Genomic DNA, 282,003 nt, shown 5'->3' with positions numbered 1-282,003 from the left:
CTGGCATTTTAATAGTGAAACAGACTTAACAGTTAAAACACATCCTGGGTTGTTCTACTCCAGTTTGTAACGGAAAAGGTGAACAGAAAAGCAAGATCAGATCAACCCAGCTGAGCAATTTTCAGATTATTTTTAATTTAGCAAATCTCTTCTGAAATATGTTTCTTTTCAGCTGTCTCCAAAAAACAAAACAGTTCAGTGCTAAAACCAGAGAATAATAATCAGAAAATTTATAGTGATGGTCTACAGTAGCAAATTATTAAAAGATAAGGATAAAAAAAGAATCTATTAGATTTTAAGAGGTATTATTCAAATAGATGTCAGAAATCCTCACAAAAGCCTTTTATATCAATTACATCACAATCCAGCTTAATATCAATCCTGCAAGCAACCATGAGGGAGGAAAACAAGTTCATACGAAAAGAAACAGATATACCTGTCTGGATATGGCTCATTACTATCCTTTATAATAATAAAGGTTCAAGAAAATCCAAATAAAGTGGTCTATAAAAGCCACTCTCAATTGTAATTTCTCTGTTTTTCCTTCAGATGCATTGGCTTTCACTAGCTTTTTTTCTTTGTTTACCACAGAAACTACACAGTGCAAATAGTCTGTGGTTTAAAACTGAAATATAAGCTCCTGTGGTTTAAAGAGCCATTCTATTTAGCCACCTTCAATAACCATTCACATTTCCCAGAAACTGCTCCATTACGCAGGCTCTTTAAATCTAATTAACAAGGTTCCACTTACAAACTTATCTTTTGTATTAGTGTTGATAAATACTCTGTGACACTGAAATGAGCTAATCTAATCTGGGGAATCTCACAGACGACTACAGAATCTCCATTCTTGGAGGTTTTCAAGACCTAACTGGACAAAGCCCTAAGCAAATTAGTCTAAAATCAGTGTGGGCCCTGCTTTGAGCAGGAGACTGGACGACAGCGTGCAGCACCCTTCCAACTCAAATGACTCTATGATTCCATATGAAAGCTATTTTTCTTAAAACAGCCATTTAGAGTGCAGTTCAGCCTCTTTGAACAACTACACAAAACACATTTTCCAGGTTAGGGGGGTAATTACACATTTGCCTCACAGTTTATCTATAATAACTTGTATGTCATTAAAGGTACGCAAAATGGTGTAAATACATTCCATAACACAATAAAAAATGACAGTTGGAGAATTTCCATGACCTTTAAAAGACATGATATGGTACAATATAGTCTCACTTTTAGTTCTGTTGCAAATACTTTAAAACACCACTGTGCTTAGCATCTGTCATAATCAGATTACTAAATGATTGATCAATTGAGTAATTATTAAAATAGACTTGTCTGTGTTTTAAATTACTTTTTGAAGAAAAGATGTATATTCTTTTTGAATGAGCATAAGCAAAATATAAGTTAACATTAAATCAATAAAGTAATAAGAGAACAACAGTATTTCACTGCACTCAATGACCCATATCCAAGTAATCTAAATACTTCATAAGCCAATGCAATCTAACTCCTCATACTAACTTCCTGAAAAACATAACAATTTCATAACATTTAACATATGTAGAAAATGGAATTGACAAGTTAGATGATTTTCCCCAGATTACAGAACCAATCATCATCAGAGTTGAGATCCATACTTAGAAGTTACATTACACCTTTTTTTAACTAACATTTAATAACAAGACAAAAAAAATTCAACTGTTTACATCACTGAATGAGTTTTAATAGGTAACAGTTATTTAAATCACGTTTACTTAAAATGGGAGAAGGTGACTGTATTAGCAGGAGAAAAAGCTAACTTCTCTGTGCTGTTAGCAGAATAATTTTGAAGATTAGGACTGTCTTTAAAGCAGAAACTCAGATGGGAAAATATTCAAGGAGTTGCATGATGTTTTTAACATGACATTAACTTTAATGATACTCACACAGCAAAATTTCTAAAAAAGCTTTTTAACACCATACATTTAAATTCATAGCCGTAAATAAAATACAACTGCAGAATTTAATTATACAAATTTGGAAAAAAAACCCCAAACATATCATGTTAAAACTACCAAGTGTTAAAACTTGAGCTCTGTAAATAACTTCACAATACCTGGCTGAGGAAAGCTAGCTTGTAAATATCAAGCATTCCAGACACTGAAATTATATAACTGGTTACATACCAGACCTAAAAAGGGAGATTTTCTTCATTTCTCTTTGGAAGGCAGATCCTAGCTTACCGAGATTGGTTGTTTCATTAAGAAAACTCTTTTACTTAGAGGCCTGGCACTTGAAAAGGTTGACTCGTAACACACAGGGGGAAGAAAAAGAACTCATTTCAGAGGAAATTACTTCCTCATGAGAATAAACTATTTTCCTTCAGTGCTAACCAGAAAAGCAGAGGAATTCGAATGAAGATGCATAAATGTGTCACATAAAGGTTACAGTGTTTTCAGACTGAAGTCCAATATCAAACAAGAATCCTTACTTTTAAGGTGAAGTACAGATCTTAAAGGATACCAGGTACCTAAAAGGTGGACATTGGTACCTAGTGAGAACTTGAAGGTGTCAGGTTAAGTAGGCTGCCAAAGTTCAACAGATTTCAATAGGAAGTAGATATCTGGTGTGCTCAGCTACATTATGAAAGTAGGCATTTGCCTTACCTAGTACCCTGATAGCTTTGTGTAACTCATTACAAGTTTACTATACATATATCAACAGCTTCCCCATTTCTGAGAAGTTAGGCTGGTCAATTTTAAGGGCTCAGTCCTCTGCAGGCTAAACTCTTTCTGGAGCTAATAAGAGTCTGTGAAATTAGGAAGCTTTCGTGTCACTTGGATGTCCAGGATATTGTAAGACTAAAACACAAAAAAAAGTCTTTTTCCAGCTTTGCAAAGTAACACTGAAGACAACTCATTCTACAGACTAGTCTTCATTGACTCACACCTCTGTTTTCTGACTACGTGCCAACAATGGACTGACATATCTATGGTGTAATGTTAGCTGAACAACTCATGCAAATCCTGATGTAATGTCTTATTTATATATTTCTGGTTTTATACAGCAGCAAAGACACTACTTCTAGCCTACAATCCCTCTTCGCGAAGGGAAGAACCCCAATCAAAGACATTTCAGTGTCCCACCTTTATTTAAAAGAATCTCTGTTTCACTTTATTCAAAGAATACAGAATGGTTGAGGTTGGAAGAGACCTCTCTGGAGGTCCTCTGGTCCAACCCCCCTGCTCTAGCAGGGCCACCCAGAGCCAGCTGCCCAAGACCATGTCCACATATTTTTTTAGTACCTCCAAGGACAGAGACTCCACAACCATTCTGCGCAACCTGTGCCAGTGCTCTGTCACCCTCACAGTAAAAAAGTGTTTCCTGATGTTCAGATGGAACCTCCTGTCTTTCAGTTTGTGCCCATTGTCCTGTCACTTGGCACCACTGGAAAGAGCCTGGCTCAGTCCTCTTTGCACCTGCCCTTCAGGTATTTTTATGTGGTGATAAGATCCCCCCGAGCCTTCTCCAGGCTAAACAGTCCCAGTTCTCTCAGCCTTTCCTCACGGGAGAGATGCACCAGTCCCTTAATCATCTTTGTGGCCCTTCACTGGACTGTCTCCAGTATGTCTATGTCTCTCTTCTACTAAGGAGCCCAGAACTGAACACAGTACTCCATTTGTGTCATCACCAGTGCTGAGTAGAGGGGAAGAATCACCCCCCTATTCTTCCAACTAATTCGGTAATATCTTCATTATCACTAGAAATGTTTTTATAATAATAACATTATGTGGTATAATTTTAATCAGAGTTCAGGACCGACTCCTTTACAACTGGCTGTCTAAGGATAAACACAATTCATTATTACCTTGGACAGCACCAGTTGTGATGGACAAGAATCAAGTTGTTGGCCAGTGACTGCTGAGTTTTCATAGTTCATCTACTGGCCGTTGATATCTGGCTCTGCTGCAGGTATCTTCTATAACTTTAAGCAAGCCACTTTCAATGTCGTCCTCAATAAGTAAGAAAAAGATGTCTGAGTCTGGTACATGCTGCTAAAACATTAAACATACACCCATACTAGCTTTAAATTACCAGACTAATCACTACAGGGCACAGGTCAGCAGGGGAGATGTAGCTGTTTGTACTCATACTTAGAGTGGCTCCTGTTGCTGCACAGGGCAATGTATCGTCATAGATTGCTATGTCTGGTCAATCTAGCTAATAAGGTTAGGGTGTTTATCTCTACACGAGTTGCTCTGACATTATTGCATAGTACAGGAACACTGAATGAGACTTTTAGAGGAAAAGGAACATTTGGAAACCATGGACACTCAATTCTTCTGTAAGACACGACATGTTAATAAGACAGCTATCTTGCCTGTACACCCTATTCCTATTGACTTCACCAAAAGCTAGGCATCAAAGTGGATCTGGAAAAGCAATTAACTTCTCAGAGGTCATAAAAGAGAACAAGTGCTCATTGAATAAAACTGTGAGCATCCTGCAAGCCTAAAGCAATAAGGTAGATCACAGAATAGGATATTAACAGGAAGAGCTAAAATAGTACAGCTTCTCCATTTTATTTTATTGCCATATAAAAACCCAAGTAATTTTATCTTGGAGAGAAACATCAAAATAACAATAGCTTCAGTGACTTCAGAAATTACTGTCATTAAAACAGACTCAGTTAATTTAGAAGTGTTATTATAACCAAAGCTGAGGTGATTTACTGAACCTGCTTCACAAATAATCACTTCCTACTCAGTTTCATATTCTTGTTTTCATATACTAGTAAAGTACTACAATGACCAAGATCCAAAAGGAAATATGATTATACCAGAACAAAACCATTGGAATTTATAAAAATCATGCAAAAGTTTCCACTGGTTTTAGGTTTTGTAAAAGCATCTTATTTTTTAAACCCAAATGTTCCTCTGTTCAAAAACATAGACACATTTCTGTTTCTAAAAACTGTACTGCAAACTGAGCAACACACAAAAAAATTGATTCTGTAAACAAGAATTGAATTTCCTTTCAAGATTGTAACTTGGTAAGACTAACACTGATTTTCAAGTTTAAAAAAAACACATTTAACTTCTTTAATTGTACTTGAAAAGAAAGAAAAGTAAAAAAGAAAAATTATTCAGGAAAGCTAACAGGCAATACGTGACAGAAAGATAGTTCACTTTATTAAGCCACAGACATGCATATCCAATCCATACAAAGATTCTACAAAGCTGTATTACTTTGTAGAGACCAAATCCTTCAGCTAGATCTCAACAGCAACTCTCTTTGCTTAGATAGCCTGTTCCACTGGGAAAAAAACCCACACAGTTCCCTTACATCTACGTTACAAGAGAAAGCTTTGTGGGAATCATGGCACACGCCAGAACACTTCCCTTCCTCTGACATGTCTGCAGTACTTCACTAATTCAGGATTTCCTGAGTACAGCATGTTCCAAACCTTCTCTTCTTAACAGTAACAGATACAAGAGACAACCCTCTATCTTTCCTAAGCAATTAATGTAACTGTAGAGAAAACATCTCAGAGCAATATCATTGAAAATGGTAGGGGCTGGGGGGTGGGAAGACTGCTATCAACAAACTGGCATGAGTAGCCTTAAAAATTTGCACACAGGTATCTTTTCCTATTCAGGTAGATTCCATCACTAAAAAATTTCTAAAATCATTCCTCGGCTTATCTTTAAGACTGTCAATGAGATCCCTATTTTATGTAGCCAGTTATACACTAGAAAATGGAAAATCAAAGAATCACAGACTTCACTGCCTTAAATGACATCTATGAGACAAATTTATGAGTTTTCTCCCAGATATTTTCATCAGAATTATTTTGCAACAATAATAAGGTTTTCCTACCTTGGTCACCGGGGAATGATCTAAATCCAGAAAAAGCATATGAGCCCATGGGAAAAAGCATGGGGGCGGGGGGGAGGCATGGATGGAAAAAGTTGTTTGGTTATGGTTGGGGCAGAAGGAAGATAAAAAGGAGTGAGAGAAGATCAATTGGCAGCATAAAGTGATGGCTGTAGTTGTTAGAAGGGGAACAGTAATTTCAGGCAGGGGGAAGAGAGAAGAAGCTGGCTAGCTTGAAGAAACAAAATGTTGGATAACATTCAGAAAGGGAGCAAGCTAGAAGGAACATCAGCACAAGAAGTTTGAGACAAGACGTTAAAATAGCAGCAATGACAAAGAACAGCAGGGTAGTATGAAAGAATAAAAGTCAAAGATCTGACCCGTCAAGACAGGGAAGACAAAGGGGCAGAAGTTAGAGGCTAGAATGCAAGACACACTGAAAACAGGAGCCAGGTGCCAAAGAAAGGAGTAGAAAAACCAGTAGCTGTTATTAGTATTAGAGGAACTGATAAATCAAAACCATCAGATTTTGGTAAATGGAGCATCAGCAGCTTCTTTAAATACCTTGTAATATTGTTTACAGCTTAATTAAATGAAAGTATCAGTACATTGTGAGGACATATGTTTAGAGTCAATCAAAATACACAATTCATTGTTAATTGCTATAACATTTTGATTTTGTGTAAAAAAACCTGAAAATATTACTAATAATTTATGTTGACAATTAGATTTTGCAATGTGCATTCATTCCAAAATGCATAAAGTAATATGCATTATGTGTTTAAAAATATTTACAAGACTTACTGGCTTGTGTAGAACTGCCAGCTGCACTAGTTTGTATGTTAGCAGTAGTATCTTTACTGGTATGATTTACTGTGGGAGCCTTAAAGCTTACGGGATTCCATTTCTTCCATACACATTTCCTTGGTTTTAGGCCTGAAAATCAAAAATCTAATTTAGAAAAATGTTTATGCTGATTTTGGAAATCACCCTATGAATCTTCCCAAATGAAATTAAAAGTGCTTTCTTTCCTGTCTCCAATGTGCAGATTTTTATGCCCACGGTCATCTTTAGGCTTGGGATCCAAGCCTGTTAACTAAAATAATTATATTAATATACTTAGAGTCAAGCAGGACAGTTTTTGCTATTTCTCTTCTGCTTCTGCTTGATTTTGCACATGGGTGAATATCTTTGTGGTTGTTTCAATTCTGGTAATTTAATACATTTGCATATGTTTTGTTGAGGTTGTGAATGATTCTGGCAGCAATACATAATTTACTTTATTCAGTGGTTTTCAATATTCATTCCAGTAGAATTTTGCACAGCTCCCACACTGGAAGTTTCATGCAGATACAGAATCTATGCCATAGCAGTGGTCTCCTAGTTTCTTGGGATTTTTTCTGGTCTTACTAAATTTCAGTTAATTCTATCCATTATCTATTTATAGTGGTCACACATTACAGAGTATACTGTGGGTTTACCCAGCTCTTCCAAGTTAAAGGCCCATTTGGAATTTGGTGCATATATAACTTTGAAGTATGTAAACCTCCTCTAAATTAAATTTTTCAGGGTGATCTTTTTCTACACACAATTTTCTCTCTCTGTAACTAAAAAGAAAATTCTGCCCAATAAATAGTGACTGACACAGAGAAAGGTTTTGAGAAAATACTTCTGTATTTTATATCTATTTCAAAAACATACTTCTATTGCATTTGTCAATCGGCTTCAACATATAAGATAATGAAATCCACATTGTCATGAAATCGAAATAAATGGGCACTGAAGATAGGAATCTGCTCTAAATCTAAGTTTTGGAATGGATATTAAATGACATATACAATCTAAAAATAATAAACTGTTACTGTTAAAACATGCAGATATTTAACGGTAATATAATACTACTTCCAATAGAAACTTCTAGGACAGATACAGTCTGAATTCTGTAAGAATGTTTATGGAAAGTGACCATTTTTACAGAGAGATACCTTCAAGGCCACCTACAAATAGTTACTGAGGAAGATCTCCCAGTCTTCTGTTTTAACCAAAAAAACCCCAAACCCTCACTATGTTCAGCAGCTTTTCCAGGAGTTAGTACGATTTTGCTTAGGGCTTGAATTTTAAGGCTTCCTTCCTGACTGTATTTATGAGTTTACCATAGATTTTTCCAGAATACATCTCCTACACAGTATCACAAAGAAAGCAGTGAAATGAAATCTATATTCATCAGTTCAATTATAAGTTACGTCTCTGGCTATGATTATATCCTTGATGGCTAATTCTGCAATAGTTAAGCACTTTAACAGCTAAAAGGGCTGCTACAGAACAGTCAACACAATAAGGCAATGAATGGACTCAATTAGAACCCACATATAACTTCAAAAATACAATACTTTCTTTTCAGTATCATCCTGATACCAACGCTAAAGGGATTATGAGTTCCCATCCACTCAGATTCTGAGGCATATAAGCTTTTAAACACCAAGAGACATCAGAGCTTAATTTAATGGGGAAAAATATATATGACTAAATCAAACAGAAAAATATCAACCTAGCTTCATTCTCAGTCATCCTACATTGGAACAGTCCCAAAACTGGATCTAACATGTATCACGATAGAAAGATAGAAACAAGTTGTCAGAAATGTCTCATATTTGCAGTAAGACTTTATCATTATTGAGCACTGGGAGATCCAATCCAACTAATCTTCCTACACAAATAAGTAATTAGAACGCAGTGTGCCTCCGCTGTGTCAGCTGTGGGATACTGAACAGGTTTGTCAGGACAGATCTAAACAGCACAGTTTAACAAATAAAGCAGGTAACATACTTTGTTTGACATGCTTTTGCCAAAAAAACTTTGAAATGTCGGGTCCAGTTTTATCTTTCCTTAAAGAGAAATAATGCCATGGATAGTCAGCTCAGAGTCTTTGCCTTCTTTCCAAGCTAGTGTTTTAAACTATTTATCCATATTTATGTACCAACAATCAGAACTAAGATATCCTCCTCATCATCATTATTATTATAGAGCAGTGAAAGCTGGCTTTGACATTAGTATTTCTGGTACTGAATTTTCTATGTATGCATATATCTGTATGTAATTACTAGGGGAAAAAGCAATAGATTCTCACTGAAATGTAGACCTGGTGGTGTGGACAAAATATGCCTCAGGGAGAAGGAAAAAGCATACCAGTACCTGATATCCACTGAAAATTAAGCCTATCAATCCATCCTTAAAATAAAGAATAACAGTGTACTTAAAAAGGCTGCAAAAGATATTTCATATTAAAATTTTTTTAGTTAATGCAAAAATATTCAAGTGAACTGTAGTAATTACAAAACCATTCTGCTAAAAAGAAATAGTAAAACCTTTTATTTGTGTGAAACATCAGGCAACTCTATCAACAATAGGGGAATTCATTTCTCAAAAATTTGCCCAATCAATGTATAAGTCAAAGTTCCCAGTTAAGCCTAAACTGGAAGATAACGATTTCAACAAATTATGTACTTTGAACAAGTCATGCAGTTAAAATTAGGTTAAAATCAGGATGCAAAATAAAGTATTATTTGTTAATATTTAACTAATCATTATATTTAATGAAAACCAAGACTTTAAAAAATCATATCTTTTAATATTCTAATTAAATTTTACTATCCACACATTATATGAGCTAAAAAGAAATAATTTCTGATTGCCCATGATAATTTCTAGGTTTTTCTCACCACTTCTGATTGTTCTCTCTCTGATACTTACATGCATGTGCTTCCAACTCTCTTTTGGAGCCAAATGCTGCCAATCTGGATAGATGTAAATTGGTTTATGTGACATGTTAATACTTTTATGAGCTGAAATACAGCATCTACCCATATATAACTGAAAATGTTAATTTTACTGTTACCTGAAAAAAAGCATCTTTAGGATCCCTGTGAACAAGAAGGAAATCTGCAATTCTGTCAAACAAGTGGTCTTAATCTTCTTTGTTAGGTTTCAAAGGGGGAAAAAAAACTCAGGAAAAAGGTATCAGCATAAATTCAGGTATAATTGTGGGCTGATATACCAATGCATGACATTACTAGAGCTGATGTTCACCTATCTGACGATATGAGGCATTGACAACACAAAGGAATACCACTGAAACACATATTCTTAAATTAGTTCCACCTCTTACTCCACTATGTTGTTCTTCTAAATGTACTAACAGATATTTTTCTTTTAGCATATTGCAGTAATTCCTCATTCAGAATAGCACTTAGGAACATACATTATTTGAAGCATATGTTAAGTCTATCAGCCAACAATTAAGATGGAATCTAAGTCCTGAACTGAATCAAAGCCAGTGTACATAATCACAGTCTCCTGCCACATAAATATTTTCCTTCTCTTCTTAATAAAGAACATAGTGATCACCTGAGGTAACAGAATCCATACACTTTTGATTTACATTCTTAACCTAAATATTCCAAACCCATAGCTTTTATAAATCCTAGCACCATTACACAAAGTAAGCAAAGTAAAATAAACGGTCAACTTGATCTAAAGGTTTATTTTAAGCTTCATGGTATAAACCTGCTAACTAAATTAGTTCTTCACATGTTCAACTACTGCTCTTTAAAGTTAGGTGAAAAGTTAGCCTTGGCCCTACACTTGATGCAGTTGAGCTTAATCCGTTAAAACACTTGCATTTTTGTACTTGCAGAATGTGCACCTTATTTGTTTGATAACAGATCTAAGAATGCTTGAAATTAATGTATACCTTAAACTTTTGGAGAAACCACTACCAAAAAGAATACTGAGACACTGCAATAGATGATTTTGAGAGAAGCAAACTTCTCCATCTCCAAACTTCGAGAACATTTTTCTGTCAAAACAACAATAAAATATTCATTACATAGAATGCAGAGATTTAAAAAATCCTAAAACCATAAACCAACCCAAAACTAGACAAAGGTAAAAAGTAGAAGGATTTTCATTTGGAACACAGTCCAAAAGCAAATAGGAACTTCTTTCTGTTTGCAGAAATACTGACGGGAAAAAACCTTGCAGGGAAATGCTTAGCCTTTACTGAAAAGAACAAAACCAGCTTCTTTGGGCACCTCAACATATCAAAATATAGGGACTAACCTGGATTTGCCAGATACTTACAACTCTCTCAACTTTTTACTGTTTTTTTTTAATTTTCAGTAAACCTAAGACTACAAGTCTAACTATCGAAAGTATAAAAGACAAAAATGGAGACATACAAAATCAGTAAGAAGCAAGACACACTTGTTACATTAAATTTATTACTTAATTTAGAAATATGTAGGAACAGAAATATTGTAAATATCCACAACAACAAAGCAGATTAAGACACAGTATTAACTTATTTCCTTTTACATTAGGAGGCAATCATTGATTCTAAACTGTGTGAAAAATGTGTGCAGAAGTGCTAATAGGTTTTCCATATTCCATTTCCGTATTTGGGTTCTGGATTTTAGAAGAGCAAACTTCAGTGCACTCAGGGCTCATTTGGGAGGGATTCGATGGTAAGCTTCCATGGAAGACAAAGGAGCTACTGAGTGCTGGGAATTCTTCAAGAACTCTCTATTGGAAGCACAAAGCCAATTTATCCCCTACAAAGGAAACGGAAGTAAGCGGAGCAAGAGGCCCCCATGGCTCAACCATGACCTCCTGTGTCTACTCAAATCCAAAAGGGAAGCACACCAGAAATGGAGAAGTGGAGGATTATCCGCTGAGAACTACAAGGGCATAGCCAGAGTGTGCAGAGATGCAGTTAGAAAAGCAAAAGCCCAATTTGAATTGAAACTGGCTGTAGACGTGAAAAATATTAAGAAAGGTTTCTTCAAACACGTCAACCATAAGCAGAAAAAGAAGGAAAACATAGGCCCACTGTTAAACAGAAAAGGCGAGTCAATCACCAATGATGCAGAAAAGGCAGAGGTCCTTCACACCTTCTTCACCTCTGTCTTTACCAACACTGTTGGGTCTCAGACTTTGGGAACAAAATTGCTGATTGATCCAAACACTGACCCACCATCAGTGGAGGAAGAGTTAGTATATGAATCACTACAGGAGCTTGACCCCCACAAATCAATGGGCCCTGACGCCATCCACCCGAGGGTGTTGAGAGGGCTGGCTGACATCATTGCAAGGCTGCTCTCCATAATCTTTGAGAAGTCATGGAGAACAGGGGATGTCCCTGAGGACTGGAGGAAGTCAAATGTTACCCCTATATACAAGAAGGGGTCAAGGGAGGATCTGGGTAACTATAGGCCCATCAGCCTTACTTCAATCCCTGGGAAAGTTATTGAATGAATCCTCCCTGGGGGCCATCACAAGTCAAATGAAGCACGTGATTAGGAAAAGCCAACATGGCTTCACTAAAGGCAGATCGTGCTTGACAAACCCAGTGGTGGTCTTCTATGACAAAGTGACTTGCCTGGTTGACATGGGGCGGGCAGCGGACATTGTCTACCTGGAATTCTCCAAGGCCTTTGATACGGTCCCCCACAGTCTCCTCCTGGAGAAATTAATGCGTTATGGCCTAGACGAATGGTCTGTGCAGTGGGTGGGGAACTGGCTGACAGGCTGCACCCAAAGGTGGTGATAAATGGCTCTTTTTCCAAGTGGCAACCTGTCACTAGTGGAGTCCCCCAGGGATCAATATTGGGCCCAATGCTATTCAATATCTTTATAAGTGATCTGGATAACAGCATCAAGCGTAGCCTGATGAAGTTTGCTGATGACATCAAGTTGAGTGGGGAAGTAGACACTTCAGAAGGGAAAGCTGCTCTGCAGGAAGATCTGAATAGGCTGGAAGAGTGGGCCAGCAAGAACCTTATGAGGTTCAACAAGGAGAAGTGTAAGGTCATGCACCTGGGAAAACGTAATCTGGGAGTGCAGCACAGACTGGGATCCACCTGGCTGGTGAGCTGCTCTGTGGAAAGGGACCTGGGGGTCCTGGTGGACAGGAAGCTCAACATGAGCAAACAGTGTGCTGCTGCGGCCAAGAAGGCCAACAGGGTGCTGGGTTGCATCAAAAAGGGCATCGCCAGCAGAGATAAAGAAGTCATCATCCCGCTCTACTCAGCACTTGTCAGGCCACACCTGGAGTACTGTGGACAGTTCTGGTCCCCACTATACAAAAAGGATGTGGACAGGCTGGAAGGGGTCCAGAGAAGGGCCACCAAAATGATCAAAGGACTAGGAAGCCTCCCATATGAGGATAGGCTGGGAGAACTGGGTTTGTTCAGCCTTGAGAAAAGGAGGCTTAGAGGGGAACTCATCACCGTGTACCAGTACTTAAGGGGTAGTTACAAAGAAGATGGACACTCCCTTTTTACAGAGTCACATGGAGAAGACAAGGGGGAATGGACACAAGTTGCTCTTGGGGAGATTCTGACTGGACAAGAGGGAAATTTTTCACGGTGAGGACAGTCAACCATTGGAATAATCTCCCCAGGGAAGTGGTTGACTCGGCCATGTTGAACACCTTCAAGAGTCATCTGGACAGGGTGCTGGGCCATCTTGTCTAGACTGCGCTCTTCCTAGAAAGGTTCCTAGATGATCCCTGAGGTCCCTTCCAACCTGTGATTCTGTGATTCTGTGATTCCTTGCATCTTGCTTATCTGGGTACATTCACACACATTTAAGCACAAATAAACAAAATTTTAAAATTAGTCCTCCAAAGGTTTTTTTGAAACACAGATGAGGCATTTCAGAAAGCTACCTCGTATTCTGGCAGTGTATTACAAATGCCTCTAATAGGAATAGCTGAAGATTATAAACTCAGCTAAGATTTTTATTCAGTGCAAGTAGTAAGGTCTACAGCCATTCTTTGAGTGCCAAGACATTAGGTGTTAGAAAAAAAAAAAGACATTTTATATTTTGTAGAACTAGTGATTACTTCTGTATACTGATATTTCACTGTCAACTTCAACAAGCACGCTTCTGTTCATATTGAAATCCTTTTTATCAAAAAATTAACATTCCTGCACACGTATGTTTTGCAGCAAGTACTATCAACAGGACTACTCAGACATAGGGTTTATTAAGACTGCTCAACAATTTGAATTTTAAATCTATCCTTCGCTCTGCACAACTTGTTTTTATCAGCTTGACAGTATTTGGACTTAGACAAATGACAGAATTAACAGTTTCCTTCATTTATAAATCTGAAGCAGTCAAAATTCATTCAGAAAAATGCAGTACGTTAGTGACACAACATTTACAATATTCTCCAGTCTTATCAGTTAGCAACATAGATTGTGAAATTCAGTCTGTGTAATACTATTTAATGATAGGTAAATTTGCAAAAAAGTAATAAAAATAATTTTTATTTTGATTAATAATAACAATATGCAAAATGGATCAAAATTTTCAAATTTTTCAATGGATCAGGATTTCAGAGCATCTGATACCAGTAACAAATAAGTGATTGTTTTATGTTGGTGATAACTATGATCACATGACTATTAGGAATCTGTTCCTCTTGTTTATATATATTTCTGTACCAGTGCAAACCAACTGATCCTACAGCACAAACGAAGTAATTTTGGAGAGCTACTTATAAAATTTAAAAAATGTTTCTATAGTGAGCATTCCAATTTGTTCGTAAAATAATTTTTTCCTTATTGTCTAATTTATACTCTAAGTATGTATGCTTCTCTAATCTGTATCTTATTACATTAAGCATTTACATATTAAAGATAAGTATTAATGAAATCTTACACATTTCCACTTCAAGTGGAAATTATAAAAAAATATAACATCTGTATCTTAGCCTTCACAGTGCCATGGGTTCTGACTCTGCCCCAAACTGACTTTCCCAAGGAGAAAGCTATCCTGACTACCAGTCAACTAACTGGCCACAGGATTAGGGATCACTGCCTGAAGCAGATCACAAAGACAGGAGACACATAGCTCTACATCAGCTCTGTTTTTTCAACTGTTACTTAAAATACTGAATTCACAAAGAAAAACTAAAGTATTTAAAGGCATAGCTAATTCCCACTAAAGTGAGTGAAAAATCAAACCAGAAAGGTTAGGGTTGCGATAATACTCTAAATTGTCGTTTACAATTTTTGAGGCTAATTCTGCCAAGGGGCAGGTGCAAAAGCTTTATCTTTACATATAATTAGTACCTCACATCAGTCATGTAAAGAATGGGTAAAGAATGGGGAACTAGCACATCATCAAATAAATCTTGCCTTGGCTGACAAAAAAGAGCTGTTAACTAGCATTAATTAACAGTGCACACTGAAGCCCTTACAGTGTCCAGTGTCCAGCTGCTTCTTTTTGCTGCCGTTGGTCATGTGAAAGAAATAAGGAATGTCTTCACTGTTTACGCCCCCAGGTGGGAGGCATAAGTTTGTACTTCAGTATGTTGAGAGGCCCTGTCTGACACTGCTGCTACGAGATAAATTTCACAACCTTGAGGTTCATGCCCACCAGTTGTGGAGTAAAAGTGAATGATCACCCACAGAAGACATTAATTTGAAATTCATTTGCATAAGAGCATCCAAGTGTTTTACATACTCCCTGCAAACTTCTACTTTACCTATCCTACAATTCCTGCAGCAAATCAGATGTAGGTGTTACAATCATTGCACTGCATAATCTTAAATCATGCCCTGAGCATTGTCAGATCCGCGTACTCAATGACACATTAAAAAAAATTTATCATGTAATTTAAGATGACGCGTAACATATATGCCAAAGGGGACTGCAATAAGATTATATATTCTAGATTCCAATTCTGGGTTTACCTTACTTTTGAAATTCTTTTCAAGTTTAATACTAGTTAAACATTATTTATTTCAGTACTTTAATTATTGGTCAACTCTGGGACATAAGGACAGGGCAGCAAGAATAAACCTTCAACAATAAGGGCTCCTGGTAATAAATGACTACTAGATTTGTCAATTTTACAGCTTCAAGAAATACTAATAGTGATACTAAAAGGAGTATGAAAATGGAACACAAAGGTGAACATGTCCAAATATTTTCAATACTCTTTGTCAGTAGCTTCTGTTCAGGACACTGAAAGAAAGACTGCTTGGAAATGCTGAGCTTTTATAACTAAGTCCCAAAGTTTTGGAGATTCCAAATGTCTAGGTTCTGAAAGTTGCTTTACCTTGAAACCAGGGTAGTAATAGCTTTAAAAAGAAAATAAAAAGATTCAGTAAATAAAGCTAAATACTATGTTCCCTTTGTGTTAAACAGCTGCTCCAATAAGAAAATACTATTTCAAATATATAACCAATTTTTTTCTAAAGTAATATTAAAAAAAATTTCTAAAATAGAGGTGATCAGTTGCTGATGACCCCATTTTCTAAAAATACTGGGTTTAGCAGTTGCTTTCTTTTATTACTCTTAAGAGTCTGTCAGACTACACGAGATGACCACTTTAGTCTTTGATGAGGTTTGTTTCTTGTGAGTTTCTTCTTGCTCAAAAATTTCTGTTATATCAGAAAATGACTAAACCCATGCCAAATTTCTGAGATGTCTCAGAAGAACCTAACAATGGATTTGCTATTTTTACATATTTCATTAATTTCAATAGAAATTTTAACTGAGCTTTAATAAGCCAAATATCAAATAGGATACAGCCTTATGTTAAAATTTTTTAATCACATAACATATTAACTCAATGGGTTATTAATAATTTAGGGCCTGCTTTTGTCAGTATTGACATTAAAATTTCAAATAAAGAACCCGTTCATGTCTGGTTATGCCTGAAGTCTAACCAACATCCAAGAAATACCAGGACCAAGACATTCCAAACTACCAGAGACATGTGTGTTCTCCTTCAAGTCCCTCATCTAGCGCACTGGAAAGTCCCAGACCTGGGCTTCAAAGATGTGACCATAATATGCCAAATGAATAAATCATCGTATTTACACTGTATTTGGCATTTCCATTACTCCATATATTTAAATTCATCTAGTCTTAGAAAAATTGACTGACTCTTGAATGAGTGAATCTCAAAACTTTTCTTTCCCTTGGTGTGGTATCAGAGGTATTTCTCTGGCTTCTAGTTCAAAGCATATTCATAAGACAGAATGCTGTACTTTTCTACATGTAGTTTAGAAAAGCTCACCTCTACACTTCTACCCTTTGACCTCCCAACAATGTATTTGGCAACCTGAACAATGTTTAAATACTTAATTAATAATTAACACTATTTCACACAAAATAATAACAATATTTTCAGCTAAAACAATTCATACTATGAACTGTGAATATACTTCAGATAAGGTGCAATGGTCAAAATCGATATTTTAGGTAACTACAAAATACCTTTGGTGATATAAAGAAAACAAAGTTCTTTTCCAGTTGGTGCCCCATCCTTATCCCCCCGTCCCCTCCCCCAACAAATATACAGAGATAGGTGTAATCCCACTTCCGGATCCAAGGAAAGAACTTGAAATTTTGGTCTTTCTTGTCTAATCCATAAGTAGAATTAAAAATATGTAATATACGTTTGCTTTCTCCAGCTTACCTGTCTGAGTCAGAACTTCCTCTGCACCAATTTGCTCAGCAGCAATGTCCTAAAAATATTAGCAAGGTTAGCTAGAAATAGAGCTTGGATTGATGATATTAGTTATTAAAAGCTCTAATCAGGCAAAGACTTGTTATATAACTAGATCGACATCTAGATGCGTACGTGCCCAAAACTTAACACACTGTATAGTCCTATGGCCTCACTGGAATGATTGGAAGGCTTAAAAATCATTGTTTTGGTCTTTCTATATGTCTCATCTTTCCATTTTAACTCCAAGATCTGTAGAGAACAACAAGGTTTCATAGACTTTTGCCTGCACTTTGTTTAGGCCTTAAACAAAATGTTCCTAAAACCTAGGCAGAACTGGGACTTCAGCTTATTAGGATTTTTTTAAATTATAAACTTGACATTTCACACTTGCAAACTGAAGAAAAGCTGTAAACACTTCTCTTGGCCAATGTCCACTGGTTACTTTGTTCAAGGGCAGTAAGATGTTCTTCTAGATATGCTGGTCCACACTGTAATGAAAATATTTTTTCAGCATGTTTCTCTAGTTCAGTGATACATGTGTTTATTCTCTTCTCCAACTCTGAGGGTAGATTGACATTCAATGGAACACATGAATACAGATGCATATAGCATTGAAGTAATAATCTTTTTATAACTTATCCACTAAAGAATAAGGCTCATTGAGAGAGATACAACTTGGCCACTCTTTCTGGAAACAGTATATAGTAAAAATAGTTATTTCCAAAAATGATACAAATGAAAAGATTGAATTAGGTAATCTGTGAACTTTATTTTGCATAAAGAATTGGAATACCAGTATAAGTGCATTTTATATATACCATCTAAGAATCTAATTTTGGTAACATGGTTAACATAGACTGCGATTTCCTCCTCTCCCGTGTATTGCATTCAGAGATGATTACATCATCTCAAAAAAACAGAAATAGGCCACAGAGGCCCATTACAGGATACACAGAGTAATTAAAAAGACTATAATTTTTAAGTTAGAAAAGGAGATAACTCAAGAAAAAAAGAGTTATTATGTTTCTAAAGAGACAAATAAAATAATGTGCAATTTAAGTTCTCGGAAAGGACAGTAATGCCTTCCATCTGTTGAGAACAGCCTTGGAAGCATAGGAAAAAACTCTGTTCCTTGATCTAGCAAAGAATTTAAACTAGCAGCTTACATACTTGAGCAAATTGTTGAAACCAACGGTAGTTATTTGAAGGTAATCATCAAATTGGTCACTTCCCTGAAATAACTTAGTAAGTGTCAATACAGTGTAATCAATGTGGTTCTAAATCCTCTAGTGTATCTGAAAGACAATGACATGTTCTATCTGAATAGCAGGACAGCAAGACAAATTATTTCTTTAAAAAATCAAACTAAATGCAAACATTTTAGGGTAAAAAGAGAAAAGATGAGCAAAAACAATTAGAAAATTAAAACATACTAATAGTTTGTTTTGATATTATCCCAAAATAAATTTTTTCCATTTTTATATCAGATTGCTCCTCTTAAAAATATACATTTTAAGGAAAAGAGTAAATTTTATCATGAAATGTTCTGCCTGTCAAAATACTTCTAAAGATTTTTTGTTTCTTTGTTCCTGTGAGATAAAAAGTTCTGGTTCAAAGCAAAAGAGCAATTTTTCTCATAGCTCTGTAGTTAAAGGCTTTGAGTGAATCAATACTTGCGGGCAGGTCAAAAGGAATGTTCTGTTTCCTCCAAAAAGAATGTAATTTCAACGAAATACTGGTAACCACGTTATATTAAATTCTTTAACAAAATACAAAGGCATATTCAAGGGTTTCCCTAGCAGTCTTATCGGTACAAGAAAAGAAAGAAAGCTCATTAAAAAGCAAAACTAGCTATTCCGCTTTTCATACTCATCAGAACTTTTTGCCTCAGGGTTCAGGACTTTCTGTTATGTTAGTAGTGCTGTGGACTGGTCAAATATTTCAAACAAAGCTTGATTCAGCGTCATCACTCAAGCATGCTTCCAACAATAGAAAAATTGCTGTACAACAGACAAAAATCTTCCTCTATGGTTTACTGTTGAGATAACAGAAAGTTAACAACAAAGAGCTTGCTCTCCTAAAGGTGGGGCTGCTCTCTTAAAGGTTTGCCATTTCTATGAACCTCTTAGTTTCCATTGCCTAAGGGTCTTGGAAATACAATCTATGCTCAAACTCAATCTTCAGTGTTTGCATTCACATGGCTTTGCTCAGGACCTGACTCCTGCATGCTCACTTCACCATACACATTGGTGGTTAAAATAATATGTAGTTGGACTCACCAAACTTGAGACCATAAGAATTCTTCAAAAGTAAAAGGAGGGTTTTGCATTTTCTGCTGACATACAGTAAGCATTGTTCTCACCAGAATGCCTTAAAAAAACCCTAAGATAACATATATTAGCAAATATTTAAACTTTAGGTAACTGACAGTCAAAGCTATCACTATAGCATATATAGAACGTTAGTTGTAATTTCTTCCAATAAACAGAAGAATACTACACATTCTCAGATGTTGAGAAACGTGCTAAAAATGTGAAAGATATGCAAGAACACTTAATCATAAAGGCAGAACTTCCATTTTATTCTCAGTACCTCCATACAAAATATTTATACTATTATTATTTATGTACTTCTAAAATACATACTGAAGAAAAGGTGAATGTCCAATAATCTGGTAAATCTGCTCTGTTCTTACATATTCAGTTTTTGTTTAGAAGTTGGAAGAAATGTGATGGTTGCAGCTAAGCAGAAGTCTTACTGAAATCAGTCAACTGGTATCTTCGGAGTTCAGTAGAGTTAAAAACTCAAACTTTACTCTTTTATATCTGAGCAGAATCCAAGTGTGAGAAATACCGGTTTGAAAATTATCTTTTTAGTAAATTGTGAAATTAAGAATCCCAAACAAAAATTATATAGCAACCATTCCTAAAAATGGGTTTGTTGGTATCACAGCTTTTGTGCAAATAACTGCATAGAATAAAAGTATACAAAGGAGTAATTCAGATTTCAGAGTCTGCTTTTAAATGATAAGCAGGCTCTGCTTGTTCCCAAACAAGTTCTGATCAAGCACCCAAAGAAATCATTCAAAGTAAGAGATGGTACACTTAGTAAAACCTACCACAGTTAAGTTTGGCAAGAAAGCATTTTAGAAACTATTATAGAAGCCTTCTTTGTGTCCAATAAACATTTTGTTATTTGACATAATTAACTACCAGTCATCAAGACATTGTCACAGCATAAGGAGATAAAAAAGTATGATGGTGGAATGCAGCTCTTTTTTCTTACTACTGCAATGTATTACATGCTGGTAACACAAAAAAAAAAAATGGATCAAGTCAAAAGAAAACAAATAACACAACGCTGGTAGAAATCCTCTGCCACTGAATGTAATACCACGGAAGTCAGTGAGGTTTTTGGGGTGTAACTGAGATCAAAGTTTGGCATAAAATCTGCCTACAATGTCAGCTTTTTCCCCTAGGGCTATTACGACTAATATATCACAGACTTTATTTCACCAAGTCAAGAGAAATATTCTCTATACCAAAATTACTGGTTTAGTTCACTCACTTCAACCTAAAAATGCAGTTACTGAACACTGAATATTGGGTAAATGCTACGGTAAAACAGCATCCTCAATCAGGCCAAGGAATTCCATGGAAAAGATCCTGTGGCCTATTTAGAGAGAGATGCAAAACAAGAAAGCAATATGGCAACACAATTCTTCCAGCCCTTGGCGTAAATATGCAGTAAGTATACTACTAGATGGGGGTGGGTGGGTGTAAAATACAGTTAAAAAAAATATAAGTGATCTACTTTTCCTGGAATTAACAAGGGAGCGAGACACAACCTTCAGCCTCGCAACAGAGTGGTTTCCACGCACTTCCACCGAGGCGACAGACTCCGCAGGGCCGCACCACCTCCACAGAGGAAATGCCGCAGGGGAGTAAAGCCTAAGGGACCTTTCCATGGGGAAAAGGAGAAACCTGGAACCGAAACCAGCAGGGAAAGGCGGATTTCTCCCCTGCAGGCTACAGGATGTGGTTTCTCTTCGGGTTTTTGTGACAGAAAACGTGGAAAAGGCGGTTCGGGGCAGGAGGCCCTCGAACAAACACAAAATCCAGCGCTAGAGACGACCCGTTGGGGGCAGCCCTCTGCTACCGGGGGCTCACCCCGCCGCAGCAGCCGGATGTCCGGAGAGAGGGACGCCCCGCCGCGGAGAAGAGCCCTCAGGGCTCCGGTCAGCCAGTCTGTCGCGTGGGGCTGCCGCGCGGCCCTTCGGCGTCTGTAAGGGCCCCTAGCAACCGTTCCCCGCCGAAAAGCACCCTCCCGGGCACACTCTTCCGGCCCCCCTACTCCCCGCGGCGGCCGAGCCCGACACTTTCGTTCCGGGGCCTGTGAGGGCCGCAGAAGAGGCGGGCGGCCCTCAGCGGCGAGCGCGGCCCGCGGAGAGGCTGGGGCCGAGGGAGCGGGTGAGGAGCGGTGCGGTGTGGTGTGGAGCTCCCCGCCCCACGGCGAGGGCGTCGAGGCCTGCGGGGCGGGGGGAAGGAGAGAGTCGGGCGCAGGGCCGGAGGCCGCGCGTTCCTGGCAGCTCCCGTCGCCCGTGAGGGGCGGGCGGCTGCAGCGGGGCCGTGTGTGGGGCGGCCGGGCAGCTCCCCAGAGCGCCGCCGGGGCCGGCCCGCGGCAGGAGGCGACTCTGCCCCTTGGGAGGCCCTGGAGCCCCAGCGGCGGCCGCGCGGCCACGCCCGGAGGGGAGCCGTGCGTGGTTGTTTCCGTCAGACATGACGAGAGCGAAGGCCGGCGCCTCTGCGGGCTCCGCTGGCTGTCCTGCAGGCTGCCTCACGCTGCCCTGCGTGCCACGGGACGCCCCCGCAGCCGCTGCTCCCGCGCTGCGGCCCTGCTGTGCTGCTCCCCCAGCCCTCGGCAGCCGTCGAGCAGCCACCACTCGGCAGTGACCGAGGTGGGCGTGCTTTCCCGCGCTGCGTGACCTTTGCACAAAACCCTCATGTCCCGACTGAGATTTTAAGTTGCCTTAGAATTGCGATTGGAACACGGAGGGTACCTTCCCGAGGCGCTGATTCACCTGGGGTTTGGAGGTTAGGTGTAGAGGGAGCCGTTCTTTACAGTCTTAAAACTTTCTCGATCGATATTTGGATCTTACAAGTTGCTTAAACTCTATTGCTCTCTCTTTTTGAAAAGCACGCTGTATGTGTACTGCTGTAACTTCGAGAACAGCTATTTTGAGACGACAGAGGTTTCCCTGTGCCATTATAGCAGCATATCTCTTGTCAGTATCAATAATGAAAGTGCTTCGGGGTGTCACAGTTGAACGCCACAGTGCCATAAGACATTATACTGAAAAGAATCAGTGTGCAGGCTGGGAATGCATGTCCAATTACAGGGCCTCTCGCCCGCTTTGCTTCTTCAGGAAACTTGATAATAGTGTGGGTTAGTCTGAGATGTAGGCTCTATTTGCTTTGTCTGAAAGATATTTAAAAGCAAATTACACTATAAAATTTGTAATTGAATGGACATCCCTGACCTTTTAAAAGTTGGAGCTTGTCAGTGGGGGAAGGGAAAGTATCATAGCATGTATGAGTATTTAATGTTACTAAAAGTAACAACTAATTTTTCTGGGATTAATTTTAGATTTTTATTGAAAAGTTAGGCAGTTTTGTTTTTGTTATTTTTCAGTGAAATTACACTTGCTTTTATTTAAACACTTAATTTTGGATCACATCTCAGGAATGATTGATTGTTTTTGTTAAATATGGCTGTTTTGTTACATCATTTCACAATTGTGATCCCTGACATGAAAAAGTAAACCTAAATTAGCTGAAAGTAAATACTAAGAATGACTTCTTTCATTTTAAGTGATGCAGCACAGAGTACAAAAGGCAGTTTATAACTACTGTAAGCCCCTAATTGCGGGCTGCTTCGAAGACCGAGAGGACCCCAAGTGATCTAGTCAAAAGGGTTTCACTAAAACTGTGACTGTGAACCTCTGCACACAGTACCACCGACCTGTCCGGGTTGGGTACAGGCACACGGTCATGTTTCTGATACATTACTCAGTGCACGGTGAAAATATTATGCCAGCTGCAGTGGGTGAGATGACATCTGTCCTGAAGAAAGCCTGACAAAAATCTATTGCTGTTATTAAATAAATACAAACTTGCAGAACGAGTCTAGGCTGGGTCAGCACTTACAATCTGGTACAATGGAGTACCAAAGCTGTGTTTTAGCTCTTGAGACTAGTTTTTCAGCCTCAAGCCTTGCTCCTGGAAGAGTTTTTTTTACCTCACAAAGTGCTGTCAACAGGGATTTTGTTCAAGTAGTTTGGTTTGCCCACACATAATAAAGTTCAGGACAGAGATCTAAATTTGTACAATTAACTTTTCTCTTACGGATTTCTGTCCTGTAAACATTTAATTCCTTGTCAATAGTCATGCTGAAGACTAATGGAACTGTTCATCCAGGTCAATAGTGTCTACCAGTGTTTTCACAAGCTTTTAGACACTGATCCTACCAATAGAAAAAAAATATAATTCTGAAGGATTTAAGTGAGTGGGATAACTAATCTTAGTAAGTGCATATACATACATTAAGGATAGAGGTCTCAAGTTCTTTCTAGCTGTTTCTCTCATGCTCTTCTGAAATCTGGTTGGAGTTCTTGGTGCTATAACAACTGAATCAGGTGATTTTACTGTTCTTTCCACTATAGGAAATGCCTTCTCTGATGAGTATTTTTTGCTAAATAGGATCCTTTCCAATAAATTAGTTCATAGTATATTGGATTTTTTAACAGCTGCAACATATTGTCTGTTTCAGCTAACCATGTCTTTAAATTCGTCTACGCTTTTCAATGAAGAAAACCCTCAAGGACCAAAACAAAATACAGAACGTTTGGGAAGTCTAGAATTGCAGACTCCATCATCGTTTCAAGATAACCCACTTCAACAATTACAGTTAGCATCACAGGAAGTACTCGAAAAGGCAAAAAAGAGTGGGAGATCAAAATGCCCCCGATGCAGTAGTTCAAGGATGTTTTATTGTTATACGTGCTTTGTTCCTGTTGAAACTGTCCCTACCAAAGAAATTCCGACTGTGAAGGTTAATATTTTGTATGGATTTTTTACGATATTCTTGGGCCGTGTAGTTACTGGGGACAGAGAACAGACAGTCTGTCTGTGACCATTGCTTTTCTGATTAATTCTTTACGGACATTTATCTTTAACACAGCCACAAGTATGAGTAAACTACAGTTAGATAAAATTATTGTTCTTATTTGATTAATTACATGTACAAACATTCACAATGTTCCGGTCCTCACATAAATATTGATGCATCTACTAGGAGAGAAGATAAGTTGAACTTAGCTTCCTATGCAAATGGCAATGTTTTCACTTAGTTCTTAAAAGTTTATTTACAGTGCTCCTACCTTCATTCTTCAGTTTCTAACATCTCTGGCCAGTACAGAGTGTATTGTGAACAAAGAGTATGATCTGTCCACAACCAAGAGTGAATTTTACATAAATTGTGACCTAAAGACATTCCTAAATGTCACATAACCACTCTTAAATATAAATAAAGAATAAAAAGTGTAATGCCCTTCAGCTAAAATATGTGGAGAAACCATCAAAGAGGACTGAGAGACTTTTGCAAAATCACCTAGGAACTAGAATGCATTTTGAAGACACTCTGTACTTTGACAGCATCGTGAAAGTACTTTAGAAGTACTTTGGAAATTTGACCTACTGAGTTGAGGTGTATTTTCATTGAAATGGCCATTTTTGCAATAGGGTAGATACCTAATACAGATAACTAGTCATATTCAGGATCATTTTATTGCTTGAATTAAGACCATGTCTTATTTACCTTATTGATAGAATTTCTAGGCGTTCTACCATGCTTCTGCTGCAGCATTCCAGATTGCATTCATTGCATACTTGGGTGTTTACGTGAACAGAGAAAATGTAACAGGTAGTTCTCACTTGTGTCTAGTTTAGTTCTAAATCTATTAAAACAAAAACATTGTCAAAAAGTCAAATATGCCTTAATTACATGCCCATAAGGATTTCTTCTGGATTTTGCATAAATTTTTGTACAAATTTTTGTCCCTGTATATATGATCATAAATGTTGTTTCTTTTTTCCTTTCTTACTGTAGTTACCTTTGAAGATTGACATTATTAAACACCCAAATGAAACAGATGGCAAAAGCACTGCTGTGCATGCTAAGCTCCTGGCACCTGATGATGTTACAATTTATAAATACCCTTGCATTCCAGGATATGAAGAAAAAAGGCATGAAGTAAGAAATTCTATATAGATAGCAGGGCTTTGCACTGGGGAGATGCAGAGGTATCTTCTGTACTTCCTCCTGCAGTTGTACTGCACTCTTCTGGGAGGGAGCAGGAGGAAAGCACTATTGTATTAATCCAGTCCGCTCCACCTTGAGCTCTCTCAAAGCTTGGGCCTACAAATGTACAGTGGTTATGGGCTGTGCTCCAGAGCTTGGAAAAGCTGTAGCACTATCTAACCACCTTGAATTTCGTACGTTCGCCTCCTTAGATAATGGATAATATGATTCATTGTGTACCATAAGTATTTTGCTTAAACACGTGAAAGTATTTGATTTACAGCAAGTTGAACAGCAGTTAGTTGTTGTGCTCATTGTATTTAGCAGCTGCAGCATTTAAACTTCCTTAATTTTTAACATTCACTGAAATGGAGCTATTGTCTGTCACAGTCAGAACAGAGCCTGAAAAACGTGAGCTATGAGCTTGGCTTTATATGCTTATTTAAAAGGTGTGATTAATCTGAAAACTAATATTTACACATTTGATGTCATAATTAACACTTTCATTATTGTTTGACTACGTGAAGAAGAGGATAATATACATCTCTCATAGAGATGTTGCTTTCTTCAAGGAGTGAGCCATCAAGAAAAGCATATGTGGCAAAGGGGCAGGAAGCTGGAAAAAAGCAAAAAGAGCAATGGGGAAGGCAGGCAAAAGTGGGAAGAGATGGCAGTGACTTTGTATTGTCCAGGCTTTCCAAGTCACAGATTCTGAATGCTGCAATAAGCTACTGGAAACATACTAAGGCCAGTGGTTGTCTTCACGTAAGATATTAGTGGGACCTGCAGTGGACGCAAGGACAGAAGAGATTGTTTCCTCTGATCTAGAATTTGTGAATGAAATTACATTACATAAAGAATGAAGTATTCTTTATGGCCTTCCTGCCACATACACTGCAATGACAAGTGAAATTGGAACTTCCCTCAGGGCTGACACGATTGTCTTGCCTAAAAAAATCCTTTTTTTTTTTACAGAAGTGTTAGAGTTGGTAGTAGATGCAGGGAGGTGACATTTAATTAAAGATCTCTAATGAGTATCTTTACTCATTATCTTAACATAGTCTTCTATCCTTTTGGACAATATAATATTTTTTTTAAATACCCTTTCATCTTCCCCTGACTCTAATGTTTGTGGGTGGGGATAGAAAATTTCTGTTCTTTAGTGAAACAATTCCTGGTGTTTTACTAGATTTTGTTGACACTCATTTCTTTCTTTTCTTTATTTAGATAGCACTTATATTTCCTGGCCCCAATTCAGTTTCAGTAAAAGATATTGTTTTCCATCTCCAAAAGTACGCTAAGAAAGGTGTTGGTGATGATGATGATGACTGGTCCAGAGAGCCACTTTTTAAGCAAGCAAAATTAGAATCTAAAGAAGAAGAAAAAAATCTAAATGAATGCATCTCAAGCAACAGGAACGAAGGCACTAGTCTGAAGAAAATAATATTTATTGACAGTACCTGGAATCAGACTAACAAAATAATAACTGATGAACGACTTCAAGGTAAAAAAAAAAAAGTTGATATGTTGAGATGTTATTGCTACAGAAATTATTAAGGGAAATACATGTCTACATAAGAGACCTGAGCATGATATAAGTGTATACCTCACCCTATATCTGAGTATACATGAAAGATTCAACAACCTCTTTCAGTGCTGTAAAAGACTTCCTAAGCTAAAGACTCCATTACTTTTCATATCATATAATTTATTTTGCAAAGTGATAAGATTATTATTAAGAAAGAATTTCCATTTATTTCTCCCACTTGTCTATTGAAACAAATTTCCTCAATCTTACAGAATGGAAGCTGTCATGTAAGACAATAGAACAGTGGTTTGAATGACCTCTGAAGGAATACAGAAAGATTTCCTTTGCAGGTGGCTACCTACTTTTTCAGGAGAGATGGGAAAATTTTTATACACTCTAGTGGCAGACAGGTCACTAGAAGGTGAAAGAGGGATCTGGGAGATAAAGTGCAAGCATGTAAGGGCTTGGTTTATTTTTCTAGTAAAAGTTCTGTGTTTCGTGGTCATTTCAGTGTCCTCACTGCTTTCCAGAAGAAGGGGGAATGCCTGCTTGCCTTCCATACCCTCCCATCTCTGAAAGGAAAACCATATAATTCTGCAAAGGTTTTTTGTCTTAGGTTCATTACAAGAAATTTACAGTTAAGTATTCTAAATAAAACTGCAAAAGATAAAACAATTTAGCAATAATATTCAGTTTCCTTTGAGATAAGTAGGAGTTTGGAAATATCTTCCTTAGTGAAAAAGGTGCACTTAGCTGGGAGGCAGGCTATCCAGTTTAGATGTAACATATATATAACTGCTTACTAATGCCTGCTTTGCTCTGGACCCCACAAGGAATTTCACAGACTTCTTATATGCAGGATTAATGTTGCCTTGCTGTCTGGTCAGTTTATTAAAGAATCCCACGTTAGTATAATGTATTGGCTAATTAAAATCCTGTTACCAAGTATTCCATTTAACACAAAACATACTCTATCAAATAAATTGAAGTATTACTGTAAAGATTAGAGTAATTGCATGTTGCAAGTTACTGTAAAGCATTTGGAACTTACTTTAAAAGGATAAATTTAAGAAAAGTAACAGGCACCCAGGGGAACTGAAGATTGCCATGGAAGTTTATGCAGTCAGTCAAAAATTCATGGTTGTTGTTACTTTGGAGCTCTTACAGAATGGCTTCCAGCTACCCCATGTGAATGCTGATCTGGACGCTTTCCTCCTTTCTAGAACTCCATCTCTGTTCTAGCTGTATTCTAGTCCTCTGTTTCCCTGAGCACCTTTCAGGATTGCTGTAAGGCATGACTAGCGTCATGCAAGTCAGTCTCTTTTATCCACACCCAGGAAGAATTTTGCCCTCCACGCAGCAGGTATAACAGTGCGCACAACCATGCATTCTTTGTTTTCCTTAGTGCCTGCCAGAGAGGGCATAAGTTGCATTAATACTAATTTTGGAGATTGCAGTTTTGCCTTCCAAGATGAATGGGGCAGGGTTTCTTTAGGCATAAATTGATGAAATGTTTATGTTCTACACTGTCCTGGTTTCAGCTGGGATAGAGTTAATTTTCTTCCGGGTAGCTGATATAGTGCCGTTTTGGATTTAGGATGAGAATAATGTTGATAACACATTGATGGTTTAGTTTTTGCTGAGCAGTGCTTATATTAAGTCAAGGACTTTTCAGCTTCTCATAATGCCCTGCCAGCGAGCAGGCTGGAGGTACATGAGAAGCTGGGATGGGGGCACGGCCAGGACAGCTGACCCCAACCAGCCAATGGGATATTCCATACCATATGACGTCATGCTGAAAAAAAAGTGGGCAGGTTGGCTGGCAGGCAGGTCTGCTGCTCGGGAACTGGATGGATATTGGTCAGTGGGTGGTGAGCAGTTGCATTGTGCATGACTTGTTCTGTATATTCTTTTATCATTATTATTATTTTTCTTTCCTTCCTAAATTATCTTTATCCTGACCCATACGTTTTACCTTTTTTCTGATTATCTCCCCTATGCCACTGTGGGGGGAGTGAGCGAACGGCTCTGTGGTGTTTAGCTGCCTGCCAGGTTAAACCACAACATACACACATTAAAAATAGAGAACTGTTGTCATTTTTCAGTTCAACTACAAATGAAGCCATTGTCCAACTAATATAAGGAATATTTTAAGTTCAAAAATGAGCATAACTCCAAATAAAAAGTAATTGCCATACTCACTCAGAAACATGAACTTAAAAGAAATACGGGATGGAAACATTAATGGAGCCAATAAAATAGGAAGAAAAGCTTTGTGTTTTGTAATCCCACAGTTATATGTAGAGTAAATCTAGTTAATTGTACTACAAGAAAAAGCAAATGAGTACATCAATCTTAAAAAAACAGCCTAGAAAACGGACAAAAAATACATCTTGGAAAAGTGGTGTAATATATCTTTAGAAAGCAAAACTAAATCAGTTGTGTTAAAGACAGGAAATATTTGAAAGTTGGTAATGTCTAGGATTAATTACTTCATTAAAAGTGATCACTAGATCAGAAAGGAAACAGTTGCATTTAATGTTAACCGTTACTTTCTCATATGAGCAATGAAGGTTATTGGCAACATGAACGTGGTTGTTAAAGAAACAGATTGCTTTGGGTTTTTTACCTGTAAGTTTGATACCCTTTGTATTAGCCAAATGTCTTGTTTTATTAGCTCATACATTCTCTTGTACAACACTGAATCATATATCTGCTTAAGTCATTTGTGGGGTTTTTTTACGTTTCTGTGCTTGCTCTCATTTCTGCAAGAAAATGGTAGCCTTTACCTAGACACAGCTACGATATTTGAGAACAGTAAGTGGATGTTCTCTGAGCCAAACACCCCTCATCCTTGGTTTCTGACAAATCTCATTGTCCTCACATTTTCATCTTTCTTCTTCCCTCAAAATCACATGCAGGGGTGTGATGCAAATTAGAAGGGGGAGTTCTGTCGTGAGTTTCCACATTCTTTCTAAAATAAGATATGCAGACATGATTCAGGGGCCATAGCAGAGGCAAGGTGAATCCAAGGTGTGTAAACCCCTTCTTCCTCGGCCTAAATCCTTCAGTTACTCATAAACCTTGGGAATCTAAAAGATTAGGAAAAGAGCAGAATTCCTGCCTGAAATAGCATTTTCAAGCTGTTACGTCTTTAGGAAATCAACAGTATAATTAAAATAACAATAGGTACATTAGTAAGAGCTTAGACTCTTACTACCATAGGTACAAACCGTAATTATTCATTACTTAAATTTTTCAGAAAGGGTATTTCTTGAACTGATTAATCTCCCAGCTCACTATATGAACTATAGGAATGAAGAGGTGATGGAGGGCTCAGAGTAAGCAACAGGCTTCATCATGTGTGTAAAGTTCACAGCTTGCTTACATCTTGTTGATAAGAACTTAAAATCTCTCTTAGATGTAACATCAGTGATCAAACATGATTAATATAGGATCCTACAGGTTTGAGCATTTGATTATTACAGTGGAGGGACCACAGGGATTTGCTGTGATAATAGGATGTAACATGTCAGGAAAAAAAAAAGTGGAGGCTTAAGGAAAGGTGGGAGATCTCTTGGAAAGGTATTGTCTGCCATAAGATACATATACAGGAGAACAACTTTTGTGAGGGAAGTTTGGTTACATTGCCTAAGTAGATTTAAAGGTAGCTGTATTTCCATTTCACTTGATCTCAAATTCATAGAAACATCTCTTTCTAATGAGCTCAAAGTATGTGGATGCTAAAAAAGTAAAACCAACTTGTTAATTTCCTTAGTTTGTAAGCTGTCATATGAACAATCAGTATTTGTAATAAAACATTGCCTTTGGCTGCATAGATACAAATACAGTACAGATGATAGAAACATGCTCAGTAAACTGTAACCCTTAACCCCCTCTAAGTTTTTTTTTGTGACAAAACTCCTAAAATTCTATGTTTGAAATTAATTGATCCTGCATTTGTGGCAAGCTCAGCCGTATCAGTAGTCTTGCCTTCAGTGAACTTTTGTTTGTATTCAAACCACAAATAGGTGGGAGTTTACATTGGAGGAATCATCATCTAAATTTAGTTTACTGCTGTTAGGGTGGAAACCTCCCTGAACTTGATGAAAGTTTTCACTTTGACTAGGACTGAGAATTTGAGTACTGAAACCTCTTGAGGGAAACAAGCTTAATGCAATTTCCTGTTGCTATTTTGAATACACATATATAGGATTATTGGAGGTAATAATTAGACTACATTATTTTGATTTTTTAGTTCCAAAATGCCAGCAATAACATTTAAATTCAGTGATAGAATCTCCTGTTGGGGTTTTTTGTGTTGGGTTTTTTTTTTTTAAAACGCTGTTTACTGTTTTCTGTTACTATGCAAGATATACATTACTAACTACAAAGTGAACAACTAAATCCATCTTGCAATTACACTAGAAAGAATTAAACCTAGTTTGAAAGTAGAAAGTATAGAATAACAAGTGCTGGGCCATAGGCCCGTTGGCGATCCTGAATTTGGACCTTGTGGAACCTCTGTCCATAATTTCCAAGGAATTCTTAAGCCATATTGTTGTTTACACTCTTACTTGTATGAAACCATTCTATGACAAACACTTAGTGTCTGATTTTAACATTTAGAAAAAGATAATTTTACAGCCTGATCATGGTATTGACAGGTATATACACTGTCCAACCTGTTTTCAAAGTGATTACACATTAAGGTGTTTTTAATTTTGAGTAGTTTGTACATCTTAAGGAACATAAAAATCAAGATACATGTTTAAAATTCATCTGAATAATAGAACAGTTACCGAGTCTCTAGTAGGTAAAAGATTTTCATATGCCATATAAAGACCAAACTTCTTTCTTTCATCTCAAGTGGGAATGCTTTTAGTTTCTAATAAAATTAATGGCCAGATTCTGTTGTACTTACTTATGAGTAATCTCGATGAGATTTCAGTTACTTAAGCACAAGTGAAAAGTGTCTGGCTCTTAGCAAATACTCCTCAGTTCCGGAAAGCTAGAAGTCTATTTTACACTTGAAAGGTGTTAGCTTTGCAAAAGATGAAGTTTGAGTAATTATTTTATGAGCACTGATGAGTCTTTGTAGGTGTGGGTTTCACTCTTCCCATCTGAAGAGACCCCGCAGTTTACTGGGGGCTGTGAGGCTGGATGAATGAAGGGATAGCCTCTAAGTTTTAATTGCAAATATGAGGATTGTAACCTGGAACGTACAGCGCTTTTTAATCAAATTTCAACATGGTCCTTAATGGAGGATAAAATTATTGCCTTCATTTTACACATGAAAAACGGAGGTACAGGAAGAGAAATTATTTGCATGCCAGCACCTAGCAGGCTAGCGGCAAAGTTAGAAAACAAAAATAAAGATGTGTTTGGCATCCCATCCACCAATCCACATTGTCTAATGTATCAGCTTTTTTCTTGGCAGGGTTGCTGCAAATTGAGTTGAAGACAAGGAAGACTTGCTTTTGGCGCCATCAGAAGGGAAAGCCAGATACATACCTTTCCACAATAGAAGCAATTTATTATTTCCTTGTGGACTATCATCAGGAGATTTTGAAAGAGAACTACAAAGGACAATATGATAATCTGCTTTTTTTCTTTTCATTTATGTACACATTGATTAAAAATGCCAAGTGTTGTGCAGGAAAAGAGTAAGATGTCTGTCTATAGGTAAGTAACAGTACGTTTTATTTTGTTTCTTTTGTAATGATAAACTGCACAAATATAACTATTTTGTCTAACCAAAACCTGGAAGTAGGCTGTACTCTTTGTAATGGCCATAGTGTTTGCCCAAAAGTAAGCTGCAGACCTCATGTCCTGCACACCTGAGGCTGTAGTACTCAGATGAGCAGTCTGATTAGAATTGCTTATTTGAAAACAGTTATGCTTTGCTAAATATTACTGATATGCTCATCACAGTGAGATTATTTCCTGAGGTGGGGATAGGACGACTTGGCCCCTCTTGCCAGAAGAAGCGATCTAACTGTAAAAAGGAATTTGCATGCTAGCTTTTTATCATTATTATTATTAATACTTTGTTTCAGGTGTTTTCTTTGTGGTTTAACCAGTAATAGTGATTTCACTTCCATGACAGCAAAAACTTACTGAAATTATTAGGATAGTATTTAATTTGGGGGGAGGAGGGCACCAATACAAGATGAAAGACCATATCAATTAAGTGAATAGAATATAAATTATGTACTTTCAAGATTAAGTCTGGAAAATTGTCCTAGTAATAGAAGAGAGCAATCTCTTTACACATTCTGTTAAATTATTTCCAACCTCTTGGATGATTTTAGACTTCTTCAAACAAATTAATTTAGTCCAGTGTTTATTATTATATAATATCATTGTTATTGTTTTTGGGAACACTAACTTAACAAATGTCACTATGGCATATCACAGACAATAAAATTTTTTTACATGCCACGTACTTGCATTCTAAGCAGCAGAAAGTGCTCCTTGCACTGTAGGAGTGGCCTGAGAATGATGATCTTTTTGCAGTACTTAAAGTAATTTGCAGAAAAAAGAAATAGAGAAGGTGGTGGTTCTGACCACAACGTTTCTGACAAGACTTCCTTAAATTAGGCAGACTATGAATCTGCTGTGTTTCTTCTTTTGCAGTAATAGTGCAGATTTGAACAGCATAAATAAGGCTTTGTCTATGCCGATGAAATTTTTGCTGGTATTTGTAGCACTGCTCGCAGAGTCATCACATGTGAGTGTAATTATACAAGTGTTTTTGCCAAGCTGTACCATACAGCTAGTTCTGGCAGAAGTAATAGACCTAAGCTGTGTCTTTACAAGCAGAGTTATACAAATATATTTTTATCGTATGAGGATGTTCTTCTAGAAAAATACATGTTGGTAAAAATTATAGTCTTAAGGTAGAAAAAAATGTTTCATTAGAGGTACGATACAAGATGGATAAATATTTCTGAATACTCTCAGAAGTGTGTTACTTAAGAAAAAATTAAATCTTGTTGAAGTGACACAGATTGAAAAATATAATACATTATTTTTCAAACAAAAATTCCAAAGTTTTTATTGTACATTTTCCTCAACAAATATGGCTAAATTATGACCTGCAGCATACTCTCCAGGAGGGCATCCTCACACCCTGGTGAACACAGAAGCAGCACCTTGAAAATACTTCAAGAAATTCTTTTTACATTTGAAAAGCAATCCATACAGGCTCAAACAACCGATTTGTACTATGTTTCATGCTTTGAGATATGGAAATCCAAGTTAACATTGCTTAAAACACAAGATACAAATGCACTCTCTTTGCAGGTCATACTTCAGATTTGTATGCTTATCTGCTCAAGTGAACACATAAAAACGCATTTCAGTGGACAACTAAAACATCTCGATTTGCAAAAGGAAATGCTAGTTAAGATACGTGAGTGCACGTGAAGCATGCGTGAACTACAACGGCACCACGAGAAACGCAGGCTTGAAGTCAGAATGAGAAAGATTGTTCTTAAATATACATATATAGTGGCACAGATGTTAAGTGTATTGTGAGTTCATGTTCCAGGCAATGAGAAAAATCAGCAGTCATGTCTCAGTGATATTGAAACAACAGATTTCTTATTCATTTGGTTCTTATTGCTATTGAGAGGTTATTTCGGCTTTTTACAATGATTAATGCTATTTCCTTTGGTATGAATTTTGATAGTCTTTTGACATTTCCGTCTGTTCTTGTATTTCTTAAACAAAGATTGCTGTAATATTTAACAAAAAAATCACACAAGTATAATAGCTTGAGAAGGAAACTTTCACCCACTTTAAATAAGCAAAAATAAAATGAACCCACTGACCTAATGTTTTACAAGAACCAGAGAGAAAAATCAGGGGGGAAGGGTTACTTCCAAGACAGATTTCCCTGAAAACATGTTTTTTTATTTAAGAAGCAGAGGTCAGATAAAAGCTTATATAAACTGTTCTTTGTTACTTTTGGAAAATACTTTCATAAGGTTAAAAACAGTTTCCAAATTTAAGCTTTGTGTACCTCACTTTATTTGAGCAATGGGAATTAGGTATCTATTCCAAAAGTAATTTTAATTCTCAGGTGAAATCAATGTACAGAAAAGATTTTAAATCTGGACACTCTGTCCAGGCATTGGGTTCAGATTCTTTTTCTTCCAGTGTAACCTCAGTGTAATGCAAGAGTCATTCTTATACCAAGTGACAGAGGCACATCTAATATCTGTAATTAGTCATGCTCTGTTGATATTCCTATGATAACCTTTTATGAGGGCAGGAAGGAGGTTATTGTCGCTTCTGCTGCAAATCTGTTCTATCTGAGCAGCAGATGCAGTTCCCCCTTCTCTCCCATATCCTGCTCTCCCCTCTGTAAATACATTTAAATCCTCTACTTTATTTCAGTACTGGTATAAGAAGCCAAACCAACGAAATCACCCACCTCACACTGAAAAGGTCTCAATACGGCTGATACATTTTTCCAGCTTTGAGACATTGCGTTCTACCAAATGAAAGCGATCAAGTGGTTAATCCTTTCAAATGCAATTAGCAGCACTGGCCTCCCTGTTCTTTAAAATGAGGGTCACGGGGAGGTAAAGGCCAGTTCTGGGCCCTTTCTTTCATATCAGAGTACCCCTTCACTAACTATGTCTTCTGTTTCCAAAAACATCAGAGAGAGCAAGGGGGAAAACAGGCTTCTATTTCCATTAGCAGTAACTTAAACAGCCATAAGTTAAAGGGGGAGGAAAAGGAAGAGCATCTCTATCTATCTCCTTTCTCAACAGAAGACATCTGGCCTCCTGTGGGGAGGTCACAGATAACAAAGAACCTGTCATTACAAACCTCCAAGATGTGTTCAGAGAACCATTTTACCTGCAGTCTGGCTCATTCATTTCCTGCCACTGAAGCCATCTGCTTTTGCTTATTGTGGGTATTTTCATTCTTTGTTTGGCCAGGAGTGTGAAGTGGCTTCACTTTAACATGTTTGTATGCTTGCTCAGAGGGAGGATTTAATCCCTTTCTCAAAATGAATAGGAGAGGGAGCTGCAAAAAACAATTCTTTTTGTGGAAGGTAGCATAAAAGTCATCCAAGCCTAGGTTGAATAAAGGGTCATGTCAGTGAACGGGGTAAAGACATGTTGAGATTGAAAAGAGGTGGCAGCTTGGAATCTGCAGCAGAATCTTCCAAAGCACTTGTATTCTCACCCCATTTAAATCCTTTGCTACTGCTTTTTGCAATTTTTTTTCAGTTTGAGTCCATCTGGTTTTCCACATAGGCTTCTTCATCCCCAATGGTGGAGTAATGTAGTGATCTGTTCTTGCTTTTCTCTTGCACTAAGTTTCAGTATATTGCCTGAATGCTTTAAAAATCAGTCTGTCTCCATAAATGGTGGTCTTAGCATACTTACGTAAGATGAAACATAATATGATAATTCCTATCTTTGAAAATACCAAAATAAGGAGGGAGGGAAACTTCCTGTTAGTTTCCCATAATTTACTATAATGCTGTTATAACACGCTCCCAGGTACCACTGACTTGTGTTTCAAAGTATTCCAAAAACCTGTGCATCAGCTGAATTCATCTAACTTCTTTTGCAACACAAAACAGTGACTGCAGCAATGTTAAAACAGGAAAGCTTTCCCACTAAGATGAAAAGAGCATGTGGCAGTAAGACGCTCATCTATTGACACCAGAATATGAGGTCACCTACTGAGGTACTGAACAATTCAATGTAATTCTGAACTGTTATCCCTTGTCTTGAGAGACACTATTTTAGTAAAATTCCAGTGCTCTCACTAGTAAGAATGTTCATTTTGACTGGCAACACTTAGTCATACCAACATTCAAAGTAAGTGTTTATATGAAAAATTTACGACATTCTTCTTGTTCCCTGGTTGGGAGAGATAACACATTGCTGCCTTTTTATGGATTCTGAAGAGAAATCAGATGCTGTAGAATTTTGAAAGCAGTGTATCACATTAAACTTTAAAAACACTCATAGTGGTGTGGTTTATTTACCACTAACTGCCAGAAAAAAAGTCAAATAGTTCTTGAGTCCCACTGCAAGAGGTGGGAACTACTTCTCTAATGCAAAGCATACTTTGTATTTTTGCCTCAGTGAAAACTGACATTTTTGTCTAACTTTAGCAATACTGGTGCTGTTATCACATTCAAATCAACTATGATTTTACCGCTGACTTTTCAGACTGCGGGTGTTGCAATAGGATGTTTAGAAACATACCACGGAAGAGTGAACAGAAGAGAATGCTCCACACCAGTATACCCAAGATCGAGTCCTACTCGACCTATGAGCCTGTGCGCTTCACTTCCCTTACCTGTAAAGTTAATTTCTGCCTCTGAGTAACATGTCCCTACACAGGAAGCTTTGTCCATGAACCAGTTGAACTCAGTATGAAATCTAAAGGCTAAGTATTATTACTTCAAATGCTCTGAGTATAATTTCTGCTTTTCCAACAACAGGGATAGGAGAGCTATACAAAAGTATGTGTACATATACCTGTCTCCTAGCGATGAATGCATTAGGACATGAGCCAAAGATTTTCTCGTGTGCTGTTTCTGTCTTAGGGAATGTAAAGACAAAGAAAATCAAAGTGTGATATCAGAGTTTACTAAATTAAAGAATAAGCTGTTAAATGTACAGAGCAAATGTATACTTTCGATATAGACATATAGCTGAGCCTGTTAATGTACACAGATGAGTAGTTTGACTAGGAATTCATTTGTTAAGTTTGGGTGCACTATCCAGCACAAGTGCTGGATTATCCCTCCAAACAATACACTGGAAAAACAAATAATATTTTATACCTTTTCACTGTTCCGAGTGTAGCGTAGCTCCCACTGTTTTCTCGTAAAGTATCATGTTTTCTTTGCATCTCCAAGCAGCGCTGAAGTATTACATTTGTGAAAAAAAAAAGTTAAGCACATCCATCCAGGCTTAACAGGGCATGCCAAAAGAGGCCAAAGGGGTAAACGGGTTATTTCAAAACAATTAAAAGAGTAAAACCGCAAATAAAAATCAAGAGTGTTGAACTCCTCAGAAATTCTGGCTCACCTGCACAGAGGAAATGCCATGGATCATGCCCTGCCATTTGTTTAGCAGAGAAGAGGAGAAAGGAGCAAGAGTGCACCCACCCTGGTGCGAAGGAGAATGCGTTTGCCTCAAGTAATTGCATGCATGGTCACCAACCGTGAACATGCATGTCTATGGCCCTTGATAGAAAATTCTTATTATATATAATGCAATATGATGGTTTTTTTGCTGTCTTTTGATTATTTACTGGAGAATAAAATAAACCAGAGTTAGTGTTTCTCTGTTATTTTGGGTTTTTTATTAATATGCAATTAGTTTATAAATTCTTCAGTTTATGCTAGTATTTACTGTATTTCAGTGTAATTTTATTACAAACAACAGCATGTACATCTATTAATGTAAACCTGTAACTTTTATAATATACCTCCCATCCTACCAAACTGAGATAAGACCTGGCCTTTACTCTGTGAGAATACATTTTTGTACATATGATCTGGAATAACATGTAACTTTAATACAGCAAGTTGTCTGTGAGGTAAGTAACATGGTCTTTTCATTTTCTGCAACATTTTATGCCTCATTATCATCTTCAACAGACATACCATCAACAGTGATTGGATATCATCTCTAGTCATATTAATACCTATCTGTTAATGTGTACAAGTCCTGGTTTTAAACATACTTTTGGACTCTTGCACCTTTCATCATAATGAGTTAGGCTGGCTTCCCTATGGAAAACCAAACTTCTACTCAATTAGAAACTAGGTTATAAAATACATTCCTAGGATGCACTCCATTTTGAAATGTCTCATATAATCAGTGAGCCTTTACTTTTAAACCATACTTGAATGCCACCCTCACAGCCTAAAGGTCTGCTTTAGTACAATTTCTGAAACTATTTACTTTGGAGAAGATGCTAATGAATTAAACGAAATCAGACTCTTGGTAAGTCTAAACAAAAAAAAAAAGTATCCTTAGTGTCTTTTTAGTATCTTTTCTACAGAACAACAATACTTTGGGTTCCAGCAAAAAAAGATTGCTCAAGCTGACTACAGACTTAATTGTTGCTGCTAATGCTAAATAAAAATTCTGTATTTCAAGATCATAAATGTTTTATATCTTTCAAAAAATATTTCTGGGGCTTCAGTTTCATGGGTAAATTGTTTGCCAAATGCAGCATGAATTCCAGCTGACCTGAGCCTGCATTTTCTAGTGATTAGCCTATACAGTTGAAGCATTCTGTGTAGCTTCTCTGTTAACAGGCTTTCTTTGGGCTAAATCAATGCTGCAGAGTCAATTTTTTTGTATTTACACAAACAAGGAAGCAACTTGATACAGCTTCAATTTTCAGAAGCATGTAAAGCACCTCAGTCTACTTAACACAGTTGGATCGTGCTTTTTCCTCTTTCAACCTCACACGTGTCTAAGTGTGTTTGGAATAGTGGTGTCAATCTACATACCTATGTCAGTTAAGAGTATAAAATTGTGTGCATTCTTTTCTATCATGACTGTGTTGGCAAAAAATATAACATAGAAACCTTTATGTTACCAAAAGCTTCCTCTTTTCCTTGAATAAGTCTTACTTTATCTGGGGAACTGGTTTAAAATCAATGCCTGAAGCAGCTGCCAGGGAATTTGCCAACAAAACTATACTGCCGAACTCTTAAACGCAGAATAATCTCTTAACGTAGGCACAGGCTAATTTGATTTTGCTCATTTTAAAAGGAGAATCCACTGAAAAAATATAACAGGGTAAGTAACAAGAAATCTTGAATCTTTTGAAGTCCATGAAAACTAACACAGATTCAAGCAAGCCAGGTAACATGCAATACTGTCGCTGTTCCAACATACAGATGGTCCTATGGAAGTGTCCAGGATTGCTTTTTCTCTAAAGTTCTGTCCCCTCTGCACAGGTGGTAGCCATTTTCAGTTAAACGTGCCTACATATATTCCTCTCGTAAGGCATCAATTTAGAAGAGACATTTCTTTTTTGTTTCTCTATATGTTGGCACTTTTCTTATGAGAAATTAACATACCATAACTAACACTGTACTGAACTCTGCCACTAGGTTTTCATACTTCTTCCCCCCACCCCCTTTCCAGAGTTCCAGCTTTGGCATGCCAGTGATAATAGAACCAGTATCTTCCTGCACTGCTGAGTTCATTCTGTCATTTGCACCGGTGACCAGAGCCAAGTCTGTATCTGAGACAAAAAGGAAGTCTATTACAAAATGTGTTATTCTGAAGGGAAAAGCCACTGCTTCAAGTTATCAAGACAACACCAAAGCACATTAATTAAGCATACAATAAATGATGACAGTTTGTTGTTTCATCTGAATGAAAAAATTAGATCCATCTGTTGGTGTTCAAACCTAGAGTTGAATCTTGGCAGTTACATGCACTAATAAAACCTATTAAAAATTTTGTGCGTTCTCTGTGTAAGATATCATGAAAATAAATACAAGATTTAAGAGGGAGTCTTACGCAAGGCCCTTGTGAGGTCGCCAAATAGAGCGCATATGTGGAACCTGAGGATGATATCTGTTATGTTATACCATGTAGTTTATTGCTACGTTACTCACTTATGGTCCAAATCTACAATCTCTTTTCTGTTCAGTTCCTCAGTTCCGTGGCTCTGCATACAAGAAACACTCTGTTAACACACAATCCACTGTAGGTCCGGGAATTAGTATTTAAGTAGTCCAAGAGATTCCACACCTTGGGTTGTAGATGGTAGAACGCAGTTCTAACAATTGCTAGTAATTACTAAAATCTCTAGACACAGTGCTCATGAATGGTGCATTTCTAGAGTAACTGCTGATAAAGAAATGGGGCTTAATTTAGAGCTGTAGTAGCAGCAGTATCAACTATAGCACCCTTATCCTCATGCTCACTGAAGCCTTGGGTTTGTGAAATGCAACATCTGCAGAAGCAGCAGGGATTCCTCTGCCAGACATCCTTACCCATGTGCCTACCAGTTTTAGGTTTGTTTTTTTTTAAGTTGTTCACAGTTTGCCCAGTAAAGTCAAGCTTGATGGCTTGTACATCTGTTCAATCTCCTAGAGTCATTATTAAAATCAGCATCACATTCCAACTTCCATTCCTCTTAACCTTTTCAACCACAGGGCTGGCTATGCCTCCCTGGAGCCTGGCAACCAGAGAAGGCAAGAATGTTCTGGCTGTACCATTTTTATATCTTCTGCAGCAGCCCTCCAAGTGACTGACATGTGTGAGCCAAAGGAATTTAGTGTACTGTTACATGGAGAACAGCCTCCAGGTGTAAGACAACCATAGGTCTACTTTGAGCAAAGGGGAATAAAAGCAGTCTAACACAGAAATGTGTTTACCCTGCTGTTTCCAAGTTCCTAAAATGCATGCAAATATAATGTTGACAAACTTACAACATCAGATACAACAATGCAAGCAGATTAGCCACATTTACAGCAATAAAGCTACACCTATTGCAGACATTTATGAAAAGTAGATACATCATCTTGCCTTTCCAGACTGAGTTTATAGGATGAACAGTGAGTCAGAGACATTTTAAGATTGTCAGCTGAAAAGATTTGACATGGAATCTTCTCAGAAGTACTAAATTTAGCTTGTAAACTTTCCTTTATCAGCTATCACCTGCATATTTGCTTGGAGCAAAATCTAATATAGTTTGACTCCCATCATTAAGCTGGGTCCAGTGATGCAAAGCAGCTCTAAAACAGATAAAGCAGTGAAGAATTCTTATGTGAAGGAAATATGGCCAGTGCAAGGTGATACAAAGATCTGAAAAGGTGCTGTTGAAATTACCAGTTCCCCACCTGTCATCAGTGGCCTACACAGTCTCTGGTTTAACAGTTGGCAGCTTCAGGAGGGGGAAGGCCTAGAGGCAGTATAGAGCCATTTTTGCCTTTCTTCCTGATGCTACAGGTCATATGCATCTCCAGAAAAATGATCACAGCTGTTATGGTCTTCCTGATTTATGCAGTGTGGAATACATTAGGATGAGGATTTGCCCTCCTCACAAACCTAGGACTTATACAGAAAAAAAAAATCCAAAAGAGACAAAAGAGTGAGTGAAAATTAAAACCACAAATCATTAACACCCTGAACATTGAATTTTTTGTGTGTGTTTTTAACACTGCAGTGTTCTATTTGTAATTCACTATTTTATTGCAAATAACGCCTCTGACCCTTTTAAAAGTAATTTCTTTAATCATCAGGAGAAGAGTATATAAACATCTTGACTAATAACAAATTTCTAGGACTTTGAGTGTTTTCTGTTGGATTTTTAATGTGACTATACAAAAACAACAGTACTTAACATTACTCTCTACAGCAGCCTGCTTTGCTGGGGGATGTACTTTGGCAGTTCTCTTCCTTTTTTTCAGCATCGCTCTCCTTTCAGAGGCCCCTCATCATGATGACCCACCTATTTGGCTAAGGGCTGTATGCAGCTGCATCCAAAAGAAGCCAACTGTATTCTTGGGTCAGCTGGAGAAGGCTGCTTGATTACAACTGTAGGTATATACAGTGCTTCTAACACCCATAACGTAGGGGAGGGAAGATGTAGGCCTTACCTCAGGTTTCAGTGGAGGTGCAAAACAGATCAGCCAGCTATGTAGCAAGTGATCAACAGCTTCAGGCGATCTGGTGCTTAAAAATTATTTTAGTTAAGGATTTTCTCCTATATATATGGAAGCTAATCTTTTGTTCACAAGCATTCATAAAATAATATAACTTTTTGCAATTTTTTTATCATGAAAGAAGAATGATTAGCTGGCACATTTCAACTCAGTGGCTATGCTCTCCTATAGATAACATGTGTGAAAACTGAACATTTCCTGATCTCTGTTAGCATTTTCCATGTATAGGTATCCTACAGAAATTGAACTCACCAAAATTATCATGACACAAAGTTTTGTTGTCGTTGCAAATTGAAAATGAATGTTGGCCAAAGCTTGCCATTCTTGGAGAAATCTCAGACTGAACAGCTGATTACCCTGCATAAATCTTGGCTGTGCTGGTTACCCATTTTTAGGAAAAGCAAGAGATTTTTTTATTTTATGAGAATTAACATGAAGAGGGCGGCCCGGTGAAGTAACTTCAGTTAACTGCATGTCACTTCTTTGCTATAAACCAGTACCAGCCAAAGGTTAAAAAAAAATCCATTTAAGGTTTGTGCCCAGATTCTTTGTATTTCCTCTATCCCCAGCTCTACACTAGAGGCCTTCATTGTTTAACATGAAAAAAACTCCCAACAGAGTTCACAGATGTAAAGTGAAGCATTGTTCATTAAGGTCTAATCATAAAAAGGTCTGACTTACATCAGAACTGGAGTATACATCAGTAGTAAAACCTCAAAATTCCAGGATATGACAAATGGCATAAACCTGATGAAATTAAGATTAGTGTAGTCTTAGATCTAGGGCCTTGATGAACCCTTTTGCCCTATGCTGTATCATCACAAGAGGATGAGGACTGTAGTACTGCAAAGATGTACGCTGTGTTATCAGGTGTGATACTTTTAGTTAACCAATGTTTTTCATTAGAACTGTAACATTAATAATGGTTGTAATTCACTACATCAGGAAACATTAGGAAGGACTAGTGTCACATACATCTGGGACACTGTATTAAATGGCTTTACCAATGACAAGTAGGTACCAGGTCCCCAAAATGTCGTACTTTTTGAATACATCTGAACAAATGGTTTCACTGCCAAACATAGAAAAGGGAAAATACAACCTTGTGATTAATAACCAAACATTTGTTATAAGTCCCTTCTTAGCTTATACTGTATTTTTAATGTCTATAATTCAAATTTTCAAGTCTCTTGCATATCAGTACATCACTAAAATAACAGTTAATACTTAGCACTAGTCTGCAACAGACAAGAAAGCAAAGTCTGTGCCCTGAAACACTTAAAATCAAGGGAAAAATTTAGCATCAAAGACAGTAGACTTGTCAAGGTGAGGCTGGACAATGCTTTAATAGTGTACACTCAGGTGGTGCGCTCAGTAAATGACTCGGCAGGCTTAGGCTTTCAATCCAGGCTTCAAGGTAAAGAAAAACAGTACTCTGTTGCAAAGCTCTGGACACTCCAGCTTCTGAGGAATATACATATGCATATACATATACATATGAACAGAGATGATTAGGCATGAAGTTGGCTAATGACTGTAGATGTCTGTATTTATGGGCAAAGCCCAAGGAGGAATGACTGCTAACATCGGATGAGACACAGGTGGCACAAGAAAGAAAACATATTTTACAATTTTAATATTTGGATAACAAGCATGAACTGGATAGATTCAAGGAATTGGAAACAAGAGTTTGACATGATTAAAGTGATGGTAAACAGTGAAATATAAGAATGTTATGCAAGACCCCAGGTAGCTTGAAAAGCCTACTGTTGAGTAATTGAACAAATATCTGAACTCTCACTGGAGGCTATGATAGAATTAGACTCCTTTAAATAGAATTAGACTCCTTTATCATTTCAATAGTTTGGTCTAATCCAGCTTCAGTGCAAGTTCTAACAATTTCCATAGGTTTCCTTCCTGCTGTAGATGCTGTGCCATATCCACCCAAAAATTACATTTGGCAAAGGCCTGAGCATATTGGTCGAAACAACAGTTCCAAGTCCATTAAAAGAATCCCAAAATAAATAGTTCATTTGCTGTAAATTCTCATATAGTTTGTTTGGGAAGGCAGACTGCATTATTCTTCAGCTCATTACAGTTTACTTTAACAAGCTGTGAAGCTGATACAGCGATGGTTCAACAGTTCAGTATTGCATTGCCTCTTTTTTTTTTTTTTTAAAGCTTCAGCATGCCACTTGGCATAAAAATCACACATTTCAAACAGATTTTCAGATTCGCCTTTGAGAAAACCTTGGGGTTTAGCCATTTTTAAACAATTTTCTTCTCTTCCCTAAACTACCTTAACATTTTTCCTAGCAAAATAGATATGTTATTTAAACAGAGAACATCTCCCTTCCTGCTTGTTATGAAACAGCACATTTCCCATCTCCTCAAAGTCAGTTGCTGGGTGAGATCCTTCAGTGAAGGCCATTCAGCGTTTTATAAAATATTAAGTTACATTGTTGGTTTTATGAGTAAATCACATTCTTTTATTGCTTTTCCTAGTTGTTCAGTTGCCAGATTTAGTGTAGTAGGAACTGTTTACATACAGAATGGCTAGAACTTGGGCAAACATATGCACGTTCTTTTATGCTATAAGACCACCACTCTGATCTAAAGGAATCAACACTCTCAAGGCCAGTAGTTTAATCTCCATGCTGATGTGTGAGTGCCAGTCAATGCCCAGTCCACCATGCCTGTGACCAGCAGGAACTGAACTGACAACATATTTACATTGTTCAGTGAAATGCCATGTGGAAGCGCCTGAGCAATAGGTAAAGGAGCTACTACAAAGCAGGGTAAAAAAGTGAGAAAGGGCTCTCCTAGCACATATATACTGCCTGCAATCCTTGAGTTGGCTGGATATCTCTCTATAGCTCAGCATCATGTGATTCAGACATATTCTGATTTCTTTCCTGTTCTTGGCATTTAAGGAGCTCATTTGTCAAATCCTAATTCTAGAAAACCCACTAGACATCTATCCAGTTGTCATAACGTGTCATTATTTCTACCATTATGAGCAAAATTTTGTCAGGGAGCTAGTCCAGTCATCCAATCTCCTGCAATATCTTATTTCTAAGAGTTTTCAAAAGTAGATGCCCTAGTCTTATTTCACACAGAAAAGGGGACAAACTAGTGGTATTTCCTTACCACACACACAATGCATGACAGGTTAGCTCCAACAGAGGAACCAATCAAGGCAGCCACAATTGTCAAGACTGTTGTCAAGATTACATCCTTCTGCACACAAGGCTCAGCCAGAGTAACTGTTTGGTGTTTTAGTAACAGGTGTATCTTCTCCACCTACAGCTGTGTCAGTCCCTGCAATTTAGTAAACACAACATAAGGGAAAGAAAAATTAATTTCATATTTCAAGAAATTATAGAATTGCTAAAACATTTAATAAGTGAAACAAAAGCAAATAAAAGTTCATTCAAGTACACAGTTAGCAGAAGACTGTTACCTACGATCATTATTGGGTTTGGTCATGTAAACAGATACGCCTTTAGAATTTTTGCTGAAAGATTATACAGCCATAATAGGAGCTGAAATAATTTGTTATTTTGCGGGACAATCCCCCTTACTCTCTTACTTCTTTCCAAAACTAGTCCACAGTTACAGCACCGGCTAGGATTACATATACATCTGGCTAGATAAACATGCACAGCTTATTCTACAGCACTGCTGCTGGCTAAAAAGTTTTGGATCTCTGCAGTATGGTTTGTGGGATCCTTCAGGGCCTTACAGACTTGTTACAGATTTCTATAGGGCAAGATAAACATTCTGCAGAGTGCTTTGTTGATTTCTCATAATTTATGCCAAATTTTTCAGCTAACATGCAAGACTGCATTGTGGCTAGCATTCAGCAAATGCTGGACTTGTGTGCAAAAACCTTACATTTGTTTGCAATGAAGAGTTTCAAAAATTGCTCTCTTGATACTATTACCAGAATTGAGGAGAGTCCTGTAACACCAAGATGGGCCACTAATCCAGGGGGATAGCTTGGATCCAGTGCAAAAATTATCATACCAGCCATGGATGCTGTCAGCAAACCAGCACTCAACTAGTGGTGCCCAAGTAGAAACAGTGCCGAGTTCAGCAAACCTGGAAGCAAGCATGCTGTTCTAGCACTGTATTGACTTTAGCACTAAAATATTTTTAATGCTAAAGCACTAGAAATTAAAACAGGCTATGGATACAGAATAAAAACACCAAAGATGCTGGTCTCCTTGGAAATTAGTTTAGCTGGAAGACAGATCCACCTATCGCAGATCAAGACAAAAACTTAGAAATATTTAGAAGGAATTCTCAGAAATGGAAGTGTTCCAGCTCCTGTCTTCATTACTCCTTCTATGTCAGATTTGTTAATTGTGGGAAAACAAATGCAGTTTGATATATGATTGCTTTGAAGTAGCAAATAGGACACAAAGCTTCAATAGCTGTGTATCATTGCAGTAGGAAATAATTGATACCTAGGCACCTAGAAGAGCTCTTACTACAATTCCTCTAGCCACTAGTTGTTCACATCAGACTCTTCGGAGTAATGCTCTATGGAATCTAAATCAGACTCTTAGTTAAACAAGCCCTCTCTAGCAAATCCAGCAAAATAAATCCTTGAGACCAACATCAAGATCTCTCCTAATCAACACAAAAGCCAAAGTCGTTAACAACCTCTTCCTTGTGTTCCAGCCTTTCCAAATTTGTTAAGCTAAGTTGTATAAGGCTACTTCCCTCCCCTTGCAAAGGGACTGTTGCATTAATAGGTGGAAATTTAGCGCTGTCAGTCCGGTCGAGGAATGCACTAACAGTACAATCACTATCAGCCTAGTGGTGCCCAATAACTTTTCATGGCCAGATCCACTAATAGTGCAGTTTATTCAAACAACAGAAATACAGGTTCTTATTGGATTGCTGGTGATAAAGGCACTGTCTGCAAAGCACATACAAGTATAAAGCGCTAAAACACAAAATACAAAATAACAACCTTGTTCTCTAAATTTCCTTAGTATAACCAAATGTTCGAGTCTTACCAAATAGCCATCCCTATGGAGGGGAAAAGAGGTTCAGCCCGTTGACTGATCCCAGTAGTCTGCTATGATATGTTCACTAACATCCTTCTCTCAAGGGCATTTTATACTACTATACGTTTAGGTGGAGCTTGAGTGACTCTAGTCATACATACCTTCATTACTGATTGGTGTAGACATTACTTCCTGATTTAAAGGTATAGACTAAGAGAAATTCAGAGTGCATGCTCAGTGAGGGGTGGTCATACCTTGGCAATGGGTAACTTTGGGATGGAGGTGTGTGTTTTAGTATTATAATGAGGTTATAATGAGTAAAGTTCAGTCACAGGGCATGATTTTACAGTGCTGGTCAGGGCATGGTTCCATGATTCCATCTAGTTCCTGGACCTGCAGTGATTTATGGGCAAGTTTGGCCACAGAGCCTTCGCTCTACTCCCTTCTCCAATTATCTCTCTTAAAGCTAGTATGCTGAGCTCCCTCAGTGTTCCTAACATCTAAGAGTGCAGGTGGTGTTGCTTAGGGAACAATCACTGAACCAATTTTCAGCATGCCAACTGTATTTCACCCTGGAAGTTGACTTTTATGAAATGTGGATATAACTTCAGCCTCAGTAATTTCACCCCCAGTAATTATTCCACAAGGAGCTAAGAGAATTAGCCCCCAACTCTTCCTAAGATTCAGCTGTATTTTGAGGAAAACAAAAAAGGGCCTCTGGTGAACTTAATCCTAAATTTCATAGGACAGACTAAAGTAAAGAGTACTCAGCAGTTTTCCACAAACCACTAAAGAAGCACTGAAAGCCACACCCCAACATAGTGCCCAGATACGCCTCAATTTTGAGAACTTTGTCAGAAGGGCGAACATCAAGGTATGGATATTTGATCACGTTCTGAGCAATACATGTAAGAGCTGCTGCTGCCAAACCAACCAGACTGTGGAATGCAGCTACAAGCTGAGGAAGGTCAGAGATTTCAATTCCTTTTGCAATGGTAAGACCTGCAAAATTAAATTATTTAGGCCCAAAATAAAATATTACATTGTGTTTTATACTCAAAGCACAAACAGATCATGGAGCAAGAAAGGCCTGTTTACTTTTTAATGTTGTTTTCTTTTTTCGTACAATGAAATAAAAATATAATAGTTATAGGAAATTTTAACCTAATTTAAGTGTTTTCCAAAAATACATTCCTAGAACATTTTGGGATGACAGCTTGTAAGAAACAGAGCTAGAACAGCTCTTTTGAAGGCACTGTTTCTTATGTATGGGAGAGAGTTGTGTGAATTCACCCACCAGAGTTTCCAAACACATTGTGCCTACAGAGAATGAAGGCAGGCCAAATGCCTCTGATTACATTAGAACACTGCCACAATCTAAGTGACCAACTGGTAAAGTAGTAGTACCTTCCTCTCTTCTCTCTTCCCAAGTTTCAACTTCAACCTTTGTGAATTTCTATTGGCCTCCATAGTACCAGATACAAAACCCTCCTTAGGGAATCAGCATTAAAACTTAATTCAATTTTTCAAATATTTCTTTTCCCACCAATTAATAAATTCTAATTCAGATCAACTGAGACAGTTGGTAGATTCATAACAAGAAAATTGTTTCAGCTGAGAAAATAAAAGTTCCAAAAACATCTAATGATTTCAGTGCTTTTTGAAACATCAAATTTTTCATTTCAGAACAACACTTGACTTAGATAAAACTTAAGATTTTATGAGCAGTTAAGATCTTTCACCCCCAATTTATATTCCCCCCGCTTAGTTAAGAGCATCACCTTTAGGAATTCGTGTACTTACATAATATATTCTACTATCCTCTCAAAGAATAGTAAATTTAATTAACTACACTTAACAAGGACACTGTGAATTGAGCACATATAGTATATAGAAGTGTACATACCCAGTATGCCACCCAAAGCCATGGCTATAGACATCTGTGAGGTCTGTATCCTCACTTTTGGGGAGGACTTTGGTGCTCCTACTGCTGCTTGCTCCTAAATCTGACACCCCAATCATACCAAGGACATTCCCAGATCCAGAAGTGTTCCGACCAGACAACCCTGCCAGCACTCCTGCACAGCCCACAGCTGAGCCAAAATGCATCATCTGAAAATTCACACGTAGCATTGCTGTACTTCAAGCTTTACTCTTTGTAAAGGAATATAAAGGCTTTGAAAGGCTTTTAAAGTCTTCAGGACTGAGAACCAATAGTTTATCTTTAAAGATGAGAAAGATTTCTTCTTTTTTTAATTTATGCAAGTGAATATCCGTTTCTAATTATAAGACTTCTGCACATTCCTCCTTTCACGTTTTCTGGTTTCTGTATTTCATTATGACACCAATCCACCAAGCAACCATGAAACTAATTAGCATCCCAGCAATGCAGTTCCAGGATCCATTGACATATATTTGAGTACATGTTTTCAATTATCATCAACACTGACGTATTGTTTTCTAATATTAGTCTACAATGCCTCAATTACTGCCTTATTCTTTATTGTTTTCAGGCTTATTTCTTAATACTCTATCCCAAGAGAAAAATACTTATTGCATTAGTTAAAGCTGAAAAATATTACACCTTTACTATATTTGACCTGCACTGATCAAGTTTAAAACTATTTTAGCCATTATATTCTTTATGGGTAAGAGTAGCGTGTTTTATCAAGCTAAATATAAAGTTCTGATTCTCTTAAATTTTGTTTTTAGATGTTTTGATATAAAATATGCTCTGGAATTCCTACATGACCTTATTTAGTAAACGTGGTCTTCCTTTTGGTATTTAAAGAGCACATACTGACTTAATTTTAAATAAGTTGTCCTTTAACCTGCATCACTGAATGAGTTGAAAGTATGATCCAAAATAATATAATCAGAAAAAATCTATGATGCTTACATCATAACTAACAAATACAGCTCTTTGACAACATTCTTAGAACATTCAGAAAGGCCAAACACCATGTGTTGGCTGGTATCTTCAAGAAATATTTATAAGCTTTTCAGAAGTCTAAGTCCAAAGACTTAAGTTTGACAGAAGGGAAACTGTCATATAAGGATATTAACATCGCTGAGATGGAGCAAGTTTATAGATACTGCATCCTGAGGAGATTTGGCATTAAACAGAATAGCTGTATGACTGTATTGATGTGGCTTGTACTATGGCCCATGGAAAAGATGCAACATAACAAGAACCAAGAAGCAACGTAAATTTCCCAGAATGCATCTCAAGTACTCATTTATAAGACAACTAGAAAAAATATTGGCTTCAGTGATTTTTCACCTTAACTTTAATAAGCAACAATGCAACATATAATTTTGATCCAGCACTCATCTAATTATTAGCCTCATCCTCACAATGAAACAGATCAAAATTTAAGTGTAAGGATTGAAGTCTCCTTTCTTTGTATGCAAATATAAACTGAAAATATTTGCTGCTGCTTCCAGTTCAGTCTGAGCTCAGTCAGTCTTTGAGGCATTTATTAATTTTAAGATTCTATTGATCCATTCCTTTTGTGTATTTTACCATAGAGGGAAATGTTTTACTTTATTCTTTTAATACACATATGAGCTATTCTAGTATGGTAATACAATATAATTTCAACGAATGGGGTTCCAATGTAAAACTAACTGTGAAACAACCATTTGGAAAATAAGCTTTGTTGCTATGTATATATTGACTGCCATATGACCTTCTAATAAGTTGCAGGGCATCCATCAGATTTCTCTCCAGTAATGGTATCTTTTAAATAAAAAAAAAAAAAAAAACACCACAAAAAAACCACCCACAAAAATAATCCCCCAAACCCACAACAAAAACCAAAAAACCAAACTTTAAAGAATTAACAGAATCCCACACCTCATTTCTTCCAGATCTAGTACTGAACACTTTTCTAGGACGTAGGAAGCCTTAAGGGCACATAAGAGAACCAGTTCAGGTGTGCTTACTATCAGATTGTTTTCTTTCCAAAATACTTCCTTTCTCTGTCTTCAGTAAAGATAATTACCAATTAGATTCTACCTCTAATAAGAAATAGCTTCGTTTTAATAAGTTTTGAACAACACATGCATCTGGAGGTGGATTTAAAAAATAGCAAATAAGAGTTAATATGGTAACTCTCCTGATGTACGTACACTCTAAACTAGTTACAGATTGGTACTTCTGCAAATGATGAATGTGTTGCTGCTTTTTAACTGACTGAATATTACAGAACTGGAAATGCAAAGCTGTTTTCTCTTGAATGAACATAGCACAGTCAAAGGAATATGCTCAAATAAGGGCAGTAGAAAACAAAAAGGCTATAAAATTGTTTCCCTGGCCCTAGGGATAACAGATTCCATGATCTAACGAAGAGGGATGGCAAACATTTGCCCATATAAGAGAATAGTTCTCCTGCAGGGCCTGATTCTGCACATAGCTATCGTTCCTCGCTGCTTGTAGCAAGGGTCTCTGCTTGCTCGTATGACTAGCTTTGCTGGCCAAGACCACCCTTCTAGTTTTGGATTATGTAACTATTGAACAGAAGAAAACTTAACATTGAGTAACCTGTTCAATGTTATGCCCAGTGGCATAGAGAGGTACCATACCCTCCTATAAACACTGCTTTAGGGAGAAGGCAGAGATAATCATATTCTAGAGTAGGTCATTTGAACATATCCAGAATTCTGTGTAATTAAGAAACCTCCTTTTCAGAAACAAAAGTGTTACCTGTAAGAATTAAAAAGTAAAAACTCCTGATAGTATGTTTGTTTTCTCTGCACAACCCTTCATGTTAAAACTGCTGTAACCGTCGTTTTGTATTCTGCAGTTTATTCCAGTTGCAAATTCAGTTCCCATATGACATCAGACTTTACCTTACTTTCCTTTTATTAGGACCATTTTCTATTTTGTTAACTATTTGTGCTCTTCTAAAATTGATTCCTTTTTTTCTCTCAAAGTCAGGGCTTCCTTATTAATCTTATTTCTTAAAGTTCTAGCACGACTATGGTACTATATATGTTTGCTTATATATTATATATATATATGTTATATATGTTATATTATATATGTTTGTTTATATATTTGTATATATTTGCTTAGTTTTTTTAATTTCTTACTTAGAAGGTACTTTGGGTTGACTGTCTGTGCTATTTTTGAAAATTAATTTTATCAAATTATACCTTCTTTTTTCCCTTGAGAGTTACAGAACTTAATTGTAGATTATGTTGTCTAATTTATCTGCTTTTCTCCATCTGGAGTTTTAAGAACTACCCTATAATCTTTTTAATAAAAGTGCCAATAGCCTTTCATCTTCCATTCAATGGAACCCATTGTTCTGTTGTAAGCTTTATCCATTCCATAGGTTTCCTAGTTCCTTAAAAAAAAATCTAAACACATCTTTCTTTCCTGTCAATGCAGGATTTGCCTTTATATGTGGTTTTGCAGAGCATTTCAGAAAAATTCTAGCATGAAGGTTCTTGTCTTTAATGACTCAAAAGCATTGAAGTGTGTTTCTAGTGTCTCTCTTCCACCTTTTTCACATCACTAGTTGACCACAGATTACTACTCAGAACTCAGAAACTGGCTAGATAGTTTATGAAATCTGCTACATCTGCACCCACAAATCACTCTAAGTTCTAATTAGCCTGACAAACCCACTGATTGAAACAACTGGTAAACAAATGCCCAAGCACGAGGTCCTGCACCAGGGTCAGGGCAACTCCTGGTATCAATAGAGGCTGGGAGATGAAGGAATTGAGAGCAACACTGCAGAGAATGACTTGGGGATAGTGGTGGATAAAAAAGTGGACATGAGCCAGCAATGTGCACTTGCAGCCCAGAAGGCCAACTATATCCTGGGCTGCATAAAAAGAAGCGTGGCCAGCAGGTCAAGGGAGGTGATTCTGCCCCTCTACTCCACTCTGGTGAGACCTCACCTAGAGTACTATGTCCAGCTCTGGAGCCCTCAGCACAAGAAGTACATAGGCCTGTTGGAGCAGGCCCAGAGAAGGGCCAAAAAAATGGTCCAAGGGCTGGAGCCCCTCTCCTACAAGGACAGGCTGAGAGAGTTGGGGTTGTTCAGCCTGGAGAAGAGAAGGCTGTGGGGAGACCTTATTGCAGCCTTTCTGTACTTGAAGGGGTCTTATAAGTAAGGTGGGGACAGACTTTTTAGTAGCACCTAGAGTGATAGGACCAGGGATAATGGTTTTAAACTAAAAGAGGGTAGATTCAGACTAGATATGAGGAAGACTTTTTTTTTTATAATGAGGGTAGTGAAACCCTGGAACAGGTTGCCCAGAGAGGCTGTAAATGCCCAATCCCCAGAAATATTCAAGGTCAGGTTGAACAGGGCTCTAAGAAACCTGATCTAGTTAAGGATGTCCCCGCTCATTCCAGGGGAGTTGGACTAGATGACCTTTAAAGGTCCCTTCCAACCCAAAGCATTCTATGATTCTAAGACAGGTTTCCAGCAGGAAACCCTCTTTGAGGAGGGCTAGTCTCAGTGCAAATGTGATCAAACTAAAATATAAATGTATGTTTTGATTGTGGCTATTTACAATGAGCCCTTTGAATCAATTAACTTAATCTATCCCTCTCCACTGTGCATCTATGCAAGCATTTTTGTTACAGGTTTCCTTCTGTACATGAAGTTGCTGACACAGATTTTGACACCCTATTAGTACAATGGAAACCTAACATTAGACATACTGAACATCAGAGATGTATGGGTATGTTATATGGAAAAAAATCGGTCAGTTATCCTAGAAAATGCTTTTTCAGAGCCAAGGTCTTGAATAGTGACAACTGACTTCTACCAAAGCAATTATACTAGTCACAGAACTGTAGATAAGCAATTGTATTAAGAGCAGGTTCTTCTGTCTCTTTAGGACCCGAGTCCTAAGAGCAGGTTCTTCTATTTAGGACTAGAGGAAATGGCAGGAAGATGTGCCAGGGGAGGTTCAGGTTGGATATTAGGAAAAGGTTCTTCACCCAGAGGGTGGTGGAGCACTGGGACAGGCTCCCAGGGAGGTAGTCATGACACCAAGCCTGACGCTATTCAGGAAGCACTTGGACAATGCCCTCAGACATAGTGTGTGAATTTGGGGTTGTGTTGTGCAATGTCAGGACATTCTATGATTCTATGGTCTCAAGTTCTATAAAAATTTAATTGGAATTAAAATGCTTCTAAAGTCAAACTAGAGGTCCACTTGCATTCAGCTTTGCTTAGAATAGAATCCAATTTTTAAATACCTTTTTCATCATAAATGGAAGTTTAAAGCTGAAAACATCAGGAAGTCTGCTCTGCAAATGCTCTACTCCAAGAAATTGACAGGTGACCCAATAAGGATCCTGCTCAGATTGCAGATTCTCATATGCAGCTTTGTACTTCTATATCAGGGCAAACACATGTAGTTTCAATTTGGCCAAGTAACCTAGTTACTTGTGTACCAATGATCATTGGAGAATTTAACCTAGTATTTTCATCGACTGAAAAACATTTTCCTCTTTCGGATACATCTTCCTTTTTGGACAAGACCATGCAGAAAGAAGCTGGTCCTATGCAGATGAAAAAGCAAAAGGATATAGACGCACATACCTGAGGTGACAAAGTTTTCTCATCACGCCTTCTCACTATTCTTATTCTGTTACACATTTTCTTCTCTGGTCAACTTATCACTCACAGAAATATGTATCTTTACTGTAGGGTATTTACTGTAGAGACAGTGGGTATTAAATAAAGCCAATACTTGTATTGGCATTTCTATATTTACAAGGAATGCTCATTATACAGTCCTTTGGCTGCCAGTAAAATTTCTGTGCATGAATATACATCGTGGATCTAAGTGAAGATGAAAACAGTATTGTTTAGTGTCTGGAGTAAAAGTTTTGAGGCAGGAACTCATAAATTCTAATCTCATTTGTAATTCACTTTGGGTAAACCATTAATCTTGTTTTGACTTTCTGTAGGTCCCTCCTAATGCAACTGAACTCAAATCTGTCATAATGAAGCATCCAAGAGAAGAAAGCAGCAGACAGTACACTTTGCAATAATAAATACAATTTCTGGTATGAGAGGCAAATGGAGGCCAGGTGTGTCTCCCTGGGTAGTGTGATAACCACTATTCCAAGCAAGAACAATTCTGGTCACCATTTGAGTAGAAGAAAGATTAGGAGAAACAAGCATCAGTTCTAAAATACCTGCCAAACCTATAAAGAAAAAAAGTATGTACTCAGAAGACTGAAAAGAGCACTTTTCTTCATTAATCATAAAATAAAACCAGGCAAACCTCAGTTCCACTGAAGCCATGTCACTGACACCATGGCAGCAGAAGGCATTTCCTGCACATGTTTTTACACGCATTACTTGTATACATTGTTTTTGCCAGAAAACTAATTTTGGAATAATAGAATCTTTGTCAACCTGAGGATGAAGTGGGGACCCCAAGATCCGGCAGATGCACATGGGACTGCCAAACAAAATTTCTTAAATAAAAAAATATTCCTCTTGGGCAAATATGGAGAAATAGTTCATTAAAAAACCCACCAAAATTAAAGATGTCAAATTCCCCAGTGGCTTCTCACAACCTTTACTGCTTTAGTAAGAACACAGACCACAGTGTAGCATCTGAACATTGTTAAGAGATGCAGACCACACAAGTAGTTCAACAATACTTCCATGGGAGAAAATATTATTGCTCCCAGTACTAGTCTCTTTGACCATATGTGTTGGTGGTTTAAGGAAATGTTTTTTTCCTCTTTAGGAAAAGACTAGATCATTTCATTAATGCAATATAATATGATATTTTACTTGGAGACACATTTTGTCATCACTTGCAAAATATTTTGTTAAATATATCCAAGTAAGCTCTAAGCAAATCAATGTACAGTATGAATTTCTCCAATCAAGACAAAGCCCAACGTAGAAAGATATCACAGCCTTGCTCTTGGTCATCACAGGAGTTTAATTTTCAGTTGAATTATAATTTTGTGTACAAATTTCCCAACATTAATCAAAGAAAAGTGTTCTTCAGACAAGGATGATACTTTGGACAAAACATTTTAAGTCAGTGACCCTGGGAGGAGGCAGTAAGGAAGGTCCTTCAGATGCTGTACAAACCTTCATTATGGAATGGTTCACTAAGTGAAACAGGCTTCCTTCTCTTTTTCTTCCTTTGAAATCAACTTTCTGTACCACAAAAAAATTGCTTTCCTTGAACTAATAGGTATTTCTACTGTTACTCATTTACCTTGAGCAAGTGCTTTGAAGGTAGTGAACCCCTGAAAAGGCTCTATATGTGTCCTTTTCTGTTATCATTTGCATTATTCTTTTTTCATTCCATCATTACTTTTGAAGGCAGTTAATGCAAAGAGCAGAACAATCTTGTTTATGAGGAAAATATTATTCAACATAATCAAAACCTTGCTATATTATTCATTTCATACATATATTTCAACACAGATAATGACATCTGGAGTTATGCAGTATATACAGGCCCTGATCCAAAATGTTTTGAGAACAGCCTATGTTAATTTCAACTGGCCCTGGATTGGGTCCCTAACCTATACCATATTGGCTCTTTATTTCATACATAATTAATATCAGAAAAAGTATCTTGGTAACAAAAGGTATCCAATAATTCACCAAGGATCCTGAGGAGTTAAATTTTTAACCTTTCATTCAAATGGAAAGCAACATGATATGTTAGCAACCCTGACTTACCACTGCCTGCTGCTTTTCAGTATTAATCCACACTACCTTTCAGGAGCTCATTTTATTTTTACATAATTATTCCTAGCATGGCTCATCATTTAAGTGCCAAACTGGCAATAAGAAATATAGATAAATTAATTCCCTTGTACCTTTTATATAAATTCCAGCTGTGGTCATCATGTTCCTAGATTGTAACAGAGTGGCTCTTCCTGTTCTTGTGCCCACCCCTCCTTTTTTTTTTTTTTTAAATACAAAGGGGTGCTGTTCTTGGGGAAGGTTATTGAAATAACACTTTACACCTTCCCGTTGCAGAACAAAACAATCATTATGATTGATTCCTATTGTATCTTGCCTTTCATTACATTATGGGGTGACCCTTCAGGCAAAGTTCTCTCGTGGTTACTCATGTGTCCTGAAATTAGCCAGATTACTCACATAAGTAAATGGAATGGGATTTTGCCTTTACCTTACACTGATTACAATAAACCTTGGCCTGTAAAATAGCACTGACCATTGAATTCAGTCAGTTGTAAAAACCATCTTCGTGTTCTTACTGCACCAAATTTGGTCTGATATATTTCAGATGTAATACACTTGACACTGGAAGGGAAAAAAGCAAACTCAAAACACACACACAAGCCCAGAAAACAAACATTAAACAAGAAAACCTACCTAAATCCTAGACTACATTCCTTAAAAGCTGAACATGAATATGCTTCTCTTTACAAACACTTTCTTAGCCAAGCTGTAATGCCAGTCTCCCAATATTTAAATGTTAAGCATGTCTGTACTTTGGTTTAATGCTACCTGCAGGCAAATATGGATTCCTGTCAATCTTCAGCTCACTGTGACTACAGAAATTAAGCCTTCCTCTTTACTATATCCAAAATAAACTTAACTGAAAAAGAATCAGTCTACCTCAAGATACACTCACATACAGAAAATTGCAGCCAGTATACAAGTAATATCAGTTTTCACAAATTTTAAGGCTGCCTCCTGATTTAACTGTATGTCTAGTTCCTTTTCTCCTCCCACAATAAAGGGCCAAAGGATGTAGGAAGATATGAGGGCTACTGCTATTACAGAGACTATGCTGGATATAGCCTAATGATGTCATATCAAGATTGAAAATCATTTCATATTCTGAGGCCAAACTCCCTGCTAGTTTCAACAGAAACCCACTGTCTCCTTACAAGCAACCACGCTCAACTTCTCCTGACCTTGGCACAAAGACATAGTAAGTGTCAAACCATTTAGCCTTTGAAGTACTTGCACTACTTGAAGTCCTTTTGAGTATCACACACAGCTCACCTACTCCAACTTGTCAGCACCTTTGTTCAGTACATACTGATTTGAGTCCATAACCTATCTCACACTTGAAATCATATTGCTAAAGGCACAGTTCAGTAGCTCAGAAGATGGGCTGATTCTCAGTAACATGTTCTTTAAAAACATGAGTTGAAAGTGCAACAATAGATGTACAGTATCAAAATTTGTATAAATTTTTGCCCCATACTTTAGATCTTGAAACATGCAGGAAATTCTCCTCACTGCATTGTCATGTAGACACTGAATGATAATGTTTCCTTGGAATAACTAAACTCACTATCAAAATCACTGCTTTCATACAACATATTTTATATGTTTTTATCAAAAATGTTTAAGTGGTGTTGAAACTCACCTTCATACCAAAATTCCTCTAATGACATGATCAATAGCCTCTTAATCTAAATCGTCCTTTTGTTCAAAGTGAAAATATTCTTTCTCAGGAGAAATGGCTTTAATAATTTCAAGATGTTATTGGAATAAAGGCTACTGGCTTGAGTAGCCATTCTACTTGGCAAGTCCTTGTAACCAGTGTTCACCACACCCTGATGAGAAAGAAAAATAAATAGTTGTCAAAGCTTTCATGTATTGGAAACTTTTCACATGTTCCACAGATCTAAAGCGTGTTTTATACATGCTAGTAAATCAAATTTGCATATTACTGCAGACATGAGTTACTAAAGCATTCTTTTACAAGTTAAGGATTCTGTTTAAAACTAATGGCTTACTCTGATGCATGACCAAAGAAAGTCAGCAATTTTGTCAGAAAGCCAGAGACTAAATGAGCTGGGAGGCCAGTCAGGGAACTGGTTACAAAACCATATGGCGCTTATTTTTGAGAATAAGAAATCAACTACTTCAAATTCAAAAACACTTCATCATTGCCTGATAAGACTCACATTGCACAATGTGTTTCACAGATTAATTGCACTCCAATCAATCCCAAGGAAGAAGATAGAGATACCTTCAAATTTCTTTGCAAGCACATCTTGATTAAGATCATGTTTCTTCAACATCCCTTTATATTACTATGAATGCAGAACATTTAAAAAAACCACAAAAGAATTCTAATGCCATGCTCTGAAAACAACTTGAATTGAATTTTGATCTTGAACACTGTACTCTAAACTATTGTTTCTTTCTTTCATTGCATCATTCCAGGATAGCCATCTAGACATTGCAGTTGCCAGTTCATCCCATATGCAGCCACACATGTTAGCTTCAGTACAGATCCTGGAGTAAGTCATGACATGATAGTCAAGTATGGCAGCCACAGAAGAAGTCAATGCAAGGTAAAGTTGAAATACTTTTAGCTGGACTGTTGTCTTCACTTAGCTTTCCAGAACAGGCCGATGCCTGTATCTACTACCTGGAGGAAAGTGAAGGCTGCAAGTATTCTGCTATTTCTTCATAGTCCACTTCCCAAGTTGGTTCCTGATGAAAGACTTTTCCTCCTCAGGTAAAGTCCTACATAGTGAAATTATAGCATTTTTAATTGCTTCAGATAATGGGTCTTTACAGAGTAAAACAAATGATAGTACTAGAAAGAGGAGGAAAATTCAGCATTATAGTTATTACTGAAGAAAGTAAGTGCATAGAGGATACATTAGTATTTGAAGTGTTTTCACGCTACAGGACTCACAACTTGGATAAGTTTTTCACTATGTGAGCTGTGCATTTAATAGATTGAACAAACCTCTGAGCCCCACAGCATACATGCAGGCCTTCTGTGTGCCTAAATCGTACTACTATACCAACACATACTACAACATAGGACATACAGTCTAGGTAGCCCATGTGTGGAGGAGAGACAACCACCTCTTGGGTTCAGTATCTCTGCCTTCTCTGCATCCTGCGGCACCCACCTTGTTCAGCAGCAGGCCTACAGTTTCCCCAGCCTTTCTTTTACTACTGATGTATTTGAAGAAGCCCTTCTTGATATCCTTGACACCGCTTGCCAGATTGGGTTCCAAATGGGCATTGGCCTTCCTCTCTGCATACCCCAACAACGTTCCAATATTCCTCCCAAGTGGCCAGTCCCTTTTTCCACATGCTGTAAACCTGCTTCTTCCATTTGAGTTTTTCTAGAAGCTCTTTGCTCATCCATGCAGGTATCCTGGCTCCTTTGCTTGACTTCTTTCTCCTCCTAGGGATGCACCGATCTTGAGCTTGGAGAAAGCAGTACTTGACTGTTGACCAGTTCTCTTGGACCCCCTACCTTCTTGAGCCCTAACCCATGGGATTCCTTCAAGCAGGTCTTTGAAGAGGCCAGAGTTAGCTCTCTGGAAGTCCAGGGCTGTAATCCTAGTTGTTGTCCTGCTTCTACCACAAAGGATCCTGTACTCCAGCATCTCAGTCACTGCAGCCGAGGTTACCCCCAATCCTCTCATCCTCAACCAGACCTTCTTTGTTAGTATAAGGTCCAGCAGCACATCTCACCTCATTGGGTCCTCCAGCACCTGTGTCAAAAGTTATCCTCCATGCTCTGCAGGAACCTCCTGGACTGTATGCACCTTACCATGTTGCTTTTCCAGCAAATATCAGGGTGGTTGAAGTCCCTCATGAGAACCAGGGCCTGCGATTATGAGGCTACTTCCAGCTGTCTGTAGACGGCCTCATTGACTTACTCTTCCTGATCAGGTGTCCTGTAGCAAACACCCACAACAGTGTCACCCATATTTGCTTGTCCCTTAATTTTTACACATAATCTCTCGACTCATTCTTCCTCCACCTTTAGGCAGAGCTTAGGCAGATACATTCCAGTTGCTCCCTCACATAAAGAGCGACTCCCCCACCTCACCACGCTGGCCTGTCTTACCTAAAAGTATGTATCCATGTATCCATCCATGACTGCATTCCAGTCATGCGAGCTATCCCACCATGTCTGTAATTGCAATCAGATCTTGGCCCTGGGACCACACCCAGATCTCTAGTTCCTCCTATTTATTCCCCATTCTCTGTGCACTGGTGTACAGGCATTTCAGAGAGGTAACTGAGCACACAGGTTTCCCTGGAGGGGCACACAAGGATCCACTACAGCCACACACACCCTTGAGGTGTTTGGTCTTCTGATTGTCATCTCTCTTGAGACAGTCAAGGCACCTTTGTTGCTGCTCTGGTTGGCCTGTCTTATTCCCCCATTGGATGTGATGGCATTAGCGTTGCCATGCCCCATGTCCTTCAGTTTAAAGCCTGAGTTTTATGATGTCATTCTTCAAGTTTGATCTGCTAGAACCAGATCATTACAGAAAAATAATCTTCCATTCAAAAAGAAAAATATCCTTGTAACTAAAGAAATAATTTGGAAATGTGACCCCGAAGAGATAATGAAATAAAAAGTTTAAGATTGATTATATCTTCACACATTTTGAAAACAGTCTCCCATTTTAGGCATATCACCAAGTAGAACTGCAGTGTTGTAAAAAAAAAAAAACCAAACCACTGGTAAAACTTGAACTCTTTATACAATACTCTAACATACACTCTGGTGGCAGACAAATAATTGCACCTTTATATTGCATCTTACCATCATACACCGCATGACTTGACTTTTCCAGATCACACCTGAACTTAGTCTTCATCTAAAAATAGTCTTCTGAATGGTAATCTCTTAAAATCTACCATTCATATTGTAAAATAGTGGCACAGAACCCTTTTTTTTAATATTGAAATTAAACAAATCTCTAAGTTGATTTTTTCTTTTTCTATATTTGGAATTGGACACTGAAAATTCTTGTTAAAGCTTTAGGGATGAATTTAGAAGCATTATGGATATCATTGTTAAAAATGTTGTTACCATGCTTACAAAAGTCACTATGCATAAAATATTTAAAGACAGAATGGTGTCTGGATAATATTCCAATTTGTGCTTTCATTACTTATGAAAGACTCTGCTTAATTACCCCACAACACATTGGTAAGAATTCCATGGCAGACTTGCAGTGGCTTCAAGGAAAGAGTCTTTATTACTATAGCATCTATTACTTTTTCATTTGTTAGAGCAACTCTGACATTATTTATATTTTTTCTGCACATTGGTTATTTCTAAATGCTGATGTATAATCTATACACCTTACATAAAGTAGAAATGATTCATCCTGCAGAACTTACCTCCAGCCTCAGCTCCATAATTACTGATCATTCTATTATCAACTTCATCATACTCTTCATGATTCAAGTTGGATCTTTCTTCCCCAATTTCATGTTTAAGAAAGCAAACCAAAGTAGTTTAATAATTCTTACTAGAAATAAAGAGGGTAAATGGGGGAATATGTAATACACATGGGTGCTTTCAAAAGTAAATATGAAATATGAATCACCGAATCTGAATTGAAAATGAATAGGAAATCATTAGCGAAGAGAAGGAAATACTCTAAACTACTGAATAAAAATTATAAAACCTAATCCCTGAAGCCTTTACTCATTAATAGTTTTTGCTACATATCTAGATACACACATATTTTACTAAGCATGTTATACTAACAGGAACATATGTTTGGGTCTGCAATAGTTATAACCAGTATCTTATCTGGAATAAGAGCTGTGCTAATACAAGTATCTATATACACTTCTTTACGCTGTTTGGCAAATAATACCAGGTTTGCTTCAATATATTCTTGGGACACTTTTGCATTGCCTCCAACACTCTTTCCCGTTGTTTCAGCAGTTACCTCCTCCTAGAGTTTCTGCTCCAGGTAGTTTAAGTTGTTCCAGTGCTGGAGGCCCAAGCAAAAATAATGCAGATGACAGATACAGGATTATATTTTTTCTATTTTTATAAAAACAATCATTGCTGTGTTACCAGTAACAAGACAACAGTAGTTAGACTCTATCATCATAACCAGATCTGTTAAAAGAAAAGGGACAAGAGTCAGCTTTTAATAAGAACCAGGCAAATCAGACTGTGCCAATTTATCAGCCTTACCTCAGCAGCTGCTAAACTTTATTTCAAACAAAAATTTCAAAAATAAACTGATCATTAAAATTCGTTTCATACTTGTTAATATACTTACCTGGGTGTTTATTTTACTAAAGAAAAACCTAACGTTAGTTCACACACCCCCCCCAAAAAAAAAAAACAACAACAACAAAAAAAAGAAGCTGGTTCTGCTAAGTAGTCACTGCTTAAAAAAATCTGTGCCCAACACATTTGAACATATGATTTAACAACTTCGTTAGAAAAACCTATCTGCCTTCTTAAGTGATGAGAGTTGCTGTTCCTGTGGATAAACCACTTATCATAAGTTCTGCAGCAATTAAATGGCACATTTTCTCTGTTGCGGGTTAAAGTGTTTTATAATCTATACAGATTACTAAAGAACTTTGGTAGTGCTTTCCTTTTTTTTGCTGTAGATACTGCAGTAATTAGTCCATAATAATTATATTCTATTAATTAACGATGTACGTTTAGAATTGCAGTACTACTCCTCACTGCTACAATACCAAGGTCCCAACTCTGTCTCATACATGAAGAGGAGCAGCTGTTCTTGTGCAGATTCCCATTTTATTTTGATGGAGCCAGGTGAAGAGTCCCCAGACTTTGATACAGAATTGGAGCCCAGTCACATCTACATAACTGTCTGAGTAAAGCGGGGAAAAAAGGCATTACCTGCCTACAAGTAAATAGATTCCCAAAGAATGGGAGAGGAACCACAAAAGTTGAGTTGCTTGGGACACAAACTTGACTATTCAAATAAAAAGGGACTGTAGGTATTGGATTGCACTGGCAGTGAAATGGACTAATGACATAACAGGATGTTCTATCCAAAATTGTGTTTTGTTTTCCAGTTTTTGGAAGTTTGACTATGAAGCAGTTTCGCAGGAACACATCATCTACAGCAGAACACCAGCTAGAAACCTGGGGAGGAATAACACCATGTACCAGTAGAGACTTTGGACCCATAACTGGAAAGCAGCTTTATAGAAAAAGACTGGGGTCTCTGTGCACACATTGTCACAAGGGCATATTGCTGCTTCATGGTCAAAGAAGGTCACCAGCATCCTGGATATAAACTGCTGTGTTAACCCATGAGCGCACAATTAACTTACCCATGAACACCCAATTATTACATGCATGAGTGCCTAATCAGTTCATGTGTGAGCCCTGTAGTGGGCATAAATGGCAAGGTTTGGGGGCAGGGGCTGCAGAGGTGACCTGGGCAGGGGAATGCCCTGTGCCATCCAGTTCCAGCTGGCTCCGAAACCCATGTAAACACCCTCTCTCACACACCAAAAGCTGCCAGAGCAGCACATGGCACCCCTGCCCCCACGTGTGAGCAGAAGCTGCTATGATAGGAGATATGAACAGATATTTAAAGACACATGGAGTGCTAAGACAACAGGCAGCTGGTGAGACACTCTTGGAAGCAGGCATTCCATACTGAAAGGAATTCCATACCTGAGGGATCACAGCCCAGGAATGACCCACACTGGGGTGGGGGCAGCCATGAGGCATGGGTCAGAAACAGTTGCACGCAACCTCACACTCAAAGGAACTGGGATGGACTGAGTGTAACATGCAGGGAAAACAAGAAAAGTTGAGACTAGGAAGAGGGGAGGAAGATGATGATGTTTGGCTTAAATTTGGCCTGGGAAGTAGGTGGTTTGAAACCAATTAAATGGCTTGAACCATTTAAGTGGTTCAAATCAATAATTTGAAGTTTTTATTCCTAAGTAACACAGTTAAAAATTTTTGTGAGTTAAGACTCTTTTGCCTGTGATAGAGAAACCTGTCAGATTGTTTTCAAAGAACATCCTTCAATGCAAAGAAGAGCAAAACTTTGACCAGAATATTTTATCAAGTGTTAAGCAGTGTTCTATATTTTAAGCCATATTTTTTTCCCCACCTGGTATCAAATCCGTTGACAGGAACTCCCATTGCTTTGGCAGCTCCTGCTGCCGCCAGCCCAGCAAAGCCACCACTAATTATCAGCATCTAGAAAGATCAAACAGATAGTAAAGTGCATTCTACGTTCACTTATTCCACCACATGCTGTGCCTGAAGTATGCCTTACCTTCCAAAGCACTGGAACCTTAAAGAACATCAGAGGCTAAAACTTATAAGTACTTCAGGGATGTTAAAAAAAAATAATCTTATCAATGCAACACAGTTAAACAGCTGGTCTAGGCTGTAAGAGCAGGTGGTCATTTGTACAAATGTGCCACATGTAGAAAATAAGATAGAAATAAGTTTGGAAAACATTGAGTTAAACATCACTAGGGCCACTTTCTATTCCACAGGACATAGAACTTAACTCAGACTTTGATAAAGGATTCTAACCCTATTTGTCCAGCTATGCAACCATTTTCCTTCACTATAGCTCTTCTCAGATATGAATTCAGACTGGTATGCTGAAATGGGTGTAAGAAGGCAGAGTTCAGTGTCAGAATGAAAAACTGTGTTAAGGTCATTAGAAAAAAAAAAAGTTTCCTTCTGAGGTATGATGTCATTTAAGGTATTTTTACACTTAAATACATTTTTTAATTTATTTTACTATTAGCAAAAGTTAATTATTACACTTAAAATAATTGCAATTGATCAAGCATTTGCCAAAAATAAATGAAAAACTCAAGGCAGAAATAAAGCATACATAATACATTCACCTCCAAACTTCAGTTGCCTTGGCTGTACTGCATTATGACTGGTGAGAACAGACAGGAGTCGTCCTCCACATTAGCATCCTGCCAAGGAGAAACAGGTTTAGTACAACATCCTTTCTGGGACCATCCTGTGAACTACCCAATCCTGACCCCCTGAGGAAGTCTTAAAAGGTTCTGATCAAGAAAAGTCTGCATTCAGAAATGTTCAAATAGAGTTAAATAAATTTTTACAGGATGGCTGAACTGTCTAAAGCCAGTACCATCCAGCAAACCCAAACACAACCACAAGAAATCAAATGCTATTAGTTATGTCTTAGAAAGGTCATGTAGGAGAGCTGAACTGCCTCATTACACTAGTAGTCTAGCTTTCCAGTGCAAAATTTTACTCTGTAAATGTCAGTTGTAGCAACTGTATATTCACAGGAGAAACTTGTCCTGCTGCCATTATCTGACCAGTAAAATCCCTGCCAAAAAGATTAGATGCCAGCACTACTGATTTGTACCTATAACATGTAAACAGATAATGTTGTAGATACATAGTGACACCCTCAGATGAGAAAACATTCAAGTATTCATGCCAAAAAAATGCCTTAAAATCACAGTCCCCAGAGTTCAGATGTCAGTATACAAATTACAGAAGCAGAGCCAAAACCTCTTAAGACAAATCAATTAGATGGTTAATAGAAGCCTTATTACAACAATAGCAAAATGGACATCTTAAAGCAATAAATTTTGAAACAGTCTATTCAAATGTCATTCCAATTTATACTAGTGGCTAGAAAATTGAATGATGGAGGACAAATGATGGGAACAAAATGCATACCAAGGTTGGTGCTTCTTGCAACTGGAATATAAGAATTATCTATTTTTAATTCTGTGGATCAACTGGCACACCTATACTTGACTGTCAACCCTCTTGCACAGAATGTGCACAGTGCACAAGGCTGCTCATAGCTATACCAGTAATTTACAGCACAGATTCCCTTGCTAAATCAACAAGTTGATGATTATATAAACTTTACATGAGCTGGAAAATAGGGCAAACCTTTAATTACCTCAAAAGGAAGTATGTTTGAAACATAAGCTGCAATCATAGTTATGTGCTGCTTAAGCATTCTTGTACAACTTACCTTTCCCAATAAGCTATTGCTCAATTTTTTTTCAGTTTATTGTTCTTTGTTCAGAGAAAAGGAGGTGGCCTAGAAAATATTCACTAAAATGCTGTTTTGTGTCAACATTTTGTAGCTATATGGACCACACTATAATAAGGAATATATCTTTGTTACAGCAGACCTTGTTAGCAACATCTACTGCTTGTGGAGTTTTTGGCTGGTGGGGTTTTTTTAACTTACTGGAATTAAGGAAAGAATCACCAAGTTCTTCAAAAGTTCTGCAGGTATGCTGTAATTTGAAGGGGGGTTGCTGTTGGTTTGGGCCTGTTTTGTCGAAGATATATTTTTTTCAGGCCAATTAACTATGAGTTTCTCAGTGCTTTATAATATTTGGCCACAAAGACCAAGCAACTTCAAAATTTTGGTTAGAAAATTTAATACTTGGAAAACTTTTTCCATATTTGTAGTTTTCTTACTTAAAGCCTTTTTCTCCTTCTTTCAAAGTTTAAAATAAAACCAAGCTGGGAATGGAATAAAATCCTCTTTATCCTAAAAGGTTAACAGGTATAAAACCAGTTTAACATCAGTGATCTAAATGCCAAAGCAGGGCACATCCAGTGCAACTTTCCCGATTCCTTGGATACAGATGGCAGAGAAGCTGGTCCGTTGTCAGTACTGCAGGGTAAGATAGGCAGTCATTCCAGGGATTACTATATAACTCTGCAAAATTAGTATTAGTATATAACTCTACAAAAGTTAGTATTAGTATTTTGCACCTAGCAATGAGTGATAGTTTTTCCTACTGAAGTTAATGGCAAAATTGCTACTGGCTTCACTGAAGTAAAATTTCACCCAGTGGAAGGAAATTAAAGACTGGCAAAAATAAGAATTTAAGAATTGCTAATACCTAAGCTAGGCCAGGGCAAGACAGTCAATGTATACACATGCTTTCTATATTAGTCAAAAAACTGTCTTTTCTTCTGGGGGTACCATCTGTCACAGCCATCCAATTCTGAGGTAATAACTTATTTTGGTCTACAGGCAAATAAAGATAAATGTTAAAAACAAATATTTTGGACATTGGCAAATTTTAAAAAAAAATCAACAGTCAGAGTTTGACACTAGGTTAATTAGATTTAAATAGCATGAGAGAAGGGCAGAGAGGCAGGCAGAGAGGCAGGCAGAGAGGCAGGCAGAGAGGCAGGCAGAGAGGCAGGCAGAATGAATGTGCAACAGGAAAATACCATTCATCTTTGTAGCCAGATTGCTTAAGTTTACCAAAGCTGTCATCAAGACCTTTTAGAGACTAGTTTCATGATTTTGTTTATGGTTCTGTAAAGAGAAACAATATTGACTGCCGACATTATCATGACTTACAATTTTTCCCCCCTTAACTTCACTGTGGCTGACTACATGAGAAGTCATTTCTTTAGCTTCATCTCCTTCTGCAACAAAAGAGAAAAATAGCCCTTTTAATAAGATAAGAAGATCCAAGTGAAGGGCCCAATCTAAGCCATAAGGTCCGGCCTCCTTCAGTTGCAAACACCACACAAAATCCCCATCATGAACATAATTTGGCTTTGGAAATAGGTAAGTAGAAAATTTTTCCTATTAAAGGTAATTGGAAGTGTGACATCATAGTCATAATTTCCTTAAAAAGATACAAATGAAGGAGCAGATCTACTGAACAAAACTGTCATGCTGTAGACTAAGGCCTTTCTTCATATCTGATCCAATTCAAACCTTACTAAGTCAAACCAAAAACTTCACCAAGTTGGAAAGAAAAGCATAATTTTTTTTTCTTCCACAGGTACAAGACAAGGTTTTGTTTCATGTCCCTAAAGATGTGGGAAGGCTATATATATTCATATATATTCATCACAAGAAAGCCTGTCCTTTAGGTTATGGTTTGCATAGAGATGCATCACACATCTATTAGATCTCTAGAAGTTTTATTTTGTTCTTCAGCCCAGATGTGATACAGTTAAAGGATTTTTCTAGCTCTCCAATATTGTTACTCCTGATAGCACTGAACTAACATCACTTTCCTCTGTGGAAAGAAAAATTGCTAATTGCCACTTGCTGTCAGCTAACTCCCAGCTTGACTTCATCAACATGCCTTACTGCTCACCAACTTCTCACCTTACTTTTTTCATTCTCAGACATGAACAGAAAGTGAAAAGATAATTTCTGGCTAGTATAATATACTTCAGTTCAGTCTGACTACAAAAGTCTGGTTTGAAAACACCACGGAATGAAAATGCCACAAAGCTCTCCATATATCAGCATATATGAATTTTTAGTTCTCTTTAGTAATCATTACTGAATCCTATTCTGTGGATTCTTTGCTATGGAAACATTAAGAGGGCCATAACCTTAGCCTTTTCCTAAGCTATAATGTTTGTTAATGGATAGTTTACTCACCCCCAACTATCTCAGTTTAAATAGCCAGACACTAATTCAGATCATACTGAAATTAACTGCTTGCTTCTGCAGTTTTGTTTATTAGTCACGTCTTTGTGTTTTCTCTCAATGACATAAGACCCTGATAATTTATATTTTGCAAGTAAGAATAATAACATTTGATCCAAGGTGTCCAGAAGGACTAAAGCAGCAGCAGAATCCCCCCCCACATTTTTTTTTTCTCCCACCATATTGATCAGTTACCTCATCCTAGACATGCTCATTGCCAGAAGGGAAGATATGAAGAAATTTGAACACTGGTATAAGATACTTAATAGGTGCATTAAAAGGTCCGTAGACCATATAAATTCAGAAGGTACAGAAATAAGAAATAGTAAGAGATGGACATCTCTACCAGGTCAATCTTATTCTAAGAGGGGAAAATTACTGGTAGATAATTTCCTGAAAGCATGGAGGGCCAAACCAGGTAGAATACATAACAAAGCAACCTCTTTCCATCCACTTGCAAGTAGACAGGAGTCACAGAAAACAACTACTGCTTTGCATCATTGTGCTGAGCCTGCCAGAGCCAGGGCTGGTACTGGGTAACAGTGACACCCTTGTGCATCTCTAGAACTAGTTCCATCAGAACCAGAGAGGTTTCTCATCAGGATGTGAGAAACCTTGATGTCAGAAAACTTAAACCAGAAGAAATTAACCCTGCCTCTTCTTAACTGCTGCACTCTTAAAACAGCATCCCAATATAGTTGCAGCTCCCTCAATGTAGGATGCGAGGCTAAGGATCAGAAGAAACAGTGGCAACTGAATGTCATTGGAAACCAGTAGTGACAGCACTGTGACAGTAAAGTGGGAAATAGGAAAATATGGTGAAGAGGATTTAATTTCTCTTAGCTTCTTTCTCCTTGACAAATCTAAGCCTGCATATACATGGCACAGAGCATAAACATGCACATCATGACACTGAGTTATTATGGAATTGAGGCAGGGTTTGGGTGAAAGCTGATGTGACCTCAAGCACTTATGGGGCACTCCAAGGAGTAACAGCATGAGAATACAGGTATTCAAGGGTGAATCAGTTCTCTCCTTTCAATAGCAGCTTAGTATTCACCTCTAGTGGGGAAAAGAAGGGAGGACAAATTGCTGCTCTGCAGACTGCAGTAAGTCATTTTGCTAAAAGGTCTCCTATAAAGCAACATGAGATCTTGGTTTGAATTGTTCAGATTGTTCAGATACTTATGGTTTGATTCAGCTTAACCTCCTACATGTCCCATTGAAGTTTTGTTAGACATATTATGATAAAAGCATTAGCCTCTCAGTACATCAGGCCAGCTGTACCTTATGCTTAAGATTTAAAGGAAGTCTTCCATAAAAATATAGAGTTTTTTACAATTTAACACTGAAAGTTAACCTTGTTGTTTACTGATTCTCAAGACACTTTGACATCCAAGTCCTGGACAGGTTTTGCAGAAATAGAAGTCTGAGGAAAGAGTTGTTTCTCTTTTGCATATAGGATGTTAACATCTAAGCAGGAGTGGCCCAGAGATTAGACCAAACACCCTTCTTGCTGTGAAAAAGCACTTAAATTTTTTGAATATGCAGAGAGCAGGGAAGTAACACATAAAATTACTTTGCTACAGCATGTTAAGCACAATGTGGAAAACAGAGGACTACATTCACTCTGTACCTCCACAGTGGAATGCAACGATAACATAAGCAGTGATATGTAAAACTGTTTTCAGATTATTTCTGAATAAAACATCAGCGGCAAGACAGCAAGTGGCAGGGAAAATGCCTTGTTCAATGAATCACTTATATGTCTGATATCTTTACCAAATTGATTCTGCTTGAGATGAACTGGTTCAAATTTTAAACCATTTCAATACATAGCCTATTTACATAAATAATTCGTTCGGTATTTAAATTAGTTGTTTGTGGATTGGTTGTTTTGGTTTTGTGTGGTTTTTTTTTTTTAAAGTTCCTTATAGAAATCTAAATGGCTCTGAAATCAGTTCCAAATCTGAATTGTTTCAAAGCGTGTCTTATTCTGAATGATGACTGGTCTTGCCTGGCCAGTAACGCAATGGGATACTACATGGGGAACCAGAGCTCAAAACTATCAGGGAGAAATTTGCACCTTTACTTGTCAGAGACTGCAAGTTTAGAAAGAGTAACAGATTGTTTTAACCAGTTCATACTGTTCCCAGGGCCAGTCCTCAAACACAGCAACTTCAAAGACATTATTATAGGTTCCACACCAAGCTGAAGACAATCCTGCTTGCACATTGTGATCAGTTCACACTTCCCTTTGCAATCTTATATTACACTGCAACTTATGTGAGAGATTATAATGGAAAAATAATAAAAAGTGGTATGTTAAAGATATGCCAAATATAAGACACATTTATCATACTCTCAATGGAATTTCTTACCATATGTCTCAATGGATTTACTAAAATTAGTTTTGTTTTATACCTATAACAGCTATCATTCTTAGAAAGGGCACGTATGGTGTGTTTTACAAAAAGAAAGAGTGATGCTTAAGCAGCAGAAAAAAGAAAACATGACAGAAGCCCTAAAAAAAGGTTCAACCTTTTGGTAAAGCAGTTGAAACCATTTCTTTAGCACTGCTTGTGTAAAGCAGAAGCCAAAAAATAGGGAGTATTCCTAAAGCTCAAATTGCTCTAGTTTCTAAATTGACAATGACATTTAGCTGACAGATTAGGTTAATTCAGTTCTTTTTTCACTCCCTCCTTTGTGTTGTGCTGGGTGCCTGACTGGTGAGGAAAACCATCCTTTGCTAGCTCTGTTTTTGCTTCATGTAGACAATATTTCAGCTGGCTCCTCCTCTGTCAGTGCCCACCTGGAAAGCAGGGCCTAGAAACTGCCAGCATTGCTCTAGTCTCCCTTCTGAGATAATTCTACCTGTGTGGTAAAGCTCACAGCAGGACAAACAATAATCCAGTATTATCTGGCATGCAAGAATAACAGTACTGCACTAACATTGTTGTCTGGTAGTACTCTGCTGATGTTGACCATCAGGCTAAGGGCATAATATCCTTGAGCAACTTAGTCCATTGCTAGAACTGTAGCTTTGCATTCAGTAAGTTTGTCAGGAGGACTGGGTTCTGAGCTGGATAGGTGAAGCTGTCAGGTGTTGCATTTTTCTCAGGCAAAGTTGCTTCATGCACTTCTCGATCCTCATTTAAGCTTGGACACAAAACATACCATGCTTGTTTAATTAAATATAGTAACAATTTAAGATGCAGCTTTAAATAATCACAGGAATCTTCTCCCTTGTGCAGCCTGCTACTATCCTCTCAGTGTTCACTATACTAAGTGCAGATCCTGGCACACAATTGAGGCTCTAGGACCAGCAATAGTAAAAACAAGTAGACTAAATCCGTTTGCATTAAATGACCAGAATTCCACCAGTCAGGCAGGTAACTTATCTGGCTAAAGCTTACAAGATAAGAGATTACTAATAGAATAGTCTGGGACATACATACAACAAGATCTGTAATGGAAAAGAAATTTAATAAAAGTCTACAGCACTAGCATACAAAATATCCACTCATTTACTGCAAATATATGAAGTTACATCGGCTTGCTCAATGATTTCACACTGTAGGTAATTCAACTTATTTGGTACAAATATGAAAAGAAACTTTGGGTCTTCAGAATATAGTTACATTATTCACATCAAATTACAAACTTACCTTTAAAACAATACCTGAACCAAATACAGTTTTCACAGCATTCACTGCTGCTCCAGCTTCTTTGTATTGCTCAGCAGAGAGCTTTGCTTCATTGTCAGCTTTATGTTCCACTTACACTTTTAGTCCTTATTTTACCTGGGACTGGACACCAGTAGGAGAGTCTGCAAACCACTTCTCACCTTTACATTTATTTGGTAACTTCCACAACCAGGTCTTTATAGTGAACACCTATAAAGTAAAAGATAAAACTAAGTACAAGACTTTTCCTCCCCAGTTCACATCAACTTAGTTTTTATTTAATTCCAAAGGCACAGATTGCATTTCAACATCCAATGGATGTCAGTGGACATGGTTTATCTAATTCCCTTATTAAGTTTGAAAATTCCATCCATATATCAAATCCAGTAAGTTTTTATGCACGTAAGTCATCCGTAAAGAAGTATATTCACTGGCTGACCTTAGAGGTATGGTTAGCGTGAGAGAAGGTGGCAGGATTGGGCCCCACGTTTTCATAAATAACACAGAACATCTCCAGATGATCATTCCACTGTTAGTTTTTATAGCGCATCTTCCACAGCCAGCCCACATGGTCTCACACACACATTCATAGATGCCAAAAAAATAACAAATTAAAGTTTGGTTTATAAAAGGGCCTTGGTTCAGATGCTGTGTATACAAGTTCACATGCTGTTTATTCTGAAGAAGGTGTGGAACTGACCACAATGAGGTGACAACCTCAATTCCATTCACATATGAGGTGGGAAAACCAATAACAAAACTGCAGGATTAGAAAAGGACACTCTGTTTTTCCTGGCTTGTGTGTGAATAAACCGTCTTTTATTAATAAAGAAATGAAGTCATTTTGTGAGGCAAACTAAGGAACATCTCTCTTTACCCTTAGCACGTATATGCACATAAATATTTTTATAAAAGTAACATATAAATATATATGCCTGATTGTACATACATATCAATGCTAAATACAATGATCCACATAAGGATGAAATCCTAGATTATTATTCTCACTCACTATCCCTTGCAGGCAGTGGAAGACTAACTTCAGGGAAGCTGGATTTCTAAGCATTACACTCCCCCTGTCCTGAGCACTGTGAGGGCTACATGTCACCCAAATCCTGCCTGTGCTTTCAAAACAGATTGAAGTGATAGAAAGGCTAAATACCACTTCCCTGAATTTTTTAGATTTACTTTTACGGCTTGATCCTCCAGAATACTGTCAAAACCCAATGCTGTCTCTCACAGTTGTATGCACAGAGAACCAGGTGGATGTCCTGAAAGATCAATCAGTTTCACTCAAGTACTGTTCCCAGCCAATTCAACAGGAATGTTCTCACAAACATGGGGTAGACCTGATATTTAGCCCCAAAATAGACCAATTATAAAAAGGGAATAAAATGTTTCACCTACATCATTTCAGAAAAGTTTTTTTATATTAAACACAATCAAATGTCTGATTGCATACAACTCATTAAAACTTGGTTGTCCCCATAATTAACTGGGGATACCCCAAGCTATACATTAGTTACTAGCACAGCTGCAAAAACTAAAGCATGCTTACTTAAACATACACTGTCCGTTCAATGCCAGAAAACATTCTACAAGAGATTACACAGACCAAGCAGATACATGTGGCAGGGACACTTCTATTAGAAACACTCTAAACAAAGCCATTTAGTACAGAGCACACTTTGCTTAGAAGATATACACATGGCATTAGAGCAAAGATGGGAACAAGTATAAGAACTTCAATTGACACTAAGGAAATAACTGCCAGTATTTATAATTCTACAAAGAAAAGCGTCATAACAAGTTCTCAGTTCCATCCCGCACATGTGTGCATGATATTTTCAGGCTCTTAAGATAAAACTAAAACAAAATACTTTTTTTTTTTTAATTAAAAGGAAAACCTGTATATGTAAGGTGCCACAGAAAATCGAAGCTTTGTTACAATCCTGGGAAGATACACAACCAACTGTTAAAGAACGAAAATATGCTTCAGATACACTCCTCAAATTAATAGCTCTTCCCTGTCTTTGGGCAGAAGACAGCAATTCATCACTATCAGCCATTACTATACACAATGCACTTGCAGCATCTCAATTGCTTGGTTAATGAGTAGCAGGTAAAATAAAGCAAAATCTCCTAAATCCTGCCCATTTACTCCAGCAAGAAAGGAAATAAACAGAGAATCCCTCTGAGGCAAGATCTCAGTAATCCAAATGAGAAACAAAAATGGTTTCTGGAAATGCTTAACCTATATCCTGTTCTATCCCATATGGCTAATGGAATTATACAAATAAAAGAAACAAAAGATTTAACCCACAGTAATTTTTGTATCCTAGATTTTAAGGTCAAACAGAAAAACACCATTGCCATTTTAATTTTTTTTATCTATAAGAACATTCTAATACTTTGCAAACTGGTCACACAATATAGGAAGAATTGGTTTTCAGTACTAGCCTTCAATCTGTAGTCAATTCTATAGGTTATCTATATCAACTTCCATTCTTTGATGTTATGACAGCACTGCAGACCAGCATGTGGTCTTCAAGATTTAGATTCAAGTTTCATATTGGAAATGGTATATTCATTTCTACACCAAATTTGAAAAGGCTGAATCCTCAAGTCTTTTGCTTGACCTATCACTGCTTCGGTATCATGCAAGCAACTATGACTATTCTCTTACAGTGAAATACTATTCTAAAAGTCTGTGCAGTATAGACAGCATTGATAAAAAGCATTCTACACCTTCTATTTCTGTTAATACAGTTCTTCCCATAACCACTTTTGGAGGAAAGAAAAAAGTCATATTTTTATTATCTCTATATATGCAAAAGCAGTAAAAGTTCTGGCGGCCCTAGAATCAACAGGATCCAAACCTCCGCAAGATTTTTCTGAAAATTGGCAGTTTAGCTTGAGAGCAAGCCTGAAGCAGACACATTCAGGCTCATACTTCTCTCCTCTGGTAAACCGGTCATTGGAACACCTGTATTCTCAGCTTAGACTTTTATACATTTCAAAGCTCACTATTTTAACTGTCCCCCAAACGGAAAAAAAAAATTCTTTGGCACCATGAGCCAACAACAAGAAACCAAACAACATAGTTCTGATCCTAAAGACAGACTGTAATCAAGCTAGAATGCGATCTGGAGCTGAGTGTTAGTCCTGTCCCTTATATACCTCTTCATTTCGTTTGCCAAGCTGATGATTCATTTCAAATTTGAACTAATGAAACACAGCACTGTCATAAATCTGGAGCTGCACAAGGTCCCATGAATAATGCCTTCACTTGCAAACCATACTTATTTCAGGGCTGACCCTCCTCTGAGCACATTTTACCAAATGGTCCAAGGTACATTGTGTATTACTGTGTACAATACAATAGGCTACAGACAGGAAATTAGTGAATGAGCTTACAGAAAAGAACATACTCGAATGTAAAAATGCTTGCCTAAGAATAATTAACATTAGCATAGGGTAAACTTTAAGTCCTTCACTTGTACTGCAGAAAGAATAATTACAGGAAACTTCACCACTGCATTTGAAGAATTCAGATAATTTCCTTTATATTATGGTTTTAACAAGGATGCACATGAATTTACTTTTTTTAGGTGCCATAAGCAAAACCACAGGAATATTTCTGAATTTTGTGCTCCTGGGACCTTCCAGTAATGTAAATAGTTTTGAATAATTATGCCCTAAAGCAAATTTACAGCCTCATTAAGACTATGAGCCGTGTACATGTACCAGATAAGTTACAACCATGCTCCTTTCTGCAGGTCAGTAAAGTAAATTCATTAGTTATGTATCTTTGCTGTACACACAAATGTTATGTCCCTCCATTAGGAAAGAAGAGACAGAAAATTGTAAGTTACTGAAAATCATTTGTACAATTTTTTTGTTTTAAAATCTTTAAAATCATATGTAGTAGGCCTCCCATATAATTCAACACACTGTTGAACTTGGACATTTGTTTTAAGTAGGTTTTGCTTTCTAAATTTACACTAATTCTCCTAGTAATAAGATCACTAGTTTTATTATTTCATTCCACACAGGTCATAGATCATGCATTGATTCTAATAATTTATAGTCCTTCCTTTCTGACATAATTAATCTGTCAGACACTTAAAGGTTTGAAATCCCTTTGCCACAAGCATTTGGTGTATCCAAGTCAAACCTCCTCCAGAAAATTAAAATTTTCCACAGCTCTTCTCAGTCTGGATATAGTTGGCAGCAACCTTACGTCATCTTATAATCTAAAGGAACTCCAAAAGCTTTGTTTAGGGAAAAAAAAAAAAAAAGTAATACACACATACCCCACTCCAGGCTCAAGCTCATTGGGTAAAGCAGTATTTTTTGCAATATGCCTTAAGATCTGTTGGAAAATAGTGGCTATTCAGGGTTAGCCGCTTATTATGTTATTTGTCTACAGCTGTTGACAGAATATACTGACAGTTTTCTAGGAATTCAGGAAAAGGTAGTCCATCATTTGAGAAGTTCATAGTCAAAAAACAGGAAAGTCAATTAAAGATTTGTGAAGGAAAATATAGGCATTTTAAAAACATTTTCATGCTAGCTGAATAGTGACATCCAGCAACTTACCAAGACAGTCTTTGGGGTTTTGCCATTGCTTTCAGTGGGAAGGCAAATATATTTGAGGTATATATAGTGAGGCACAGAACATTCGTAACTCATTTACATAAAAGTAGAATATCCAGAAAGAGAAAGCACCACCTTTTCAATCGTGACTCAGTCTATGAAGTCTATTCTAAACACAGAAGCATTAATAGTATGAAACACTTTTTGCAGTCTGCTTCAGAGAAGGGTTAGCATATCTCTTGCTGTTGGGATTTTTATTTGGTTGGGTGGGGGGGCTTGTCACTATTTGTATGGTGAGAGATTTAAAGGCCTCATTTAGGAAAAGAAATTATTGTGATACACACTATGAAAAACGTTTAGAAATATAATTTCATCTGCTCACACAATTAGCTTTAAAATGGCTAGCTGAAGGTCAGCTAGTAGTGTGTCTCTCTGTGGCAGTGAGCCTTACTGCAGCCATATTTTTGTATATTCACTCTGCCTTTCAGAAGTCTCCCACTGATTACAGTAAAAAAACATATGCTACACACTGTGCAGTACATTTGCTATGATAATCTAGTTAAAATGTGTCTACAACAGACTGAATAAAACACTTGCACACCCACACATGTGTACACAAAAGCTCACACCCTTAACACCACTATTTTGTAAAGGTCTAGCACATTTGATTTTAAGAACAGCAACTGCACTTGAGCAATATTCCTCACATGATTTGTTACACTTTTGCCTTAAAGGCTTTCTGCCACGGAAAATCTTTTAGGTTTTACTTTTTATTTAATTCTTTAACATTTTTCTAAGCATTTTGAATGAAATACACTGTTCAAATACTCCTTTATGGCAACATGATTGCCGTATCCTGTTGATTTCTCTTCATGTTTTCTCAACTTTTTCAATGAAATGTTCAAAGAATGTCCCTAAGGAATCAATGGCATATTAATTATTGTTTGGTTTATTCTTACAAGAACAGTAGTTTAGATTATTTTATTATGTTCCAGACAATGATTGCCTAACCGGATAATGCAAGCTAAGTAAAGTAAACTGGAAACATAGTTTAATTACAAAAAACATTGCTTGGAACTTTATAGTGATGCATTTGTAGTTGAGAAATACCCAATAATGCAGTTTCCAGTTCAGAGAATATTATCGCAGTATCACAGTGATAACCAAGTAATGCAGAAAAAAAGCTTTAGCCAAGGAGTAAATAATACAGTTGAAGAAAGGATGTAAAAAAAGTAGTGTAATATCACTGTATAGGACTCCTAATCTTGGTGGTCTTATGCATAAGATTGTTTGTGAGATATAACTATTACAGTATCAAATGGCTGTATTAACTGACACCAGCTACATTATTCCTCAGGAGGTAGTGGGACATTTGGGAAGACAGACAGGCATACATGCTCTTATCCTCTCGTTATTGGCATCACAGCAATTAAGCAGTGTCAAAATCATTATTTCTGCCCAACATATCTTAAGATGGTCTTCTGGAACCACACAGACAAGTCTTAAAGGAAGTCTGCATCACTATTAGTGTACAAAGTAGGCTCCAGTCACTTTAGAATTCAGAATCCTGTGTTCATTGAATTAGATACAGAAAAATCAGCCTCAGACCACTGAAAAAATACAGCCCAGGAGCTATAAATTTTTCAGCATCACATAAAGTAAATCACTGCTATCACAGGTAGATTTTGGGGAAAGATTGTGGGGTTTGTTTCCTTAAGCAAACAAACAAACAAACAAACAAAAAATCAAGAACAGTACATCTATTAGCATTCCTATTTATAGATACTAGAAGACTCCACATGAAACCAAAAGGAAGGCAAAAAGATGTGACTGATGAAGACAGGCTGAGAAGGGATATCCTGTAAAATATTTGTTCTATATAGAACTGCATGAATGATCATGCATCTCAATTCATTCAACTGACAGTTTCATTACATAAACAAGTCTATCAGACCTGATGAGATGCATCCCAGAGTCCTGAGGGAATCGGCTGATATAGTTGCCAAGCCATTGTCCATCATATTTGATAAGTCACAGCAGTCATGCAAAGTCCCCAGTGGCTGGAAAAATGGGAATATCACACCTATTTTTATAAAAGTATAACAAGGACCCTGGGAATTACCAACCAGTCAGCCTCACCTCTGTGCCCAGAAATATCATGGAACAGTTATATCTAAGCATGCAAAACAGGCATATCTTCATTGAGTGCACCCTCAGCAAGTCTGTGTATGACACCAAGTTGAAAGGTGCTGTTGATACCTTGAGAGAAAGGATTCCATCCAGAGGGACCTTGGCAGGCTTGAGGAGTGGGCCCACATGAACCTCATGAAATTCAACAAGGCCAAGCACAAGGTGCTGCACCAGGTTGGTGCTAACCCAGTATCAATACAGACTGGGGGAAGAACTGTTTGAGAGCACCCCTGTGGAAAAAGACTTGGGGATACTGGTGGATGAAAAATTGGATATGAACTGGGAGTGCATGCTTGCAGCCTAGAAAGCCAGTTGTATCCTGGGATGCATAAAAAGAAGTGTGGCCAGCAGCCCAAGGGAGGTAATTCTACCCCTTCTTTTCTGCTCTGGTGAGACCCCACCTGGAATACTGTATCCAGCTCTGGGGTCCCCAGCACAAGACAGACATGGACCTGCTAGAGCAGGTCTAGAGGATGGCCACAAAAGTGATCAGTGCTGGAAAACCTCTCCTATGAAGACAGACAGATATGGTTTTGCCTGGAGAAGAGAAGCCTCTGGGTTTTCCTTAACCACCACCAGTATATTAACTGATGGTGGAAAAAAATGAGCACAAGGTTCCTATATTCTTATGAATTTTCCCTCCAATGTCAGTTTTGCCATTTTTTGTGTGTTCCATTGCACACCATGCCATCTGAATGAGCTTCAGAGCTGACAACCTACAGAAATAAGATTGTCCTCTATCAAAAATACAAGTAATTGTTTTGTCTTCCTTTGGATTATGCTCCCTAATACTAAAAGCCTTTAACTCATTCTCTGAACACACAGTTCTACTGTATTTTTAAATAAGCTTACATAACATGTGATCACAGCTTTCAGGAAAAAATGGCTTATCAGCCAAGTTCTCTCCTAACTAGTCTAGCAATACAAGCAGCAGCTTTCATCTAAACCCTACCCACATTTTCCTTCTGAAGGGATACACAAATAGCCTGAGTTCTTTCAGCACACTTGTGTATTCACTTTGTAGCACAGCCAGGCACTCCCACATTTTTATATAGGCAGCATCCTTCAAATAAAGGTAAAAAACAAAGGCCTTTACAGGCTGATTACAAAGCCTGTAAGACTGATTTCCTCCTTCAGTGTAAAGCATTCAGATTTTACACAATAGGACAACCTAGGCAAACAAACTTCAGCCAGTATCATTAACTACTTAAGACTTGGTTGGGACCTCATAGTGGAAGAATTATTTTTACACTATTATTGTAAGTTATGTGAATATTTTAGACAAAGTCAAGTTTAAGAAAATAAACTTTTGTGCATTGCTGGTAATATTTCCTTTCCAACATTGGTGCTATCCTTGCCCTTTCATACACTCCAAGTGCCCTATTTCTGAGTAGGAGCATCCTGTCAAATTATCTTACCATCATGTTACTACTCCTGCTGTGGCTCTTGGGCCTGTTTGTAAGTCTGCATCATTAGTAAGGAGGCAAATTATCTCCCTATTTTATTACTATTAAATCATTTATTTACATTAAAAACTGAAAAGAATTACCTTCTCGCAGCATACAAGTTACTCATTTTCTCGGTGCTCAGCCTGAGGCACTCATGAGTGGGATTCTTTCTAGCTATTTCTAGACATCTAACTTTTAGATGCGTAACCTGAATTAGTTCGATTGCTTCCTTCAAACTCAGAAACTTTTTCACAAGGTGTTTGTTGCCCTGTCTCAGGCTTTTTTTTTTAGTAAGAGGTCAGTTATCTGGATGGACATAGTGAGAATAAACATCTGCAAAAAAGGGAACTGCACACTGAACAATAACAGGAGAAAACAGTATTCTATGAGCATTGTTCATTTGAAAGAACAAATATATGCAAATACAATAACTATTATAACGCAAACATCCAGTCATTAAAGACATATCATAATTTTTTGAAATATTAATGTGGCATCTCTAACACACCCTCACTTAAAAAAAAATAGCACATCAACAGTATTGTGAAAACAATTTCTTTATAAAAAATATCTTTTCATAAGTACTACCAAGAACACATGACCAGAATGATTGAGAGGAAGTTCTTAAACATTCATCCTTATAGAACGTTACTCAGCCACTTAAAAATGAAGTCTACTGAAATCAATCTGCTTCACAGCAAAAAATGGAACTCTTGACCTATGAAGTAAAAGACAGGGTTGTGCTTTGGGTTTTTTGGTTGTTTGGGGTTTTCACAAATTATTACATTGAGTAAGACTTGTTCTCAGACTTTCCCAAGACAAATGAATAATACCTTATTACAACATCACCACATCCTGTATATTATCATACAGTTTAACTTCTGAGTTGTCATTGATGTATTGCATGAAAATTAACTGTAGAAAGTTAATTTTGCTTATTAAACAAAGAATATTTTGAAAGGCTAAATTATTCAGTATACAGATTATGTATACAAATTAAGTATAGAGATTCAGCAAATGGTAAATTTAGTGTCACCCTTCCTGTCAGTATTGAGATGAAACAGTTATGTTAAACGCAAAAAATCTAACTTGTTTTCCTACCTATTACAAATTAAATGGAGAATTTTAATATAAATCAAAATGACAAGGTAGTACATAGGATTAATTATCTTCCAATGCATTGTTTGATCCATTGTGCAAATAACACAATTTTTTTTAAAGTAATTTACCCTGATTTGTAAAACAGCTTTTGGCTAAAGATGTTATCTCAACACCCAGAAGCAGTTTGAGATAAACCAAGATTACAGGATTATGAATGGTAACACATCAAGACACTCAACTTCCTCTCCATACTTCTATAAGTAACATCATTTTTTCCTCAATCTCAATTTATTTGCAGTACTTCCATCTTTTGATGTAAATATTCTACTTTCTGGAAGTAGTGAACGACAGGAGAGTTCATCTGTATTTCATTTTAGCAAGCACCCCAGATCTTATCGAGGTATATGCTGACACATCATACAGCTATGTGTGTATACCACTCCAATTTAAACGTACTTTCACTGACCTGGTGAGCTAAGTTGCTTATAAGTCATCATCACTACAGGTGTTTCTTGCCCCAAGATATGCAAGAATCAAAGACTTCCATATGAAACAGCTTTTCCAACAAAATCACACTCAAGATTGAAACCAAATGTTAACCAATATAATCATTAGGTAAATAAGTAAAACTGTTTTTATGGAATCTTAGGACTTGAAAGGACTCAAGACATCATCTAGACCACCTTCTGCAGCAAAATAGTATGAAGTGTACCTAAGAAATTGCTGGAAATGTCAAAATTACACTTCCATCTCAGGAAATGTATTCTGTTTCCCACTATCTTAACTTACCAAGTATCTAATTTAATTTAGCTTATTCACAAAAGACATAAATCAGTTTTGGTTTTGCAACAGCCTTTTACATATCCAAGGACTGATATAAAAGCTTGCTTTTCTAAGTGAATAAAGTCCAATTCCACTTATCTTTCCTTCTAAGTCATGTTTCCTGAACATTTAATCATTCTTACTCTTCACCTTGGTATTCTCTTTAACTGATCCACATCTTCCCTTAAACGTGACAACCAAAACTGATCATGCTAAAGTTGAGGCCATACCAATCCTAAATGGACCAGACTGACTACTTCAGATGTCATATAGGCTGTCATCCTCATTATGCACCCTATAAGATAGCTCCCTTTCTTGTAACTTTGTAGCACTGTCAAGTCACATTGAATCTTAGCACACTAACAGACCAACATCTTTTTCTACAAAACTGTTACTTACCCAATTGCTGCCATCATGGTATTTAGGCAACAGATCTCTCCTAAATGCTAATTGTGGGAGCTTGCTGTCATCCCTGTTATTTGTATTCTTTTTTTTTTCTCCTCAGAGTGCTTCTCAGCTTGCAAAGATAATTTTCAATTTAAATCCTGTCCTATAATAAAACCTCAGTGCCCCCAGCTTCATCTTAAATGCAAATTCAATAAGCCATTGAATTCCATTATTCAGATTAATGAAAATATTAATTAGCATCTGACCCAAGACTGATTGCTGCCAAACCCCACTCAATATTTAACTTTCCATTTTGAGAGAAAAGCATTGATGCCTAACTCCAAATACTTCTACAAAACAGGCCAGTACCCACCTTACAGTAGATGCACTAAGACTAAATATTATCAGCTTATAAGAATGCAACAAGGATCTCAAAGTCAAACTGCTTCTCCTCTAGCCACAAGGCCTGCTAACTCTGGCAGACAGAAATTAAACTAGTTTGGTACAATTCCCCATGACAAATTTGTTCTGACTGTGAATCATCATCCTTTTCAGGTTTTAACAGATACTTTCATCATTTGTGATAACATTTCTTTTTATGGGAACCGAACCAAAGTTGACTTGTCTATAACATTGTATCTGCTTTCCTTCTCAAAGACAGGCAGTGATTTTTCCTTCCTCAATTCTTTCATGCTTTAACTAGCCTTCAAAAAAAATTCCAATGGATAATGTAGAAGTCCCGAATAACTCATTAACAGGCAGTAATATAAAACTTCATTACAGATACATTAGGTGTGTTATTTTGCTGCCAAATGGATTGCTTGCCTGTCTCTTGCATATGTCAGCCTAGAGTAAGAAAATTAAATTGACTGTCAATGAGTCACATTAAGTGTCAGAAAAAGGTGCTCAGCATATAATGTAGACAGTGATCAACTCTTGCTATTGCAATCAATGGCAAGTAGTTCCAATTCATCATAATGACATATTAGCATTAACTAAGATGATTATATTTAAAAAAATAAAAGAAAAGACACCACTGGTAAAGCACTATACTGTTCAATTAATTGAGTTTCTTTCTTTACCTAACCTAACAGAGCTCTTTTCACAGAATCACAGGTTGGAAGGGACCTCAGGGATCATCTAGTCCAACCTTTCTAGGAAGAGTGCAGTCTGGACAAGATGGCCCAGCAAAAAATCTCTGATGTAAAAATGAAGAGCTTGCTGACATTTGAGGTTGAGTTTTACTCATCTATCCTTTTCCTGGAGTCTGAAACATTCACACGACATTAATCCTGAGCAGCTGCTTAATGCAACAAAAGGAATTTGTTATGGAAAGCTATTTTAAAAGTGCAAGTAGCCAATTAATAAGCAAATGTTTAATCTAACAAAAACTCTACCAAATGCTTGAATTCTTTCCTGACAGAGTCATGTTAATTTTGATGAAAATTTTAAACTGCAAAAAGTTCCAAATTATTTATCTGACTTCATTTCTCATGAACCATGGACAACTGAAGCCTAACAAGGCTTCAAGATGCGCAGGGGGAACTTAAATTGGGAGCTGTACAGGATAGGGCTATTAATACATAATTATGACAGCTATGGAGGATAGCTGCATCCTCCATATAACCCTATTTAGGAATTACTAGCTACTGTTTAATCTTGGAAAGTCAAATTGAAATTCCAATTTTGTTAGAAGCCATGTTCAGAAAATATGCTAAAGAAGGGAGTACGACATCCAACTCTGAACATTAGGGAAAGAATACAGCCACTACAAGGCAGCTGCTAGATGAAGCAATGTATCTGTTCAGCACAGAGTGATTACATTGGATGTATTAATCCTTATCATGAAAGGAAATGCAATATTATGTTTTACAAATAATGTCCTGAAAATAAGCTGCAAAGCTTAAAGTTGTGGATTTAGAAACTTCTAAACAGCGTCTCAGCAGAAAGCGTTATGCAGTGTTGTTTATGTAAGTCTCGTATTGAAAAGATCAATAGTATTGCAGTGTAATAATTCAAAAAACAGATTAATAGATGCAAAACAGATTGATGAATCATTTAATTGAATCAAATGATCTATTAGACACGTTTGTCTGTCTTAAAGGCCACTATTTAAGGCAGTGCATTAGAAAACAAACTCATGTGAAGCAAATATAAAACAGTCTCTTTGAGGGCTATGAGAAAGCAAACTGCAAAGGCATGACAGCACACATCCATGAAACAGAATGGGAAAAATGTCTCAGAAGCACAACTGAATATTATCAAGGGCACCTTTTGGTCTCCCTTAAATGAAAATGTCTCTTATTAAGAAAAAAAAACATCCAGGAATTTCTTATGACATTTATTCTCTATGTCTAATAAGGATATTGATGAATGTTCTTTGGTGATAAAAACAGACACTCAGATGTTTGGATCAGAAGCACCTCACAAGACAAAATTGCAGCATGCTTTGCCATACTACCAGTATATACTTAAATGTGCAGTTTGGAATGCTTCTTTCTCTCCAGTAGACTGAGCTTCGAAATATATTTTAAAAGTCTAACCCAGAACTGGTGTGTGAAAGCTCAGTTTCATAGGAATATTGTACTGTTATTCATGTCTAACAGAAAAGCACTTTAGATGAGCCATTGGTAATAGATGAATACTGAATTACATGCAGAGATTATCTGATGTAGTTTGGGGAGGAAAAAAAAAATTTCAGAATGTAAAGTCATATCCTGAAAAAGGGGTTGTATACCCTAAAATTAACTTTGCAACTACACTACTTTGATTTAACAGAAGATATCACCAGTACCTATAAATTTTACCCTTAAGAAGGCAGTACCTTTTGAAAACAGTTGACCTCAAAATTTTGAAACATGTTGAAATCTTTTAGTCCATATATGCATTTTTAATAATGCAAAATAATAATTTTTGATTTGTCCTAACATGTGTTTGAATGCAAATGAATAGTGCCTCTATTGAATGCAAGTATATACAGAATTAAATAAAGATCTCAGGTTAGCTATCTAATACAAATATATGAATACTGCATTCATCTTTTAATATAGAAAATTATCCATTCAGTGCTTTTCCTCTTTAATGAGCAATGTAGGTTATTTTGCTAAGGCGAATTTTCACAGAAATGAAAGAAATAGAAAGGAATAGCCCCTGGAATAACCATGTTCACAGTACTACTTATCATGCCCCAAAAATGCAGATGGTTAGTCACCTGATCCCAGTCTTTTGCAAACAGTAATGCTGAGCTCAGTGCTGTCAAAATATCAAACAATGTGAAGATACAGCAATAACTTTAGTAAACAGTTGAAACTTAGAAAAAATTGTTTTTTCTGTTATACTCAAAGTTTCAGATTTTTGTCACTACTAAAACTACTCACTGTCTCCATTGTCCCCTTAAATAATTTAAATTGTCAGTCCACTGGTGCTATTATGCATGGTCCTCAATAACCTTGATGACAAATGTGAGTTGCTGATGTACATATTCTTTCTAGATGATCTGTTTCCCATAGCCCTCTTGATAAGAAGAAACATAAGCAAATCTTATTGAGCTGATATTATTCTATGTCTTTAAATACAAGCAAAGAGAAAAATATTCTTAACTATTATGTCTTCTTTGCACTTGACTGTGTTTAGTACTAGCATATCAGATGGCCTTTCACCCTCTACATCTCATACACATTGTTCTGCCAGAAAATATCAGGTAATTTCTGTACTATATCCACTCATCACATCCTCAGAATAGGCAGAATCAGAGCAAGAAAGTTATAGCATCAGCAAAAAACATTATCCATCAATCATAGAATAATTAAGGTTGGAAAAGACCTCTAGGATCATCAAGTCCAAATGTCAGCCCAACACCACCATGCCTCCTAAACCATGTCCTGAAATGCCACATCTACACGGTTTTTTAATGCCTCCAGGAATGGTGACTCTACCACCTCAGTGGGCAGCCAAGCTCCCAGTCACCAGCTGCCTCAGCCACCAAAACACCAGCTCCTAGAGAATTCATTGCTTAAGCTATGGATACTAGAGCCAAAGCAATCAAAAATAGGAAACCTTAAGCAGCCTCTTCAAAGGCTTGCCACCTGATGCTGGGACCACTTTAACACTTGTCACAATGTGGTTATTGTCAAATTACTAGTTGTATTTTAAACATCAAATAGAAGTGCACCTGGTCAAATAACCCCAAATCTAGTACAGGCAGTGAAATATAGACAATGTTGGAAAGGGTGATAAATTGTGGACCATAAACAGCCTAGAAGGATGACATCTTATACAAAAAAAAAATAGTATCAACAAAACCATTTTGAAGATTTCCATTGATATTTTCTTGGAGTAAGAGAATACAATATCCTCTAACAGAATAGATGAATTGTAATGACACAGTAGAAGATATCCAACAATTCAGTGGTTTATCGTCATATAGTACTGGTAAAACAAAATGGAATAACTAGTACAAGTAAAATACTCAGTAAAGCCTTTTTCTTGTATAGAGAAATTATTAAGTACATATGCAGTCTGAAAGGGACAGTCACAAAAGATTATTTACTAAGAGCATTACTATTCCAGAGGATTGTGTTGCTTGTTAAGGTTCAGGTATGTGATACAGCCACCCTCCAAGTCATTCTCTTACAGCCATTGGGCAAACTGGCTACATCTTAAGCTATGAAGCAAGAAGGATACCTGGATCCACTAGAGAAAAACTGGCCACAGCTGAATTAACTGTAAACATAAGATCCTCAACAAGCAGCAGTTTTACATTTTGCCTAGACCTTCAGAGCAATTTGAAGCTACAATAATTTCTTAGCAATACAATTTTAAAAATTGTCAGTGTATTCAGTGACCCCCATTTAAGTAGTCATTCATGGAGGCCTCTCACTCCATTTGATATTGAGGGAGCCCTGTCTAGGACAGTTATCTGTAAGCCTCCACAATGAGTCCTAGCCTACACTAGCTGTATGATGTAAAAGAGTCTGAATCAAAGATGTACAACTAATCCCACAAGTCCCCAAAGTTGATATAGCAGCATATCTGCTGGCCTCAAATACTCAAAATGTACAAACATAAGTTGCAGGTTGTCAAGAATTCAAAGTCCAGAAGTGTTTTAATATGCAACACTTTCTCAAAATTTGAGTTTGCATTTTGTAGGAATTCTGGAAACTTATCCTAGTTTCTGTTCATGTAATGCATGAAAGCTGATATAGATCTGCTCATAAACCAAGCCAGAAAGTTCTGTGAATAAGAATGCCTTATTTTACAGGATGCTTGCTTCTTTATAGAGCTTGCAGTCAGTTTGCTTTTCAAAACAGGCAGGTCAAAGCAGAGGAAAGAATATTGCACTGCACCATACTTGTATGCAAGTCATACAAGGAGATTTTACACTTACTATACAAATTATTACTATACTTAGTATTAAAGAAGAATTTATACATCTTATAAAGGAGAATTTATACTATATAATCCTAAACGAGGAACATAAGGAACATTCTATCAGCGACTGCCAGGTATATGACACTGCTGCTCTATTAGCCTCAGTTGCCCCACCATCAGTATTTGGTATCACACAACCATACAAGAGAACAGCTTTCAGACATGCACATCACCAGATTACATTCCAGAAAATTTTCAAAAAACGTCATCTGGTGTATACAACCCACCTACCAAGGAATTTTGGTTGGGACAGAACAAAGCACATAAGAGACCATCAGTAATCGAAGTCTACTGTGACAACAATGTGAAGTAGTGCAAAGTAGCAATTACCTGAGCATGACACATACATGCCAGCCTCCTGAATACAAAAGCTTAAGTGGAAGATTTTTTTTAATAAGACTGAAGGATTTTTAGTACGCTGACAGTTGATTATATGCTAAATGTTTTCTTTACTCTTATTCTACAGACTTCCATTTTCTGAGTGAGCATGTAGGAAATACCTACAGCACTTCTTCTAAAATCTCCATGTAAATTTACCTCTTTAGCTTTTTCATCTTCATACATAGTCTTTTATATCACACTAAGCACAGCTCACTGATAAGAATATGAAAGATTAATTAAAAAGGCAAGTAGTCATAATGAGTCTGAAAATCTCTTCAAATTTGAATCAAACCAAAACTCTAGAAAAAAGCCCTAACAACAAATCATATAGATACAAAATTTAAGTGTGGCGGTTGTTTTTTTAACACTTCTGAGGAAAAAAAAAAAAAAAAAACACACAAAAAAAACCCTAAACAAACAAAAACTTGTGTACTACATTTAGTAAGGTGAGCAAAACCAGCAAAAATACTCATGTGAATCACACTGGTTGTTCTACTGTTCACTAAAAGCTTTGCAATACTGTGTAATCCTAGAAATTATAATCAAATGTTTAATTGCTGCAATTACTGAAAAACATCCCCTTCTACAGACATAGAAAGGTTATTTCCCAAGGCTCAGAACACCAACATATTTTCACCATTATTCATGCTTTTACAGAGTCCTTGATTCTCTGTTTTCTGGAACCATGCCAGTAGCATTAGAAGTGGTTTCCTCTTCTAAAGTTACCTCTGTATAACTTTGGGAACATGCATTGCAGCTGCAGTTCAGAGTTTTTCCCCCAATTCCTCTATCTGGTTTCAGAAGTTACACATGGATAGAAAAAAAACACCCCACATCACTATGCTTCAAGGTATTCAAGGAAGATGTTTCTTTTCTCATTCTTTCTTCCTGCCAGATCAACCTACCTTAACCAAAGCTACCTACTTATTTCCTAACTATTTTTCAGTATCTCAAGAGGATATTCCAATCACTATTTGATTTATCAGACACTAAATAAGCAGACTGGGACTTTTCAGCTGGAAAAGAACTGAGGAACTATCGAGGAAAGTAGTATATAAAATCATGATTAATTCAGTGGCAAGGACTAAGGGGCATCAAATGAAAGTAGTAGACAGCAGGTGCAATAGCGAAAGGAATCTTAAGTTGTAGAACTTACTGCTGTACATTGTAAATGTTTGAAGACAAAACCCTTGACACTTAAACCACCACCTTTGGTTCAGAAAGTCCTTCAGCTGCACATTGTTGGAAACTAGGAAAGTAACAGGAGAAAGTATCTTTATGTATTTGACCCAGTTTTACACTCTTCTACAGTTGCTTGCTGGTGGACACTTGAAAAGATGCTTCTGACAAGACAAGAGGTCATTGGTCTGACTAGTATTGCCAATTTTTAGGTCTAGTAAAAACTCCTGAACAGAGGTGGAAGATTCCAAACAGCAAAGAACTTACAAAAGGCAGATCAAACCCCCTGTTTGCTTAGATACTATGGTATCTAGCATACAAAATTTTTTAAATTAGTTTTTTCTTAATCTATTAAATATTGGTTTAAAAAGAAGATTTTTGTTTTCCTTTTGGATATATAATGTCACTAAATGAAGAAATTTGGAAAGGAGGAAGTTGTCTTCATTCGTATGAGACATGTTTGAAATGCTCAGGAGACAAAATTTAGGACTGATTAAACGTCTCCAAATATAGTCTCCCATAAAGCTCTCTCAGTCCAACATAACCAGAATTTTTAAAACATTATGTTTAGCTTGCAAGGACTCCACTCTTCATTTCCTTCAATATTTCTTAAATCACCACTTAATGTTTCCCAAAATAAAATGCCCACACACCAAGCATTTAAAAAAAAAAAGCGGTAAGACATCTAGGTTGTGGCTTTAAAAGCATGAAATTCCAAGACAGATTATGCCTTAGTATAACTGCTTACTGAACATCTTTTGCAGTGAGTGAATGTAGTTCCATTTCATTTATAAACTTAAACAGAAACAAACCTGAGCAGACAAGCCACAGAAGACAAACCAGAAATGCAGCAGTGTGAAAGCAAAGGTTTTGTAAAAGAAGTAACACAAGAACTTACACATGCTCAAACAAGAACATCTGCCATGAATCTGCAAGAGCTTCTGAAGGTATTTGAACTGGGCAGTCACTGGCCAAGACTGATTCCTTTCCTTCCTGACCACTGATGCCAACTCCTGCATGAGGTTGTGCACCTGCAAGCAAAGAGAGGAAACTTAATTCTACTGAGTAGCTGAAAAACAGATATCAGCTTATCAGGCTACCACATAGACAGTTTCAGGCAATAGATACAATTACTTTCAATGGAAAACACTGCCCTAGACTAAAAGAAATTTTAAATAAGTGCCAAAAGTGTTTATGAAAGAGGGAATGGCCTCATACCAACACTTGCTTTCATGACTCACTTATACAATTCCTCCCATCCCAGGAGTTTAAGAATCTCCCTGTGTAAATTAATGTTTTGTTATGATTATTTGTTATCTAATCCACAGTTTCTCTTCCTTCTCCTTCCACATCCTGTTTAATTCTTCCTTTTCTTTTGTTGCCTCTGGAAGACCATTTCCCAATTCTTCACACCAAACTAGATGAATGCAACTTAACTATAAACTTTTCCAGGTTTAGATGCCAACAGCAAAACTTAAAGCTGTTACAGAACAATCTATTCTGTGACTATTTGGTGGAGTCCTGTTCTGCTATTTTTCCTGCTTCAAAAATATGCATTGAAATTTAAGCTTCTGACAAATTTACAGGGCAAAACTAGTAGGAGCAAGGTGAAATAAAGTAAGCAAGCAACTCAGGCCATCATTCATCATGAAGTCATATCATTTTATAACTGCCCACCAATTAATTAGGAAATTATATACTTATTGTATAGTCACACATAGCTATTGTACTGTAAAAAGGAACTTCCAAGTATCTGAACAGAGCAGTTACTAATATTAACTTCAGTATAAAACATTTTCTGTGCTTAATAGTGTCTGATGTTCTGATCCCACCACACTGCATTCTGAGTAGGAACATCAGTCAGGTGGGAAGTTTTACAGGACATCAAAACACAAAGTTTAATAGTATTCTACTTTCCTGAAACATTAATTTCAACTGAGACGTCTGCGTGCAATTCAATGATACCCAAATAAGGATATCCTCTACTGCATTCTGGCATCTCTACTGCTTATGGTATCTCTGAACAGTAATACAGTACGAGTTCTATCTGGTCCAGCATTTGGTAGTTCAGCCCAGAGCGGGTAAAATAACTACATATTTGTGCAAGAGACTTGGGTTATTTTTATTCCAAAGACCCAGCTATGAGCAAAATAAAGCAATGAAAGAAATATTTCAGCTAACAGCAGAAGATGCACAATTTGTTATTAAAATCATCTCCTTAAAGCAGGACAAAAGGTGAGATTTCAGGACAGCAGTTAAAAGGATTCAATGCAGTATTTAGTAAATTACTTGAATGAAAAAAGTCCGTGGTGGCAGGCAGAGGATAAGAATTCTACTTATACTTTCAGTTGCTACATAGGCTGTATTCTACTCCTAACAGATAGGTCATGAAAAAATAGCATAATAGTAACACCTATCAGCCATCCCATTTGAGAAACATGGACCACTTGTTCAAGTTCCTCAGTCATATTCTATTACCTATGTTTACATTAAACATTTGTAATTAACAGTAACCTTGCATTTTAGGAAAATAACCATTTGGATGCTATTGTGGAAGCTATCCTTTCCCACATATTTAAAAGGTGACGAAAGTTACAGGACAAAAAACAATCAAAAACTAGTAAACACAGAAAATACACATCTTCCTGAAACGCAAAGAATAAAGGAAGATGCACAAGCAACTCAGTGGTTGCCCTGTTCTTTTGCTCCTTCCTAGGCATCTGCTCTTGGACACTAAAGATAGGACCCTGGATTAGACAGATATTTGGTCTGACTCAGTTTAAGTTCACCCCATGCAAACTAATTTATTTCTTTATCATAGTTCCTTTCAAGTGCCAAATAATGGTACAAAGATTGATCTGAGTTTATTTTTTCCATAAAAGGAAAAGCAGTTCTTCAAATAAAAAAGGTCTACATAATGGGCTTGCTATAACTACAAATTCATTAATAAACCATCATTTTTGTTGACATTTTAAATTCTAAATTTCCCCTCACTTTTGATCATGCTGACATCATTAGCTCCATCTCCTACTGCCAATGCAACCGCCTTCACTTGTTTCCTAATCAGCTCTGAAACGAATGCTTTTTGTAAAGGAGTGACTCAACAGCAAGTCAGTTTTACACACACAGTCAAGTTACAAGAATTTTCTCCTGATCAGCCTTAACAGCAAGACCCTGAAAACTTCTGGTAAAGCAGCTGGTTTCATAACTGTTATAAGACAACATGATTTTGGTCATTCCTTGCATTTAATAAGTAGAGTATTTTCTTTTGTAGCAAAGTCAAAGGAATTTTAAGCAACTACAGCATTTAGCAGAAAACCTCATTCCTATTCAGCATCATAGATCATCCTCTTATGTGTACGTATATGTGCTTATATAAATCTCAACACACAAAAGATTATAAAACACGTTTTCTTGCAACAATATTTTATTTCATTTTTACCTACTAAATGCTAAAAAAGACAACAACTCCCTAAAATTGGCTACTTAAGGAAAACATTCCGCTTTCCAGCTGACCCTGGGAGGATTAGGGAGTAAACAAAAAGACTTACTAAATTGAACTATCAAGTCAATACGCATTTAGTACAGGAATGTGTGTTTCTCTGATTCAGAACTTGGAAGAATGTCCTGTTGTTAACTTTTGCAATTTATCATTACATAATGTTCAGCCATACCCATGGATAGTTCTCTTTTGGATTTATTTTTAATACTACAGCTAACCACATCGGGAACGTGGCCAGCAACACAAATTCTGTAGCATCTGCATATATATTATAGGATTTAATTTCTTGTGAAAATTGTTACATTAAAATAAAATGTAAATAGAAAATCTTTCTGAAATGAAAAAGTAGGAATCTCAGAAGTTTGGGAGTGCTGTGAATCACAGGATATGGTAGTGAAATATGAGGAAAAAATGCACAGAAATGAGGAAAGCATGTACTGCACACTCAAAAAGAGTCAGAAGAACAGGTGAAGACTAGAACTTCTAACTTGTATCATCTAATGCAGCTACATTCTCATGAATGAAGCCTGAAACTCTATTAAATTAGTAAATAAAAACCTTTGGTTTTTTTCAAGAGTTCAAACCCCAAGTACATGAAAGGAACACAAGCTTGTTCTTATGACAGGAACCAGATTTTCTAATCAAAGGAAATTGGTCTGGCATTCCCATAAAATGCTGATATTTAGAAAACCCACTGGAGGTAACTTAATGACATTAATTTGATGTAGTAAGGATTTTAAGGTCAAGTTGTGCTTTTAAGCAAAATGAGGAAAAAATAGTTGTACTACATCTGCCTACTTGTATTTCAGATAATTGGCATTAGTCCTGTGCTGCTACTCCCACACAAGCACTTAATAGCAGCAGTGGTTAATTTTAATTAAGAATGGATAAGATTGTGTGAAATATTTTTGACTACAAGTCTATCTTCAGTAAAATTTATTTTTAAAAGTTGTACAGAATACTAATTTCATTTCTTTTCCAAACAATCTAAAATTTTTTTAAGATTGGAGCAGTTCTGGAGAACAAACTGGCTTTCCTGGAGCAGAACACATACGATTGGAGTGGGAATGAAAGTGGGAGTGATAAACCTACTTACCAGGCCATAACCATTGACTACTAAGGTGTTAAGTGAGTACCGATGACACACTTGTCCCAAAATGAGCCCCGGTTTGACTTTTGCATTTTTTCTACAGAGTAGCTGAGAACCGTAAAGTTCTTCATTTCATCCAAATAGGTATTCTTTTGCTTCCTTTAAAGAAAGGGGGGGGGGAAGAGTTTAAGAAAAGAACATGGCCACCCAACAATAACTTAGAGGTGTCACCAGAGAGCCTATATACAGATCTGGGGCACTTTTAAAATTATATTTTTTATTTTAGTATTAGAATTATTTTTTGGCCTGGAATCTCTTCATTATTTTTGTTTTCTAAATGCTTTGTGCATGTTTAGATCTATGGCTGAGATAATGCTGTTCATTAGAAATTTATTAAAACTGAACATTAATCTCATTGACATTTGTTGTATGAATACTCTGTAATGCTCTATAAGTAGAAAAGGAATATGAAAGGAGAAAAGTATAAGTTGAAATAATGACAACAGAACAAGCACTGGGTTCCATGAGCTTAATTGACGTTCTCCTGAGCCTACTGGATTGCTGTTTCCCAGACAAAGGACATTTTCATTCTCTCAACAGCAAGGAAGCACTTATTGGTAAGCTCTACAAAATCTTGTTGATACAGCTGCAAATTAAAGTGTTATTTAGAAATGGACTATGCATAAGGAGGTTTTTATAAGTGTTTTCCAAATGTCTTATTCTTATGACATAACACTTAAAGAATGTTTTGTCACAATATATGCTAGCTGACCTACTAGATAGACAGTTCATGGCATACTATGGCAGTAGGGCACATACAAGAGTGATCATGTATCTCATGAAGGGAGATCTTTATTAAACTAAATTGATACCTGTTATTTTCCCTTATTTTGCCCAATAACTGCTAGCATTGGAATAATTAATGTTGTTACAGATGTCTATTTAATTTTCATTATTTTATTTAGAAATTACTCAGCTTTCTTAAATTTTAATCATATAGACTTAAAGGAAACTAGTGTTAACATATCCAGATTCTAAAAATGGCCACAACACAACGTAGATCCTATCTTCACAGATCAAGTCTTGATGCTTTATTCCAAAAATTTATGTATGTTTCTCAAAAGGCTGCTCCACTACTGATTCAGAGAATAAGCTTGTACAGAAGTAGGCAGTATCAACAGTAATAGCAGTAATGACAGTAGCAACAATAGTCAAGAATCCCTAGAATTATGTTGGTGAGCAGAAGTGAGTTTTTCTTTTCCCACCACACCCAGTTTTTGCAGGAAACTTTTAAAATTTTCACTGAAGAGCAGTGTTTAGTGTTTATTTGCAAGCCTCGATGATGCCATAGGGCAAAATGGGCAGCAACCTGACTATGACACACCGGAGCCCAGGAAGCAGCCCAGAGCAGCGAGGTAGCTGCTGCCCAGGGAAAGGCCAACTTCTGTTCTGTGAAGGCCACCTGGTGGTTGAATCTGTGATTCAAGATAACAAGTGCACACCAGTTCAAAATCACCTCAAGGGTAGAGACAACGTGTTAAAAGGGAAACAAAAGCAGACCTCTGTGTATGAAGGTGAACAGTTAAGCATGCTTTGATACAAAAGTGGCATGAAAGTTATTAGCTAAAGGAGCTAACTACTTTTAAAAATTTTCACATATTTCCAGTCTTGGATAAGAGACAATATTATAGTAAAAATTACTTAGTCATTTCACTTCCAAAGAAGATGTTCATTCACTAACAAGTTTGAGATGGATCTTTCAGTGTGTAAAAAACAATCTTTATGGCAACTCTAACAGTGGAAATTACTACAGGATTACCAAGACATTATTAAAAGCTTCACAGTGAATGAAGTAGGGAAGGGAATTGGTAAGACCCAAGCCAGAATTCATTTGTCTGCTCATCCACCAGAAAGTCTCTCCATCCTCAATGTTTTAAACATGTATTTTAAGTTTCAGTAATATAAAAATTGCCTAAATTATTCCTCAGAAATAACTACAATGAATTTTGGGTTTCTTTCTTAATTCGGCTCTTTCAAATTTAGTGCAGATGAATCTTTTTTACTTTCAAAGAAAAACAAAAACAACAACAAAAAGAGTTGTTCATTCCGAAGAGGAGTGAAGTGCAAATCAGGCTTACTGGTATGTTTACAGATGAATACAGAGAAATGGTGGAATTCAAGTAATTTAAAATACCTGATGGAAGCATTGACCAAAAAAAAAAAATCTAAATTTTCCTATGTATCATTTGTTAAACTGCATCATGTTGCTTGGTAAAATAATACACATCACTAGCATTCAGGTCACTATATTACACAGAAAAAGGCTGTGATAATACATGTTGTACCCCCAAGAATTTAGCTTACACTAATATATTTCCAAGAGAAAAAGAATCATTATACTCATTTTACACTGTTCCTATCTCATTCTGACAATATGTTTTCTCAAGTCCTAGTCCTCCATGACTAGTATTCATGCTGGATTTTCACCCCTGTATTTTGCATCTGCTTGACCAATGATTCCAAATAAATTAAGAAATGATAAAAAATAAAATTGATTTAGCAAAACTGATTTTCAGTGTAAACTACGCATTTTGATATAGTATGTAATGTACATGTGGTATTGACATTATAAGCAGAAATTAAAGAGTAACACACAAGTAAATTTTCCACTCTTAGTTTTAAGTTAATACACTATAAATGTAGACTGAAATGCCTATAATACTTAGTTCAGTTAAGAACCTTCAAAAAAATCACATGCTAGTAGGAGACGATTATGCTCTGAGGTTTATAGGATCTGAAGAGACTACTCTGAGTATATCTGAACCTTACAGCTCCAACGACAGGCTACTCAAAGGCACTTGAGTACTCTTCAGGAATCTTTTATCAATATAACATCTTTAGACATACAGAGGTTCTTCATATGTGCATGGCAGGGGGGGATCTTAAGAGGCTGCTGATAGGCATGGCAAAGCTAAATATTAGTGTCTAGGAGTCTTTGTGTTTTGTGGCACTGTCACTTTTCAGATGTCATCTTCTGCACTGATGCTCACATACTATCTCCAAAGAACAAATGAGTACACTGTCATTCTAAAACTGTTAGGAAGTGGCCTCAGCAGCCAACTGCAAGCACACACAGTTTGACATGCAGACAGTATCTACTGTACACATACTGCATGACCAATCTGTACAAGCAAGTTAAGTCTGCCTCCCTGCACATAAAATTAGACTGGCTGGTAGCACCCAGGGTCCATAGCACAACCAGACAGCAGCTATGGCCACCACACAAAGGTGGTGTCTTGAGCTCTAGCCAAGGAAGAGCTACACTTTTCCTGCAATGTTCTTTTCCTTGGAGCTAAGGTGGACCCAAACAGACTGAAAAGGGACCTTCTTAATTATACTGCCTGTCAGCAAGCCACACACTTTCTGGTGGTCAAGAGAAAGCAAGCTGACAGAAATGCAAAAATAAGAATCCCCCTTGAACCACTGTGGGATGGCAAATGGCCATAGATGCAGACAATGAAGTGGTTAATATGCAGGTACAATCACTGATCCAATTATTCTGAAGACACTATGCTCTATTTCCTTTTTTAGATCTATCATTTATTACTACAGTATCTCAGCACCATTTATATTAATTAATTTCTATTCACACTAACCCCCAAAAAAGCCTTAATCACTCCTTATATTTTCTTTCATCTTTTGCAATAAGTGAGGTTTTCCCCTGGAAGCAGAAACTTGAGCTTTGTTTAGGCAATGACAAAGATCGACAATTCTTGAAACTGTCTTTATATCATTAATAACATCCTTTTAACACAATTTTTGTGTTAACTTCTAAGACAACTGGCAAATAGCCAAACCCTGAGACCATGTAGGCCTCAAGACACTTCAATACACATGCAATGTTTTTCATATATTTAAAAGAGTGGAAAAGCAAGGGTTTTTTCTACAAAGTAAATTAAGACAGAAGTCTGCATAGTTCTAGTTAAACTGACAAAATGAACAGATAGACTTTTACTGAAAATAATTTTTCTTTAAGAGAAAGGAATTAATTTAGTATATTTGGTTTGGAAGGACAGAAAAAGCATTGCTCTCATTTACTTAGAGTTATTTATGTACTTCATCACTGTGTGACCAGTCATTATGACAGTCTCTTTCATTGCACCTGTCAGCATATGACAGAAGTTACTGATATTCATGGCAGTTTGAGACATATTAATGCCATTTTAATGTGACAGCAATTAAAGCGACTACATTCACAGGTAATTTATCCTGGAAATATTTCATTATCATAATACTATAAATCATCCAATACAGTTACACCGTTTCTTAGTACTTATTTTAGGACTAAAGATGCCCTTTCACCTGAAATAAATAATTTTTATTTGTAGTACAGCACTTGAAGTACCTCACTGAAATTAGGTCCTGTTATGATACTAACTTTGAAAATATTTGCAAAAGCTTAAAGAATTTTCAGTCTAAACAAACAAATTAAAGTACAGAAACAGCAAGAAAACTATTGAGTGGAAAAATTAAAATGAAAGGAATAACTGATATTAAAACCCAGATATCCTTACTGTTGTGTTTGAGGACATCATAAACTCCATTCTTTCTCACAGAAGAGAGTCTTGTCACAAAGCATTACTCAGAATAACAAAACAAAATTCTGTTGAATCAGTCTTAAAATAAATTGCATAATTCTCTAAGTTTAGAGATTTAGAGCTTGCTATTAAGGATCAACATTCAATTTAGAATATGAGTTCCAAGAACTTTCATCATAAACCAGCATCAACATAATACCCAGAGAATGTAAACGCAGTTTGTAGCAATATTCAAAATTACTAAATAAATGTACTCTCCCCGTTAAATCTCACCTTATATCATATATATTCTCTAAAGATACATTACAAACACAAAGAACTCAACCTCCCAAAGCACAGATGAGTAGCATCTGCAGGTATTATACACGCCCATCAGTAGAACCTTTTACATTGTTACCTTTCTCCAAAGATACCTACATAAAGCACAATATGACCAGTGTTCTCTGTCAGATCCTTCAGAGTTATGCTTTTATCAAACTATGCTACAATAATAGCAGTTACAATTATGATTAAAATATTCAGGGAAATGTAATTTCTATTTACTTAATGCACATCATAACTGTTACATAGGAGGAATATTAACTTTGAAAATCAGGAAATTGGTACTAGAATATAAGCAAAACAGAGGAACTTCAATATAGATATCATCACCAAGCCACGAAAATAAGTCTGATACTCATATTTTAAGTACTAGGAGAACTGCAAGAAATTATATTAAGTGTTTGGGGAAGATGGTTGACAGCCAGCTGAATATGAGCCAGCAGTGTCCCCAGGGGGCCAAGAAGGCCAACAGCATCCTGGCTTGTATCAGGAATAATGTGGCCAGCAGGAGCAGGGCAGTGATTGTGCCCCTGTGCTCAGCCCTGGTGAGGCTGCACCTTGAATACTGGCTTCAGTTTTGGGTCCCTCGGTACAAGGAGGACATCGAGTTGCTGAAGCGTGTCCTGAGAATGGCAACAAAGCTGGTGAGGGGTCTGGAGAGCAGGTCTTATGAGGAGCAGCTGAGGGAACTGGGGTTGTTTAGCCTGGAGAAGAGGAGGCTGAGGGGAGACCTTATCGCTCCCTACAATTACCTGAAAGGAGGTTGTAGCGAGGCAGGGGTTGGTCTCTTCTCCCAAGTTACTAGTAATAGAATGAGACGGAATGGCTTCAAGCTGCATCAGGGGAGTTTAGGTTGGATATGAGGAAAAAATTTCTTTACTGAAAAAGTGGTCAGGCATTGGACCAGGCTGCCAGAGAGGTGGTGGGGTCACCATCCCTGGAGGTGTTCAAAAAACATGTAGACATGGCACTTCAGGGCATGGTTTGGGAAGCATAGTAGTGCTGGGTTGACAGTTGGACTTGATGACCTTAGAGGTCTTTTCCAAACTTAATGGTTCTATCATTCTATGAAGACAGAACAATCTGCAATTAAAACACTTCCTCATTACTGTTTCACAGCCAAGTGAACAATGTTTCCTTGCAATAAGCTCCAAGATCATTATGGGCTTTAGTTAACACCTAGGAAAATAAGGATATAATTAAGTAAATATTGGCCAGCACACAGATACAGATATTTTACTGCCAAATTGCAAGACTTCCAAGCATATTAAGAGATGTGATGATTCTCATCCTTCATGTTAATATTCCAATGACCCATGCCCATTACAACTGCAGTGGTGAAAGTCCTAAGACCAATCACTGAACTCAAAAATCCACAGATAATATTGATATTCAAGAAATAACTTATTATGCATATGATGGTATCCAAAACTTGTACTTTTACTGAACTCTTCTGCACGAGGCATTTTTTTAAGCAAAATGCACTGCATTTTTTATAAATTCAAAGACATTTACTCACTGAAATTTTAAGTGCAAAGATCATGAGCAGCTTCACTGTTAAAAGGCAAATATGTCAGGAAATGTTTTTCACCTTAAACAAATGTCAACAAAACAAATTGTTGTACGCTTCACCACTAACAACAACATAGCTTGATCATTCCCTATATTCCAGTATAAAATATTACAATAAAAACTCAAAGGAACATTAAATATCAAAAATTGGACTACAAGGTAATGAAGTTTTGTAACTGATTAAGTATTAAGGGAAAACTATTTTTGTTGCAGAAAAAAAATTGCCTGAGTGGAGGGGAGAGAGTGGAAGGAAAGGAGAGGGAAAGAGACAGAAAAGGAAAGGAGGAAGACTGACTGACTATAGAGACACAGGTGCAAGCTGACAGAAAGAGGTTAAAGGAACAAGTCTTTCCAGCCATCATCATCTAATTTAGTGTGCGCATGCTGTACAGCACTGTTTCAGCCATACTACTGTGTTGTTCCCTTATCCAGATGGCAGCTGTACCCTGGCCACACACAGAAACCTACCGCCCCTCTTAACCTCACAGAATACGTACGGAAACTCAAGGTTTTAGCATCTAAGAATGATTAAAACAAAAAAAAAAAAAAAAAGATCAGACACTTACAACTCCAGCTTTCATTTCATATAAACGATGTTGGCCTTCTGGAAAAGATTAAGAGAAAGCTCTGTTATGAAGAGGAAAACAATGTTTGTAACCCATATTAAGTATATGCTATGATGATTTAGTAAAGTCACAGACGTTTTAAGAATCAGGTTTTCTTGAATCAGTCATTTGTTTCTTTGGAATAGTCTTTTGCTCTGAAGCTCAAAACCAGAGGGGGAAAACAAAAAAACAAAAGCTCTAGAAAGACAGACTGAAGTGGCAAGTGAATAAAAATATTTATGTTAATGAATATGTATTAAACAGATATTGTTCTTACACTTAGTTCTCCATAATATATTAATACAATGGAAAGGAATTTTTTATAAAGACACATTCTTATCTATATGAATTTTCAATATAAAGTTGGAACCTTACCTATAACAACTTTTTTTCAAAATCCCTTCTGAAATCAATGGTACTTAAAGTTCAAAAGGGAGCCACTTAATTATTTGCATAGTCTTTACTTCACCCTAGTTAAGAGTTATAGCAGCAGCAATGAAACTGCTCCTTCCACAAATGTTACTATACAGATTATTTTTTTTTTTATTAAAACAAGCTGGATGGATAAAGGAACTAAAATGGCCCACCTGAATTTTGTCAGTATATATAGCAGCTTATAAAAGACTACCTCCAGTTGACTTAGATGATGCAAACCCAAGACTGACTATCTGATCTTTTTGGATTAGAAAGACAAAGTAATCTGAGCACCTCTAAGATAAGCATCACTATAGTATATGGCACTTACAGCCATAGGTTTTGTCTTGATAATCATGCTTTCCACTTTTTTAATGGAGTAAAACAATTAGTACATAATTTATCTGACATAGTAACATTCATACTGCGTGCTTTGAGAATAGCATGCGACATCACTGGCAAGGGCAAAAAAAAAAAAAAAAAAAAGAGTAGAGCTATAGGAGATGTAAAGATTTATAACTATTAGAATTTACCTAAATAGCTCACCCAGAAAACATGTTCACAGAAAAGAACCCCACACAATTTACTATTCTAGAGTAATTACTTAGTTTTATTACGTTATCTTGAAAGCTCAGAAAAATTATTTAATATTAAAAATTGACTAAAAGAATTTTATACTTAAATAAGGACTATCCTTTAATACAACCTTATCATTTCTAAATATCATTCTACACCTCATTAATTTATATTTTCTAGCCAAGCCTATCATATTTCAGCTACAAAACAAAGGCTATCCAAAACATAAAATAGAACTCAATTTTATAATACATGTTTCTTTGGATAATTTTTCAGACTCAAATAGGGAACAAGTACTGCAACAAGATGAAAAGAACACAACATATGTAAAATTCAACATCAGTTATAAACACAATCCCATTTGTGGAATGGCTGGTCAATCAGCAACACTGATGACCTTTCCATGTATTTTCACATTAATGGAGCACTCATTGTGGTGTCACATTTTAAGTTAGAGTTCTTTTGTCTGGGAAAATATATCCAAGTGTGCCCCAATTCTTCATTGAGTGTTTAGCTAGGACTTCAGCAGATATGCCTTTTCTGTAGTAATAGATTTGACATTCCCAGTTTATGAAGTAGTTGTGACCAAGACAAATTATTTCTACACTGAGACAAAAACCTTAAAAACATTTTTAAAATAATCAAGCTTATCATAGCAAATATGTTTGTGCTTAGAGTTTAGAATAAAAGGTGCACCATAACAGGAATGTCAATCACAATCCATAGGAATAGAATAGCATTCCTTCACTCTTAGTACAATAACTTTTTTCAATCTCTTTGAAGCAAATTGAGATACTATCATCAAATATAAAACGCAGATTCTGAAATGCCAGTTGTTTCAGTACTGTGTTGGGGAGGGTAACACAACCTTCTGGAGTTTTTTACCTCTCTGAATGTTCATAGGATTCTACCCACTGATTTAAATCTCTGTGTAGAAGCCTGGTTTATCAGAAGGTTTCCCTTCAAAAATTCATGCAGATGCACTAAGCTAGGTATCTGCACTACTATCACTTATCCTCTGCTCAGAGGCACAGAACTGGTGACACATAGCTGTTATACGCTCAAAAAAGTACAAAACATGCATATGTAAGGAGCTGAAAGATGGATAAGAAATCAAAGTAGGTTGGGGGGGTGGAAATAGCATATTGTCATTATTCAGAGAGTATGTACTAACTTCCCAAAGGAGAATTCCTGTGAATTTATCTAAGTTGGTTTTAGGAGTTTCACTACCAACAAGAGGGAGAGAGAATTCTTAGGACAAACATCCAGTAAGGACTAGGTGTACACACACTGTATCACTCTGGAATAACATTCCTCCCTCAAGCAAACCTTTTCATATCATAAGAATTAAGTTCAACTAAAACTTATGAAGTGGTATTCTGTAGATACAAATATAATTTTTAAATTTATTTTCATAGTGACGGTGCTGACAGCCAAGCACTTTATAAGGACATTGTGAAAAATTCAGCAGTCTAACTGCACAAGAGAGATGAAGCAGGTAAACAAAGGTAAAAGGTAGAAGAATTTGCTGATATCACAAAACTTCTACCACGATGAGCTAAATAAAAATGTTTAGATTGTGTGTCATGAGTGAAGGAAGAAATATTGACATTCATCTTACAATATGAAGTAGTTATCTTGCTGTCCTGTGACAGCACTGATGTGGCTGTCACCTTATTTCAGCTGTTGGGGGCTTGTAAACACATAAGCAGAGTGTCTACAAATGCGCAGGGAAAAAAAGAAATATTCTTAGCAACTTTAGGCACCTCAATTTGTCAGGCAGGCTCTCCAAGCTGCAATTACAGCCATTAAAGAGAAGCCAGCAGACATGCAAGACTTCCCTGAATCACTTGTTAAAGGATCTTAAAAATCAATCTCCACTGACTTCAGCGGGAAACTGAGGAGACTTCCTGGCTTAGTTTCAGCTGATTACATCAGGTGCCAATTTTGACTCACATGAATACCTCCTAGGCTCCTTGCATTGGCTGGCTCAGAGAGTGAGACAGCTTTATGCACTACAAATAAAGAAATGTAAATCCACAGATACAGAAAAGACTAATAAACAGAAAACTGGCCAATAAGATCCATATATTTGCTTTTAAACAAAGATTACACATAGCAAAGAACATGTCTTGTTTCTCTTTAGAGCTCATGTTCCATATTCACCTGGTAATTGTTCTTCACCTATAGAGAAACATCACTGTTAAGCTATCATAGTAAAACAAACCTGCTCTTGGGATCAAGTGGAGAGCATTAGGAGTGAAATGATGTTACCTGTCCTTTGGAAACACCCTCCTATCAGGTATTTCCCTAGAACTTTTTCCACAGCGAAATATTAAAGTTTTCAAGTAATTAGGAGAGGAAGAGTGAAAAATTCCCATTTCTAGTATTCCCCTTGTGATTGAGCTCCTAATTCTACTGTGCTATAAAGCCAGGCTGCATTTTCAGTGGCATTACGGTAGAATCGTCTTTATTTCTCTAAATGTTTTGGCAAAAATGGAAATAATGCCCTGGCTAAATGCTGTATACCGCAGACAGAAGACTGAGACTCAAGACAAGTACAGTGCATGTTTAACCACGGAACACAGCTTGTGTTTATTTAAAGAGTGTATTGGAATGCAAGTGATTCTTTTCAGCTGTCCCATTACTTTCTCCCCCTCAACTTTTGTTTAATTTTTTCCATGGTCCTAATTAGGCAATGCTCAAATTTGGAAAAACCAGCAAACATACAGTACTGTGCAGCACATGGCAAGATATTCTAAAGAGATTCCATTACCAGCATCTTGGACACCATGTGATGTAAGACAAAAGCAAACTACTTGTAGCAGCCAACTGAAATCAATTCTATAGTGACAGAGATGGCAAACTACAGCTTGCAGGAGCCGAAACCTGCGAGTGAAATCACAGGCCACCAACATATACAGAGCTGACATAAAGTACCCCAAGTTTGGTCACTGGTTCCAAACTGATCTCAAACCCAAGACAAAAGCATTTGTCCTTAATTCGCATACCCTGAAGGTTAAGAGTGAAGTGCAATATAAAAAGTCAAAACTGAACTACACTCATTAGCATAAGATTGCTAAACTGTGTAGCTCAGTACAATGTACAGTAATTGCCTGTTATGGTACCTAAAGCACATTTGGTTTCACCCCCAAAAAGTATGTATTTTGTTTTGATAGAAATAAGTTCTTTCATATTAGAATTGTTACTAGAGAGGTCATCTAAGATCTCCCATCAGACTACAATATATCATACAAACATTTCTTTTCCTGGCAGATTGTTTTCACTTAGATAAAAATCCTCTGTCATGACCTATAAGTTTTGTTACATGTACATCACTGCTTACTTACTTTCTTCATTACTATTTTAAATATTTTAAAGCTGATAATAAAATTTTCCTTTAAGATGATTTTTAGATTAATATATACATAATTCACATTAAATAACTGTTTAATAAGGAAATATTTCAGAAAAATAAGTAAGAACTTTTAGCAAGATGATCCAATGCATTCATTATTTAGTCTATTTGATTGATACAGTTGATGTATCCCACACTTTTCAGTCAAATCTGAATATAAAGCACAAGATTTAGAGCTTTAGTTTTAGGCTCTATGCCACACCAATCTGTTTTAGACATCTGCATTGGCTGGCTAAATTGGCCTGGAACATCCCTATCATTAAAACTTCCACCTCTTCACAATCAAAGAGATTCCTCTGGAGAACTACAATCAGAGATGGTACTAAACTGAATAGCCCTTTGGAAGAATCTCTTGATTTTCTGACCATAAAAAAAGTAATCTATGGAGACAAACTGGAGTCAAGTAGAATGAACATACTGCTTTGATCTACTTACTTTGACAATCATTTACCTATTAGCCCATGCTAGCCAGCCTGTTAACATATCACTTATTCCCTCACATATTTAAATTTACACTGGTTAAGTGCAGTAAAAAGAAAACCAGAAGTCTTTAAAGATTTGATGGAGCTGTTGTTGGATAAGACTGAGCAGATGACTTCTCAGCAACACTAATTTTGGTAGCCAATTTTGTCACAGAAAAAAAAAAATAGAAAAAAAACCTTAAGGGTAACGGCCGTTTGGTATACAGAAATAAGTCTCCGTTGTTCAGTGGTTCTTTTTAAACCAGCATTATGTGAAAACAAATAATTTTAAACATCTCAACACTAGAAGATTCTATAGTATAGTAGAATAAGTGTAATGGGGTCTTGTTCACACCTTCCTCAGACTGACTGCAAGCTAGAATTCCTGAATTTCATCTCCATTCCTCTTAAGTGTTATATGAATAATTTTCCTTACCTGTTTTTACTCTAGGTTTTTCATTTATTAAACGCTTTTACTGATTTATAGCCCAAAAGGCATTGCACATAAGAAGCTAAGTCTTTTACCATAGAAAAGCAAGGAATTAACGATGAATTCCTGCAGGTTAAGGAATGTGTTGTTAACACAAAGTACAGTTTGTCCAGGCTCACCCATGTCACTTAAAAGAGCACAAAACATCACTGACTGCTAATAGGGCAGGGACAATGACAAGGTAGTGGGATTTATGACTAATTCCTTGTTAAATCCACACTTGAGTTTGGCTATCCTATGGCTTCATTTTTAAAAATAAGGATTTGTGTCTGAAGTCTTGGATTTCAGCTCTTCATTTTGAGAACTGTTTTAAATTAAGATAAACATAAATACACTTCCAGTCCTGGATGCTATCAGGAGAATAAGTACTAAAACATGCATGTTTTGCTAAACATAGATATTTTATTTTTCTCCTTTTCCATTTCATGGTAAGTTGTCAAAATGACTACATGGTATTGGATGTTTCCTTGTAAAGGACTCCTAAACCTTTTGCTAGCACAGAATTTAGTATTAACAGTCACAAAAATATGTAAACTTGCCATAAGTTACATAAAACAGATCACACCAGCAGTCAAAAAATCAGGCTGCTAGGCAAGACTGTATTAAATGCAAAATGGCATATATGGTGCTTTCATCCAGAAATAAGACCAAAGTATGTGCAGCTTCTGGTACTTTTAGATTACCCTTACTTGGAAAAATTGTGATGCCTATAAAATTATAATAAGAAACTAAAGAAATTAACCCAAATTCAGTGTAAATATTTATTGCAGTGTTAAAAGTATTTACATAGGTTTAACAATTGTATGAATTATTTAGGCAAAACTACCCTTTTCTTTGTAAATGAAAGTGAGATTTATTCAAGATACCAAGCTCATATTTTAATTGTTATTAAAAGCTTGTAAGTATACCATTACAAAAAGACCCTTTGTATCATCCAGCATAGTCTCTGTGCTTAACAAGTCCTGAAAACAAAAGCTTAAGGTTTTGGGGACTAATAATTTAATATTCGTTCCATAAAACTTGTTTGTGAAGTCACACATGAGTTTAGAAATATTTCCATGCCATGTAATGTATAAACAAATCTTCAAGAAACCTTTTTCTATATTCCAAGAAAGAACATAATATTCCCTGAAATTCATCCTAGTGAACATCAAACAACCGACTAAAATGCAGGAAAACAATGTTTCATTCAAGCTCAAAGCACTCCCAAAACGGTGAAACAAAAGCAGTTAGAAAGTCCGTATTTTACATTATCATGAATACATGGTAGCAAATAATTTTTTTAACTCGCACAGATGAGTCAAATCAAGTCCTTATATTTAAAGTAAACATGTAACAAGTTACCACAATCCTTCAAATAAAGTTTAAAACTCACCTATGTCACACTATTCTCCTGCTATATCCTCCTTTGCTGCTTATTAAACAACTCTAGCAATCTTCCTATTTATCAAAATACACAAGTGAATGAAAATAAACACAGATTAAGCAGCATGTCACAGTTCCACTGCATTTAAATGTAACTGGCTTCTAAAACATATGCCACAACTCCAAGCAGACTGTTTTAAGCCTAAACAGATTCAGTTCATTCATTTGAAAGTACTCAATAGAAACCTTCCTTCTCTTCTAGAAGAAAAAAGGGTACCAAACACATTTGTGAAGACTTCCAAAATCTTCTCCCATTGGCACAACCTCTGTTAAAGCCTTAACTCAACTTCAGTTCTAGAAATATCATATACCATTTTTACCTGCATCGGGCATTAAGTTACTTATACTAACAGCAAAACCCTCCTGTTCATATGAAATGGGAAAGAAAAACAAACAAAATGCAAGTCCCAGTTTAGTCTGTGGAGGAAAGTCTCCTGACCCTCCCTCTCACAACTATGGTAGTGTCTTATCATAGAAATATAGAGAAATCTTACACCTGACAAGAACAGGGAGGAGGGAGGGTCTTATTACGAGGAGTAAGACTCCTAGATTTTGACAGAACTTCACAATATGTAAAAACAAGATCCTAACAAGTTCCTGTTTCCAAGCACTCTGCAGAGATTGCCTGCAAGGAAATCAACCCTCTATTGTGTTCCCTGGTGGGTACCTTGACTTTCTCCACTCCTTCAGAGCAGGAACCTCAGTATTCTAGCCAAGACCTCCATGTTAGGAAGTAAGTTTCTGATACTCAGACCCCTACACATCAACTACCTTAATCTGTCCATCCAAAATATTTGTTCATAATGATCTTTCTACTGTGAGGGAGACCAATTGAGAGAATCTGAAAGTCAAACACCAATTCCACGGGCAGCCATATCTATCCAGCTAAACACTACATTTGCCACTTTCTGCCCTTTTCCTTAGCAACTTCCAGAAGGAATTTTCATTTGCCAGCAACTAATAAGCAGTATTTAAGAGGGTGTCAGACCTTCAAAAAAAGAGGTTTATGAGCAGATCTTACAATAAACTGTTGTAATATAACCCCAATCAGAATCAGTCAAAAATCAGCTCAGAAAAGTAATAGAATTATTTTTATGTTATGATAGTCAAGAAATAATGAGGTTAGTAGTTATCATTAAGTTCCTCTTTTTTTATGACTTTGTTTAAAACGTATTTCATATAAGTTAAAGAAGTTTCAGCCCAAGTATAAATAAACAGGAAACTTAACAGGAATACTCAAAATGGACTCAAAGGAAACTACCAGCCAAAAACCCCATCCTTTAGATATACCTTTTGCATTTCTTTTAAAAGCATACATGTTTTGGAAAATTATTGTAGGAGAGCCTAGCAAATACTTTCCATGGTCAGAGTAGCAGTGAAAAAGATATAAATGGAACTAGGAACATTTTGAAGTTAGAACTGAACAATAGAAGTTATATCATGTCCTTTTCTGGCCTCTGAGAATAAAACTATTCAAGGAATTTAGAAAACATCAATATCCCACACAGCAATGCATTGTAGAACTTTGTAAAAAGAGTCCGAATATTAGAACAGCCATTCTCTGGTCAAGTAATACGACCTTGCTTTTCAATACAGCTAAGTACATCTACTGTACCAACACAGCCCGGTTTTAATATGTTAAGGGTTAACTGAGGTATAGGTCCATGGCATATACGTATTTATGAATGTATAAATGCATGGCATCATGACTTCGGTTAACAGACCAGCATGAGAACCTGATAGTTCTTCCAAACAAAATACAGTCTCCTGACCAAGTATTTTGATCCTACCTGAAAAACATACTTTTTTTATATAGATAAGATATACAAAATATTTACTGTAGAAGACAAGTGATATAATTTTGCCATTCTACTAGAAGTCTGTAGTATAACTGTACTCCAGTATAACATATTCCATATATATAAAGTTTGTTTTGATTTAAAGTTAGTACTGTGTTGTCTGGAAAATGCTTGAAGTGTCACATCTGTGGGAAAAAAAAAAAAAAAAAAGACAAAGTATCAGTTGGTTCAGTCGTAAAACTGATGGCTACTACTGACCTAAGCAATTAGTTCTCTTTAGAGTTAAAACCATTCCAAATTTGGCTAATAAATATTGTGCTAAATACTGTTACAATAAAAGGTCAAACGTTCCAGAACACATTTTCAAAACAATATATAACAAATATAAAACTCTAACCTGAACTTTTGAGACATTCCAAAACTTTAAACTTAACTAGAAATTAAAGATTTCTTCTTTGTACCATTTGTCTATGAAATACTAGAAGATACAACTGAGGGAAGAGGACAAAGGAATAAGAAAAATATTGTTTAAATGCTTGAAGTTAAAGAATAGCAAAATCCTGTGTGATGAGAGCAATAGGGTATATTTCAAAATGTACTATGGGACCTTTCAGAGCAGTGAAAGCTGAAGGGTTTGTTACCTATTTCTTCTCAGGGCCATGCAGCTATAGCTCGAGTGTTTTAAGGACCTACACTTGAGTCAAGCAAAGGTTGCTTCAGATTATTAATGGAAAACAAATGGGGGGAACAAAAGGCTGAGGACATTGGAAAGGAATAAAATGTGTGAAAACTCCTCAATTTATTATCCTTCAGTGTTGATGTGGAAAAAAAAAACCCCTTCATCAGGTCATCCTAGTTGACTTAATTGACCTATAGTCTACAGTATTGCCATTTCAAAAAGCTTACTAGGTTTTTGAAAAATAGTTTCATTGTTTCACATAATATGAGACTATTACAATATAATAATGTGCTGGTTGACAGCCAGCTGAATATGAGCCAGCAGTGTCCCCAGGGGGCCAAGAAGGCCAACAGCATCCTGGCTTGTATCAGGAATAATGTGGCCAGCAGGAGCAGGGCAGTGATTGTGCCCCTGTACTCGGCCCTGGTGAGGCTGCACCTTGAATACTGGCTTCAGTTTTGGGCCCCTCGGTACAAGGAGGACATCGAGTTGCTGAAGCGTGTCCTGAGAATGGCAACAAAGCTGGTGAGGGGTCTGGAGAGCAGGTCTTATGAGGAGCAGCTGAGGGAACTGGGGTTGTTTAGCCTGGAGAAGAGGAGGCTGAGGGGAGACCTTATTGCTCCCTACAATTACCTGAAAGGAGGTGGTAGCGAGGCAGGGGTTGGTCTCTTCTCCCAAGTAACTAGAGATAGGACAAGAGGAAATGGCTTCAAGCTGCACCAGGGGAGGTTTAGGTTGGATATAAGGAAAAATTTCTTTACTGAAAGAGTGGTCAGGCATTGGACCAGGCTGCCAGAGAGGCGGTGGGGTCACCATCCCTGGAGGTGTTCAAAAAAACATGTAGACATGGCACTTCAGGGCATGGTTTGGGAAGCATAGTAGTGCTGGGTTGACAGTTGGACTTGATGACCTTAGAGGTCTTTTCCAACCTTAATGATTCTATGATAATAGAGCCAAATACAATACCCTAGCATGCAAGAATATTACTTCTTAAGCAATCTTCAAGTAATAACTCTTAAGCTTCACAATAAGAAGAAAGTGGCATTTAATATTTAGAATCATTCATCCTTTCACTCAGTTATAAAGTGAAAACAAACCAGAAAGAAAAAGTAACAAATAGAAAAAAAAAAAAAAAGAAAAATTCTGACAATAAACAAACACTTGCCTAGTGTAAAGATGTGGCCAAAAATTGGCATCAGTGATACAAATTTACTAAGACACTCTGCATAATAGAAATGTTGTATTAATAAACACGATCTCTTTAACATAGAGCTATGTTTGTGATCAGACCTGCAGTCTTTTGAACCTGTTTAGGGGAGATCTGCACAAATTAGCAAGTTTCCTATACATCCATGTACCACCTTAAACTGCAGGACCTTAAATTTTATCCAGATCATATTGGTGTTTGATCATAAATTTATTTTTTTTTGCCACAAGCACTACAAAATATATACAGTGTGAAGTTTCATGATGTTGTTAACTCATGATCATCTACTGAAGTTGACGGTGTGCTCATTTATTAACAAGCCTTCTTTAAAATAAGCTATGATTTATTTTTTTTATTGGTGACATAAGCATTTAACATTTTCCAAAAGATTCCTCAATGATTCATATAGACTGAAACAGCCTTTGACAAACCACTGCATGCATGGGTACAAAGCAAAAATAGTGGCTGACAGAGAAAGGACAGGAAAACAAGTAAAACAATGTGAAAGAGGTAGGTAAAATGAAAGCAGAAATGAGACAATAGGCTCTTTTTTACTTCCTTGAAAAATATTTCCTGTTGACAGCATTTGCCATGATATTATAATGAATGCCAATATAGAATGGAAGAAAAAGCCCTTTTCATTGATAAATATTACTTTAACTTGAAGAACTGAAATGAAGTGGAAGCCTATTGACATTTTTATGTAAAGAGACAGTGGGTGTCACAATACAGCTTTGAGGGGCTCTTTAACATAAAATCAAGGAGCATGTCACGACATCTTGATTCCTGAAATCATTGAAAGTGCTTCTCTGTAACAGTAATATAACAGTACTGAGTACAGAGCAAAAATACATAAGGCACATTTGCTTGGCTTTTAGCTTAAATTCTAATCTACTTGTTTTATAGACAGAAAAAATAGTTTAGGTATTTGTGTAACTGTGAAATATGCTCTGCACTATCAATGTACTAGGTCATTTGGCTTAGACATGCACAATACTTCCCTTTAATACTGGTCCAAGTACAAGTTGTTCTGGAAAGAGTTCAATAGCAGCATTTTCATCTAGCGCCAGAATGCAATAGTTTTCCATTTCTATTGTCTTCTGTACTTTATCTTAATTTGGGAAATGTATATTAGCTGCAGCATATTTAATTTTATTTAGTTTTACAGGTGCGCTAATGCATTTGGATAATCTTTAAAAGAAACAGTTGTAGGAAATGTAATTATCTTCAGTAGTATTTCTCCAGATAATTTGTAGAACAAAGCTTAGGTCAAGATAGAAGGTGATCAAGATAGAAGTTTTAATCTTTACTAGCAATCTAAATGGAATCCTAGATCCACACTCTTCAGTTTTGTATCCCAAATGAATGCTACGTATCCTAGTTCACTTGACACTGCTTAGACAACCTACTGTTCATCTGTTAAGTATGAAATCAACAATTAAAGAGTACTAATCCCAGAAAGAGCTTGGCTACCAATAAAAAAGTTAAGCAAACCTGTTCCCGTTAATCTGTATGGAGACATACAGGCCTGTGGACTGCCTTCCTTGGAAGTAATAAGTCACCATGAAATGAAACCTAACAGGCAATGTTCAAAAGGAACCAACAAGCACTATTAAAAATCCCAGCTACTTGCTAACAATAGTTATCTACAATGTCCTGTGATATGGTCAGATAAATCAAAGTTAGGGTTCCATATTTGGTACTGAAATTACTTTCTTATGGATGGACAAAGAGAGACAGCTCTTAAGTGGAGAAACAGTGTCTGGCTTCACATGTATATGATTTGCAGACAGTAACACATCATTGTTATATACAAAGCCTTGCTTTTGATTTCTAAAGAATCTAGCTTGAGGAAAACTTAAAAAGCATTTTTAAGGTACTAGTAAACCAGTCTGACGCTTCTGTAAATAAACACAATGCTAAAATGTCTTACTGTGACTTTGCATCTATGAAAGATCTTTCCCTTTCAAGGCCTTTCAAACTAACAACTGTAGAAGGAATCACAAATTTGGTGTTACAACTATAAGAGTCAAACCATGATCATGCTTACTCAAGAAGTAAATTCTTCTCATGAGGTGGAAGTGATGCCTACTGAATCCACAAATTTCAAAGGGTAAAACTCACTTCCATAAAACAAACATGCTTTCATATGTGCAAGTATTTTGTATAGCAATGCCACATACCTTAAGTCCACATTAAAACTAAGTGTGCCTGTACATGTGTTTGGGTGTTCATACATTTATGTTAGGCATATAGAATTAAGAAATGTTAACTATGGTGGTTTTATACCAGAAATGTTCATTTAATTTGTGCATCAATTTAAAAATAACTTTACACGACAAAATGTATCTGAACCCAACATTAAGTTGTAACAAGCATGCTTCTATACAATATTCCATAGGTCTTCCCATATTTCAGTCTCTAGCTAACAAAGCTAAGCATCTAGCTTTATTGGAAGTCTTGGCCCTTTTTTTTTTTCTTTGTTTTCTTTTTTTTTTTTTTTTTTTTTTTTTGAAGCTGTAAAAAATATTCCTTTGGAAACGAGCAAGCCTGGACTTGGGCACACTCGGTATAAACAGTTGTCTGGACCACTACTTTTGTGCTCTATCCCATCTATGCACACTTTTGTCTGAAGTCACCTAACTAATATTTTCAGCAAGTTTGGTAGGGATAGCGAGAGAATTGCAAGGCACCAAGCAGGTATTCATACATTAAACTTCTGTTAATAAAGAAACTGTTCATAAACATGTGGCTTCAACATAAAGAAGTCCAAGTCTGAAGTTTATTACGAAAGCCATTTCATAACCTCTTATTTTCCCTTTATAACAAAATTCCACAGAACAGCCTGCCTGGAAAGCACTGCATCACCAAAGCATTCACACTGACTGAAAACAGTCAGACAGCAGCTCAAGTAAACAGAAAACCAGTATTCATACATGTGAAATACCAAATACTTCGAGTTTTTCCACACAGGAAATGATTCAATAAGACATGCTAGCTCAACACAAACCATCCGTTACTTTTGGTAGGGTACAGCACAATTCAATGCCAAGTAAAGATATTTTAACTTCTAATGTGCTGACCCACAGTTAGAAGGAGTAAAGCTAAATTAGTGGTATGACCTACCCAGGCTGGTTAGCCTATCCACACTGTGCTGTGTGCAGACACTCCTCATTGCAGCATGCCATGTTTCATTTCCCTTGTGTGGTATGACTTTCAAAGCTTCAAAAGTTTCTTTACACCTCCTGCCACTGAAAATTCTTCAAGCAAGTTGGTTTTCAGTAAGCATTGTTTTAAACCATATTTCTTTAAATCATTAAGAAATATATATGTGCTGGACATCCACAGACAGAGGAATTCTAAACAAGCCTTTAGAAATCTACCTAAACACTGGGATCTCTGATTATTAAAGACTTTTGTTCACAGTAAAACTAATAATGTTTCCTTGATTAGTTTAGCAAACTTATTGATAACCTTTGGCACCATATAATGGTTTGACTGCTTTGTAGTTATAATCCTGGAGCAGTAACTATATCCAAAAGATTCTGAATTGTCATTCTGCTCCATTCCTAAATGGAATGGAATCACAACTGAATATAAGCACTTCCGTGTCCACAGGGCTTATAGAATATGTTCAAATAAATTGAACTTGAAAGTTCTATAACAAACCCTGACACATTCCGATAGCTTTATAGCTTTTAACTAGCTGCATATATGTTAAATACATGCAGCAGACCAATTCTTAAATATTTCATTTGTTTATAGCCCAAATGACACTATTATTTATTCCAGCCAAGACTGTACTAAAAAGTACCAATAAGCAAAACACAACTTCATGAATGCTTATAAAATTAATGTATCTAAACAGTCAGAAAATTAGAAGAAAATTAGAAGAATGCAGAATGTTCTTTTATTCCTTTTCTGGTAAAAAATAAAGAGTCTTCATGCACTTTATATGGGTCTATTTTCATTCACATTATGAATGCAATTCCTCCTATTGCTTTGAACAAAGCTACTCTAATACAGCAAGAAAGCAGGATCCAAATTTACAAGAGAAAGCATCGCTTTCATAAGACAAAACAGTTTTCTCCTAAGTTTCCCAGGCAGGCTATATTTTCTGTGTTTTATTAATTCCCCAAAGATATCTGTGGCCCATCAAGCTCCTACAAGCCATTAAAATGTGTCTTCCATTCCAAAAGAAACAGGAAAAGTAGTAGGAGGCAGTACCAGTGATATTCTGTCCATGATAAAGCTGTTAATTCTTCCTATAGCATGACCAGACAGTCTAAAGCTGTCAGGGAGTTGGAGTGAAAACATTACGGTTGATGTGAAAATGGAAAATAAGTGTTGAAGTCTCATGAGCTAAGAATTTGGATCAAAGAGAACCCAAAAGCATCAGCAAAATTGTCTGTGTATAATCAAGATTCTGATGAGCAGATCCTCAGCTGGAGATCTGCCCCCTCCACTTCATCCTGTGTACCAAGCAGATTTGCACGACGACTCTGTCCTTCCCCAAACCACTATCTTCCCTACAGTCATATAGAAAAAAAAATATGGCAAGAAACACTAAGCTATGCAAAAACACTTATGCCAAATCAAGAGCCTTACTACATAAATGGCAGTCAAAACACAACTGGTGTTACCAGGCATCCAGGTCCTAGTAATACAAGAGCAATGAATTATGTAGGTTTTGCAGAACAGGAATACTTAAAGGCAGCTGAACAACTTCGACCTTTTAGTTTTAAACTGGACAAGTCAGGAAAATATTGGCATCTGCTATTAGTACAAGAGAACCTGTTCTGTATGAACTAAGTGCCAAGGAGTGCAACACAAGGTCTGAAAGTGGTCATTTTTTGAGATTAAAAAAATCTAGAGGAACTACAAAATAGCAGTGGAATAAAATAATTCAAAACATAATTTAAGTTTTGCCAGTTCAGCAATAAATTCCAGAGTGAATCCTCTCGCCTTACCTCATTTCTTTAATGCCATATGCCCTTTAACAGGCATTCTACAAGCTTTCTGGCTTTGAGATCATCAACAGGACATTACTTCAGCTTTCCTTTACTGATCATACTTTTATAGTCAGAAAAGTGAGCTACATATTTTAAGACAAAACTCACAAGAGCTATGGAAGTGATTACAGAAATATACTCAAAACTGTCGATAATACTGATCTTCTGAAGAAAAGCTCTTAATCCAAAGTGATAAAGGGTGACAATTTTCAGTTGTGCTGTGGCTGTAAAAAAGTCTAATTTTAACAAGAACAAAAAAATAAGTTTAAATGCTATCAAATATATTCACAAATTGCGACATAATCACACCCTTTTATATTTTACGGTTCTTAAACAAATGAGAGACAGCCATGATAAAAAATATTAAAGGTATTTAAATTATTAAATTTTTTAATACTTGTAGCTTAATTCCAAGGTTTTTTAAAAAAAACAGAAACATTTGGGAAAATTAGTACGTGTAACCCTTCATTCAATATATGTCCTCAGTATGAAGATTGTTAGGCAAACCCAAAGGAAGCTACTGTGAACACTGAGAAGAACTCAAGAAACTCATAACCCTGTAGAATTAATTTTTTTATTGGATATGTTGTGAGGCTGGGGAAATATGTTTGTAAAGAAGAGAACCGTAGGTATTATTAAGCTACTGTATATTCCACTGTAAGCAGAATACTAAGGAAAATATATCAGCAGGAAGTTAGCTGCGCAATACAGAGATCATCCTCTTATCCCTGAAGTATGACAACGATGCCAGACATTGCCAATATGCACCACAAGTGACATCCAATATTGCAAGATTGCTCAGTCAAAATAAACATTTCTTACTACCTCTGTGTATCTGAACTAGAAGGAGGGCTCTCCACAGGTAGCCTACAGAACAAAATTTTGAACGCAAAAGCAGAAATAGATTTTTCTATTGCCTTTCCTAGATATATTTTTGGCATGATACCTTTTTTGTAGGAACTAGCTCTGCCTTTTATATATAGAATTATTGGGAAAATTATGCAAAATATACTGTAGTTCTGACAACTGTGTTAATATACTTCTCTTGCTTAATTTTCTAGTCTATTATGAAGTCCACCGAAAACATGTAAACATTACTTCCATACCAAGTTATGTGCTTCACTTGTAAATGTTTACCAGAGATTTTTACACATGTATTAGAAAACCACAGAAATACAAACCAAGAATAGAAAAAACCGACAACCTACTCTATCAACAGAAGAAACTTTGATCATGAAAAGAGAACTGCTTACCCCAGTCAGAGGTCTCAGAGACATGCTATGCCCACTTACTCAGGTGAATTCTTTCCGCATGTTGAACATATTAGGGTGAAGTGAACCAGGCACCACCTCAGGCCTGTCTCCAAAGCAAAATCTGGAAACAGAAAGATCTGAGGAAGATTCTGAAAGACTCTGAAGGACAATGAAAGGGAAGCATACATATGTACATCTTGAAGGATTCCTGTAATTAGTAAGTTACAGAAAAAGAAATAAGCCCACTTTGGCAAATTATTTTAGGTGGTATTGAGTCTTCCACGTGAACAGAAACTGCTGAACCACTTTTCCAAATACAAAAGTATTTCTGGACTTCTCTGCCATTACGGTGCCTTATGAAAATGCACATGAGCTCCAGCACGCTCTTCTTCAGATGCAAAGAATACACACTCATTTGCACTGGTATTGTCAGTGACATAGCTTTACTTGATTGTATTCTGATCACAGATGATCTCATGGTCTTGTGACAGATTTTGATCCAACCTTTGAACAAAACAGAAAGACTGAGCCAGTGTTTAGGGTGCCTGATTGTCTGAACACGGTCCTGCAGCAGCAGGACTCTCTCATACTAATTCTAGATGTTTCATGTGAAATCTAATGTCCAAAAACTGAACTCAAAAACTCAAAGTATCTACAGTCTCCAGACTAAGTACTTTGTTCTGGTAATGTTTGTAGGCCATTGGAAAATAAAATTTCCATGTGATATCTTGATTTAAAACCAAAGATGACCTAGAAACAGGAATCCTGAAAAATCAGGGATTATAAATCCATTCCCTTTCCATAAAGCCAAAAATCATAATTTTGAACTTTAATTGTGCAAACTGAGGCACTATTTCCATAAGTTCATGATCAGTCACCTTCTTGGCATTACACAAAATGTCTGCTGAGAAACTGGAGAACGAGCAATGTAGAACATCAGCAGTTCTGCTTTGGTTCTACCTTTCTGAATCAAATAGAGACACCTTCACCAGAAAGGCACTAAAAATGCACTGCCAAGTATAAACTGGTTCAAACCCTGTGGAAGTATACAGAGGGACAGGACAACATAGCAAGAGCTCCTGTAAGAACCTCTGGTCATTTTAACAGCCAAGCATCAGTTCAGCTTTCAAACATACAGATATGGTAACCCACCTCATTCCTCACAAGAAGAGAAAGAGCAGGATGGGAGCTTCAATCTCAGATTATCACATATCTATCCTAATCCTGGGATAGATAACCAAACTGATTATGAGAATCAAAATTAATCCATGTGTGGTCAGAAGTTTATGTCCTTATCAAATAGATGCCCATTGCCAATAACATTGTATATTGATAGAATAAAATTTGCTTACACTGAAAGTGGAAGAGATGTACACCTCCATTTCGCACCTTTCCATCAGCAATGACTGGGTGCCATTCAGAAGGAGAAATAAAAAAAAATATGGATTATGTCCTTCTCTCACTAGGAACATCCTTACCATAGAGGAATTCCCTCAAGTGAATGAGCATGGAGTCATCTGAAAAACTACTGAACTTCAAATCCACAATGCTCACTATTAAAGGAGTTTTTCACATCCTGATGGGTAAAATAAGAGCCAGAAGCCAAGGTAAAGAGAACTTTTTTTTCATAAAATAATGTAATCACTTCAACAGCTGAAGTGAACTATTGCAGATAACTGATAAGGTTAGGGTAGAAGTTAAGGTCTTACCTTCCCAACAGTAACAGCTAGTTGGTCTATGCAATGACTCTGTTGCTTATTTCCAGAAAGTTTCGGGTCCCTGCACTATGCCACCTATGCTGGGCATGAAGCCCACTAGTAGCATCCCTCTGGTACATGGTAATTTTCCATGATAAAACACACTCACCTCTCCTGCAGTTTTCCAATAGTTAAATTTTGTAGAACAACTAAAATTATAGTACTTCTTAGGAGATCTGAAATAAATCAAATTACAAAGTTCTGGTTTTGTCTACATATCCACTATGTTAAATATTAGACTTAAGACAAAACCTGAAAGAAACAACATTTTAACTGACTCCACAATAGGAAAGGTACCTCATTCCAGAGATCACCTGAGTATCTTAGAAAATACAGACTGACTGGAGACCCATCAGCTCAATAACGCCATACTTCTGTGCTTGAAAGGAAACAATACTGAAGAACATCCCAGCTGAGGAGAACCACCCTGGCATCAGGCATATATCCTCAGCCATAACAAGAATGGGAAAAGAGAACTTCAAATACATGGGATCACTCAGACATATATATAATCTTACTGAGTTTGCATGTCTAACATACATAAGGAAAAGCAGCTCTATTTTTTTAAAAACTTTGAACAATGGAATAATGTGTCTGCATTGGGCAGTAGAAATAGAACAAGATAGTACCACTATCATCATGCATTGAATGAGAAGGAAGAGTGTTATAAAGGAAAAATTCTGTCTTGAATCTCTGGGCAGATGCACTTACAGCATAGATGCATATGGACATATATTCAAATATAGAACTGCTTTTGAAGATTGAGAACTACCCACATTATCTACTACGTAAGGAGAGTGGATCTAAACCCTGTATTATTCAATTTTCTAACGATTTAATAATAGAATCTGTTGCTAATGAAGAAATGAATGCCAGTTTTGTCAAATCTATTAAGAGATTTTTGAGGAACACTCAAAAAAAAAAGTACAAGAATAGAGGTTGTCTATAATATTCTTCCCAGTAAGGATCCTATTTGTTCAAATTTCACTTGTGTGATGCAAAGGATATAATTGTAATTACAACAGCACATGAAATTCAAAAGTGATTGGTCTGCTTTTCATTACTGCTCTGTGCGTGAATTACATGTTTCACTAATAACAGCAGCACAATTTTAATATGGTGTGCTATGCAAAGACATTTTAAGGGAAGATCTGAATTAGAACTGCTAGCATCTGTTTATAAGCAAAAATTTTGCAAATAGAGTAGAGCTGAAGATACCAGAAATCAGGAATTTTGATCTCACTTATCTAGTTATGACTAACTGCATTGATGGATGCTTTGTCTGGTGCATGTGATATACAAGTGGTGAAAGATTGAGGGCAAGACATCAGAGAGGACAGGGAAAAAATGCTGAGCATCAAACAGTCCATCTGCTTTGGCCATACAACAGATACTATCAAGTAACTAAGAGGCCAAATTTCAGTCTGCTTCAGCAACTGGGTCATCTAAAAAGCTGTTTCAAATTCTACTCACTAAACACATTTAAGACTCCTAAATTCTCTTTGGATACATTGTTTCACTTAAAACACAGCAAGACAAAAGCACGAGTTTCAGTTCATGTTTAAGCCCAGGCTCCTTAGATATCACTTAAGATGGGCTGTGCTGTTTTATTTTTATTTCTGACTCAATAAATAGAAGTAAATACTTAACTGGCTTTATGAATTTAGTACTGCATAATTAGGGCTGTAATCTGTGAGTTTTAATCTCCTCTACTTAAAAATGTATATATAAACACACAAATATGACAGCTAATATTAATGTTTCTATTTACTAGATCTTTCAGAGGACATTAACACTCATTATTACACACATAAGTCACTAAGAAATAAGGACAGCTGAAAAAGGACTGGCAATATGATCTCTTTCAAGAGGTTTGCTGCATAGCTTCTAAGAGTTCCACTTTTAGAGCACATTGGAACACCCCAAGTTTAAGTACCACTACTGGATGGATTTCTACATATAAGATATGAAATGTCATAATCAAGAAGATAAGCAATGGCCCATAAACAAAAAAGGAGCTCAAAACAGCTTGGTATAATAGTTTCTTTTCTTTATATAGTATTAAATAAGAAAAGATATAAACTCGTGAGGTTAGCAGCAGCTATCTCTTGTGATTTTTAAGTGGAACAAAGTCTTATCCTGCAAAAAGTTACACATTTCTTTTGATATGATATCAATCAATATTGACATATCACCTTGCTCAGACATTGTGAAAGATCTGTAGCAGGAAACTGAACCAGGCCTTACACCTTCCAGGTTACAGTACTAATCATTGGACAGTTTGCCACCATTCCTATAGCATTCCCACATGGATACACATTTCAAATGCTGTGTTAGATGAGTACCACCACAAAAGCAGCAAGATGAGAATTCACACCTCCCCAAATGCAACCTCATTTCTTTGCTTTTCCACTACATTACACGCTTGCTAAGGTGGACATTGTATGACACATATTTGTGATTCTTATTTTTATAGGAATTTTTGAATTGTCTAATAAAATTTTATTAAAGGAGCATTAAATCCAGAAAGCCAAGCACTAACAGCTACATTGCTGTATATACTAAACAAAGTCAGAATTGTTTTAGTTTTTAGAAGAGAGTAAGGGAGGGCAATACAAACAGCACAGAAAAATACAGTAGCTCCAAAGGACAATATCAGTACACGATGACATTGAGTGCTGCCTCAGCAACAAGAGTAGTACTGTCATATGGAGACAACCGACTAAACTAAAAGATCTTGAACTGTAATCATAGCAAGCTAGTTCTTGGCACAATTTTTTCTAAACTTGTTCAAAAGTAAAACTGAGAAATTATCACTTGGCATTTCAAATGTATAACTCTATAAAGTGCAAATAAACAGTTACTAAACTTCAGTAAAATAATCTCACAGATAAAAATGTCATCAACTGCAATATTGTTTTCTTCCTTGTCACCAATGAACACTTCAGATTGTCAATTGTTCACCTGGTTATCACTTTTATGGCAAAATTGCACCATTAAATATGAAGATAAGTGAGCACCAGCATCAAATAATCTAGGGAATACATAGTACTTTCATTAAAAAAAACTGTCTTGCCCCAAAATCCCATTCTTTAAGATGAAAAGAGTTCATTCTGAATGTAAACCTAGTGACATTAAGTATTCTATAAAAATATTTAGCATTTTTCAGATCATAGAATCATTAAGGTTGGAAGAGACCTCTAAGATCATGTCCAACCATCAATCCAGCACCACCATGCCTCCTAAACCATGTCCTGAAGTGCCATGTCTACATGTTTTTTAACACCTCCAGGGATAATTAATAAGCATATCTGATTTAACATACAAACAATTCCAAGCTATTGTCCAAAGTATGTAAATCTGCCACCAGTCTCGGAAGTGCTGCTGCAGCTTCCACCAATTCAATGTATGTCCAGTCAGGGTTAACAAATTGTTTGCAGTCCTTCATCCAGTTTACAACTAAAAAAATGTTAATTACCCATGTAAGTCAATTGTCTATACTTTCCTCAACGTTTAAAACATTTTGAATCATTACCCCAATTTACAAAGTATCTGAAAAACACCTTAAGTTTTCTATTAAAAATATACCTATTTTACATATATTCCAAACTATAGTTTACCACTCTTAGTGGGAATCACTCTCAGAAGTGATTTTCTACTGATAAGCAGCCCAGTTACAGGTTAAAGGGCTAAACACTGTAATTATTCAGCCTGTAAGCCTATGTTCTAAATAAATATACTGTTCCATGTAAGTTTAAAGAACCTTGTCCAGCATTCTTGGGCTTGAACTCTTTGGCTACAGTAACCTCTTTCCATTTCTCACATATATATGGTCAATACTTATTTTAAAAAAATATCACCCAGCCCAACATCCAATAGCCACTACATTTTATTACTTTCTTTGAAGCTGGTACATGTAAAAAAACTTACTATTGAGAAACCACTTGCTAAAACAAGTTTCTCCACCCCATCCAGTGATCTATTACTGTCAATCTTTCTGCATTACTGTTAGACATTAACAAAATGCAACTCAGGCTTTTCAAATCAGATATCTTCCTTTAAATAAAACATACAAAGAAAATTGCTTCCTTTTTCATTTAAATGTCTCCCTTCAAAATCAATGGCTTTAATTCCCCACAAGTACTTTGCATGTGATGTGTCAAAAAACCTTGTCTTTGACATAATTCTAAAAATAATCTTTCTTTACAGTTATTAGAATGATAGCATTCTTTACAGTTACTAGTGACTTTAAGCAAATCCTTGAACTGGAAACTTGACAGCAGCAGTGAGGAGATCAGCAGTACTACTGCACTATTCCTTTCAGAACCTAGCATTACAGCTGTCACCTCAGAAGAATGCTCTTTCTGTGAAGCAATGTTTGTCATTTTTTGTTGTTTAGCAACACTTACACAGCATTTCCATAGATACTAGAGACAAAGCCAACTGTAGTATTTCAATGTGTATATTTCTCCTGCCTCCTGCATGAAAAAAATGCCACTTCCACTTACCCACAGCACCCCACCATGTATATTGAAAGGTCCTAAAGGAAGTCTCCACTATAGATTTATTTCAGTATTTAAGTTTTCCACTGAAATAATCATTAGACACATTAAGCTCTATGAGTGTGAGCCGCATAACATGAGATAAATACATTAATAACTACATAGCACTCTGATACCACAGCAATTGCAGTTTTAAGAGAGGGTGCTTATTTTCCTGTCAAGTTGAATTAGTGTGTTCTGTGAGCCAACATAGTGCTTGTTTAGTAGGCACTGATAGCAGAGCTCTGTTTATGTAGATATGGTAGGTGAATTTCTATAATGAACAATACACTTTTGGAAATAAATTGTGGCTGTGGAGATAAGATTTTGTTTTTCATTAAATTCATGTGCATCTACACTGCCTGTAAGGATACAAGCACAGCAGACAATGGCTCCTGCGTTTAATTTCATGCATTCTACAGAGCTCTATGCTGCCACAGCCAACCTGCCACTTTTATATAGTTTGTCTAATATTAAAACTAGTTTGAGTGTGTTTACACCTTTGAGATCCCAACTTCAGACTACTTGTATTGCTGCCAAGAGTAATTACTTTGTCTTTCACCACGGGCACAACATATCTGCCCACACTGAAGAGAAAGCACATAAACATGGGAGAGTGGACGCAAGATTTCCCACCCCATATCGTATGTGCTTGACTTTTCTGACATCTTGCTGCGCCTTGTTACACATTTGACTGGTTTTCAGAGGCATTCAAGAGGAAATAAGGGAAAAGCAAGCTCAGTAGTTAAAAATATTTCAGGCATTTTTAAAAATTGGAGCAAGTTAGTGTTATCTGTTTATATAGAGTCCAGAAGTTCCATTTTGGTCACACAATGCAGGCATGGCCAATTTGTAGTTGTCTTGACACATGCAACCTTCAAGCAATTCAAGTGAAGCTCTAATAGCGGGACTAAATCATGTGGCGAGCACGTGGCTGCCCTGAGCTAGTGAGTAATCCAAACCTACAGTTCTTAGTTATCATCCATACAATAAATATACTATCCATCTCTCTCATCAGCTGATAGAAAAAATATCTGCAAAGGTCTTTGATATCCTTGAATAAAAGTATGCATGTTCAGAGTATTTTCATGAAGTTACTTCATAACGTTATTGAAAGCATTTACTTTATTCTCTTTCATAATACTTCCTCCTTTAAAGTATTCTTTTTAGATATTTATAATACCACTTTCATTTCATAGGGTTACTTGAAGACAGGGACCACTCTTAACTTCTTGTCCTGTCTCCATTTCCACACACTGCCTGATTACCAAACATGGCATTTTTCCACGTCTGAAATTCTAAAATAAAATGCAGTTTCTCCTCTACATCACTTAGACTTTTCCCTACTTTTCAAGTCTTTTCAGTGTTAACTTGGCACAAGTACCACCACGTACCAGGAAGGACTCGCTGTATATTGTCATCTACAAACTACCTTTGAATGCCTATTTATCCTGAACACAGAAATATTTCTTTTTATTTGTTTAAAGCCACTATGTTAACCGACATAAATACAAAACAGATAAAAAATTGTTCAGGAAGAAAAATATAATCAAAATACATTTTAGAAAAAAACTGAAGTATATATCACTTGTAAAGCTGGAAGAAAAATGAAATAAGCATTTCTCTGGAATATACAGCACTTTGAAATATTTCAGTGTCACAAGTTTAGCATTACAGGTATTTTGTAACTATTCCTTAATATGTCAACAATACATATGGCTGTAGCTAAGTAGGAAACCACTGCAATTCTAATTGATTTGAGTTTCATTTAAAAAATTAATATTAGGAGGCTCTGTATTACCTACATCTTACCAGCAGCACCAGTTTTGAGCATAGGGAAAAATACACATGCCTGGAAAAGGGATACTTACACTCTTTATTTGCTATTATTTCTCATTCCAAACTGTTGCAGTTACAATAAAGGTTTCCTGCTTTTCCCAGCAGATGTCACTGCAGGTGCAGAGAAGGCACGTATATTAAAATAATTGGAAAGTGCAGCACAAGCATGCAGGTTCACTTGCCCACACATAAAGGGACTGTGGATCATTTAAGTTCATTTAACTTTACACTATAGCTTTAGCTTAACTGCTACAACTGTTATGAAATCTACTTTAAAAGAAAGGATGAAATACCTGAAAATAAGCCTTATTTCCATTTCCTTTTAGAATGTACATTTGATTTATCCTATTATTCTACTACACTTTATCCTCACTAATGTAAATTTATATTTTTCAAGCCTAAGCCACAAAAATTAAAAGTCTCAATGTTATTAATAAATCCTTTTACGGTGGATATGAGAGATAAAATAAGCAATTTAAAAGTTTCAAGTTTGTTCTTTTCCAATTCTCACAAAAGCACATCTGTTACAAATACAAAAGCATCATCCAGGCTATCACTATGAAAAGGAAGTGAAACACAGAAACCCTGAAGAAATTTGTTACACTCTCCTGGTGAGACACCTGCACGCATCTCCAGGGGTAACACTCCAGATCCTACGTATTCTTTGTTCAGGGGACTTGAATATGTCTGGTTGATATTTTGTCAAGCATTTTCTCGTGAATGTCTTTCTTTTGTCAAACTCCACAGGCCTTAAAACATTTTTCTATCCCATGTCTGTTGCATAAAGGATGCATAAAAATTATTGAAACAGGTCTACATGCATACAGTCTTCGCTGCACAGCCCATGAACTGACACCGTACATTGACAATAAAGTTACGGGACAGGAAGGGGTGGGGGGTGGCATGACAACACAAAGCAGCCTCCCCTGGGGCTGGCTGGCAAGAGAAGCAATAGCAGTTCTCAAACAAGCATCCTCCCTCTGGCATGTTCTCCAGTGCACTGTCACAACAACAGGTTTCACCACACCTTTCCCTAGTACTACAGGCTCTTCATCAGGACCCGCCTGATCTCCCAACTGGATGTTCTTATTCATTATGCTATTAGCACAAACTTAGGCATACCTCATTAAAGTGGAAAGTTTGCATGTTGCCTGGTTGCTAAACTTCATCCATGTGAATTATTAAATAATACTTACTGGAAATTTAAATTACTGATTTTCAACATGATTCCAGCTGACCATGAATGCTAAAAGAAACAGTAAAGGTGCACAAACATTTTGATCAAACATGCAGAGGTGCTGGCCCCACAAAATATCCTAGAGAAAGCATATGAGAGGATCCTTACTTCCACACAGGCATAAAGAAGAGAAATTATGTGATTGGAGAACAATTTATCCAAAGAGCTGCTGAATGTCAGACTATGGGTGAAAAATACTGTGACTTCTAAAACTTCACAGTACTCCTGTTTTAGAGACATTTATTTCCAGAAGTCAACTATAGTTGGCATTTTTTAATACTGCTTTCTAATCTCTATTGCATGCTCACTTTTACAGAAAGTGACACTACTAAAGATCTGTTTTAAATTAGCCTCAGATAACGCAGTGCATAATAAAGAAGCAGAAAAAAAGTGTCTAAATTACTCTGAAATATGTTTCATTTTATTTAGCAGAGGTGTATTTCTCTATCAATCATTAGAGATATAGGGAGATCTGAAACAGGGAGGCTATGTATGCACTCACTCTGGACCAAACCTGGGATGTAGTAAAAACAGGCATATACTCTGGGTAGGCACTCTTGCTATAGGTCTGTACCAGCTAGTTATTTACTCCCCCTCTCCTCTGTTCAATGCCATTCTCATAGAGAGATGACTTGATTAATGGAGCAGGTCCTCAGCTCCTCTTTAAAAGAAGTATATAAAAATATTTTAATCACTTAAATCTCTCTGTTTTCCCTTTTTTTTCAAGATCATCTCCTTTTCCTTTTGAAAACACAAAGGCAATATTTCAGATGAAAAAAAATTAAACCAATAAATAGAGGACAACACATTAATAGGAATTCAAAAGTAAAATTGTGACTACGAGTGAGTTCATAAGCTGGAATTATTCTAGCTAGACCTTTCAAATCGCAAAGTCTGGAATAGAGCCTTTAGCAGGGCAAATAGTTAAAAATGCATTCTTAAAGTGATAAATCATTTGATCAGCAGACAATTTGAGAAATAAATGCATATAGTAATTTTTTACAGACACTTACACAGTAGGACTCCAAGCTTCAGGCAAATATGCTTTGAACAGTTACATTCTGTTCTGTGCAAAGTAGGCATTTTTCCTAGACTGGCTGCTAGGGCTCTGTCCAACTCCCACTAAAGTTGGTAGGATTTTGTAAATTAATTCTTTGGGAGGTAACTGATCCCCTAATGAGCAGCTGCTTCTACTGTAAAAGAAGTTGTCTATAAGCAATGGAGCACATAGAATTCTACAAATTTGGACCTTAACTCTCAACCTCTTGCTTGGTGTTGTTAAGGTAATAGCCAATGGCTGGTTCAGATCTATATGCAAGCTATTACTCACCTCTTGTTTTAACTAAACTTGTAGGAAGTGACTAAGGCTAATCCAGCTTTGGAGTTCAATGAAGTGAATTTATAGCTTGGAAGGGATATGGCAGAGTGTGATCCCTAGTTTTCTGAAGTTAAAATTAAGATCATAGCAAGGATAGAACAAACTAACAGCTTTGACAGAGGCTGACAACACCAAAAAAGTAAAAAAAGCAAAGCATTACGTGGGTAAAACACATACACTGCATGTCTTAAGGAAAAGTGTTTCTACTGAGGTCTTTCATTTCACAGAAGACTGGAAAAATAAAAGAATCTTTAGTTTGATTAAAGCATTTGTTCAAGAACCAGATCTACTTAGAATATTCAGACTAAAACAATTAATCTTCAGAAAGAATTAGTCTTCCGATCTATTCAATCAGTCTTCGATCTATGGGGGAGAACCATCATTATGTCTCATGAGTGTAACTCCCTAGTCATCATTTACATGAACTAATGTGCTATAAGGATTCTTTCTGAACATTTTCACTAATAATTACTTTACTAACGGTGTACTCAGCCATGTGTGATTATACCAGCTTGTTTCACAAGATTACCACTCTGGACTCTAAACTGTGGTTCATGTGAAAGCTACATTTAATTTTTAAGTTATTTATCTCAGAAGTTCTGATTTTGTAGAATACCCTGAGGGAAGAAGTTAATTTCCTCTGAGATTACTTAGATGTTGTATAGTTTCTTTCTTTGAAAGGCACAGACTGCCAAGAATTTCCTAACTAAAGAACCTATCTTATTCAAGAGAACAGAGATGGATAGCAAGGATAAGAAGTTTTTATTATTGCATTTACAATTTTAATAGTTCTACTTTTAATGATATACAGTTCTTATTTCATAAAGAACTACAAGTTTTAACCAACTGCATTCTAGAAAGGAATATATTCATACTCTGCTAACTATCAGATACAACAAGGACATCTGAAGTCATAATCAGATGTGCTGTGACTGGATGCAGCTTCACCAACCTCAGTAGGTTAATTATTTCACTGATGTTGCTTCAGAGACCATGGCTCAGCACAGTAACAAAGAGCTGTTTACCATTAACAAGATTCTATTTGACAAGTGGCTTTATTACTTTTTAATTATGCACTTTAATCCTTCAAATTTTAACCATAGCTTTCAACTACAATTGAAACTATACTTGACAGGAACCTCCTTTGGGAGAGACTCTGGAAATACAACATTTCCTTCAGGCTACTGACATTCATGATGCTTTTCAAGTCGCAAGAGCAATTTGGATGATGTAATAAACTATCCCTAAGCTCATATTGTTAGCTTGATAGGTTGAAACACAAAGATCAAGTCCCCATTCTCTATCTTTGTTTTCATTGGGGCGCTAACCAAAGCACAGGAAGTACATATTTTCACTGCCAATAACTGCTATGGTATGCCTCCACATAACATGAATTCAGCAAAGTGTTCTTATGCATCTGGCCTTCCACTTCACAGATTATTCATTGCACAAGAAGTTAGAGAGGTCTAAAGCTTTGAAGAAAAAGGTATTTCTGTTTCAAATACTTCTAGCCTTTTGCTTTTTTAGTTCTAACTCTACTCCTACTTGAATACCTAGTTACACAGAAATTTCAAAATAACAAGGCAAGTATCTGAATCAAGGCATCCTGTGCATAGGTTTAGTTAGCTAAATCCCTGAAGCACCTTTAAAGCACAAGGTAAGATTGCAAAACAGACACTATCAGTAGAATATTGCTTAGTTACTTCAATAAAACAGCTGTTTAACTTAAGATCAAAGTCTAATTCTGACATCTGCATCATAGCACTATGTTGATCTCATTATAGACAAGATGAATTTGTAATTCTTCCATCAAGAAAAGTTATCAAGGAAAAATAACACTCCTTTATTAGTAAAAAGAGATCCTGGCAGCAATTTTTCAAAATAAGACATGGCTACAGTACTTACAAAAAGAACAGGGGTGGCCTTGATAACACCTGGAAGCTGATGTAAATTCAAGGTAATTGAATTCTTGATCCCTTACAGTCATCAACATCTCTAAATTATTAACACAGACTCTTTTTTTTTTTCTTAGAAACATCTCTAAGTTCACATTTGCCTTCTCAAAGGCCAGAAGATCATACACACAGATTTCAGGTTATTCCCAGTGCCTTAAATACTTTTTTTTATATCCAGTGATGTTGATTTACAAGCCTAATCACCTGTTTCCAATTATTTGGTAGCTATGAGATTCAATTCAGCCTCCACAGCACTAGCTAAAAGAACAGGAAACTTATTTTAAGCAACATACCGAAGTATTGAGGGCCTGGCAGACTTGATCCTCTTCTAAAGGGATCAGCCATTGCTACATTATGCACTTAAGTATTTGGTTACTACTACTGATGCAATAACTAGAAATTCAGTAACTAAGAACAGGACATCAGATGATATATAATTATATGTAATGCCACTATTTTAAGTTTGAAAAGTCTATTTTATGCTATACATATTGTTTCAAAGGAACAGTTTGAATGTTCACCTTAAGGCAACATAATGTGAGTAAACAAGATGCCTTCTTTTAGTATGTGCTGTACACTGTACTGTATACCTGCAGCTGACAGAACCAGAGCACTATGGATGCAGAGAAGAGAATGCCATTTTAAAAGAAAAAGAAGTCCTTTTTTCCACAATACCATGATGAAACTAACTCACTATAAAAGGTAATGAAAGGTTATGCTGAACCTAGATTAGACTGGACTAGGTTTGGCTGAGGCCCATCCACTGCTGCCTTTCAGTTAAGTTTACAATTAAGGTTACAATAAAAGACATTTAAGTACCTGTCCCTACCCTAAAATCAAGACAAGCGTAGGCTGCTCATGAAATCAGATTATTGTTATTAGACAGTATTTGCCAGGTTTCTTGAAGAATATCACTGAGTAGTAAGATTTCTTCGTGTGGCTCAAGAAAATCCAAAAGCTCATCCTTTATATACTAATTGTAGGTGCCATGAACACCATCTCTAAATGCTAGACACCATTCAGAAAAATGACTGTGTTCTTTGTAATTAAACAAAAGAGCATCTAAGCAGCACTCAGTTTGAGCCAGAAGTAATGGACGAGCCTAGCTAATAGCTATATTTTGAAAAAACAGACCAGTGCACATGGACTTTTTTCCCATGACAGGGTTTAAGCTGTCCTGTCATCGACAAGCATCTGCCTACCCCTCCATTTTCACAGGGAAATTTTAACAAAGAAAATTACTGTAGATTTTGGAATTTTATTTCTACTTGTACTTAAAGTGTGAAATGGCAGTACTGTTCTACTCTTTTTCCCATCCAATACTGATACCAGGCTGCTTTGAAGCAACCAAGCTTGTATACACTAGTTGATTTGTGCTAGATATGTTTGAAAAAAATTCTGTTGTTGCATCCCCAAAGATTATAAAGGAAGAAACAGATTACAGCAACAACAGATGCTTTCATCAAAACAGAATAAAATTCAGAACAAATTTACTTCAAAGCCTGAGAAATAAAACATAACTGATTAACATACTGACAATTTAAAATCAATTTTTAGGAGTGCAGCATATAGACAGTACTGTCTCTTACCTGGTTCATCATTTTCCTGCAATGCCCTGTTCAAACAACACAACACAATAACATTTCATAAAGCAATGTTTTCTGAAATAGCAACCAAAGAGATTATATTTGAACATGCTGCATCATGCCTCCCCAGAGTGGTACATTAAACAATAGGAAAGTTGTAAACCATGATTTTCAGTTTTCAGTTTAACTTGTTTCATAGATAATACCCCAGCCAAAGATTCAGCCTCTTGGAGCCCATACAAAGGGTTTTTAGAACAAGAAAAACCATACAAAGTTTATAACTATTGATAATGTTTGTTTATTTTTCAAAAGGGGTAATTCTATTAGACAAGACAATGATGCTATGACTTCATAAGATTATTCATATCCTAGCTTTAGACATCTCAAGACCTAATGCTGAGTTTTTCAAGTGATTTCTTGTTTTGGATCAAATTAAAACTGCTGAGAGAATATCCTGATGTTTGGGTTATTATGTAGTTTGGTACCAGACTTGAAACCATTTCTGGTATTTAGACAGTAAGGGAGCTGTGCATCTCAGACAGTGAATACCTGGGAATCATCACTATAATGAACCACTTCATATAGCTCACAATAGTTGAATTAAGTCAGAATGATTATTTCAGCATCTGCAAATATTAATGCTTTAATGCTTTTACAGCAAGTGTATTTTGTGATGGAACAGCAACATGCCCATGTGAAACATCAAGGAAGCATAGCCAGCAGAGATTACACCAACTTCAATAAGCAAACAGCAGACATTCAAGTTATTGCTACTTGGTATCCGACTAAAGGGGAAAAGCAAACGCTTCTCATAAAGGAAAATTTCAGCATCCACCTATACAGCTGGACGCAAGTGCTAAAAGCACAAAAGGAAACAAAGACATTAACAATGGAGCAGTATGAACAATAATTTAACCACTTTCCGTTCAGGCCCAGTCTACTGAATTTCACATGACACCCAGAAATCTGGAACTATGACTTAGTCATTATTTCTGTGTGACTCCTCAAACCTCATCTTGTTCAAAAAAAAATACATCTCCCAACTTCCACAGTTAGGCCTAGCAGAAGCAAGGAAGTCAGCCACTGAAAATTCTTGCTATGGGCTTCTTTTATTACTGTCATTACGGGACTTGGATGACATTACTTAACTGCCAGCATTTGAAAGTCAGTATGTTTTAACAGAGTATTACATTCTCTGAAATATTTTGCATTGTAATAATTTCTGAGGTATGGAACAGTTCTGACACTGCTGAAATCACTCCCACTTCCTCTGTTAATCTTAACAGACTCTCATCAGTAAACTCAGTAATCAAAGGTTGGGATGGGAACCAGAAAAGGTGACTTACTCCAGAAGCATTAAAATTTTTAAAACAGCAAGGAGTGAAAAATAATGCAGTATGAAAACATAAAGGCGAAAAGACATAAGTGAAAATTCATACAAGCCTAGAATAATTAATCTAACTTTAAGGGATGATGACATGCCAAAAATATTGATATTTGGGCATACCTATATTCCAAGGTCTTCGTTTTAGGAAATAGGAATACTGAAGACTCCTCCCAGAGGCAGAGGGTTAAACTATTATACTACTCAAAAACAACTGCTCCTACCAGCAGTTGGACTGACTCTTTCTCCAAACAGTTTCAAAACTTTCTCTTCAGCTACAGCACAAGAAATGTAGAATCATAGAATTGTTAAGGTTGGAAAAGATCCTTAAGATCGAGTCCAACCACTAACCTATCACTGCCAAGTCCACCACTAAACCATATCCTCAAGTACCACATCTACCCTACTTTTAAATACCTCCAGGGATGGAGACTCCACCACCTCCCTGGGCAGCCTGTTCCAATGCCTGACTACCCTTTCGGTGAAATAGTTTTTCCTAATATCTAACCTAAACTTCCCCTGACGCAGCTTGAGGCCATTTTCTCACATCCTATCGCTTATTACGAGGGAGAAGAGACCAACCCCTACCTCGCTACAGCCTCCTTTCAGGTAATTGTAGGGAGCGATAAGGTCTCCCCTCAGCCTCCTCTTCTCCAGACTAAACAACCCCAATTCCCTCAGCCACTCCTCATAAGACTTGTTCTCTAGACCCTTCACCAACTTTGTTGCCCTTCTCTGGACACACTCCAGCAACTCGATGTCCTTCTTGTAGTGAGGGGCCCAAAACTGCACACAGTACTCAAGGTGCAGCCTCACCAGTGCCGAGTACAGGGGCACTATCACCTCCCTGCTCCTGCTGGCCACACTATTGCTGATACAAGCCAGGATGCCATTGGCCTTCTTGGCCGCCTGGGCACGCTGCAGGCTCATGTTCAGCTGGCTGTCAACCAACACCCCCAGATCCTTTTCCTCCAGGCAGCTCTCCAGCTACTCCTCCTCAAGCCTGTAGCGTTGCATGGGGCTGTTGTGACCTAAGTGCAGGACCCGGCGCTTAGCCTTGTTGAATCTCATACCGTTGGCTCCAGCCCAACGATCCAGCCTGTCCAGGTCCCTCTGTAGGGCCTTGCTGCCCTCCAGCAGATCAACACTTCCACCCAGCTTGGTGTCATCTGCAAACTTACTGAGGGTGCACTCAATCCCCTCATCCAGATCATCAGTGAAGATATTGAACAGGACCAGCCCCAACACTGAGCCCTGGGGAACACCACTTGTGACCAGCCACCAACTGGATTTGACTCCATTCACTACGACTTTCTGGGCTCGGCCATCCAGCTGGTTTTTAACCCAGCGCAGAGTGCACTTGTCCAAGACATGAGCAGCCAGCTTCTCCAGGAGAATACTGTGGGAGACGGTGTCAAAGGCCTTACTAAAGTCCAAGTAGACAATGTCTACAGCCTTACCCTCATACACTAAGCAGGTCACCTTATCATAGAAGGAGACCAGGTTAGTGAGGCAGGACCTCCCTTTCATGAACGCATGCTGGCTGAGCCCAGTCCCCTGTGTGTCCCGCATGTGCTGCGTAATTGCATTCAAGATTATCTGCTCCATGACCTATCCCGTCACCGAGGTCAGGCTGACAAGGCTGTAGTTCCCCGGATCCTCCTTCCAACCCTTCTTGTAGAGGGGCGTCACATTTGCTAGCTTCCAGTCAGCTGGGACCTCCCCGGTTGACCAGGACTGCTGATAAATGATGGACAGTGGCTTGGCAAGCTCCTCTGCCAGCTCCCTCAGTATCCTCAGGTGGATCTCATCCGGCCCCATGGACTTGTGAACATCCAGGTGAAGGAGCAGGTCGGTGCCACCTCTTGAACAACTGGGACTTCATTCTGCATACTATCTCCATCTCCCAGCACAGGGGCCTGACAACTCTGAGGATGACCAGTCTGACTATTAAAGACTGAGGCAAAGAAAGCATTAAGTACCTCAGCCTTCTCCTCATCTTTCCTGGCAAGGTTACCTTCCACATCCAGCAAAGGAGAGAGATTATCCCTGGCACTCCTTTTGCCACTTATGTATTTATAAAAACATTTTTTGTTATCTTTAACGGTGGCAGACAGTTTAAGTTCCAGCTGGGCCTTCGCCTTCCTAATCTTTTCCCTGCATACCCTCACAACATCCTTGTAGTCCTCCTGAGTAACCTGCCCCTTCTTCCAAAGGCAGTAAGCTCTCCTTTTTTTCTTGAGTTCCAACCAAAGCTCCCTATTCAGCCAAGCCGGTCTTCTCCCCCGCCTGCTCGACTTACAGCACACGGGGACAGACTGCTCCTGCACCGTTGAGATTTCCTTCTTTAATAACATCCAGACTTCCCGGACTCCTTTGCCCTTCAGGACTGCCTCCCAAGGGACTCCGTTAACCAGACTCCTTAACAATCCAAAGTCTGCCCTTCTGAAGTCCAGGGTAGTGGTTTTGCTGACCCTCTTCCTTACTTCTCCAAGAATCAAAAACTCTATCATGTCATGGTCGCTGAGCCCAAGACAGCCTCCAACCACCACATCACCCACCAGGCCTTCTCTGTTCGTAAACAGCAGGTCCAGGCGGGCACCTCCCCTGGTTGGCTCGCTTACCAGTTGTGTCAGGAGTTTATCTGCCACACACTCCAGGAACCTCAGAGACTGCTTTCTCTCTGTTGTGTTGTATTTCCAGCAGATATCTGGTAAGTTGAAGTCTCCCATGAGAACTAGGGCTAGAGATTGTGAGACTTCAGCCAACTGCTTGTACGGTACTTCATCTGTCTCCTCATCCTGGTTGGGTGGTCTATAACAGACTCCCACCAGGATGTCTCCCTTATTGGCCTTCCCCCTAACCCTTACCCATAAGCACTCAACCTTATCATTACCGTCATTGAGTTCTAGACAGTCAAAACACTCTCTAACATACAAGGCTACCCCTCCACCTCTCCTTCCTTGCCTGTCCCTTCTAAAGAGCTTGTAGCCATCCATCGCAGTGCTCCAGTTGTGCGAGTCATCCCACCATGTTTCCGTGATGGCGACCACATCACAGTTTCCCTGACATGCAATGGCTTCCAGCTCTTCCTGTTTATTGCCCATGCTGCGTGCATTGGTATAAATGCACTTCAGCTGATCTATTGATCTCTTTCCCAACGCAGGTATGCCACCCCTAGGCTCATTCCTAGCAAGCCTGGTTTTATCCCCTTCCCCCTTCATATCTAGTTTAAAGCCCTCTCAACGAGGCCTGCTAACTCCTGAGCCAGAATCCTTTTTCCCCTTTGCAACAGGTGAACCCCATCTGTCTCCAGCAGGCCTGGGGCCATGTAAACTGCCCCATGATCAAAAAAACCCCAAAATTCCACCACTGGCACCAGCCTCTGAGCCACGTGTTAATGAGATGGGACTTCCTGTTCCTTTCCGTATGTCTCCTAGCTACCGATGGGACGGAGGAAAACACTACCTGCGCTCCTGATCCTTCAAGCAATTGCCCCAATTCTCTAAAGTCCCTTTTGATTGTCTTTGCGCCTCTCTCAGCTACCTCATCACTGCTGACCTGAACAACCACTAGTGGATAATAATCAGATCCTTTTACTAGCCCAGGGAGCTTCCCGGTAATGTCTCTTACCCTTGCCCCAGGGAGGCAGCAGACTTCCCTATCGGATGGGTCGGGCCGGCATATCGGGGCCTCTGTTCCCCATGTGCATAAGTGTGGATAAAAGGTACACAGTTATTCTGATATATAACAACCCGATAATACCTGTAGAATCATCCACACTCCCATAAACAATACATGCGTCATTAAGGACAGAAAAATTGCAGGTTTTTGTTCAAAGAACTCCTTCTTTTCCCTTCATACTGTCTCTCCTACTGTATACTACCCTCGTGGAACTTATCCTGAGATTCCTGAGCTTTCGTTGCTGTCTTGGTCCCTTTCTACTTTGTCATTCCTTCCTCTTAAGGAACACAGATGACTTCTATTAATACTGTAGCATATTTGATGTCTGAAAGGCAATTGGTATAGCAGAAAAAACAAATACATTGTACTCGGTTCAGAACACAATAGTTTAACGAACAGAATTCAAGATTTACCACTGCATGTGGTATATCTGTATCAAATTACTGGTACTAAGCTGAAGTCAGATTTTCCAACATAATCAGTGTCTCTTAGGTAATGCCAAGACCTCAGCTGTCCCAGGAAGTTGAAGGTGCTCATATACCTCCCACAATTAGGCTGCTTGGAAAGTTTTGGTTTATATTTCTTTCTAAACAGCATGCTTAATTCCCTCCCTGAAGTGAGCAACTGTGGCCTCATTTGCATGATAAGCTTAGTAAGTTCTCATTTTCAACTTTTAAAGCTAGTTACACTAATTCACAGCTTGCAGTAGCCTATTATTTAATCAACTATGCTTGTGACCAAATATACCTGATAGAAAAATAAACATTTAAAAACTAAATCATAGTATTCTCTCCTAGAAACCTTTTTCTTTGTTTATAAGAAAAAAGTGAAAAACATATGAAAAAATTTCTGTTTAATCTTATTCAGTTTATAACCATTCTAACAGATGTTTTAGTATGTTCCTGTATGAACCACCAAAATAAGAATGAGGGAAGTAATTTATAACTGAATTTCCAGGCAATGACAGAAGAAATATTTTTCTAGCAGTACATTTCTGTGAAACCCAACAGGATCTACATTAGCATTTTCAGCTAGCATGTTGTTTTATAAAAGAAACCAGCTTATCTATTTTTAATGCAAATATATATCAGCAATAAGACTAACTGTTTACCATCCAGTAATTGAAACCAGAAGCACAGTATTTGTTCACCCTATACAGAAATCACTGATGGGAAAGAACTTCCCTAAAAATTTCTTCTCTACAAGGCGTTATTGCATCAAATTAGTTTTCAAAGAAGCAGACCCTGACAACCTGCATAAATGAAAAACAAAGGCCTTCAAAAATTTACTAAGTAATGGAATATAGCAGCATTCTTCTGTTTCAGAATTTCAGACAACAAAATATATTCTTTAAAGCACTTCAGACATTAGGAACTATAAACTGTCCTATGGTGTTTGGACATGTAATCATCATTTTAATACTACTAAACTGAAACTAAACCCTTGCTGAAATGTATTAGAAATTAATTATTTGGCAACAGATAACTTTAAAGAGTAGCGGAAACAATTTTGTAGAACTTCACATGCAGCCAAATTCAAAAAGAGTTACACATGAGCACAGAACTTGCCCAGGTTCCAGAAACTGTAGAAGACAGCAGTAAAATAAAGCAGTTTAAAAAGACAACTGGGTAATTTGTAAAGAAGGGTTCCACCCAGGGTTTAATCGAAATGATGATCTAGATGCAACTTTTTGTTATGCCCCTTAAGTCCATACATAACATTCCCTTCCAAGAGAAGAATTATTATATTAATGCTTTGTTTCTTGTACTTCTCCTGAACATTTGTACAAAAGCATATGTTAAACCCTAGAGCATTGTTATGGCAATATTAGCATGCTTTGTAAGAACGCTATGCATTAGGGAAGTCACACAAGTTTCAGTGCTTCTCCAAAAATAGTAATAATAACCCTTAATCACAAGTAGTGTGCTTAGAGTGTTTGTTTCCTTATTTTAAAAATGGAATAAAATATTCTACATGCCCTTCAATGAAATAATTTAACCAATTACTTTTAAGCAGAAAGTACCACCCCCCTTGCTGTCCAAAGCTGTTTCTCTGACAAACACTACAAAAATAATATAGAAGTAGTATTAGGGAGGCTACCTTTCTCAAGTATGCAATGAAAATGCGGTAAAAAGACCCACTATTAATATTACAGTTTCAGAAAATACATTCACCAATGTATCCATAATAAAACCCCAGATCAAAAAGCTGCTTCTACATCAACCATCTATAGACCTGGTCAGAATTGCTACAAAAATACATTTACTGAATTGAAAGTCCATCTTAATAAAGAATAATTCCAATATACACTTTGCTACAGAACAATGATATGTCAGCAATGCTGTAAAAAAGGTCTTAGCAGAGAACTGCAAGTTCGAGTAACTCTGTAAGGGATAGGAAACTGGTGGCTAACCTCAATAACAAGGCTGGCAAGGCACAACCTCACAAGCCTAAACCCAACCCCTGTAGCTCCAGGAACAATAGCCAGGAGCCCAGACCATCAGACAAATCTGTGGCAACAAGATAGGTCCACAAACAAGCCAGGAAGTCAGTCCCAAACAACAAGATTCATAACTATACCACAGCTAGCTCTGAGGGCAGACACACCTACAAAAAGCTCAGGCCATCACAGAGGGAAGGCCCATGCCTGGGCTTAAACAGAGCTCCTGGGCAGAAGTGTGGGTGAAGGCTCCTGGTGAGACTGGTCAGGGTAATTAAGGCCCTTCAGGGCACTCAGACCCCAGACAGGTTTTAGCAACAAAATCAAAAGAAACAAAAGGAAACAAAAACAAACCCACTGAAGTCTTTCTAACATAATTAACCACTGAGCTTCCCTTCCCAAATCAGATTGTTCCCCATGCTAACACAACTGGATTCATTGCTAATGTACTTATTTAATTCTACTGTCTCCAAAGAAAATGGATTTCAAATTTCATAAAAAATATTTCAAATACGGACCAAAGACTGTTTTCCTTACAGCATTGAACCCAAATATAAAAACTGATTATCAGGAACCAAAGGTACACTGACCAGTAGATTAAGCAAAGCAAGTACCTGAAAAAATGACAACCTGAGTGCAGGTGATGCTAGCTAGGTTAATACAGGTGTTTCACATATAGCTTATTCTTACTTACTTTAATTATCTTCTGATTCAGTACTTAGCCTTTGTGCTCTCACTATATTAAACATATTTATTTGCAGATTAATGCCTTTTACTGATCTCCTATCAAGAAAAATTGTAAATAACATGATCCTATCTGAAGTTTTCAAGTTAAGACTCAATGATGTATACAGCCCTGCTCTAAAATTCAGTCTAAATGAGAGTCTGACATGAATACACTGTGAATGCATGAAGAAGTTATATAGCTGTTCTGAAGAAAGCAATATGACCTATCGTAAAACCTGAAAAAGGAAAAAAGAAAATCTATCTGAACCAGAGGAAAGACAAGAGAGAAAAAAGTACAATACATAGCTCTTGCATGAGGGAGGGAAGTCTAAAAAAAAGTGCTAAACATTTTTCAAGCTAAATTCTGGGCAGGAAAACAGCTCTGTTGAACAACTAGCTTCATACCCAAGTACTTTAAGTTTTGTTCCTGCTCAACCAGCTCTTCAAAGCAGGCATGGCAATGATTTCTAGATGGTTTGGGGAGAATCCTTAGATGGTTCTGGGTAGGTTTCTGGAATGTAGGAATTTTCCTACAAAGCACAGAGAGAATTCCTAGAAATTCTTCTTCTAGAAAGACTTTCTAGAAAGCACAGAGGGGATTCCTGGATGTACCTGGAAAATTCCTAGAAAGCATGGGGGACATGCCAGATCACCAGGAAAATTCCAAGGATACATTCAGGGGATCCGTAGAAAGCAGAAGAGAAAACAGAACATTCCTAGAAAGCATTGGCAGAAATCCCTACAAAGCAAGGAAGGAAACCTTCCAGAAAGCACCAGGAAAATTCCTATCAAGCCTAAGGCAAATTTGGAACCACAGTGGGAACTCCTTGAAAGCATTTGGGAAAATCCCTAGAAAGCTACAAGACAATTCTATATAAACTATACACTAATCTGCATAACTGCTATGTGGGATTTTCTAAGAGGGAAAAAGTGAACACAAAACACGTACCTAATATTTTGTATGCCTGAAACCAATTTTTTTACAGAATTCCTTGCATAATTTAAGAAATAAGCATGTGATGCTTTAAGAATGTGCCTTTAAAACAAAAAACTGAGAACAGTGGTCAGAAATAGATGTCAGAATAAGCATGCATGACACTTCCTCTCTCATACACTCCCAGTTCCCAATGATTTCAGCTTGCAGAAGTTTCTGACACCAATGAGAGCGTGGCTCTTTAGCAATCCTCTGTGAGCTCCCTTCTCACTCAGATGTCCTCAGTCCTGAGAACTCTCATGAACACCATCCTTTCCTAAGTACTTGTCCAGTCTCCCCTTGCACCTACACACAATTTTGCATCCACAGCATCCTTCAGTAAAGTTCTACAGATCTACTACCCACCACGTGATAGATTACCTCTTTTTCTTTGTTCTGAACACAGGTCTGAGTAACATCAGTTGTTCTGGCATTGGAAGAGACCATTAAAACAGGCATTTCCTATCCAAATAACAATTTTGCAAATCTCTTCTACCTCAAAGTTTTCTTTCTGTGTTGAGGACACACAGCCTACTTTTAGTCATTCCTTGCACTCAAGCCATTCCACACCTTTGATCATTCTTGTTGCCTTCTCTGAACCTTTCCCAGTTCTAATACAGATCTTTGGGGACAGGAGTTCAGAAGTACACACATCTAATGTTCAGATGAACCACAAACTTAAACAGTAGTATTGAGATGGATTTTGTTCTGTTCTCTGTTCCCTTGTTAGCTAATACTAACATTTTACTTGCTTTTTGCACACCAAGCTCAGAGCTGACATTTTCACAGAATCATCTATCCCGATGGTATAAATTGACCCTTCCCTTTGATCGCTCCTCCCTTTGTGCATCAGTTCACATTTATGTAGAGTGAACTTCATCTGTCATTTTACTGCTAACTCCCTCAGTCTTGTATGGTCCTTCTGTAATTCTCCACAGTCTGCTCTCACACCTATATTGAATACCACACAAGGATCTCACTAGTCCGTATCTAAAATAAGGTCTACTGAGTCACTGGATTATAGATCATGCTGAAACAGATAACCAAGCATCTCTAAGCAGTCATCGAAAGGTGTTAAACATTGACAAATTCATAAATGTTTCTTGTTAAATTACCTGCTGCTGTCCAGTTTTCCTCTCTTGGAAAGGCTACTGCCCCAAAGGAGTGTCAAGAAAATGAATGCAGTTGGGCCTCAAGTCACTCCTGAGAAAATGTAGTATCTGAGCATAAAATAATTTCCTTGGCAACTTAAGATAAGACAACTGAGTTTCCTGTGGAAGACTTAAGGTGCAAACACACATCTTTTCTGATGCATCTGCACTGATGGCGATAACCTCCAGCAGAGATGCAGCATGAATGATATCTGAGGTGCAGTAACTTCACCATAGCCTTCTGGCAGCAGGCAGATTTTCCACAATCATCTTTAAGAAATGCGAGGCCTAACCTCACATGCCTTGCACATCCAAAATTCCTACTAACTGCAATGGGAACTTTTTCCGTATAAAGATACAAGACTGGTTGTTCACTAGAAAATGAAGTAAACACATTGAGGGTGGCCCTCCTATAAAAACATGCAGACATACAAAAGCGCTCTCCACTCCTTTTCTAAGCACGTCTTTACAATTTATCTATGAAGTTTTGTTATAACAGTCTGATGTTTGAAACGTACAATATCTAGCGTAAGTATAATACAGCATTTATACTCAGTCACAGAACTTCCACAAATACTAGAATCCTGCCCTAAAGTATACACATGCCATCTACTCACTTTGAGCTCTTTATTTGATTAATAGACAATCACAGCACATTTTCAAATCCACTTACCATTCAAAAAGACTATATTGAAGACACTGTGAATTTGACAGTTTTAAATAAAATTTTCAGTTCTGATACTAGATATAGTCAAACTTACCAAAAACACAATCCGCTTACTATCTTCTTTACTTTGTATGCAGGGAATAATTGTAACAAGATACAGTTATTTTTATGTTGTGAGTTATAACAATTGGGAATTTTGAATATTACTTTATTCTACCAAAACCCAATATGTGTATACAAAAGAAAAACAGAAATGTTATCTTTCTTTTTAGACTATTGTTAGAGTATTGTACATTCTCCTTAAAAAGAAGTTAATCTGGCCCACTAAATATGTAAGCAAAGAATAAAGGAACATTCTTCCCCAGAAATAAACAGCAACAAACCCAACATGAAAAAGCTGAAACAGTAATAAAGCTGAAAATTATATGAACACTCACTGTGCTGGGTTTTCAGTTTCAGACTAGAAACAGAGTGAAGACAATGCTGGACAATGTTTGATTTCTCCCAGAACTGATGACTACTCCCTTCAAATTATCAGGTCTGAAAGGAGAAATACAGCCATTCTTGAAGATCAGCTGCCATCTAGTGAACGGTAAGAAAACTGTTCAAAACATTATTTTTATTTTTTTGACAGTTTAAACCAGATTCTTGGTGGAATACCTTTTTGCTATTTTGTCACTGTTAATTCTGGGGTCTGTAAATCATTCAGGAGCATGGCTATTTAAAGATAGGAATTCCAAAGCAGAGCAATATCATTCAGCAATGTTTTCTATTAAAATATATAAATAAGGTCTTGATCCCGCAGTTTGCACAAAAAAGCCTATCCTGCGCGCTTTCAAAAAGTCATATTAGTGTTTTTTGGGCTCTACTTCATTATACTAAAAACAACTGACCTACCAGTGTCTTAAAGTAAAATATGCATAATTACAATATACTAAGTTAAAAATTGAAAAAGTTTAAGTTGAAATTCACTGAGATGTGCACAACAAGCAAAAATATAATAGTTTTTATATTTGACACCAAGCATGTTATTTTTACATGTTTTACTTAGTAACTAATCTATAGATAACGAGAATAAAACCAAAAATATTAGTGGTGTGCATAAAGACTGTCAAATTAACTATTCTTATGTAAGACTGCTGTGTTTCATCAATTAGTACCTCATTCCTATTTCACATTTTTGTGAAACAAGAAGTATTTCGTTCATATTTCAGAAATTATTACTGGTAGATACCTGCCAAGCAGGCTGATGGCTTTGTCTTGTTTTTCCCCTAAGTCATCACCTGCATTTCCACAATCGATGTGATGACACAAGCTGGAACAGCCACCAAAAGAGGTCACAGCCCTCCCTCCTCTTCCAGCTGCCCATTTCAAGCCATTCTTTGCACTGACAGAAGCATTTGCATGGCAGGGCAGAGCACAAAATCAAGATTTAGTCCCAGTGTTAGAGGGACTAGTCTTGGGACTAATCCCAAGATTTAGTGTTAGTTAATACTAACTCACCAAGAAAAAAAAATAGTACTGCACCAAATAAGCTCATCATTTTTGCCATGCTGATGCTTTTCTTACTAAAAGAGAGGACAGGAATTAGATAATGAAGCTGGTAAAGGGTGGAACCCCCTCTTTTGTTGTCTAAACTGATTGTAGAACTCTGACAAACAGAAGGTGGGAAGGAAAAGAGACTCTTGCTGTGCTACTTATCCAATTACATTTATGCAAATCTGTATCAAAGTAAATTTTAAATTGGAAGAATAGATGGATTACTGCAAAGCTTATCTTCCATGCATTTGTCATTAAAATAATCAGCAAGAAGACCTAAACTTGTCCTCACTAAAGCCAACAGAAGCTCAGATCAATAATTCTAACAACTATTATTTGGAATTCTTTGCCACTCAAGATTAGATTTGCAGGTGTTTTCCTTCTCATAAGAAATAAGATTTTCCAGATGTCACAGTAAGTCTGTTACAAAGAACAACTATATATTAATATAAACCAGAGAGCTCATTTCAAATATGCACATTTCCATACTTTTCTTTCCTAAACACAACTTTTTTAAACCAAGGAGAGGGTCTACCACTTAGAGTTTGGAACTCTGAAACACATATCTGCCATTTTAAACAGAGTATGTTTTTTGTTTAACTGAGTATGTACTCAGGGGCACTCATGTTTACAAGAACCTCTGAGGGAAAGAAATAAAACAATAGAACGTGTTTATAAGACATTGGCTTGAAGTACGTTCTCCTTCTTGGAATGAAAGCTCCTTATAACCTTTCATCTCTACATTCTCTGGACAGACATAAGGCTGTCCCACACTAAATACCTGCATATTCCATATAAGCATATTCCATATAAATCTTTGCATACATGTGCAGTACAAAATGTGCTATGAAAAGAAACACTGAGTAGATGTCCAGGAGAAAAGGAACAGAAAATAAACACTGAAAGGAGAAAGTTTGGTCATGAATTGAAAGGAAATAGAACACAGGCCCTTTTGCACATAATTAGACATACAGAGAAGGCTTGCTGGTTTTCACACTGCTCAGCCCTATGCCTGTCTTCTGAGTTCCTACTCAACATTTAAAATTAGCTGAACTGGCTCTATTAACACCGTCTGCTTTTGTTTGTATGGCTTACTGAAATCGTTTGTGTACAGCCCTTGTTTCAGTAAGGAATGTGATTAAGCAGGACACCATCAAAAAGATTTCTTTATGCTTTTGAAGAGGCCTTCAAAATACATGCTGGACAGTTTGTAGTTGTGCTGCAAACCACCCTCTCTGAGCTTTCTGTGAACATAACTACATCCGTGTACATCCGTGTAGCATATATGTACTACATACATATGTGACCAGTGTCACATATTTGAGATCCCAATTCTTGTATGCACATCATCTCAAATGAAGTCTGTATGTATTCAGTACATGTGTAGCTTTATTTACAATGAAGCTATGTACCAGAATAAAATTAAATACATACTATAAATGTATACATGTATACATTTATACATGTATAGATATGTACACTAAATTTTATAGGTCATGATTTTATCTTGTATCCCACAACACTCACATATCTCCTGCAAGGTTTTTTTGTAAATGTACTGCACAATTCATGGCATAATTTAAGAAGGCAGTAGGCCAGGAAGATTAACTTTTCTTAAACGCTGACTGAGCATTTATCAGAGCAACATACTACTACAGTTTTACCAATTGTTAAATAAACATCTGTGCCCTTGTTATTTGTATCAGCAGCTTCTCGAGTCAATAGCGTGGCTTCCCAACTCGTTGTTTTTTTTTTAACAAGCACGTAGGCGACTCAACCCCAACCGCTGGTGAAAAAGGTGCTACCCTGAGCCAAGGGAAGCGCTAACAAACTGAAGACACGAGAACTGGGAAGCCGAACTTTTGGGAACGTCCTGAAGAAGCCCCAACCCAACAAGCGGGAAGTGCCGAGGAGACGAAATGAGAGAGGCGAGCGAGCCCCGCCGAGACCAGCTCCGTAGAGAACAAGCCGAGTGGGAACGAGGACGAGAGGAGCCGAGGGAGCTGTTGAGGACGGGCAGCTCCTCAGCAGGGGACTGCGCTTTCCTTACACCGTGGTTCGCCAAGCCACGCCCTCAGCGGCGGCTGAGGCGGGGGCATGAGGGGAGGCGGTGTCCCGTCCTCCCGCTCTCCGTCCCCGCGCGCGTGCTCCGCCGTGGCGCGTGCGCGGGGCGGGCAGCGCGGCCGCGGCTCGAGCCCGGCGCGGGCGGGGCGAGGTGAGTGAGGAGCCGGGCCGGGCCGCGCAGCGCAGCGGAGCTGTTCCTCTCTCTCGTGGCGGGCACGCCGCGCGAGTCCGCGATGGAAGCGGCAGCCTTAAAGCTGCTCCTCGCCGACCCGGGAGACGAGGGCACCCAGAGGTGCAGGTTAGGCCCTGTCACCCTCTCCCTCCTGGGAGTCAGGATCGGCGCCCCGCTGAGGGTCTCTCTGCCCACCGGCTGCTGTTTGTGCACGGCGTGGCCCAGGCACGACTTGGCGGACGGCTACCTGCAGGTCGATCTGAGCTGCAGAACCGCGGGTGTAAGCGCCAGCGACCTGAAGGGCCTCATGCTGGGTGTCGGCCAGCTGCAGCTTTTGGCGTACCGTCGGTTGAAAAAGGCGACTGTGAAAGTGGTCCTTGAGAGCTCTGCACTGAAAAAGTCGACTCCCAGCGCAGTGTTGCAGGAGATGATCAGAGAACTGCTGAGAAATGTTTATGTTTCACTTCATTACGTTGTTACTGTTCCCCCAAATCTCAAAAGTCCCGTGGTGCATATTGAAATACTGTCTGTAGACCCTTTGACGGATGAAGCTGGACTGATAACCCCCCAAACAAGCATAAAAATTAAGGAGGTGGCCACTTTTGAATGGTACAGACATTTATCAGAAGACACAGTAAAAATGTCAATTGCAGGACTAGATGATGCAAGAAAGTCTTTGAAAGAAGTGGTTGACCTGCCTTTCCGCTTCCCAAAAACTTTTAAGAAGCTAGGGCTGTCTGTCCCCAATGGGGTGCTATTAATAGGCCCCCCAGGTGTAGGGAAAAGTCTTCTGGTAACGGTCGTAGCAAAAGAGGTGGGTGCATATCTGTTTTGCATCAGTGGCCCAGCCCTCTATGGCTCCAGACCAGGAGAAAGTGAAGAGAATTTGCGAAGAGTCTTTGAAAAGGGAAGAGAAATGTCACATGAAGGCCCAACCATTCTCTTTATTGATGAAGTTGACTCTCTATGCCCAAAGCGAGGAAGTTCAAACAGTGCTCCTGAATATCGTGTTGTTGCTCAGTTGCTCACGCTACTGGATGGTGTAGGCAGTGAGGGCAAGATGGTCGTTATGGCAGCAACGAACAGGCCTGATGCCTTAGACCCTGCACTGAGAAGACCTGGCAGGTTTGACAGAGAGGTAGGTAAACCCTGTTATTAATATACTCTTTTTTTCTTTCCTTGTGGTGGAGCAGGGGGCAGTTATTAAAGTAATTTTTATTTTTAAATGTCTACTAGTCATGTTTAATATTGGGATTCTGCGGGCTTGAAATGTGTGTCTTGTTTCTTTCTTTCAATCACTGCAGCTTGGGTAAGGTAGGAAGCACATCTTACCCAGGGAACTGACTGCTCCAAATACTTGCAGATGGAGGAGCCTTTATGCTTCTTTATCATAAAGACATGGACCTGTTCTTGAAGGTTTTCATTTGCTTACAGATGCTTAGCATTACAGACTTAGATTTTTCTCATTTAAATGCCAAATTGGAGATTTGCGCATCTCTCCTTAACAGTTCATTGTGACAGAGAGCTAGTAACCTGGTGCGTCAAAAATTCTGTTCAGATGTTAGTAACAGAGGCTAGGTCGACTCTGGAAAACTTACGCTAAACTAGTGGTCAAAAGAAGAAAGAACACATGCAGTTTTGTAATGCACAATGCTTTTGCTTGTATTGGTTTTTTTGCTGGTTATAATTTATATTATAATTACTATTATTACTATAATTACTATTTAAGTTATAAATTGTGTTATTTTCCAGGTTTTATAGATTATTGAGATATATTTTATGGCAGTATTTTACCAGGTTTTTAATAATGTATTAATGTTTATCTAATTGATTTTTTTTTCTTTCAAATTAATCTAATTCAGCCCTTCTGATGCAAGGAAATTATTATTCCAGTGTTAAGTCTTATGTTGAAATTACCTTAAAATAAGACTTGATGGACAATAGCTGACAGTGTCTTATGAACAACTGTTTATGAAAACACTGTTCACTGGAAAGTTAGTGTACATAAAGGTTATTTTAAATACATCATTTGTATAGTGCTACTGCTAAGTTTCTTGTAAAATTCTTCAGTTGCAGTGTAAGTATGTAAAAATCTTCAGTAAGCAGAATAAAGCAGGGACAAACTTGCTTGCCTAGGTTTATAGAATAAGAGAAATATAGCCAAATATGTACTTGAAATTTTTGTTTATTATATTTGGTTTAGGTGATTATTGGGACACCAACACTTACGCAAAGAAGATCTATCCTGCAGTTGCTTACATCTAGTATGCCTATTTCTACAGACATTGATTTGGTTAAACTGGCAGAAATGACAACTGGGTATGTTGGAGCTGACCTTACAGCACTCTGCAGAGAAGCTGCTATGCAGGCTGTGTTCCACAGCTCTTTGGTATGGTTGCAAATTAGTCAAGATAATGTTGTTAATAATATGTACCACCCTTTCCTCATGAATACTCGGCTTTACTTGAAAAGCTCAACAAGTTGAAGAACTCACAAACTAAAATACTGAAAAACACCAAGTGTGTTATAAACATAAATACACCATTTTGCTAGTCCTTCCAGTTCTCACCTGAAAAGACTGTTTTCTCCTTTCTGGATGAAAAGCTTTGCAGAAGTCTTTTTCCTCATCCTTATCTTTTTAGGATTTTGCAAAGCAGAGATCTCAGGCTCTTTTGGCAAATTAAACTAGAATATCCACCAAAGTGTTCTCTTTTGAAGCTATCAGCGATTTAGAATTCTACTTGTTAATAATAACTGCAAATTAAAGTTTAGATTGACACATAAATATATAACTGCTAGTGATAATAACTATTATTGTTTGGGTTGTATGGCTGGATGTAACATTGTTACAGTCACAAGGTATAAAATGGCCCAGTGTGCAGAAATTTAACTTCGTAGATATTATAGGTATGGAATTAGAGGATTGCTGTTTCTTAATATTCTTTCTATCTATTATAACTTTTACAAGATTTGTGAGGTATGTGTTTGCTGTGGTTTTTCATCTGGAATGCTGAGCAGAAGTTTAAAGCCAGATCTGCAATACTTCCAGAGTCAGAGCATCTACAGAGAATGGCAGAACCCTCCATCTTCGCTCAGGGGTAGAAGGAAGAGAACATCATATCTCTACAACTTCCATCTCCTCCAGATATCTTAAAATATTGAAAATAATTTTAAAAATATTTTGAGCATGGTATCCCAGAAAGAAAAAGGTGGACAAATTAAAATAATGGATAAGTAGATGGCCTATTGGCCTTGAGAACTGCAAGCTCCTTTGTAAAATTCATCTTAGTTCTGTTACTGCATCTGTAGTTTAATAATTATATTGTCTAGCTTATTTGAGGTGAAGTATCTTACTTTCTCTAGTATGTGGTGAAAATTAATGTTAGAATGAATTTTTAACTATAATCAGGATAATCTAGGAATTGGTGTGTAGTAATCCTGAAACTAGCAACCATTTAATTTAGCAAATCACTGTGTAATGGAGATATAATTTAGGGGAAAAAATAGTGTTCTCTTAAACATTAATTTCTGTTAAAATTGTTTTTTCCTGTAGAAGAACTTGCCACTAAGCATTATATTCTTTGTGCTACATCTTTGTGTCTACAGTGCTTAAGCTTGTTAGGGCAGGAATTTGCTTCTTTATTAGTTGCCTTGGCCTTTTCTGAAATGTTTTGCATATTAATGCAGCATTAGAAGTTATTTTATAAAAATATAGTTAATATGCTTTATCTGGGTTTCTCCAGGATTCAACTGAAACAGTGATTAACATTGCAGATTTCCAAGAAGCTTTTAAAAAAATTCAACCATCCTCTTTTCGAAGTGCAATTGGACTAACAGAGTGTAAACCTGTCACCTGGGAGGAAATTGGTGGGCTTGAAGATGTGAAATTAAAGTTAAAGCAGGTAACATCTAAAATAAATTTAGATAAACAGCTAGTTTCTAATAACCATATCCTCCAAGGTATTCTGTATGCTACATTATAGAAACTAATTTTCGTGCAAATTGTGCTAAATTAAGTTATTACAGTGTTCGCGAGTTAGAAATCTTCTAGTCACAAGATATCACCACCAAGTGTAATATAATGGGAAAATTAGCATGTTTTCCAGTAGCTGAAAAACACTTAATTTGCAGCCAGATTATTTGTCCATTCCTGAATTTGTAGCCAGAGATAGCATCTCTCAGATTGCCTTTTGTTCTGTTAGAGACTGAGAGGAAACTTTAAGAAGGTGGCTATTATATGAAGGAAGACCAAATTAGTGTTCTCTGATTTCAAATTAATATTTGTACCAAGGAGAGGAAATAAGGCAATCAATAAAATTGCTGAGCACATATGAACCCTACTTTCTGTACTAAGAATTTCATCCCTTTTTTTATGTATTGACAGAGTATTGAGTGGCCTATGAAATATCCTCAGGCGTTTGCTAGGATGGGCCTGTCACATCCAAAGGGTATTCTTCTCTATGGGCCATCAGGGTGTGCCAAAACCACACTGGTGAAGGCTGTGGCCACAAGTTGTCACTGTTCCTTTCTCTCTGTAAGTGGTGCTGACCTTTTCTCACCTTATGTTGGAGATTCAGAGAAGATTCTGTCTCAGGTACAGTTTTTAATTTGTGTAAGGTCTATAATCTTATTGCTTGAGTTTTGTAAAGTATTAGCAAGGCCTAAATTTTGTTATCGAATAGACAGTAGTTAAAGCTCTCATCTGATTATTAAATAGAAATGGCTTGCAGATTCACATTTATATAAACTGAGAATCTAGTCCTAAAATGATACCTGTTTTAAACTTTGAACGTATTTCTACCATTTTGTTTTCAGTTCATTTAAGAATTTAAATGAGAGGCAGAATGTGCCAATGGTAAATATGAGCCAGAACAGCTCTTGTGAATCTTTTACAAATGTATCTTTTACAAATGTATCTTTAAAAGTAAGTAAATTACGAAGTCCATGTAAGTTCTGTCACCTTACCTGATAGAATGTATGCATTAATGTTTTACTTTATTAATACTAAAACAAAAAAACCCCCAACAAACAGGTTTTTCACCAAGCAAGAGCAAGTACTCCAGCAATAATATTCCTAGATGAGATTGATTCTATCTTGGGATCTCGGTCACACTGCAAAACTGGCCATGGTGTCTCAGAGCGTGTTCTTTCTGTTCTTCTCAATGAGTTGGATGGTATTGGGCTGAAAGTCACAGAAAGAAGAGGAAGCAAACTACAGCTTGAAGGTCAATGTCAAGAACAAAGTGACAAGGAAAGAAAGGTATTTATGTTCCCTTTTCTACACAGGAGTAATGAAAATGCTGTCCAGTTGCTGGCATTCACACTTGCTAAACTTAAAATCCTCAAGCTTTAAAATATGCGAGATGCTCTTCTACTCTGTCATAATTTCTAGTTTTCAGAAAAATACCAGAAAATACTGTTTACATATGCTGTTCCTCAGTGAGATGTAGTTTGTTTGAACAAAATACCCACACAGGCTTTACTAGTCACTGTTCATCTTCTGTTACAAAAATCGTCTTGCTTGACACTAAGGTAATTTTTTTAGACTAATTGTGATATTTTTATTAATATACATATTCCTTCCTGAACTTACTTTTTATAAGCGTTTCCCCTCCTTCATTTGCAGTGCTTTCTCATACATACTTTATATGAAACCAGTACAGTTATGAACAGTTACTTATTTAAACAAAGAGATGCAACTGGACTTTTCAGTGAATTGTTCACAACATTTAATATTTAGTTTTTCTGTACTTAAATTTCTTCCCTTGTATTATGATACTTTCTGGGGGAAAATTGAAGAACCCAATTTCAGAATTGGGTTCAGAATTCAGATACTGAACTTCTGGATATAAAAGGTCATTGTTACAGTCTGGCCAAAGAGAAGTCTGTATTTACAGTCAAGGTAGATGGTTACTATCTTTCTTGTCATGTAATCTGGCCTGCACCAAGTCATTTTTTACCTCAAGAAAAATAAAATTAATATTGAAAGGAAAATAACTACATTACATACATCACCTTTCCCTTTTCTCAGTAGCAAACTAATGTCTTTAGATAATATCTGTCTTAGCCATGTTCCACTAATATGTTTATATAATCTCTTACTCAGCTGGAGTTTCAGGAAACTTTGGACAAAGATTTCATAGTAGTTGCTGCGACAAATAGACCAGATATGTTGGATGATGCCTTATTGCGTCCTGGAAGGCTAGACAAGGTGATCTATATTCCACCTCCAGATCTGAAGGTGATGTATTACAAATCCATACATGGCTTTAAATGGAAAAATAGTAATTGCCAGCATACCTTACTTTAAGAGCAAAGGGTGCATATTGCTGTAATATATTTAACAATTGATGGATGATTCACTGAAGATCTGTCACCAAACTCAAGGTACAATGAAGTAGTTTAAAAGAGAATAATTACATTTGTAATTTAAACACTAGTAACATTTTAACTAATGTAGTTATACTATTCCATATAGAAAATTCGGAATAAATCTGCATTTTAAAAAAAGTCAAGCTGCAGTTGAGGAAGTACCATAACAAGTTGTCTGTCCCTGCTTCAAATCATTCTTGTGCCCTGTTCCCAAGGGTAGCGCAGCTACTTGTCCTGAGCTTCCACCCCACCACCACGATCCCCACCACCACCAAACAAAAAAGAGACCCAAAGCTGGCCAAATATTGACTCTTCAGTTTAAAATACTGTGTTTTCATGAAGTAATGAATAACTGAATAACAGACTTCAATACATGAGATAATACTTACCTTATGGTTATCTCCATTAATAGCATTTTATTCACTCTTCTACCAAAACCATTTAGCTTTGGATTTGGTACTCTTCTGGATTTTCCTTAGTTCTAATTTCAAATTTGGCACTGCTTTGGAGAAGGATTAATTATTGGTTTGTTTGGGGGTTTTTTTCTTTTATAATATGCACCAACATACAGGGAAGGCTTTCCATTTTGAAAATCTGCACAGAAAGAATTCCGTTGGATACTGATGTGTCATTACAAGATGTGGCAGTCCTAACAGACCTCTTCTCTGGAGCTGATGTTGAAAATCTGTGCAAGGAGGTAAGAAATATTCGTAGTTAATCTGTGAAATGAACTGTAAGTGAAACTTTTGAATAAAAAAAGAGAGCTAACTTAGAGATGTTACCAAGCCACCTTCAATCTGGATTCTTTCATTTTGTAATTAAAATATAAAGAGAATGAGTAAAAGAAGAACAGAGCGATGGTTCATTCCTTAAATAAAAAAGCTAAATAAGAATAAAGGCTTTCTGTGATAATTTACTAGAAGTTAATGAACTGTCCTACCCTTTAGTTCACATGGCCCTTTCTAAACCAAGCTCACACCTAGAGGAATTGTGCTCTGTGTACTGCAAGCAACTTCATTTTTAGGGCAATCAGCATGTACTGTCAAGCCTAGAGAGGAAAAAAATAAGTCCATAAGTATTTGAGATAAGTTATATTAAAGAAGAGTGGGAAGAAAATCAAAAAATATAAGTAATCAAGTATATATTGTCTAATCCAAACAAAACGTGAATTAAAAAGTTATAGTAATTTTATTTTATGTTTATCTATTGTTAAATAACCATAAATCATACTCTAGTGCTGTTTTTGACTGCTTTACCTAACATTTGATCTAATGCAAAATATTTTAGAATGCTTACAGTAACTCCTTTGCAACTTAGAACATGAGAAGCACTTCAACTTGTTTCTGTTTTCTTTTTCTTTTAAAGGCTGCTTTGTTGGCATTGCAAGAGAATGGGCTTGAAGCAACTACAGTAAAACATGAGCATTTTGTAAAATCATTGAGGACTGTAAAACCATCCTTAAACATAAAAGACTTGGAATTTTATGAAAAATTTTATAAACAAGAATTAGCATCTTGAATCAAAAAGGAGTGATGTGGCCTAGGTATTTTTAAATATATTAGAAAGACTTTGCAATGTCTTAAATCTCTCCTGCTTTTTAATACTGTACTTACTGTAGTTTTCTGTTTGTATGGAATACAGTAAAATCTCACTTGTGAAAAATCTGTGATCTCTATAATGAAGAATAAATTAAAACCTTGTTTGCTTTGGCTATTTTCCATCTGATGAAATAAGTAATTCAGATACTTCAATAAAGCACTGTGGAACAGCGTAGTGTTACTGTAGATTTCCTAGTTTTTGGTACAAACACTGTTTAAACGTAAGACTGTTTAATTGAAAATGTGTTGTAAAGTCTCCAGAGGACACTGAATATTTAAAGAATAGAAAAGGTTTCAGAATATTATATAGCATGGGACATGCTTCCTCTTATTTAAAATGTAAGGTGTTTTATATGTGCATATCTACAGGCTTGCTTTCTTAGAAGCAAATTCCAAAATATAGTGGCAGCGAAAAGGTTAACACCCTGTTGTAAGTTTGGGAGTCTGGTTCTTTTGGAATAATTTTAGATCCGCTATTGATCTACCATTTGGGTTGAGTAAGCAGATACTAAGTAAGTCTGTAATCAATTCAAACTTTTTTCTTTAGAGAGGGAGTTTGCTTTATAACAGTTTCTGCAGAATTCTTTTCCCCACCCAACTGTTCTTTGCCAATATATTTTTGTAGGTCATCTAAAACAGATATAGCAAAGGAAATTGTTATTACATGTATATAAGTGTGTATTTTAACTTACCAGGGTAGGAATTTTATCATTATTTTCTCCTTTTCCCCATGAAAATGCTTGTGAAAGTGGAATATTTCAGTCATAGATAGTCTCTTATTTGAGCTGAGGTTCTTAAATTATAAACCCATTAGCAAATATTTCTTTCTCATTACAGGGGCACTAGGGACTGCACAGCAGTGCAGGTGACAGTGAAATGGATCACAGAAGGAGGTTCCAAAGCAGTTAGTGACTGCAGAAGGCAAAGGGCAGTAGTAGAAACTGTTGTAACTTAGGAAAGGGTTCAGATAGAAATGCCTGTCCTACAGCTTGGTGGCTTTGATCACTATTTCCTAAGGAAGCACCATCCTGCTATTTTATTGCTGGCAACAAGTAGGCCAGTGCCACTGAATTTCCAAAACACCCAAAGGTTTCTTAGCAGTGCTGGAGATAAAGTACGAAAACCTTCAAAGTAACTCTGTCTTGCTTACCAGTGTTTGAGAGTGCTGCTTTAGAATTGCCAGGCCTGAAAGGTGTTAGGACAGCAAAATGCTGTCAGCTCCTTCATTTCAAAGATGCTGCTGCTTAATTTTTATACTTGCTCCCTAGAAGGACCAACAGAGCTAATGGTTCCCTGTCATGTCCTCTCCTTGCTACAGGGAGCCAGCAGAGCATGCAGCAAAGGTAACACCTCTCTCACTGCTTTCCAGTGGGCAAGAAGGAAAGGGAGAAATGCATTACGGGCAGAGCCTGCTGGCACCTCCAGCCTGCCCCTACTCAGAGCTTTTCTCACACAGGGCTGTTGGGATGTGATGGGAGCTGTGTAACACAGTAGAGTGGTGGGAACCTGGGCCAGGGTTAAGCTTTTGTTGCAGCAAAAGAGGACAGAGTGAAATCGGGCTCCTGTTCTGGTCACTCTGTGCTCTGAACAGAGGCCGGCCAAGGCCGTGCCTGTGCATTTGCCTGGATACACTGTTCAGGCAGCTGGCTGGAGAAAAGGGACGAACGGGGAGACGGAGCAGCAAGGCCTGAGGAATGCAGTAACCGAGAGAGCAGGATTTGTGGGAAGAGCGCACCCTGCAACCCCGGCTGCCTGCAGGCAGCCCCTTGCAGGGCCCGAACGCCTCGGTGCGGGCCGCAGGGCGGCGCTGCTGGCGCGCGGGCGGCTCCCCGCGCCGGCCGCCAGGTGTCACCCTCACCGCCCTGCCCCCCCTCCTGCCAGCCCCGCGCTGCCCTCACCGCGCTACCCTGCGCGCCCCGCCGGCGGGCCGCCGTCCCGCCTACCTGGGCTCGGGGCAGAGTCAGCCTTTAGGGGCGTTGCGGAGCGCATATAAGGCGAGAGTAGCCTGCCCCGGCGCTGGTGCCCTTCGGCAGCGCTGCCGGTCTTTCTCCGCCCTGCCAGGTAAGGGCATCGTGCCTGCCCGTCCTCCCTCCCGAGGCCGGCGGCCAAGCCCGCTCCCGCAGCCTGGGCAGGCGGGGTTCGCGCAGCCGAGGGGTCCCGGGATAACGGGGAATCGTTTGTTCCAGGTCCGCAGCCGCAGCGAGGATGAACACGAGCTTCTTCCAGATACTAAAGGCAAAAAAAGAGGTAAGTTTGCCAGAGGCGCTGGTTCTGCGATAACCCCCGTCATGGCTCACGCAGGTGCACGGGGGCTGCTGTCTAATAACGGGCACCCTATAGAGGAGGTGGTGGTAGCAAGGGATGCGTGTAAGTTGACGTTCATGCATTGGAAGTGAGGTGGTGTAAATAGTAACCTAGAGGTAATACACCTTAACAAGTAATCAAGTCTTAATTCCTTGTAACTCTCAGCCCCCTGTTCGTGGCTCTGTAGCCAGGATGCCAGATCTTAAACTCTTTTTCTCCATTTTATGTCTTTCAGCTCATTCCCCTGGTTGGAGTAGTGTCCTTTGCAGCAGTTGGGGCGCTCTCTTTTTCTGCCTATTCCCTATTCGGCAAATCCGATGTGATGTAAGCAAAATACTTATTGCTTGGAGTTTTCCATAACCTTCTTTGTTCAACAGAGGTATTTGACCGTCATGTTTTGTACCAAAAAAAAAAATATATCCATGTGGATGTTCCAGACTGCTAGCAATTACTAAGGTATTAACAGATTGTAAATACCGAAGAAATTAATTAATTTGGAGCATAGTCCAAATGATTTCCTAACTTTTTATTTAATAGATTATTTTTTTTTCTTTGCTTTAGGTGTAATAGGTTTTAAATGGTCTTATGAAGAATTTCAAATAATCAAATAGGTAGACAACATGCAGTTATGTTGCAACCAGACTATTGACTTGTATAGAAAGAACAGCATTTGATAACATGAACTTAGATGAACAACAAGGTAATATTTTAATGGCTTGGCTAATAATCAGAACTACTTCCTATACGCTTTAAGTTTTCAGGCATTTTTATATTTCAAGTGATTGGAATAGGCATTTTAGCTGTCAGCGTAAGACTCCCCGTACTTTTTCTCTATGTCTTTATTCAGTTTTGGTTTTTCAGCTTGCTTCCCTTATGATAACACACTATACTTGAACAATGTTGGCTTTTTTGGTGCTTTGGAAGCTGCAAATAAAGCATGCCATCATTGATTCCTACCCAGAATTTAAAATGGACAAACCTGTAGACTTGCGTTTCAGGGAACTACTTACATGAATAGTTCTGCTGACGATAGACTGCTCATGTAAGAAAAATGTGTGCAAGATCACACCCTAAAACATAGTACCTGTTTTGCATGATCTTCTCTTAAAGCATTAACAAGAGTGGCAATCCAGAACCATGGGAAACTGTCGATCCTACCAAGCCTCAGAAGGTAATTTGTACAAATAATATACTCAGTACAAATATCATGTATTTCCAACACAATTAATAACTTCATTTAAATGTGTAAAACTAGCAAAATATTAATAAGGAAACAAAGGTAAAGCTGACATACATCTATTTAAAAGTGGAATTAACTGCTTAATTCGTTACTTTATGTAAAGTATTTTCCCTGTATTACTTCATGATAGGAATTCAGCTATTACATTCTAGGTGTGATCCTGAATTTACAGGGTTGTTCTGGTTGATGTTCCCACCCCCCAACATCCATTTACACTTGCCTTGTTCCTCAGTTACAAAACTGACTAAGTATGGTTTTGAGTACTGCAGCCTGACATAAAAAAAGAATCTTAGTTTAGTAGAGCATCTTGGATAAGGAAAAACAGAAATTATTTGGCATTATTACTTATTTAATGTCCAAGTGGTTTTGTTCAGCAAATAATTAAATATGTCATCAGTTGCTATTTTTACTTACTTCTGAAAGGAAAACGTAAATGTACTAGAAACCCTTCTTCACCAATAAGTTGATGTATGATATGGGGAAGGGTGGGAGTGGAGTAAATGCTTGCTGGGGTTTTGCTAATTTCTTTCATATTTTCCTTTTAATTTCTTCCAGCTGTTAACAATCCAGCAGAAATGGAAACCTATAGAAGAGCTGGAAAATGTCAGAAAGCTTATGAAGTGACAAGTTTCTGTTGCCTCAAAAAGGTACCCTATGAATCTAGTGGAATCACTTCTGCACAAACTTGACTACTGTAATCAGTGTGCGGAAATGCTTCTGCTACATTTTTAGGGTCTCCCTACATTTTTTGGACTCTGGATGAGGAGTTTCATGTTGCCTTAGAAGTTGGCATACAACATCCACACAGTCCAAAAATCTGTCTCAAATACTCATTTTCAGTAGGCATTTGATGTCAAATGTTGAATATTCAGATGGTAATTATACATGGAAAAAGCCTTCATGCTTTTTGTAGAATTTTGTGTTTCCTGAAAATACATTAATTTTGTAATTTTATATATTTTTAATAAAACATTTTAAATTTTTACAACATTCCATGTGAATTCCATAAATGGAGATTACCCAAAAGCCCTTCTAAATTGGGATTCCTGGTCTGCTCCCTCTGTATACTCTATTTCAATGTTGTATACTGACCAAATAGTCATCGTAGCCAGAGGACGTCTTTGTATGGCAACGTATGTGGTCATAAAGTATACTTGCATTCATTTTCTATGTTCCATGTGATGACAATTTAAGTCAAAACTAATGTTCTACTGCTAATACTAAAACTTACACATGTGCTCACCTTAACCCACTGAGGAGTCCAACAGGGTATTGAAGGGTATATTTGAGACTGCAGGATTAGAACATAAAAATTAAGCATAACTAAAAGGGAACTGGAAGTGAGATTTCTGTTTTATTTAAATATTGTTTGTGTTTAAATTTAGAAAAAGTTACTACAATTAGGAAACTTATCCAAAACTAATTACATAACATTAATTTCTTCTTTTCATGCAAGGTAGTTCATGTGCAAACTTGAACTCTGTGGTTAATGATATTTTTAAACACTTCTAGATACATGCTATTGGGGACATCTGCTTTAACAAAGACAAAATAACAGATTAAAATTAGGAATAACTCTATAAAGAGACAGTTCCTCTTTAAGCATCTGTTTGTTTTTCTTACGAGTTGGCCAGGGAAAGAACGTGATGGGCAGACCCGCAGGAAATTAATGAGGCAATATATGCATCCAATGGTAGAACAGTCTTCTGTGGATATGTTCTGTATGTGTCCTCTTCCAAGCAGTTTCACAATATATTATACAGTTTCTTTTACAATGGATGTTCAGAATACATGTTACTTTCTGGGAGGAAGAAAGCAAAAGTGAAACAACTGCTAATCGGAAAAAGTCCCTGTGAGAAATAGTGAATTGCTTTAGGTCACTCTGCTGCAGGAAAGACAAAACTTAGTAAAGCTGTCTCCCGAATTTTAACATAGCTTGGCTTCAGAAGCTTTATGTTTTCTTCAGATTTATTGATGCTGAGGAAAAAAAAGGTTGAAGTGTTAGGGAAAAAGGTTGAAATGCTACTTTTGCCAATACCTGTGTGTAGATTCAGCATTAATATTTGTTTATCAAGTAAGGATGACTCAGCACCATTTATGTTTAAGAGCGAGAAGGACTGCAAGACTTCAGAATACATTCTTAGCTTTCATTTTAAGGAATGCCATTACAAGATGATTTGATAGCATATAAACACAAAAATCCAGTGCTCAGAGGACTACAAGTTATAAGCCTTGTAGTAGAGAAATATTTTTAAATATTTTCTGTAAGTTACTCTGTATTTCCATATTTTCACTGGACTGTATCAAACAAAACAAAAAGTGCTGTGCTCTGAGTTCATGCATGTATTAGATGAGTTTGTTCTTCAGTAAATCACTTGTATGATCTGTAAATACTATGACCTATATTTGTCAACTTTGGAGAAATAAGTGTAAGTCATTTTTATGTGATTTTTGTACTTAACTACTTTTCAGTGGTGTCTTCCAGTAGTGCATTAAGCTGTGTGACTGCCATCAGTCACAGGTTGTTGCTTCTCTCATCCTGTGCTGAAGCATAATATTAAAGGTAATAGAATGTCTTGCTTTGTTAACTGCTATTGAATATAGGTTTGTGGGGAGGATTTTCACATAATGTGAGAAATCAAAGTATTTTTCTGCATTTCAAAATAATTGAGTGTTAAGGTTCTTGAGAAAATTTTGTGTGTTCTCAGACCATCTCCTGCAGAGCTGAGGGTTTTTTCTTTTAAGTAGAGCACACCAAGAGCAATTACTGTCTCTTCTCCCGCAAAACTACGCAACACAAATCTGTAAAGCAGCATAAAAATTGTTTCCTTGTTCTACAAACGTCAGAGTTAAGACAGTAAAGATTTAATTGGCTGGATTTTATGAGCTGACTTTTGTGAGAACAATAAGACCTCCATCTCCTATGTTATGTAAACCCATGACTTTTTAGTCCGTGGACAATTTAGAGGCCGTTGTCTCCTACTCCATTCTGTTCTTGGTTTTGGTTTGGTTTTTTTTCACTATCGCTATCTTTGCTCACCCTGTCTAGTTCCATGGAACTATATCACTTCCAACTTTCATATTAATTACAAATGTTTAATTAAAAATGTTCACTGGCTTCTTAGATTTTCAAATATAGATTAGAAACCATTAGAAATGTTTTTAATGGTTCTAATCACCATTAGAAATGCATTATTAGAATTTATGGTCCTGCTTTTCTAACTGCAGATGGCTGATAACTGAGGTAGTCTATTTGTAAATAGTTTTCTGGAAGAATAGACAGTTGCTTTTGCAGTATACATGCAATTATTAATTCATTACTAATGTTTGTTATTATGATAGTACTTAAAGGCCTTAAACACAACAACACAATGTCTGTGGATATCCAAGAGTTGTGTTGAGTTTTTCATTTGGCTTTCTTTGTATTTGATGGCCCCAGTGTCAGCATTTCTGTCTCATGTCCACAAAACCCACATTTCTCTACCAGAAGATGCTATTAGTATAGTACTATACTATCTAGTTACTTCATTGGCCTGTGTGGTTTCTGTAGAAAATAGTAACTTACAGAGGGGCCTGATACAATCATTAAAAGAAATTGTTCATCCTGCAATTGTCACCTCTCTCAGTGCAGGTTATTGTCCCTAGGACTAGCTATAGAAAACAAACAAGAGTAATGGGGACAATTCACTGGATCTGGCCACTGTTTGGTGTTGGACATTTCCCAAAAAAGCTTTCAGATTAAACAAACATGGCCGTGCTACTCAGCACAGTTTTAATTTGCTGTCCAAAGTCTTTGCTGTACAGCACATCCCTGCCATACGGGGAGCACACAAGATAACGAGATCACATAAAAGCATAACTGAACTGGAAATAAAAAAGCATTAGCGAGGAAGTGGACTCGGCGTTACAGTCCAACTAAGTAACTATTGACCTTCACGTGCTGATGTGAATAGAGAGCAGGCAGATTGTTTGCTGAAAGCTATCTCCCATCATGAAACGGCCATCCCTGCTAATTGCACCCTTCAAAGGAAGTCCAATGAATGAGCAGACACTTAGTCCAAAGAGCCCTTATCCTGTGGTGCCTCACCCTGATCAAAGATCACACACCTATAGAAAGCACTTCAAGGAGGCTATACCAACCCTATTAATACTGTACCTTGACCCAATGACCAAAGGATCTTGGTTTAATTAGCCTTTACTTTTAGATAACCTTGTTATGTGTGTGATCTGGCCAGAGCTGTTAATAGGGATGTAGTGTCCTTCTGCAGGGCTCATGAGGGATGTGCAGTCCCTCTAAGGGCCCCTCGTACAGCACGGAGAGCCTGGGCCCTGTGACAAATTAAGTCATGAGTGAAAAGCTGTCCAGCAGCTGTTGTTACCCACCACACCCTACTGCCCCTGGGTGCGTGGCTGTGAGGGAGACCAAGGCAGCTGCCCTGCTTTCCTGCCCCTCTTCGGAGGGGCACCAGGCTGTCTGTGGGTGCGGGGCTATTCTTCATGCGTCACCTCCATTTTTCCCCTCACCGCCACTGAGAGGCCTGGCGGTCATGTCCCAGGAGCTGAGGAGGGTAAGCCTCACCGGGCATCGCTGTCAGGTCACCTGTGGGACTGCCTAAAGCCTGTGAGCCTTCAGCAGCACTGATGACTGCAGCTGGGAAAAGGCCTCTCTCTCGCCAAAAAAAACAGGTACAAGCAACACAAACCTCCCACTCCCGGTTTTGTGTCAATGTCCGATTTCAAGGTGTGTGGTTAAAGGAGTTGAACTGCCTTCCTGTGGTGCTGTGCTGCCTAGACATTCCAGAGCATGTAAAGTAAAGTATACGTCTGTGTGGCAAAAGAGGGTGTTGAAAGAAAATGGTAACTCAGGTGTTAGGGGATAACAGAGCTTTAACTGGTGTGGGGCTGTGTTAGCAAGTTAGAATCCTAGAAACACTTTGTCTGCACTTCAGGATATAGGCCATGTACTGGCCGATGCTGCTGGCCCAGAAAATTAATTTAACAAATACCCCTAATTGGTTAGCAGTGGGAACATGCACAAAAGTTTTGTGTTGGTTTTGGCTTTCTCTTCATTTAAGTCTTCCAACATTTGGCCCAATGCATCACACAGGCACTGTGGGACATGGCCATCGGCCTCCCATCCAGGAGGTGCTGAACACTCTGCAGTTGCAGCAGGCCCCTGCTCTTCAAAACGCCCATCTGTGGTCTCGGGCGTGTGTCAGTCGGGTGTCCTGGCCTGGGTGCGTACGGTCTGTGGCTCCCAGTGAAGTGGCCATGTTGCATAGCAGCCAGGGACAGCAAAAGCCAGAGTCTTGGCGGTGCTGGGCCTCCTGCCACAGCTGTGCCTTGACACTGAGCTTGCAGGTGTGTGCCTGTCCTGGGTGTTCATACCACTTCTGCTACTCTTGGCCAAGATTTTATCGCATTCATAACGTTCCCTAAAAAGTATTCTGTATACATAATTTAGACTTCACGATGCAGTATTTTTAAGGTAAATCTAGTTATCTTTGTGACCTTGTTTCTATAAGGTTTAAAAAGTGCTTGTGCACATCTGTTATAATTCAGATAAATGTGCTTCCAGTTTTACCAGTTGTCAAGCAGTCTCTTCAACTGGAAACTTTTGATCTGGACTATACTAAATTCTGGTATTACTCACTTTCTTTCACACCCTCCTTCCCGTTCTCTGTGAGACAACTTCCTTCTTTCCCTCACTGACATGTCTTCTTGCTAAATCTCTGTCTCACCCACCAAAACAAACACATCAATAAAACTTAAAATTTTCTTGGCCTAATTTATTTCTGCTGTTAATACTATTTATTATTACACCTGCACTGTGTTCTAGAAAGTTGCACATGTAAAATGAGTAGATCAGAATATAATTAGGCTGGTGGTTTAAACTCAGAAATTAAGAAAAAATGGCCCTGCTTGTAATGTTTATCTTCCCTCTCCCCTGCTCTGCTTTGCTTTAGTTACACTGATGGTGTTGTAATAAATGCACCATAGGGGTGATTTTTAAAAAAACAAGAGCCTTACTAATAACAGTAAGAATGCATAGCCTGTAAACTCTTTAAGCAAAGTTTGTAGACTCTCCGTATATGCATAAATAACAGTAAATACTTAAGAGTTGTCTTTCCATTTTGAAAATAATTTTAAAAAAAGAAATTCAGTTCATATACATAAGCATGCATTGACCCGCCTAAAAACGTTTGTGGCTTTTCTTTAAATTTGTTAACATATTAACATCATATTGTTACGTAGGGTCCATTCCACTGAAAGCTATCCCTTAATTATGCTACTGCAAAAAAATAAAGGGTAATAATATTATGGGATACTGTTCCTTACGCACTTCTGTCAATATATCTCTTGTTTTGAGTAAGAGCTGTTCTCTTACTGAGATTTGGTGCCTTTAGTTGTTTCCTTACAAGAAAATGACAAAAAAAAACTTGTTCATCTTCTGTAACTCCAAACTTGAAGTGGTCTGGCAGTTTTCAGTCCTAGCACTATGAATCATCAGGATTTCTGTAGCCTTGCAGACCATGATTGTGGCATTCCAGGCAACAGTTGTGAAACAGCTTTTTTAATTTGTGTATTTTCTCTTTCTTTTTGAGTAAATTGGACAACATAATTTCTTTAAGTTCAAGCTCACTTAGCCCTCACTCAGCCAGACTTGCTGACTTCACTGACCCCAAATGTTGCTGAAGCAGGGGCAGGAGATGATAGCTCTAAAACTTGGGACTTTATTACAGCAATTGATTTTTAAAACAGAATTCCCTGCTGAAGTGAGTGGGAATTCTGCACAGAGGCTGTTGTTACCAGATGGTGGCAAACAGAATCTACAGACCCTGGAAGGAAAAGTCAATAGGATACAGCACCAGAAATAGACTCTGAGGACCAGAGATCTGTAGCGATCAGTCAGCATTGTCTAAAGGAATGTATGTTAAATGATGCAGTCACAAGGCAGAGCTGCCTGCCATCCTGCTTTATGGTTACAGCTGTTCTCTAGAACTCTAGTTTTCAAGCCACTTTCTATCATTTTACTCTTTTGTATTGTATTTGGCATGAGACCAATCTGTTCTGGTAGACCAGAGGTGTACTGCTAGTGAGTGTGGGCTCGAGTGCTTCATCAGCCTTTGGCACAGAACTATACTACATCTTTCAAAGGACTGATGGGTGTTGTTAGGTGCAAGTGAGGACGCCCACCTCAGCACCCCACTAGATTGTTACACGGATTGTTAACAGCACAATGTTTGTGAAAAGCTAGATTTCTTCTTCTTGCTGTTTCAGTGCTGGCAAATATGTGTATTTTTAATTGCAAAATTCACATAGGGTCAATCTGATGCATTAACAGATTCACTTTATTTCAACACAGTATTGTGTGGTGTATAGAGGGTAAATGGGGGTAGCTGGGATGCTAACAGATGAGCTGAGAGATCAGAAAGCCACACAAATTTTTTTAAACTTAAGTGTAAATAAATGTGCTTAAGATTTCAACTTCAGCAAAACGTTTTCGTTCTTGATTTCCTGTTGTGTGTAATTTCTTTAATTGAAATAAATGTATTTGCAGTAGGTAGGTAACTAATAAACACCATCCTTTGCCAGATTTGCTGCTGCTGCTGCTGCACAAACAAGGAAGTAAATGCAGAAAATCCAGATGACTTGTAATCCCTAGTAGTAACAGGAAAATCTTATCAGTTTGCCAAAGAAAAGCAAAGTAATCTACTTGTAATAAATCACTGATTCACTACATCAAAACAAAGGGAAAGCTGTTTTTGTATTAAAGCTGCTACAAATGTTTCATTTAATGATGCATCTGTCCCTCCTGCTGTATAACTTCTTTTATAATCCAGTAAAGCCTGAGTATTTTTTTTAATTACTGCTAGAGTTATTAAATATTATGTTGGCATTATGCTGCCTTTACTGTGTTTATTTTCCCTCTTGTGAAGTGCTTTGAATGAAACATGCTATGGTCAGAAAACAGACTGCTGTATCAACCTTATTCACAAAAGCAGAAATACACAGCAAAATCCTAGTCATAATGACTTGCAGTTCTGTTCCTTACCTCATTGCCAAACTCTTAGCCATGATTTTAATGTTACAATCCCATGTTGTCCAAAGTAGACATAAGAGAAAATTAGTTTGAAGTTTTGGGAATGTTTTTATACTGATTTCAGGGAGGCATAGAATTAATATAACAAAACTTGTAGGGGTTGTGTATATCTTCTAGTATGTATGTTTTAAAAATTCTCTTCTTAAGAAAAATAAAAACACATAAGAATCAGGCAGGTCTTTTCTCAAGTTCCTGTATGTGTATTAGTTCAAAGAGGAAGCTTTTGTACTATGCAAAACAGGGTGATATACGGAAGTTTCTGTTTGAGGTACGTGTTGGGTGTATCACTTCTTAATAGGTGTAAAGGACAAAGGTATACACCCTCTGTGGGCGAGTGCTTTAAATAAACAAAATTGTCACCAAAGTCAAAGATCAATTCACTCAATGAAGAACCAAAGTGTTTGACTTTTTTACCTGTTTTCAGAAATCCTCACAGTTGTCTGTTTGGCTGTACCACAGATGTAATGTGCATTCCTCATTAAGGAATACTAAAGCTCAAGGATATTACTGTAGCTAGAGATGAGCATTTGTTGAAGCAATGTGTAATCAGAGTTATGAAAATCAAATGCTAAGAGAGCCTCTTTACCTATTGGCCTTTTTTCTTCTTCACTAAACAGATAAAATATGGCAATGCAACAAAGAAGGGAGATGGAGGCAACACTCCAATCTTTTTTTTTCCTTTTTTTTTCTTAGGATCATTAATGAATGTGTGTGGTGTGGGCTAGACAGATAAAACATACCTTGCTTAAGAGAAAAATTACTGTAAAACCAGTCATCAGACATCCTAGTTAAACCACACTACAGATCAACTAATGCTGTGGTCTGTAAACAAAATTGGTATTGGCTTCATTGTGACCACCCCAATTTGGTCTAGAAATGATAGTATGCTCCATAGTTGGCTGCACGGTAATGTAATGGAGTCTAATGTTTTTCAGTTGCTATCTGCAGTACCCACGTGATGTGGCTTTATCTGTTTTCTTCCCTCCTTCCTCTTCTGTACACAAACACACCTTGTATCACCAACAAAGTATGAACCCTTAAAAAAAAAATACTGTAGTATGAATACCCTTACTTAGCTGAAGAAGGTGCTGAGCCTATCAGTAGGATTTACTTTTGTTATTACTCCTGCTTGGTGAGCTGCTTCTTCCTAGCTGACAGCTAAAATTAGGGACCACCTCTTCCCTTGACCCTTCCTCTAGAGTTCCCCAGGGGGGTAGTCACAGCGCCAAGCCTGACAATGTTCAAGAAGCACTTGGACAATGCCCTCAGACACATGATGTGAATTTCAGTATTGTCTTGTGCAGAGACAGGAGTTGGACTCAATGATCCTTGTGGGTCCCTTCCAATGCAGGACATTCTATGGTTCTATGAAATGTAGTAAGTCTGAGTGTGGAAGAATAATATTCCGCTTTCATTGCTGCTTTACAAAGACAGTTAATAGATCTAACATAATCTAATATCCCGCATAGCTATCCACAAGTGAGCGTATCTAAAACATACCTTCATTTATAGCTTGCTGTACATGGCCCTTTAACTTACGATATGCAAAATGTTACCTTCTTTTAGATTTTCTGTTATATGAGTTGACCTTTGCTCTGCGGCAAGTCCAAGCAGCTAGGTTGCCTGAAAACCATCATAATTTGTTCCATCTAGGTTATATTTAAAGCAAGTATCTAAGCAGAAAGAGACCAATATGTGTAACTGGTTGGGCAATTTCCGTCTCCAGTTGAAGGTGTGTGTCTTCTGCAGAAGCTTAGAAAATACAGAATTGCTTAATAGCTTGAAGAAATGAAAGAGAGTTTACTGGAAGGAAGTTGTGGTTCCAAGTTCTTCAGTCGCTGTCATCTGTATTTTCTCTCTGTGAAGCCTGTTCAACTAGATTAGAAGAAAAAAATCATACTAGCAATTGCAGCAGCGCAAACACAATGATATTCTACATTTATAATTGTATCTGCCTATTTTGAAACAAAATTGCTTCCCTCAGTGTATGTTTTTTTTTAATTGAAAGTGACATCAGATCCTTTATAAAAAAGGAGACAGTCAAGGATATTTCAAATGCAAGAATACGTTGTCCTGGAAACATTAATTCAGCACCCCAGAGAAGCAATACTTATTTTCATAGAAACAAAGGGCTTGCATGATGACTGATAGTGTTTTCATTAATGTATATAATTTGTTCTAATTACATTTCAGATACCCATAGCCACAACTAATTTCCACTCATAATTTTTTATGACATACTTGGAACTGGAGAGAGGCATTTGAGCATTGTATTCCATTATATTTACCTTATATATTACATATATATATTACCTTATATATTTACATTATATATGTATATGCCTTTAAGAAGTATCTTAAGTCCTTCTGCATAACTGATGAGCAAATCTGTGCTAGGTTTGTGCTTTTCCTTATTGCACCCATGATAAAATTAAATCCCCTGTGTTGTCCTTAGGAAAAAATAAGACTTTTTGTTTTACTTACTAATAAGACATTTTTGAAATTTGTGACACAATATAATCCTTTGACATAGAAGGGTATCAATAGTTATATTCAGCATGCAACTCTTTTTATTAAAGGTAGGACTAGTGCACCATCTTCTGGTAAACTCGGGAAAAGCCTTGAAGGTTGGCAGCTCAGAGGAGAGAGTATTTGTCCGTGCTATTTTGTGTCAGACTTGTTCTTACAGTGGACTTGGAAAAAGGAACACATTAAATCTACAGCAAATCAAGAGTAATTGTGTGCTAGGTTCAAATATGTAGCGTCATCTTAACTATGAAAATGTTTGTGATGTTTTTCTCAAAAATTTTATTTGACTTTAAAAGGCCAGTTACTAGAATTAAGTAGCTATTTTTATATGTTTACATCTCATCACTCTATTTAGGGGCTTATTAGATAATGTCTCTCTGTGTGTTGGGAAAAAGAAATAGGAAGAGGGCAGGGACTTGGGTGCTTTTAATGCACCTGAAACAAAGGAAATTTTTTGTCTGCTTCCATCTGTCTGCTTTTGTGTATTCATCAGCTGAATCAAAAATCCTTGTATGTATCAGTACTGAGTTTAATGTGAAACACACTCTGGACAGACAACTGCTTTCGTGTGCCCTCGTGTACTGGCTAGTCACAATCCTGGAAAAAGGAATTCTTTTCACCAGGTATAATAGTAAGGAAATCATAAAGCAGTCATCATATAGATTAAATTATTCTTGTGTTTAGGAAATGGCCTATTTTTTCTGCAGAAATTGACACCATGAAAGGTGTAAATGCTTCATAACTGTAATAAAAGCAATTAAGTTATTTTGTCTTGTACATTTAGCACTGGCAGTTTTCAAACTGTGACACTGAGGAAGAAAAGCAGAACACAATGGAGAAAAGGAAAATAGGGATAAAGGTAAAAATACTGATTTGAATATCATTATTTTACAGCTGTAAATATAGGAGGCAGCTACATGTGCATTCTAAGAGCAGATTGCTGTGGGAGCTGGATAGCAGTAAACAGAAAGGATCAGTATTTATTCTAGCAACTTCCAAAGTTGTGTCAGGTATGTCACAGAATGGAAGAGCATGTATGGTCCTGCCCAGAGCATTCACCCCTGGAAAATGGAATGAGGAAGACAGAAGGGGATTTGCCAGCTGCAGAGTAGAGTGTTGGTCAGTGCCCAGCATGATTTGTTACAAAGAGGGGGAGGACGGGGTGAGGCTGGAAAGGGGATTAAGGATGAGGGACATGTGTTTTATTTGTTTTAAGGTAAAAAGAGAATCTAGAGGCTCTCAGATTAGGTATTCCTTGTGATTTAGCAACTTCATGGCTAGATTTTTTTCATCTAGCTATCAAAGAGGAAACTGACTTTGGGCAAACATGTGTTTGAGTACAACAGGCTTTACAGGTTATATTTCAAACCCCATGCTGCATGGGAAGCTCCTAGTGACCGTGTAAGCAGCAGGTGCACAGGGTGCAAGGTGGACATTATTAGTGGAGCTGTGGAGAGGGTAAAGTATTGCAAGAAAACAAAGTGAGAGAAGCAGAGAGCAGTGGCATAATGCAAAGTGCTGATGAAACATAATGTTTGAGCTAGGTGTGCTAACTCCTGGAAGAGCTGAATGTGCTTTGAGCAACCAGCAAGAAAAAAGATTTTGGTGATGCCAGTTTGAATGGATAGAGGGAAATGAGCTGGGTATTTTCAGTGGACTATCCCCTCCCCTTGAGATCTCAAGGGAATAATTTATCTGAAAATGGACTAGCTTATTGGAGTCTACAAAGCTATTGCAGTACTTATGATGTTTAATTGCCCAACAGCCTTAATTTATTGTATTCTTTTAGTGTCTGTAGAGAGAAATAATACTCAACAGCTCTGCCCTATGCAGCATCAGTGCAGCATCCTCAAGAGATTCTGCCAAAATACCTGAACAGAAGACTCACTACTCATTAGTTGGTGGGTGTCTTTTGGGTTTTTTGGTTTTACGTCAGAAAGCTACTTCTAAATGCCAGCCTGCTGCTTTTCTTAGTCATTCTGCCAATTGGGACTGATTCTGCAAGAAAGAGCAGATATGTACAGTAGTAAAATAATTGAAGACCAGATTCAGGGGTAATATTTTAAATGGTAATTCTGCTGGTGTAGAAAGAAACGCTGCTGGTATTGAAAGGACTAAACGTCAACATAATAAAAAAAAAAAAACCCACCTCACAGAATTAAGCAAGGAAAACATGCGGTAATAAAATAGGTTTCTTATCATTTTCTTCTTAGGCCAAGAATGTTTCAGAATAGAGGAGTGGGATGCAAGGGTTTGCAGTCTGCTCAGTATAAAACTGTTTTATTGACTCATAAGAGTAGGTTGTCATCAAAGCTGTAACCATGCTTCAGAAAAGGATGGTTGACAACCACAGATTAAGAAAGGAAAAATCTCTTCCCAACGTAGACTGTTAGATGTGACAGAATTTTCACAGGATTTTCACTGTTCAGTCAGCAGAAGTAGTGCAGCACAGCTCTGGGAAGCAGCAACACTAGTTGTGGACGCTTGCTCGAATCTTATGAGTCTCTTGGTGAGAGAGAAATCCCATTAACTAAATGCATTTTAGTTTCAAGCAGAGGATTTTGTAGATGGAAAAAGAGTAGTGTAAGAGTGTGTAAATGAAATAATCTGGATGTGCTGGAAAGCTGCTTGGAAAGACATTAGACCTGATTCTTATTTATACCAAGGCCCCTTTCTTCTAAGCTGATACTGAAAATGACCTTGCAATGTCTATAAAAATAACTTGTCTTCTTTTATAGGCACTTGCACTTCCCGAGTACTGTTACTGTGTTAGGCCATAAATTCCTGGTAGTTTATTTGCAAATCAGTATTATTATCTGAGTATTTCTTTATCCTTATAAGTAAGTGTACTAATTATTTCTAATTGGTTATTTTTATAGCTCCATTGTGCTTATTTATTCCATCACTAAGAGATTATAAGTGATGATATGCATATTCCCTTTGATGTTGATTAATAGCAGATTCAGAAGAACACTGGATTCTTACATTAAACGTTGCAGTGCCAGCCAACCTCTGCCCTGAATAATTTATAAATAAGAAAAGGATTGGAGGTAGACCACACAGATATACATTTCCATGTGATTTTAGTTAGACCTTAAAACAAGGCACGTACACTTCAGAGTCTCCCTGAGACAGATGCATTCATTCTTTCATTCTTGATTCTCATTTTGTCGTCTGTTGCGTTTCCTCTGAGCTCCTCCCAGTCTATAAACCTTGATAACAAGGGCCCCTCAAGGGTGAATGTAGGGTTTCAGGAATGTTTTGCCAGTTGTTCTATGGCTGCTCCTTCACTATGCTTTGTCAGCTTATATTTTCTACAGTGCAATTTTTGCACGGGAAATAACAAGACTTAAATTGTCCTGACTGAAGAGGGAGACATCATTCATTCTATATATATCACCTCCAAACTGAGTTAAGCTTGAGTGTTCAGACACTTCAAAAAACACCTGCTGTAAGAATCCAAGCTGATAAGAGACAAGAATACAAATAAATATACAACAACAGCAATGTGAAGTTTAATAATTGATTTAATAAAACCCACAATAAAGCGACACATTTTTTTCAATTAAACAAATGTAAATTATTACAATAAAAAACTCCAAATACGTCTACTGTACTTCAACTTCTAATTACAGCAACTGTAAACCCCAATTTAATTAAAACCTATTTGAGTTTTAGTATGTGCAAAATGCCTGTTGCTTGTTTGTGGTATTTTTTTTCCAGTAAGTTTGTAAGGATGGGATGCACATTTTTCATGAACTGTGATATGGCTTAATTAATGGTAGTGTTTGTATGGAAGTATTAACATCCCAAGTACAGTGCTACTTTGCTTCTGAGCTGTATGTGCTCCCATGCTGTATTCAGGTGTTCCCATTTCTTGCCAGAGCAGATACAAATATAATCCAGTGTTATGTGCACTTTGTCCAAATACTGTGCTGTCGGTTTTCACCTCTAAAAAGTCATCATATGACCCCTACCTCAAAAAAGGGGAAGAAAAGATGCCAAGATTGTTACCACCACCACCAATTGCAGGTATAAATCAGCCTGATGAATATCCAAAACTCTAGCAAGTTTCAAAACGGACAATAGCTTAAATATTCACAGCTGAATATCACAATATCCATTACTGGGCAAAAATTTTCCTTTCTGATCCACATACAGAACTACTTTTTCTGTCAATGGAAGTTCTGCATAAAGATCAAAGTACAGAATAAGAAAAAACATTTGAAGCCATCCTCTGAACTTTGCAGGTCATATTCTTGTTGCCCTTAGCTTCTTCAACGCAAATGCCTTCAGAAGCAGGCATAAATCTGAGGTTGGAGGTGTATGATAGCTTAGTGTCAGGTTTTATTATCCTGTGTACATTCCAAGTATAGCAATTCCACCATGAGGCCAAGCAATTCAGTTTTGTGGACTTCGAAGATGAAAAAATAGTCTTTTCAAATTGCCTCATCTCTCTGTAAATAAGAAAAGGCCTTTCTACCTCTGTAGGTTGTTATGATTCTCTTGTCCAATGCATTATTATGATATTGTTGTCCAACACCATTAGGTTATGGAGCTTGCCTGGATTTTGCTTTATTCATAAAGCTAAGTAGTGAGGGACTGCTATCGCAGTGGCATTCCTGTCAGAACACTGCCATGCTGTGCTTAAAGCAAAGATGAAAAGGTCAGAGATCTGTGACTGAGGGAATAGTACATAACTGAAACTTCTGCTCCCCACTTCCCTGTGAGAAGATGCATGTACTTTGCATGTCTGTAGATTGAGTTTGAGAGTATCTCTATGTCAAGCATAGTTTCTGTGATTTTTTTTTTAAAACACAACAATCATGGAAAAATTATCAATTACAGGACATTTATTAATTATAATTAGAATGCATGCTAATCAACTGGCCTTTTAATGTGAATCAAATGTTGGTTTAGACATTCAAGATTATTAATAATAAATTCATCTTACAAGTCAAAACTTTGTAAAATAAATAACCTGTTTCTAATGTATAAACTCTATTCTAAAATACATTAAAGATAACTGATCACTTAAAACACTTTGGGTCCAGTGTTGGGTCTCCAGTTAGATACCAGAAGTCTGGGCAAGGATCTTCCTGTCTGGATCTCTGAATGCCCAGATTAAAGCTAAATTTCTGGCCTGGGTACAGTAAACTCTGTATTTTGTAATTTTGCAGTGTCTCCAAAAAGACAGTTTCCAAAAGAATTCAACTAGCACTGTATACATAATAGTTTAATATACTGTATGAAAATTACTATTGCAGAAATACTGTATCATGAATTCAGGGATCATGACATATTATGGAACCCTGGCAAGATCAGCATTTGAGACTTTAATTGAAATACTGAATACCTGATGCTCCATTTGGAGTGCAGGTACTTTGTGGTACATGGTTTTTAAAGGACAATATTGGACTGTAATTTGTGAGGTATCTGCAGAGCCACATCGCAGTTTGTAAACAATAAGCTGAAACAGCTTTGTCTCAAAATCATACTAAATTGAACAAAAGAGTAGAAGGGAGAGAGTGAAATACATGTTCTGTAGGGCAACCACTGCACTTTCTGCAGCACCAGTTCTCCCCGCTGCATGTTCCATGGTGCAAATCTACATATTAATGGTTTCTACTTGATCATTTTCATTTTGCATTTATTGCTCTCAGTCTTTGACTATAAGATAAAGAATAAGGCAGCAGTTCCCAAAACATATGAAATTAGGCACTGGAACTCTGACAACTTGCGCAGGTTTTGCTCATTTCCGGTTTGTAACTCTGAAGCTGGACAGAGCACTTGTACATTCCAAATGTGTTCAGCAGCAGTTGTCGGGCCTTGGACTGAACTTCCTCCCATTTAGATGAGCTACCAGGAACTGGACAATCAAGAAAATAATTAATAAAATTCACTCCTCAAGAACCTGGAATCCAGCTGTTGCAAATTTTTCACAGTGTTACCAACTAGAATATCTTTGTTCACGCTCATTTATTAATTGAATATTGTTCTGTGGTCACTATATACTCTCTCTCTATTATTTTACACCCTTAGGTCTATATCCTCTAACTAGAATCACATCTTGATAATAGATACCACCACCCATCCCACCCCCAAAAAATGAGCTTTCTTACTAAGAATTAATATTCATAGTACTGTTAGATGTCTAAACCATCATGTTTTCGCAAAACATATTTATTTTTCATATGTCAGATTGTTCCACATTAGAACTTCACCCTGTCTTTCCCTGGACAAAATAAAGGAATTTCTAAGGAGAAATAATTTTTTTAAAAATTTATTTTTTCCCCTTTTATTATTTTGTCCTACCCAAAGAATCTGTACTGGATGTTTCAGTACAAATATACGAATATTTTTTCTTTGCACACTTTACATTTACACTGTGTCTTCCTGGGCCAATGAGTTCTATACCTCACTGTACAAAACCATAGTTAGTAGATGATTTTTTTTCACAGAATGGTATTTCCTGGTTCAAATAAATAACAATATGAAGAGTAAAGGAGGGGCGGGGGGGCAGTTTCTACACTTAAATTTAATTTACAATTATGCTATACAGCAGCTTACCTAGTTGCAAGTGGACTATGGCAGTTGTTTTTCCAGCAGTAAGAGACCAAACATTTAAATCTTCTATTGAATAAACGTCTTCAATTTTCAGCAAATCTTCCTTAATGCGATCCACATTTAAATGCCTTGGAACTCCTGTGATATCAAACATGACATAAAATTGATTCTGTCTTCTGCAGATTCTCAGTGGCCTTTAAAATGTCATGACAGATTGCAATCTTGAAAGAGTTTATAATTTGTGCTGTTGGAAGTGAACTTAAGCTGATAACTTCCAAGTTAGCCACAGAGAAGAATATGCAAATTGGCATATTAAGTCCAGTGTGGATACTGAAGTTGTACAGGAATTGCAGTGTTGTCTCAAATATAACTTGTCCTGTCCAGAAGCCCCTCTCTGGCAATAGCCAGCATTAGATCCTTTGGAGCGATGTACTTGTGTAGACTACTTTACTGCGGCTTCTAACCCCTAGTAACTGCTTACACCAGACTCATAAGGTCAGAATCTAAAAAACAAAAATGCTAGGGCCTGCATCCTGCTGTCTCCTGAAATTTCTTTCTTTAGGTAACTGGTATAATTTTCAAATGCTCACAGGAATCCATCTGCAGTGGTTAACTCATATGACTTTTGTCTTACAGTGTGGCATCTTTGCAAATCAATGATGGCACTGACCAAGTCCTTCTGGGCATAGTATTTTCAGCAGCTACAGCACCTCTGTAGCTTCCCTACTCCACCCTTTAGCTGTACAAAGGGCAGTCACAATTTTAGATGATCAATGTGGGCTCAAAAACTAGTACAAAAACACTGAATAAACTCTATTTCTGAATAGTTTTGTTTTTATTATAGCTTTTTACTGCTTATCTTCCAGTTTTATGGAATTTTATTATATATATATCATAAGGAGTTCAGACATGTGCTTCTCAAATTTATTCAGAATTTTTTGATTACTCCCCTCTGAACCTGATGCCTTACTGTCTTTTAAATTTTGTTAGTTCCAGTACCATCTCTTTTGAAAGTTCAACGTCTAGGATTGTCTCATATTAAAGAAAATTTTCCTTCTAGTGAAGACTAACATAAAATTATTTAGCTGATAACTAGCTAACTGCCTGGTATTATTTCTACAGCTTTCTTTTTCCCAGGAAACATGGACTTAAATTTTGATATCTTACATCATGCTATTAATAGATTTCCATGCTGCCTTATAAATCTATATTAAAAACTAGAATATCATTGCTTCTCTTAGTTAATAATTTAAGTTTTAATTTAGCATTCCTAGTATAATGATGACATTTAAGTTAAAATGAATACTGAAAGCTGGTACAATTCCAAGGACCCTGATGTTGTAGCAGTAGTCTCCCATATAAATCCAAGTCCATTCTCTGGAGGTCCTGAATCTGAGTTGGAAAAATTCCTTAGCATAGATAAAGCCCACCTATCATCACTTTTAATAGCATCATTAATGTGGAGATTTTTATGACAACTGGGTTACCTGTGCAAACAGCTACAGTTCAAACATCTGGAATCTGATACACCATTAATTTGTCTTATCTATTTTCTTCAGCTAAATCTTAGCTATTGCCTTGGAGCTAACTGAGGTTTCTTAAGGAAGTTTTACCATTTTTGCCTTCTCAATGAACTTCAATTTTGTTGGATTTTTTCCTCCTAAATGACAGTAAAAGCACTTGACACTGAAGATTTTGAGGTCCTTCATTTAACCTTGCAACATAATAAAAGTAGTTTTAATAATAGCTCCAGTAATAGCTCACATGAGACAGCTAGGAATTTGCAGCTAAAACCTAGGATTTTTCTCCCATCCCTAACATTTTCACTTTCACAAGGTAAAGTACTAGATCAAGCAGTAATAGTTGGCATGTTAGTCATAATAATGCAAAGAACACTGCTGGCATCTTTCTCTCTAAGTCACCACATGAGATAAGATTCTTCAGCTTATGTTCAGCTTTTTCTTTCCTTTTTTTTTCCTTCTTCCTTTTTACACCGCTCTTTACTTGTAGCTTCCCCTATGGTAGCAGTAGAGGCATGCAGGTAATACACAGCACTTGTGGAAAAGGAGAAGACAGGACAGGCATGAACCACCTGTCCAGCTGTGTGGCCTAAGTTTGCTTCTTCCTTTTACATGCATTCACATTCACTCTAACTCTACAATAACTGAAGTGCAGAACTGAGTCTGGGCAAATGTTCACTTATTTTAGCTGACAGCCACTGCAGATACACAAGAAAGTTCTGTACATTTCACTGCAGAGGTCAAACATACCTAAAGATTCCTGCAACTTAGAAGAGTCATCAAGAACCAACAGACTAAAAGCAGCAGCAGGATAAACAGGTCTCCAGACCTGTTAGAGATGTTAGAGATGGTGATCATGATGTCAAAAAAGTGCCAGTGCTCACTGGTATTTGACATGTAGAGTACTGCAGACTGTGCACAGATCTTACCTTCCAGAATGATAACTCCTGTGTCACACAGAATTCGCACTGTTGTCAAAACCACCAGTATGGAGAATACATATGTACATATAGGATCAGCAATCTTGTATTCTGGCTGCAAGGGAAGTTCCAGAGTGTTAAAGGATGTATGAAAATAAGGTCACTTACAAACATGTGACTCAGAAAATGCAATTACTTCTAGGTCCAACATTCATGAATATTTCTTTTTGTTTGAATAGTTACAAAATACATAATATAGTCTTGCTTATTTTGCATTAATGTTTGAAGCTTATAATAGAATATCACAAAGCATTTTTTAATAGCTTACAAAAACAAGTCCCTTTTTAATTTAATCACTGAAGTTGAAATTTAAAAAAACCCACACTGCCTCAAAGACTAGCCGTTCCTTACCTTAAAGCGTATGATGTATGCAGCTACGAGTACACCAATACTTTGTACCAGGTCCCCAAGGGCATGTACAAACGCTGCTCTCACGGCAAGGCTGCTGTGTCCATGGCTACTGCTGTGGGCTGTGTTAGGAGAGTTCGACTGAGGTACATGAGAGTGAGGGTGGGAATGGGAGTGGGAGTGAAGATGGCCAGACTGATTCAGCAAAAAACCCATTCTGAAAGTGAAAGAAGAAAAACACTCCAAGAAACAGGCTTTAAGGTTTGGTGGGTGGGGTTTTTTTGTTGCCTTTTTTTAATTTTTCTTTCCTTTTAAACCAAAGAATTGAGAAATTAATATTCAGTATCATTTCTTGTCTTATTTATGAAAATAAAGAGGTCCAGCAAAATTACATCCCATGAGGAAGTTACAGGCCATGAATGAATTAGCAGCTTATTCAGAAATACATTTATGAGTGTTAATGGAGAAAAAAGGAGATCTTACATTAAGTTAACTGCAACACCCACAGCTGCTGTGATCAGCATGATATCGCCATTTATTTCATAGTCCATATGGATAGTTCTTTGAACAGCTTCATACAAGAGGAATGCCATAAGGATATAGACCAGCAATACACTAATGATGGCTGACAATACTTCTGCAAACAGAAAGGAAACAACATAACAAAAGTGAGTCTCAGATCTGTTTCTATTTCCAAATTAGAATGTGGACAGAGCCTTAATTAACTATTTTAAGCATATTATAACCCTAATGCACAACTAAGAAGTTGTACGGTAAATAAAACTCATAAAATAGGATTAACAAATGGAGTTTATTCTAATGAACTCCTTCACACTTCCCTGCCAGTATATCCCTCAAATTATGTTTTCTCTGAAAACATCTGCATGAGCGATGACTGTGACTTCTTCAGACAACCCAGAACTTGCGTCTGAGAAGCGCAGACAAAGGCCCTGTCCAGGGGAGAGGAAGAAAGGTGATCTCAAACATCAGCAGCCCGCCTAGAAATGAAAGAGCTTGATTTCAAGTGTCCACGGTACTAAACTGGATTTAGAAACTACTTTTATATATCCTTTTATTTTAGGATGAAGAAAAAATTATAAAAAGATTAAGAAACTGAACAGTACAAACTTGCCGGACATATTACTCCTAAGCTTCTTGACACGTGTACATACACACTATTTATTACAAACTTCAGCTACAAAGGATTGCCTAATAAAAGTTTCTGTATTGCTCTAATATGCTGTTTTACTATTATGTAATATTTACCAAATACTCATATTTCACAAAAGTAAGAGTGTTATGACCAACATTTTGGTGTAGGAATTTTATCTGATCAGTAGGGACTTTCAAAAGAGCACATGTATCTAAACAAAAAGAAAATCAGAAAGTTAATAAAAACTCATAATATTTCATTGTCCTGCACCTTCTGCTGCTATTTACATCTGTGGAAAGCAGTTACAGCTCTCTACAAGGTTCCTGCTGTCCTAATGTGAGGTAAACAGGCCTGAATATTTTATGGGTCTGGACCTTAGTGCTGCCTGTCTCCGTACCAAAGTCATGAAATTGGGCTGGTAATAGCATACATAAACCTGAGAAGGATGAGTCCACACTACAGTTTTAATGTCCTACTATAAAGAATATAAGTATTTCTAAATGGGCCACTAGATTCCTTTTAACATAAACATACTTTTACCCTCTAGCTTCAAATTCTGAAAATGATTGCCCTGTTGCAGCTGAAACTTAAAAAAAGAAAAAAAAAAGGCAAGATACCTGACAGAAAAAACACTGGCCCAGTTAAGACTCTCAGTTATAAGCAAGTTAATACAGGGCTTTACAAAAAGCACTGGGAAAACCTGAATGCTAGCTCCGTTGTATTTCACGTAAATCCACAGCCACGCCTGAGTGATCTGTAATCATTATGCATAATGCTCATGACTGTCGCTTGCCAGATGGATCACTGGGATTTTAAGGCTTCCTGTGTGAAGTCAAAGATCAGAGTTTGAATTAATTTACTTGGAACTGTAATGGTTGTTCCCCCTGTTCCACACACGCTGCCCTGATTTATTCCCCAGTAAGGGCAAAATTCTGCTCTTGGCTGTACTGTAGCTCTAAGAATACTGATCAGAGAATTGTCTCACTTCTCCCTCCGCTTTGAATCTGTCAGTGTGTAACACAGCTTTGGTTACTGCACACGTGTCATTTCTAGCACAGAAATGCCTTAATTTTATTTATTGAATATTACAGAAAAAAACATGCAGCTATACAAGCATTTTCATATCACCAAAATCACTTTATCCATACACTGAATTTTTAATATCATTACGGGAGAAGAAACTCACACCAACGCACTCAGCTGTTCGGTAGTGTGTCAGTGCCTGGACGAGTACCAGCATTACCAGGCAGTAACAAGGCTCTGAAAGGCAACTGTCACAATCTCAGATGATTTCAGAGCAACATGAAAATCCTGGAAATATCCATGCAAGTGGTAGTGTTCTTTACAAAGCAGGCAGATTATTCAGGGCAACAGCCTTAAAAAAAAATAATACATTGCTTAGAAGGTTTTCCAGAATGCTTTTTAAAAAAAAAAATTGTGAAGCCATAGCACATTAGCATTTACCAGAGAAACAACATATTGTGATTTTACAACCTAAAACCATGTTTTCTGCAACGGATGCCACTGTATTCCTTGCAGTTTCCTTCACAGAGTCATTGTCTTGTCAGCATTGTAGATTTGTGCTGAGATCTTTCACTTCTTGTGAAATGAACTATGGGCTGCCTCAGTGGACTGACTGATTCTGTCATTACTAGCATTGTCTCTGCAGCAATGGAAAAATGCCAGGTTCCATTATCTATGCTTAAATCTGCTCAGTGTCTTGCCAAGAAGGAGGTATCTCCACTTGGTGGTGAAACAGAACTATTTTTGGCTTCAAGAATATAATCCTTTTTAGACATGACTGCAATTTCCATTATTTTGTCTTCACTTTTCTAGCCCATTCCTAAATCTGTCAGCTTCCTTTTCACCACTGAAAATGGAATAAAACTGAAGATGGAGCATACATATTATGTATTCAAAGGGAATTCAAATAAATGAAAACTAGTGCTAATTTCCTTCTGGAATTTGACTAAACAACTAACAGGTCTGTTGTCTTTACAATGCAATGTTTATGGGAACAAGACTGAAAATTCATTGTTCTGCAAACAAAAGTGATAATGAGCACCAGAAACATTTTCCGTTAGAATGTTTTCATGCTTAGTGTATGTATAGATTATCTTAAAACTTAATGCAAAGCAGGCCAGTGATTAGATAGTTCTTGCACATATTCCCAACATTAAACAAATGTTCCACATTTTTTCTGTGACAGATGCTCAATCTGTACCCTATTTTTGACATTCTGTCATGTTTTAACATCTCTCTCATGAAATTCAAGCTATTGGTGAATTCATATTATTTGCTGACAAGCTTCTTACATACAGGTTATTTGGAAATATATGTTACAGGAGGATATACCCTAGAAGCAGCTTTGTTCCATTGCTAGCATTCAATGAAGTGTGAAAGTGGGCCCTCAGGCCACGGTGTTCACATTGGGTGCCTAAAATCAGGCAAATTAAAGTCACGCTCGTGAAATTTAAAAACTGTGTTTAGCAATTTTGAACCATCCCATCTTCTGTACTTGCAGAGCCTAGGTCAAGGTTTGGGGGTTTCTTGCAGGGCCTTTACCCATTTCCCCTTCCTCACTGCAGCCACAAGAACTCTTCCCCCTGTCCCCAGGCTCTAGTCGTCCTCCTCCTAGAGACAGAGCTGCACATGCAGAACAGCCGAGGTAGAAAGGAACCCCTGGAAACTGTGTAGTACTGCTCAAAGCAGTCGACTACAGCAGGTTGCTCAGGGCTGCATCCAACTGGGTTCTGAGTATTTCCAATTGTGGAGACTCCCCAGCCTGTTCTAGTGTTTGACCACCTACTGGAACTGGGCAGCAGAACAGAAGGAGTAATTGTTGCAGGACTGAGAAACTGCTCCCTGTACCTTCTCCCAGGACGAGATGGTGGGCAATATCTACTAATTCTATGGGCCACATCTGGCCCATGGGCCATCACTGGATCAGTCTGGCCAGTATTTTTCTTGGCAGTAAAATGCAAATCAAAAAAAGGTACATAAAGTGAGGTGGCAGGTATTTCTGTTTGTGAAGTGCTATGAAGCCCTCAAATTAATTAATTGACAAGTCAGTGAAAATTTACAGAAATGAATAAGATTTTAATGGTTAAATAAGTTTATTTTTTTTCTTAAGATTAACACCTGTTTTAAGCTAGGCCATGGCATGTTCAATGTATGTAATTTTGGTTTTAGAAATGTCACAAAGACACATAAACTACTCAAATTATTTTTAAATAGGCTTAAAGTATGTATAAATGCTAGCAAACATCCTTCTGGAGAGCACCAGCAAATGCGAGGGGCATATCTGCAAGGTCAGGTTTCAGTATTAGGAGAGCTACTATCACAAAATTAAAACGTCTTGAAAGAAAAGTTTGTAATGGGAAATGCTGGCATTGTTAATGCTTTCTTGCTAAAGCCCCAAAGATACTTGCTAGTGTACAGAGTTATGCATTCATGCATTAGTGAATAACTGATGACAAATGACTAGGAGTGATGAAGTTGTTGAAGTCTACTGCTGTTCTAGCAGCCAGAATAAGAATTGCAAATAATGGCTACACAAGACTTTGAAATTCCTTGAAAAATATACACTATAGAACATATAGAGCAGTGGTAGCAAACTGTGACACAAGAAAAGATCTATTTCATGAAAATAAATGTTGAAGCCCTTCGTAAAATGTCTACAAGTCTTGCAGCTGCATATTATGAATTATTAAATCCAGTCAGCAACCGCATGAAAACACTCTTTATCATCATTACATTTCCAAACATGAAGTAATGGATCCTGAAAAAAACCTTCCAAGTTTTAGTACAAAATTCTGTTTATACTTCTTTTTACAGATGCCTAAAATGGGCAGAGGTTAAGTAACTTACTGTATTGCAAACCACGGGACATTTTGATCTCTGCGTTCTGTGGTTTGGGGAGTGCAAGAGGAATACTGATTTGTGCGGCTTCTGGCAGGACAGAGCTCTCTGATAGTATGTTCTACAGAACATTTTAGTTCTGGGTTAAGATGTCATTTTTCACATTGAATAGGACCTCTTTCTAGTGTCATAATTCTACTGAAGTCAATGGGACTTTGTAAATCCTGGGTACTGGCAATGATCTGTTGTGAACAACTGACTGAAATGTGCAGCTCCTGCACCAACAAGCTCCTCCGTATGTCACACAAGCAGTGACAGTGGTACAGCAGTGGTTGACCAAAGAATGTGTCCCTCTCTTGCTCAACAGCCTCAATTCCAAAGCACAAAAGTGCACAGGGGTCTGATCCAATGCAACAGCCTAGTAACTATGGATGGGCTGTGAAACACAGCTGCATACCCACCCGTACTCCTGCTGGGGACAGCTTCCCTCCTCTGAACCCTTTTTAAACTTTTTAAGCCATGGTTCATTTGTAGGAAGTCATATTTACAATGTCATCATGTATCCAATTCCCCAACCTTCCTCTTTAAGATGGTGAATGAATGAAGCATTCAGAATTTAACTCTGAATCTGCAAGTCCTAGTTCCAGAGAGATAGACTCATCCTGCTCCCCATGAGTGAAACTCTGCCATCAAAATTCACTTTTGGTTGAGGTTTAAATTTTTTTAAATAAGTTTTTTTATTATCTATTCCCTTGTGGCAATACGACCCATGTAGTGGATCCACAATGACCAGTGAAAGGACATTAGAGGGAGGGTGACAAACAAAGCAACTTTTAGGTTTGTTGCTACTTCCTTTCTAGTTACCTGTTCTTCTAAAATTTGGTGATCTTTACAGTTGTTGCTTAAAATACTCTGTTAACAACAAAAGCTGGTATCTACATACCTAAGCGATGAAATCCAAAAGTGAACCTCTTTGTGGGAGATTTTGCAGACAGCCAGAGAGCAAGCAGGGTCAAAATAATACCGCTAAGGTCGGTTAACATATGAAGTGCATCTGTCATAATCGCTAGACTGTTAGCGACATATCCACCTGAAAACAAAGTTGGAAAAATCAGGACATATGACATTAATGATTATAGATAATACCCTCTTGGCACAGCTTAGAGTTACTGATTTTCAGAACTGTGCATTCACTGCATGAGAGCCCTTCTTGCAATCACTAAACAGGGGTTTTTTTCCCATTTCAATCAAAATGCCATGCTACAATTTAAAGCTACCATAGTTACAAGTGCAGTGAAGTGTTCTTTCAATTAACAGAGAAAGGATTTACTCCTGTTATTCTCACAGAGACTACTTGCATCATAACATTTGCAAGATCAAGCCCAAAATACTTTTGTCTCTTTTCTCTATGTATTATTGTGTATGTGTTTAATCAGCTGATCCTTTTATAAAATTACATCTGTTAAATATTTTGACATTACAGAACAGGGACAGGAACCCAATGACTCAATGGCAAGGAAATTTACTCTGCCCCCTTATTTTTATTACGTTACCTTTTAACCTTCATTATTTCCTGTCCTGGCAGGGGTGTGTAAGTTCTGCCGTTATATATTGCAAACAATGACTTTCACATGCACAGCATTTTGTTATTTATTACCAGAATTTTCTCTCGTAATTATGAGCTGCATTGAGACAAATAACCTCAGATCAAAGGTTAATATCTTGTTCCAATTCAGCTGCTAATGCTACTATTGAGTGGGTGAGAGATTTAAACAATACGCCTCTCTCTTAAGCCTCCCTTATCCAGAGGCGGCTCAAGGACAGGCTGCATTGTCTTCCACATGCACAAAGATATGCCCATTTTCTCAGAAAAGATCACATCTTTACTGTCAGCTCAGCTATGATTTAGTTTCTCTTTTTACCTTGAGATTGTCATTCAGCCGATAAGTTCTACTGAGCAAAACATGCAGTAGGTGTGCCATTTGGCAGGCTTGAGGCTCCAACTAACATTTCGAGTAAATGTATCTTCATACACAATCAAAACTGTCTTAGTGAAAAGGCTGACCACGAGGAAATAGCAAAGGGAAATGTACGACCTGCTGATTGCTTTCAAGACTAGTCATGAAACGTGTGTGTGCACCTGCGTGTGTATGCCTGTAGGTGTTTGTATGCACACATCTGCAGAGCTACGCTTTCCTCCCCAGCCAAACACAAGCAGCGTGGCTGATACTGTAGTATTGCTTGTACTGTGGGTAACTACCAAATATACCACATTTCAACCAGTTCCTTTCCTCCATCCCCCCATCTTCAGCTGTTTGTAAGTTTCTAAGTCAAATTCTTCTGAGGCTGAAATTTTCCAAAGGCCAACGCAGCACAAAAATAGTTTTTTAAGCAATTCAGCAGCTTTTTGAGTAAAATGAGTTATGCCTTCCCTTTCTGAATTGTGTTCTCACATCAATTATGTGACTTAGATGATAATGTGATCTTAGTGACTAAGAACTAGTGACATCTAAGTGACTTAGAAATGTGTGACAGCCTCTTTTATAGTCAACACAGATGAAACAATTTCTATCTAAGGATATTCAATTCGGTAGTTTGCATGTACGATCATATAAAGTATGTATTTCAATTCACATGTATTAATTTTGAGAATCACTTCAGTCCAAGATGAGTCAATTCTATTTCATCTAGACTCTCACTTTCGAAGACTCTAAAAATAAAATTATAAAGAAGGAACTCAGGTATTCAAGCTAATCATAATGCAGCATGTGGATTAAAAAAATGTAACTGAAATTTATGAAATTCTTAAATCAAAGGTGCTCTGTTTCTAAATGTTCATGGCTTGCTTAAAGGTACTGCCTACGGCTGTTTAAACATGATTGGCAACTTGGAAAAAAAAGACATCTATAACCTTTACAAATAGACAGCTTGATGGCTCACCACTGTTTCCAGTGACCCGTGAAGGACAGCAGTCGTCCTCATGGATGATCAGTTAGAAATCTCTCAACACAGCTGCAAACACCAAAACCCTGTCAGAAAAAGCTAACTAGGACTTGCAATATGTTTTTCATTTCTTGATGAAAAATGTTTCACGCAAAGTGTAAGTTGTTTTCTGATTTTTACCATGACTGTTCATCAAATTAAACAACAAACACTGACTTGGGCTGGGGTAATGAGCTTGGCTCTACTTTGGAAAAAATACTCCAATTAGGATTTCCCTAAAAAGATGCTGAAACAAGATTTCCTTCATCTTGACATTGGTAACAGACAGCAGAAAGATTTTTACTGAACAAATTAATCATCTGATAAGGTCTTCTCCCTTTTTCTTGGAAACTCAAATCTGCCAAAGATCATAGAAAGAAGTGAGTTAAATGTCCTATATGATCAAACAAAGTTTCCCAAATACCAGAGCTACAGATCAATTCAAAAAGTTCCAAAACTGAAACCAACCAGACAGAACACAATACAGGACTGGAGTGAAAAAATTAAACAGGACATGAGGGCTACATCTTTAATTACTCATTCTGCTGTCAATTACTTGCCCTGTAACAAGTCATTCAGGTCAAGGTCCACAAAAGTACAGATACCCAAGCCCTTTATTTATTTGCTGTGGAAGTTGGGATGCCTGAATATTTTATGGGTTTGGCCCTTTGTGCTGTCTGCCTCAGTGCCCGAATAATGAAATACAGCTGGTAATAGCAGACAGCAACCTGAGGAGGATGAGCCCACCCTACAGCTCTAACGCTTCATACAGACAAATCCACCACCCTGAGCTGGGCTTGCAGAAGTGCTGGCTGTAAGGGAGAAACAAAAAATCATAATCTGTTGTTTCAGATGATCATCATCTGACAGTGACAGGAGAATATTTTTACTCTCAACACCTATTATTTCTAGAGCTCTCCCTGCACTAGCTATGGAGAGCTCTACAATAGCGTGAATTGGATACGAAGCCCCCAACTGATACACTCTTCAGCATCGAGCTGCCAACAGCTCAGACCCATTATTCAGTGAGAGGCCCTAAAGATGAACTAAATTCAGCATGTATCAGAGCTCTGATATGAATACAAATAAAATCACTCTCGTGTTAAAGGATGTCTACGTCTGAGATATAACACTATGTTGCTTATCAAATTGACCTGAGTTCATGCTGAACTGAAAAAACAGAACCCGGGGCAAACGGAAGCATTCAACCAGATCCCTAAAATGGGTTTGATGCGAGGTGCCATATCTGTGATGAGCTGATATATTGTGGCAGTGTTATTAAGGACTAACCACACACTGAGAGATTTTGAAGGACAAAACCACTATTTTCCATTAACCCACGTTCCTGAAAGAAGGCCCCAAATAAAACTGGTGCAGATATAGTCAGTATTCTGGTCTCTCTCTGAACAATGTACCATTTCTCCTAGGGATTTTTTTCTATGTATTTATACTCAATAAATTATTTTGCTCCCTATCCATCTTGTAGAAGTTTCTGCATTCAAGATACAGTTCACAACTGTCCTAGGGCAAGTGATCCAAGAGCACAAACTCACTTCACAAGAGCAAATATCAGATCTTCAGTCATTACTGACCAAATTTGCATAGGTGAGGAGGAGGATATAGGTCCCATGTTACTACACCTGAGGCACCTCTGTTCTTTACTTCCAGAAAACTTTTTGTGACTTTTTTTTTTCTCTGGTGAATTACGTCCAATAATTCCTCTGATTAGCTCTGATTTAGATTTGTTTGTTAAAATGAAAGCAATTTAAAAGTAATTAATCATTATAGTTGCTAAAGAGCCCTGGCTCAACATACATATTGATGTACTAGCACTGTGTAACGCTCCCCACTACTTCAAATCGGGGGACAGTGGATGAGGGAGTTTAAGCATTCTTCAGGAGGCTAAGCAGCACCACAGAGACACTTGCTCTGCATAGCACCAATGTATCCAAAAGACGGGTGGTAACAGGACACCGATATTGATAAATGAACAGAGAATAAAAGATAAATACTATGCTTTGCAAAAATTATCAGATAATGGTGAACGCATAACATTTAATAGCTCATCTATGCATCCAAGGGACTTTCAAATTCAATTTTATTTCAAGTCTATGCCACTAGAGCCTCCTAAGTAAAGCACTGTCATTTTATAAGAACAGCTGTGTAGGGCACAGGTTCTCTTCACCCTAAACAGCAAACAATAGCATGCCTTTATGAGGGAACAAGTTGAGTTGAACTTGAGCACCAGATTCATTCTCCTGACCAACAACAATTTAGGAACAAATTTCCAGGTAAAATCCCACCATACTTCTGCCAAGTACCAACACACAAAAACCACAAAGAATTTAATCAAACTGCTTGGTATTCTTATGTGTTGTAATGGGAGGTGTTAAAATACCTATTATTTTAATTGACTTTGCTCAGGATTTAGGTCTGGGTGGAGCATATGCCAGTCCAGAGCACAGCAGGACACGGGGAAGTTGTTAGCAGATCGGCCTCATCACTGGATTGCTATTGATAGCTCAGGATTTGTTTTTTCAGCTGTAACTAACAGTGATTGCTGTATCTGGTGAATAAGGACAAAATACTCCCCAGTATTAGTTTGGTTATTATGGTAAATGTCACACTCAGAAACAGTATTTCCTCCTTCTCTTGTTGCAAACACAGCAAAATTTTATGGCAGTAATTAAGAGATACTGAGGGTGAAATTATGTATCCTATTATATTTATGGCTGCAAGACAATGCAATTTCTCCCTTGCTAAAAACACCTTACAAACTTACAAAACATGAGAATTAAAAAGCCGTTTTCCATACAAAAAAAAAAGAAGAGTGTATTTTATGCCATTTGGGGGGACCAAGGAAATTCAGGTAAGGGAAGCTGCAAATTCCTCTTTCTTTTCTTGCACGGAAACCACAGACGGACTTCGCTCCTTCTCACCCTCTGAACTTGCAGCTAATCTCTCTGCGTGACAGATGGCTTCTCTTAGCGTTTAAAACCCAGGCCGGAGCGGCGCAGCAGGCCGAGCGGCGCCCGGGCCGGAGAGGGGGCAGAAGCAGCGCCCGACTCACCTATGAGCTCCCCCGTCATGAAGAGGAGGTAGAGGAGGGCAGCCAGCGTCAGCCGCTTCTTAACCTTCCTCTGCTTCGAGCGCTCCCGCCGGCTGCTGCAGCCGCCGCAGGGGCCCGGCCGGTGCCGCGGGGCCGCCTCCCGCCCCAGGAGGGACTCGTCGTCCGAGGGCAGGCCCGCCGGCGCCCCGTTCGCCGCCGGCTCCGGGGCCGCCTCCGAGGCCTCCTCCGACACCACCACGCGCAGCTTGTTGAACCGGGGAAAGTCCTCGTCCCCCACCTCGTCCGAGAAGTCGAAGGCACTGGAGTCGTTGAGGAACAAGGGGTCCTCGCTCCTCCGCAGCAGTGACTTGATGCTGGTCCAGATGCCGGGCCGCGCCATAGCGGCGGCGCCCGGGGACCCCGCCGGGTGCGGCCGATCCGCCGCTGGCGCGGCTCCCCCTCCCAGGCGGCGCCCGTCTGCTCGCCGTCCCGTCAGGACATGTCCCCTACATCGACCCGCCGGGGCTCAGCCGCGGAGAGCCCCGGCGCTCCCGAACCGCGCCGCCGCCTCCTGGCCCCCCGCCTCCGCGCCCGGCCCCGAGCTGTGAGGTGCGGCGGGCGCTGTCAACCCGCAGCCCCGGGCCGCCCCGCGGAGCCCGCCTCCCCGCCGCGCTCAGCCGGCGCGGCCCCGCTCGCTCACGGCGCGGCCGGGCAGGCGGCGTCGGGCGCAGGGCCGCCTCCCCGCCGCCGCAGGGGGAGCGCCGCCGCCGCAGGCGTCACATCCATCCGCGCCGCGCTGTGGGCACGGCGGCGAGCGGGGGCCGTGCCGCAGCACAAACCCCCTGCGCTGGCCCCGCCGAGGGCGACGGCAGCGGGCGCGGAGGGTCCAGGACGGCCGCCCGCATTCCCTGCGCGCCAGCGGAACCGAGCACCGCCCGCACCGCGTCTGCGCCGCCCGCCTGGGAGGGCTACGGGTTCGAGCCCCGCGCCCGCCTGCTCGCCGCGCCCCGCACCGACCGCGGGCCCGCGCTGCAGGGGCCGAGTGGGGCCCGGAGAGCGGCGGGGGGTCGCCCGGCGCGATGGCGCTCAGCAGCGGCCGGCTCTGCGGCAGCCGCGTTGCCTTGGGCAGCCCGGCGGGCGCTTGCCGTCCCTGTGTGCGTCCTGCGCAGTCGGTCAATGGCGTGCGAGGTGTGGGCTTCCACGGTAAAAGCCCTCAAATCCCAGTATGACCTGTGGGTAGGCAAGCAGCTGTTTTCACGTACACTGGAAGCCTGAGCTGCACAGTTCCGTGCTCCGGCTTCGCATCTTAAAAAGTCACAGGTTTGCACTGCGTAGCTTTTTGGTCTTTCTTGCCCATCAAAGGCAAAGCTCTTTACACCATTTCAAATAACGCCCTTTAGGGCAGTGCCAGGCTCTAGGAAGTCACATGTACTTTTCTGAACATTCCATAAAGGATGTAGGGAGAAACAAACCTGAGAGGCCCTGCTGTCACAGAATTCCTTTCATAACCATGCTCCAACTTAAAAGTAATTAGATTTTTGCCTTTATTAATTCTGTTGAGAGGTTAATTTTCTCCTAATTTCCAGGCTACATGTATTCAGGGCCAGATAGCACCCATTGCCAAATTTTGTTACTACATCAGTCAGTTCCTAAGTCATAAACATGCCTGGAAAATTGCCTGCTTGAGGCAAAGTACACATCCTGTTTTTTGACCTGGTCGAAGGAAGTTACCACATAAAGACCAGAGAGTTGTATGGAACTGCTGGATTTTGGAGAAGGGCACTCCCTTTCTGGTCAAGGGCTGATAGCAGATTCTGGCATGCATCTGGGTGGCGCTGCTGGGCGTGGAGCAAGCCCCTTCTTGGAACAGGCCTCACAGGAGGGGTGCCGTGTGTGGTAAACTGGCCTTGGGTGGGAATTGCTTATTGTTGTTCTCCATAATGATGTCAAATAAACAGTATTATGCATTGTCTGAGTTCCCTTGCCACTTTACAATGTGGCCCATGTCCTGAGCATGTAATCTCAAGTTATTCTTCCTCAGGTAGCTGAAGAGATGCCATCCTCGGCCCTTTTGCCCACCTAGTGATTCCCCCAACAGGGTTATCAGCACAATTGTTTTGGGGCCAGGTGATTACTGGGTCCCTGAAATGGGCCAGAATAAAAAAATACATCTTGGAGGGGGTTGGGATATATTTGTATATGTAACTGAGACTGCTTCCATGCTCACAACTTGCATAGACATCCATATGACAACTGAGGGGACAGCAAAAAGTGGGGGAGTCCAAAAGAGCAGTCAAGGCTGGGAAACTGTAAAGCCAGCCTTGCTGCCTTGGGAAACATTCCCAGCTGTGTACCAGTTCAACCATTCTTAATGGCTTTGATCTCCTCCAGGTGATTTAACTCACAGTGTGTTTCACCACTTGCACCAGCATAAGCAAGCCAAGGCACACAGGCATGGACAACCAGCCAGGTAGGAGCCACCAAAACAACTGCTTGTAAAACTCTGTCTGAAAATGTTGGGCTTTGCGTAGGGAGGACTGAAGAATAGGCTCATGCTCCATTCTGCTGCCCCTCCTACAGGGACAGAAACTTCTAGCACTGAGGAGGGGTAGTGAGCTGGGGGACTTAACACCCTAATCCAGCACATCAAGGCTTGCTGGTTTGGTTCTTACTGAATAACTAAGACTGGATTTTCTGAAGTTCTGTCAAGAACCAACTCATAAGTTGTCAAGATGTGCTGAACACAACCTTTTGTAATAAATAGCCTGTTACGCTCCACTTCTTTATTATGACAGCCAAGGCTGTGCTCCCTCTGTAGTCTTGTTTAGTTAATAAGGACAGAGAGTCTTTAAGAAGTTACCTATGTGAAATATCTCCTTTTCATACCTGAAGTCATACAGCACTTTCAAAGCTGATTGTTTAAAACATACTATTTGCTATACAGTTCAAGCACACTTATTCCCTCTTTCCTCAGATATCTAGGGTGGGAGGTTACTATATATGTAACTGCTTAAATCAGTTACAGCAATAAAATCCAGAACATGTAGGTGACAATGTTGCATTAAAAGTTTCTGACCACAATTGCCACAATATAAAATGAAAACAAAACGTGATGATTTGCTGTTACAGTGTCACATGCTTAGGCATTTGTTTTCCCAGTAGTTTGAAACCTACCAGCTTTGCCCTGTGTGAACTTGCAATATTGCTGGGAGGGGAAGACCTCAGTGAGAAAGCTAGAAAGTTGTGTACAAACTTTGGACAAGCACCTGGAGATAAAGCATTGAATTGCTGTAGGGTTAGGAGTAGCAAGTAATTGCAGGAATACAACAGAGGGCTGTAGCAGAACAGGAGAGAAAGGAAACATACAAGGATATTAAACACAGATTCATGAACACCGTTGCCCATGGATGGGTAGAAAAACCATCAGCTGAAGAGTCTACGTTCTTCATAATTCTCCTTTGGGTAGCTCTGTTGCTGCATAGGGACTATAAATCCAGTTGAACTAATTACAGACTTGTCCTCAGCATGATTTTCTTTCTGATTCACTGTATGGCTCCATAGGTTATGGAGTTTGCTGTTGGGTAGTATCTTATCTTTAGATAAAAACTGTAATGTTAGCACTGATTTTGCACTACTCCTTGAAATATTTAGACCAGCAGGTAACTGTGCTTTTTCTTAGTCTAACTAAATGCTTATGTTCCTTATCAGAGGGCTCACTTAACTTCCTTTTCAAATATCTTTTGCTCTTAAAATAAAACCTTACCTAATCCTTCACAGCATAATGAACTTGGTAATGCACTTGGGAAATAGTTACTCTGAAACAGAACATGGAACATGTAGAGAAAAAGGAACAAGAGAGGCTTTCTATCAGTGTCTTATTTGGAGCACTTGGGTTGATAAATAGTTACATTTTAACTTGTCTAGAAAAACAGGTACCAATTTTATATTCCAATTCTTAGTCTATTTCTGCAAGACGTGGGAGGGCCTGGAACAGGCAAAGCAGAAGCACAAATCTGAAACTCCCACACCTCAAGTGAGATGATTTCAGACTGATTATCTCACTTGTTCTTACTAGAAATTCCATCTGGAAGCTGGTAAGACTTTCCCAGTCAAACTTGCAAAAAAAGTTTCTTTTTTTTCCCACCAAAAGAAACTTTAAGTAAAATCACTAACCAGTTGTAACAGAGAATTTGACTCAAGTCTGTTTAAGTCAATGGTCAAGTTCCTGTTGTTCCAACTGGCTTCAGGCCAGGCCTTTGATGCTTATTTTTTAAAGCAAAAGCAGAAAAAGAAAGAAAACCAATTAGGTTTTCAGTGTGATAACAGAATAGTGACATAACTGTGATCAATAGTCAATTAGAAAATATACACATCATCTCAAAAGTCCAATTTTTGCCTCAGTGTGTTTCTGAAAAGCATTGGCGGGACTATCTGAGTTTAATTTAATCTTGAAGTTTGGGGGTTTTGTGGAAGTACTGCATTCAAACACTTTTTCACTGGTTCCTTCATCAGTTTCTTTCTACAGTTGTGTCTGCCTTTCCTGAAAAGACCTTTACAGTTAAAGGAGTAAACAAAAATATTAATCCTACAATACAGAGATGGATACACACACAAAAACTGGCTCTCAGAATTTTATTTCCTAAGGAACAAAAGCTGAAAGTAGTGAATAATCTGCATAATTTCTGGAGAATAAAATACAAATTCATTAAAGCAGGAGAAAGTACGACCCCGAGAAAGACCACCCTGCTGTGATTTTAGTTGTTTTTTTTTCCTCGGAAGCAGAGCTCACTGAACTGTGCAGTTCACACCTCTGCCTGGAAGCCATTATTCCCCAGGAAGGTGAACACATCAGCCACTGCTGGCAGATTACTCCTCGCTGCTTTTACCTCTGTCTTTGCCCAGCCGATGCACCAAGGTGGCGAGGGCGCCCATCCTGACAAGAGTGCTGAAAACCAGGGGCACCCCCTCCTTCCATGCCTTCCCTTCCCTGTGACACACAGCCCCAGCACTGTGCCACAGCAGCCAGCCCTGCAGAGACCCACCATCGCACTGCCCGCTGTCCCAGGCCACCTGCTACCTCCTGCACCCCTGGCGCCCCCTTCATCCCCAGTCCATCTCCCTCTGAAACACAGAATCATAGAATCATCAAGGTTGGGAAAGACCTCTAGAATCATCAAGTCCAACCGCCAACCAACACCACCATGCCTCCTAAACCATGCCCTGAAGTGCCATGTCTATGTGTTTTTTGAACACCTCCAGGGATGGTGACCCCACCACCTCTCTGGGCAGCCTGGTCCAATGCCTGACCACTACTTCAGTAAAGAAATTTTTCCTTATATCCAACCTAAACCTCCCCTGGTGCAGCTTGAAGCCATTTCCTCTCATCCTATCACTTGTTACTTGGGAGAAGAGACCAACACCCACCTCACTACAACCTCCTTTCAGGTAATTGTAGGGAGCGATAAGGTCTCCCCTCAGCCTCCTCTTCTCCAGGCTAAACAACCCCAGTTCCCCCAACCTCTCCTCATAAGACCTGCTCTGCAGACCCCTCACCAGCTTCGTTGCCATTCTCAGGACACGCTCCAACACCTCAATGTCCTTGTACCGAGGGGCCCAAAACTGAAGCCAGTATTCAAGGTGGAGCCTCACCAGCATCGAGTACAGGGGCACAATCACTGCCCTGCTCGCCACACTATTCCTGATACAAGCCAGGATGCTGTTGGCCTTCTTGGCCCCCTGGGCACACTGCTGACTCATGTCCAGCTGGCTGTCAACCAGCACCCCCGAGCCTTCTCTGCCAGGCAGTTCTCCAGCCGCTCTTCCCTAAGTCTGTAGCGTTGCCTGCGGTTGTTGTGACCCAAGTGCAGGCCCCAGCACTTGTCCATGTTAAGCCCCATATAGCTGACCTCGGCCCATGGACCCAGCCTGTCCAGATCCCTCTGCAGAGCCTCCCTGCCCTCGAGCAGACCGCACTCCCGGCCAGCTCGGTGTCACCTGCATGCACGCATGAACATAAGCGTCTGCCCGTGTCTCGGGGCCGCGGCCCCGGCCCCTCATCGCCCTTTGCGCTGCCCCGGGGCGGCTCAGGACCGCCCTGAGCCCGCCGCGGGGAAGGAAGCTGAGCTGCGCGGAACCGGACCACCACGACGACACCGCCCCGCCGAGCGGCCGGCGCTCCGAACGTCAGTTATACGTTATTTCCGCATCCGGAGCGGCGGCCGCTCTAGCCAGGTGCGCTCTGAGGAGACTCTATGGTGGGGCGCCGGTGCGCGTGGCTGATGTCGCCACCCCGCCTGGCCCGGTGAGGGCAGCCGCGCCCCCGCCCTCCCCCCCGTAGCCCCGGCCCCGACGGCCTCTCGCCCCGCCAGACGGGCGTCGCGGGGCTGCAGCGATGAGCCTGGCGGAGCGGCCTGAAGAGGCGGCGGCGAGAGCCAGCCCCAGGCGCCCGCTGGGTAGGTGAGGGTGGCCGGGCAGGGCCGGGCAGCGGGCGGGAGCGGGGAGGCCCGAGGAGGGGCCGGGGCAGCCCGGCCGGGGCCGCGCCCGAAGGCGGCCGGGGCCGGCCAGGGCTGAGGGCCGCGGGGAGCGCTCCGCGTCCCGGCCGCCCTCAGACGGGGCTTCGGGCCCGCGCCCGCCCCGGGAGGGCCGTCGCGGGGCGGGCGGCTGGGCTCCCTCCGAAGCGAAAGGCGGGCGGCTGCCGCCGTGTCCTCCCTGCGGTGTGGCCTGTGTATGGAAGTGTTTTATCTTCCAAGAGCTTTGCAGGCAGTAAGTCACCGTAGCTTGCCCGGACGAAAGTCACACTTAACTAACTCCCGCAAACTTCTGGAGTCGAGCGCGTGGTGTTTTAATGAGGTATTAGAATTCTTTGAATGAAAGGCTGAGACCTGTATTTGGTACACCTAGGTATATTCTCTTAACTCTGAAAGCAAAAGGTGGGCGGGTGTTAATGTTTGGGTGTTCTTGACTGGGCCACAACGACTGATAATGCCCCTTTTTCCCTCAGTAGACTGGAGTATTGATCTTTCTTTTTTATTTTTATACCTTACTTTATTTTGGTTTTTGGTTTTTTTTTTAGAATGCTCTATTTCTCTCTTTCTCTTCTGCTGGTGTTCAGATAAAACTGTTTGCCAGGAAGCTCATGATATAGGGCTGGGAAGAAGGGAGAAAATAAAGGGAGGGGAGGAAAAAAGGAAGCACGGTTTAGTTGTTAAAGTGCAAAGAATTACAACATCAGTGTTGAAATACTTTCAATTTTTAAACAGGTAAATGTAGTTGCTCAGGGTGAAACTTGAAGCGTGTGCTGACCTGTTGCATTCAGCCTTGCTGTTCTTTGGTGTAGGTCCTAGTGATGCATCTCCAGATGAAGGAGTAGTAGAAGATCTTCCTTTAATAGATGAGAAAGCTGTGGAGCAGCTAACCAAAGGATTGCTTTCTCATTATCTGCCTGATCTTCAGCGATCAAAATCAGCACTACAGGAACTTACGTAAGCAAATTTTTAAAACCAACTTCTTATATGTGCATACTTTGCCACATTTTCCAGTGTAATGTTCTAGCTGCCCTGAGCTGGAATATAGTTTATTGTAGCATTTCTGTGTTCTGACTATAGCATCCTGAATAGTTAATTGATTTGCGGGAGTACTGGGGGAGTGTAAGCTGTAGCGAAGCTCTCAGAACTTTGGCTGAAGAACGGATAATGCTAGGAAGCTAAAATACCCTAACCCAGGTATAGGAAGCATGCAGATTTCTTAAATACTTGTTCACCTTTGTAGTGGTAAGTCTGCCAAAAGCTAGATTTATTTGGTTTGTAGAGATGCAGTTCATACTCAGGGCAGCTTGTAGTGTGGTATATTGTTTGTTGTCCAGTCTCCAAACTGAGTTGCAAAAGATACACTGGGAAAATATAATCAAGGAGCTAAGCAGGTAAGAATTGTTTGTACATTGGCATCTCACTGGTAACTGAGGCCAGTTTATATTCAGGTGCAGACTGGGTCTGCCATGCACACAAAAATACTGGAAAGGGTTTTACCCAGAGCCACCTCGGGTTTTGCAGGGCACATTGGTTTGGGCTTCGTGATGTGTGATGTTGTTACGCTGCTGCCAAGGACAGCCTGTGTCTGGAAGGACTTCAGCTGATTTGTGTGGGATGGAAGATCCTTAATAAGCACCAAGGATGCACGCAAGTTCCATACAAAAATAACTTAGTCCTTCAGCATGACGCAGAGGCAAGCGAGTGGAAAGTCAAGAGCTAATTGTTTTCCCTTCATTCACCATGGGGTGTTTACTCACTGCAGCCTGCTGAGTGCCTGTTCAGGGGTTTCAGATATTCGTCCTGGATATCTTATCATGCTGGATGGTGCCAACTGAGTTTGTGTGTACTCAGCTGGGATTATTTTAAAACCATTTACTTGTGTCTTTATTGAAAACACCTAGCAATGCATGAGAGAAATCAGGTATTGGGAAGCATGTTTTTATACTGTTGTGATCAAAAGTAGTATTTATTTAAAGAGATGCTTGAAAAGCATATGCCCTGCTTTAGTTTTATGCATATTTTTTTTGTTTCAGACAGAACCAAGTGGTATTACTAGAAACATTAGAACAAGAAATTTCAAAATTCAAAGAGTGTAACTCCATTCTTGATATCAATGCTTTGGTAAGTACTGTTAATACTCTCTTAAATCTCTACTAGTGTAGATTTTCTTGCTGAAGCATTAGTAGCAACTTGCATATTTTCCTTGTTCTTGGTGACCTACAGAAAAAGAACCAACCAGTTCAGATATTCAGGACAAAGTTGCTGGAGAGGGTGCAGAACCAGCATACCTCCCTTAAATAGGAAGGGCAGAAAGAGCAGGCTCAGTCAGCCAGTTGTAGTAAGTCTAGCTGTTTAAAAGTAGTAAGTCTAGCTGTTCAAAACCAGTATCCAAAGCAAATGTATGCCACTTATCGGTAGGACTGCGGCTCCAACATGAGCTCTGTGCGCTCCCCCAGACCAGCAGGAAGGGTGCATGAAACACTGATGTATTGTGCATAAAATGCTAATATTTTTATTCTGTTTAATGAATGAATTATTCTATATATTCTGTATGAATACCTGTAGTATGTAAACTTATCTATAAACTTGAACATGTTTAATCCATTTTCAAACTGTTCTGATAAGCACTGTGGTTTTGATTGCAGTTTTGCTGTGTGGCTTTATAAAACAACTAGTCCAACTTGACAGTTGCTGCTTTAACTGTTATGTTTTTTTAAGTTTTCAGAAGCTAAACACTATCACAATAAGTTAGTGAATATCAGAAATGAAATGATGATGCTCCATGAGAAGACATCAAAGTTAAAAGTGAGTGGGATAAATATTTTTACTTTCCAACATAGAAGTCAATAATATGTAATGAAATACCTAACTTTTATTTTGGATGCATGCTGAAAGTTCTGATTAGAATAGAGTCTTCAGTCCTTTTTCTTAAACGGATGGATATTTTCAGTAGCGCCAAACTTTCATTATCTGTGCTCGGGCAACTTGTGCATCTGCACCACTAGTAAATCTCAGTGCTGTCGTCGTGTTTAGGTGATATGAGAACCATGCTTTATTCTGTCGCTTAATCTACTGTATTCCAAGTAATCCTCTTTGTTGTTTCAGTTTCTGTGCCTTTTTAATGAAAACCAGACTGTAATAAATTTCTCCTTCTATTTAACATACTGTTAACAGTGGCATAAGTTTACTGACTTCATGCTATACAGGCAGTCTCTGGTTACGTTCTGGCAAGATTAGTTCTTCAGTATGTTCAGCAAAAGGATTTTGTCTTGGAGGCAATAAATTGCACAGTATGCGCCTTGTCTGGTGTACACGAAGGGTGACTTTTAGTGAGGCTGAAGGGAATCCAGTTTGTATTTTCCCTGTGTAGGTCACAGACTTACTGTTCTGAAAGGTCAGATTGAAGTGGGAGGAAGGAAGAAAAAATTAGCAGTTTATGCAATACTCAGTCATAAGCGGGGGTGGATCAGAGAAGATTATGTTAAGAGAATGGGAGGGATTTTGTTTGTAGCTCCAACTTAAATACATATATAAAACTTAGAACTATTTTCTTGTCTTTTCTGTTTAGAAAAGAGCACTTAAGCTGCAACAGAAGAGACAGAAGGAAGAACTAGAACGAGAACAGCAACGTGAGAAGGAACTTGAAAGAGAGAAGCAGTTAACAGCAAAACCTGCTAGGAGGACATGAAAGCAGAGCATGCAATAGCTTGTCCAAATTAATCATTTCTGCATTCTCTGGGACTAAGGCAGACTTTGTTTAAACTGGGCTGTAGCTGTTAGTAGCAACAGTCTACCCTATGATATTATAAATTCCAGAATGGTAATAATAGGGTTGGTAACACTGGAATTTTTTTATTTTAGCCACTCAAGTTGCCTTCTTTTGTAATGCTATGCAGTTTGAGATTATTATAAGTTAATTTTTTTATATATATTATATATGTATATAGGAGAACTTAGGCATCACAGTCTTAAATACCTATCCATTTTTTTTGTCAGTTCTTCCGGTGTTTAGAATTTTGAGAGAGAGTTGGTGACTGGGACGCATGTTTTTTAGGCAAAATACAGAATGCTAGTTAAAGTTCAGTTCTCATCCCCTGACTTCAGCGGTCACCTGTTTCACTGAAACTGCTTTGACGCAGGCAGTTGGGATCTCTTTTCAATGCCCTGGTTCATAAATACTGACTTTTAGTGCAGCCTTAGTTTGGTCCATCTCTAATGAACTGAAGAAACTTCCAAAGTATTTGCTGGAAAGCTCACTTTATTGCAGCAGTCTTGGTTTTTTGTCATGAAGTAACTTAAGAACAGGTTTAAAGTAACTTCTGAATAATTACCCAGCTGAATTGGTTGGTGGTGGGGAGGAAGCAGAACACTAAAGATTCTCAAAATTGATGTGTGCACAATGCAAAGGTTGTTGAATTTGTACTTCCACAAACATTTGAGTCAAACCAGGGAACTGTTAGTTCGGTAATGGTTCAGCAGGAAGACTGTGTGGTCTGAGCAGATTTGTGTGGGGTTAGAGATTGTAGTTTCTCCAATCTCTATCTTGTGTGATAAAATAAAACACAACTAAAATGAAACAATTTCCACTTCATGTGAAGTTCAGTTACCTGTAAGATAAACTACTGCATTTAATTTTTTTCCATAACAAAATATTAATTTGCACTTTGGGACTATGTAAGAGAATTTTTGTTCCACAGTCCTCACCCAAATTCATGATGATGATTAGCGTATGCTGATGATAACTGTGGAATGGAGGTTGATATCCATTTCTCTGAATGTAATTGCTTTCTTGCAGCACTTGGTGCATGTCGTCTAGACTGGTAAAAGAGCTTTAAATTCGCTGTTCCTACAGTCTAACGAGCTAGTTATTTTATATCTGTGTTATTTTTTTAGTAGTAACATGGGTGGCATGTTTCGAAATAAGACAAAGGGTAAGCTGTGTAAAGTTTTCTGTATGTATGGTAGGGTACCAGAGGGACACGGCCAGTTTTACTTTTTCTTCTGTTTTGGATGATTTACACAGGGAACACCTGCCTGGACTAACTCCTGTACTATAATCTACTGAACTCCTAAATTCCTGTTCTTAATATTGACATACTCTAATGAGTAATCATCCGACACGCAAGGTAAACTGGGGGAACATTTTGAGGCCAGGAGAACAAACTACTTCACAGCATTTCAGTGTCCTTCGGACTACTTTACAGAAGCAGCGATAGATTAAAACTTCCCTCACGTATTTTTCCATTAAGTGACTTGTGTCTGTTGATTGCCAGTGGATTGGTGACTTGTGCTGTGGTTTGTATGTATTTCTAAGAGAAATGTAAAGAATTTCCACAGTCCATTTTTGGAGCAGAATGTACATAACTAAATATCATTTAAATACTTTATTTTGTAATGTAATTTCAAAATTAGATTCCTGGAATTTAAACAGTTGTTATTAAAGTATAACATGAAATTAGATGCCTCAGTATCCAAATGGGGATTAAATTCCTGTGGTATTTCTTGATTTGTGTTCCCTCATCTAGAATCCAGCCTAGTGTTTCAAGTTGTGCTCTCCTTCTGTGAAGAACTATGGGGTTTTTTTTTTTCCAAAGAACTGCAGGGATGTTTTTGTTTTGTTTCAAAAATCATGGCTACCTTTACTGAAGGTTCAGAATTCTTAACACAGAAATTGATGCTTTTGCAATTGCATATTTCAGTGTTTCTTTGAAATAATTTCTGACCAAATGAATAAAAGCTTGCAGTGCTTGCCTGAGGAATCACATACACCTACATAAAAATGTAATTGATAACTTCTCCCATAAAATTGTGGTTAAATCTGTTTTTTGTATGAATAAGGAACTAATTTTAATAAGTGACCTTTCTGTAATAAAGGGGAAGAAACGAATTAACATATATGGGGGAAGTTTGGTCAGTTTACATAACTTTAATTAATGAGCTTTTAAATTATTTCAGTCCAAACTACATTATCTCCAGAGGATATTGTTCTTCTGAATGCTCCTCTTGTGTCTTAACACATAAAAACCAAATGCCACATTGGATTAATGTAACGGTACTGGCATCTAACCTGTGTGCTTGCATTCATGTGCACAGCTAGAGTGAGTAATTCTGTTACTGTATACATCTAATCTTGCTTGATTTTATAAAAAATTATCAACTAGACAAACGTGGTAGTGTTAGACATTTTCTTACTTCCATCCATGTAAGGAGACACAGCTAGCTGCATCTTTTTTTAGAAATAGATAAAATGACAGCTTTAAGTGTCTTTTTTTTTTTTTTACTATTTGTTGCATACTCCATGTACTTACTTGTTTTTAAACTATCAAGTCACAGCAGCAGAAATAAGGCACTTCACTGTGCAGTAACTCTTGAATTTTTATTTTGTAAGATTCTACAAATTCAGGAATTACTGTTGCTAACTGGGGAATCTTGGTTTCCCATGCTTTTATCTTTCCTATTGTTAGTCTTAATTTGGGTCCCCCCACCTACAGCTGTACAGCTTTACGTAAGCCAGTTATTAATTCAGTGAAATCTGGCTTTTTCATAGATAGCGGTAGCTTTGCCATGTTCATAAGACAAATATTTGTTTCTTCTTGGAAAATGGCTGCAGAATATTTTATCTGGCTTTTTTTCTGTGTAATGTGACCTAAGTGATAATAGCATCAATAATGTAAATGTTGTTTCTGTAGCTGTTCTGCTGGGATTCTGGCATCTGAGAGAGTTCTCTGGCTGATTGATTCCAAATTATGGGTCAGCAGGCACTTCCTGCCACCTGCTGCTTGCTTTGCGACACTGCTGGCTGTTCATTTTAACTCTGAGCTTCACGCTTCAACACCTCACCTTGCAGAGATCAAATTTTTTTTTTAAACGACATTAAATCTCATTGTTTCTTTGTTGCATTAGTTGTGTGAATGTAACTAAAAATTTTGCAGGACTTGGGCTTAGTGATGTAAATCTATAAGAATACAAATTACGGCAGCATAACTATTAATATGGCTATGCATGCTAGGCAAAATAGATGGTATGCACTAAGTTTCTTAGGGAGAATGTGAAGGTAGCAAAGATGATTTGGTTTGGTTTTTTATTCATTTATTTTTAAATCAAAGTGTAAGCTTAACTTGAAGTAAACAGTTGGATTTGGCACAAATATCACTGCTTTCCAGTAATTTGAAGTACGCTTGTACTTTACTTTTCTTGGTCCTTGGCAAAGTGATTTGCAGAAAAATGGGCACCAAAACGGGACAGTCACATCCCCCCTCCCCCCACTGTATGTCTCCAAACCAGCCCTTTTCGATACCAGCGCAGCCAGGAGCTCTTAACATGTGACAAGTTTAGTTTTCTCAAATATTCCTGTCGTGGTTTAGCCCCAGTAAGCAGATGAGCACCACACAGCCGCCTGCTCACTGCCCCACCCCAGTGGGACGGGGAGAGAGTTGGAAGGGCAAAAGTAAGAAAACTCATGGGTTGAGATACGAACAGTTTAATAATTAAAACAGTAATAGTAATAATAACAATAATAATATAATGAAAATGAAAATAACGAGAGAGAGAGGTGAAACCCAGGGAGGGCAAACCAAGCAAACACCAAGTGATGCAACCTCTCACCACCTACTAACCCATTCTGCCAGTCCCTCAGCCACGATCACTGCTTCCCCTGGCCGACTCTCCCCAGTTAATATACTGGGCATGATGTCATATGATATGAAATATCCCTTGGGCCAGTTGGCATCAGCTGTCCTGGCTGTGCCCCCTCTACTCCTGGCTTCTTGTGCACCTGGCAGAGCATGGGAAGCTGGAAAGTCCTTGCCTAGTGTAAGCACTACCCAGCAACAACTAAAACATTGGTGTGTTATCAGCTTCTCATCCTAAATCCAAAACACAGCACTACATCAGCTACAGTGAAGAAAGTTAACTCTATCCCAGCCAAAACCATGACAATTCTCTATGCAGATGATCATACTAAAACTGATGGGAAGAACAGCTCTGTTAGTGGTACCTGACAGTGTCACAGCCGTGCTGGCATGGAGAATTTGAACTTTTTTCCTGGAGGCCATGACTGTAGGCAGCCACGCATCTGGGAGGTTATGACTAACTCAAGTCTATAATGTAAGTGTTGTTTATGAAGTGTTGTGCAGGTTTAAAGTGCAGATGTTGGCCATACCTGGTAACTCAGTACTTGCTAATTGGTTTTGCTCCTATCTATCCATTTATCTCCATGATGAATGAAAATGATGAAAGAAAATGAAACACCCTGCCTGGCAAATGGAAAAGTTGCAACTTAAATGAAGCCAATAATTTAAAGCAATGGTCTCAAAAGCAGTAATTTACAGAAGTAATTAATGCACACTGAGATGCAAGACAAAAGAGAAGGCTGATCTATTTTGTTTCATCTGTCGCAATGAAAATACATCCTAGTACTGCTGCAAAAGCAAGACCATCTGTATGTGTTCTGGTCAGCAGAACACTATACCTGTACATGAGCAATTTAATTTATTGCCTTGATGAGCAAGACTTTTCTTCTGTTACCTGGGATTCATGTAAAGAGTAATATCCTCCCATGTAAATACAGGCTACCAGAGTACTAACAGAACAATTAATAGGAACTTTTTGCCACCCCACTACCTGAAGCCAATGTTTCAGCCCTCCAGTGCTCAACTGAAGTTGCCAGTTTTCCAGTCATTAAAATTGTCTTATTTAAAAAGAAGCTGTGTTGGTAAACTATGTATGAGACTATTTCTTACTCTGTTTTTCTTCTGCTTCTACTTTTTTTTTTCTTTTACTACTGCCTCTTTTTTGCTAGCCTTACAGGTGCTATGATTTAGGGGAATGCCAGAAGAATAATACCTCCAAGAAAAAATATCAAAGATGATGTGAGGAAATTAATGCTTTTCTTCTCCATCCCCCAGTGTTACTAGGCTTCATTTGAGCTTGTGCTCACTGTCAGGTAGGCACTTTCCACAGAAGAATAATCCCTGTCCTGGAGAACCCGCAGTCTAAACCTAGGCAGACACATGGATGCTGTCCCGTGGAGCGGTCAGCATAATCAACAGGGTTTCCGAGGAAAGGCCGCTTGCCTGGTGGGCAGGGAGCATTGCCCACCGCTCCCACAGCCGCCCCAGGGTGCCAGAGGCCCTGAGGCAGGGTGCAGCTATGCGGTGTGCACCCAGCCCTCCCACAGCAGCTGCCACCCTCTCATTCTGCCTGGACTTTGCTGTTGCGGGAGGGTTAGGTAGCACTCCCTGCAGCTGCAGGAGGGCTCTGTGCTATGGGTGAGCAGTTTCTTCATGTTTGGTTCATATGTTCTAAGTTAAGGTATTAAGTAATTTCTTTATTAAAATTACAGAATGTCTCTGTAAGAAGTCTGTGGGAAAACATGCAGGGGGGCATAAACATGATATTTTAATATTTAAAGACAATCCTAAAAATATGTTTAAAAAAAACCCAAACAACTTTCTTTTCTCATGGACAGAGATGAGGATCAACCTCTTAGAACAAAAAAAAAAAAGAAGTGAAAAAAGGCTGTACTCTGACTATACCAGGGCAGCTGGGAACAGGAAGTCCAGAAGCTCTTGGAAATTAGAAAAATTGAGAGTTTCGGTGTTTTAAAAGTTGTGATTGTAAACCATCTTTTTTTTTTCTCTTTAGAGAAGTCACTTGTGTTGATGTATTAACAAAAATGTCTAATCTCTGTGACATATTTTTAAAGATACTGATTGTGTCTTCCCTCTGTACATTTTCTCTCCAGTAAAATCCATGAAAGGGTAGGTGTTCAGCAGCTTTGAAAAATGACCCTTTGCCTCTATGTGGGAATGCACTGTCACCAGAGGTCATTTATTTATTATTAATTTTGGATCTAGTAAGTGTGTGTGGGTTAATTCAAATGTAAATTTTTCCATCTATAGAAAAAGAGCACTAGATTAAGATTTAGGGTTGGTGCTTATAGGTAACCTGATAAAATTCAGACATCAAAGTATCAGTGGTCACTAGGTCACAGTTACTGTAGCGGTTGTGGTTTTGGTTTAGATGAGTGTGAAGTGAGTGACCTACGCTACGTGGATCTAAGAGGGACTTCTAGACTGGTGCCAGCTGAATGTGTAGCTGGGTTTAGATCAGGGCTTGGAGGTGTCCAGATTTAGGACTGGAGTTAAAGGTTGTTTCAAAACTTGCACATGTATTAGGGGTTTGTTTTCAGATGCACTTGGAAGTGAGAAAAGGGAAGGCAATAGACTAAGATTGGGAGGGAGGGTTTGTTTATGTAACAGTGCTTTCATGTAGAATAATGTAGTGCAGATCTGTGGAATTAGTATTATATGTGCCAGGTCTTACGCAAGCAACAGGGGAAAAGATTGTTTCAGAGACCTTTTAACTTTGGGCTCTCTTTTATTCTGTTTACACATTTTAGTCTGGTGTAGCTGGTTCTGTGTAGCTATGGAAAGCATTACAGAAACCTCACATACCTGTATGGAACTACTAAATACTGAGAAGTACCTTTGAAAGGGTAACTAGTATCCTGTCAAAATTAATGATATCTTTTGGGTAAGCCTGCTTCTTGGACTTTGTGTACTTTTGTGAGAACAGCTGCTGACTGGGGATGATAGTGTGGGTTTTTACAAGCAGGCAAAATGAGTCATTCTAATTCAGGTGGTAAGTGCTGCAGCCTCATCTCCAACAACCTCTGCACCTGGCAGGGAGTACCTGTGAGAACAGAGGTAAATTGTCAGGCTTGACTTTTCATCATTGGCCTTCAGTCCTAAGTTCAGAAAAGCCACTGAAGCTTCTTTTCTACACATAGAAGCTCAAAGTAACACAAAGCGTAAGACAAGTGGCACAAGCAAACCAAGAGTAGCATCACAGAATCAGCCAGTTTGCCACTGGCTGGCTGCGAGGAGTGGCAACACACTTTTGCTGAACACGTGGCAGCTGTGGAGCTGGACAGAAAAACTGTTCTTGTTTGGAAGCGCGGGGTATGATTGCAGTGTGCATGTCTGGATGCGCCAGGGGACTGACACCCATACTGCTTCTCAAATTGTCACTCTGCGGAATGTCTTGTTCCCTTCTGCTTCTCAGTTGCATGCAGACAGCGGAACAGCCTTGTGCTATCTTCCCATCTACCTCCTCAAGGCCTTTCCCTCATTCTTTACAGCCTTCTTCAGCTGGCTGTGTATCAGCTGAGCAGTTGTACCTGTGCAGAAACTTTGTGCCAAGAGGGGGAGGTTGACCCTGAGAAGAAAATGGCCTGACACATGGTTTGAATCTATGCGTTGCTTGATGCATGTGAGCTGGCGTTAAGTAATTTTGCCTTTGTATGTTACTCTCAGCACTATCTTTGTGTGTCTTTTTTTGGCTGTTCAAACATGATTTAGTGGATTAACAGCTGTTATTACTTCACACTGTCACCACACCACAAATCAAAAGCCCTATAAAGTTTTAGGGGAAAACATTTTAAGGCTTGGCTCGGCAGTGGGCTGCAGCTCGCTGAATGGAAACGAGGCTGGCAGCCCTGCTCCCTGCTTGTGCTTCAGCCAAAAGGATCCTCTTCTCCATGCATCCAGGTGAGTTGCACCCTGATTTCAGGTTAGGCCTCCAATTATTTTTGTTTCTTAATATTTCATGTGGTGTTGTGGGGAGTTTTTTGGTTGGGTTTGTTTGTTTTTAACGTGGTGGGATTCCAGGCTTAAGTCGGATTTTTGAGATAGCGAGCTGGAAGACCAATTGATGCGAAGACGGAAGGACATGTAGGGCAAAAAAGCTGAACGCGAACCCGCGGGCACAGCTGCTGTAGTGCTGAAGCCTGCCCGGCGTTCCCTGGAGCGCCGGCAGCCTCGGCGATGGCTTTTGGCCCTCCAGCCGAGGGAGGAGGCTGCCCGGCCGCAGGAGGGGCTGCCCGGCCGCCGCAGCACCTCGCGGGGCCCCGCCCCGCCGCTCCAGCTGACCGGACCCGGCGCTTATCGCGCACGAGGCGGTGGCGCCGCCCGTCCCCCGCCCTTCTCCTGCTCGGCGCAACAGGTAGGCAAGTGCGGGGCGCCGCGGCTCGGGGCCCGCCCGCCCTGGCCGGAGGGGGCCTCCCGGTTCGCCGCCCTGCCCCGGGGGGGGGTGGGGGAGCGGGGCCGAGGGGTCCGCCCTGCTCTGCCCCGGGGGTGGGGGAGCGGGGCCGAGGGGTCCGCCCTGCTCTGCCCCGGGGTGGGGGAGCGGGGCCGAGGGGGCCCGAGGCGAGCGGTCCGCAGAGGGAGGCGGCCCCGGCCCCGGGGCGGGAGGGCCCGGCTCGGCTCGGCCCGGCCCGGCGGGGCAGCCTGCGGACCTCGGGCTCTGCACCGGCAGCGGCGGACTCGCTGAGCGCGGCCGGGGAGGGAGCGCTGCTTTGCGGCTCCCTGCGGGACTGGGCGTCTCGGGACGGGCGCGGGGTGCAGCCGGGGCACACGGCATCGCCGCTCAGAGCCGCGGCGCTGCCGCGGGGCCGCTCCTCCGGCGTGTGGCTGGGTGTACGCGGAGAAGCACCTGCCGGGCTGCGTTTGCGGCCCCGGTGCCTCGGCGTGTCCGGCCTGGGCGGCTGGAGGCCCGGTGACCCGCTGGGCGGCCGCCGCGGAGGCTGCTGTCGCAGCGTCCCTGCCGAGGGCTTGAGTCGTGAGGGCATGCGGGGGCTGCAGCGGGGTAGAAACTGCTGCCCGCCGCGCCGGCACCTGGGGCTGCTGAGTGTGCACGGGTAGGCTGCTGAAACTGTTCATCTGTGGCCAACTGTTTAGAGGATAGTTGCGGTGATCTTTACTCTTGCTAGTAAGACTTTTCTACCTTCATTTCTTGTAACTGCCCGCAATAGATGGTTCCTAAAGTGGCTCAGTGAAGTAGTCGATCTTGGGAGCCAAGCGTACAACAGGTACTCCAGAGAGGAAGAAGCTGTAGCTGTCCTTGAGTGTCTCTGCATGAAGCATCGTGCAAGAAGAGGTGGAATTTTGGTGCCTGTAATTAACCACTTATCTTGTGATCTGCCAGCACTGTGTTTCTGACTTGTCCGTGTCTTTATTGCATAGAGGTTGACTTTATTTACTTGTGGCCATTAATGTTTGGAGAACTGTAGCCAAAGATAACTTTTACGCTTTGAGCTTGTTTGTAGGCTGGATGGTTGGTTATAGCAAAAGGCATAATGAATGCAGTTAGGTGGATCTTAGCCGCTCTCATGCGGGTTCTGCCCGGAACTGGCTGAGGAACATTTATCCTGTTCTCTTGAATCTGCTTTTTTCTCGGATAGAGATTGGAATTGGTTAAAATACACGAAAACATTAAATTGTAATGTATTACCTAGTAAGCCTATTTTCAACAAGGTGGTTCTTTAAAGAAAAGTTTAAAAACATTGGTAACCAGTTCATTTCTTCCATGATGCTGGTAACAGTGACATTGTTTTGTTTTTTTTTTTTTTCAAGAATAGCTTAATGAAGATAGTTCCTTATGGTTTGTTTTATCTATTTCTTAAAGGAATATAACTAACTCTGGAAAACGGTGTTTTCTATTTCCTTTTTTTTTTTTAAACTGAAAAGTCCCATTTTTACGCTTGTACTACCTTAGCTGCTTAATGGCATTCAAACACTAAATAAAACAGAGTTTTTCTGGTCAGTCTTAACAGTGATTTTTTTAAAGTGCCTTTTCTTGAGTATTAAACAGACTTATTCTAAAAGCATGCAAACAGATAGCCTTACAGGAAGAGGGAAAAGATTTATGAATGGACGTGTTACAGTCACTGATTATCTTCAGGCTAAATCTGGTTCAAAAAAAAGTAGTCTGTTCTTGAAAAAGGAGAAAAAAAAAAAAAGCTTGGAAATACTAGCTCTTCTGGTAGAAATGACATTTTTTGTGGACTTATTGTGAGTCACATTGCCCTGATTTTTAGGTGGTGCTTGGTGAGTTGCGCTGCAGTGGCGTTACACAAGCTGCCGATGCTGTAACAAACCATCATGTCTCGGAAGTGTTCGTAGAACAGAATTGCCTCTCCTGCTGACAGAACTAGTTTTAAACAGCAGAACTGTCTCAGGCTAAGCAGAGCCCTCACTAAGGTGGAGTGGTGTATTGTAGGCCTTACCTTTTTAGGCAGTGCTCTAAGACTTGTGTACAGATCTCCATTAGGAATGAGATTTCATGTTATATAAGGCTAATATCAACTGTCATATATTGTTGTGCATAGTTTAAAGGATGGTGGGTAAGTGTGCTTTGTGTTTAAGTGGTCTTGTAAAAGCTTAACATTTCAGCTCGGTTCAGTAGGCTATGAATTTTCCCCTTTACCTTCAGTTTTGTTCCGTAATCCCCCTGTTCCTTTATCTCCAGTGTCCAAAGTAGAGAGTTGTTGACTGACTCAGTTGTACAGCTGCTGTCTAACTTGGAAGTTTAATATAAAGGATTTGGCTGTTCTTTTTAAAACAGCTGTCTACAGATGACACTTCAGATAGTTGAGGGCTTTTTCTGTATACCCTGCAACAGCTTAACAGCAATGTAATAACTCCATTCTCATCAGTTAGACTGCTGTTAGTTAAGGTACATCTTGTGTGTGCTTATAAGCATGCTGTCATGGTTTTAGCTGGGATAGAGTTAATTATCTTCACTGCATAGTGCTGTGTTTTGGACTTAGTATGCAAATAATGTTGATAACACAGGGATGTTCTAGTTGTTGCTGGGTAGTGTTTATACTAGTCAAGGACTTTTCCAGCTTCCCATGCTCTGCCGGGTGCACAAGAAGCCATGAGAGGAGGGGGCACAGCTAAGAGAGCAGATTCAAACTGGCCAAAGGGATATTCCATACCATGTAACGTCATGCCCAGTATATTAACAGGGAGGAGCTGGCTGGGGGAGGCAGGCAGCAATCGCGGCTCGGGGACAGGCAGCATCGGTTGGCAGGTGGTGAGTGGTTGTATCGTTTGTGTTTTGGTTTTTTTCCCTTTTCCCTTTTCCTTTTATTATATTATTGCTATTATCATAATCATTATTATTATCATTATTATTTTAATTATTAAACTGTTCTTATCTCAACCCACAAGTTGGGGATTTTTTTGCTTTTGCTCTTCTGATTCTCTCCCCCATCCCACAGGGGTGGGGGGAGTGAGTGAGCGGCTGCGTGGTGTTTAGTTGCCAACTAGAGCTGATCCACGACAGTCCTTTTTGGCACCCAACATGGGGTATGAAGGGTTTGAGATAATAGTTGCTGGTCACAGCATAGACTCTGTTCTCAATAGTAGTTTATCCAATCTGCAACACGCTCTTGTATTTGCTGTCTGTTAAAGATTGGTGTTGGTTTTTGTGGTCTGCTGTGCTCTGCAGTGATTAGAGATGTTTTGCCTGGGAGAGCTGTTTTTAAAACATTGGCCTTGAGTTTTATTTGGTATTTGAAGTTTATATTGAAGCTGTGACTGTACGTCGGGTACCACCTCATGGATACAATTAGCAATTATACCTCCTCCTCTGAGAGTTTTTTTATGGAGGAAATACAGAATGGCACCTTACCTACCATCTTCTATCATGCCTCCTCTTTCATTACAACAACTTTTCAGTATCTTGAACATCCTTGGGTAGTTAAGATAAATCTATTGATATTGCTTTGGCAGACTGTTTCAGCTCTGTCTAAGGTTAATAAGCAATTTAAGAATATCATCCAGAGATCTACCCCAAGGCTCAATAGCTATGCATGGCAGGGTATGTGGGATAGTATGGGCAAATGCCTAAGACCATGGGCATCCCCAGTGTCTTGGGACTTAACTCCTGAACAAGTGCAGAATCCTGAAAAATTAGTAGAATATCTGGAGGAAGTATGTTGTCACCCTGGCAACTCCAGAGAGACAAATCACTGCAATGTGCTGGGGCATGGCCCATGCCTATCGAGCCCTGTTTAACGTTATTCAGTACCCCCAAGGGGAAGAGAAGGCCTCTGGATCTAAAAAGACAAAGCAAGAAGCGCTGCGGCCACTCAAACCCCCTCGATAGATGCTGCGGCTACTCCAACCCCAGTGGCAAGCGTTGCAGCTGAATCAGAGGATCAACCCTTGCCAGTATCACTTGCCCTTACACACAAGAAGAAATCTTGGAAGAGAAAGTCAACTCGTTTAGAAAGAAATTATGGAAGAGCAGGGCCATCACGAGGAGAGGAGGAGGAAGAGAAAGAACTCGTACAAGAAACAGAAACTACCCAATCCCTGTCCTTGAGTGAGCTGCGAGATATGCAAAAAGATTTTGGCCGTCATTCAGGTGAGCACATTGTCACCTGGCTGCTCCAATGCTAGGATAACAGGGCCAGCAGCCTGGAATTAGAGGGGAAAGAAGCCAAACAACTGGGATCCCTTTCTAGGGAAGGGGGCATTGACAAAGCGATTGGAAAAGGGACACAAGCCCTCAGCCTCTGGAGGCAACTCCTGTCCAGTGTGAGAGAAAGGTATCCCTTCAAGGAAGATATTGTATTTCGCCTAGGAAAATGGATGACCATGGAGAAAGGTAGCCTGTGCCTGACGGAACTAGCTGTGCTTGAGGTGATTTATAGTGACCTAGGAGATCAACAGTCATGCAAAGATCCAGATGAAGCCCAGTGCACATGACCCATGTGGTGGCAGAAGTTTGTACAAGTGCACCATCGACACATGGGAACTCGTTGGCAGTAATGTCCTGGAAAGATGACGAGGCACCAACGGTGGCGGAGGTGATCGATAAACTCCAGGATTAAAAAGCAAATCTCTCTTCCTCCCTAGTCTTGGCTGTGCAGAAGCTGTCCCAGAAGGTTCAGTAGCTCGAAGAGGATATGTTCTACTCCCCACCAGTATGGACCAGTATCTCAGCCATTAGGAGTAAGCGTCCCTTTGCTCAAGAAAGACTATACACACTGTGGGGCACCCTATGGTTTTACCTGCATGACCACAGAGAGGACATGAGGAAGTGGGATGGAAAACCTACCTCAACCCTAGAGGCATGGGTACGTGAGCTGCAAAGAAAAACAATCACTCAGGGGTTCTTCCAGGAAAGCTGCTGCTCCAGTTTCCAGTAAGCAATTCCTGAGACAGAGGAGTAGAAGCTCTGATTTGGTTTCTGACCTTAATAGAGACACCTGTGATTCGTATTTACAAGAAGTTAGTGCCGAATACTATGATCAGGAATAGAGGGGCCCTGCCTCCAGCCAGGTGAAGGAAGGGGATAACTGGGCTTACTGGACTGTGTGGATCTGATGGCCTGGCACATCCGACCCACAGGAGTATAAAGCTTTAGTGGACACCGGCGCACAGTGCACCCTAATGCCATTGAACTATATAGGGGCAGAACCCATTAGCATTGCTGGAGTGACAGGGGGATCCCAAGAGCTAACTGTATTGGAGGCCGCAGTGAGCCTAACCGGGAATGAGTGGCAGAAGCACCCCCTCGTGACTGGCCCAGAGGCTCCGTGCATCCTTGGCATAGACTACCTCAGGAGAGGGTATTTCAAGGACCCAAAAGGGTACAAGTGGGCTTTTGGTGTAGCTGCCTTGGAGATGGAGAGAATTAAACAGCTGTCTACCTTGCCTGGCCTCTTGAAGGACCCTTCTGTTGTGGGGTTGCTGAAGGTCAAAGAACAGGTGCCGATTGCCACCACAACAGTGCACCGGCAGCAATATTGTACCAACTGAGACTCTCTGATCCCCATCCATGAGCTCATTCACCAACCGGAGAGCCAAGGAGTGATCAATAAGACCCGCTCACCCTTTAACAATCCCATATGGACAGTGCAGAAGTCTAATGGAGAGTAGAGACTAATAGTAGACTATCGTGGCCTGAACGAAGTCACGCTGCCACTGAGTGCTGCTGTGCTGGACATGTCAGAACTTCAGTACGAACTGGAGTCCAAGGCAGCCAAGTGGTATGCCACAATCGATATTGCCAATGCATTTTTCTCCATCCCTCTGGCAGCAGAGTGCAGGCCACAGTTTGCTTTCACTTGGAGGGGCGTCCAGTACACCTGGAATCAGCTGCCCCAGGGGTGGAAACACAGCCCTGCCATTTGCCATGGACTGATGCATAATGCATTGGAACAGGGTGGAGGTCCCGAACACCTACAATACATTGATGACATCATCGTGTGGGGCAACACAGCAGAAGTAGTTTTTGAGAAAGGGAAGAAAATAGTCCAAATCCGTCTGAAGGCTGGTTTTGCCATAAAACAAAGGTCAAGGGACCTGCACAGGAGATCAAATTTTTAGGAATAAAATGGCAAGATGGACTTCATCAGATCCCAACGGATGTGATCAACAAAATAGCAGCCATGTCTCCACCAACTAGCAAAAAGGGAACAGAAGCTTTTTTGGGCATTGTGGGTTTTTGGAGAATGCATATTCCAAATTACAGTCTGATCGTAAGCCCTCTCTATCAAGTGACCCGGAAAAAGAATGATTTCAAATGGGGCCCTGAGCAACGACAAGCATTTGAACAGATTAAATGAGAAATAGTTCATGCAGTAGCTCTTGGGCCAGTCCGGGCAGGACAAGATGTAAAAAGTGTGCTCTACACTGCAGCCGGGGAGAATGGCCCTACCTGGAGCCTCTGGCAGAAAGCACCAGGGGAGACCCGGGGTCGACCCCTAGGGTTTTGGAGTCGGGGATACAGAGGGTCCGAAGCCCGCTATACTCCAACTGAAAAAAGAGATGTTGGCAGCATATGAAGGGGTTTGATCTGCTTCAGAAGTGGTTGGTACTGAAGCACAGCTCTTCCTGGCACCCCGACTGCCAGTGCTGGGCTGGATGTACAAAGGGAAGGTCCCCTCTACACATCATGTAGCTGATGCTACGTGGAGTAAATGGGCACTGATCACCCAACAGGCTCAAGTAGGAAACCCCAGTCACACAGGAATCTTGGAAGTGATCATCACCAGAGGAGGAGGTGACACATGCTGAAGAAGCCCCTCTGTATAACAAACTGCCAGAAAATGAGAAGCAATACGCCCTGTTCACTGATGGGTCCTGTCGCCTTGTGGGAAAGCACCGGAGATGGAAGGCTGCTGTATGGAATCCTATATGACAAGCCACAGAAACTGCTGAAGGAGAAGGTGAATCGAGCCAGTTTGCAGAGGTAAAGGCCATCCAGCTGGCCTTAGACATCGCTGAACGGGAAAAGTGGCCAGTGCTCTATCTCTATACTGACTCCTGGATGGTGGCAAATGCCCTGTGGGGGTGGTTACAGCAGTGGAAGCAGAGCAGCTGGCAGCGCAGAGGCAAACCCATCTGGGATGCCACATTGTGGCAAGATGTTGCTGCCCGGGTAGAGAAACTGGTTGTAAAGGTACGTCATGTGGATGCTGATGTACCGACGAGTCGGGCCACTGAAGAATATCGAAACAACCAGCGGGTGGATCAGGTTGCTAAGACTGAAGTGGCTGAGGTGGATCTGGACTGGCAACATAAGGGTGAACTATTTCTAGCTCGGTGGGCCCATGACACCTCAGGCCATCAAGGGAGAGATGCAACATACAGGTGGGCTCGTGATCGAGGGGTGGACTTGACCATGGACACTATTGTGCAGGTCATCCATGAATGTGAAACATGCACTGCAATAAAGCAAGCGAGGCGGGTAAAGCCTCTGTGGTATGGGGGACAATGGCTGAAATATAAATATGGGGACGCCTGGCAAATTGACTATATCACACTCCCACAGACCCGCCAAGGCAAGCGCCATGTGCTTACAATGGTGGAAGCAACCACCGGCTGGCTGGAAACGTATTCTGTCCCCCACGCCACTGCCTGGAACACTATCCTGGGCCTGGAAAAACAAGTCCTGTGGCAACATGGCACCCCAGAGAGAATTGAGTCAGACAACAAGACTCATTTCTGGAACAACCTCATCGACACCTGGGCCAAAGAACAAAGCACTGAGTGGGTGTATCACATCCCCTGTCATGCACCAGCCAATGGGAAAATCAAAAAATACAACGGACTGTTAAAAACTACACTGAGAGCAATGGGGAGTGGAACATTCAAGCACTGGGATACACATTTAGCAAAAGCCACGTGCTTAGTCAACACGAGGGGATCTGCCAGTCGAGCTGGCCCTGCCCTGTCAGAACTTTCACTTACTGTGGGAGGGGATAGAGTCCCTGTAGGGCATGTAAAAAATATGATGGGGAAAACAGTCTGGGTTATTCCTGCTGCAGGCAAAGGCAAACCCATTCATTGGATTGCATTTGCTTGAGGACCTGGGTGCCCTTGGGGGGTGATGCAGGAGGATGGAGGAGTCCAGTGTGCGCCTCAAGGGGATTTGATGTTGGGTGAAAACAGCCAATGAACTGAATGGTATGCTGTTAATTGCTATATAATGTATATCATCACTGCTATGGTTGCTGTATGTATGGGACCTGAGCATGATGTAAATGATAAGGAATAAGGGGTGGATACTGTCATGGTTTTAGCTGGGATAGTTAATTATCTTCACTGCATAGTGCTGTGTTTTGGACTTAGTATGCAAATAATGTTGATAACACAGGGATGTTCTAGTTGTTGCTGGGTAGTGCTTGTACTAGTCAAGGACTTTTCCAGCTTCCCATGCTCTGCCAGGTGCACAAGAAGCCATGAGAGGAGGGGGCACAGCTAAGAGAGCAGATTCAAACTGGCCAAAGGGATATTCCATACCATGTAACGTCATGCCCAGTATATTAACAGGGAGGAGCTGGCTGGGGGAGGCAGGCAGCAATCGCGGCTCGGGGACAGGCAGCATCGGTTGGCAGGTGGTGAGTGGTTGTATCGTTTGTGTTTTGTTTTTTTTTCCCTTTTCCCTTTTCCTTTTATTATATTATTGTTATTATCATAATCATTATTATTATCATTATTATTTTAATTATTAAACTGTTCTTATCTCAACCCACAAGTTGGGGTTTTTTTTTGCTTTTGCTCTTCTGATTCTCTCCCCCATCCCACAGGGGTGGGGGGAGTGAGTGAGCGGCTGCGTGGTGTTTAGTTGCCAACTAGAGCTGAACCACGACACATGCTTATTTCAAAATTTCTGTGGTCAGAGAGGATAGTTATTCCTTAGTTAGCATTACAAAAATTAAGTCTTGTTGTCTTGGTCTGGACATGCTGTGTGTTGTCCGCCAGCAGGCCACTGTGCCCCCTCCATTTGTTTAATAAAACCCAAAGCAAAATGCTGCATTTGTGAGCTTCCAGAAACAGGATGTGTCTCTTCAAACTGTCTCGTAAACGGAAGTTGCAAAACTCATTCTTCACTGTTCATCTCTCTGACTTGGAGAAAGCAGCACACATCTCCATGAGGTAACTTTCATTTCTAGGGCTAGAACAACTTCTTTCCCTTGCTTGAGCAGTCTGTCCACATCTTTAAATAACTGCCTGCACTAGCTACCTGATAAACAGCTTTCTAAAGTGAAACTAGCTTATTCTGGGTTGTTTGGGGTTTTTTTTATTTTTATTTTGAATGGGGAGGGGGATGGGAAGAATATGTCTGCATCTAGGAAATTTCCTGTAAAGCAAAATTATTCAAATTCTTTTTACAGTGGAGACCTCTGAGATTTTCCCTCTGTCCCAGATAAATTGCACTGTAGGGGTTAATAATGAGACTTCCTCAAGAATTTGGGGTACATGGAGATGAGGGTTGTTAACATAGCACATGGAGGTGCAGAATTAATTGCTCAACTACATCTAGCATAGCAGAGAACTTTTGAAGCTGACCTTGGAGAAGTTTAAAATATTTGGGGTTTCTAGTTTAATTTTCAAATGCCTGTCTGTAAGTACCATAAATGAGTTCTACCCTTTTTAAGTGAAAAAGCTGGGATTCTTGCCTGATGACTCAAGGAATTAAACAAAGGGGAGCAGGTATAGAACTTGGGAAAGTCTTGTCTTAAGTTGCTTCCCAGGTTATAATGGTTACTCATTCTTTATTTGCAATGTGGCAATAAGGAACTGAATTGAAATGAGTTTATACCTGTTTTATCACTGAAAAGCTAAAAACTGATAGTCAGCATGTGCAAACAATGGATTTAGAACAGGAAAAGCTCTTGTTCAGTCTTGCAGAGAGAGGGGAATATGTGGGTTAACCTTTGCTGTCTTTTAGATAACACAATTGCATATCTGGTGCTACAATTGTCAAAATACATCATGCTTCAGGTTTCTGGCTCTCACTTGGCAAGTGACAGGGTGCAGCTGTAGGAAGGATAAGTATGAGCTTCTGACCTTTGTTCCCAGCTACTTTGGTGATGTAAAAGCTAAGAGGTGACCATGGATAGAGAACTAAGTATTTTGGATATTCTCAGAGATCCCAGGTCTAGGAAGATGTAAACTCCTATTTCACTGACCTTTGTTTCCCTGTCAAGCTTAGGGCTCACTACTACTCCTGAAAGAACAGGCTAATATACACGCCCTTGCTCAAAGCACCAGAACTTGGTGTGCTTACCCTAATGGCTTGCACCCCTGGGAGGCAGAGAGAAGGGATACATCTGATGTGTGCAAATGTTGGTACATGCTAACATTAAAATACAAATGTAACGATGTGTTTGGCTGACATATTAGTTAGTGGAATGGCACTCGTATGGTCACACACCTACCTTGTTCAGTATTTTGGTGATCTATAACACCTCGGAAATTCTTGTTCCTTTTTGCAGCACTCATCTCTTCAGGACGGTGATATTACAGCTGGAGTTTCAGCACATGCATTGCCTGTGCTGTAGGATCGCATACACTTCCCTGCTGTGATAACCATAAAATGTTCTTATGCTTTGTTAGAATTCATTTGCTTGTATGAAATTCCAGTTTCCTGGCAGAGGCCATTATTGGCCCTTTGTGGTCTTTTTCTTTTTTCCTTCCCCAAATTGATTACAGTATATTTGCAAATTGGTGGTTTAGCAGCAACAAAGGTTTTGTATTTTAATTCTTGCCTTGGAGACTCATGCAGGCATGCAATTAAATACAAATTCTACCTTCTGTAATTGTTATTGGTGCCTTTCCTTATCTTGTAGCTTCCCACTAACTGAAAGATGTCAGCAATTGGAGTATTGTCCTCCTGTTCCTGTCTCCGTCCTGGTGTATGGCTGCTGAAACCAGGAATGCAGATGATGAGCTCCTTTGGCTTACACACAGCGGCCAGGTGTGCTGCCAAGGATTATTTTGAAGTACTTGTGTTGGGTGGAGGCGCTGGTGGAATCACCATGAGTGCTCGGATGAAGAGGAAAGTGGGGGCAGAAAATGTGGCTGTTGTTGAGCCAAGTCAGGTAAGTCTTCCTTGGGTGTAAATCATCAAAAAGAGTAAGTGTTTTACATACACGACCAGACTGGTCTGATTCTCATCCTCCTTCATCCTCACATGTTTTTAACTGTGGAGAGGTAGCCAACTAACCATCTTTTAGAAGGCTTCACATGAAATCTGTTGCTCCATGATAGAGATACATGCATCTCTCCAGCAAAACTCGTGGTTATTTATACAGATTCTTTTGTGAAGAATAATACGATGTTAAGAGCACATTGCTTCCTACTTTGGCTGTTAGGCCTTCATATTAAAGTCCCTTTAAACAGTTCTGAAATGTCCATTTGAACATTTCTTTCAGACTCATTACTATCAGCCACTGTGGACCCTGGTTGGTGGTGGTGCAAAGCGGCTGGCAGCTTCTGCACGACCAACAGGAAGTGTAATGCCTAAAGGTGTTGAGTGGATCAAATCTCAGGTTACAGCACTGGATCCAGATAAGAACTGCGTCTGGCTGGAGAATGATATCAAGGTAATAATGTAAAAGAAAAAAAAAAGGTATTCCTAGTCTCTTATTCAATGTCATGAGTTGTCTGCCCTATTGAGCCTATTGAACAAGACCTTTCTCCAGCATCTAGGACGCCAGGAAACTCCACTTAGTCTTATGAGAAGTACTTGATCCTAAAATCTGTTTCTAATAAAAACTGTTATAGATAACTATGTTAGAATAATATCAGCTTAAAACGTCATCATCATAAGTCTTTTCCCTATTTTTAGTGAACTGAACACAAAAGATAAAATATATTTTGTGCCAAACACTTGGAGTTATGAATAGCAAAGGCTGTGTCTATAACTCATAATGCAGTTAGCACTTTAACTATAAAATATTCTTAAAGCTTAACATTTGCTTTACTAATGCTCCCTATATCTCCTTCCCTTATGACTCTGCTGCTGTCAGATAACTCAAATTTGCTTTGAGGTAATGTTTTGGGTTTTGTCTAACTTTTTTTTTTTATCCCCTTACATAACAGATATCTTACAAGTATCTGATAATTGCCCTTGGGATTAATCTGCATTACGAAAAGGTATTTGGATTATAGTAATCATGTTTTTACTAGTTTTAATGGCATCATGTACCCTAATGATTTACTTAAGTAAATGGCTTTTCAGTACCCTTTGTTTACTGTAAGATGTTGAATGCTAATATGAATTGAAGAGCCAGAAGACAGCCTGACGACTTCACTCCTTCCACAGATCTCTCTGTAATAGCCCCAATTACCCTTGGGAAGGTCTCTTAGGACAGCTTTGTTGCATCTCTATGGCAATATCAGCAGATGGGGCAGCAAGGTAAATCTAGAACTCAAAGGCAGTCTGTAATAATAAGGTATGCTGGCTGTAGTGTGAAGCATCTTTAATGTAAACAGAAGTGAGGAACACACAGCAGACAGTAGAATCTGTCCTGCAGAATTAATGTGACCTGCCCTCACCTTTCTTAAAGTACGCACTTGAAAAGGAGGCAGCTGAGTTACCCGGCTTGTGTCTAAATAGGCCCTGGGGCCCTTCCTATCTATGAAATTTCCTGTAGACTTTATTCAGTGGCACTCAGAGGAAGATGTTAATACCATATTATGGTGCAAGAATGACCATAGTGATTTGTAGGAGGAGTAAAACACAAAGGCAAGAGATTTTGAGCAGTTTGACTCCAGTGGTTTTAACTGGACCTGATTACGATGTGTAGTACCTGATAATATATTTGGGAGCTATTCAAAGAGATGTTCAATGCATACATAAAGCAAGAGCTAGTCCTAGTTAACTATAGTCACACCAGATAAATTCTGGTGAATAGGTCAGTGGAATGAGGAATTTCATTGTGTTCAGGGACCCTCTCAGTCTTCATATGCCTGCAGCACAAGTTGAGACAACTAAATTCAGTGTTCAGTAGAAGCCATGTAACACAGTTAATCGCTGTTACTCTGTAGTGAACAAAATTCATGGTAACATTTATATGGCTTTAAAATGAAAGTGGCCAGTTTAAAAAGAGGTGTGGCTTCTCTTATTTGTCTTCACCAACAGCATACTTCCTGGTATAGACTGTAACATCCCAAACACATTGCAGTGCCTGTAACATGACTCGGTTTTCTCACAGAATTTCTGCAATCCATTATTTTGAAATGGGGACAACTCCTTTTCTCACAAGCAGGTGCTCAGGCGTAGTAGGAGTAGTATGAAAATAATTACTGGAGATGGTTGAGTTAGAACATAACCCTAGGAAATACAGGTATCTGCAGCTGACTTGAAGAGTTTCATTCACCTTTTAAATTTTCATAATGCTTTTTTGTTTGTTTTACATGTTTTTTACTTAGGATGATGTGGCACTGGCTTTGTGTATTCTTACTCTGAATTTCTTGTGCTAGTTTACAAAAACTTGGGTCTGGGCCTGCACTGAACACTTATGCTACAACTGTTGCAGACCATAGTAATTTCAGTAAATGGTACATCTACTAAATCATCTAATGGAAATACCTGTTTGATATTATAAGCTAGGCTTATTTTCAAAAACACCAACTAGCAAGTATATATGGGCTCTCTTTTTGCTCAAGGTTTCTTAAATAGCTGTTTCTCAAGTCTGCATTTAATACTTGATGACGACAACATTTTTGCCATCTGTACTTTAAACCTTAATTTCATTTTCTTAGATCAAAGGCTTGCCTGAGGGTTTTCAATACCCTAAAATAGGTTCCAATTATTCAGTTCATACGGTAGAGAAAACATGGAAAGCTTTACAAGATTTCAAGGAAGGAAATGCTATCTTCACTTTTCCAAACACTCCAGTGAAGTGTGCAGGGGCTCCTCAGAAGATCATGTATTTATCCGAGGCCTACTGGAGGAAAGTAAGTATGTTACTGTTTCTGCCAGTACTTGTTTCCACCGTTGGAAGGAAGGTTTGTTCTGAGGGGTTCATATTATCTTTAAAACAAAAACCACACGAGAGGAACATGACTCAGGATTGTTAAAGTGACTGATTTGCTTTTTCTATTATTAATGTATAATAAATGAAGCTAACTGAACCATACATAAATATGTAGCATATATTTAATACTGGAGAAACTTCAGAATTCAGAAAGAACGAACTGCTTACCCTGCTTCTGGTGAGCTACAGATATGACTGTTCTCAGCCTGATTTAAAACTTCGGGTGGTGCACTAAAATAATGCTGGCTGGGATTAAGTAATTCTTGTTACTTTAAGTACTCAGTACCTGTTGCCATACGTCTTTCTGCTAGTCTGAAAAGTGGCTATGCTTGCTCCTTGTGGCACACTGTCTCAGCATCAGGAGGAGTCTTAGCCAGGCTATTAAAGCAAGCCTGGAAACAAAAGACAACTTCAAGTGGAAGTGTCAGGCTTCGTATGTCCTTAAGTTTCATGAGCTATCTACTGGGCAAGTATCTGGATAATGCATAGAACTGGAGGTTTTGGAAAGCTAGATAATGCTAAGCTGCTACAAGTGCTTAACCTGCATACAGGAGTTCCTCAGTGAATTGCAGCCACCTCTTCTCACTAGCAATTTGGGGGGGGAGTGTCTTCAGTATTACACTCAGAAAGAATATATTATCTTGTCTAGCTTCTAATGTGGTATGAAATAGCTGTATCTTGAGAGTTCTGATGTTATTACTTCATTAGGAATTGAACCGCATTAATAGTTCCATCAGCTTTTCAGCAGTGCTGCATAATTCTTTTGTCTCTGCAAGTTTGTCACAGTTTCTTAATAGAAAACGCTAATCTGATCTCTCTGTGCAGACAGGAAAACGTTCCAAAGCAAACATAATGTTCAACACTTCACTTGGTGTCATTTTTGGCGTTAAGAAGTATGCTGATGCATTGCTTGAAATAGTAAAGGAGAGGAATATTGCTGTTAACTATAAGCGCAACCTTGTAGAAGTTCGAGCAGACAAGCAGGAAGCTGTGTTTGAGAACTTGGAGAAACCTGGAGAGACTGAAGTTCATCAGGTCAGGAGCTTTCAGACCTCTAGTTTGGTCTTATTTCTTTTCCTTGTGTACTGTAACATAACTGCCACACTATAACAGCATAATGTCTGCTTTGTTGTAAACTGTCGTTATCTCCTGAGAGTACCATCTCTAGCTTTAAGAGAAGATTAAAAAATTTGAAACTAAGATGGAGAGAAGAAAAAAATGTTTCGTAAATTATGCCAGGAGTCCTGCATGCCTTGTTAGTATAACTTGGGGTTGTCTCAGATGTATATGGAGGAAGGCAAATGGCTGTTATGCCAGCCAAATGGAGTTGCCTGAGAAGTTTCATGTTAATAAAAGGATGCACTTCAAATTTGAGAATAAATTTTCTTTCTATATATGCATTTAAAAAAAAAAAAATCAACTAACCAAGAAAACCCTTCCCCACACTGCTCTTATTGCCTTATATCAACACAGGTATGGCTTGCTCTGATAAACTAGCCATTGAGTGCCTTTTCTTTCTGTCTAGTATGAAATGCTTCACGTCACCCCCCCCATGGGGCCACCTGCTGTACTCATCAACAGCCCTGTCTCAGATGCAAGTGGCTGGGTGGATCTAGATAAAGAAACTCTACAACATAAAAAGTACCCTAATGTATTTGGTATTGGAGACTGCACCAACCTTCCAACATCAAAAACTGCTGCAGCTGTAGGTAAAGTTGCATGTGTGTGTCTGTGTCTGTAATGAAAAGTGCGGGAGTGATGGTAAGTTTTTTGTTTAGTTTGTTGATCCTGAGATCTTTATTTCAATTATTTCCAGTTTTCAAAAAAACCTAAGTGTCCTGGGCCAACTAATTAGCTACAGACAACATTGATGCTATTAACCCAGAGTTCTCTTCTCCAAATGCCTCACAGATGAACTAATTCTATTCTCTGTGTTCACAGAATAGCATAAAACGAGCGCACCAGTCTTGCATGCTGTCATCATTCCGTAACAAAACCTTTTGCTTTATCTTAGCAGCTCACGCGTACGTGTCAGCTAACTGATAAGTCACTATTGAAGAATCACACGTTCTGTATTTGTAGCCACAGGGTCCAACAGGAAAAACACTTTAGGCATATGGTGTCACAACAACAACAACAAAAAAAAGGCAAGGAAGAAGGTGGAAAAAAAGAAGGGCTATATAGTATGGTATTGGTGTAATGTGAAGAATGGTACAGTCAACTATTCCAGCAAATGCATCTAGAATACTTCCCTTACAGCACTAAGAATGAAACAAAACTTCAGTGTGTCAGAATCTTGCTGTTTATACTTGTTCAGTCTGCACAATGTAGCACAGGAGAGTGGGCATAGGTTAAAACCACACAGCTCAAGTTTCAGAAAGCTTTAGTGTGTTGGAAACAGTGAGACCAAAGCATTAGTCCAAATATTCTTTTTATTTTTCTTACCTAGGACTGTAAACTTCCCAAACAGATTTGATGTATAAGTTCAATTACAGCTGAATTGTCCAACAAAATGCCCAGCTAGCAGTGTTTGCTTTAGTAGTGACAATAATTGTGGCCTGAAACAAAGCCTTAATACACTTTTTTTTCCTTTCTGATGTAGCTGCCCAGTCCGGAGTGCTTGATAGAACTATTTCCTTGGTAATGAAGAACCAGTTGCCAACTAAAAAGGTACGTACAGATCTTGTCTTAGGTATTTTCTCCATTCTTATGCAGGAAGTCTTGCAAGCAGCCTAACCATGTGAACCGGAAGGCAGGAAGGGCTTTGCATCAGCAGTTGGGGTGCAAAATGGCTAAATACTGTATGTCATAATAGTAATTTAGTTGCGCAACTCATATTCTTGATATTACCATTAAAATATTATCTAATTCCTTGCCTTCTGAGCTAAAAGAAGTTGAAAGGCTGATTAGTCTGGGTTCTTCACCAATGCAAGTGACTTATTTAGAGTAAAACCGTTGACTAGTATAACCCCTATTCCAAGCAAACCCTTGCTAACTTCACACATCTGTACTGTTAAACTTGCCTCCCCAGTACAGACCATGATCTTTTAAGGAGGGAAATTGAAGGGTTTGTAATACAGATGTTAAGCCTGAAACTGTGTTCAAGTTTCTCTTTGAGGCCTGGCTTTCATTTTACGTATGGCTTCTGAATTAATATTCCTTGGGGTACTAACCTGAATACCATCATCTATATTCCTGCAGTCCTCTGGAAATTCTTACAACTATATTAAAGATCCTGTTTATGTATTGTCTATTAAAGCTAGCACCAGTCTTCATCCTGTTCTGCTGCTTACAATAATAACAAGCAGTTAACAACACAAAGTCCTAATGTTCTAGGTTAGTGCTAATTTAAGCAAATCTACATTTGAAATAAAATGGCTTAATATTATGATTATTACACCATAATCAGCTTAGCGGCCTTCCAAGCTTGCTGGTATTAACGCTATAAATGTAGAAACCTCCTAGTAATTTATTTTGAAATATGAAAGTTAACAATATGGCTTGTAATACCTCAGCATTTAGACTTTGCTCAGATTAATGAAAAGGGCGTATTCTTCATTGCAGTACGATGGATACACTTCCTGCCCGCTAGTAACAGGCTACAACAAGGTGATTCTAGCAGAATTTGACTACAATGGTCAGCCTTTGGAGACCTTTCCCATTGACCAGAGTAAGGAGAGGATAACCATGTACCATATGAAAGCTGATATGATGCCTTTCCTCTATTGGAATGCACTACTTAAGTAAGTATTTCTATTCTGAGCAGCTAGAGCTGCTGTGGTCATTCAGAAGAAAGCCAGGTCCAGATACTCATTCTGGCTTAGTTCCTTAGTAGAACAGAGGGAAACGAGGTGCATCCTTAATCATGACCAAGACCTCAGCTTTCTGAGGACTCTGGGCACTTCACTAGGAACTGGTTTGTTGGAGCAGAACAGGGTTGAATTGTGCAGAAGGACACCCCTTGCCCAGCTGAAAACCTCACTGAAGCAAAGGCAATTCCCCAAAACAAACCCCCAACACTCATCTCTTAGCAAGTATGGTATCTTATGGGAGTAACACAGAAAACACTGCCCCTAACCCCCACTGTGACAGTATGTATGGAAAACTTGATGAGACAACTTTCTTCATTTCTAGGGGCTACTGGGGAGGACCAGCTCCTGTCAGGAAGCTAATGCATCTAGGCTTGAAGTAACTGCTTGTGCTCAGAGTTGGTCAAATCCCTTTGGATAAAAAGGACTGGTCTCAGAATGGATCAATACATATCTTCCCTCTTGGACAAGTGCCTAGTAGACTGTTTGTGTGAGTTTGATTAAAAAACTTTTGTCCTAAATTCACTTCTCCTACTAGAGGGTTGAAAAGCCTTCATATGCTCTTTTACTGCTCTTCTATGTAAATCAAGGCCTTAAACGACTTCTGTACATACACAGGAGTTTGAACTTAAGTGTGAACTTGCCTTAAGCTACAGAACACTACTGAAATCTTCTAGAGCGATGAAAAATGTTAAAGCTGCTCTATATGTAAAAATTTTTCCAACTTTAAACTGAATTTTCTGCATCTGAGATAAAACCTTTGCATGCATTGAAGAGAATACTTAAAATGCTAGTAAAATAGCTTGAAACCATCCTATTATTCTCTCATTTATGAAGAGCAAAATCAATCCTGATTTCTTCATCAAGACATATTGTTGTTGCCTAATTAGATGGATTATAGAAATTCATGCCAGCTACAGAAAGGAAAGAACTGAAAGCAGTGTGTGTGTATATACACACACACACTCTCCCCTAGGATAGTTGTGCCACTTCCCATCAGTTCCAACTATAGCATCTACTCTCACAGGTTAAGAACATAGTGAAAAGAATTCCCCATAGCCTGGAGGGTGGGAGAAGACCGAGATCATCTGAGGCCACATTAAGCACACATGAAGATGACACACAAGGGAAGGGGGAAGTGCTTTTTAATTATGACCACATATAGCTCAGTTTCAAGGGAAGATTGAACAAAGTCAAATTTCAGGGTTGAGTCTTCACAGAAGCTGGAACTTTAGTGGCAGTCAGGTAGACAGCGCAGAGCAAACAGGAATCATCTTCACTCACAAGAATCAGCAGCAGCTTACTTCTAAACAGAAATATATCAATGAGCATATTTTAAGTTAAGCTTCATGCTTTTTTAACATAGCCTGTAAAAGAGTTGCCTTTGAGTTGCAATTGCAAGCATGAACATGTACCTGTATGTTAAGTAATTCTTCAATCTTATTCTGGATCTGTCCATACACATCATTAAACAGCTCCTCCTTTGATTTTGTCCCATTCAAGTGCACTTAAAGTAAAAAAGTAAAATGAGAGGGCTATAATTGAATGCTTTTGTAAGCCTGCCAGATCCTAATTTTAAGAGCATGCACTTGACTTTATCAGATAAATATACTCCATCCATCTGCTTCAACTCCTCTTATGCATTTAACCAGTACGTATATCCCAGATTTTAAAGACACTCTCATAAAGCGATCTTTCAAAGTGCTTTTGTCATTAAAGACTTACCCACATCAACTCCCAGATCTTCCATTATCTTCCTGTGCTTTATGTACATAGGCCAAACGTGGCCATCAAACAATCCAGGTGGATCTGGTACAGTGTAATTCCTTGAACTATAAATTAAGACATTGTTATTCAAGAGTGGTCTAACTGCAGTTTAGGGAAATGACAGTTCATTCGATTTGTCTACACACTAGCCCCACCCTGTTGCCTCCAGCGTAGTTTCAAGTATCAGTAGTATTTAGCCTAAGCTGCAAGCACAAAGATACCCAAAAAAGTTGCAATTTTATGTGCAGGTCCAAAGTGTTTAAGATGCAAAAACGATTCCTGAGATGGACTGATCTTAACATTGATGAATAGCCTTCTCTTAAAGGTTTAGCAGAACTTTAAGTAAAATAGCTGTCTGCTTATTCCTCTGAAATGTAACTTTTTCAGGTTTAGCACATTTAACTTGCATTAAGAACCACATATGTGTGCAGCAATACAGCCAAATATAAAACCCCAGGATAGTTCAGGACCTGGGAACCATATCGCTGGAAAACCAGAAAGGGAGAAAACCTACTGAAAGATCTGTGCTGAAACTGAGCATTTGTCTCACCCAGTAGTTTGGTAGGAAGCTTTTGGGTGGGTTTGGTGAAGGAAGCTACAGTCTTTTAACACCACAGCTACACTAGTGTTTATCCTTTCTTATCTAAGAGCTTTAGAGAAAGTCTTGGAGTAAGATATTATTGAGCTAACAAGGGAACTTAGAAAGATACTTACCTTCTTCTCCTTTTACACTCTTCATATGGAATGGAAAGAAAGTACCGATGGTGGAATACATCAATCAATGGCCTGAAAGAGATAGATGTTTGGTTACAGCTAGGCTATTTGATTAGTAGCAAGAAACAGAAAAGTAAAACTGCATTCATTTCCTGTATCTAGAGCTATCTTCATACTTGTGACATCTAAACTCACTAGTAGTCAATACCAGCTGCCAACTTTTGGTTTAGGTCTTTTCATTCCCTTGGAGTTTGCCAATCATATCAAAATACATGAATTCACATTTGATTACCTGTAGGTGTAAAGTAGGAAGCCTTCAACAATAAGAATGTGGATTGTTTCATCTCCTCCCTCCTTATTCTCTAAGATCTGGGCATCCAGGGTGTTGTTGATCCCATGAGAACGTTCAAACTTGACTGGGTTTTTTATCCAAGCATTTATGGTACTCATCATAGCTTCCATGTCTAATGCACTAATCACTAAGACAAAACAGACAACTGTCATTAAGCAGTAATTATAATCTAGTAAGAGAGCACAAAAAAGTGCACATAAAGGATAAAGATACTCAAAGTTTTTTGAGTTACACTTTGAGAATACTGTAGTAAAGCCTTACCATCATACTGTTTAAATCCATCTTCAACTTCTATTTCATCCTGGGGCTGAAACAGCATTAAGAAAAAAAGCTGCTTGGTCAGCATAGCTACTGGGAACCTTAATACCCATTTCAAAGCAAGATTCAATATCCGAACCCCGAAGCTAAGAAGAGGAATCTTAACCCTCCACCAGGTTTCTTTGCATGCAGATAAAAAGCAGCAGTGACACGGCTTAGATAAAGGAGCCTGCTCCTCTATCTTCCTACTGACACAAGTGCGTGGTATAGCACTCCAAGAAACTGGAAAGTCATGGGGACGTGTAACGGCGCAGGCTTATGCAGCCAGCCCGGCCAGACGCTGCAGAGGAGCCGCCTCGGACAGCGTGGAGCAACTCGGGGAGCGAGAAGGAAGGGTGGAGGCTGGCGGGGGTCCCCCCTCACGCCCCCACGCCGGCCCGGCGGGCGCCCGCCTCACCTTAAAGAAGTCATCCTGGTGCACCACGCTGCAGTTGGGCAGGGCCTGCATCAGCCTGCGGGTGAGGGTGGTCTTCCCGCCGTTGGTGACCCTGCGGGCAGAGCGCCTGGACCTCATGGAGTGCCGCGGGGCACGTGCGCGCCCCGCCCCCGCTCCCCCCCGCGTTCGCGCCGCTGCGGCACCGGCACGAGGGCCGGGGTGGGGGGGGAGGGGAAGCGTGCCTAGGCCTGCCGCCCTCTCCCCGAGCCGCTGTCCCGACCCGTCCCGCAGCTCTCACCCGCCGATGCCGATGATGAGGTTCATGGCGCGGCCGGCCCGACTCCTGCAGCCTGTTCCTGAGGGACGGGGAAGGTGGGGTGGGGACCCGGCGCCGCCGGTCCTGGCCGCCTACGTGCCTGAGCCGGGACCCGGGGAAAGGGGGGAAGAAAGGGGCTGGAGAAGGAAGAGGAGGAGGTAGAGAAGGGAGAAACCCAACGTCAACTGCCGGGCAACGCCATGGCCGAGGGGAGGAGGCGGGAGCAGCAGCAGAGCCGGTCCGCGCCGCAGCGCAGCGCTCCGCAAAGGGAGGCCGGCACCCGCCGCATGGGGCTTCCCCTCACGCTCCCGCGCCCCCATTGGGCGGCTGCCGCCGCCGCCGCAGCCAATGGAGAGCGAGCGAGGCGGACGCCTTGCGGCTATTGGACGGAACGCTCTCACTCACGGTCGGTAGGGTTACGGCGCGGCGATTTGGTGGCGCTTATTGGCTGTCGCGCTCGAGGAGGGCGGTATGCGGCGGCGGGGCTGTGGCGGGGGCGGCGGCTCGGCCTGGCCCGGTGCGGTGTGGCGGGGCTCATTCGCAGGGGTGGGGGGTTAGTCCCGCCGCTGCTTCCTCGTCTTCCTTAGGCCGCGCTGCCTGCTGCGTCTCCGCCTGGGGACTGTTCTAGGGGCTCCGGCGACCGCGTGGGGCGGGCGGTGCACTCGGCTTTGTCAGCAGCAAGGCGGAGGCGGTTGTTCTCATGGAGCCGGTAGCGCCCCGCCCGAAGGGCCGCGGCGGGCTCTTGGCGCCCCGCGCCGGGCACCGCCCGCGGGCGGCTCGGCGAACGGCGGCGGCCCGAGGGGCCCAGGCGGAGCAGAGAGGCGCCGGGCCGTGCGGACACCGCCTGCTCTGCGGCGGGACTTACTAAGGCAGGGCTGAGCTGCTGGGAGGGAGCCCTGCGGGCGGCGTGGTGCGCTCCGCTCCGCGGCAGGGTGACCCCTGCAGATCTCCAGGGTGAAACGCGCCGGCAGCTGTACAAGCAACTGCTGCCTTCAAGGTCAAAATCCACCCTTAGGCCGTGAAATGAGGAAGTTTTAATGGGCACGTAGAAATTTGACTGGGAAACTTATTGGGGAGGGTTTGTCTCCTCTAATCCCCGGGTCTCAAAAGAAAGAAGGCAGTTCCCCGCTGCGGTAACTGGAGGAGCTGCGTTTCCTCGGCGTCCCTCGGCTGCAGGCTGCCAGCCCTTGGACTCTGCAAACTGCAAGGCTGGAGACTGCTGTGCCTGAGGCACTTGACCTCTTCTTCTTAAGATTTCTTCCATTCTATGAAGAAATAAAACTTACAGTCACAGAAATAAGACTTAGAGTCACGGCCTTTTTTTAAATATAAGTTTATTCTTAGTAACATTAAATTCCATCATTTACAAGCTAGTAACTCAGTTCAATGTGTTTACAATACCAGTGGTTGGTGTGCTGCCAACCATTCAGCTCGCTTCTCATCTTTTTATGAGTTTTACTAATTTTCTTCTGGTAACTCCAGGCAAATCTCAATTGATTTCTCTCGCAGTTATTTTCAACTTCCAAACAGAACACCCAATTTGGTCTCTTGGCTTTTCTTTTTTTGGGGGGGAACGGATGGTTAGTTAAAAACTCTTTTTTTTCATTTTGTGACTAAGCTTACTTCCACTTTGAAATAGAGGAACTGCCTTGCTGGGTGGGTGGTTGTTTTAGTATGTGTGTCTGCTTAGCTTTTAAAAGGAGAAGCTTCAAATTTCCTCAGAGACTGCACCCAAATTCCTTAGGTCAACAATACCAACGCACCTAGGTTAATGGACATCTCAGATAAAATGCTATTCTCGGCTTTCTGTGGAGCTGCAGGGTGGCAGAAGGCCAATGTGTATTCATACCACATAATAGTGTTATTATGTAGCTTGAGGAGGACTACATCTCAAAATAAACCTGTAATCTGTACATATATTAGTAAAATCAGCATGCTATTTCTAATCAGTCAAGCTTACTCTACAGCAGGATCTCAGCTCTTTGGCTCCAAGATTCTTCCAAAGTCTCTGTAATTTATTGTTTTTTACTCTTCACCTTTCACCAAGCAAGATGTGCTCTTCAAGTTTTGTGTTCAAAACTACTTTTTGGTCTAGAAATACAATTTCTGCTGGTTTTGACCATACCTTGCCATTCCAATATGCAAACACACAGCTGTTTCAGGAGTCTAACATGATGCAAGTATCAAATTAGCAAAGTAAAGATAATGAACAAATTAGAAGCGCAGCAGTTTTTAGAAGGGCAGTTAGGCTGAAATACGCATCTGTCACATCAATCTGGTACTGACAGAGCTGGTATGAAAATGGCAACAACTGGACTCAGAAGTTATCACAATTTATCAGCTCGGGGCAGGGTGATGGTAGCTTGCATCTGATGTGTGATAATATATGCTAACTTTATACCCACTGTCTTTCACTAACAGCTCAGAGTCAAGGATTTGTCATGATCAGACCTTGAGTCTAAAGGCTAATTGTGAAGAATAGGTATGTTTAGTGGATGCTGTTTAGCAAGATTACCGTACATCTCTCTTGTCTACAGAAAGGGAGATTCTTCTGTTTTGATTCAGGCAAGCATTTTCTACTTCATATAGAACGGATATTTTGTAAGTAAAATGCAAGAATATTTTGAACACTTTAAAATACACAGAAATGATCAAACAAATTGAGTGTTTTGCTCAGTAAAGTATACCTAAACATTCTCAAAGCTCTCAGGCAGTTTAAGGCTACAGACTCCAGAATGGCTGTGCATCCTGCCCATTGCATTCAACATCCGTGTCTGCGCGTACTAGCCACTTCCCTGGCCCTTTGTCTCTGTCTCCTCAATGATACTGCTGCTATGGTGAAAAATAGAAAGAACAACAGGATATTGTCTGGTTCTGGTCTGTGAGCCAACTGTGACAAAATGTTGTTTTCTCCTCGGTTTGGGGATTCTTGTTGGCTTTTATTAGTCCTGGGCGAGCCTAAGCACATTAAGATGCTTTTTAAATTCTTTCAGTTAGTGTGGAAACCTTGAGTCTCTGCAAGGAAGGTGACGTCCTGTGCCCTGGCACAGACATTCCTGTCCTGGAGGATGATACTCTGACTCACACAGAGGAAAAGAAGAGTTCTGTTGTAAAACACAACAGGAAGGCGTCCTGCGCTGCTGTGTGCCAGGAGGACACCTGCAGGGCTGCCGCAGGGGTGGAAGTGAGCCACAGGCTATATGGATAGTGCTGAGAAAACTGCACGGCAGCACAAATCTGACGCCAAACTAGGGTGCTATTTTTGGTTTCCGTTCTGCTTTTCTGACACCTGTAGGAAAGCGTGAAGTGCGCAACAGACTTCTGCAGTGCCTTACAGAGCGAAGGAACCGTTGCAGGGTATGGGATCACAGTGAAGCATTCTTGCTTAGCAATCAGGAATAATTATAACCCAAGGATATGAACTGTAAATGTGCTGGAGTTGCCAAGGCAGGAGCTGGCTGCGTGCCAGCACTTGCATGAGGACATACCATCCTGTCAGGACTCCCTGGCAGCAGCCGGTAACACCCAGGTACGCATGGAGCCCCACGAAGGTAGATGGTCAAATGCTGGGGGTATGGTGGGAGGAGAGTGGGCTTTCAACCATTATTTTGGGCTGGGGATGTTTATCTAATTTGATGCTTGTCTCAATCAGTCCACTTTCAAAATAGGTTATTAGTGTACAGTGACACGCTTTATGATTTTTAAGAAAACCTTAGCTTTGATACAGTCTCCTTAACATGAAATAAACCCCACAAATCTGCAACTAATGTGAAGCGTAGGCAAAAGGTTCAACTTCTACATGTTCTTATGGTTGTGTGGACCATCATCCCTTCTTTGCTCCACCCAAACAAGGCATCAGTGGTGATAAAGACCATTGTGAGAGGATGAAGTGAGGTGAAAAATGATAATTGAGCTAGATGATGATGAGTTGTATTAAAACCAGCAAGGATAAAATGGAATAATATATGACACATTCTGCAGTAATGTATCATGTAGGCCACGTAAAGCTGATGGAAACATAACAAAATGCTTTGAAAGAAAAATGCCAGAAATTTAAAAGGTTTGCTTGAACTGTGAGAAGTGCTGAAGTGTAACAAAACCACAAAGGTGAAAGACATAGATGTGCTAATTACATAATTGTGGGACTACATAAGGAATGCCTGTGAAGGGGTAAACTTATTCTGCTTGGATGTGAAGACTTCAGTGGGGGTTAAACTGATGAAGCTCTAACTTCTATTAAGCTGTAAGCTTAAAAAAGCTCTTCCTTCTTTATAACTAGTGTGTTATAATATTGTTTTAATGATCTGAGGTATAAAAAAGTTGATATAAAAGGCTACTGTATAGCTTTGGGTTTGATTTGAAGGAAAATATTTTTTTAAAAAGTCAATAAGCACTAAAAAGTTGGGGTTTATCATAGCTTCAGGGTATTTAAAGTCAGTGAGTTTCCTGGCTGTGTCTCCAGTTCAGGAGTGCTGTGTGAATAGTTTTATACATTCTGGGAAGCTCTAGGCTCTGTCTGATGAATAGTCTCTGTTGCTGATATATAAAGCTCTTTTTTTTCTTTTAAGGGCTTTTTGGAGTTGTATAATACTCTTTACTTTGAGCTTTTTCTATGTCTAAGAAGAGTAACTATATCAGATATAAGAAGGAAACTTTGTTTTGCACCTGTTTGTAAATGTTAAGCATTCAATCAGTTGTGCTCCGAAGCTGTTTTCTTTTGAAATATTAAATAGTGTTTTAAGTGTTGGCTAGCTCTGCTTACAGTCAGATCACAGACTGTTAAACAAGACCTGACTTAATTCTAGCATTGCTTTTATTACACTTCTGTAAAGAAACCAGAACTTATACTATTGTCTGTCTGGGAGTAAATGTGCAGAGTTCTTAATCCTGGTTTCTGACACAAACATACTGATTTTTAAACCTATGCTACTCTTCTGTCCAGGTGTGTTTAAGAATTTTACAGTCTTGTTTTAATCTTCTGAAATGCCTGTTGCTCAATAACTGTTACAAGACTTTGATACATTTTAGTATAAACTTAAATAATAATCTCTTTGCAGGTGTACTTATCAGATGCTTTCTGTGATCTTTACCAGTGAATCTGCACAAGCAATTCCTTCCTGAACGCACTTTAGGAACTGCATCTTTGTCCTCAAACTGCTTCAACTCCTAGAGAAATAATTATACTTAACAAGGCCTTATTTCCTACAGAAAAATATAATGACTGAATTCCTGGTTTGTTTTAATTGGTGCAATGGTGAACAGCCCCAGCCGGTGGGTAGATGCACAACTGTCATCCTTTATCAGATTTGAAATTTCGTCTTTCAGTTATGTGGAAAACACTTTCATTGTCATGTTGTTTTGATTACTTTGGGCTAAATAATGCAAAAGCTGAAACCAGACCTGTTAAACTATGTTTAAACTATGCGTGTTTTGCCAGAAACTTTGGCCATATGACTGTTTGCAGTTCTCAGGCCCTGAATTTCCAACGTTAGAGAAAGTTTTTGCTAAAATTCAATTAGCAGTAATACAGTAATAAAAGTGGCTTTGACTGTTTCTTACTGCAGTCTGAAACCTCAGCCCAGTTGCCATGAGGAGTCATTAGGGGTCAGTACTGACTGTCTTTTTTTTAACTCAGCTGCTTGTTTCTGTCTGAAAGCTGCTCATGTTTCCTGAATAGAGACCTAAGATACCTTCTGTCTTATAGAAGAGGCGGCGGAGACTGGACCGAAATATGATAGGCGAACCAATGAACTTTGTACACACTGCGCATGTTGGAGCAAGAGAGATGAGTAGTGACTATTCATCAGTAAGTGTGCACCTCTTGGATAAGCAGAAATCTCTACTCAGTAACCTGTAGAGCAGGTAGCTAATTTATTTAGCTAATAAAATACTAGATAATTGGGGGAGAGAGAAAAATCTGACTCTTTTTTTGTCAATAGAGTAACATCAGAACAGCACTGTCCTTTGGTCTGTAAACATAAGATACTGGGAAGATGTATTCAGCAAGAACTGTTCATTTCCCCTGTATCTTTACATATGATGAGAACCTTTTGGATATGGATTCTGTGGACGCACTCGATGCTAGGCCCAGATAGCACATCACCCTGAAGTCAAAGCTGTGCCAGGGTGAGGGATGTAAGAATAAGTGGATTTTGGATAGCAAGACCCATCTTATGCACTGACTTAAAATAGTATTTAACGATCCTGGGTTTAGTAGTTATTTCTCCATACTATTATTGGGACCCAGCACTGTAAAGGTATGGCTCACCTGCCTCTGCAAATCGATGCTTTTAATAATTGCTCTGGCAACCAGACTTTGTAAGATGAATGTTCTAATCAAGTTTTTTTTCTAGGCTGTATCAATTCAGGACCACATGAAGTCTAAAGGTGGCTACCCAAATGGCACTTCGGCAACTGTTGAGATATAAGAAACTCGGAGAAAGCCGAAATCTGCTCTGTCTTATGAGGACCCCCTGGACTGTGCTTTCATATTCTCTAAAACCTCTTTATCGTGGAGTAGGGAGAGTACTTCAATTATAAATAGGACCATGGAAGCTTTGGTGTTCTCTTCACAATACCTTCTGGAGGAGTTACTGTAAATTATTCTTAAAATGGTTTGTCATCGTAGTGTTGTAGTAGCAATGGTAATTTGTCACTGTGGATGACTTCCTAGCTGTGTCCCAAAAACCTCACAAAGATGTCTTGTAGGATGGAATTGGAAGCCAGTGTGAATTGTCTGGGTTTTGGTGTCATATCTTTTTCTCCCATCAAGAAATGCAGAGGTTGATTTAACTGGAAGATATCACATGTTTGCACCTCTTACATGGACTAAACTGAATTGCTAAGTAGGATCTTGTAACCTGCAATATAACCTTAGAAGTATTTTTAGGCGGTTTACAAACTAATGCATAAATCTACTGAGCTGTACTTCAGTGTTTTTTTTAATGTCTTGTGATGGTGGACAAACTCTAATGTAATATAGTTAGCTGAGTCTGCAAAACCCAGTGAAACTTCTGCCTTCCTGTGATAATGCTTTTGTAGCTGAAAATGGAGGTTTTGCAAACATACCCACTCTCAAATGAGGCTTAGAAAACCAGACTTTTCTCTCAGTTACTAGGCTGCCTCCCTTCCATACACACAGTAGTATGACTGACGGGTATTAGTACAACAGAGTTGTTAATATTTACCAGTTAACTTCAAGTGGTGCTACAATATGCTTGCAACTGTGTGTTAATTTTGCATGACTACTACTGAATTTTAAACGCATTTAAGATCACTCTCTCTGTTACCTATCTGTAACAGGACTTCAAGGGATATCTTACTTGTCTTTCTGGCTCCTTAATTTTGAGACTGTCTGGGGAGTTGTTTTTTCTTTTTTTCAGATGAACTGAATTTTTTCTTGTGTACAGCTTAAATAAAAAGTATGGTTTAAGTGATACAGCCATGTGAAGGACAGAAGTATAAAGAATATTGTGAAAACTTGCAAGGGAATATTAAATGGAAATGGTGTCTGGCAGAGTTCCAGCACTTCATAAACATGGATTTTTAGCCATACCAAAACTACAGTTTATTGCTTAGTTCTTATTCATCTTTCTATTAATTGATATGACAAAACTGCTGAAGGAGAGCTAGGTTTTTCTTTTACCTAATCGCTGACAACTGTTCCCTAGCTCAAAATTCTGAATGACTACCAGTGCAGAAACTTAGGAAATCTGCTTGTTGTCATGGAATTAACTAAATACAAGTGTTAAAATTGCTACCATGTTAGCACCAGTTATGCTGGAAGTCTGCGGAACTCCCTCCTCCTTGCTCTAGGTATAAGATCAGTTATGAACTGTTTTCCATTTTAAAAAAAACCAAACTTCTAGCTGGCAAATCTTTTTAACTTGTATGATTCTGTTTGTGGCTTGTGATACTTCTTAAATCTAGACTGCTGGCTTTGCTGAATTGTTAGGCTGCCTTTTCTGAGTATACTAGGAAGCTTAAAACATGAAAGGTGGCTCTGTTTCTGTATACATTCAAGAAAAAAAAAAAAACAACTCCTCCCCTGTTTCATCCTTAAGGGCCAAAGAATGTTACTTTCTGTGATAGTCAACAGCTGATCATAACATTCTGCAACCACATAGAAGTATAATATCCATGTCTTGATAGATCCTTACTCTTGATTTAGAATACATGCCAAATTTTAATATATTTTAAAATTAGCATGCTTTAGCTCTACATTTAGCTTTTTAAAGTCTCTCATATTTGTCTTCTAACTTCAGGTTTATTCCAAAAGCCTAGTTAAGATACAGAGTTCAAAGAAGCCAATGAGGAAGCATGAAGTGGTCTAGTTGTTTTAAAGAATAGATCCTAATTTATCTGCTATTGAGTTCAGGCATTCATTGGTCCATACCTGCCCAGAAAAAAATAGTGGTAGGGCAGCTGTCATGAAGAAAATGGGTTGTATTTTGTGAACAAATTGAATGGGAGTTAGTATTTCCTGAAAACCCATTCAGTATGTTTAAGATTAGCGGTGTATACATAATTAGAAATAAAGGCGTTGGTGATCATGTTATTCTTGTTAAAAGTATATCAACAGAGGGGTTTTTTTGTTATTAAACCCTTATTTATAGAAAAACCTTAGTTTTTATTATGTAAACCAAGTAGCATTATCTAGTGTAAAACTAACCTATTTTAATCTGACTGTATAGTATTGTATAGGACCATTTTACAGTGCCGCATCATTAAAAGGAAAAGTTTTGCTATTGCATTAAAGGCACCATTACTTTTAAAATCTAAACAAACATAAAAGCATGACTTAGGTATTTTTTTGTTGTATATTTAGAAACCTTATTCAGCTGTATTCTGCCATGTAATTCAGTATAAATCTGTCTTGGTTATAATAAATCTGTTGAATTAGGCACTTGCACTCTTTTGTTGTTGTGGAAAGTCTTGATATTTTCTCTACACTGAAAATCTGTTGGTCAAGTGGATGGATCAGCATGGCTTGAACTTTTATTGCATAAAATCAAATTTCTCTGCTAGAGAGCACAATTTTACATCAAGTCTTTTCTGTCTGCACTATGCAAGCTATTACTTCATTGTGTGTGGTGGTGGTGGTGGCGGCGGTTGTTGTTTGATGGCTTCTGAGCTTGACTGGAATAAGATACAGCAAATAAGACCAAAGGATCAAACTTTTTAATCTACATTGTAGGCTGCGAAGACCTTCTATCAACACAATGTGGCAATGAAACATAACTGCTGTGACCTGATGGCATTTTATAGTTTCTTTTTGTAGTTGGAAGTAAAATAACTTGCAAGCAGAGCAGGATCAAGTCTTTTATATGTAGTCTGGATGAGTCTCAGGACAGTAGTGGTTTGCTTTCTTAAAAAAAAAAAAAGTTGGGGTGGGGGGAGTATCTGTTATTTTAAATACTGTCTTATCCCGTTATGTCCCTGCTAGGCTTTACTGATTATCCCGTAATGCTGCATAAACCTGCAGTCAGTACACAGAAAAGATAGGTGAGATGAACTGCAGGAAGAAAACAGTGTTGTGTTGCAGTGCGGTCAAAAAGATCTCCTCTGGTGAGTGGGTTCCTGTAAGGCTTCCAGGTACTTTTTGGTTCTGCAAATTTGGTTAGCCAAGAAATTTTTTCCACCTCATTATGAGAAAAAACTTATTTCCTGTGAGGGTGACAGAGCAGTGGCACAGGCCGCCCAGGGAGGGTGTGGAGTCCCTTCCCTGGAGACATTCAAACCCTGCCTGGATGCATTCCTGTGCCCCCTGCTCTGGGTGTCCCTGCCCAAGCAGGGGGGGTGGGTGAGATGATCTCCAGAGGTCCCTTCCAAACCCTACCATTCTGTGACATCTCAGGCACTTGTTTAAAGCACTGTACTATGAAATTGTTCAGATAAAGTTAGGCAGTCTAGGAATAGGAGGTAGAAGATAGATCTTCCTCCCTAGGGTTTGTATCTTCTTTTCTCAGGAAAAAACACGCTTCAATGGGACTGATTAAAAGGAGTACTTGCAGTACTTTGGTTTACTACGTTACGCTTCTGGTTTATGGCTCCTGAAGGTAGACTTTCAATTCTAAAATCTGTAAGAATAGTGTGCATTGCACACTAAGGGTTAACAGCAAAGGTGTGGAGTCCCAAAATAAAAAAATTTCTGGTTCTATAGATAGAAGATTGGCTTCAGGGCAGAAAATAGAGATTAATGATAAATAAAATGTTTTTCTAAAAACAAGGCTGCTTGGAATAAATTTTTTTTTTTTTTCTAAAAGTGGGAACTTGCATTTTTAACTCCTTGCAATTATAGTACCACTCTTACTATGTACCTTTCTGTCTTAATACAGGGGCTGGATCAACAAGAGTTTAGCCCCAAAGTAGCAGTTAATGCTTGAAATTCAGCATTTTAGATGCTTACCTCTACAGCTGAAGTCCCTGTGTGCCTAAGGAGATGCTCTAAGTGGTTGGTGCTTTGGCTTCTGCAGGCAAACTGCCCTTTCTTCCTACACAGTAATTTGGCACACAAGGCCCAAGACACTTGCATCAGTGGTTTTCCTGTTGATATTCGTGTGGTTACAGTGTATATGTAAAAGGTTTCTTAGTCCTGTACAGAGTAAGTCCTCTCTAGGAGCGGGCCTGCTGGACAGTTGTTTCCTCAACAGAGCCTTAAGCTGTGGAGTTCTTACGCTTATCACCACATGCCAGTTTTGTACTTTGCCACATGAAACCATAGAGTCTTCTTGTTATTGCTTAATACTCCAGGGAATGTGGTCAGAGAGCTAACAGCTCCATCAGGAGCTACAGAAAAATGAGATATGCAAGTGAGGCAGATCTAGGAGCCATGGAGAGGCAATGTGGTGTATGTTTATGAGGAATGAGCAGGGAGCAGCACGTGGGCGCGTTAACATTTGTTATCTGCAATGCACAGGACAGCTTTGTTGACATCAATTGGAAAATACTTGTAATGTGTGCATAGTTGGTATATAGAGGAAACTGGGCACTTAAATGCATGACTAAGCTGGGACTTTGAGACACGGATTGCCAGTGTAACTTTAATGGATGGTAGTGTCCTCTTCCTACTTTTCAGAATGGAGCTGCTCAGAAAGCTGGCTTTAGTTTCAGCAGTTGCAGACTGATGGCACATATATGCTTGGAAGACGAGATGGTGCCTTTTTTTTTTTTTCCCCCGGTGAATGTGAGGTTGCGGGTGTGTTAAATGCTGAGGAATGCATGGAACAAAAACAAAATAAAATTTGGCGTGAATACAAAATAGCAGTAGTAAAAGGGTATTCGCGTTCAGTCCACCATGCTGCCAGAACTTCAGGGAAGTGAACCAGATCCACCTGATATTCAGCTTCCAGATGTTGGGAGAGTATGGATGGGTTGGAACTGAAAAGTCATGATGACTTCCTTGTGTCTGGGGAGGTTGGAACTATGTTCTTCTGGACTCTGCAGGCTGAGATGCCATGAGGACACCGCAGCTACACCAGATTTCCATGAAGACCTTTCTCCCAATGCTATGTAGAGAAAGGAAATGTGAAATAGCGAAAACACTTCGAGTAGGCAGGGACATTACTAGTATGTGTTCTTGTGCCAAAAAACCTCCCAACTGGAGGTGCTTGCTACTGAAGTAGGACTGCTGTCTTCACCTGGGAACTTATAGATGAGCAAACTCATGTTCTAATAAAAAACATGCCCTTTCAGGGAGAGTGGGGTGTGCAAGGGCACCCATGGCATGGTATGCTTTGGACTCTGCATCACCTAAACCCAGCCTTATCTGGCTTATCAAGCGTTGCAGTACGGATGCTGAACACCTTGTGGTTGTCACTTATTCCATACATCCTGTTTCTGTGCATCCCACTAGCATGACCAAAGTCCTAAAATGTTATCCAAAAACATAGCTCAAATGGGAGGAAATTCTCTTAACCTAATTTTAATCCCATGTAGAAGAGAGTAGTAACAGGTGGACAAGAACAACAACTTTGAGGTGTCCGTTGAGACCTCCACACTAAATTACTCATGAAATCAAGGCCACAAAGCTGTACTGAAACAACTTTCCTCAGCGAAGCTTTTTTTTAAAAATATTAAAACAATGTACATGAGAAGAATATTCTCTTTATAACAAATTTTAAGTTTCCTCTGATATTTGCATGTAAATCCAAATTGAACAAAACCAAGGTGGTTATTACTAAGGGCCCACCCTATTTCAGGGGTGAAAAAAAGTTGAATTATGTCTTTTACTGTTTTAATATATATGTATATATTTAGACCTTGATCTTAAATAAGTAATGTGGATGGAAAAAATCCATTCTTTTAAACTGAAATTAGTATGATTCATCTGGCTTACTGGAAGTTAAAAAAAATGGACTTAAAATCTACATTTAAACTACTGAGAGAGAATTTGGTGTGCTTTTAAAGCTGACATTGGCCTCTGTACAAGTGGATGACTAACTAATTTCAGATTGTTCATCAAAGAGTGTTTTGTTACAGGATTTTTTTTAAATATATAATAGTGTATTTGCATGCATCTGGTCTTGCTCGTGGTTAAGAAAGACATGTACATTTTACATAACTTACCTGAGCTCAGTCTAAAGGTGAATGAAGACTGTACCGATAACCACTAATTAATCTCTTCACAGTGAGCTGTCTCTGTGAAATTAAGGATTTGTAGATCAGGCAAAACAATGACACTTATTCTAGACAGACATCTGTTTTGAAAAAATTGCTCTAATGTATGTAAGTTCTAATATATGAGGTCCAGTCTCAACATGTGCTGACGCTGCACATTAATAGTGAAAGTAATATGCCTTTAAATGCAGCTACCCATGTTTACCCTTGCAGTCTCTGCCACCAGGAAATATTAAAACCTGACTCAACACCTTTGTGGGTGTGATACAAGCTTGAAAATATAATTCAAAAGTAAGGCTTACAGTCCTTCATTAATGCATGCTAATGTGGCCTTGCTGCATAATGGCATATGAGGAAGGCTTTCACTAGTTTCTTTCAACTACTTTAAACACCACCTTTGAAAATGCATTTGAATTGGCTCTTCTCTCCATTGCATGATACCCAGTGAACTCGGGCATCTCTTGCTTGCAGAGATTGATACTGGTGTTTGGATAAGGCTGTTAGTACCTGGGGAAAAGTTGTTAGATGTGTTTGTATTAATAAATAATGCTTAAATACCAGTCTTTCTGTGTTTTGGCCCATTTTCTTGCCAGGCGATAGAGGTTTAATCAGGCTGTTGCAAGTATCCTCATCTTTGCCATGTGTGTACATCTCTCAGAGACAGCAGGTTTCCATAACGATGTTCCCTGTGTCACTTTAATGAAGAGGTTTCACTGTGTTACCTTGCTGTCTTGTTCCAGGCTCCAGCCAGGAAGCCATGAAAATACAGAGCACTGAAAGAGACAGTTCATAGGAGGGGGTAAAACTTTCATTGGTTAAGACACTTCCTTTTCCTTTATTCTGCTCTATTACTCTACCACCCACTACATTTCTTAGAAATATATTTACATTCAGTATTCGGGTCAGTGTTTTCTCTTAGTTCATAGAAACTAATACAGTGTATTAAAAATTCCTTCATCCCTCTGAAGCTTGTGTACCCAACAGCCCATTTTACTGATTTTTGTATGACGTAACTGTTTAGTGAGCAAAGTCTAGTTTCTTTTACAATCTTAGTCCTTTAAAAATTATGCAATATGTTTTCTCTGAAATACCTAATGCTGATAGCCACCTTTCCAAGTCTGCCTACCTAAAAAGGCAGATATTTTCTGTTTATGGTATTTCATGCAAAATTAACAGAATTAGACAGTAATTCAAAGTTAAGCTAAGGGAAGAGCAAATTTAATTCGGTAAAGTGATATAGGGAAAGGAACAGAAAAAGGCAGGCTGGTAGGAACAAGTTTACTCAAAAGCCCAGAGGCTGATAAATATGGAAAAAAACCATAAAGTAGCACTTAATGCAATGGGAGAGTCAGAAGAACAGCCTTGGAACAGAAGATGTTTTGGATGTCTTTCCTTATGAGTCAATTTTTGTTTAGAAGTGTGTGTATGTGGTGGAAAACAGGCAGGAGGAAGGAAGGGATAATTTTATCATCCCTTTGAAAAGGATTTCAATATTTGTGTAGTGTTATTCAAGCAGTTTCTTTTCTGTGGTAATGGTTATTTAGCTTCAGTTTCCACTTTCTAACTAATGTGCTCAAAGCCTACATTAAACATCTCTGTGTGTTAATGCTTTAGGAATGCCTAAGCCAAGTCACAGGATTAATTTCATTTTGATGTTTTGATTGGGAAAGGGATTTTTCTGAGTGTTGTTTCTCTTCTTTTCTCTGATGAAAAAATTACGGTGGTACAGAAAGGATGCAATTCTTGGTGTGGATTTTCAGTATCTTACACTGATTATGTGTAGAAACTGTGTCGTTCATTCCAAATAAGGACTTTCAGGTTTAAACCTGGGGGGAAGAAAAAAAAATCTTTTAGGCTCTGAAGTCATTCTTCAGGCTCTGGATGTCTTTATAACCTTGTATTCTTCTGCCTGGGATTGGAAATAACATATATGAATAAAGCCTAGTTTTTCTCATAGTGCTGAAATGTGAGACTAGATCATCTGTTAGTTACACATGAAAGCAAATGGTAAAAATTAGGGACTACTTAAGTTGCCAATGAGGATCACCTAAGATTTTAGTGATGTCCTCAATATGAGCTGCTCGTGTCCTGAGCTAACATTAGGGCTGTTCAGTGCAGGTACTTCCCACCTGTGCAGGCCCACTGGATGCAGGGAATGTGAATGTAAGAGAGGTTTACACAGTATCTTTAAATATGCATCAAGGCAGGGGAGATCAAACCAAATGTACACTTCAAGCAAAAGGAAATTGTACTCTAGTATTTATCCTCAGCCCAATTTTTTTTCAGCTGCAGACAGATTAAAAACTGCTGTGCTTTCCTGGGGAATGCAAGAAGAGGGATTGGTATTTGGTAGGGCAGGATACCCCCGCAGAATTCGATGCTGTGAGCAGCTATGCACTTGCAATTCAGATTAAACACTTCTTCCATGCCTGAAATACACTGTCATGCACATGCCCTTAGCTCTTTACAGATCACAGAACTGATAGATTTATTGAAGTAATCGGTTTAATATGTAATCTAGATCTTGTTAGATTCAGAAGAAGAGATAGTATTTGGTGTAAAGTGTCATGGTTACTCTGACAACAGTACCAAAATAGAAACACACAGATGGGCAATGTACTAGCTCGGGTTTTTTTTAAATACCAATTCTGCATAGAATATGAATTATTAGCTGTGTCATGGTGTGGCATTATCTTTCACTGTTCAAGCACATTAAATAGTTAGACACACTTTTGCAGCCTAGCAAATCTACAAGATGTATAACCCTGTTCTGTTGCTGATATAAAGATTAATTGCAGATAGTCACTGGGGGGGGCGAAGCTTGCCTCTTATCAAAATATGTGTTCATCAAAACACTGCTTACTTACACACAGGTAAATGTTATTCAGATTTTTACAGCAACAGAACAGCTTACTGAAAATTTGCCATAATGCAGTGGGAAATCTTGCCTGTAGATATTTTAAATGGCATTGTCCTTAAATTCACACAGAGGGAAAACCATGCATGCAGGAACTTCCTTCCTCAGTAGTAATAACTTGGTTATTACGGTTTTTAATTATTGAATAATTGATTTTTATATATTAATATACTGTATATATTAAGATATAATAATTATTATTATCAGTAATAACTGAAAAAACACTTAGTTTGTGAGCAACTCAAGCAAGTGGGTTACCCACTTAAGGCTTTGATCTACTAATGCTGTGCTGTAGCTCAGCTCTCATCCTTTTGCCTCTCCCTTTTCCCTTGCCCCTCGCCACATCCCCCCCTTTCTTTAATAGTCTTTGTCATCTTCACTTCTTCCATCTCCCTGTGCAGGCTGGCCCTGCGGCAGGCCCCAGTCCTTCAGGAAGTGGCAGGAGGAGACAGCGTAACCAGTGCTTGAAAACCTGCGGTGAAAGATGTTGCACAACTTCGCTGGTAAATCACAGGGCTCTTTCAATTTCAATCCATCTCCTCCCTGTAAATCATTGCTAGACCTTACATCTGATGCAGCCCTCTGAATGCTTGCAAAGCCTAGAAGACATCTCTGAAATGCCTTTTTTTTTTTTTTTAAGTGCAAACAATGCAAATTCCTTCAACTTTTTGTTACAGCTCATGTTTTGCTGTTTCTTGTACTTGTTGCTCTCACTTAAGAGCCGCTGCTATCCCCATCGTGCCCCTCTCCCGTGGCTTCGAGTGTGCACTTGACCATCCAGAAAGACTGAGTCAGATTTGTCTCGGGAGATGTGGGGCAAAACTGTCCCTTTCCTTTCACCTGTGGTGCCCGTGAAGGGTTTCGGGTAGCACTAAGTACCTAAAACCCGCACATCCAGGAGGTGCCGGGGGAAGCCCGACAAGCTCACAGCTGTTGGCCGCCCACAAAACCGCAGCGAAAGAACAAGGCACAAGTAAACACGGGGTGGGGTGTGCAAGGGGCAGCTGCGCCTGTCAGCAGGGACACGCGTGGGCCGCCCCGGCTCCCCTCGCAACAGACCCCTTCGCACCCGCCCCGCCGGGGAGCAGCCCTGGGGACGCCCGCCCGCCTGGGCCCGGACTTGCGGGAGCCGTAACGCGGGGTCCGCGTCCCCGGCGCCACCTGAGCAGGTGGGCTGTCCGTCCGTCCGTCCGTCCCCGCGGCAGAGGCGAAGGGGGGCCGCGGCGCCCCGGTGGCCGCGCCAGGAGCAGCAGCAGGAGCAGCAGCCGCCCCCATCGGCCGCGGCTGACGGAAGAGGAAGTGGCGCCTCTCCGGGAGCCGGCGGAGGTGAAAGGCTCCGCGGCGGCCGTGGAGAGCCCGGGCCCGGCCGAGGCTCTTCCCCGAGCAGGTGGCGGCGGCGGCCACTGAGGAAGATGAGGGCCGCCGGGCTGCTGTGGGCCGCGCTGTGGGGCCTGCTGCTCTCACTGGTAAGGGACTTCGCCGCGGGAGGCGCCGGGGCCCGGCGTCGGGGCCCGGGCGGGAGCCGGGTGGCGGCGAGGCTGGCCGAGCCGCCCGTCGCTCCCCCCTCTCTGCCGGCCGTTGGGCCTCCCCTGCCCGCCTTACCCCCGACACCGCTCCCTCCCCTGGCCGCCCGACCCCCCTGGGACTGCTCCCTGGAGGCCCCTGGTCGCCGCGGGCGCGGCCTGCCCTATTCTCGCTTCCCCCGGCTGGGCTGGCGTGTGTCCCCGCCTTCGACGCCTCAGGGCCAGCTTGGCACCGAGGTGGGGACTGGGGGATTGGGGTCGGCCGGGCCCCGCGGCTCTCCCCGAGCCCCTGCCCGCCCCCCGTGCCCGGCCTCCGGTCACGCGTCGGCGGGTTTGGGTAACAAACGCCCGGGTGCTGGCGTAGATAAACGCTGATGTTGTTTCTAGAGGCATTTAAATTAGGATGCTGGGGAAGGGGGCAAGCTCGTGATGCGTGTGTGTGTGCTGGCTTTTGGCTTGTTCATCTGAAGTTTCATTTTGGTTTCTGTATGGGCCATCTTTGGGACCACTCTCTGTGCACAGGTGTATATTGCCATGGAAATCTGGTACATTGCTTTCTGCCTAATGGAATAGTGAAATCGGGATGCAAAAAACCTCTGTAATCTGCTGAAGGTGTATGAAAGGCATATCTGCATTGAATGCTGCTCCACTAACTTGTTGGGCTTTTTGTTTGTTTGTTTGTTTGCTTGTTTTTATCAATTTTTACCTTGCTTCGGTAAGGCATGAAGAAGAGTACTTGCCTGCACAGGAAGTCACTTCTGGATATGCCCAACAGTAGGTGCACGGTGCAGTTTGTTAGTGCCTTGAGAACGCCTTTAGGTGAAGTAGCTTGTGTCTCTCTATGAAGTGCCCCCCTCTCTGTCTGTGAGCCCCACGTAACTGCTGTTAGTTGTGTTGGGGTTTTCTGAAGAGTGGCTTTACTCCTTAACCCAATGGTTTGCTGCAGACAAGGGAAGGGGCTTCTCCTGCTCTCCTGTAGGACTCCAGGCTCCATGTCCTGCCTCCTACTTTGCTCTATAAATGCAGTTATAGCAGTGGTGATCATTAGACTGGGTCATTCAGCCTCAAGAATAGTGTCCCGAGACTAACAGCATAGGGAGTTAGCGCTCAGAAAGGTAGTAGTTGTTGGGGGAAGGACCACTGCTGCTCTCTGAGCATGGGTGCCAGTTCCCCTGCATTGCAGTGCCCAGAGGGAGGGAAGGAGGGGCAGTTTGTGTGTGTATGTGTGTTACAGGGCCACTGGCAGAACTAAGGAATTATGCCAGTTCTGTTCATGGCTAGTTTTTTCCTACCTTTTTACACTTCTGTGAGGTTTATGTTGCTATTTGCTGCATATAAAATACCTTCTCCCTGTTCTGTACCTTTGAGTTTCTTGTGTGTCTTATCTAGATGCTAACTGTGAAGGATATTGTAAAGATAGGCTTTGTTTGGTCTCTTGTGTCCACTGGTTCATACAACTTCCAGTAATCTACATGGTGGGGTTACCGGTGCACTCTAAAGCTCAAGTCAGCCCAGGCTTATATCCCTGCAATGACAGGGACATGTTAGAAAAAATAAGGATTAAGAGACAGTATGAGACGTCTTCTCTAACAAAGATAAGGAATTATACAAGAAAAGTCTAAAGATGATAAAGGAAGGAAATAAGATGAGGGAACAACCTGTCAAAAATAGGAAGAAATTTGTTTGAAAGTGGGGGGCCATTGGGAATTGCCTGAACCTGAAGTACAAGGAGATGATGATGCCCCTTTAGGCAAGGGCAGCCTCTACTCTAGGTGGGAATATTTTCATGCTAGAGCAAGCCAGCCTATGGAAGGAGGTTAATCTTTTCAGGAGCAGTTTGGTGGACATACTCTTAGTCTTCTACTTAAGTAACAAGATTGAAAATATACTTGGTTACAAATTCTTACTTTGCACGTATGCTGAGAGTAAGACTTGGTTTGTAATATTCAGTGGTACAGCTGACTGCAAGGCCACGCACCCAAACTAGTAGCCCTTGTCTGTTGTGGAAGAAGGATACTGAAGCAATTTGAAAATACTAAAAGTTCAGCTGGATGCAACAGGATTTTAGTGGGGATATTCCAAGTGAGGTGTAGCATTTATCTTAATTTTTAACTTCTCAGTGCTGTCTTCAGAGTTCAGCAATGAATATGTGAGGGTAAATGTAAATGTCATGCTCTGGTGCTCCTTCTGCCCACCTCGTGAGCAAGAATTGTGTTCCCTGATTCATCCCCAGAGAACGGAAGCTTGCCAAACCAAATACGCGTATCAAATATGCAGGTAGTCGCTCCTTCTAGGTAGACTTATGCTGGTGTAGCATTAACACTTGATTTCCAGGAACCCAGAAAACCCATATTATTCTACTTCATGAAGCAGAAAGAGCTTTTAATGGATATAAGCATCTGGGGTTTGCACCTGTTAAAGGTCTTTATTGCTTTTAATTTGCCATTAGCTTATAGTTTTAGGTGAGTGCACTTAAGAGGGAAGCTTGATAATTTTTGTGCTGCTCATAAATCATGGAACAACTTATTTTAGCTGACAGCTGAAGAACTGTTTTATGTTAAACAGTTAATGTGCTCAGGCCCTTTGACACAGTTCTCCCAGCAGATGTTCATGTGCCATGGCCAATATAAAGGATTCCTCTGAAGAAGGGGTTTTGCTATTCAAACCAGGCAGACATAAACCTCTGAAACAATATTGTCATGTTTCTCTTTTTCTCTCTACTTCTCACTTGCCACAGAGTACTGATACACTAGCCCAAGGAGAAATGCCTCCATAGCACTGTTAATGATTAACATTGTACATATAACAAATATTTGGGCTTTCCCCCCTTACCCATGCCTACTTCTAGCTTAATATCTCGGTGTTCTGTCAGACAAACCTGGAATGTGCAACAGGATTTAATTTTTTTAACTATTGATACTTCCTCATATTGAGGTCAGTTTCTCTCTCAAGAAAAACAGTCAAAATGAGATAATCTTCCAGTTTAATTAAAGTGGCACTTTTTTGAGATACAAATGATGCTTATTTGTTTTCACTACTTCATAGCTGTAGGTACATCTAACCCTTAGTCCGTTCATGTATCCATTTAGATACCTGACCTTTATTGGTATATTAATGCTTGGGGAGAATTATATATCCCTAAAATTATCAGAAATTTTGAAATTAATATCTGTTAGTAAGTAATAGAAATCATATTATGTGATGGACTTAATACTGGTGTCTCAGAGAGATAATCTTTCATTAACTACACAAATTCTTCTTAAAGTACACTAGCTGATCTCTTTCTGTTTACAGTTATTTGATAAAAATATTCTAGGAATTGTCATATAGTGCCTTTATTAGAAGGGTAAATTGTAGAGTCTGCAAGGAGGCAAAGACTTTAATCTGCTTTTCCATGTACTGTTTTAATTGCTTTCTAAGTCTAATTTTATACTTTTTGGAAAGTATAGGATACAGAATCTGAAATAATTTTCTTGGGTATCTTGATGGTATTCTACCTGGTGACATAAACTGTACCTGTAACAAATACATTGTATTTGAAATGAGGATTAATAGTTTTACACAGTGACTTGATTTTTACTCTTTTTCCATTCTGTTTTCAAGCTACCCAACTCTCATGAAATAATTCATGATATAAAATAATTAATTGAATAAATTCCTCTTCTCCAAACAGTTCTTTGTCTTCCTAAGAGCTTTTTAGAAAAATATCTGTATATTGATAGTCTGAACTTTGTTTAATTCAGAACACCCTGGTTTATTGCAGGTAACTGCAGATGAGGGGATCCTGCACGCTTCTGGAAATGGTGTGCCTCCAGTAACAAAGGATTACTGTATAATATACAATTCTAATTGGATATCTCTTCCAAAGAGCCTGGACAATGCTGTAAGTAGCTTATAATTGTACTCCCTAAAAAAACTAGAATGCAATATGAATTTGGATCAGCTATAATTGGTCTTCAAAATTTTTAGTTAAATAGGTGTTACATTGAATACTTACCTTTCTGGGTTATGTGGAGTTGTGTCCCACCTCTCTCTCTCTCTCTCTCTCTCACACACCCCCACCCACCCCCACCCCCACCCCCCAAATCTCTATATCTGTACTTCAAAGTTACCTCCTAAAGTTTACAAAGGTGATGCTCTCTGTGCTTAGAACTGGTTTTAAATACATTTATATATTCAACTGATATTGTTAATTTTTTTTCTTCAGGTATTACCAGTATGTCCAAGTTTTAGATTTGGGAGTAAAACTTCTGGTTATTTGTTTACAAAAAAGTTACAAACCTGTGAAACGGATTTCTTACATTGATTCATCAGTTTGACCTTCTGTTTAGTTGTCTTGAAAACATGATGGAATAGGAGATAATCAGTAATATATCACCACACTATATTTTCTGAGTGTGTGTCTTTGAACCAAACTAGGGTATGACACAGAAACAATTTTTGTTTTTCTTTAGGCACTTTTCTTATAAACAGGAAATACTTTGTATGGAAGTGATCAAGGCACTTTTTCTCCCTTCCCTCCTGTCAGTCATTAGCAGGTTAACTCAATGTAAAACAGAGTAAAAAAATATTTGTCTGCCCCAGCCATCTTTGCTGTGCTACTTTGGCCATTGGGATGTCTTGACTAACTGAAGAAAACTGACAATTTAACAATAATTGTCAATATGGAATTGAGCTTTCAAAAAAAATTTTAAGAGACTTCTATCCTTATTTAGTAATAAGTAACATATGATGAGGCTTGCCAACTGTTCTTGAACTAGTATTATACTTCAGAGCTCCGATGTTGTGTCTGTCAATGATTTTCTGGTTTGTGAAGCCAGGAGATACTGCAGAGTGTACACTGGATTCCTCAGATCTACAAGCAGTGATTTTTCTATATAACCAGTTTCTTATGTTTAAATCACAGCAACTACTGCTGTGAAATTGTGTTTAGAAACAGCCAGATATTTCAGCTATACTCTGCTTTAAATGTCCCTCAATATTGCAGGCTGCAGAAACTGCTGCTCTGATTTTATATTAATGAATTAATGATTCCTTTTGGTTATGCCTCCTTCTGGCAAACATCAAATTAGAGACCATACTAATGTCATCTAGATTAGTTTGCAGTATCAAATTTCCTATTTTCATCACGTCCCTCTTCCCCCTGCAGACTTTCAGGACTCTGGAAAACCTGACTTCTACAGTACTCTGCAATTCTTCTGAAGTTCCTTCAGTCTTAATGAAGGACAAAGCAGTTGTAGTGATGCGAGGAAACTGCACTTTTTTGGAGAAAGCAAGAATTGCACAAAGTGCAGGTGCTAAAATGCTGTTGATTGCCAGTAAACCTAGGCTGGTAAGTTACAACATACAGTTTTCTTCTGCAGTGAAATAGTATCTTATCTGTTTGGTCCGATGCAGTGTTGTGCAGGGTTAGCTGAGAGAAACAGCAAAACCAGAGGACCCTGGCGATATGTAGGATTCCAGCATGAGTCGTTAACCTTCCCCACAGAGTGCTGTGCTGGCACGACTGCTCTTCCTGAGACCAAGAGGGTCGTTCCCAGTTAGCTCTTTGCAATTCTGTGTTATATTGCCTAAAAGTATCTACAGCTGAATTGTATTTTAAATCTGTTCCTTGATCTTTAATTGTGTTTGTGAATGCAAATGTTTGTCTTTATCATGCACTGTACTCTGAATTCCCTGTAATCTTAGGTGATGCTTTGTTTTAGATGTGGGTGACAAAAACACAGGAAAATGTATTCAAAATCGAAATTAAAAAAGGCATTTTGAGATGCCTTTACAGATACTTCTGTTGCTTTTTTGTTCTCTATTAGAACTTCAACATGTATGAACAAATATTTGCAATTTATGAATTTGTGTGATTATCCTGAAAAGTTAATCTTGTTTTAAAAGCATACAGAACAAAACCAGTTTTGATTATCCCGTGTTATACTATAAAAGCACAAGACCTTTATGAATCCAGATGTGTTGGTAGTATCACCAGTTTTGATTTAAGTACATCTGTCTGTCTTCATTAACCTTTTGCAAAAGGTGGTGAATGAGCTTTTTTTCTTCTTACAAATACACTGAAGGATAATCTGCTTTTAAGGGTCTAACTTGCTTTGCAATTAGGCTCAACATACTTATCACTGACACTTTCTCTTTTAGTCTTCTCTTTCAGATAACAAGACTGATTTTGAAGATGTGACTCTTCCAGTTGCTCTTATAAGATATAATGACATAGTAGATATGCAGCTGGTAAGTAATATAACTTCGGCACGTTATGGTTTTATAAACTTAGGTTTTTGAACAAATAAATACAATAATTTCAGGTCAGATATGGATGTCTACCTGATTTGAATGTGCATAGATAACTGTTTCCAGTTTCACAGAGGTCGTGGAAGTGCTAGTTGTCCTAATTCAGGTTAATTTGAGAGAATGATTAATTAGAACACTAAGAATGGGAAATGTAATACCTTACTGGAGGGAGGGTAATCTTAGAAGTTTTCCTGCTAAACAAGATAACCAGCCTTCCTGTAGACCTGTATACAATTGCAGATGCCTGAAGTAGGTCAAGTGCTATAATCGGAGAGGGCTGTTCATTTAGCGCAGAAGCTACAACAATTGAGCTTGTACCTACTGGCATGATACCTTTCAGGCAAGCAGTACCTTATGAGGCTGGATCTTGAAGAAGGTGCGAGGGGATTTTTTTTTTTGTCTTTGCCTGACGATGAGTTCTCTTTGTATAGCACGATTGCATCTGTTACAGAGCAGTTAAGCAGTATAGTTTGAGCTTCTGATGATGAGTTCATGGTGAGATGCCAAGCGTGAGTCATTAAAACGTGGCAGTTGTGGTATCTCCAACACTTTATAAGCAGGGGATTTTGTTCTGGGGGCATTTGGAGTTTGTTTTCCTTGACATATAATATTAGGGTACAGAATATTGCAGAGGGTTTTAAAGAAAACATTATCTTTTCTTTGGTGTCGCTTTTTCTGTTGGTCTGTTGTTTTGTTTTTTGTTTAGTGTTAAATAGCTTTGCTAGGCAGGGGTTGCAATGCACATGTTTTTCTGTGAATAGCTCAGGCTAGCACTAACCTGTGTAGTCTTAGCTTCTTGGATTGAATTTGCAAGCTCACTTCACCATTTCTGCTCTTAACCTTCAGAGCTGCCATGGGAGGTTGTCTTAGGTAAGTATGCAAACTGAAACCATGCCTAGATGTATAGGACTTTGGTTGTTTTCTGTCTGTTCCCATTAAAGACTGGTTCTTGCCAAGCATTAACATGACTGACGGTTTGTGATGACTGTCCTTAGTTTGTCATAGTCTTGATGAATACTGTGTCTTGGTTCAGGTTGTCCTCTGTCTTGAAACTTGTTTCTTCAAGTAAGAGAAGTGTTGTTTGCTTAGTTGAGTGGTTTTAAGATATACCTTACTAACATGAAAGGGAACAAGGGCAAGCTAAGATCCCTAATTTGTTCTGAATCTTCTCTGCACCACTTGATTACCTAGTGCTGCCTAGGGTGGTATGATGTAGAATCACTTCTGTGTAGCTATAGTAACTCACCAAAGTAACTTTCCTAGATTAGTGTGCCTGAAGATGTCTCATACTGCTGTTGAATGAAAGAATTTGGTTTTGTCTTAATGAGACTACTTTTGTAAAAGTAGTGAGGAACGCAGCCTAGACTACAAAAGATCCTTTCCTGGTTCTGATGTAGTTTTTGCCAAAGCCTTCTGTCATGTCACTGGCAGCTGTTGTTTTGAGTGATATGTGCTGCTGACAAGCTGGGAGCCATTGTACTCTTCATATTACAGTTGTATTTCTGTTTTAACTCTTCAAGGCTTCCAACTTTCTCCTTTTATTTAGGAGAGAGAGAGACAGCACCAGTCTGAGCATAACTAGTTTATATAAGCATTCTTTCTACTTTTTCTTAGAAGGTTTTATCTCTGTTAGCTTTCACAATTCGAGTCAGGTACGCTGTGGGTCTCGATAGCAATAGCAGTGTCACAAACAGCCTAGTAAGTGGACAGCTCTCCTGCAGTTGTTATCTGATGCAATGTATTTGATGCTAGTGCTCCCTGTTGTGGAAGTTGAGACTCTGCAAGTTTTTAGTGAAGAGCAGAACACTAGGAACAAAATGAAACAATCACTCTAGATTCTAATGTGATTTATACTTTATGAAATTTATGAAACTTAAAGGAAAAACTGGATTAAGACATGTTGGAATTTAATACTGAAAATGTATAAGCCTTTAGGTTTCTTGGGGTTTTTTTGGTCCTTTTTTGTGTCTGTCTGTGTTTTGGTTTGGGGCTTTGTTTTCTTTTTTTTACATACAGGATGCTCTAACTGAGTAGGGTTTTTTTTGCCTTTACTTAACATTATGTTCCACTTCATACAACTGCAATGTTTCACTAGAATTTGATTTTTCTTTTTTGTTTTCGGAACTTCCATAACTTCAGGGAAAGGAATGATTCTGACTTCTTTAGCCTGCAGTAAGGCAGGCTAATCTGTAACTAGATCATTCAGATGCTGAAATGAATCAGCTTTCTTCACATATGACCAGTATGTTCTACTACACTACTCAGCTTCTCATTTGGTCTCTCCACTGCTAGTTTGACCTTGCTGTAGCCAAACCGGCCTGGCATGTTCATCTCCTCTCCTGCTTTTATCCAATATGCAGGCTGTTAATAATCTGTTTTTCTGCTGTGTCTCTGAAGCCCATTGTCACTGCAGGATTGCTTTAAATGCCTTGACTACAACAGCAAACATTTCTTCCCTACCACTTTCCATTTTCTATCAAATTATCATTCTTTATTTCTTAAATCTCACCTTTCAGTCAAATGGAAGCATCTTGGTTTTGCTTTCAAGATTTTTGTACTATGCAGTATTAGTTATGTTTCCATGTTCCATCCTATCTTCTCCTGTGTCCTTCAGCTGATTGTCTTTTTTATTTTGGCCTTAATTTCTTTAAGTAGAGTGAAATTGCTTTCTTCTCTTTTTTGAATCCATCTTGAATCATGCCCATCTAAAGCTGTTATTAAGTAACTTTCTACCACCTTGAGTTTTCACTATGTCCTGTCTGAAGCATCGTGCCCATATCTGAACCGTGAGTCTTGTGGTTTCAAGAGCAGTTTGTATTTGGAGTTCATTGACTCAGATTTGCTTTCCTGCAGAGCAGAAGTCTGTGATAGTACTTGGTGTACTTGTGGGGATAAAAAGCTAGAGGCACAGCTTCTCAGAAGTGTTGAAAGAATGCAAAGAAGTACCATTTTGCATGTGGTATCCATGTATTACCACAGCAGTAGTGATAGGGTTGTTTTTAAACCTGACCATCCTGAAAGATGGCATGAAAGTGCTGCTTCTTTACAATAACCAAGCCAAATGTATGGGATGTCTTGTGCAGTAAGTTGAAAATTTGCTCTCTCAGCATTGTAATTTCCTGCTCTTAACCTACACAATGTTTATCTTGCTGGAAAATAAGCAATATAACTTCTTTGTTGTCCTTACGGACCAACTTGTATGGTTGGGTTGTTTGTTTGGTTGGTTGTTTTTGGTTGTGGTTTTTTTTTTTTAGGCACTTGGAAATGAAGTTAATGTGACTCTCTATTCACCACCTTTGCCAGAGTTTGATTTCAGTATGGTTGTCATCTTCCTAATCGCCGTGTTTACAGTGGCACTAGGAGGCTACTGGAGTGGAGTAGCAGAACTGTAAGTTTGTTAAATAGAACTGCTTAAATTATGTGAACTACAAATTTGTGAAAACCGTGACTATGATCCGTGAGAAATTATGTCCTTTTAGGTTAGTAGTTAAAAAATTAGAAAATCTAGGTGCTATTTGCTGCTTTGCCATGAAATGCTTGAGCACTGCAACCTTTTGAAAAAATCATCTTAGATCTTCGAGGAACCATGAGTAGTAGATTGTAAAAGTCCCTGAGGGGTAATGCAGCTCTTGGGAGGAGGAATGAGTTAACGTTTTGGTAAATTACCAAATGCTCTATGACTAGCATCATAATGCTCCAACACCATGATAGAAAGTAGGTATCTTAATGACACCTTTAAAATCCAGTGATCCAAGAGGTACATAGATAATTGTATGTAATGTCTGCATTGGCTGTATGGCACCCTCTGCAATGTCTCTGCACTGCACTCCTGTCAGTAGGAGCACTGGGGAATGCAGTTTGCTTGTGTCTGCGTGGCTACAGACAGTTAAAAGTCCAGCCAGGCTTATCTGCTTCAGCTCTGTGTGTGATCTGGTGGAGCAGCAGAGCCAGGGGCAATAGCAGCTCTAGTACTAGGCAGGGGCAAGGAGGCAGCAGCAGTTCCTGTGCAGGGAAGGGGAGGGAGAAGTGGTGTAGTATGTGGCAAATGCAGAGAAACTAGGGGTAGTAGGGGTTTCTGAACTGTGCTTGAGGGGTGTGCAGCTTTTTTTAGTGAAGCAAAGCATGCTTGATGCATAGAACTGTTTTTAGTCTGGGGTTAAACTGGATATAGCTGGCCTTGCAGAGCATGGTGTTATTCTGCAGTTATTTGTTGGATGTCTGCAGACGTTGAATGGACCAGTGTGCATTACTACGTAGGGCTTCCCATTCTCACTGGTGTTCTCCTGCTTTATTTCACAGAACAACAGGGAGTGGATTCTATGTGATTACAATGGCTTCCTCTTTCCCACTAGTTATGCAAATCTAGGGATTTTAAAGAGATTAAGAAGTAGAAGGAGGGAGGTGTGTGTTTCTCTCTTTTTTTTTTTTTTTTTTTTTTTTTAAGGTTGGATCTGCTTATGCTTCTTTTACCCTGCAGTGCTATAGGGTGTGGCTGCACTGAATGCTAAAATAACAAAATGTGATGCTGTCTCCCCTGTTGAAAAATACCTAGATGTAATTATCTTAAACTTGTTGAAGTGCATGTTCATAAATCTAGGGTGAGCTTTTTAAAAAAAAAAAAAAAAACAAAACCAAAAAAAGCTGCCTATTCAAAGCATGTCCTCTGAGAAGGTGATTCATCTAACAAAGTGTCTTACTCCTGTGGGTTTTTTCTTTTGAAGGTAGCTCTTTCGGTGCTGAATTCAGCATTTTGTAACATGTTCCTGACAAATCCCAGGAACTGCCTATCTGATGGGCAAGTTGCACTAGCGTCTGTACTAGGGCTATCTGCTCAAAGAACATGCACATCAATTTAAGTCTCCTTCTTTTGCATGGTGAGGTATAAAAATGGAGCATGTATGCACAGAAATCTTAGTGAAAATCCCCAATTACACTCCCTCTCTTTCATTTACTCTAATTATGAGGTGTAAGGGTAAAAGAACTAGCACTTAGCTAGCTTTGTTCTGCTAACATGTGTGGTTCTTGCAGACACCTAATGTCTATAGTTGATGGTTTAAAACAGTGTGTAATACCCATAATTTTGATTTGTCATAGGCATATTTATCAGATTGACTACATTTAGCCCAAGAAATATGGTAGTCAGAGGTGATGTGCTGGTGTATGTGAGTTCAGTGTGCGCATCCTGAAACGGAGTTTAAGAGTTTTGATATCAGACTGCTTTTCCTCATGGATCAGGATTTTGGTTGGGGGTACTCCTTATGGTTGGTGATTGCCACATGATTGGAAAGGAGGGCAGTTAAGAATCTCTTCATTGTGATCTGTACTAGGCTAGAAGTGCATATCTCCATTAAAAATTTGACAGAAACTCACACAGTAAGCATACTGTTTTTCTGTAATTTTTAAGTCTAATAATGGTATGAAGGGTTAGACTGAAATGCTGTCAGTCTAAATGCTTTATAACCAACAGTTCTGGTCCAGGTAAAATGTTTTAATAATCGGTCATCTGAGGTGAATGTGTTTGTCATTTTCTTAAAACAGTGAGAATTTGAAAGCAATAACAAGTCCTGGGGAGAGAGAAACAAGACAGAAGAAGGAAGAAAATGTTACTTTCACCCCTGTAACTGTTATCTTGTTTGTTGTCATCTGTTGTGTCATGCTGGTCTTACTTTATTTCTTCTACAAATGGTTAGGTAAGAAACAATGGATAATCTCATTTTTCTGCATGGTCTTATTAGGTGTCTAAGTCTGAAAAGCTAGATTTCTAAGCTAAAATTAATGTAATTATTTTAACTGTTTTCTCCATGTATGAGTTGAGGGTCAAAAAGGTATAGTGCTACTTAAAAAAAGAGAGGAGCTTTCTTCTACTATCTTACAAAGGCTGCCTTGACAGTGCTTATTCCGAGTGAAGTAATGTGGAGGAGAGGACTAGCGACTAGTAAAAAAAGTGTACGCTGTATGTTAATGTCCTGGGAGGATGGCAATGATAAGTTAGTGTTTAGAGTGAAAGCTTTTGTTAGGTATTGTTACATTGACATTGAGTTTGTGGTTGCAGTGCCCTAATTAAAGTATCAGGTGAAATGGCATTATCATGATGGAGTAAGCTCAAGCATACTAGCAATAAGCTAAGTTGTTGATTTATGTGATTCCAGTAAAATGTAGTTTCCAAACTGTTGGTTGATGTTTATTTTTATTTTTTCTGCCCTCAAATCATACAACCAGAAAATGTACACTCTTTTAAATTACACTTTTTAGTACGAACAACATAACTTTCATTCTGAAAGCCTCCTAAACTCAGTCTTTCCTAGAACTTTTTACCAGTTAACCCCCTGCAAAAACCCTTTCTGCAAAAGAAACTTTACCATCCAGACTGCTAATTTTGTTTAGCTTTTGTTACCTTGTCTACGGGCAATGCTACCTTTACTAGACTTGTCCCACTACAAGACTGATGAACCTTTTAATGTGATCAAAAGGTTTAGGTTAAAAATGTCCCGTTACTCTGAGATGTTGAAGAAGTGAAGAAAGAGGCTTCTTGAAGGAGAAAGGGAGAGGAGTAACAAATTATTTAGGGGGAGGAAGAAATGTTCAAAGAAAATATGTGAAAGCTTTTTGCTAAGAAGCCTTAGTTCTGTGTGCTTTGGTGCAGACATATATGAAATTTCTTGGAGGTAAAGAAGCTGTTACTGCAGTAGAAGATGCTGTCCTGGGGGTGGGGGAGTGTATTTAATTAAAAACAAGCAACCAACACACCACCACCACCCCCCTTTGATATGTCACTACTATAGAGTGTGAATATAAGTCCTGGTATCAATACCCTGAAGTTAATATAAAACCTGTAACTGAAATACTAGGGAGGGAGTGTTTCCAGCACAAAGCCAGTTGCAAAGCTGAGCTCTATGATGGAGTTCTTGGTGTCAATTTTTGTAAGTATTCGGGCATTATTAATTCCCCATTGTGCCTCAAAATTTGAGATTCCTTATACAGCTGATTTCTTATTGACTTCAGAGGACCCCGTTGTGCAAAACGTCTTGTTTTGCCTTTTGGGGGCTTAACAGATCATAATGGTGCACGATCTTGGTTACAACTATAAAATGCACCTTTCCTGCCTGGTTTGGTGTTGTGTGGTGGTGGTTTTTTTGGTTGGTTGGTTGGTTTGGGGTTTGTGTTGTTGGTTTGTTTTTTTTTTAAAAAAACTCTCCTTGTAGGTATCACAACAGCTTTCTAGACAGGACTTTGCTACCAAAAAAACCCCAAAACCCAAACACCAAGTAGGAAACAAATGCTTTTATTATTTTTCCACATTTCAGGGTGCTTACCATAAGTTAGAACACAAAATATACCATAATTTAGAACATGGAATATAGAGGGGGTTTTTTTCCATAACCAGCTGATTCCTAGCTACATAGAAATTTTTGGAAGGGATAGGGTGTTTAGTATCTTAAAATGCCACCTAAATCATCAGTCAAATCTTGGGGGTGCTAATGTTTTTATGCATAAGCAGAGTGATTGAAAAGAAAATTTGAATTGAGGAATAATGTCAGAAATTGAGAAAGCTGGTAGGTGTAAAATAAAGCTTTGGTTTTAGCCATAGCCAAATAAAAGAATGTGAAAGCAGTAGCGGATGACATATTTCTTAATGAAAGGGAGGAATTTTTTTTGTTTTTTAAACAAAAAAGAAGGTTTTAAATTAAAAAAATTTTCAACACTCAAGTCTGATGACAGCTCTTGTCATGGCAGAGACACTCAGAATCCAGCACTTTCTGTAATCAGCTGGCAGTAGTCTCCAATGACTGTATCAAGCAGTGCTATAACTTAACAGTTTATATCAAATGTACACGATTGTGTTTCTTTTCTGTTATTTTTTTCTATTGTATTTTGTCACTGATTGCTGTCTTCCATTCTTTTTGTTTAGTGTATGTTATAATATCAGTCTTCTGCTTGGCATCTGCAATGAGTCTATACAACTGTCTTGCGGCATTAATAGGAGAAATACCATTTGGGCAGTGCAGGTATTGTACACCTTTCAAATATTATAAATGTAAGGTCTCTTTTTGGCATTTTCTGGTTGCTACTCATGGTAGTGTGAAAATACAAGAACAGTTTGGCAGATTGTTTCCTATATGGTTTAGTGTGCAGCATTGTTATGAAAGAAAATCGCAAGCTCCTTTAATAGATATTAAAGGTATCTGTAGCATAACCAACAGTTAAAATAGTGTTGTGGGAGATTTGCTGTTACCTTTATATGAAAGCATTGCTATAGTCAAACTTGAAAGGCTCTGCTTGGCTATCTGAGCTCAGTTTTACAAAATTCTGATTGCCTGTAGGGTGTGCTCACTTTAACTCTGTAAGGGGGGATCCTGCACATACTTAGTTTTCTTGGCAATGGGAATGCTAAATAGTTTCCAGTTCTTAGTGGACTGCTTTCAGCAAGTACTATGCTATAGGCAATAGAGTATTCTGTGTCCCCTCCACCATCTTCATGTGTACTGTGCCTGTGACAGACCAAGTTTCATTTTTTTTCTTGCGAAGGCCACACATTACTCATGTCCTCTTGTCCTCTGTTCTAGAAGTTATCGGTTACAGTCCTAACTTGGGTAGTGGGTTATCAGTGTACAGATAGCCTCTTCTTACTAATCCAAGTTAGATACCCTGCAGGTATTAGTGAGTATGGGAACATCCCTGTTTTCTTCCCCTATATTTTCACTTTTAAAAACCCTAATGTTTAATGCACAAATGGTTCTTTCCCCCACAAGAAACATGGTTATAAGCTTGGAAGCCTAAGACTATGTTTGCATGTTATTTAGTACAGGATATTAGTGCCAGGTGATCCAGTAGCACACCAAAGGTAGAGATCAGCTAGAAAAGACAGCAGGTTTTGCGTAAGCTGCAGGACAGGCATTATCATTTCAAGAACTGTCCCAGAAAAATTTAGTAGGCTGTGGAAACAGATATTGGCTCACAACTTTGCAATACGTAGTTATTCCATTTTTAGTCTTGTACTATGTGTCCTAAAATTGATTTCCCCCCCCCCTTCTGGAATCATGACATGACTGTCCCTCACTAACATAGTTCTCATGGCATAATTGTTACATGACAGAAATGGATTAAATAAATTAATCTGCTTGCTGCCTCCCTGGATGTGTTTGCTAAAATGAGGACTGGCCATCAAAGCCCAACTTGGTTTACTCTCTGTGGGCCACGTTTTTAATGCAGCCCAGAGAAGGACTGGTACTGCAGTTGCAAGAATAATGCCACCTGAGTCCGAGTGGAACAAACCGGCAAACAAGAGGCTCTCAGGATGAGAACACCATGTCAGCTTAAGGGTCCGTGATAGCACAGGCATGTGTTTTGGCTGTTGCAGGCTTTCTTTTTTAATATAATTATTTTCTTTTAGGATTGCATGTTGCAACAAAAACATTGAAGTGAGGCTTATTTTTCTTGCTGTATTCTGCATAGCAGCAGCTGTTGTCTGGGCAGTGTTTAGAAATGAAGATAGGTAAGTGATGCATTCTGAATTAAAAGAGTACATTGAGTAATTATCATTAATGAACTTCCCATTGTATAACTAATCCTGGAGCACGGCATCCTAAACTCCTATGCTGATTTCAAAAAGGTCATGAAAGTATTTATGAAGCTTAGCAAGCATGGGAATAATAGAGAACAAAGCTATACAAATGAGCTGTGTGGTAATCTGGAGTTAAAAAAATTTACAAAGATGAGAAAGACTAGCTTGATTGCTAATGATTGCCACAGAGGAAGAAAGTGCAAAAATAGCGTAAGGACCATAGGACCTATGCATCCTGTGGTCCAGTGAAAACAGGACCACAAATTCACAAATACTATAGTAAAATCCCAAGTAGAATCTTGAGCCAGATGTTAAGTAGGGCTTCCAGTCAAGTGAGCAATCATACAAGTGCACACCAAGGCCCTGTTATGGCCTCTTTTTAACTAATTTTCTCTGTAGTACGCTGATAAAGAACAGTTACCTATTTATTATCAGAAGCTAGTGTAAGTTGACCATCTTGAAACTAGCATTTTTGTGGTTTTGGTAGCAGTACTTCCTAAAAACTAATTTCCTGCTTTCCAATCAATTTTGTGATCTTGCTATTTCCAGCAAAATCTAAAATCATTATTGTACTTAGATTCCAGCAGTAGTTTGAACAATATGTAAAAATGTCTTCTTATTTTTAGGTGGGCTTGGATTTTGCAAGATATTTTGGGAGTTGCTTTCTGCCTAAACTTTATTAAAACACTGAAAATGCCCAACTTTAAGGTACTGTAAGTTGCTTAATCTAAAAAAGTATTCTCGTGCCATGAATCTGTAAGTTTAGTGTCAAGAAGTAGGTTTTCAACACTCAAGAAATATATATTAAAATCTTGTCTTTTTAATAATTAAGGTAAATTAATCTTGCTCTAAGTGTTATGCCAGAATAAACACATATGGGGGTGGCAGGAGGGTGTGTCTTTTTTTTTTTTGCTTTTCTTTTCTTTTTAACATGGTGTTATAGTAATGGTACCAGAATCTAACTATGCAGTCCATTAAAACCTACAGTAATTTATCTTTTTTTTTTTTTTTGCCAGTCCTGTGTGATACTTCTAGGCCTTCTCCTTCTATACGATGTATTTTTTGTCTTCATAACACCGTTTATCACAAAGGTATGTCTGTGACTATATCTTTAAAATAAAAACAAAAATGGCATTGGGCAGTATTTCTGTTAAACAGATTAGTGTTTTCAGTATTCTTGGTGCAGAAATGCTGGCTTCCTTTCTCTTTTTCTCCTATTAAGACAGCAGTGGCCTAAATTTTCATGTTGCAGGGGCTGTATAGTGTAATGCTTGTGTAGGTGCCATAAATTTTGTTAAATGACTATTTTAGCAATCACATGGCCAAAAGTCAGCTGTCCCCAATTGTGTGACAGCGTGATGATGAAAAAAGATTGTCCTGCAGTTTTCTTCATTCTTTTGCTCTTAATACCCATATATTGGAATATGCCCTGGTATTCTCTGCGGTGTTCATTTGCAGTGTAGTATGAACCACATGCAAGTGTACTTTCTTTTATTTTGAAGCAGAAAGCTCATGGCAGAAAAAGCTGACACATTTTTATCTAAAATTCCAGCTAATTAGACTGGATTTGTTGTTTGGCTTTGGTTTTTTTTTAAGTAGTAATTTTATGCTGGACTATGTGTTTTTAATGCAAGACCATACTATATAATACTGTATGATACTAATGCATTCCTTTTGATATTCAGGACTTTCCAATCCTGAACTGTAAGATGAGGTAAAAGCATTTTTTGTAAATGTAGTAATAAAGTTTTAGTATATTAAACCACTAACTATTGAAATATAACCTTAATTTCAGAATGGGGCAAGTATAATGGTTGAAGTTGCAGCTGGTCCTTTTGGAAACAGTGAAAAGGTATGAATAGTTGTTTTAATATGTGCAACATACAAATACTGACATTTCATAGCTAATTTGTAGCGTGCTTTTTGGCATAACTTTCTCACAAAATATAGCCAGCTTCTGCTATTTTCTTAAGTATTAAATACCTGTTGACTTGGGTTTGATCCTAGAATGATGGAAACTTGGTGGAAGTCCCTGCTGAACGCTCAGCTCCCCATGAGAAAGTAAGGATTGTATTTCAGATACTGGATTTTTCAATGATTCCCTCTGAAAAGACTATTCTTTTGGGGAAAACCTGGCTGTCCAAATTTCTCTTCAGGGCCTGGATATCATTGGTCAATACTCTATAGTTAGGTTAATAATCCAGACTTGTTATTCTCATTATATGGTTAAATGTTGTTTTAACTTTTTTTTTGTGTGTGCGCATACTGTTTGTAAATCTGAAATTCCACCTTACCTGATGCCTTAAGCTTTATCCACTCTCTATGTTGGTGTCTGGTTTTTACTTTAGGTTCTACCTATTTTGAAGTTCTGAATTAATAATTAATTAATTAAAACTATTTATTAATTTAAGCAAACAAACAAATCCAGAACAACAGGATGCTTTAGATTAGATTTATGAGGGCTTTTAAAATACTGTTTTACAGTTACCTGTGGTTATTAGAGTGCCTAGACTTGAATACTCTGCATCGACACTGTGTGACATGCCATTTTCATTGTTGGGTTTTGGAGACATTATTGTCCCAGGTGAGCAAATGTTTTTGGCAATTGTAACTTACAATTAAATATTTTGGTTTTGATGCTGGACTGACTTATACTAGAGTTTATTCTACGAAGTTGTTACTGAATCGAATGCAGCAGTTTGCCTTGATCTGTCAGTGCAGAACACAACAAAAGTCAAAATAGATGAAAGCTTAGTATGTAATAGAACACTTAAATAGTGTAGGGTTTTTACTTTTCTGTTGCACTGTATTGTGTAAATACAAGTCCCACAGATAAAACCAGTCCTAAGTATTAATTAAATATCATCAAAATCTCACAGAAAGCAAGTATTCTGTGACTTCACAGTATTTTTCTATCCTAGACTACCTAATTAGAGGTGAGGTAACAGAAGATGTATTATCAAATTCTTCCATCTTTCTCACAAGAGCTGAATTTTGCCATAGTTGGTCTTGAGCAAATTACTGAGGTCAGGCACAAAACACCATCTCATGAACATCATGCTCTACCTTTTCCAGTGGTTTGTACTGAGGTAAAATTGCTGATTGTTAAGAGCAAGCATTGAAACCCTATTGAAATATTAAAACTAGGTTGTTACTCTTCTGTATTAGGGCCTTTAAAATTGAAAATATCATGGTGTAATTAGCTTGCTTAAAAAAAAAACCCGAAACCTTTTAATACCAAGCTCACTTGGCTCATATTTGCATTATGGTTTGAATTTTCAAGACTTACCATAGGATTTCTTAAACTGGTTCTTGGCTTTCCAGAAATAAATGGGAAGAAGATAACATACAGCAATGGAAGTGTTACTATAAATTCTTTTTATGCTGGTTTCATTTGGATGATTGGGGAGAAAAAAATTAATGGCTAAATATTTCCTTTTTTTTTTTAATCAAGGGCTTCTGGTCGCCTATTGTCGAAGATTTGATGTTCAAACAAGTTCATCTTCCATATACTACATTTCCTGTACAATAGGTAAATCATGTTGATATTTCAGAAATGTTAATCTTCATGCTAGCTTTTTTTCAAATGGCAGAACTAGATAGTTATCTTCAAGTAAAGGTTCAGTGTTGTCAAGAATCTCTTTATAATCTTTTTTTCAATGTGCCTGCCCATATTTAAGGTGAGTATTCTTTATGGAAGTCAGTTGCTTTGAGAAAGCTCCCAAATACAGAGCAACCTATTGTTCCGCTTTTCAATTATATTAACAAGGAAGATACTACTTAAAAAATTCTGGCATACTAAAATGTGTGACTTAATAAAAAAATCCACCTCTTCTTGATTGTATATGTATAAATATCTTTTTATAGCTTATGCCATTGGTATGGTCCTGACTTTCATTGTTTTGGCATTAATGAAGATGGGACAACCTGCCCTACTCTATCTCGTACCATGTACACTCATTACTAGTTCGCTTGTTGCTTGGAGGCGCAAAGAGATGAAGAAATTTTGGAAGGGAAGCAGTTACCAGGTAGGCTGGATACCTTGAGTATATTGGTGTTAATTGCTTGGACTCTGTGCTTTTCTAAGTACTTGGTAATATATCACTTGCAATGCAACTTTTACTAGTTTTACCTAAATGTTAGTTATCTTCTGGAATGAATAAGGAAAAATAGTCTTAGAAAAACTTACTCTAGTAGTTGACATGGCAAAGCAAAGGTTAAGGGAGATGAAATGAGTTCAGTACTCATGGAAAAAAGTATTGTTCTGTCTTATTTTCTTTGAAATGTTTTTTTCATATTTTAACATTCCTTAACTATCATAATGGCGTGGTGCAACACGTCACAGAACTAAGCGTGCAGATTCCAATCTGCACTAGTCCTGTATTAAGAGACAGTTCAAAAAAGTTGGTAATCAACTAGAATTTTAGAAACTTTCCATGCATCACTGGAATCCTGCACCATCAGGATTATATGGAGCATTCAGCACAAAACAGCTGGGTGGTTATAGAACTGTTTTCTATCACAGCACACACTGTGTACAAGCTGCCTTGGGTCTGTGATTGAACACCTTTGTGTAACTTTACTAACTCCTATTCTTCTATAACTTTCTGAAGAACTTTTTCTATATTAATGTTTTTTTCCAGAGGGTATTATTCAAGTTGCACTCTCAGAATGCTGCAGTGTTGATCTTCCTCATATGCTGTCCTCCCCATATGAAGCTGTATTTTGAACTGTCCTGACTGAACTTACAAACAAGTAAAAAAAAAACCCAAGAAACAAAAACAACAACAAAAAAATTTTAAAAACCCCAGTCCAACCCCCCCCCAAAAACACCACACAACCCCAGGTTTGAAGTCTCCAGCTTTCAGTGTTCATTCTGAGGAAGAAAGATACAGAAGGGTGACAGAAGGCTATTTTTTTGCTGCTACAATTGTAATTTGGACTGCAGCAGAGCTGCCCCACTGACAAGGGTGACCAGGCTGTAGAGGTTTGCTTTGTCCTCACGGGAACAGGGAAACCTCACAGACTTGTTAGAGCAAAGTGTCTTAAGAATAGGGGTACAACAGCAGGTACAAGTGTTATCCAGTGTTATCAGGTCACTCAACATCATGAATGCTGCTGTTTGTTTGTAGTCCATTAGTTAGCTTTTTTGAGTTCTGGATTTTTCTGATTTTTGCTGTATATGATTTTAATAATGAAATGAATTTTATTTAGGTATCGGATTCCTCCAGGACGCCTTTGCTACAAGGTGTGATTATGGCCTTCTTTTAATGCAACTTTATGAATCATGTTAGAGTTTCTTTTTTTCTTTCCCCCCACCCTGCTTCCTCTTTTCACTCTTTTTTGCATATCTTCTATTGAATTAAAAAGAAAAATTAAAAAGAAGAGGGTAGAAGTGAAGACAAACTATAAATCTGTTTTTACACTTAGGTTTGGGGTTTGGTTTGGTTTTCTTTAAGGAATACAGGAAACTTTAATATATTAAGTACTAATGGAACCATGATTCCTAAGCCTGAAGGCAAGCTTTGTATGCCTCTACTCTATAATTTCCCAAATCCCTAGCAGTGTCTTCAAATATTTAGAACTGGTGTTAGTTCCTCTACTGTTACCTATATAGAAGTACTTCACCTAATTTTTCTGTGCCGCTGCATTGGCATGAAAACCTGCTAATTGCTAAACAATAATTTTGTTGTCCTCTGATATAATGTTCAGCATTATAATTTGCCTTTAGTAACCATCTCTATGGTCCCTCTATCATGTTATTACTCAATGGTGTATTTTATCCTGTACTGTCTACAATGCTTGCAGTGGGAGAGGGAGCAAGGTTTTGGACCAGCTTCTGTGGCCTTGCTGCTGCACAGCTTCTAGACTGCAGTGAGAAGGTTTAACCTTAATAGGCTATAGCTCATGACTGTGAACACTGATGGTACTTATTTTAGCTGTCTGTTGTCTTGAGCACAGCACGGAGAGAGCAATGCAAACTTTAAAATTTTGACTTCTTGCAGAATTTAAGCATTTAAATACAATCTTGAAGTAGAGTCATCAGTCTAGATTTATACGTCTATTTATAAAGCGTAGCGTGTCTGCCTTATGCACTGAAGGCAATTTGAGATGATGAACTCTGCCTATGTCTTCAATACTGAAATAAAAAGTACTTTTCTAATTGGCCTCTTTCTTCTAATAAAGAGTACTTTAACAATTTAAGTCTCATTAAAAAGCCTTGATAATAAAGAAATTAGATACAAACCCAAGAAGAGGTTAGGAAGTGGGAGAGATTGAGTGCAAATTAAAATCAGATGGCCAGACTGTGTTTTTATAACTTAAAATTCTTCTGTCCTGCTGTGTGCACTCACGTTCTTGGATAGGATTGTTAAAATCAGTTTTTCAGTTTCTGCTTTATACATGTGAGAAGTACTTGACTCCCTAAGATAGCTCTGAGGTCCCATAACTCTTAGCTGAGAGCATTTCTGTTTCTGCGTAATGATGCAGTCTTAAATTCTAGTTATGCTGTTTGTCTTTTTTATGGAGTAAGCTTGAGCTGTAATGAGCTGCTGCACAGAAAAAACATTTTAACTGTTCACTGAAGCACAGGGATTTCTTGGGAGAGTTATGTACCTACTTTCCTGCCACCAAATGCACAGTATTGCTGCTGTGAAGTGTATAATAAAGGGTTTTCTAGGTTTTCTGGATTGCTATGCTCCTCATGTATGCCTGCATGATAAACTAATTTGATACTTATTTCCCAGTTACTGATTGCATTTGAAAATAGTATTTGTTTTTTGTATCAGTACCATTTATGAAGTCATTTGAGTAACATCATGAAAAATCTAGTGGTCTAATACAACTCTGAAGTCTTCTAGATAGAATGGTCTTGTAACTCTTTGGAGTTTGTCAGTTTGAAGTGTTTAGCAAGCTTTCTTAATTCTCTTTGAAATAATAACAGGTTTCTCATTGGTATGTTACACAGCATGCACCTGCTGTTTAGTACTGCAATTTTAAATTGCATTTTAGATACTTTCATTCACATAATTCCTAACAACTTATAGCTATGATTAATTTGCATCATCAGAGCAAATATTGCAGTCAAGTGTATGCATAGGTGCCATGTACTCTTTTACAGGCAAAAGTTTGTATTGCCATTTCTAGTTTGGAGCTCTGTGTGTGGTGTTGGTGATTTGTGGTTTTTTTTTTTTTTTTTTTTTTGTGGGAGGTGGGTTGGTAGGTTAAACATAAAAACCCCATCTCCTACCATGATGAACTATTAAAAAACAAAGATAGCTTTGTAACTAAAATACATCTTGACACTCCCCCTTAAAAACTGTCAAGAATTCAGATGTGGGAGAAAGGCTTCTGAATCTCTTCCACTGTAAAAATGTTCATCAGCTCTCCACAATGTACAGTCTGATTCCTTTGGCTCTCTTGAGGCCTGAAACAAAAACTTTGTCTAGGATTTCAGCTTGGTGCTTTCATCTTGCTGCTGGTGGTCGTAAAGATTCCTGCAGCTTCTGCTGAGACTTTGAGGATGGGGTTGTCCTGAGAGAACCTACAACTGAGATACACTTGTGGGAAAAGCTGCTTAATGCAATCTTACACTTTTAGAAAGGCACCTGTTGTCCTTGACTTCAAGTTGTGGGCTCTTCTTCTGTAGGGTAGAGAGATTAGTAATGGAGTGGCTTTTTTTTTTTGCCTTATAACATTTACATCTATCAAAAAACCCCAAACACCCTTTATGCCCTACTAGCCATTTTGGTTTTAAAGTAAGTTAACTTAAAAATCAGATATATTATGCAGAGACTTTAAAATTTAAATACAAGTGGTATCTCCAGCATAAGTACTTTTTGTGCTACTTACCCAGTTGTAGGATTAAGAAAAGAATCTTTGAGATACACTGAATTGTTGCAAATAGTGTTAGTTCTTCCTTCTGGAAGCATCTTGTCAATTTAATATGGAAACGTTTTACTAAGTTACCAAAACTACCTGCTCTGTGCCAGCTGTTAGATGATCCTCCCTAGGATGAGGGAAGGTACATGGCATTGCTTAATGTAATGTGGTACTGTGTGGGGTTTTTTGTTGTTGTTTCTTCCCGGAACAAATATTTAAATCCTCATTCAAAATGACAGTTTGACTTCGGTAATTGTAGGGAGTGGTTTTGCTTTGGGTGACTTTTGATGTGGGTTTTTGGTCACAGTGCCAGGGGAAAGTTCTAGATATACCGAAGTGAATGCAAGATTGTCATTAACACGGGAGCTTGTTATTCACTGCTGGACTGAGTGTGTGCTATTGCTGTAACTCAGTTCTTGGTTATATCTGCAAGACTACTGCCTGCCTTAATTATTCTTGTCTCAATTCTGATGTGTGAAGGGAGGGATGTGAAAGACCTTTTCTGGTTTTAGTCAGATTGATATTGGGGCCACTAGGCTCTCCTAAACCTTACCCAAGTCCCAGTGACTTGTTTCTGCCTTGGAACTGTCATCTCAACTTACTGCATGACATGCTGGTGCATCTGGATTGGGGAACAGCTTGTTTAAGCAAACCTATTTTTAATAAAGTATGTTTGTATACCTTGCAGTGAACCAATTGTGTTGGTGTAAAAGAGGGTATGGCACCGAGGTGGGTCATGGCTAGAGAAGAGAGAAGTTAATGGAACTACTCTCTTTACCCTATATATAGACTCATACCACACTGAAGCGTGTATGACACAGCAGTGTCAGAGCCTGGCTTTGTCTTGCCAAGGATCCTCCAGTGGGTGCTAGTAAGACGGGAGGGCAGTCGTGTCCTTACCACATGGAAATCTGCCCAGCTTAGAACCCACACAGTGAGCAGCTGTTACAGAGACAGGGAGCCTTGTTGCTACTAGGCAGGGTATGTCACTGTGGAAGAATGTATGCAGGGTTTTCTGCCTTTTTATTATGAAAGCATTATGCACTTGTCATAATAATCCTGCCATGCTGGGCATCTGAGCTCCTTGATGTGTTCTGTTTTTTCAGCATTAGCTTTACTACTTCCATATCTTCTGACTCTGGTTGTCAGCTGTCAAAACCGTCCAATCCTTGGCCTCTTGCTAATTATGCTTCATTCTTTAGCCCTCACACTGATGGCTCTCAGGTTGCCATGCTAACAAATGTGTGTATTACCTCTCTAATTTATTCAATGCCTTGTCCCAGGGAGGAAACTAGAGCCTTCATCGCCCCCTAGGAATACAGCAATGGATAGAGAAACAGGCTGCTTTTTAGTCAGGAAAAATACAATGTTTTGTGTTATTCCAGTAACCTAACCAGTTACATTATTATATAGACTTCTTATACTTCCCAATTAATCTGGTTTAGATTAGCTTCTGTTGCAGGACTAACCTTTTTAAAACGAAAAATTTACAAAGAAATTATGCCAATACAGTTAGCTATATTAGTAAAAACTAGCTTTTACTGTCATGAAAAGAGAAAGCTAGTCTTCTCTATTCAAGCTATTGCTTGATACCTGTAAATGTTAGGATTCTAGGGTCTACTTCCAGTTCTCCAAACCATGTCTTTGAAAAATTTGCTTAATCTCAGTCGGGTCTTTTGTTCTCTGCATTTAATAATTGGGACACTTTTGACTCATAAGTTGAATTTCTTGTAGAGGACTTGGATCTTTGGTTGGAGAAAGCTAATGCTTTCTACTACAAAAGCTAAGAGCTTTGATTATTTGGCTTGAATACTTTTCTGATCTATAGAGGACTTCCTATCTGTATGCTGCTAAAATGCGCTCTTAACACATTTAATTTTATTTCTCTTAGCTAACAAATACTTTGGACCAATGGGGGAAAAGCAATATTTCTTTATAAAAAGCCCTCCTTTTTTTTTCTCTTTACATTTAGATGATGGAACACCTGGATTATACAGGAAATGAAGAAAGCACAGCATCAGCTAGTGAACAGCCTGGAGGACAATAACATATAGGATCCTGATTTAAAATAGTATTCAAATTTTCTACAAGTGAATTACAGTAAATTTGGTGAAGTTTTACAAGAGTATTTCTTACTCTGTGTAAAAGGGTTTTTTACATCTGCACCTGTATTTTTATGGAAAATATTGTTAATATAAAAGTAATCAAAATACTTGCATTTTTACAGCCAAAACATAGCTAGTAAAACCGTGCCTTATTTCGATTTAAATAAAAGGATATTTTCTATGCAATTTTCCAAATGTGTTTCTATACAGTATATTTTTATAAAAAGTTTCTTGCCCATATCAATTTGATGCATGAAATGTTTTCTTAATTTTGATTAAGACTAGTCAAGTTCATAAGATTCCTTTCCAGATTTTGAGTGCAAAGATTGGTAGTAACGTAACTATAGCAACTAAAGAATCAAACTATAGTCCCATTATTACAAGTAGCTGAATAAACAGTGTGGATGTTAGTCCATGTACATTGTAAGCCATAAAATAGATAACAGAGCAAATTTAGCTTGGGGTTGTGAGCTCCCCCCAAGAGTATAATTGGCTTATGCCTTAATTGTGGCAACTGTTAAGCTTTGATGCAAGTCTTTTGGATTATATACATTGCCAACCATTTAAAAAAGAAAGGGGGGGAGGTACTTACACAGTGGTCCTGGAAACTTAGGTACAGCAGCACAGCTCCTGGAATAGTTAGATGGTGTGAAAGGCAAGAGGGTTTTTGCTCAGGAAATGCTATTGGGGAGGTGGGGTGAAATGTTAACTGTGGCCTGGTTCTTCTACCCATTGAGACTAGGTCTACGTTTGTGGTCTTCATTTGGCTGTGGATCAGTTCAAAGGGATAGAGGAAGACAGGACAGATTTCTTTAGGTTTTGCATCTACACCATACTTTTTGGAAACTATTTCTGAAAATTATTTGCAATTGATAGACAAAACAACAGGTTTGAGTAGTGTTAGTAGTGCCTGTGTTAGTTAAGGCCAATGCATGTCTTTTAACTTGTTTAATCTTAATCTGTTTTATCTTTTAAAGACTTAGAAAAGGAGAAATATTTGAAATTATTAGTTTGCATTTAGAAGAGTTTGAGTTTGACACTTCTTTTTTCAGGAAACTGCAAACTGAGGGGGAGTAGGCATAGAAAACTTGTATGGCTGTAATGCTAACACTTTTCACCAAAGATAATTGGAGAAGGCAACAACAGGAAACCACTGAGTTCACTTAGTGCTAATGTCAGGTGGTCGTTAAAACGGTTTTCCTGTTCTTTAAATAAATATCACTCCTACAGTCAGTACAAGTTCAAGAACCCTGAAGGAAACAACCGAATAAGCACATGCTGGGCAATGGCAATGCAGGCTTTCCTGCAGCGCCTCCTGTAAATGCCTCAGTGTTCATCTGAAGGTCACCTCTAGGCATTTGTAGTTACTTTGGGGCATGTTGGCTCAGGAAAATTTACCCAGATTAAATCTAGTTTAGCAGTATGCTAATTAAGACAATTGTAAACCTATATTGGCAGTTAACAAAAGCTTACTGCAAATTCACTGCTTTACGTGATCTTTACCAAGTTTAAACTTTTGTTTGCAAGAGTCAAGAGCAGACAAACTTATAGCCTGAGTACCAGTTGTTGCCATTCACACAGATTGACTGTGGTGCCAGTTCATACGGGTAAGATAACCACCTTGTCTGCAACTTCCCTAAGAAAACAGAAATTACAAACAGCTTCCATACACTAGTAGTTGCCCCCCCTCGACTTTCTTGACCTAAGCTTGAACTGACAGCCTCAGAATACAATCATCTTGCACACCATTGTCAATTTTTATTTGACTGGCACTTAATAATAAATTACAGCATGCTCCCGTGTTCCAATAGCCGGCTCAAACTTGATGTCTGCGTTTGTTGTCATGCTCTTTGACAAGCCCAGTATCTAAGTTAAATGGTTATGAAGTGTCTGAGAATTCCTGAAAGAGATAACTGATTCAAAGTCATGCACCTCTCAAACCCCTGAGAAGCTTCACAAATCTATGTGCTATGACTCCTTTTTCTCTTTGAAGTCTTCTTCATGGAGGATTTATTAAATTTTCAGCTACAAATGATAACGGAATTAGTATAAATAAAGAAGACCTTTGGCAACAGCAGTGTATTCAGCAGCTGGCTGTGGAAGCCCTGTCTTGTTCTGTGCCTAATTATGCTCCGTGCCTAATCATGCCTGAGGTTTCACACGTATGTGCTGCAGTTTAATAGGATGTAAACTAACTTTTTTCTTTCAAATGCTTAGGTGCTTTGTTTACAAGAATTAAGAATGGAGTTTAAAATTTTATATAAATAATAGGTTAGTGTTGACTACTGAAATGAGGTTTTTATAAGTTCAATAGAACTGATTGCAACACTTAGCAATTTTGAATGTTTTTAATATTAAATTTGGTTGGGCTAAACACTATGTTAAAAGCCTTTTTTGTCATACTTTAATATAAAAATCTTACTACCTTTTCATTGTATGTTTACTGACAACAGGCCCCTTCCCTATGACTCTTAAGTTATCACTTTAAGAATGTTGTTAATAAATGTTACTTGGGGGAAAAAAAAAGTTGAGTAATTGCTTTGTTCTGACTCATCTTTTTCTTACTGTGAATGTTTATGGCAAAACAGTTAACACTTCATAATACCAAGTAAATTAAAAATTCATGATACGCACCCATAAATACGTAGTCACAGTTTTTATCCTTCCTGTTGTATCAAAGTTCTGATTCTGTTTGCAGATACCTATGTGGTGGTTTTGGTGGATTGCTTTCCCCCCCCGCCCCCCTCTATTTTTTTCCAGGGGCAGGGGGCAGAACTGAAGACTGTGAATTGAGCTACTTCAGTTTTATTGGTCTAACTCAGCAAATGTGTATTGTACAGCCTTTAGTCATGGGGCTCTGTGAAAGTATACCTGACAAACAGTGAGTTAGAAATTTAACACATGCAAACTTCTTGATAGTAACAAGCTTGCTTGCGTTCAGCCTCGGAATTAGTGCTGTGGAATCGTCGTTCAACTGAACGTACTTAGCCTTGGACATGAAGGGCAAGAAAAAGCCAAGCTTCAGTCTTCAAACCCAGGCTGGGTTGGAAATGTTGGCAGCTGGGCGAGGGGGTGGGAATCACTGAACCTGAATACATGTGATCTGTGATCCTTGAGACATCCCTAGAACCCTGAGATAGTGTGTATTTAACATGTTTTTAAGTCTCTTCTGCTCCTACACTGGAGGTTCCAGTAGCATTGAGTTACTGTAATTGTGTACTTATATGGGAGAAAACTCTCCAAAATGCTCTTTGAATTTATTTTTTAAAGTAGAGAAGTTAGGAAGAACAGACACAGCTGTAGTCAGCAAACTTGTCTTTAACTGTCTGTTCCCCATGCATGCTGTTGTTAAGGCTGGTACATTTGACACTAGCAAAACTGCATCTTGGAGGCTTCAAAACTGCAAGCAGAAGAGAAGCATTTTCTTCTAAGGAAGAGGGTTGCCATTATTAGTTAACAAGTGCTTGCCTGTTTAGGTTGGTCCAGTCTTTACCATGCAATTCCATTTAGATGTAAGAAAAAGCTTTTCACTGAGTGTGGAGAAATACTGGAGCAGGTTGCCCGGAGAGTTTGTGGAGATTCCATCCTTGGAGATACTCAAAATACAAGTGGATGCAGGCCTGGCAGCCTGCTCTGAGTGGTGGGATTGGATATAGAGGAGCCTTCCGACTCTGCTACTCTGATTATTAAGGCATTTTTCTGCTGGTTTTCCAGTTTGAATAACCTGCTTTTTTTTTTCCTCCATAGAAAAAACTTAAATTTTGTCACCACAAGGTGAGTTTGATTTTTCACTTGGAATAATTTACTACTTCTAAACTGTTAGATATAAGCATATTTAAAAGTTGTCTTAGGATTTGTAATGCTTTCAGAAGATAAAGCACTTTCATTTTTAAGTAGCCTATCTAGCACATTTTACTGTGCGAATTATTTATCTTTCTAATTTTTAAGGAAAGAAGGAGGAGAGCAACTCCGACTGTTAGCCCTTTTGTCAGAAATGAATGATCAAAGTTCAAGGTTTTGTGTTCTTGAGAGAGCCTGATGATGGAGGCTCAGGTATCTCTGGAATCCTTCTTATTTATAAAGAATGTGCAAGATCCTGTTTCCCTGAACACTGAGGGCATCAAATAGCTCAGAAGTTTTTTTGCTTGCAGCTCAAAGACCTTTTAACCAATGAAGTGTTTAGATCAAAGAGCTCCCCTTCAGCTTTTTCATAGGAGTGTGCTCACAGGTATTCTGCTGTCTGGTTTTCTGTTCCCTCTCCTTGCTCGTGCACATACTCATCTCCTTTCTTTTCTCTTTTCTATTTGGGGCAATATCAGCATGTTTTGAAGTGTCTTTGCATATTACTTTGTCTTGGACAATAAGTGCCTCTGTTGTGGTATGCAGACCAGTGTTTATGAGGAGGTTGATTTTTTTTTTTTGACTCTTAAATGCAGCGTCACACCCACCAGTTCAATCCACCAGAAACTGGAATTTAAAACAATAGCTTATCTTCTGCACATCCTTATCTGTTTTACAGTCCCACTGACTTTCTGGGATTGCATTAATGTTGGTGCAACAACCTGGCTTAGATTTGAAAACCAAAAGAAGTAAAGAAAGTTTTTTACAGTTTTATCCGAAGCTGAAATGTGCTCGTACTGGCTCTCCCTGCGTTTCGCAGAAAGGCTACCAGAATATATCAACCTCTGTATTGTACATGCTTGGGAATACAAGGAAATACAACAGGTATTGGTACATTTAAAAGGTCAACAATAACTTAGTTAATTTAATTTCAAGCTTTTATGTGATGTGTCCCTATCAAAGCAACAAGAAAAGTGGGGTCCTTCAATGTTTGTTTCAAAAGGTAATGGAGACTATGCTGGGAAATTGATCCATCCTCCTGGATTTAAGGCAACTAACTGCAGAAAATTAGCAAACAGGTATTTCTCTTGTAGGTGAGTAATTAAAAAATAAATTCAAAATGTAAATTTACATTATTGTAACGATGGAAAAGGAGCAAACACATGCCCCCTTGGTACCCTTTTTTCTCTAGGAAATGGAACAGCAAGCCTCTGCAGGACAAATTGATGCTTTTGTCAGGGTCACTCTCAAATAAGAATTTGAAGTTGGACAATTAAGACCAGTCCTGTATAGGCTCACCTAAAATTTTATCTTTTGATTATGAGGTAACAATCCCTTGATTTAAAAAAAAAAAAAAAAAAAAAAAGAAAAATCAGAGCTCTGTAAGGATACCTGTGCACCCGTCTCCGATTTCTAAATTTCAGGAAGCACTTGGTTTGACCTGCTGCCCTGTTCTTACAAAGCAGCTTGTTTAGGGCTGTGGCACTAGGCTGGCATTGCCGCCCGCTGCTGCTGCCTGGCCGCGTGGGAAGGCAGCACCTCTGGCTGCTGCCGCCGCTTTCCCCTGCTGGTTTGGGCAGCGCGGTCATGGAAGGAGATGCTGCACCTCTTGCACGTGGAGCATCTCTACGCAAGGTCCGCCTCACTACCTGTCTACCATGCACCAGCTCAGGGGCTAACAAGCTAAAAACTCAAACAATTTGTGAACCTGAAGCTTGCAGCAGGAACAAATTTTCACAGAGAAGTTTTAAAACCCTATGAAAGTTACAGGGGTAGAAAGTTCAGAAGGAACAAAACTGACACAAAGTCGCTTTAGTTATTTTGTAAAGGCAGGCACTGATAAAATCTTGCAAAGGGTCACCATTAAGGTGCAAATGTCCCCATGCTGTTCCTGGCAGCTACTGGCTTTTGTGCACGTAAATAGAGACATTTGGAGGCACACCCTCGGCGGTTTCGTGCAAGACTTGGGCCTGTGTTGGTTAAGCTCTCAAACACAGCTTTCTGAGCAGTAAGTAATGTATCATATTCCCAAATACAGTATATGCTTATACTTTAGATGATGGGTTGGGTAATATATCTTTTTTTGTACACTTACAGAGTTTGTTGAAGGCAAAATTGCGCATTCAGAAATACTGTGTGTGCTCAGCTTATTTACCTCATTAACTTGAATATCCCTTCTTATTAATATGGAGTATCTTCAATGCAGATTTTTAAAACTTGAAAACTCACGCTTTCATTTGCCTAATTTGGATGTGACAAGCCATACCGTAAAGCTGAACATGAGTTACTAGTTTTGCGCTCTGAGCTTGGTGCTTTGGGTCATCCGGGCCTTTGCACCGCTACCAGAAAGCCCACGCTCCATCCTTGCCTAGTGTTGCTGGTAATTTGCCAGTCCCAGAAACATGGGGAGGCACTGAAAACCTGAGGAGCCTTACGTAGCTTTCCCTACATCTGCATTGCAAAGTAAATGGCTGACTTTGTAGATGAAAGAATGCTCTCGCCCTAATTTAAGAGGCTAAATGCAGTGAAAACACCCTCATGCTGTTGTGACAGGCCTCATGGTCAGAGGGGAGCTTAACTGCACTATTGGCTTTTGAGTGATACCAGACGAGCTCTCTTATTTCTAAAGGCATGCTACCTCCACCTTCCCTTTTTAGAATTACTTCATACAGCAAGATGTCAATGCTATTTTGCCAATTTTAATACACAAGCAGTTCTGTTACTTTAAATACACACACTGCTTGTGAGAATGGAGTCTAAACCTGTTTTATGACTGTTAAACATGCAAAATTAAATTTTCTTATGTTATTTTTCTCCCGATGTGTTTTGAATTTACCCTAGATTTCATGACCTGTTTCTTGACCTTACAGCTAAGGCGCTTGTTTCCTTTGAGGGAATACATACCTTCTCAGCTGTTAAAGCTAACACACTGCTCAGACTGACTGCTTTTTTGTATAGTGCAAAAAGATTACTAAACCTTTGGGACCTCTTCAGAAGATGTGCAACTGGAGCATATCACACACCAACAAAGTAACCAAAATTTCTGAACAGTTTAAAAACTGTGAAGTTACATATTATTTTAGTTTTATTTTCCCTGGCTTCAATGGAAACAAGCCTCCTCCTTTTAGGTTTTATTTCCTAAGTGTTGTGATTAACAGCAATAAGCTGTTTCTACTTCATCCCATTTTGAAATAGCATATTTTGAATTGCTGAAAAGTTGCATGTTTGTAATGATATTTGGGGTATTATCAGAGAGGTATTGGGCAAAATGCTTTCACAGAAACTCTGCAACTCCAGTGATAGAAAAACCCCTCACAAATAATGGAGACTTTTTTGCCTTACTCGACAAATTTTAAACTTTCATGTTGAAAAAATAAGTATCTTCAATGTTCAGGAGTAGCAGCCCGAATGTAAACT

General features: G+C 38.8%; 9 protein-coding genes, 2 long non-coding RNA genes and 1 pseudogene across 26 annotated transcripts; 7 read left to right on the top strand and 5 right to left on the bottom strand.

Annotated features, from left to right (window-relative positions):
* The first annotated feature begins 21,757 nt into the window (after positions 1-21,757).
* Positions 21,758-40,545, top strand: DTWD1 (DTW domain containing 1). 5 transcript variants are annotated; one of them, XM_064456348.1, is made up of 6 exons: positions 21,758-21,858; positions 24,218-24,499; positions 25,556-25,699; positions 26,975-27,251; positions 32,716-32,960; positions 40,433-40,545. In XM_064456348.1, the coding sequence occupies exons 2-5, from the start codon at positions 24,224-24,226 to the stop codon at positions 32,943-32,945; spliced, it is 927 nt and encodes a 308-aa protein (XP_064312418.1). In that variant the 5' UTR covers positions 21,758-21,858; positions 24,218-24,223; the 3' UTR covers positions 32,946-32,960; positions 40,433-40,545. The 5 variants fall into 5 exon arrangements, with proteins under 5 accessions (XP_064312418.1, XP_064312421.1, XP_064312417.1 ...); XM_064456351.1 differs by lacking the exon at positions 40,433-40,545 and adding an exon at positions 37,484-38,602; XM_064456347.1 differs by lacking the exon at positions 40,433-40,545 and adding an exon at positions 34,584-38,602.
* An 8,174-nt stretch (positions 40,546-48,719) lies between these two features.
* LOC135314166 (NAD(P) transhydrogenase, mitochondrial-like) lies at positions 48,720-137,118 on the bottom strand (annotated as a pseudogene).
* An 11,706-nt stretch (positions 137,119-148,824) lies between these two features.
* On the top strand, positions 148,825-157,068 carry AFG2B (AFG2 AAA ATPase homolog B). Of its 3 annotated transcripts, none has more exons than XM_064456345.1 (8): positions 148,827-150,064; positions 151,130-151,315; positions 152,670-152,828; positions 153,311-153,520; positions 153,959-154,186; positions 155,033-155,137; positions 155,870-155,995; positions 156,664-157,068. In XM_064456345.1, the coding sequence occupies exons 1-8, from the start codon at positions 148,988-148,990 to the stop codon at positions 156,814-156,816; spliced, it is 2,244 nt and encodes a 747-aa protein (XP_064312415.1). In that variant the 5' UTR covers positions 148,827-148,987; the 3' UTR covers positions 156,817-157,068. The 3 variants fall into 3 exon arrangements, 2 of the variants coding, with proteins under 2 accessions (XP_064312415.1, XP_009510455.2); XM_009512160.2 differs by having other exon boundaries at positions 148,828-150,064; positions 155,033-155,167; XR_010373745.1 differs by lacking the exons at positions 155,870-155,995; positions 156,664-157,068 and adding an exon at positions 154,326-154,458 and having other exon boundaries at positions 148,825-150,064; positions 155,033-155,121.
* Positions 157,069-158,819: 1,751 nt separating this feature from the next.
* Positions 158,820-163,016, top strand: C7H15orf48 (chromosome 7 C15orf48 homolog). The gene is made up of 5 exons (XM_064456344.1): positions 158,820-158,957; positions 159,083-159,143; positions 159,436-159,524; positions 160,311-160,371; positions 160,996-163,016. The coding sequence occupies exons 2-5, from the start codon at positions 159,102-159,104 to the stop codon at positions 161,062-161,064; spliced, it is 261 nt and encodes an 86-aa protein (XP_064312414.1). The 5' UTR covers positions 158,820-158,957; positions 159,083-159,101; the 3' UTR covers positions 161,065-163,016.
* An 11,566-nt stretch (positions 163,017-174,582) lies between these two features.
* On the bottom strand, positions 174,583-192,446 carry SLC30A4 (solute carrier family 30 member 4). 2 transcript variants are annotated; one of them, XM_009514222.2, is made up of 7 exons: positions 191,555-192,432; positions 186,446-186,592; positions 180,972-181,125; positions 180,492-180,705; positions 180,090-180,195; positions 177,644-177,778; positions 174,583-176,942 (listed from the first exon to the last, which is right to left on the bottom strand). In XM_009514222.2, exons 1-7 carry the CDS (start codon positions 191,931-191,933, stop codon positions 176,788-176,790), a joined length of 1,290 nt encoding a protein of 429 aa, XP_009512517.2. In that variant the 5' UTR covers positions 191,934-192,432; the 3' UTR covers positions 174,583-176,787. The 2 variants fall into 2 exon arrangements, 1 of the variants encoding a protein (XP_009512517.2); XR_010373743.1 differs by lacking the exons at positions 174,583-176,942; positions 177,644-177,778; positions 180,090-180,195; positions 180,492-180,705 and adding an exon at positions 182,828-183,016 and having other exon boundaries at positions 180,986-181,125; positions 191,555-192,446.
* A 3,704-nt stretch (positions 192,447-196,150) lies between these two features.
* Positions 196,151-197,755, bottom strand: LOC135314283 (uncharacterized). Its single transcript, XR_010373744.1, has 2 exons — positions 197,087-197,755; positions 196,151-196,654 (listed from the first exon to the last, which is right to left on the bottom strand). It is a non-coding gene; the product is annotated as an uncharacterized LOC135314283 (long non-coding RNA).
* A 15-nt stretch (positions 197,756-197,770) lies between these two features.
* BLOC1S6 (biogenesis of lysosomal organelles complex 1 subunit 6) lies at positions 197,771-203,824 on the top strand. The gene is made up of 5 exons (XM_064456343.1): positions 197,771-197,985; positions 198,870-199,014; positions 200,094-200,181; positions 200,779-200,865; positions 201,629-203,824. The coding sequence occupies exons 1-5, from the start codon at positions 197,925-197,927 to the stop codon at positions 201,746-201,748; spliced, it is 501 nt and encodes a 166-aa protein (XP_064312413.1). The 5' UTR covers positions 197,771-197,924; the 3' UTR covers positions 201,749-203,824.
* Positions 200,782-228,815, top strand: SQOR (sulfide quinone oxidoreductase). Of its 4 annotated transcripts, none has more exons than XM_064456337.1 (10): positions 200,782-200,865; positions 221,000-221,251; positions 221,585-221,755; positions 222,255-222,308; positions 223,920-224,114; positions 225,020-225,229; positions 225,720-225,903; positions 226,797-226,864; positions 227,759-227,937; positions 228,329-228,815. In XM_064456337.1, the coding sequence occupies exons 2-10, from the start codon at positions 221,018-221,020 to the stop codon at positions 228,384-228,386; spliced, it is 1,353 nt and encodes a 450-aa protein (XP_064312407.1). In that variant the 5' UTR covers positions 200,782-200,865; positions 221,000-221,017; the 3' UTR covers positions 228,387-228,815. The 4 variants fall into 4 exon arrangements, with proteins under 4 accessions (XP_064312407.1, XP_064312408.1, XP_064312409.1 ...); XM_064456338.1 differs by lacking the exon at positions 200,782-200,865 and adding an exon at positions 209,926-210,066; XM_064456339.1 differs by lacking the exon at positions 200,782-200,865 and adding an exon at positions 218,624-218,764.
* Positions 228,816-229,131: 316 nt separating this feature from the next.
* On the bottom strand, positions 229,132-232,134 carry LOC104040350 (nicotinamide riboside kinase 2). 3 transcript variants are annotated; one of them, XM_064456340.1, is made up of 8 exons: positions 231,829-232,134; positions 231,552-231,657; positions 231,098-231,143; positions 230,777-230,963; positions 230,485-230,556; positions 229,729-229,835; positions 229,413-229,510; positions 229,132-229,306 (listed from the first exon to the last, which is right to left on the bottom strand). In XM_064456340.1, the coding sequence occupies exons 1-8, from the start codon at positions 231,852-231,854 to the stop codon at positions 229,304-229,306; spliced, it is 645 nt and encodes a 214-aa protein (XP_064312410.1). In that variant the 5' UTR covers positions 231,855-232,134; the 3' UTR covers positions 229,132-229,303. The 3 variants fall into 3 exon arrangements, with proteins under 3 accessions (XP_064312410.1, XP_064312411.1, XP_064312412.1); XM_064456341.1 differs by having other exon boundaries at positions 229,132-229,309; positions 229,419-229,510; XM_064456342.1 differs by having other exon boundaries at positions 231,552-231,642; positions 231,829-232,133.
* Positions 232,135-234,341: 2,207 nt separating this feature from the next.
* On the top strand, positions 234,342-240,719 carry LOC104042307 (CDC42 small effector protein 2-B-like). Its single transcript, XM_009501727.2, has 4 exons — positions 234,342-235,375; positions 236,904-237,117; positions 237,551-237,652; positions 238,200-240,719. The coding sequence occupies exons 2-4, from the start codon at positions 237,064-237,066 to the stop codon at positions 238,272-238,274; spliced, it is 231 nt and encodes a 76-aa protein (XP_009500022.1). The 5' UTR covers positions 234,342-235,375; positions 236,904-237,063; the 3' UTR covers positions 238,275-240,719.
* Positions 240,720-242,732: 2,013 nt separating this feature from the next.
* On the bottom strand, positions 242,733-248,368 carry LOC135314282 (uncharacterized). Its single transcript, XR_010373742.1, has 4 exons — positions 246,233-248,368; positions 245,023-245,237; positions 244,414-244,485; positions 242,733-243,353 (listed from the first exon to the last, which is right to left on the bottom strand). It is a non-coding gene; the product is annotated as an uncharacterized LOC135314282 (long non-coding RNA).
* A 287-nt stretch (positions 248,369-248,655) lies between these two features.
* Positions 248,656-274,932, top strand: SPPL2A (signal peptide peptidase like 2A). 4 transcript variants are annotated; one of them, XM_064456333.1, is made up of 17 exons: positions 248,656-248,847; positions 252,668-252,787; positions 254,054-254,236; positions 255,049-255,138; positions 258,453-258,586; positions 260,737-260,888; positions 263,108-263,204; positions 264,590-264,691; positions 265,387-265,468; positions 265,777-265,851; positions 266,556-266,612; positions 266,768-266,821; positions 267,245-267,344; positions 268,215-268,292; positions 268,628-268,788; positions 269,975-270,008; positions 274,614-274,932. In XM_064456333.1, exons 1-17 carry the CDS (start codon positions 248,794-248,796, stop codon positions 274,643-274,645), a joined length of 1,605 nt encoding a protein of 534 aa, XP_064312403.1. In that variant the 5' UTR covers positions 248,656-248,793; the 3' UTR covers positions 274,646-274,932. The 4 variants fall into 4 exon arrangements, with proteins under 4 accessions (XP_064312403.1, XP_064312405.1, XP_064312402.1 ...); XM_064456335.1 differs by lacking the exon at positions 266,768-266,821; XM_064456332.1 differs by lacking the exon at positions 269,975-270,008.
* The last annotated feature ends 7,071 nt before the right edge of the window (positions 274,933-282,003 follow it).

The sequence above is a fragment of the Phalacrocorax carbo genome, chromosome 7, assembly GCF_963921805.1.
Source record: "Phalacrocorax carbo chromosome 7, bPhaCar2.1, whole genome shotgun sequence".
Taxonomy (NCBI): Eukaryota; Metazoa; Chordata; class Aves; order Suliformes; family Phalacrocoracidae; genus Phalacrocorax; species Phalacrocorax carbo.
Note: the sequence above shows the minus strand (reverse complement) of the source record. Positions and strands in the feature narration are given on the sequence as shown.

Excerpts from the sequence above, each read along its gene's own strand:
- SPPL2A (XM_064456332.1), top strand. The coding sequence starts at position 248,794 with ATGAGGGCCGCCGGGCTGCTGTGGGCCGCGCTGTGGGGCCTGCTGCTC. Across the intron at positions 263,205-264,589 it reads ATACCATTTGGGCAGTGCAG|GATTGCATGTTGCAACAAAA; the intron begins GTATTGTACACC and ends ATTTTCTTTTAG. Across the intron at positions 264,692-265,386 it reads GTGTTTAGAAATGAAGATAG|GTGGGCTTGGATTTTGCAAG; the intron begins GTAAGTGATGCA and ends TCTTATTTTTAG.
- C7H15orf48 (XM_064456344.1), top strand. The coding sequence starts at position 159,102 with ATGAACACGAGCTTCTTCCAGATACTAAAGGCAAAAAAAGAG. Across the intron at positions 159,144-159,435 it reads TACTAAAGGCAAAAAAAGAG|CTCATTCCCCTGGTTGGAGT; the intron begins GTAAGTTTGCCA and ends TATGTCTTTCAG. Across the intron at positions 159,525-160,310 it reads TTCGGCAAATCCGATGTGAT|CATTAACAAGAGTGGCAATC; the intron begins GTAAGCAAAATA and ends CTTCTCTTAAAG.
- SLC30A4 (XM_009514222.2), bottom strand. The coding sequence starts at position 191,933 with ATGGCGCGGCCCGGCATCTGGACCAGCATCAAGTCACTGCTGCGGAGG. Across the intron at positions 186,593-191,554 it reads CATGACGGGGGAGCTCATAG|GTGGATATGTCGCTAACAGT; the intron begins GTGAGTCGGGCG and ends CTTTGTTTTCAG. Across the intron at positions 177,779-180,089 it reads AGGAGTTATCATTCTGGAAG|GAGTTCCAAGGCATTTAAAT; the intron begins GTAAGATCTGTG and ends TTGATATCACAG.
- LOC104040350 (XM_064456340.1), bottom strand. The coding sequence starts at position 231,854 with ATGAACCTCATCATCGGCATCGGCGG. Across the intron at positions 230,557-230,776 it reads TTCCTACTTTACACCTACAG|GCCATTGATTGATGTATTCC; the intron begins GTAATCAAATGT and ends TATCTCTTTCAG. Across the intron at positions 229,836-230,484 it reads GAGTGTAAAAGGAGAAGAAG|TTCAAGGAATTACACTGTAC; the intron begins GTAAGTATCTTT and ends CTTAATTTATAG.
- AFG2B (XM_009512160.2), top strand. The coding sequence starts at position 148,988 with ATGGAAGCGGCAGCCTTAAAGCTGCTCCTCGCCGACCCGGGAGACGAG. Across the intron at positions 150,065-151,129 it reads CTGGCAGGTTTGACAGAGAG|GTGATTATTGGGACACCAAC; the intron begins GTAGGTAAACCC and ends TATTTGGTTTAG. Across the intron at positions 153,521-153,958 it reads CAGAGAAGATTCTGTCTCAG|GTTTTTCACCAAGCAAGAGC; the intron begins GTACAGTTTTTA and ends CCCAACAAACAG.
- LOC104042307 (XM_009501727.2), top strand. The coding sequence starts at position 237,064 with ATGACTGAATTCCTGGTTTGTTTTAATTGGTGCAATGGTGAACAGCCC. Across the intron at positions 237,118-237,550 it reads ATGGTGAACAGCCCCAGCCG|AAGAGGCGGCGGAGACTGGA; the intron begins GTGGGTAGATGC and ends TCTGTCTTATAG. Across the intron at positions 237,653-238,199 it reads TGAGTAGTGACTATTCATCA|GCTGTATCAATTCAGGACCA; the intron begins GTAAGTGTGCAC and ends TTTTTTTTCTAG.
- BLOC1S6 (XM_064456343.1), top strand. The coding sequence starts at position 197,925 with ATGAGCCTGGCGGAGCGGCCTGAAGAGGCGGCGGCGAGAGCCAGCCCC. Across the intron at positions 199,015-200,093 it reads TCAGCACTACAGGAACTTAC|ACAGAACCAAGTGGTATTAC; the intron begins GTAAGCAAATTT and ends TTTTTGTTTCAG. Across the intron at positions 200,182-200,778 it reads TTCTTGATATCAATGCTTTG|TTTTCAGAAGCTAAACACTA; the intron begins GTAAGTACTGTT and ends TGTTTTTTTAAG.
- DTWD1 (XM_064456348.1), top strand. The coding sequence starts at position 24,224 with ATGTCTTTAAATTCGTCTACGCTTTTCAATGAAGAAAACCCTCAAGGA. Across the intron at positions 24,500-25,555 it reads AAGAAATTCCGACTGTGAAG|TTACCTTTGAAGATTGACAT; the intron begins GTTAATATTTTG and ends TTCTTACTGTAG. Across the intron at positions 25,700-26,974 it reads ATGAAGAAAAAAGGCATGAA|ATAGCACTTATATTTCCTGG; the intron begins GTAAGAAATTCT and ends TTCTTTATTTAG.
- SQOR (XM_064456337.1), top strand. The coding sequence starts at position 221,018 with ATGTCAGCAATTGGAGTATTGTCCTCCTGTTCCTGTCTCCGTCCTGGT. Across the intron at positions 225,230-225,719 it reads GAGAGACTGAAGTTCATCAG|TATGAAATGCTTCACGTCAC; the intron begins GTCAGGAGCTTT and ends CTTTCTGTCTAG. Across the intron at positions 225,904-226,796 it reads AAAAACTGCTGCAGCTGTAG|CTGCCCAGTCCGGAGTGCTT; the intron begins GTAAAGTTGCAT and ends TTTCTGATGTAG.